Below are 285635 nucleotides of genomic sequence, written 5' to 3' on the forward strand. Positions count from 1 at the left end.
TCGTACGGCCCAAATTGCACCATAGGGACCTAGACGACATGTGGTTTCGGCAGGAGGGAGTAAGCTTATCTCTCGCAGGGGTGATGTGAATTCGCCATCAAGGTCATGCGATTTGACTCCGCGAGACTTTTTTCTGTGGGGTTTTTTCTAACGATGCCTTAAAGGTGAACATACCAAGGGCCATTGCTCAAATTTAGCCGGATCTATGCGAAAGATTCATTGAAAATGATGTCATATTCCACACTAAATGGCATACATGCGCCTTTCAAATAAAAAAAAAAATGTTGGTAATACCTCACACATAGCTTGTTTTATACATACGTTGGGCCTGCTTCGGCGTTGCTTTAAATGACACTTCCAATATGACATTTCTAAAATTACACTTCTGTCAGAAGCAGCTGTTAGTTTTTCTTTTTTGAAATCGAACAAATTAAATTTATCGCGGAAGTAGCTCACACAGCCTATAATAACCAATGAAAATGTATTTTGTTTGTTGACTTTTTTCAGCTGTTGAGCTGTAAGACAAAACAAATTTTTCAGCAAATTTGAACTAGAGCTCCCGTTTGGAGTCACATTACGTAACATTACGTTATTTCCTTACGATTGTCAAATGAAACGTGTGGTCGAAGCTTCAAGCATGCATTGAATTACCAGGCTGAACCGAAGCTGAAGCATGTTTATGTTTCGGCGTCTCTATAGATGGATGACCACGCTTGTTCTATGAACGATTCGTATATTTTTTGTCGAGAACGTTAAGGATGTTATATACATAGTTCAGTTTTCATCTGCTGAGAATTTTCCTTTTCTAGAAGCAGAGGACGTTCATCTCTCTCAGTCAGCTCCTTCAAAACATGATACATTTTTTTCAATAGAGATTAGTGCCACAATCCTAGGTAGACATGTAACGTCCATATTAAGAACTTTTAGGATATGATCGAAGTGTAGCTTCAAAGTCGGAATGAACATTGACGGGGGACCTGTCGTTTTTTGAGATTTACTCCATTTTCGTTTAGCAGTATTTTTTAAAGTTTCGTTATTATCATTTAGAGCTTTATCCGCTTAAAGAACAATGTCATCTGCATACATCAGTACTTTTATTCTGAAATTACGAATTTTAATTCCTTCATCATTCAAGAAAGAGATAGGAGCGTACTCAATATTCATCGCTGATAAAAATCTTATTGAAAAAATCGTGCTTTATTGTTTGTTGTTCCAAATGTTTTACCAACACCGAAGAATCGTACCGAAGGCGATGTGAATGGTCAGCAGGCTTCAACTGTGACGTAATTTAAACTGTATAAGGATGGACATGAAGTGTACGACACGTTCGAAATCGATCAATGCGGATCATTAGCAACACTTGTTCTGGCAACAGCAATATTTTCGAAGGATGCCTTATGACACCAGTAACTCTCAAAGTCCCTCGTGATTTTTCTCAACTTTAAAGATTGCTTGCGAAGTCAGATTACTGCCATTATTATCAAATTAAAATGCATTGCTGGGTCGAAAAACTTGACCATGTATCCAAAGAAAGCAGAAAGCAAAGCAGTTTCAGGAAAGCATCTTAATATCCTAAAAAACTCTTACAAAATCCCTTGGACAGACTAATACTCTGGGCTGATCGGTGTGGACTGGGTGTTAACCCACACAAAACCGATCTGGTCTTATTTTCGAGGAGATACAAAATTCCATTTGTCAACCCTCCTTACATTAAAGGAATCCAATTAAAATTCTCAGACGAGGCCAAATACCTAGGTCTTGTCTTAGATAAAAAAACTAAATTGGAAACGCAACGTACAGGAAAGAGTCAAAAAAGCTACTGTAGCTCTCTTTTCTTGCAAAAAAGCTATTGGTAATAAATGGAGTTTACAACCCAGAATCACGCATTGGCTATACACATCGGTAATCAGACCGATTTTAACGTACGGTGTAGCAGTATGGTGGACTGCTTTAGAGAAAGGTATAAACAGGGATAAGTTAAATAAAGTTCAACGTTCAGCCTGCCTATGTATAAGCGGATCGCTTCGCACGACCCCGTCTGCGGCACTGGATACCTTACACCTCTTGACATATTTAGTAAACAAATGGCTGCAAGCTCTGCTATCCGCCTCAATGCTTCGTCGCAGTGGACTAACAACAACATTGGCCACTCCGTAATTCTAAGGTACTTAGAATCAATTCCAAAGCACACAGACTACCATCCCCCAACTACAATAGGAATTTCCAGATTTCTATACCTACCAGATCTTTTTGGGAGGATAGGACATTCTTAGAGGATGAGTCAATCCACTTTTACACAGATGGCTCAAAGACCAAAGAAGGGGTTGGTGGTGGTGTGTACTCTGAACGACTGAAATTAAGTCTCTCATTCCGCCTTCCCAATCATTGTAGCGTGTTCCAGGCGGAACTTTTGGCGATTAAGGAAGTCTTGTCTTGGCTCAAAGAAAACGTGATATCAACATCTGATATCCGTATTTTCTCCGACAGCCAGGCCGCTATCAAATCTCTGGACTCAGTCTCTACAAACTCTATAACAGTCCATAACTGTCGATCATCTCTAATGGAGATGGCGCAACAGTTTAATATTCACCTTTGCTGGGTGCCGGGCCATAGAGACATTCCAGGTAACTGTAAGGCAGATGAACTCGCCAGGAACGGTACAGTACAACCCATCCTACCACGTTTGGCAAGTACTGGCATACCAATCGCTACTTGTAAACTGCTGCTAATGCAAGACGCTTTGAGGAGGGCAGGCACCAGGTGGAACAACATCACCACGTGTCAAGTCACAAAAAACATCTGGCCAACACTATATTTAAAACGTTCAAGGTACTTGCTCTCTGTAAGCAGATCGCATATAATCTCGATAATAGGTGTCATAACCGGACACTGTCTAATAGGAAACCACGCCACGAGACCAGGCGTATTCTCAAATGACTTTTGCAGAAGCTGTATGGACGAGGAAGAGGAAAAAACGGCTCTTCATCTTCTCTGCACATGCCCTGCTCTAGCTCGAAAACGGAGAATTCTTCTTTAACGATCTAAATGATCTAAATCATATCGGTATAATCAGCCTCTCACGTTTTGTAAGGGACTCAAGCTGGTTTCATTGAGCTTAGGAGGAAGCCTCAAGATTCATGTAGTATTAGAATAGGCCATTAAACTGGAATAAGTGTGTCCGTTTCCATCTTGGACAGCCACTATAACCCAACCATCCAAAGAGTCTGTTTAAAAATATTTTCTGTATTTTAAGATTGTGTACCTTCATAAAAAGTTTGTTTTCAAAAATTTAAACGCCATTTGATTTCTCAAAAGAATCTTAATTTTTCAAAATTTTTATTTGAAAATCATATTAGCCGTTTTTTTTAAAATTAATTTTGTACTTGTAAAATTTTTAAATCTTAGTTTAAAATTTCGATTTCGTAAGAAAATGATGACCTGTTTTCAAGATTTTGAAATTCGAAGGAAAATGTTTAATAATAATAATTGCAAAGCAAAAATAAAAACAGTTTAAGAGCTTGTGCAAAACTCGGTTCAAAACCTTAATTTTGAAATTTGAAGTCAATCAACCCAATGCTTCGGGCTTTTTTCGACTTCTCTACCATCGTACTGTCATGTTTGATTTAAATCTTGAGTTCAAATTTTGTTTACGAATGCAAAACCTGCCATATAATTCCTATATGTGGCAAGTAAGAAAGTCGCTACATTTAATTGAGCACTTGTTTTGGTAAGTTTTAAGAAGTAGTAGTTTCCTATATGGCAAACATTAAACTATTAGTTATAACACCTTAATATTTAGCTGAATTTGACATTTTAGGTGAATGCCAGGGTTACCAACTCAAAATATCAAAATTAAAGACCCATTTATTTAGGCAGTATTATAAATTTGTTTCCTTTTTAGTTTTTAGATGCAAAGCATTCATCAAACAAACTAGGTAACTCGTTTTTTGTTTGACCCCACTGTCACTTTCGTTATGACGTCATAAAGTGCTCTAAATGTTCCCTTTACCTAGATTCCTTTTTTTGTATCCATTTACCAGCTATCCATTTGTGTTGAGCTTTCTCCCAACAAAAGTAAGAACCAAAATCTACTTTAAATTCCATAGAAACTTTTGTCCTCATCCTCATTCACATCAACATCCGAACCCCATTCACTAACCATACCACCATCAGGATGTGCAATGGATTTTGTATAGGTATAGCCCTAACTTAACTATATTTTTGGTTAGCTCTATAGGTCATGCTCATGACTATGATTTTTGTATGACTCCACTTGGCGTTCTTTGGCACAATGGCGAATTTTAATATTTTTTGACAAACTGGAAAACTAAATTCCTATGATAGTCGTGTGATGTTGTAGAGTTACGTTCGGGATGGGCTGGACCGGCCATATATTTTTTCTTAACGGGGTCACTACATCTGTACCATATCTTGAAAACGAATAAAAAAAAGAGGACTTGAGGCTTCCAGTGCGCTTGTGAACTATGAAAAGGGATGGTTGCAATTGCAAGGATGTCAAGGTTATACATGGTGTATGCTATCGCGGTTACCAATAATCATCTGTTTCCGATTAGGTAATGCGACTCTAGAGAGTCTGAAAATTCTATCTGCGCAGGAATTCTATCTTGCTGTTACCTGAATGTCAAACTAAAAACAAAAAAAAATCTTCCTATGTAAATTTGTGTGGTTTTGGTGTTTTAACTCTGGCAGGATGTTGTGATGTTTTGAGAGTGCAGATGAAATTAAATAGGATATTATATAAACAAACACTCGATGTTTATTTGCGGCATTTTTGTAATCACAAGGTGCATTTTATAATATGGATTTAATTTAATGAGAAAAAGAAATTTGAGATGTGATTTGAATATTTATTAACTTTGACACTAACTTTGACACACTAGGTTCTCGTTCTAATAATTTTCCATCCGTAAGAGATGAACAAATTTGAAGTCAATATATTTTTATTGTAATGGGTACGATTTGTCAAATTGAAAATTTTGACATTTCTCGACGTTTGAAGGTTCTTATTTTTATACAGATAATAATGCAGAAAGTTGCAGAAAGAGCTCTTATGAAATTAAAATTTTTGAGAAAAATCGGGTTGACAGTTTTTTTTATAAAAAATAAAAACCTAAAAAAATACTACTCGAAGTTGGTAAAAATTGAACTTCGACTCGAATATCTTTTCAGAAATTTGAGATTATGGCTTCCATCTAATTTGTCTTATAAGAAATATTGTTTTGACATTCGATTTAATTTGAGAAAAATCGAATTGACAGTTTTTGTTACAAAAACATAAAAACATAAACAAAATAAATAGAAGTTAGTAAAGATTGATTTTCGACTCAAATACCCTTTTGACAACTTTGAGACATTGGCTTTAAATTAATTTAATTTTTTTTATAAATATTGTTGTAAAAATTGAGTACTATTTGCAGGGCCGGATTCAAGGGAGGGCAACCGGGCGGAAGCCCAGTTTTTTGTTCTTATATATACATTTGTACATATAAATCAATTACTCTATAGGAAGAATAGGTGTTCTTCAATTCTTGAAATCAATCATCAAATCAAATCAATTATTATTGACTAAATGGTAGTACTAGTACTCGTAGCGTGGTGGTAAGTGCGTTATACTGTCATGCAAGGGGTCTTGGGTTCAAATCCTGCTTAAAAAAAAAACAGAATTTTCCGTGTACTGCCCTCTTGCGAGGGATAGACAAATTCTTCAAGAGTAAATCTTGTCATGAAAAGTGCTTTCTTAAAATTAGCGTTCGGATTCGGCATATAAACTGTAGGTCCCTTCCATCCCTGACAACATTTCTCGCACTCAGGAATGGTTGGGAGTTGTAAGTCAATAGGCTCTGGTTCTTCATGGACTATTGCGCCACCTAATTCAAATGGTATTTTGTTTCGTGCAGAATTTGTACCCGTTTTACCCAGCCAGTACAGAACGGCACCGAATTCTGATTGAGAATTTATCGAAGAATAAAAGCGGTCAGTTTTTAGTCTTGAAAAAGCTCAGCGACACTCGTTGGTCTTGTCGAGCTGAAGCTACGAAAGCCTTAGTCAACGACTATTCGGAAATCAAAGAAGCTCTAACCAGCATATCTTCCAATAAAGAGCAAAAAGACATAGTGAGGAATGAAGTAACACACCTTCTACAGAAGATGAGTGGTCTCGAAAACGCTTTGTTTGCAACATTTTGGAACGATATCTTGGAGCGATTCAGCGCTACAAAAGAGATGTTGCAAGACCCAAAAATGATTCTTGAATCTGCAATGCGTGCACTATAATCACTGAAATCATTCGTGGAATCCAAACGAAATAATTTTAATAAATAAGAGGAAGCAGCCAAAAAAATATCCCATATACTGATGAACATGTACAATTACGCACCCGCACCAGAACTAGAAATGTGAGGTTGAATTCACTCGATTACGGGAAAGTACAAGTCGTAAATCTGTCACCCAAGGAAAAATACAAAGTATTCACCTTCATCCCAGTACCCAGTGATTGGCCAGCTATCCGTTTCTCTTACTGAAAGATTGTATGCGTTTGAGATTTGAATTCCGGAATCACATCGAGAAGATGGATGCTGAAAATTTGCACGCTGCAGCAGTGGCATTGGTGAAACTGTATCTGAATGATTTAGAGACTAGTCTTGATAATGATATGGTTCAATTTGTGGCTTTGATAGGCTCATGGTTAGGTTAGGTTAGGTTAGGTAAGGTTATAGTGGCTGTCCAAGATGGAAACGCACACACTTAGGCTAGTTTAATGGCACATTGTGATACCACATGAATCTTGAGGCTTCCTCCTAAGCTCAATGGAACCAGCTTGAGTCCCTTACGAAACGTGAGTAGCTGATTATACCGATATGATTCAGATCGTTTAGATCGTTAAAGAAGAATTCTCCTAGATAATTCTTGCACAGGGCATGTGCAGACAAGATGAAGGACCGTTTCTTCCTCGTCCATACAGCTTCTGCAAAAGTCATTTGAGAATACGCCTAGTCTCGTGGCGTGCTTTCCTATTAGACAGTGTCCGGTTATGACACCTATTATCGAGCTTATATGCGATCTGCTTAGAGAGAGCAAGCACCTTGAACGTTTTAAATCCAGTGTTGACCAGATGTTTTTTGTGGCTTGACACGTGGTGATGTTGTTCCACCTGGTGCCTGCCCTACTCGCAGCGTCTTGCATTAGCAACAGTTTACAAGTAGCGATTGGTATGCCAATACTTGCCAAACGTGGTAGGATGGGCTGTACTGTACCGTTCCTGGCGAGTTCATCTGCCTTACAGTTACTGGAATGTCTCTATGGCCCGGCACCCAGCAAAGTTGAATATTAAACTGTTGCGCCATCTCCATTAGAGATAATCGAAAGTTATGGACTGTTATAGAGGCTCATACAAAAAGGAAAAGGACTTTGGAACAGATCAATTGCTGGAACTTTTTTGTTATCAAATTTTCGAAAATAAAAATTTTGGAGCTACATTTACAAACCTCGAAATTACATTAAGAATGTATTTGATTTTTATGGTAACATATTGCACTGGAAAGAGCTCGTTTTCAAAAATAAAAGTTATAAAACATTGGCTTCGAACCACAATGGGACAAAACCGTCTATCGAAGCTTTCTCTCCTGTGCATTGAAAGTGATTTACTACAAGAAATGGATTTCAACGAAATCGACAAGGATTTTTCGGCGAAAAAAGCTCGACATTTTCCGTTCGTAAACCCTAACATTAAATTCCAGATAATTCTTTTTTCCGTTTATATTTATATATATGTGTTTGTTCAATACTAAAGGAATCTACTTGGTTTCACAATGAATTATTTATTGAAAACTCGAGTGGAAAAAAATGGTTTTCTTCATTTTGAAAACAATTTGGGGTGAGGGGCCTCCACTCCTTTATTGCCCCGAGGCCTCTGGACCTCTAAATCCGGCTCTGACTATTTGAGAAAAATCGAATTGACAGTTCTTTTATAAAAATTAAAAACCTAAAAAATAGTTAACACAAGTAGGTAAAAATTGATTTTCGACCTTAATATCTTTTCAAAACGTTGAGATTTTTGCTTACATCTAATTTTATCTTATGAGAAATGTTGTTTTGAACATTCGATAATATTTTTTTAATAAAAAATATAAACCTAAAAAAATATTTCGAAAGGTTCGTCAAAATTGATTTTCGACTCAAATGTTTTTTCAAAAATTAAAAATATTGGTTTCAAACTTATTTTATCTCTCGTAAAATATTGTTTTCGACATTCAGTGAATTTTTGATAAAAATCCAAATGTCCGTTTTTTCATAAAAAAATAAAATCTACAAAAAACAGTACGAACATTTGGTAAAAATTATGTTCGGTTCTCGATATCACGTGAACAATATAAATGTTTGGCTAAAACATTGGGTCGATTGAGTTTATGTTGGTATGGTTCAATTATGTATTTGACAAAATATCGGCCAAATGGACCCCACGACCTAGACGACACACATCCATCAGATGGAACAAATATTGAATGACACTGAGGCATAATTTAGTTATATGCCGGTTATTTGTGGAATTATCTCATCCTTTAGCTTGTGAAGTGTTGCTGGCTTATGGAAGCATACCTTTTCTTTCAAATAATCCCAGAGAAAGTAGTCCAGCTGTGTCTATTCACATGATATTGGCGGCCAACTGATATCTCCATGACGTAAGATATCACGTCTATTGAATTTGTCTCCCAAAACAGCCACTGTTTCGTTTGTTGTGTGGCAAGTGACGCCGTGCTGTTGAAACCAAATCGTCCACATCCATATCTTTCAATTCAGGCCATAAATAGTTCGTCACTATCAGTGAACACCATTCACAGTACTTGCTTGACCGGTCTCATTTTGAAAAAAAAAAAAAAGTTCGGCCTGATGATGCCCCCAACCCATAAGCCTCACTAATGTTCATCATCGACAAGCCTGAGAGGGCAATTGTTGGGCACGCCGACGAATTGAGGTGTACTGCTCTTTGGCCAAATTATATCCAACAGCAGCAATATTTTCCGCAGTACGACCTACAGACCCAATTTTTCCGATTGTACGGACATTTTGTGGATTAAATTGACCGAAAAAATCAGGAAGTGCACGATATGCATTTAAATGCCCATTTTCATAATAAGCCTAAATGACCTTAACGCGTTTCTCAACGCTGCCGAACTATTCAAAGCAGCAGGCGATGACTTGGTAGGGAGCATGCACCAACTCATTTGCAAAATATGGTCGGAAGAAAGCATGCCCGATAAGTGGAAAGCATAGTTTGCCCAATACATAAAAAAGGAGTCTCTCTAAATTGCGCCAACTACAGAGGCATTAGTCTCCTTAACATTGCATCTAAGATCCTTTCTGTCGTATTGAGTGAACGTATGAAGCCGTTCGTCAACAACCTGATAGGTTCTTATCAGTGTGGCTTCAGACCAGGAAAGTCCCCTATCGACCAAATATTCACCCTTCAGCAGATCTTGGAAAAAACCCAGGAGCTTCAAATCGATACCCACCATCTCTTTATCGATTTTAAAGCCGCGTATGACAGCATCCATATTAGGGAAGAGCTCTACAGAACAATATCTAGTTTTGGCATCCCTGTCAAACTTATCCGTTTGTAGAGAAGGACGATGGAGAATGCACGCTGCCCTATCAACGTCGGAAAAGATCTTACCGATGCATTTGATGTCAAAAAAGGTTTTACACAAGGCGATGCACTGTCATGTGACTTCTTCAACATCGTTCTGGGAAGAATTGTGCAAAACTCAACCGTCAACAATAGAGACCAAAAGTCCATCCAATTACACGGATACGCAGTTGATATTGACATAATTCGAAGATCAAAGCGTGATGTCAGTGGAGCGTTTTTGAGCATTGTGACGGAAACGAAGAAGATGGGTTTAGTGGACAATGAGGGCAAGACCAAGTATATGCTGTCATCAAAAAAGGACATTGAACAACGAACGTCTTGGACAAATCGTCACCATGGACAGCTATAACTTCGAGGTAGGCTTAGAAGGCAATTGAGAAGTGAAGTCGTCTCTCGAGCATCTACATAAAATAACCATCTATAAGCCACTCAGGCCTGGAACCTGTCAAAGAAAGATGATAGCGTCTTAGGATGCTTCGGGAGAAAACATTCTTCGGGTGATTTTTAGTCCTGTACGCATAGATGGAGAATGGAGGAGAAGATATAACCAACCTGCTGTACAGCGACACTGACCTAGTTAACAGACTTAAATTCCCACGGCTTAGATGGCTAGGTCATGTAGAGCGAATGGACATTAAAGCTCCAGCCCGGAAGGTCTTCGAATCCAATCCCGAGGGACGGCGCAGTAGAGGAAGACCGCGAATCAAGTGGCGCACCCAGGTACGAGAGGACCTCAACCAACTTGACGTGCGAAACTGGAGACATCTAGCTAAGGACCGAGCTGGCTGGAGACACATGTTGGTTGAGGCCCAGGTCCGTCCCGGATTGTAGCGCCACCTAAAGTAAGTAAGAATTTGTATTTCATTGTCATGAGGAAGGTATGCGACTAGCAATAAAAAACGATGTCCGTCAAACAGTCAGTCGGTGGGCAATTATGTGATTACCTCTTTGACATGTAGCACGTAGCACATTTGTTAGGGAATTTCAATGATTTGCTGAAACCTTCGTCGTTCTATTTTTTATAATGTCACGTTTCGAAAAGTGAAAACTTCAGAAGTGACATCTTCAAAAGTGCCCAAAAACCGGGCACGGGCAATTCACAATGAAACCTCTTATTTGAAAACCCTATAACCAATGACATTCTACATCTGGACTGCTTTAAGTGAACTTAACGTTGATGTCATCTATTCCTTAACGCTACTTGTTCTTCTGTAAGTTCATCGGAAATATTGAGAAGCTTCTGGAACTTTAAGTTCGTATTTTGTCTATTAATTCAACCCGTTGCATGACGGTTAGTGCGTTGGCATGTCCTGCCAGAGAGGTTGGGGTCAATCCCTGCCTTAGCCGTCTAAAGTTTTTTTTTCACGGGTACTGCCTCTTACGAGGAATTTACAAATTCTCCAAGAGTAAATCTTGTCATAAAAAGTGCTTTCTGAAATTAGCCGTTCCGATTCGGCTAAAACTGTAGGATTCCTCTATCCCTGACAACAGTACTCGCACACAGGAATGGCTGAGAGTTGTAAGTCACTAGGCCCTAGTTCTCAACGGACTGTTGGGCCACCCAATTTATTTATTTGTCAGGAAAGATTATTAATTAAATTTTGAACAAAGCACATAAGCAAACACACTATATCCAGATAAAAATCCTTAGTAGCCATCTTATTTTGCCCGCAATCTAAAACGAAGAGGTGATTCATTAGTTGATTTAATCCGTGCGTGACTTTTGCACGCAAATCTTATTAGTTAATTCTATGCAAGCGTTACAACAAGACAAATCTTTTTTAAATCTTTTCATTGACAATACAAATATAACAACAAATATGAAAACAAATGTGTTTTGGGGAGTGATACGTACGAAGGATATTTACCTTCACATAGAGTGTTTTTACACATAACCTAAATTAAAGCAATTACTAGCTCAAAAACACTTTGGTTAAAATTTAAGTATCAAATTAAATAGAAAAATCATATAAAATTTCTTTCATTGGGATCTTAATTTAATCTTTTCATTTTGAAATATTTGTCGTGTTTGAATGCCCTTAACGACTTTAATCTAAACACATCTTTATTTTTGTCAACGTTATCCTAGGCTCCATGATATGAAACTCATTTAAACCTTACCAGCTGTGTGTTTCGAACAACGATGACAGTTCTCTTTTCCATCTCCTTTTCGCACTAGAAAGTAATCCCAAGTAAGAGAGAGTCCACAACAACTCAATCCAGCTGATTTGTAAGACTCCTCTCAGCTGTTCTCTTGTTTTTCGACCAGCTGGATAAGAAAAAAGCTTCCCTGTTCGCTCCACAATCTCCAATTCTCCCCCTTTCCATTTCCACATTCAAGAAAAATAAGTCAGCCATAGCCATCATTTGCGTTTCATTTGCCGGTGTCAGTTCAGTGTTTTCTTGTTTAATTTTAAAATCATCCCAACCTAAAGATTCTCATCGTTAATTTAGTCAATTAACATCATTCTACTCTTAATTCAAATCAATTAATATACTACACTAAGTAAGTTCTATCAAATCTAATAAAATTCAAAATAATTGATTAATTAAATTCTCAATACTTTGCATGTTTAAAGAAAAAAAAAAGTTACAATAGCCAAAGCTCGAGCTCCATCAACTACTCCTCACCTCATTCTCTGCGTCTGCCTTCGCCCTCAGCCAGCCTCAGCCTTCGCCCTCAGCCAGCCTCAGCGAAACCATAACCAACTTCTGAACTTCGAAAAAGCTTCTTAATTTTTTGACATTTCGCAACTTGGGTTTTTCAATTCCAAGTCAGAGACGTCAGGCCAGGCCAAAGAGTGGATTTTTTTGTTCGTTTTCACACTAGGGCGACGTTTTTCAACTCCCATCAAAAAAAGAAAAAGATTTCTTCTAATTTTTGTGTTGCAAAAGTTACCAACCAAAACCAATCTGTTCAGTTTTTCTGTTTTTTTAAATAAATAATTGAAAACATTTGTGATTTCCGCGTTGAAAAGAGTGAAGAAAGAAAAGAAAAAGAAATTACCTAAACGCCTGACAACGACGACGACGACCACTTACTTCTCTAGTTCCCCTCAACCTCAGAAAGACCAAGACACTTTTTTTCTTTCTTTTTGTCTAGCAATTATTAATTAATATACCTAAAAGAAGAACAAAAATTGAACATAGTTTTTTTTTAACTTACTTTGTCTTTTATTGCTAAACCTTTTTTCCTTTCCTGAATTTCAACAACTTCAACTTTAAGTGTTTGTGCCCGTGAAAACGAATTTGGAAAAACCATCATTATCATCAGAGGTGTTTGGATTAACCAGAAAAATCCGAAAAGTAAGTGTTTTTCTTTTGAAATGGTGGAATAAGAGAAAATAAAAGGGGGAGGGCTGGGTGGCCAGAATGGGGGTGAGAGAACGGAATTATGGTGGAAAATTTGTTTTGAACAAAAATCAATTTTTCAAATATTGAGTTGAGGAAACAAAGAAAAATGTTCTTGCCTAAAATCATCATCATCATCAAGTTAAACGACGACGGCGGTGGCGGCGGCGACGACGACGACGACAACGAAGACCTACATCTCTTCTCCAATATTACTGCAAAGTTAAGGAAGAGAGATAGAGGAAAACCACAGGCAGAGGCAAAGTCAGAGGCAGCAGGAACGACAAACGAACGAACAAACATTTTGTTCCGATTTTAATTTTAATTTTTTTTTTCTTTCAATATTTTGCACCGAGACTGCGTTGTCACAAGTCAATTGCAGTTTGTACTCTTTTTTTCACATTTTATTTGTGTGTTTTGTTGTTGGTGTTCCTCCTGCCTTCATGATGAGAAATGCACTTGGAAACAGCAGCGCGGAGCTGGCTCTGCTGGCTGATGTACGAAAAATGAAATATTGTTGCCAACCTGCCAGTGATTGCCTTTGCCGAACGTCTTTCGCCGCACCCGTTTTCTCTTCTGTTGTGCCTGTTTGTAGATATTCCCAAGAAGGGAATGTTGTGTAGCTATATTATATTTTTATTATATAGAAAAAAAGAACTAAAGAAAAAAAGAAGCCCCACAAAACTAACAGAAACAAATTGTCGCATGTTAAAAGATTTATGGATATACAGTGAGTCAGTGGACAGATCGAAATTTATTTTAGCAGTCATTGTTTTTTTCTTTTTTAAAGTTTTAAAATGTTTTTATTTTGTTGGATGGTCCTTAAAGATTCTATTTGAAATTTAAAGATGATTTAAAAATTTACAAGATTTTCTTGTTTTTGTTCCCTTTTATTATTATAATGGTGGGAGATACTGGAGGGATCTGGTATCTCCCAAAGGCCCTTTGGAAACCTTCATTGAGTTGAAATGAACTTAAATCGGCACGTTCACTATTTAAAAACAAAAAGAAGAGCAGACATTCTGTAAGAAATAACTCGGAACTGATTTCGTTATGTACTGAAATCCAAACATCATTTAAATCACCTAAAAGAAAACAGTGTTACAATTTCTGTAATCTTTTTTTGGTAAAGCTCTCTCACCAAAAAAAATCGTTGAATTTTTCTTTAAAAGTAATGAAGTGAAGTTGAAATAAGCTGGAAAGTCTTAGAGAAAATAGTTTTCGGTAACGGTAACTTTAAATTCACATTGTCCGGTCAAAGAACGAACCTCTATACTTGACGTAAGTTTAACTGGAGGTTATATTGAAGAGTAGTTCAGGAAACGCGAAAATTATGGTTGAATTGATAAAGGAGAATAGTTCTTTTTGATGAGAGGATAATCCGTTCAAATATCGGTATAAAAGGATAAGTTAAAAAGAAACACTACGACAATTTATAAGCAACATTAATAATTCAACGATTGTACTGTTATCAATCATTTTAGAGTTCTTCTTTGAACAATGTTTTAGAATTTTAACAAATTTCTGGAACAGCAATCCAGAGATAAGAGATAACTCAAGCTTTGGACGTTCATAACTTTTGTAGATAATATCCAGGTAGTATCGATGAGATGATGGTTAGTGCGTCGGACTGTTGTGCCAGGTTTATTTGTTTTAATCTTTGCCTGTGCTATCTAAAGTGTCTTTCACGGGTACTACCACTTCCGAGAAATTGACAAATCTTTCAAGTGTAGTTCTTGTCATAAAAAGTGCTTTCTCAAATTAGCCGTTCGGATTCGACTTAAAATTGTAGGTCCCCTTCATCAATGAAAGTAGTACTCGCACACAGGAATTTGTAGTTGAGAGTTAGGCCTTAGTTCTCAACGGACTGTTGCTCAACCTAATTTTTTTTTTAAATAATTAGATTAAAGAAACTTTTGCAGCACCCTTTACACAAAATTCCTATGAAAAGAGATCCTTCATCCTTATTGCTCAACTGCTTACTTAGGCCAAAGAAACAGCGATTAGCAAGGGTAATTCTGCGCTTGATTTTTGCGCTGATATCATTTGCAGAATTAACAGCATTGCCCAGATAAACAAATTCGTTTACCACCTCGAAGTTGTACCTGTCAATTGTCGACTCTATTTGATGACAGTAAATACTTCGTTTTGTTCTCGTTAATGTCAAGACCCATTTTCTTTGCCTCAGGCTCGACATTAGAGAAAGCACCCGTCACTGCTCGTTTGGTTCTTACCATTATGTCGATGTCATCTGCATATCCAAGATATTGTGTGGATTCTGGTAATGGCTAGTTTGATCTCTCTCTGGTCGGGTGGGTGGAACTCTAGATCGTCAACCAAATGATGGATTTTCATATTTGCATAGCTGACTGAAATGATCTCTCCAGATTTTTAGCATTGACTGCGTCTCGACTACGGTATTCCCTGCCTTATCCTTGCAGGCTCCAGGGCGGCTAGTGAATCCCGTTTTTTTCTTTTTGGCTCTTCTATAAAAGCTCCGCACCTGTTTCTTAAAACATCCCTGGATCTCCTCGACTTCACGCTGCTCATGGCTTTTTTTCTTTCTTCTGAGCAAGCGGTTCTCATCCCTTCTCTTGTCGACGTAGAGCTGGCTGGAAGATAGTGTCCTCTTTTGCTGCCACTATCTGTATGCGTCCGTTTGGGCTTTGTTTGCCTGAGCACATAGTCAAACCAGGGGTTCCGTGCAGGCGGCTGTGAGAAACCTTGCACCTCTTCTGCAGCATTCCTGATGGATTGTTTGCAAAACTGCCAGTGGGGTTCTGGACACATCTCGTTCGGCAAAGGCATTGGCGGTATCCTCCTGCTACAGTCTTCCAACGTTGAATCTTCTTCTCGAGGTTTTTGTTCGCCTAAGAGGTTCCATGGATATTCGTACACGCAGTTTAGCACCAACTAGGTAGTGGTCGGAATCTATGTTGGCTCATCTGTACGTACGAACGCCAAGGATGCTAGAGGAGTGTCTTCCGTCAATAGCAACATAATCGATTTGGTTGCATGTTCGATCATCGGCGAAGCGCCAAGTACCTTTGTGGATATTTGGGCGAGGGAATCTGGTGCTACTCAATACCATGTTTTTCTCGGCTATTCTTCCGATTAACCTACCAAAGATGCCTTCTTTACCAATTTTGGCTTAAAATCTCCCAGGAGAATTTTAACATCTTTTTTGGGACATTGCTCATATGTTTTATTGAATTGTCATCTTTTTCTTCCGTCGGGCATGCGCGCTGAAAAGGCTCAGGTGGTGGAATTTGGCCTTAATGCGGATTGTCGTCACTCTTTCGCTTACTTCCCGAAAGCTTAAAACTCTTTGGCTTAGTTTCCCTCTGACAGCAAAACCACATCCAAATAAGCGATTCCTTCCATCGAGTAGAAATGCCATAGTAGAAATCACCCAAGCTGCTCTGCTTTGCGTGGTCGGTTGAGCGTACGCACATTCCATGTACATACACGTAAATCGTTTTTCGTTTGCGGGGGGGGGGGGTTGTAAACATTACCAGTTCGTTCATCCGAGGCCATAACTTGTGTTTTCATCACACTTTAAAATTTCCTTTCATGTTCGTCGTTGGTAAATTATTCTCGTATCAACTCGCTTTTGGTTGCCCAAACACAACATGAGTCTTTTGGATACAATTCAAAAAAAGAGCACCGGCAGGGTCTCATGCCTATCATTGTTTTATCGTTATTTGTATAAACAATGCTCTAGTCAAATAGCTAGTTGCATTTCTATCTGCAAACAATTCCACCGTAATACATGTACTTCAAGAATGCTTAACAGTTTAAGCTTGACCCCAATTTCGGACGTAATTTAGATACAGGGATTCTTTCCTTAGCCGTACTACACGAATGTTAAATGCTTGACCAGGATTAATCTTTCCTTCACATGTGCAGACATTCAAAACCAATGTGCATCGGTTTCTTCATACTAATCCTATCATCCTTTTCTAATTCCTGGCACTGTATCTAATCATTATAAGAGTATTCATAACCCCTTAATCACGCTAAAAAAGGTAAAACCCTTAAGCTAGTTGAGGATGTGTTCATGGCGATCAAGAGCCTTTAAAACATTAAAGGTTTAAAAAACAAAAAAAAAAAACCCTAAAGGGCGACCCCATTCAGTCTTCGAGCTCTCAATTCTTAACATTGTGATGAAATAATTAGCTTTATCTTGCGCTATTATGAATAAAATAACTTTGAAGATTTAATTCATAATGTTCATATTTTACTTACCATAATGCTTATCGTTAAGTGCCAAAAAAAAAGAAGAAGGACCAGAGGTCAACAATTTTGAAATATTAAAACAAAACAAAAAAATGATCTGCTGAGTCGCAAAATGTGGCTCCAAAGTTTAATTGGGACCAAGTTGCTGATATAAAACTTGAATAAAAGTATTCTTGTGATAATTGTATCTTAAGAAAAAGAATTAAACCAAAACGTTTAAGTTAAACTTGAATACAGTTACTCACAAAATTATTGCAACAAAACCTATATTTCAAAACACTAGTCCATGTCCATACACAATATACACTCAGAAATAAGTGCAATCGGTTTGCATTTGATTTCGTTGCTTGCACATTTTGATTTTAATTGTGATGAAAATAGTTCTTCTCGTTCTTTAATTTACCGTTACCTTACTCAATGAACTTCACTATAAGAAAAACAACATCACACAATTATTGGGTCAAGTATTCATTCGGGTATTTGACAGCATCATGTAAGGATAACAAATTGAGCGCAGAAAAAAAAAACAATTGTGCAGTTGTTCAAATCCGTTATATTAGTCGATTGAACTGATTTGTTTTCCTTTTTGTAACACGCATTTTCTGTATGGGACGAAGACAAGACAAGAGGCAACTTGTTATTTTTCATGATGACAAAGGGATGACGTAAAGAGAAATCGCTGATTTGTTCAAAATTCCAAAGATCACTTTTGGAATTATAAACCGGAGGTCAAAAAATCCTGGACGTCCAAGAATCTTAAATGAACATGATTAAAGGTGGATTCTACAAAATCTCAGAATAAACCTCATATTAGCGCCCCAAAAATGGCTACTGAAGTGGATAATTATTGCTTAAAAACTGTTGATCCAAAAACCATACGCAACGTTTTTAGAGAAAATGGTTATAACGGTAGAGTGGCTAGAAAAAAAAACCATTCATTAATGAAAAAATAGGAAAAAAAAGGTTTCTAAAACCATTAAAAACAAAACATTGGATTTGTGGAAAACAATCATATTTGCTGATGAGATCAAATACAATGTTTTCGGAGCGGACGGCCGAGGTAAAGTATGGCGCAAGGTAAATACCGAACTAAAGAAAGAAAACCTTTTACCGACCGTAAAACATGGTGGTGGTTCGGTGATGGTATGGGGCAGTGTGTCACATGTGGTGGTTGGTCATTTGGTATTTATTGAGGGGATAATGGATCGAATGATGTATTTAGCAAAATTTACGACAAAGCGCTGAAAATGGATATTCCAAGAACTTTTCTGTTCTATCAAGATAATAACCCAAAACATAAACCCCGCGTGCGTCGTACAGGAATGGTTGCTTTATAATTGCCCTTAGGTCATCAAAAAACACCACCTCAGAGCCCCGACTTAAACCCCATAGAAAATGTATGGGAAATTTTGGATCGTGTAGTCAGAAAGCGCACCACATCAAGCAAAACCGGTCTCAACAAAGTGCTTTTGGAACAATGAGAAAAAATCAGTGCTTCAACCACCCCAAAAGTTAGTCGGATCTATGGGAAGGCGTATTAAAGGGGTTATCGAAGGGATACCCAACTAAGTACTAAACCCGAACAAAAAATCCAAAACTGCGCTATAATTACAACCCGAAAGTATTCACTTCATATTTTGGCCCAATAATTTTGTGATTAAAAAACTGCTCTTTAGATGAATTTTATTGTTAATTTTTAGAACCAAAGAAAATTGTTTTAGTTAAGTTTTATGAATAAATTGTTATTTTTTTGTTTTTATTTCTTAAATTAAAATTTAACAAAATAAATACATTTGACCCAATAATTTTGTGAGTAACTGTATAAGATTTTGTTTTAAAGTAAGGTTTAGTTCTGCTTATAAGTCCGATGATATACCAAAAACTATAATACTCCAATTGATATTCCATTTCACTATCAAACCAGTTTTAGAGCTATCGACCATTCGAGTTCAATATTTTCTAAAATAAACAAAAAAGAACACCTTCAAAACAAAATAGAATAAAAATAAATTTAATTTTGATTCTATATTTTTCAATTGCATATACGTCCTCGCCCCCACTGCGTATTGTCAAAGAAGCCTTGGTCATGGAACGATGACAGCATTTCAAATGCACATTAAATAAACTAAAACATTTGTGTTCATAACGTAGGCAGATAGGTTGGTTACGTTATTATAGGTACCTATTGCTATTATAGTGGCTGTGCCGTGCCGGTTGCAATCTGAAAGAAGATACGCTTCTACAATCGAGAGCTTTAATACTTGTTCAATAAAACACTGAAAACTGAGTCCGCGTGATGCAGTTGTTTTATGTATAAAAGTACACTTTATTCAACCCAAGATGAGTCATATCTTGTTTTTTGTTGTTTTTATTTTAACTTAAAACAAAACAACAACAACACAAAATAAAACAAAATATAAACCTCATAAGTATGACTACCTTCATATATGAGCAGCTCGTTTGTCTCCGAAACCTCCACTTTGTTGTTTTATTTTCTATTTTTCTTTTGTTTTATTGTTAATAGTTTTGTTTTGTTCACTAATATACAAAATATATAATCATCATCACTGTTGAAAGAAAGAAAACAAAAATTATCGAAATCATTTACAATAAGCCGTAATCAGAGCAGTTTTGAAATAGAAATAGAAATAGAAATAGAAATAGAAACAAAAACAACAAACACTCCTAAGTTCTAGTTTGATTTTGACTCTTATCGAATTGAGGCTCTGAATCTCTGACTAACACTTTGTTTACGCAAGCCGCCTTCTTCTTGATCACTGTCGTCGCTCTTGCTGTTGCCGTTGTTGAGTTAAAAAATAATTAAATAGTCATGATTTTCATCCAGTTTTAGCTCCTCTTTTTTATGTGACTTGTGATGCAAGAGGTTAAGGTTAGTTTTGATAAGAAACTAAGAAACTAGGTATATAGACCTTCTTGGGGAATTTAATCTTATTTAATGAAATTTTTTAATCTCTTAAGTTCCCGTCATTCAGTGACGTTGTGCTATACTAAGTTATAAGTATTAAGCGTGCTGCGTATTCGAATTTCGATATACATAATCATTAATTGAGAGAAATAAACAATAACAAACAAAAAGTAATAAACAAAAATAGGTTTTATCTGTTTATTTAAATCTTTATTTGTGATTAACTTTTGTCCATTTTCTTTCTTTAATTGTATCTTTCTAAGCTTCTTGAAATATTAAAAAAAAACACTTTTGTTTAACCAATAAACCTGTTTTTTCAGATTATCAGAAATAAATACAAAAATTAGAAGAAGGAGAAGAAATAGAACCACCCGAGTTGCAAAGTAACCCACCACCACGAACTGACATCATCTGTATTACATTCATAAACCGTAACATTAGGAGCAAATAAACAAAACAACAAAAAAAAAAGCAATCATGGCTCGAAATTTAAACAATCCAGCTTTGCATAGGGATTATGGAGCAACATCATCAACATCAAGCACTTCGGCCATCACAAGTATACCCGATGTTAACTTTTCTGGCTTCAGTCCAACAGAGTTTATGTCTCTGAGCGATAATATCGGTTACAATATTAATTCTGTGATCTCAAGTTGGAAACAACTGGATAAAGCTCTTAAAGTAATTGGCACCCCAAGGGACACTCAAGCATCACGTGATAAAGTCCATCATCTACAATCACAGACCAATATACGAATCCAAACGACCAGCAAGGATTTACAACGTCTAACAGCGGTAGTGAGACATGCTGATAAACAACAAAAACTCAAACAAGAAAAGTTGACCAACGAATTTCGTCAAGTGGTGGAAAAATATTCAGAGAGTCAACAAAAAATAGCAGCCGCCATGAAGCAAGTTGTTTTACTATCCGTAAATAATCAACAGCAAGATGATGAATCGTCGAGCCAGAGAGGAGGTGATCAGGATATTCTAATTCAGCAACAAAAGAACACCGAGGCAAGTTTGCAATTCGAGCAAAATATGTTGCTAGATCAAGAGAGAAGAATTAAAGAAATTGAGTCTGATGTATTGGATGTGAATTCAATATTTCGAGTATTAAGTAGCTTAGTGCAAGAACAAGGGGAACAAGTTGGTATGTTTTTTTTTTTTTTTGAAACCAAACTATGTATGTTATATTTTAAAATTCAAACTAATTAAATATATGTTTTTGTTTTCGTTTTCGTTGCTAATTATAGATTTAGTGGAAAACAGTATTGATATGACCAATGCTGCAGTGATAGACGGCGCTGCCGAACTAAGGAAAGCCGCTGAATATCGAGCAAGTTATCGTCGAAAAATTTTAATACTACTAGCGATCGCTGTGATAATAGGTTTAATTGTGACTGGAATTATTGTAGGAAAGTTAAACAGTTAAATTAATATATTATGTATATATATATATGTGTATATAAATATATATGTATGTATGTCTAACAAAAATAACAACAACAACAACAACAAAATTGATCATATGTTTTACTTTCTTAGTTATTATTATTAAACAAAAACAAAATAAAAAAAAAAACAAAAATGAAACAAACAAAACATTATTACACACATTCTTAGTAAGTCTTTATACATATACCATGCATATATATATTATATAACTCTAATTAATTATTCATTATATTATTAGAGAAAACAAAAACAAAAGAAGAAAATCAAACAAACAAACAAACAGAAAGAAAATGTTTTCATCTTCATTTTCATTTCTATTTAATTATTGTTGAAAAAAAATCTCTACATCAATTGTTTAAATTTAAATAATAAAATAAAAATGTGTCGTGAAAACATACATAAATTCGATATAGGCGTTTGTTATTCGTTATTAGTTATAATTATTATCATTATTATTATTATTATTATTATTATTACCAGTCAGTGTAACATTTCTTTCTTTTTATTTAAACAAAATTTTAAATATTGTTAAAAGTGTGCCAATTGCGTGTGCACTTATTTTCTTTTCTTTTTTAATTATTAAATATTAAAATGATTTTCATGTAAAAACAACAAACAAACAAAACAACTCAGATGCAAAGTAACAAAACAAAAAGAACGCCATTCATTCATTTTAAATGATTTTTATTTTGCTTTCACAGAAATATATATAAATAAATATGTACAAGCAAAACAAATCTAATTATAAAAAAAAATACATATATAAAATATTTCTAGTATCGTTTTAATTTGTGTTTTTAAAATTAATAAAAAACAAAATATTTATAATTATAAACAACCAAAATTTCAACAAACAAAACAAAAAGAAAACAAAACATTGAAACGAAATTAATCACAATATATTAGGAAAATAAATTTAAAGAAATTTTATTTTTTTATACATAAAACCACTTTGCATTTTATTTAATTGGATATAACCTCAAACCTACAACACATAGTGCATTGATTTTATTTTATTTATTTCCTTCTTCTTTGTTTTAATTGGGTTCACTTGTGGGACGTGCATTTTTCCATCTTTCTGTACATTGCCACCATTGAAAAAAAATCCCTAAATTTGATAAATGTTAAGTCTTTCTGCAATTTAAAAATTGCCATGAATTTCATTTGTTTTCTTAAATTTATTTAAAGAAATCACTACCTAAGTTATGAATAGCTCGACTCAAAATGATTGTGGCAAAGGTGAACTTCGAAAGTCAATACAGGGGTGGAATCGGCTAAAGTGATAGTTGACTATCAAATTTTTGATCACATTTTTTTGTGATAGCTTTTAAGGTATCAATTTGACTATGAACTTACGTACATAGATCAAATTGGATTATTTTGATTGTCATTTATCAACAATCACCTTAGCCGATTCCGCCCCTGATTTAATTCAATTCGATTAAACAATTTCAGAATATAATTGTCACAATTCATTGTTGCTATGGTGAAATTTTAAAATGATTTCTATAAAATATCTAAATAAAAGTATTAAATTGGCTGTGTTTAAATAACATTCTTACTTTTCTTGTGTTTTTTTCGAATGACGTAAGCTTCGTCGGCCAAAAGAATGTGTTTTTGTACCTAAAAAGAGTAACTGACAAAATTTTCCATTCGTTTTTTGTAAGCGTCTGGTAGCTCTATTCAGAAACGACATATTTGTAGGAAAACGACTATCAAATATTTCTAGTGACAGCTTTTTAGGTATCAATTTGACTATCACCTTTCACAGAACCAATTCGATTATTTTGACTGTCAACAATCAAAAATCACCTTAGCCGATTCCACCCCAGCTCAATTTCCTTTGCAGAAATTCATCCAATTGAAGTAAACACAAATAAAGGATCTCCAAAGTTCGTGAATTCAAAACATCTTCGCTTTGAGTGTTGAAGGACTGATTCGCTATTCACAATTCGAGTTTTAATTACTTATGTACATATTACAAACAATCTAAAACTGGCCCAAAAATCAAAAGTTAATCTTGAAACAGTTTTCAATGGATGCCGTTACTATTTACTCTTCGTTATCACTAAAATTAATTAATCAGCAATATTAATTTGCGGTCAATTAAGATAATGAAACACATTTCTGGTTATTTTCAATTGCAAACCCTGGGTTTCAGTTTTGGTTTTCCTTTTTTTTTAATTAATTTAAAATTTTAAATTTCATGTGAGTCATTTTGTTAATAGACTTTGGTATTGAGGGGAGCTGTGTTAAACTCAAAATTATTATTATATTGATTGGTCATCATTTTAGTAATTAAAACATTATTTGCAACAAACCATAACATCTTAAACCAAATGCAAATGTAGCCTACTTCCTATGCATGTGCTCAAAATCGCAAATGTCTGTTAGTAATCAACAAACTTTGCTCAAGACGGAAAAATTGGCAGGGAAATAATCGCACCTGTCACCGTTTTCGTTTTAATTGTGATAAGTGGAAATATAGTTTTCTTACGGCTTTTTTAGTCGCTGTAATGTTTGCAATGAAACAAGATGGTTACATTTGCTTTAACAACGTTTCGGCAGGGGTTGCTGCGTTCGTCGTTTTATTTAGGCATCAGATGCCCTAGCCCTAGATGCAAAATGTAGCTTCAAATAAAATAGAACCTTGAGAGTGCTCTTCGTTTTCACTCTTTTACCCATTAAAATGAAAATCAGTTTAGTTAGAAGTCAAATATAGCCTCAAGGTGATTTTAATTGCTACATTTTGAAATCTTGATACTTTAAAATTTGAAAATGTTTAGTAAGGCGTTTTAAACCTGATCTATAATAAAGTAAATACCTACTCACTCTTTTTTGGAAATTACTTTCTAACTTATCTTTGAAATATCAAAACATGATGAAATAGAACAAAAAAAAATAGATTGAATTGGTAAAAGAGTTCGTTTCAATGACGCTAATAAAATAATAGGTTCCTGAGAACTGTTGCTTATTACTCATTTTCAAAATGATTTTTTTTTTAAATTCAAGTTTAACTTTTCTCTAATTCATCAACAAATTATTTAATAGAAAGAAAGAAGATTGAATTGATTGAAGTTCGTTTCAAAGACACTGGGATTAGGGACAATGTTCTTTTAAAATGTTTATAAAATGGCATTAAGCTCTAATTATTAATGCGATTTCTGTTTTTACACAATTTTCATTTTGTATTTGTTTTCTAAATACTTTCGTTCATATCTCAAATGAATCCTTTTTAGTTGAATCACGACCAGGTACAAAACTTTAACTTTCAAATAACTCAAAAAACATTTAAGCATAAACTGAAAACTTTAACTCATTCCCAAATTCTTCATTTCATAATATTTACAAAAATTATGTTTTCAACTTCAGAGTTATCAAAACAGAAAATCGTTATTCCCATCAACGAGAAAAACAAATAAATTATTAATTATTATCATCCATCAGCCATAATAAAATATGAAAAACCAAAACTTAACAAAAACAATGAAACGAAACAATTTTAGAAATTAATTCTATCATTATTTTATTTTATTTTTTTATTAATTAAAGTAAACTTTTAAATATAAAAATTATAAGTACATAAAAATGTACTATAATTACATATATTATATAATATCTTACTCAAACAAAACAAACATCTTAACAAAATCAATTCAAACAAAAATGGCATGTGATAAAACATTAAAACAAAAAATAAAATATAAAATGTTTAAGAAAATAATATGTAAAGTAGATATTTGTTTGTTTCAGTTAAAAAATAAAAAGAAGAGATGAAAATTATAATAATTATTATTGATAAACAAAAAAAGAAATGAATACAAAATAAATGGTATAAAGTTATATACATATACGAACCAAATTAACTTTCACTTTAAACAACAAAAAAAAAATCAATTTAGTTTAGATAAATTAATAAATTAAAAACAAAACAAATAAGAACTAATATGAGATAGAAGAAGATTTTTATTTAATTTCTATTGCGGAAATCTTTTAAGTACAACAATTATTAAGAATTTTGGAAAATCATGTAAAATGACAATTATCACAATAAATAAAAAAAAAACAGTTAAGAAATACAACAAACAAATGAAATCTATATTAATACGAATAGAAATACAAAACAAAAATAGTAAATCCCAAATTTAAAAAACTAAATTTTGAATTTGGGTTGTCACCTATATTTGGCGATGTTTTTAAAGAAAATAAATGAAAGAATTTGCATAGAAATTATAACCATATTATTGTATTCTTGTTATTTAAAGGAAAGAATCAATATGCATTGGAAACCTAAAGACGACACGTACAACGACTTCGGAAGTCCTATTCACCCTGCCAACCTCAAAGAATTCTTCATTTCGTTCATAGGCAAGAGACACTATTAGATATTAACTTCTTTCTTTTTAAGATTAATATATATCAAGGCCTTTTATTCAGATTCGTCGTATGGAAACTCAAATTGTCCAATTCAATTCAACAAATTGAATACGCACACAATTTTTAATTTAATACCTATAAAGTCTAAAAACACCGAATGATTGATATATATCGCTATTAAATGAATTTGAAGTTAGAACATTGGTTCAAAAACTGTGGTTAGTAAAATAAATTAATTTTTATGTAGGTACGACTTAAAATCCTTGGGAGCTAAAGAATTAAAAAAAGTGAATAGATATACTCAATTTTAAAACATTTTATTTCATATTTTCCTATAAAATATACATAGGAAGGTACATAATTGTTTAAATCAATTTAAAGGTTGTCTGCTTAAGTAATTATTTATCAACATACTACGCTTCACTTGGAGCAGCGCTACTACTAACTGTGCTGGTGCTGGGAAGAGATTGATGATGCTTGGCTACTGCTTCTTGGGCTTTACTTAAATTGATATTTCCCTCGGTGGCTCGTCCTCTTAGTTCATGTTCAACAGATTTATTTACATTCTTTGTGATGACATGTTTAATTTTTTGATTTTCATTGAATTTGTTCTTCTTTGGTTGAATTGGAGCATCTATATAAAGAAAAATGTTTTATTTTATTTTTGTTTTGTTTAAACTACGCATCATTTTCTTTACTTGATCGTCTTGTAAATGCTGGAGAATTCTTTTTATTTTGTTTCTTTTGGATAGCTGCTGGCAATTTTGCTTTTTTAAATTTGCCCTGAGCCATATTTTAATTATTATTATGTTGTTTTTGGTTTTAAATAATTAAATAAAGAAATCTGTGAACGAAGCACGTTAAAATTTTGATGTTGTTTTGACTTATGGATTTGACAACACAAATTCAAAGGCGTTGCCATTTGAAATAATTATGACATGTTTAGTGTGGAGTTCACATCAGATTTCATTGAGTGTATTCAATGCAACAAAATTAAAAAATATCAATGATATACTCTGCCAATTTTGTATTCACCCTAATGGGCGATGTACATGCTCCACTCTTAAGTGTGCAGACAAAGAATATGAAAAATACTGAAATCACGCTGTTTGCATAGAGAGAGAAGTTCAAAACAGCCGATGTCTTTAAAATACAGATTATTGGAAATCGTAGGAGAATTATAGACGAACATTTTTATTTTTATTATAGTATCTTCGTCTGCATCAATGTTGCAAGTTATTGTTATTATTAATTTTGTTATGTTTACACCTTTTTTAATAATTTCCTTTAAACTGTCAGGTTCATGGAAGTATTATTGTAATATTTATCTTACATTATTGAGATTTTTACATATTCTTAGCTTATGTTTTTTTTTTTTGTTAAGGCTTGTGGCAACACTGTATTGTCAAAATGTTATAATATTTTATGGGAAATAAAAGGAATTACCACTGGTGTATTCTCTACACTTTCAGGTTTTGACATATATATTTGTCTCACTCTACTTTTATGCATTATGCAGATTTATTCTTCATTCTTCCGAAGTACCAATATTTAATGTGTATACGGACTTTTGTGTGCACAAATAAAAAATAAATTAAATTTTAATCCACAAATTAATGTATTATTTATGTAAGAGTCTTATTATTAAAAATTCTTATTGAATTTATTCAACGGGTTTACTAAACTGCAACATTAGAATCAATCAATGGATTAAAATTTTGATACAAATTTAACGTTTGTGAAATCGTATAAAGGACGTTTATCTTAGTTGCTGCTGACTGTAAGGTCGTCAGTAGAAAAGATTTTAATACACTTTTGTGTATTTTTACTTTCAAAAACAATTGCGTCACATTGTAGCTTATTTTTTCGCTTAACCATCTTCTTTTATCCAAAATTCGAAAGGGAAATTTTATAAATTTTTAGTTTCTTGCTTATTTAAAAAAGTTATTTATTTGAACAGTAAGACTAACTTTAATTGGTCATCAGCCATAAATAGTTAAATGACAAACGTAATAAAATTAGGTAAACATCGTGTAAAACTAGAAAAACATTTAAAGATCATTTTTGGAATTTTAAAGCTTTCGTTGACCTTAAAAATCTGTAATTATTTTCGACTGCTTTTAAAAATCAAATTCATAAAAAAACTTAAAATAAGAAGAAACTTATAACATATTTATATACCAAGCTCACAATCAAAAGATTTTAAAAACCTTAGTTACCAGATTACTGTTCGATATTTATGAATAACAACTCAGTTCAATGCAATTTAAGAAAATTTTAATTATAAAATTGGAACTGTATCAAACAAAGCAGGAAAGTTAAATTAAATAAGTATAGAAACACTTCTCTTAAAACTGTAATATATATTTCAATATTGATCCAAAAAAATAGTTTATGTTAAAAATATCAGTTTTTTGAAAATAACTTCCGATTTTCAAGGTTTTAGGAGTTCATAAAGCACTTAAAACAGCTCTACATAGCCATAGGTAAAACCCTTGATAGTTAATTTCTCTAAAGGGTGATGGATTTCAAGGGCTGATGTTAATTTTGAATAAAACACAAATTGTTAGAAAATTATTATTTGGTATGATTCAAATATGTATTGAAAAAAATATCGACCAAATGGACACCGCGATATCAGCGCCACACCTCCAAGTTTTCAATGACGCTGAGGCATAATTGAGGTTCTAAGCTAGTAATGTGCTGAATTATGTTATTCTTTAGATCTTGGATTGTTGGTGGCTTATCGACGTACACCTATTCTTTTAAGTCCAACGTTGTCAAATCACATGATCGTGGTGGCCAATTGATATCACCACCACGTGAGATAATATGGCCATTGAAATTGTTGCTCAAAACAGCCATTGTTTCGTTACCTGTTTGGCAAGCAGGACCGTCCTGTTGAAGCAATATATCGTCCACATCCAAATCTTCAAGGTTGGGCCATGAAAAGTTCGTTATCATCTCACAATAGTAAACAACATTCACAGTAACTGCCTGACCGGCTTCATTTTGGAAAAAATACGGCCCAATGACGCCGCCAGCCCATAAACTGCAGCAAACAGTCATTCTTTGTGGGTGCATCGATTTTTTGACAAACACTTTTTAATTATCATTCCCCAAAAGGAGCAGAGGATGATGTGCCGGTTGCTGCCAGTTTTCGCTACTATTCTTACCATTGAAATTGTCAAGAGGCTTTAGTTCTTGAGTCAATCTTTTAAGCGTGGTGTAAATACAAAGTTTTATGCATAATATTCATCAACGCCGAGCGCGAGACGTGTAATTGTTAGTCATGACGACGAGCTAAGGTGCGCGGCTCATCGCAACACTATCGCGACAGCAATATTACTTGAGAAAATTAATTATTTATAATTACCTACAACAGAACGAAGTTGAATTCTCTTCAATTATTTTTCCACAAACAATAATTTCATTTGACGTTTGCAAAACTGTCAAGTTTTTAGTATGTGTTAAAATGAGTGTGAAAATCTGTGTAGATTCGTCTCAAAAGACGAATTCAAAACGAATCAATTCGTCATCAATACTTTTCCCATTGGAAAACGTTTAAGAAAAAAATATTGCCGGTACCTCAGGTATCTTTTGATAATCGTAAGGAAAAGAACGTAATGTGACTCCAAACGGAAACTCTGTTCAATAATCTGAACATTTGCTTTGTCTAACAGCTCAATAGTTGTAAAAAAATGTCAACAAACAAAATATTTGCTTTTTGGAGGGATAAGATAATAGAAATGTAACCTCGAAGCAGGCCCACCGTAACGCAGACGAAGCTGAAGCTTGATTGTGATTCAGCTATTACTTTTTAATCGAACACATTTGAACATTTGAAAAAGTTGAAAGTATCAGAAATTAAGGGGGCGACTTTCCATTACCGCAGCACGAATTTCCTTCTGATTTTTTTTTACAGTTAGATAGGGGTCTCAATAGAACATGTTTTAAATATTAGGGCGAGGAAACAACTTTAAGTCATAAAAAAAAATATTTTCTTTTTCGGACTTAACACTACTTTTTTGTATTGCATTTTTTGAGCCTAAAACAAGTTTTTTTTAATTGATAGCACGGCGTACTAATAGCTAGGTATGTAGGGGGGGGCATACTGCCCCCCTGCAACCCCCCTGCTTGGGGTCACTATAGGATTTGGGATGGGTGCGAGTTTGGGTATATGCAAAGTACTTTTCCATTTGAGCACTAAAATAAAAGAAATTACAAAGAAAAAAAAACAAGTATGGCAACACTGAACAAAAAACAGGGAAGAAATGTCAAAATCAACCATTTTTGAGTGTTTTGTATGGAAAAAAGTGAACTTTAAAAATTAATTAAAAATAGAAATAAATGTTTCCTCGCTCTAAAATTGCTATAGTTATTATTTATTTGCACATATCTATCGAATAAAAAAAAACCGCGAGTCGAAATTCGTGCTGCGGTTATGGAAAGTTGAGCCAAATTGAGAAAATGAACTAGAATGATGTGCAGCGTCAGTTTACAAATGTGTACATGTGTTGAAAAATTCCAAACCAAAACAGAAATTAGAATCTTCATTCACTTTTATTCGATTTTTTGTATTTCTGAACAACATTTTCCCGATAACTGAAATTTGAGAATATCGATACGAAAATATCTTAACGTTAAGAAATCCCTCACTCACTTATTTACACATCTCTAGATTCACTTTACGTAACGTGCTTCCAACTTTAACCTGTCAATTCACAAACTGTCATAACAAAAACAGAAATAGATTTTCTGAAGCAACAATAATAAAGAGATTTTTGTTGATTTTATTTGTATTTTATATGAATACAAAATTTAAATGGCTATATTATAGTTTGGTGAAACATCAAGTGCAAAATCCACTACAAATATATAGGACGAGATCTTTGAATAATGTATGTCGATGGACACAAATACTGGCTCGCCTACAAAACTGGTTCTGTGAGGTAGGTTTTAAATTTCTTTTGTGTATTTTTATTAAATTTAATTCTTAATTCAATTAATTTTAAGTTTGCTTCACTCTCTCCTGTCCAATTTAGTTTGTTACTCCTCTTTCAGTCATTTGTTTTATAAGTTCAAGTTTCCACCATCCTCTTGACAGGCGTCCAATTTTCAGAATATAAAGATAAATGTATCTCGTTTTGTTTATTTAGCTATTATCGCTGCCATCGACACAAGAGCACCAAGTGTCCAGGTCGTCTCACCAACGAAAATGGCAAAACAAAAATCATTGTCGAGCACGATCATGCCCCTGCCCCCAATCAGCTATCGGTCGATGCATTCCGCAAGGTACTCACTCAAAGAGCAACCGATGAAACGACTGACTTGAATGTGATTTACTGTGATGAAGCAACTAATCGGCATGCCGATGCTGCTCTGCTCTACCCGTTCACATCGGCCGAAAGTGCAATGCGGAAGGCACGGCGAAAACAACTGCCCAAAGAATCGGCGACCAAAATCGCCGACATCGTTAGCATCCTTGATGGGGGAAAAGACTTCCTGCAAGTGAATAGTGGCTCGCAGAAGGAACGTATCTACCAGAAAACAATCAGTCTACCCGACGCAACTTGCATGATATTTATGCATAAGAAAACATTCGAACTGCTTCCCCGGATTGACGAAATCCATATGGACGGGTCCTTCGAGTTCGTTTGCCCCAATCAACCGGATTACTTTCTTATTACGTTCCATGCTGTGAATGGGCATATGGTAAGTGATCAATGATTTGATTAAAGCTATTTCGCTGAACCGTTTTTGCTATTTCCAGACGGCTCCGATAATTTATTGTATGATTACCGCGAAAACGAAGTCAGCTTATGCGGCAATTTTCTCGTACATTCGACAAGAACTTAAAGTCACCCCGAATATCATAGTCTCGGACTTTGATAACGTTGTCCAATCGGAGTTGGCGTTTACTTTCCCCGAAGCGATTATCAAAGGTTCCTGGTACCAGTATACCGATTCGGTTCTCAACAAAATGAAGCATCTAGGCTTGCAACGTGAAACTGCAAAAGGTGTGGGAGCTAGTGCCTTGAGGATGTTACTCGTCTTACCTCTACTCCCTCCAGAATACATGGTCCCCGGATTAGAAGCACTTCGCAAATGGATGAGAGAGAAGAGTATTTTTTCGAGTGGACTTTCAAATCTCTGCGACTATGTAGAGAACACTTGGCTGCGGGCAGTTGGGACGGAGAAGATGTCCATCTTCGGAACAAATCGCATAGCATCAAATCACATAAAGGTGTTCAACAAAGACCTAACCGATCGAATAGGTCAGAATCCAGTTATTTGGACGATTTTAGATTCTATTCGTCAGCTCGCGACCAAGTTGTATGTGAATCTTAAACGAAAACATGGTAAGACTTCAAAGTCGAAGAATTTAACTTCAGCTATAAGACAGAAACGCAATGAAATGGTCGCTGAGAAAATTGTAGAAAGCGCCACACAACTGTGGATAAAAACTCCAGTTCACTTGCGAAACCCCCTACAGTTCTTGCAACTCAGCAGTCATTGCATTACTGATTCTATGTACCTGGAAAACTTGTCGAATATCAAAGACCGTAATTACACAATGGCAACATTTCCAAAAACTGGTAACGTCTCAGTTAACTCGGTTTCTCAATCGCCTAACCTAAAGAGTTGGGCAATGATAGATTCCAGCACTCTGCAGCTTGCAAATTCAGGTTCGGAAAAAAACATCGCAAACTCAGCCCCAGAGTCGAATTCACCTGCATCCGAATTCATTCCGACGTCACACATTCCACAGGATTCGTATAATTGTGGGGATATTGTGATAAGCGATGATGGTGCGGGGAATATTTATCCCAGTTGTTTTGCTCAGTGTTCGAGCATGAAAAGCTGCACCGGAGATGGATCCGGCAGTAATGAACAAGTCCTGCAACCACAAACATCCTCATCTCAACCAGCGATAGAATCTTCGTCGACGAAAAATACAGATGCTGAAATCCCAACCACGCACAGTAGTATTATGACGGCGAGAGATCTTGCCAGTCCTCCGCCTTTAGTTTTTTTGCCGCACGTTAAGAAGCTTCAAAACAAGAGAATCCTGCCTGTGCTTTCAGAACCCCCGCCATTGGTGCTTATAGGTTCAAAAAGGCAAAGGATAAAATAAATTATTTTATAAACCTGGTAGAAGGTTTTTAACTAAACCTAGATAAGACTTAGATTATTAATTTAATCATTGTAAAATATTAATTTAAAAATATAAGCCATAAGACTAAACATGAGAACTGTCGGTTTTTTAAGGTATTTTATAATATTTGGGAGATGGTATAAGTCTGTAAATAGCAATGGCTCGACGAGAGGAATGCTTTGTCAACAATTTTCTTGTTATTGGTTTTTATTCTATGTTGATAAAGTTGTGAAAAGAAGGTGTTGTGGTCAAAAATCACGGGGTTGTAGGAAGTTTTAAACCCTTTTTGTTGAAATACTTGGTTTAATTCGATTATCTCAGTAAAAAGGAACTTTGGAGAAGTCAAATATGCTCTTTCTTGAATTCCCATAACTCGACCTGGAGAGCTTAAATTTTAGTTAAGTGCTCTTGAGAACCCATCTTTTTAATTGACATCTTCGTAAGCAGCTTTGTTTGTTGGCATACAAACATTTTCTAACTTTAAAATTTGAATTTTATGAGATTTAAATGCACAAACTTAAAAGCCAAGTGAAGACCAAAATCAAAGGAAAAACGAAGAGATATTTAAAAAAAAGTTGTTGCAATGTTTTAATCTGTGAAAACGAAGAATATGGCAAGCGAATGGAGAGATACTACGTCAGCTGCGCAGGACTATGGAGACCAAAAGATCGTTAAAGAATCAAAATAGCAGTCTGGGGATATTTGTTAGGGTTTGATCCGGTGCTGTTATTTTTCTGTTGGTGGAGTTTTTGTTGAAAAACAACAAGAATGACCCAAACAAATACTTACTTACTTACTTAAGGTGCCGCTACAGTCCTGTGTGAACTAGAGCCTCACCCAACAAACTTCTCCATATAGCTCGGTCCCTAGCTAGATGTCTCCCGTTTCGCGCTCCAAGTTGGGTGAGGTCACCTTTCACTTGTGAGCGCCACCTGATCCGCGGTCTTCCTCTACTGCGCTGTCCTGTGGGTGTGGATTCGAAGACCTTCCGGGCCGGAGCATTGGTTTCCATGCGCTCTACATGACCCAGCCATATTAGTCGTTGGACTTTTACCCTTCTGGATAAGTCTACGTCGCTGTACAGCCCGTACAGCACGTCGTTCCATCTTCTCCTCCAATCCCCTTCGATGCATACGAGAAGAACTTTTCTCTCGAAGCGACCCAAGGTGCTTTCATCCGCTTTTGCCATAGTCCACCGTATAGCAGGACGGGGATGATAAGGGTCTTATATAGCAACACTTTGACCCCTTGAGAGAGGACTTTACCACTCAATTGCTTTCTTAGTCCAAAGAAACAGCGGTTAGCAAGAGTTATTCTGCGTTTGATCTCAGCGCTGGTGTTGTTTTCTGCGTTTACAGCGGAGCCTAGGTAGACGAAGTCCTTGACTACCTCAAAGTTACGTCCGTCGATGGTGACGTTTTGACCAATACATCCGTGTTGTATGTCCTTTCTTGACGACAGCATGTAATTTGGTTTGCCCTCATTAAACATTAAACCCATTTTTGCCGCCTCTGCCTCAATACTCACAAAATCCCCATTGACATCACGCTGAGTTCTTCCGATTATGTCAATGTCATCAGCATATGCCAGTAATTGGACAGACTTTAGAAAGATAGTGCCTCAAGTGTTGACGTGTGAGCTCTGCACTATTCTTTCAAGCACGATGTTAAAAAAATCACATGACAGCGCATCACCTTGTCTAAAACCTTTTTTGACATCGAAAGGTTCTGTTAAGTTGTTTCCAACCTTTATGGAGCAGCGTGAATTCTCCATGGCCATCCTGCACAAACGGACGAGTTTGGCAGGGGTGCCAAAACTAGACATGGCTCTATACAGCTCGTCCCTGTAGATGCTGTCATATGCGGCCTTAAAATCGATAAAAAGATGGTGGGTGTCTATTTGGTGTTCTTGAGTTTTTTCCAGGATCTGCCGTAATGTGAATATTTGATCAACTGTGGACTTTCCTGGTCTAAAACCACACTGATAAGGACCTATCAGTTTGTTGACGATGGGCTTTAGACGTTCACATATTACGGCAGAGAAGATTTTATAGGCGATGTTAAGTAGACTGATTCCTCTATAGTTGTTGCAGTTTAGAGGGTCTCCTTTTTTCAGGATCGGGAAAACAATACTGAGGTTCCATTCATCGGGCATGCTTTCTTCCGACCATATCTTACAGATAAGTTGGTGCCAGCGGCTTTATTAGACTTCAGCTTAGATATGGCAATCTTTACTTCGTCTAAGTCGGGAGGACGGGATTGTTGGCTTTCGTCGTCTATGTTGAATCTATCATCCTGCCTGACAGCGGAATTCAGTTCGTTGTCGCCATTATACAGTCTGCAGAAGTGGTTCTTTCATATCCTCAGCATTGACTGCGGTATATATTTATATCGAACGTTGAAGTTCAAGCAGAAAACACTCTTGACTTGTTTCTTACCTCTGACACTATAAGTGTTCTATATCCTCTAGGCGCATCTGACCATTTTATTATATCTTCAAATTTCTCATGCCAAAGCTCTCCAGTTAAAAAAAGAGCTCCTAAAAACCGTTTGGCAATACGAGAAAGCCAACTGGGACGGTCATTATTCAGGATCACAAGTTTGATTCTCTTAGGAATAAGAACTTTCATTACGAACAGGGTAAAAAGCTTAAGATCTAGCATGTTTTGATTCGAGAGTAAGGAGGTTATTAGGGTCAAGAGGGTAAGTTTCTGTTATTTTAAACAAGCAAACCAGGAAGGCCAACGCCCATATTCGACGGACAACATTTTTGTATGACCAAAAATTGAGGTAAAAAATACTGCAATGTCCCAAAGGCAGTAAGGTCATCCGTAAAAAAAACATCAAGAATTCTTTCTCTTCCACAGTAATTCCCACGCTCCAATGATACTCCATTTTAGCTCTCTTGAGAATGCTTATCTTTTTGCTTGGCAATTCCCCGCTAACTCCACGCTGCCAGCGAGTGTTATGACTCCACCTGTAATATGGTAAGTTGTCTTAGAGATGTTTGAAATGAGAGGCAATAGGGCAGGCAATAAGATTGAGGAAGGAGAAGGGATTAGGATTGAGGATATGTTAGGAGCGCGGAGGATTCAATAACCATCCCTTAACAGTAGGCCAGAATTGCCTTGCTTTTAAGCCCAATTAGTCAATTGTACTCCGATATAATCCTAAACGATTCTCTTCATACCAGCCTATCTCTGAACCTTTTTCCATTCCTACCTTCCCTTGTCTTTCCCATTTCGCCGAAACTTTAATTTAAATAATGTCTTTTTCTTCATGTTGTCGTCCTTATCAAAATCCGCGAAATATATCAGTCCCGCTGCTTCACCTCGTCATCCTCTTCTACTTTTCTTTTCCTTATTTAAGATTCCTTACTCTTTCTAACTTATTCTCAGTACGTCTTTAGTATATTCCGTCAAAACCTTACAAAAACAAAAAAATTCAAAAAACATTCAACAATAAATAACCAAAATTAACATAACAATCCAAGATTCAACAATTGCCTAAGGTTAGTATTTACTTCTTTCTATTCTGACCAGGACCATTGACTGGAGTTTTACTCCGCCCATATTCCTGGTCAGCCGTTTAGGTATTCTTTATATTATTTCCTTATATTAGGAATGGAGACTCCATGTCGGACAACTCTGGCCACAACATCTTAACACACATAAAACCAGTTTTCCGGATGGTATTTTTCAACACTGGGAAAAACATTGCGTAAGCTTTTTCATCTGTCCTACCCCTCAGTTCTCGTTATGAGCGGATGGAAAACAGCATGTTTTTAGCCCATCCCCAAAAAAGCGAATATTCCTTACCCTCGTATTACCGACCGATTGTACCTACTTCCCTTTTTTCCAAGGTAATTGAAATAGCTGATTAACTATATCAGCGCAAGAAATATGTCGAATATCGAAAGCTTCTTAATGATAGACGCTACGGCTTCCGGAGAAATAGGTCTACTGGTGATCTCATGGTTGGAGAAATTGAGATTATTGCACTTGATATTTCAAAAGCATTTGATAGGGTTTGGCATCAAGCTCTCTTATCGAAATTACGTGCTTTGCTTTTGATGAAACCCTCCTTCTTTGGATTAGTAATTACCTTTAGGATCGTTTAATACAGGCAGTATTAGATGGATTCAAGTCTGAAAGCTACACAATAAATGCTGGTGTTCCCAGGGATCTATTCTATCTCCAACACTCTTTCTCATTTTTATTTATGACCTCCTGTCTGCAACTTTCAGAGTCACATCCCTCTTTTTCGGATGTGGAACTGCAACGACAAAATATAATAAGCTTATTAAATTCCTACCTTGCCATTTTTCATAAATGGCACCTGCATCAAGACTGAAAATCTTGTTAGTGGCCAGGTTCAGACAACATAAGGGACTTCATTTGTAGTCAACTGCATTCTTTAAACGTAAATTTTGACCAAGGCAACCAGTTAGTTTTTCAAGTGTCATAAACTTCAAACTCGAAATTTTACTTCACTGACCTCTACCTTCGGTTCATCGTGCTAAAACTACCGAAAACATAATTGTTTACAAAACAATCCTTATGCAAGCTACAATTGCATTTCGACATGTATTTCGTAATTTAAGGAAATAATACTAATTCCTTTTTCAATTTGACAAGTAACCCTATTGTATAGGTAACACATCACTCACAGATTAATAAAGTTCAGCTTTCAGTTGAATGAAAAACATGATTGATTGGGCGCATTCACAAAGCTAGTGGCTACGTAGTCAAAATTTAACTAGCTTTGTGAATGCAAAATTGCACTACAAAGGTAGTCAATCCGGAACTGTCATATTAATGACAAATACAAATATATAAAATAAGAAACATTTGTGTTTCAGACCTTTAAATAGTTGTTTTTTTTTGTTTTTAAATTCAATGAAACCAAATAGAAGATATAATATAATTGATTTATATTTATTTTTAATACCGAGAGGTTTATTTCATTTTGTATTCTTACGTCCTTACCGAGCAGCTGATTGTGAAACGTCAAAACCAGTGTGCACTAACTTTGTAGCCAAAATTTTTACACTACGTCTGAGGGGAAATTTCAACTACTTTTGTAGTTAGATTTAGCCAATCAGGATCCCTTGACTACGTAGCCACTAGCTTTGTGAATGCGATCATTGTCATTTTGACATAGGTAATTTGACTTCAATTGATAGTTGTAGGGCCCATACACACTGTTTGAGCAAACAAATTTATTTTGTTGTTGTAAAAATGTTTGTGCAAACTGTTTGAGTAGTGTGTAGCGATGATGCGTGTTTGCGCAAGCTTTTTGAACAAAATCAGAAAATTTAGAATTTTCCGTGCCTGCACAAACATGTTTGTGTGGTGTGTATTGAATTTTGGTCAAACCGATGCCGATTTTCATAGAGTTAACATGAATATACAAGAGGAACAAATTTTTTGGACTGAATTTTTTGTACCACTCTACACCAAATTCTTTCAAGTATTTTTTTCAAAAAGAAAGAATGCATTTAAAGTTTTATTAAATTTATAAATCCATTTTAATTTTTTAAATGATGAAATGTCATTTTACTGAACAGCTGACTGCCAAAAACCAAAACAAATTCCATTTCGTTTTACTGTTGGTGTTTCTTCAATATTTACTGATGAAAGCAACAATAAACAAACTGTCTGAGGCGCGAAGCTCGATGTTATGATCGAAAGAAAACAACATTTAATAACGTACATGTACTTATTGCTATAAACGCTCATCAATAAAGCATTTCATATTCCTTCTGTTTTATTCATATTCATATTTTCATATTCATATATTTTATTGAACAGGTTATACTGTAAGATACATTATCTTTTAAAATAGTATAAACTTAATTATTATATTATGTGTTGTGTAAATTTGTTAGTGAATTTTCAAAATGAAAATTAAATTAAATTGCATGTATGTGAAAAGTTTAAAAAAAAAGTTTAATATAAATTAATACAAAATAAAATAAAATAAATTAAAATAAAATAAAAATCAAAAAATAATACTTTATAACTAACAGAAAAAAAATAAGGACTCAAATCATCACTACCTTAAGGTTTGCAAATACTCCTCAATTTTAATTCGAAAGAGCTTAGTACAGTTTATCATTCTTAAAGATCGAGGAAGACAGTTCCACAGACGAATCGCAGCTATGAAAAATTGGAGTTCTGATACTAAGAACGTGTAACGTATGGGTACAATATTTAATGTTCTAGTAGAATGTGAGTAACGTATCCTATCATAAAGGTAAGGTGGTTGGCGCGTTTGTATAACGTTATTTAGCATTACAAGTGATTTAAACTTGAAAAGGTTTTCAAGAGTAAGGCCATAGATAGACCTTGAGAAATTATAAACTCGATCGTATCTTTTTTATCCAAAAATGTATCTGGCAATACTGTTGTAAGCAACATTAAGTTTGCGCTTATGCTCATAATCACAATTATGCAGTAGAGCATTATATGCACGAGCAATGTTTTAGCCAGTATCATACGAGTTTTGAGTGGTGTTATTTTATGATTTGTCCAAAGTAGACGAAGGCCTCCGTAAACACGACCTATTGTCAATCTTATGTGGTAATTCCAAGAAAGCGTTTTTGTAAACATTAAACCTAAGTTTTTGGCTGAATCGACAAACTCAATTTGTTTATTATTTAAAATTATCACGGGAAAATAAGACGTGTCGATGGCTTTTCTTGAAATTACCAAACATTTTGATTTTACTGGATTGGATAAATCATTGATGTACATAGAGAAGCATAGTGGTCCTAATATTGAACCCTGCGGAACCCCTCTTTTAACCATAAGAAGTTCTGAAGCAGAAGAGTTTGCAATAACTGCCTGAGATCGTAAATGCAGATACGAATGAACTAGAGTTGCTGAAGAAGTAGAAAAATTAAATTGATTTGTTAGTTTACTAAACAGTATTTTATGATTGACCGTATCAAATGCCTTTGAAAAATCAAGGAGAACTAAAAAGGTGACATTGTCGCTGTCAACAGCTTGTCTGATGTTTTCTACAACGTTAATGAGAGTTGTGGTGCAGCTGTGCTTAGGACGAAAGCCAGATTGGTTAACACAAAGCAGATTGTTCTCGGTTAGGTAATTCCTTATCTGACCATTCATAATTCTCTCTAAAACCTTGGAAAGAAAAGGTAAAATCGCAATTGGTCGAAACTCACGTTCGTTTTTTGGAATTGGAATAATTTTTGCTTGTTTCCAAGCTGATGGAAAAACATTCGACATTAATATTGTATTGTAAAGATGTGTTAAGTATCTTAAAATGTAGGGTAGTATCGCTTTAACAAAGACTGGATGAATTTCATCTATTCCAATAGAGTTTGATTTTATATTAATGCAACTCTAAGACGTCAGCTTCAGTTACCTGCGAGAAACTAAAACAAGGAAATGAGAAAGACGCATTCTCAAATGAAGCAAAAGATGTTTCTTCATTTAATTCAGAGTTTGAAAGCGACAAAAACTTTTTATTGAGCTCATCACAGTCAACATCATCATAGCTCATCTTTTTTTGTTTGCCAATGCCAATTTCACGTAAGTTTTTCCAAAGGTTTCTACCCGCTTGTGAAGGATCTAATTTTGGTGCGAAATATTTTTGTTTTGCATTTCGTATCTCAGCTGTAACTTTGTTTCTCAATCGTTTAAATTCAATATACAAAATATTTAGTCGAAAACGTTTCCAACGTTTATAGGCCAGGTCGCGTTCATATATAAGATTTTTAATGTGCGTGTTAAATTACGAAGAATTTTTTGTTTTTGTGATCAGTGGAATGTGTGTTTCAAATAAGTTTCTTATATTTTCTTGAATGAAAAAAACTTGATCGTCGACAAAAGGCATTTCATAAACTCGAAACCATTCAATTCGTTTTAAATCATCTTCTAATTGGGTCGTATTCACTCGTTAGAAGTCGCGAAATCTTACAGTTTTGCTCGAAATCAATGGATCACATTGAAATGTCAAATGAATTAGGTCGTGACGCGAAAAGGCAGGAACTGGTATTTGATTAAACTTGAGAACTTTATAAATATGACTGACAAAAAATACATCAAGAAGGGTGCTACTGTGAGAAGTGAAATGGGTGGGTGATGAAGTGTTAACAGGAAAGAGATTTAAGGTACTCATATTGTTGACAAGAAAAGAATCATTTAATATGTTGCAGTTAAAGTCACCTACAACAACAACAAGCGGTGATATAAAAGATAATTCATCAATTACTGTTAAGACAGGTGTAATATCAATGTTGTTGTAAGGCCTGTATACAGAGCCTAGCAAGATTTTGTTTTCATTACATAATACCTCTATAAACACATAATCTATATTACTTCCTAGTTCCGCTTTTCTTAAAATTTTACAATTTATCTCACTGCGCACAAAAATAGCTATCCCTCCACCGCATCTCCCAATCCTATCACAACGAAAAGGCTTATGAAAACCGTTTAAGGAACAAACAGTATCACCAACATTACTTGAAAGCCAAGTCTCTGAAACACATACAACGTCAACCCTCGAACCTTCAAATAAGAATCTAAACTCATCTACTTTTGGTAAAATACTTTGCGCATTTATGTGAACAACGTGTAAACCCTATTGCTGATTGCATAAAACATTAATCATTGCGCGTTCTATATTATTAAGCTGCGATTGGTTTGTGCAACTTCGGTTTATATTATTTATTTCAACCATATTCGAAAAACCAAGATGGAAAAGAGAACCAACCTGCGATCCAAACGAATGACAAACTCCTTTGAGAAGAAAACATTGGACAAATAAACAAAAGGTGTGATGATAAGAGGTAATTAATGCAAATATATATTACTGAAAAATAAATTGATCTTAAAAATTCAAGAAACATGTTTAAATATAAAGGTAATAAAATATATAGAGATTTATAAGAGAAAAAAGAATAATTATACATTGAATACAAAAAATTAAAGTTAAAGGTGATATCTTTCATTAGTTCATCAGTTGTCATCAGGTTGAAGCGTTGTTGTTGTTAACGTTTTGGTTAAAAACGGCAAGGTCATCAGCAGTTTCAATTAATTTCGCATTTTCTTCCTTATTCTTCTTAACGTAAACAAGTCCACGAAAAGTAAATGCAGATTGTATTTTTTTCTCTTGTTTGAATTTGAGTGCGTGTTGAAGGAGAATACGATTACGCATCGTTAAGCATTCATGAATGTAAACGGGAGAAATTTTGTTGCTGACACAATCACCATCATTTAGTCGAAGATCACGTAGACAAAGCTGCACTTTATTTGTTTTTCGGTAGTTGCCGATCGACTTCTGAAGAAGACTCTTGTCACTTGGCGAGGGTAATTTAATCATTATCGGTGGTGCAAGTGAGTTGCTTTTTGCTCTTAGTCGAAAGATGTTATTAACGGTCGGTGGTTTGATTTTTAAGCAATCACACAGCCTGTGAAAAACAATTTCTAAGTCTTCGTTCGGTAATTGTGGAATTCCATGTTAAGTTAAGTTGTTGTTTTTCATCGTTTTACTGATAGCTATAAGCGGGACCTTAGGGAGATTTTTCTTGACTAGATTTTCAGTCAACTTACCATTAAAGTTGCCTTAATTGGAAGGTAGTTTTTTGCAGCTAGCCAATCAGATACTAGAAACTTGCGTTACTTTTAAGTCGCTTATGTCACCTAAACCTGCCCATTCTCGGTATGTTTGCCACCAACCACCTCATGTGGACAAATCACCTAGTTATTTGGGTTTCTTTAGGCGATGCCAGAAATGTGTCTCCAATTCTTTAGTTTAGCTTCTGGGCTGGTGCCCTGCACCAATATTGAACGTAAAGCATTTAAATTGAGACTAGTGAAATTATCATCTTTTGTTCCTTTACATTGCTTGAAAATCGTCGTAAAGTTTCTTGTCTAACTCTTTTTAACCGTTATTTTAAAGGTTTATGCTCTAGAAAAATCTCCCCTTAGACAGTTCAAGCGTTATACTCGCGCTTCTAGGAATGATCGAGCCCAACTTCGGTAGTATTGTGTAAGTGAAGAGATTCGTTTCGGAGCCGTACTACGTGAATGTGGAATACTCAGGAACTTAAGACCAAAGTGCAATGACATCTCCTTCCAAAACCTCTCTCTCCCTTTCCTAGTACTTACATTGTGTCTCTGCATAATAAGGGTAGTAACATCTCCTACAGTTAAAAAAAAGCCTTGAAGTTTCGTAACTGAAACAATGGCTAGACTGGGGAAATATGTTTGTTTTCCAGCAGCAGTCATTGGGCATGCTCAGACAACATAAGGGACTTTATTTGGAGTCAACTGCCTTCTTTGAACGTAAAATAAAGTTAGAACAAGGCAACCATTTAGTTTTGCAAGTTATCGTTATGGGATGGCATTCTATTTTGTTTTCGCTTTTTATAGCTTCCTCAAACAAATTCTTTTTAGGATAATAGCAACTTCTAAAAGTTTGTTTTTAATTTAATAAATATGATTTAAAATCATGAAAAATGAATTTACAAATGAATATAAGTTGCAAGGTTTCAAATAAATTTATACATTTATTGATAATTATTATAGCTTTATTAATCTGTTTTATATGTTATTCGAAATATACATGATGTTGTTTATAATACATTTTAAAATGTATATAAAAATGCCAATAAAATTAAACAATGTTCTTAATTTAATGAAAATGATTCTCTATATTCTATTTTTTATTTTTATTTATGAATTGAATTACATTTTGTTTTATAAAGTTTTTTAATATTAATATTATTTTTATTTTAATATTGTATCTTCTCCTGCAGCTTGTTTACAAAAAAAAAACATTTAAATTTATTTGTTTTTTCTGTAATTCATAAAAATTATTCTTATTTTAAGAAAAATAAATATATTTTGGTTTATTTGGCATATGAATGTTATTTGTTATTATTAAATATTGTGTTTATTTAAAATATTATGTGGTACAATGGATTATTTTGTTTGTTCAGTTTGCTTCGGTTTTGTTTTTTTAAATACAAAGAGGTAAAATTTATGGCCATATAAATTTTCATTATTGTTCTGTTCAGTAGGTTATTACAAAACTATAAAAGTCGGTATAAAAAAGAACAAGAGTACACTGGTCTATATAATATATTGTTTTTTTTTTTTTTTTTTTTTACAAAAAGCCATTCTATACAATTTTAAATTAAAATAATTTAATACAAAAAAAAATACCTCGAAAATCTTAAGTGATACATATTTGAATCATGATTTCTGTTATAAAACATAATTTTTGATGACCAGTGGTTTAAATCCGATCTATTGTTGTTGGATGCCAATCAATATAAGAAATACAAATCACATGCCTGAGTTTGTTTTATAGTTCTTACATTTTGTCTGTTTTGAATCAATGCCCAAATTTGTTTAGTCTGTGAATAAAAATTAAATAAATATTTTTTTTTGTTGTAAATACTGATTCTCCTCGACGTTTGAAGTAAAACAAAATCTTAAATATTCGATTGAAATACAATTTTTCTTGAAAAGCAAAAATGAATGAATATGAAAAAAAGACTACAAAATTTAATTCAAAACTCAACATAAAAACAGTTTTCCAATGATGTTGACACTTAATTTTTTTTTTAAGATTGGGATCTATTTGTATTTCATTCTGAAAGCCAATTCTATTTGAAATTTATTTTGGTCAAGTATTCGTTAAATAATTCAGTTTCGTAACGAAATACAGAGTCCCTCGTAAAAAGCGATTACGTACGAAATGTAGGCACTGAATTTGTATTTTATTATAAAATTATATTTTTTCTGCTGTAAAAAATAGTATTTTTACATAGTGCCCCACAGACTTCGACAAAGAAAAAATAATGGTTTCCGAGGTAATTTAAAAAGTAGTTTTTCAGTTTCCGCTTCCTTTCGAGTTATAACGTTTTTGACTACTCCTCTTAAACTACAAGTTATTCTTGAAAAATGATAACCCACATTTAAACAAATGATTTATAAACCTTCACAACTTGGTCTATACATGTTTGTTATGGCTTAGCAATATTTTATATTGAAGTGTTCGTTGCCAACTTGTTCGTTTAATTTTATGGTAGCCCAATTATTGTCTTAAAAGAACAATATATTTTTAAAATGTTTAATAAAAGATTTAAACAAAAAAAAAACTACTGTGGAACACCCTTCTAAAAATAAAACCTTATTTGTCTTGAATTTCACTGAAGCTTGTTATATGCCTACATTAAGAATAGTAAATCGTGCAAGTGCGTTTCGGGACTTTCATTTTAATGTTCACTTCAAAACAATTTAATTGTTTATGTTACATTTTTACTTAAGTTTTTATAAATGTGAAGAATTGATAGATTCAGAATGTTTTTCGTCTTATGATGAGAATAAGCATGCTCGAAACGATGTTATGTTGGTTCTTCTTCTCATTTGACTAAAATCCCACTAAACGATTTGTTTTTCAAAGGAAGTTCACTTTTTCAAAAATATTACATTTTGGATATTTCAATTGCTTAGGAATTGAATACTTAGTGCTTCAAACATTGATTAATTAAGGCTTACCTTTAAAGTTGGGATAAACAGTGACTTCCACTACTAATCGGACACATGGTAACATTTTATTAGATTGTCGATTATTTAAAGAACGAAAATTCTAACGGTCTTTCGTTTTTATATTAGAGGCTTTAAGCTTGAAGTTATACTCTACTTTTCCCGGTGAACACCCATTATTTCAAACTCTCTGGATATAGAGTGTTCATAAAAATAGCAGTGGTTTCGATTTTATAATTAAAAAGTGTTAAAAATTCATTTTTTTTATTTTTCGGCAAGTAAATATTGTACTATATAAAGTTTTAAGTATTTGTAACATACTAGCATATAAAAAATTAATAAATATCAGCTCAAAAATAAACAATCAGACGGTCAAGACACTGCACCGAAGAAATTTGAAAACTTATTATAAAACTGCGTTTGGAGGAAAAAACCTACCAAAATATTAAAGACATCCTAGGCTGCTCAGCAAATATGGTCAGTAACTCCTTAAAATGGCAAAATAAACCGAAAACGCGAGGCCTAAAAAGAGTGACTACTGAAAGAAAAATTGTCCAGTTAGCAAAAGAGAGCCATTCCATAGGCTCTAGGAAAATAGGAAATGGGCTTCAACTATCTGTTAACGTTGTCACAATACGAAGACGTCTTTTATAAGCGAAGTTACCAGCCCGAAGTCCACGCAAGGTACCATTCTTAACGAAAAGGTATAGAGAATGGAGTTTGCTTAAGCGCATAGAGATTGGGCAAAAGAGAAATGGAGGAATGTTCTGTGGAGCAATGAAAACAAAGTCGTCCTTTTTGGGTCCAAGGGTCGTCGAGAATATGTGAGAAGACCCTAAAATGCAGCAAACTATCAACGGTACACTATAAAAACAGTGAAGCATGGTGGAGGAAAACTTATGATATGGGCTTGCTTTACATATAACGGGGTCGGCCCTATTTATCCCATAGGGGGTATAAGGGATACAACCGAGTATGTGAAAATTCTCGAGGAGGTTATGTTACCTGAAGAGGAAATGTCGTTGGTTTCGGTATACCAACAAGACTATTTTTAATAAATATGATTTAAAATCATGAAAATAAAAATAAACCAGCATTGGTGTTCTTATATGCGTTTCGCCCCGGTGTAATGGTTGGGCTCATCAGAAGATAACCATTATTCCTTGTCTTGACGCATATTTTCTCGAATAAATCGAGATTCCATATAATATGAGCTGCATAGAGCTTTTGTTTGTTAACAGTCCAACATTTCATCGTCAAAAGTCCCATAGCAATTAAATAAAAATTGCTACAATTTATATTCTCTGAAGACTTGTAGCAACCATATAATTCATAGTAGCTCCGGACCTTAACCTCATCGCAAATTTGTTGGGGATGCTAAGAACGCAGTTCATAAAGCAAAACCCTAGAAGCAGTGCGTGATTCGTGGAACGCAATGCCAGTCGAGAGGTGTCAGGTTTTAGTGGACTCGGTGCCATGTAGATGCGAAGCATCACAAAAAACAATAGTTATGCAACAAAGAACTAATTTTAAGCTAACATTATTTGTATACTTTCATATAACTTATTCTAGTTTTTCTTACTTCTTAATAATAATAGATCTAGTACTTTGTCATGCACTGCTATTTTTATGAACAGCTGTGACAAAGGTAACGGTAAAAAATCGATAATACTTATTTTCTGTTATTTTATTTTAAGTATTTTAGTTTGTTATTAGAAGTTTAACGAAATATATTATAACGTTGATATTGAAGGTCTTTTTGTTTTATTTGGAGAGCACTGCTATTTTTATGAACACAACTGTATATTTTCGCAACGCATTTTCTACAAGAAAATGTATGGAGAGTGTAAAACTTTATAACCATTTTGTACGACATTTAAACACGTTTTTAGTTTAAATAAGCCAAAATTACAATTTAAGCTATTAAAAAGCTAATTAATATTACAAACAAAAGCAACTCTATAATTTAACAGCTCACACATAATCGGAAACTTAATATTTAGTACTTAGTTGTGTATGCTTTCGATTAAATGGCTTCCTTCAGGACTTATGTTTTGCTATTCTTATTAAAGGTCCGTCTTAAGGTCATCAATGTTTTATAAAGTTCTTTTGAGCAACTAGTCACAGTTCACTTCATACGTTCTCGATAGCATTTAGGTCAAGTGACTTTATTAATGGTTTAAACATCTTAGGGCAGTTATACAATAACCAAGACCTTTCTATAAAAAATGTGTTCTTCAGAAGATAAAACTGTCTTGTTGTCCGAACCCACTGACTCTGGATCCAAAAACATTGCTCAACAATATTGATGTTATCAATTTGATACATTTTATACCCCTATTATCACTGGCGTGTCAAATGAATCAACGTGTAAGTGCGAAAAATTTATATTACCGTTGGTGAATTGAGAACCGTTGATTCGACTTATGTCATACATTTTTCCAAAGATTTATCTCAGTCTATTGTCGCTATCGAATGTTCAATGATTTGAACGTCATTCGTGTTATTATTGTGTGAGAAAAGGTCGAATCTTTTGTAAAAGAAATGTCGGGAAATAAAACAATGTAAGTTTATATTGTATATTTCATTTCTTTTATAAAATAACATGAATCAATGCATTTTTATTCAGCTGCAAGATAGCTAATGAAAATCAGTACGAAAAGTTAGTCGAACTGATGGAATCGAACCCGAATTTTTTTGGTAGCGAGAGGTGTTGGAAAAGTTTGGTTCTTCAAAGAAAAACCGAAAGGAATATTGAGACCAATTTGATACAAACCTCAACTCACTTTGGCCACCTACTCGCGATGGAAAAAATATAAATACTACCAATGAACTCAATGTTCTTCTCTTTGGTACCATGTTTCAAGAACTGACTTAAGGTTACTGGTGTTAAATACAAAAGAATCATGGGTTCCAGGATATCTTGAGTCAACATAACGAATACCATTTTATGTTAACTTAACACGCCTTAAAAACTTGCACTAAAAACCAGAAGCTACTCTCGGGGAAAAAACTTAATGCTAAGATACTGATGACACAACTCAATCGGAGCAACGATTCTTATCTGGGTTCCTTCAACACATCCTATTACTCCTGGTAACCTGGCCGTTAAAAAAAGTAGTTTCGTGCGTTTTGTTTCCCATCTGATGACAAGTTGAGACTGATCCATGTTGGACATAATTTGTCTTCAATTGCTCACACAACTTCTTTTAATTCTAAGGAAACCGAGGATTGTGACAGGACTAAGTCAAAATCTTTTCCTACGCTGCTCTGATAACTCCCACTAGCAACAAATCTAGGGGCAGAAGCTAATTTTAGTATAGCAGATATTAAGGAGGTTCTTGAATTATCAAATTGGACTTCCAACTTGTTTAATGCGAATACAAACGCTTTCTTATTCAGTCGAAAATACGATCTGAAACTTAAGGAATTAATTCGAATAAAAAGAACTTCCAGTAGGTACAAAATATTTGTTCTTATCTTACAGATAATTAGGGATTCCAAGAAACTATAGTTGTTTTAAATATTCTTGCGCAGGCGAAGCATTCTTACTTTGTTCTGTAGTTTTCGTTATCTCCAAAAAACAAATCTATGTTGCTTATAATTTTGGTTTATTTTGCAATGTTATTTAATATGAAAAATATTAATTAATGAACACAACAGTTTTTTTTGTGAATTTTCAGGAGTTGACGTTTATTCACCTGTTATTTCGAATTGTAAACGAATTGTTAAGTTCGCCAACCGAATGTCGAATGCGTTAGTTCGCTAATGAAAATATCTCACTTCGAACGTTCGATTCACCAACCATAATAGGGGTATTAGCTAGGACAAAATTTTAGTTCGGAACACAAGAACTTGCAACACATACTCATTCCATGACTGACCTACTTCTATGCTTCACAGTAGCTGGAGCATGCTTATGAGAATTTGAATTGTTTTCAGCCATACAAAAATTCCTCCATCTAAGACTTTAATGTTAAATTTGTATTGTTCGTGAAAAAACCTTAATTTATAATATTGCCATATGTCTAAAGCTTAACTAAATAAAATGAATTAACTGACGCGACAGTCCGTTGAGAACTAAAGCCTAGATGACTGACTTTTTTACTCTTTTAAAAAAATGGTTAGAGATTCCGAAGTTAAGAATAGATTATAAATTATTATAAATCCTATTTTCGTTTTTAAATCGTGAAATTATGTAATGGACTTTGAAAGCGCTGCGTTTGATATGTTTTGCTATTTCTCGAGCTCTGATATATTAACTTTCGAATTCCCAAAGACTTTTGTTTTCCTATTGGTATCAGTTTGACTTGGAGCAGAAAACCGCCTTAATTGTATGTAAATGGGCCGGTTCAGACGCCATAAGCGACTTGAAAGTAAAGCAAGTTTCTAACGTCTGATTGGCCTGCTGCAACAAATTACCTTCCAATTGAGTCAACTTTAATAGAAAGTTGACTGGAAAGTTAGTCAAGAAAAATCTCCCTAAATATAAGTCAAGTCTTTTAAATTAAATTATATTGGGTGGCGCAACAGTCCGTTTGAGAACTAGTGCCTAGTGACTGACAACTCTCAACCATTCAGGGATGGAAGTTTTAAGCCGAATCCGGACGGCAAATTTGAGAAAGCACTTTTCATGACAAGAATTACTCTTGGAGAATTTGTCAATTCCTCGCAAGAGGCAGTAACCGTGAAGTCTATTTCTATCAAAATGACAGTTGATCATGCTTTTTCGTTTAACTGAAAGTTGAACTTTATTACTCTATGGTTTATTTATTATTTGAACAACTCCATTTAATTATTTCTCTAAATGGTTTCCTTGTCAATTCGGAAAAGAAATAATTAATATTTCTTTACAATACAAAATACAAATTCTGATGGAGTTGTAGCTTGCCTGAGGAGTGTTTTTAGGCAATAATGTTTTTGATAGTTTTTGTACTTTGAACATAAAGTAGCGGTTTGCGAAGTAAAGTTCTGAATTTTAAATTCACGACACTTAAAAACTAACTAGTTGCCTTAGTCAAAATGTACGTTCAAAGAATGCAGTTTACTGCCAATGAAGGCCCTTATGTTGTCTGAACCTGCCCATTGTCATTTGACGGGAAAAATACTGTTACAGAATTACTCCATTGCAAAAACTGTTAGTGTCCGATCCTGTATTTAAATTAAGGAGTTGGTTTTGCTAATTAATAATAATTTTTTTTTATTTAATCTTAATTTGAGCTTAAAAATGTTATAAATGATGATTAAATTCTACTACTTCTACAAATTTTCTTGAACAAATTGCATTGTGAAAATTTAGTCTTGGGAGCCACTGTATGCAAATACAATTTAAAATAAATAAAAATAAAAACAAAAACTATTTTTTTTTAAAGTTTATTAAACAAAATAAAAATGAATACATAACTGATTCATTGGACCCATTTGGCATTTCCTTCAAATGTTAGAAAACCCAAACTGTCTTTAGAAAACCATCTTATTATAAAAAGAAAAAACAGTTCAGGTCAATTCAAATAATCAGACTGACTGTGTACCCCGTCAAGCATTCGTTTGGGTTTCCATTTTAAATTTCAATCTTTCTTCAAAAAAATCTACATACTTGTTCCTTTTTTTAATTTCAGTTAGGTGCATCATAAAAAATAAAATAAAAACAAAACCAAAAATTCTTTAAATTCAATCTTTAATGTGTATATTTTATGTACGAAAAAGAAAACAAACGATGAAGTGCATATTTTATAAATGAAAAGTGAATATTTGGTCCTATATTAATTCATGTATCGTATGTCGTAGGTAGTAGCTCATAAAGAATAAAAAATAAAACTGAAATAAACTTTTAATAAAAATATAGAAAAATATGGTAAATTATTTTTGTTGTTTTTTATTTTCAAGGGAATATTTTATTTTTGTTCTTCTATACAAATACATACTTATATACTTTTAAACAAACAAAAATATTTTAATTATACATATGCAATAATTAATTTTATATATTTTTTTAATAATAGGAAAACATAAACACACGTATAATAGTTTTGTTAAAAAAAAGCATATTCTACCTTTGTGTACGATGTACGTGCGTTAATTTAAAAATGTTCTGTTTTTTATTGTTTTAATTATTTTGTTTTATTATAAATTGTTAAGTGTATCATTTTTTTTTTAATTTATTTATCTTGACATATAACACGGTGTTTTTTTTTTGTTCTTTACTTTTTCTGAATTGTATCATAATTTATTTTTTTTTTTGATTATTCTAAACATTCAGTAAAACTGGGGAAACTTATTTCTCTTTCTTCGCCTGATAATTAAATATTCTTCATCTTTCTCTAAATCTCTAGATTTCAACATATTAAAATTATTTCTGATCTGTTTGGTAGCTGTGGGGGAAAAAGAGAAAATTTATAAAAAAAAATAATAATCATCAATTTTTCTTTTTAGTTTGGTATGTTGAGTGAAAGTTGAGCTTGAGTAGATTAGAATTGAGTTTTTTAAAAAAATAATGCTTTAGGAATAATTACAAAGAGCTTTTTGGTTGATTTTTGTTTTTTGTCTAAACACAAAATTTTAACGGCCAAAAGAATTTAGTTGCCGAATAGGAAAGGAGTAATTAGAAGAAGAAAATTCATTGGTCTACTTCAAAACTAATATTGATTTGAATCAATTTTAATTTTTGTTTCTATCGCAAAATAAATAAACATACATTTGTTTGCTTGCTGTTTTTTTGTTTAAACTAAAGTTCTACGAATAATAGGTAATAAGAATGATTGCAATAAATTTCTACTCGGTTTTTTTATTCCCTCCGAATGAATATTTCAGTTAAGATAAGAATAAAAACCTTTAGAAATATATATATATAATAATATATAAATAATATACTTTGTATGTTTTTTTTTATACTTCAAATCTAAGACTAATATTTAAATATAACTTAAAAATAATAACTATTAATTTTATAATTAATTAACCTGTACAAACTTCCGAGTGATCATCCCACGCTGTAACCTGTAAGAGAAAAGAAACCGGTTATTATTTGTTAAATTGTTTTATCAGTAAAAATTCCTTTTTTATTTGTTGCAATAATTGTTGTTAAAATAATTAATCATTTTGTAAACAAGCCAAAGCATTCTTATGTTAACATTGGTTAAAACGATTCTAGAGACGAATACTAAGGTTGCATGTACACTGTACAGTACCACTACCTCTTTAGCTAGTTTAGGTTAAGTTGAAGTGGATTTCAGTGATAGGGTAATACAGACTTAGGCTCCGCAATGAGCGACGACCGATTAGTCGCTGATTGACGCCAATAAAATAAACGACTGAGCGATTTTTTAACCGACTTCGCTCTGAAATGTAGTCTGTTTTAATTTTTCAGTCGAGGGCTGAGAATAAAGATCGACAAAGAATAAAGATGAATAAAATATACACTGAAAGTTTACCTCAATACTAAAACCAACCGTTGTTCTAGATTAACTTCTTTATTTTGTCTTGTTAATTTTAGTTGACTTTTTATATACATACGACAATAATGCTAAAATCAGTCTGGAAATCTGCGAAGATTTTGATAATAATGATGAAGTTCACCATAATTTGCCCTTTTATCGGTATTATTATAGATCCATAACTATGAACGCGAATTTCAACTAATAAGCTACCACGAATCGCACTTGACGATGGCATTTTCCTAACTTATCGATAAGTGTAGTCGTTTAGTAAATGGCCACCCATGCATCGGTCAGATTCGTCTCTTAGCGACTCGTTGTTTAGTTAAGGAATTGTTTCTCGCTTTTAAAAAAAATCATTTGAGAAAACGCCACGTGGCGTGCTTTCCTTTTAGGCAGTGTCCAGTTTCGACACCAATTGACCAGGTCATATAAAATCTGCTTGAAGATATCTAGCACATGGAAATGTAATATCTAGAATAGACAAAAACTATTCTATTGACTGTGAGATTTTAATGTAATATTACCTCATAATGGTTCGCATGTTTAAAGTTTACACGTAGCAATAGGTAGAAAAGTATTTCGCGAAATCATTACCTTTAAAATTCACCAAGGCCCGACACCTAACAAAGGTGAACATTAAACTGCTGTGCAATATCCAAAAGGAATTAGCGATATTCCTGGACTTTTTGTGGAAAAATAGTCTAAAAATGTAATAGTAGTTTGACTATTTGTTGGTTGCTTATTTTGTTAGCCTTACTAGGAGTCTTGAATCTGTTCATTCAGACCGAGAGTGGTAGAAGATTGCTAAGGAAACAAGCGGACAGTAGATTAAAACCACGACGTCAATAAAGGTAAATGAATTTAAAATGCATTTTAAAAGCTTACTCTCGCATTCAAATGATTCAGCTAGTATCTCATACGCTCTTCCTCAGCGGCATGTTAGAGTTAGATTACCATTCATCAAAAATTTGAAAACTCCTGGTTTTGATGGAATACCGTATGAATTTTATAAAAATGCATGTCCATCTATTATTGAAGAAATACAAAACTTATTCACTGAGATTCTTAAAACTGCAACGCTACCATCATCTTTCAGAAAATCCATTATATACCCACTGTTCAAGAAAGGAGATACAAATGTTGTTTCAAACTATAAAGGACTTTCATTTCTCGATACGATCTATAAGCTGTTTACTACAGTTCTCTTGCAGACTCTCAGCTTGGTTAGATAAAAAACAACATCATCAATGAATTTCAAGCTACATATAGAACCAACTATTCTACAGTGGACCAATCTTTCATGCATAATTCAACTTCAACTTTGCCAAAAGAAGAAACTCTGCGCTTTTTCATCGATCTTAAGGCGGCTTTTGATAGCATTGACAGGAATGCTCTTATTTATAAGCTATCAACTCTGGGATTATCTTCGAAGACACTGGCTACTATAAAGTCTCTTTATAAGGATACTACTGCAGCTGTTTGGGATGGTTCGTGTTTGTCAGACTTCTTCCTTCCGAAGAAAGGTGTTCGTCAAGGATGTGTGCTAAGCTCTCTTCTTTTCGTTCTGTTTCTAAACGATCTTCATGCGGAACTTCCAACCGGTATTGTTTTAGACGATCTTAAAATTAACACCCTCTTATATGCGGACGATATTGTACTGTTGTAAGATAATCCTTCCAATTTGCAACAGCTTATTAAGGGTTTTCAGACTTACTACATTCAATGGAATCTTGAAATAAATCGGAAATAGTAATATTTCGCAATGGCGGAAGAAGAGCAGCGTGCAAAAAATGGTTTTACAATAATTCAGAAATAAAGGCGTCTAATCAATAAAAATATCTTGGCGTAGTGTTTAATTACAACATGTCTTGGAATGAACATCTAACAAACAGATTGGGAGCGTCTAAAAATTAGATCAATACACGTGGTCGAGACTGTTGCGAGACAATACCTTCCAACACTCAACAAAGTTCAAAATATACAATACCGCCTCAAAAGCTATTTTGTTGTACTGTGCTCAATACGCCTAACTATGCTCTGCACATTGAAACATGTTTACCGAAGGTTTTTTTAACGTCCCTCTTGCTACATTTTTCTTTCATAAGACGAAATCGAAATCTTCCCAAGAATAGATTACCCAACATTTTATCGAAAGCCATTATAAACAAGAAAATCTTCTGGGCTTAGGAACAGTTGGATCTTTTCCATGGATGTACGTTGGATTTTTCTTTTGACATGAATCTACTTGAATGGCCCATCTTACATAACATTCTCTTACTGAAAATGAATGAAAAAGACTGGACTGAATTTACAGTTAGTGCGAAACAGTCTCAATTTCACGATGAATATTGCAACTTTATGTACTCTGTACATAAGTTTTAAAGCTCGTTGGGGGCTATTTAATATCAATGGAAGAGCCTTCCAAGGAGATACAGCTGGATTATGTACATTATGTAATATGGATGAATCGGAAAATACCATGTACTTTATTGGAAACTGTCCAGTATTCAAAACGTTATTGTCAAAACTAATTTTAAACCAGCAATGCTCATTTTTTGTAAAATCTTTTTGAAAATAAAATTATATATCTATCTATCTATTTGTTGGTTGGTTAATTAATTTACTAAACATGGTTAGAAAATTATTTTAATTCAGATAGTTGGACTGCTGTGTTAAATTAAACCCATCACAGTTGAAATCCTTATGTAGCAACCCAGGACAATCATAAAAACAAATATTTACAGTGAAAATATATTATGATGTGCTTTCCCGTGTGCCATGCACCAACTCATCTGAAAAATATGGTCGGAAAAAAGCATGCCTGATGAGTGGAATCTCAGCATAGTTTGCCCGATACATAAAAAAGGAGACTCTCTAAGTTGCGCCAACTACAGAGGCATCAGTCTTCTTAACATTGTATATAAGATTCTTTCTGCCGTATTATGTGAACGTCTGAAGCCGTTCGTCAACAACCTGATAGGCCCTTATCAATGTGGCTTCAGACCAGGAAAGTCCACTATCGACCAAATATGCACACTACGACAGATCTTGGAAAAAACCCAAATCGATACCCACCATATCTTTATCGATTTTAAAGCCGCTTATGACAGCTCCATAGGGAAGAGCTCTACAGAGCAATGCTTAGTTTTGGCATCCCTGTCAAACTTATCCGTTTGTGCAGAATGACGATGGAGGATGCACGCTGCTCTTTCAAGGTCGGAAAAGATCTTACCGATGCATTTGGTTTCAAAAAAGGTTTTAGACAAGGCGATGCACTGTCATGCGACTTCTTCAACATTATTCTGGAAAGAATTGTGCAAAACTCAACCATCAACACTAGAGGCACAATTTTCCAAAGATCCATCCAATTCTCGGATACGCAGATGATATTAAGATCAAAGCGTGATGTCAGTGGAGCGTTTTTGAGCCTTGCAACGAAAGAGAAGAAGATGGGTTTAATGGTCAATGAGGGCAAGACCAAGTATATGCTGTCATCAAAAAAGGACATTGAACAACAACGTCTTGGACAAAACGTCACCATGGACAGCTATAACTTCGAGGTAGTTAAGGACTTTGCCTACCTAGGCACCGCTATAAACACAGACAACGACACCAGCTCTGAAATCAAAATCAAATCGCTGCTTCTTTGGACTTAGAAGGCAATTGAGAAGTAAAGACCTCTCTCGAGCATCTTAAATCACCATCTTCATCGCGGTTCTAATTTATGGCGCTGAGGCCTGGACACTGCCAAAGATGAGAACGTCTTAGGATGCTTCGAGAGAAAAATTCTTCGTGTGATTTTTGGTCCCGTACGCATACATGGAGAATGGAGTAGAATATATAACGACGAACTGTACGGGCTGTACAGCGACACTGACCTAGTTAGCAGAATAAAAGTCCAACGGCTTAGATGGTTGGGTTGCAATTCTGCAATCTTCGTTTTATTTTTTCCCATAAATGATCGATGGGATTGAGATCCGATGCCTGAGGTGAGGTCTTGTGCTGGTTTATGGCATTCTACAGCAACCATTCCTTGGGTATTGGGCTTTCTCCAAAAAAATTTGCTTTCCGTCAGACCCAAATAAGTTAATTTTGGTCTCGTCCGAGAACAAAACAAGAAACTTTAGGATTTGTCAAGGTGCTTTTTAGCGAACTCAAGACGTTTTCGCTTATTAATTTTGACAATAAGAGGTTTTTTTCCAGTCAACTCTGCCGTTAAAATCATTTTTCCGAAGAACGCGACGAACAGTTTGGTTAAAACTGGTCTTTCAATAAGTGTCGCCATTTCGGCCGTCAAGTTTGGTACACTCGATTGGAGGTTTACCTCGAATTTTCTTTAAATTATTCGTTCGTCTTGCTGAGAAAAGATTTTTTTTTCGTCCTCTTCCCGGATTGTTTAGGGTCGTACCTTTACACCGATATTTGTTAAGTATTTTTTTGACCGTTGAATGCGTTCGGCCGACGATTTCGCCAATTTCACGTAAAGATTTATTGTTTAAATGTAGTTTTAAAACTAATTGTCTTGTAGCAATGTCGGTTTCTTTTCTTTTCGCTGCCATTTCCACAAAAATGACGGAGTGAATATTGAAACAAAAATTATTTCTGCGACGAACATTGGTTTCAAATACTTCAAATACAATTAAAAAAAAAAACAAATAAATATAGCAGTGCATTTTTTGAAAACTTGATTTAAGAATCTATAAATACAAAGTTTACGCTTAATTTTGTGCGATGAAATGTTGAGATAATAAAGTTTGAAAAGTAACAAATAACTAACTCTCAATTGAATGTACGCTCAATTTTGGGAGCAACTACATATGTTTCGAGTCAAAAATTCTATTTGAAGAGCTTAAGACGCATACGACATTGTGATAAAGCATAAAGCCAAACCTTAAGAACTATACAAGAATGCCAGTTAAGTCAATCATCGACCTTATATTCAAATTGAATTGAAAGAACATCCAGAAGCTGCAAATGGGTAGCTTATCTTCTTAAATGTTCATCCTTATTTTGATAGGCGTTTTTCTTAACTGTCGTTTTTGGAATCGTGTCCTTTTACTGGCGTTATATTAGCCGTATTTCGTAACTAAAATGCTTGGATTTCTCGCGCTCTAACATTCAACAATATGATCCACAAAAATAACTGACAAATGACATCAAAATTAAACTGAAAACATCAGGGTTTCAAATTTTGTTCTTGTTTTAAGTAAAATTGTTTTAAAATACAATGAACTCAGAAATGTACCTATATAGAGGAGAAGGATTCGATCAACAGCAAGTCTATAAGATTTTCCGGACCCAAAGTACGTTGTAATTTTTTGAAAAATGGTTTAACATTTTATTTTATAATTAGATTTAAAATGTACTTTCGTCTGGACAAAAAAGCCTTCAAGTATATCCTTAGTTTTTTGAAAGTGACTTTTCTCAGCAGGCTAGCCACCCTTAAGGGCCCTGCACATGAAGGCGAACAACGAATGAACGAATGGACGAACGAACATGATTTTACACATTTCCAAAAAGTCTATTTCAAACAAAAACACATTTAAATTATAAGAAACCAATTGACGCTTATGTTAGGATAATAAAATTTGCATTTTGTTCTCTAAAAGAAGAAAATTTTGTAAAAACAATTTGGTAGTAACGAGTTGCAGTGTGGTTGCTACGAACCGTCAAACTTTATTCGTGTTCCACATACCATCCACATTGCAACGAATTAAATGTTTGTTCAACTTATTGTTGTTCAACTTATCCTCAAAATAATACCAGTCTTGTTTTGTTTGTTGAAAAGGGTAATTATAAATTGACAATTGGTTGCTGTCTGCGAATAGAAATAAAGCTCATGTGAAAGAATGTTCAAAATATGCGAACATCCACAGTTCGCAGTTCAGTTCCTCCCTCATGTGCAAGATGCTTTAGAATTTTCGCAGAAGGAAGCTACCAAAAAGAAGTTCGAAATGACTTTAATCTAGTTTTAGTTTCGCAGAAGGAAGCTACCAAAAAAGAAGTTCGAAATGACTTTAATCTAGGGCTAGGACAACCTTCCATAAATAAATTGCTCAAGGAAAATTTAAACATCCTCCTGTACAGGCGCGGGATTAGAATAGAGGTCTCCGAACCAGAAAAAGTGAAGCAAAAAGGGATTTTTTTCAACGAGCTGGTATTCCAGGTATAATTGGGTGCGTTGGTGCAACCCATGTTAAAATATTGGCCCCTAAAAAGACGCCTTAACATATGTACTAAAACAGAGTACGATGATTTGTTTAGTATAAACGTTTTGCTGGTAAGCAAAAACGAGAGTTAAGAAGATTGCACGTGATTTTTAAAATTATAAAATAAAAAAATACCGACATTTTTCTACGACAGAAATTGGGGTATATGTAAAAGTTTTTGTTATGAAAGCTAGTAACGGTATACCAATTAAAATAAGCGAATGCAACCCACTAGAGAGAAACGACAAATTTATGTAGAACGATGCCAAATTCGATTTGTCGTTTTTCGATGTCGCCTTCAACGCCTTACGGAATAAGTGCTTATGTATTTGCGTGTTTAATAATATCATGTTAATTATTTATAAGTTTGTTTAATTGGGCTTCAATGATCTATTTCATTGATGCAATTAATAAAAAACTTATTCGTCTTTTTGTACCCGACGTTTCGCTGGTTATTTTTTAATATCTTCAGGGGATTTTTATTTTATCGGCTGAAGTTAAAACAATGTCACAGCAATGAATTTTTGAGTTGTTATTTTTTGTACGGTAAATTAAAAATTAAAACATTAATTGCAACATAAAAAGTTTCTTGTTTTAAACTCACCTGACACTCTCGACTGCAATACCATTGATTTCCACAACCGGCACACACAAATTGAGCTTCGTGTTTCTTGCATCCTTGACAAACAGGAACTTCATTCTCATTGAACTCTTGGCCAATGGCATGCGGTGCGATTCGTTGATGTTCCTCACCTCCCGTCATTAATTCACCTTCATCAATTACCAGCCGATCAACACTGTCCTCGGCATCGTCATCATTATTAGGAGCAGATGGCGTTATAAAAGATGACTATTCGCCAAAATAGACACAAAAGTAGAAAAAGAAAAGAAACAAAACAAATAAAAGAAAATACAAAAGCGATAAAGGAAAGCTAAAAAAATGCAATTAATATGGGTTTTGGGTAACCCACATTAAAAAAAAATTAAGCAATGGAAAAAGAAAATAATTTTAGGAAAAATTCTTACAAGTTTAAGAAAATGCTCATCTTTGGCACTGTTACTAGCACCAACAGCAGCTGCAGCTCGAGTTAGTGCATCCTTGATTTGTTGTTGTTGTAACTGCTGTTGCAATATCGACTGCTGATGCATGGAATTCAATACCGGTGTAATTGTAATTTCACTATTGTGACCAACCACCTTCGATAGGTTCACTCCGAAGCTCGGCATAGAGTGGTGAGCATTGCTGCTATTGATGTTGTTGCCGCCATCCGCAACCACTCCTATTGATGAATTGTGGTGGCTCTGCATGGGCCCAGATCCAGTTCCACTAGGAGATATGCGTTCTGGGGCTGTCAATAGCCTGGCGAGAGTTGGCGAGAAATTACTTATGTAATTTGCTGATGCTTGATTTGCAGCTGATTTGGTATTGGCAGACTCATTCGGACGAGAGAACTAAAAGAAGTCCATTAAGGAGAATTCGTTTTCCAATTAAAAAAAAAAAAACAAACCTTAGTAAGAATTCCATGAAGAAGAGAACCAGTAGGCTGATCTTGTCCCCCGGACGCATTTAATGGCGTCGAGACTGGATGCAGTGTAACTTCTGGATAAGGAGGATTCTGTTGTTGTCCGCCAGCCGATCGGACAGCTCCTTGAGATTTCGAAAATGGTGCTAGGACATCTTTAAAGGAATTCACACTATTGTGATTTGTTGTCACTTGATTTGTGTTGGTCATACTTTGCGAAGATGAATCATTACTTGATGGGCGGGAATTCTATAAACGAGAAGAGAAAAAAAATCTTTACATGACTCAGCTCGAATGATAATCCCATTCCCACCGTATCAGATTTCAAAGCGTTCCCCAGAATCGTATTGGAATCCGATAAGTTGGAATTATTGTTATTAGTCTTTACTCTTCTGCCTCGGCGTGGCACCACCTCCGGGTGCTGTTGTCTGAAATCTGCAATAATGCTGCGCACATCTTTGAATGGTCCCTGTCTTCCAACCATTGCTGCTGCCGCTGCTGCTTGATTGTTGCTTGCAGCACTACTTCCACCATTCTGTAGTCCACTGTGATTGTGATGGCCATTCATCATATCGACAAGTTGCTGGACACTATCTGTTGCTGTTAAGTAACTATTGAGAATTGGTTGATTGCTGGCATTGGGTTGTGTTGATGTTGGACCATTTGATGTTAAATTTTGTTGTTGTTGCTGTTGTTGTTGCTGCTGCTGTTGACTGCTATTAGGAGCAGAATTTGATGTGTTGGGCGATGATGTGTTGGGCTTCGGGAGGATATTTCTAGAAACAAGAAGGCTGTTTTTTAAGAAAAACAGGAGGAGGTGCAGGTTAATTTTTACAAGACAAAAAAAATAAATGTGGCGATGAGTTAAATTAAAAGTGGTATTAAATTAAATTAAAAAAATAATAATAAGTAAGTTTTAAAAAATGCAGATAATTTGTTAAAATAGTGTGGTTTTGAGTGCAATGGAAGGAAGTAATTTAGTTTTTTTAAGGACTTAAAATTGACGTGAACCAAAACACGTTAGGTAAAATTCGATGCATATGTGTTCTATCAGTCTATCTAAGTTTCGACGGTCTATGAAATCACGTGGAGTATGTCAAAATGTTTTGACATTTATGTTCAGAAAGGTTTGATGAAGTTCACAATGAATCAAAATTGTACCCATTATAATCGACAGTTTTTTTAAGTATACACGATAGTCAGTCCTTATTTCTGTGAAGGCAGAGCGTCATCGACCCATGCTGCCTGAATTTTTGTTTCCAAAAATGAATCAGGCAAACATCGACGAATTTATTTTTTTCAGTAAGAACTTGTAACAAAGGGTTATTTCCATCAAAGCTCTTTAAATTCAGAGACTTGAACATAACTTCTAACCATTAGCTTTGCAGGACCACATATGGATGAGAGACTTGGGTAAAAGTCTTTAGCCAAGTTTGAAAAGGAAGAGGACACGAATAGGCGTTGGTCCCATATTGAGGAAGGACGGTTATGAAAACAGAAGTAATCTGTACGGAATATACCTCAAAGTAGAGATTGTGAAAAATTAAGATCTTTGGACTGCGGTCATTTTGAATGGAATGAATCGAAATGATTGAGAAACATTGAGCGTGGTAAAGCATTCCACTTCCTTGTAGTTTGAAAAAAAACTTTGTATTTTACCGTACGTCCGGGCTCAAGAGTAAACTCATGGGCATTCCTAGAAGCACACGTATTACGGTTGATTTGTTTGCGGGAACAATGCAACTGGCTATTTTACTAGAGCGAAACCTTGCGGTAGTTCTCAAGCTTCAGATAGTCACGTATCATTTTTAAAGCTGGTGTGTTATTGGAGCACCTGCTCAGATATGAGAGTTGTACTCATGTTTAAAACGAATATAGGCTTTATAAACTATAGCCAGATAAGAAGGGGTAGAAAACTTCTTGCATCGTCGCAGAGAACCTTAAAATTTTTCAGCGTTTTTGGCGACTACAAATATGTGTTCGCTAAATAGCAAGTAGCTTGTGATGCACATACCTAGAACTGAAAGCTTTTCAGTCTCAAGCAAGTACTAGTAGTATTAGGATAGGGTTACGCTTTTGCGACAATATTGAGTTTTCGATACATTCAATTCTACACAGTTTTTGTTTCCCCATTGGAAAATGCTGTCAAGATCAGAATTTAATGCGCTTATCATACGCTTTCTTTGTTAGTCCACATCTGAAGAACAAGGATGAAAATCTAAAAACGAATATGAAAAGCTGAGGGTACTGTCATCAGCGAAACAATTTGGTGGGTTAGAAGTTTCAGACAATAGATAATTTATAAAAAAGGAAGAGTGTCGAAGACAAAATGGAATATCAGATATATGAATTGAACGGTTCGAAAGTAATTCCTAACACAATGAAGAAGAGATTCATCAATACCAAATTCACTCATTTTGGATTTTGAAAGAGCCCAATATCAGACTCCGATTGACGAGTCCTTAAATTTATGACAATGATTCCGTATTGAGAAAAATAGAAAATATTGTACTGAAAAATACTCCATTTTTACTTTTATTCAACTTTGTTTATTTTTATCAGACATCAAGATCCAATCCCCTTATCAAAAGGGACTTATTATATTAAAAATCCATGATTAGTTTTAGTAGTTGTTCAAAATAAAAGAAAGGGGTTAAACATTTTAAAATTAAATAAAAAAGGATTAGAAATAAAAATGTGATCGCCACTGGGTTATTTTTGTCCTTTACAACTCAAACCAGTTAAAAAAAAAATAAAGTTTTGAGAAAATTGCTAAATTCTCTCTACAATCAATTCAAATTCTAGCATTCAAAGTAAAAATAAAAATGTATCAAGCATAGGACAGGGTAAAAGCTACTTCAAACATATTAAAAAAAATGAAGACACTTACCGATGCAGTCTCAATGTGTTTGCCTTTTCTTTGACCAAATCTGAACTCTTCATATTTGCTCTATTTTGTATGATTAGCTGGGCAGTTGTTGGTTGCGCTGACGACGAACTGCTTACCGCCGTAAAATTACAAATATTACTGCTCAACGAATTAATAGCTGCTTGGATTGGTGTCGATGACAATTGGATATTTTGTTTGGCTGCTGGTGTACTTTTAGCCAAAATCATTGCAGACTCATTGCCCGCATAATCTTCATCCAGTCCAGCTGAACGTCCAGTTTCCCCTACTTTAGTTGACATTATTTCTAGGCATTGCTTTCGTCTTGTTAGCCGAAAGCATATTTCTTCTTTGACCTTTTTAAGATTCAACATATTATTCCATTCGACTTCTTTGGCTTTGATCATGTCATTGAGTGTATGAATCTCGGAAACCATTTGATCGATGTGCCGCTGAATAGTATCAATAGAGTCATTTGAAGTTTTCTCAATGTATTCATTGAGAATGCGATCATGGGCGGGATAGGCGTTTTGTAGCTCTTCACGAAGTTTCTTTGTCGGATGAATGTATTCTTCGTCATCGTCTTGGTTGGCTTCTGCTGTACCGGCAGCAGATTTTGATATCTTGGCTTTATCTGCAGCAGCAGCAGAGGACGAAGACGATCGACGGCGTTTATTGGCGCCTCCTCCTCCCACTGTCACTGGATGCGGTGAGGCAGCTGCTTCTTTCTCTGGTACATCTTCGATTGTCACTTTTGAAGCTACGGAGATTTCTTCCACTACCACTGGAGTTGTTGGCTCTGTGTCTTTGTCTAGCTTCTCCTCTTTAATGTCAGTTTTGAGAGATGTCATTGATGAAATTGCCAAACTTGCAGCCTTGATTGTGCTTTCGTTTGTCTCTGGTTCACTTGTATCCATGCTTTCTGTTGGTGCTGCGGCATCCTTGACTTCTGTCTCCACTTTCATCGCCACCACTTCATCGCCGCCGCTGTCCTTTTTGAGAGCATCATTACTCTGCAGGTTTTCTTTGTTTTGTTCACATTTTAAACGATCCACTACCGTGGTCTTGACCTCTTCTACTTCTTCGGTGGATTTTTGTATACTATCACGAACTTTATCGGTTTGTTGCATTTTTGTAGGTGGTTCTTCTGCTTGTTCTTCTTCGATGTTTTGTTGTTTTTGTTCTTCCTCTTCAGCTTTTGTTTTAATATTATCAGGTGGCTTCTTCAAATCAAAGTCTAATTTCCTTTGATCGTCACTTTGATGATGACTCTGACGAGGTATTATTTTATCTTGGGTCTTTTCTGGTGATGAATCCAAATCAATAACACATTCTTGCTGAGGTTTTTTCGTCACTCTATGCTGAGTTCTAGATGCTGGACCTGGTCTAGTTGACTCAACTCGAGGTATTATTGGAGTTGAGGTTGATGCTTTAATAGCAGCTCGTTGACCAATTAATGTTACGGCTGGAGATGGAATTTTTAAATGCAATAGTCCACCCAATTGGTCACTTCGCATTGCTGCTTCGCTCGAGTTGAGAGGTTTTCTTTTTGGTAGAATCAATTTATAAGCTTCTCGTATCTTTTTGTTGTATAACCTAAAAAGAAAAAAATTGAAAAAAGAAAAGTTAATTTATGCTTTTTTTTTCGTTTAAAGGGAAGGAAATTATGACCTACACATATGTATGTATGTAAATGAAAATTAGATTGGTGGAATTGTAGGGCTAATTTATGGACGATTATTTAGGTATGAAGTTTTTGAAACGTAGTTTTTTGTACTGTATTTATAAACAACGGATAGTATGGAATAAAATTATCATAAATGTCTTTATTTCTCAGCAAGGATGATGATATTAATCAGTTTTCGGAAAAGGAGGGTTAATAGCAATGGGGATAAACCACCATCTTAACCTCACAGCAGATGTAGAATTAATCCTTTTCGTATCCCTTTCCTTTAAAGTTTGTTTACCAAGAACAACAACATATACAGACATAAATTAGGGAAATTAATTGGCTGGACCATAATTATGTGAATAAAAATGACATTGATGTATGTATTTTGTTGTAGCTTCAATAGAAAATAGCAAGACTCTCCCCCCAAACATGTGTTCCTTTTATTTTCGCAAGAATTTGCATCTGCAGATTCCGAAGGTTTGGGAAATTTTTTAACGGAGGGAGACATTTTATTATTGAAGGGTATATTGGAACGAATCTATGAATAAATCGAATAAACCTAATTTAAAAATAGTGTTGTAGTTTAGGGTGGATCGCAATTTTTGTTTAGATTTGGCTTGTATATAATAGTATTGAGACTGTGGAAAAACTCTTGAAATTTTATTTAAAACTAACATTGCGCCTTCCTTCATGCCCCCCAAACTACATGATAATGTTACAAATAGGCTTATCCCCACTCTTCATAAGAACGTTGAAGCTGCAAGTCGATTACATTCTGAAAGTACAGCTTTACAAGCGATACAAAGCAGAATAGCACGGATTAAAGAGTGGATTGGGCTAGCAGAAGATACAGGTGAAACTTTAAATCTTAGTGAACAGAGTACATGGAAATCGTCACTGAACCAGGTAATTAGGCGTCTGGATGAAAATTTTAGAAATGTGTTCCCAGAACAGGCATCCAGTTCACTTCATCGGATGATCTATAGCAGGCTGAATTATAATCTTAATGAAAGAAACTACTTCCAGGACATAAATACTGTAGAGCAAATCTCCAAAATTTTTCGGCTAAGAGGTGAACTGCTCAACATAAACATCGCGAAGATCTTCCACTGCTATGTGATATTTGCAACATAGCTGAACGAGAGGATATTTTTCATTTTGTCGGAAGGTGCCCAGTTCTTAGAGAAACTAGAAGGAATGTGCTTCGTAGATACTTTTTATCAGAAAACGAAATTTTAGCTCTCTTAAATGAAGTAGATGTGTCTAAATTGCTTGTATATTGCAAAACAGCACTTATTTAACTTAATTACAAAACTTTGTCAATCAGGCAGACGGCAAAACCATGCTTTTAAGATTGTTAATGAAATTGTACAAATAATTGCAAGTAAATACAAATCTATCCAATCACACAGAAGCCACAAAAAGGAGATCGGGTACTTTTGGGTCATGAATGTAAATCTAAGAAGCTGATTCTAAGTTAATTAAATGTATTAGGTGGTAGAAAACCAGGTCGTACTGACTTACAGATCTCAACCATTCTTGTGTCCGAGCAATGTCAGGGATAGAGTGGACCTACCGTTTATATGCCGAATGACGACTTTCAGACTAAGAAAATGCACCATTATGTGGATGTATGAATATGTATATAACGTAAGTAAGTTTTAACGTTTAGCTTCAGAGGTATAAGACTTCACAAGAGAACATAAGAACCAAGGACAATTTGTCAATAAATAGCTTAAATCTTAAACGTGCATTATTTCCATAGGTAACCACGGTAACTTCAATTATATGAATGTTTCAAGGAACGCATAAGGTCCAAAGACCCTTTTTCACTTTCTGTAACCTTAAGGTCCACGAACATTCTAACCGCAGATATTATTTTAATTAATAATGCCTTAGGTCTAGTCACAGAGAGCATTTCGAAAATGTATTAGAACCAAATAAGCAAAATATTTTTAAAGCAAACAATACAAAATAATACTGAAACTTCTAAACGACATTGGTCCACAGAAAAATAAAAATTCAAATTAATTTAAATCGACAATTTGTTTAATAAACTGAAATCAATGACAAAATTTTGTACCGCTAAATCAAAACTGACAATCATTCAATGTCAATTACTCGATAGAATGTCAGAAATGTATGTGAAAAAACCTACCTGGTGCTATGAAGTACTTAATCTTTAGAGCTTTGTTTTATTAAACCGAGATCTAAAGTCCTTAAAACTCTATAATACATTTACACTGAGTTCTAAGGAAATTATAGAAAGTGAAGAAATACTCGAATTCTAAATATTTTTAAAACCAAATTTTAAAGATAAACCGAGAGTTATTAGATCGAGTTTTAAATTGATTTTAGAACCTTTTCAAGAAAAACCGTGTGTGGCGATTTTAACATAATTGAGCTTAAGATTTATACTCAAAACATTAAAGAAATCGCATTACCGCAACAAATTTGTGAAGAAAATAGAATTATAATTCCTGATCAATGTTTACTTTTGTTGATCCACTGTAAGCTTAATTTATTACTTTTACTTTAATATAAAATCTTCTTGATGCGTAAATCTGCTAATCGAAGGACTTATGTGTTTTTCAGTATATTCCTTAAAAGAAATTATATTCAAAATTCTTCTTAAACCAGATTTTCTGTTTTAAATGGATTGAGAAGTAGTTGTAAAGAAGACATGCGCAAGGTTATTAATTATAAATCATTTTCTTTTGCCGAATCTTACGGTATGGATCGGATCGTGTTGACCTTACCTTTTTTACTTTGGAATAAAAAGTAAAACAAGAAAGAGTAATGTTTTCAACAAAATGGGCTAAAGTTTACTAAAGACTCAAAATAAGTCTTTGTCCATGATCCAAAATGTCTTCTACAAACCAAATTAAAAAGCTTGGAATGGGTGAAAAGCATAGAAATTGGACAAAAGAAAATTTCAAAAAGTTTTATGGAGCGACCAATTCATATTCTTGGAGAATATAAAATTCTGAATATGTTTTTCTTCAAATGAGTTGGAATATCTTATTCCTGTAATTGAAAAGTAAGTAAGAAGGATCATTAAAAATTTGGTTTAAAGTGATAAAAAAGTGACTTTGCTGAACGTCGATAAATATCTATTTTTTCACTCTTTTGTGTTTGTTACTTTCATAAGCTTGATCAGGTGGTATCCATTAGAATTAGTTAAAATATTTAGTTTTGTAAGCCAAACTTCTAAAAAATCTTTCTCTTTCTACACTTCGTTCGTCGTAAGTTAGAATGTGGCTCATTGAAATTAATTTTCGATAGACCACTTCAAGAAATATAAATAGACAGCCTGATGAATATTTATTACACTTAAAAAATCAGTGTCATCTGCTAATTTTGTTAAGCCAAGAGTTTTAAAATCCTATAAATTTTAGAAAATCGAAAGAAAATTAAGGCTTTCTAGTGTCGTGGTTGTAAAATGTGAACAGAACATATATGATGTTTATCTAAATGCGTTAAATTGCGCTTAAGGATGACCAAAAACACTTCTAATTTACATTTTCGTCATATCTTTTATGACAATATTAGAAAAAACAATGTTGCCTTTGGACTATGATTCTTTGGAAATGCATAAATATACTCCGCTTCAATTGAATACGCACACAAATGGTTAAAAATACATTTTTTCCAAATATAGGTGGGTATTGCGTCTTTTATTGGTACTGACTACTCCCTTATGATGTTAAGGAAAGAATTTGAATATAACTATCCAAAATCAACCACTAGTACAGGGTGCGCCAGAGAAACTTACTTATTTGAAAAAATTCCCGCGCGGTGAGTTGGGCGGGTAGATGGGCAAGAGGGGGCGCATCTGGAGGGGGAAGTTCCCAAGTTTGTTTCTCCCTCCAGTCAGTTGCCATCATGCTCTGGTCTAGAGAGCAGCGGGCCTTCGCAGTTGAGAGCTTCTTTTCTAACGGTCGCTCACTTGTTGCTACGCAACGTGCCTTCCGCGTTCGCTTTGAAATTCCTCCTCACAGACTCGTTCCTGGCCGTAATTCAATTCTGTCGTGGGTTAACTCATTTCGGGAGTGTGGAAGTGTCTCTAAACCCAGAAATGGACTTCAACGGACCATCAGAACTCCGGAAAATATCGAAAGAGTGAGGCCGTCAGTTGTGCGTTCTCCCCGGCGTTCGGCTCGCAAACACGCAGCTGCTATGGGAATTTCTGACACCACTGTTCGACGAATTCTCCATAAAGACCTTCAATTTCATCCCTATAAATTGGCTGTTGTGCAAGAATTAACTGAACCCGATTTTGTTGCCCGTCAAAATGCATGTGAAATGCTGATTGACAACCTGCCTGAAGACGCGATCGTTTTTTTCAGTGACGAGGCTCACTTCCACATTTCCGGCTGCGTCAACAAGCAAAACATGCGTTATTGGTGTGGTGTAAATCCGCGTGAGCTTCACCAGAAGCCACTTAATTTTGAGCGAGTTACTGTCTGGTGTGCGATGTCGGTAATGGGAATAATTGGTCCTTATTTTTTTGAAGAAAACGAACGCGCAGTTACCGTGAATGGAGCTCGTTACAGGAACATGATTGAGGAATTTTTTCTTCCAAGACTCGAAGAAATGAATGTTAGGAACGTGTGGTTTCAGCAAGATGGAGCCACAGCACACACAGCACGAGACTCAATGAATTTGTTGCGACAACATTTCCCCGACCGCCTCATCTCTCTCAGAGGCGATCTCCAATGGCCGGCACGCTCTTCAGATTTGACTCCATGCGATTTCTTTTTATGGGGTTATTTGAAATCCCTGGTTTATGTCGATCGACCACGGACCATAGCACACCTCAAGAACAACATTCGCGACGCCATTGCCAACATACCGATTGATATGCTGCGAAGAGTGGATACGAATTTCAAAAATCGACTTCATCAGTGTATGCGCAATGGGGGTCGCCATTTATCCGATGTCATTTTTAAGACTGCATAAAAAAAAATTGGGATATTGTATTCTCAAATAAAAAAAAAATTTAAAACAATAACTGAAGTACTTTTTTTTTATTGACCTTTCAAATAAGTAAGTTTCTCTGGCGCACCCTGTATTTACTTGCAAAAATTAAACCTGTTGTTGGATTGGAATATACCTACCAAATTTCTGTTAAATTGGTTTCTTCCACTTTTACTATTATCCATTTCGTAGATTAGTACCGGTATGAATTCTACAGCCCTTTAATATAGTTCAACGATATTTCGCTAAGCACTAGCTTAATTGTAGAAATTAAGGATACTTTGTCTTTAAACGGTAGTACCCGTGGCATGATGGTTTGTGCGTTGGACTGTCATGCAAGGGGTCTTGGGTTCAATCCCTGCCTGTGCCACCTTAATTTTAAAAAATTAATTTTCGCGGGTACTGCCTCTTGCGAGGAATTGACAAATCCTTCAAGAGTAATTCTTGTCATGAAAAAGTGCTTTCTCAAACTAGCCGTTCGGATTCGGCATAAAATTGTAGGTCCCCTCCATTCCTGACAACATTACTCGCACACAGGAATGGTTGAGAGTTGTAAGTCACTAGGCCCTGGTTCACAACGGACTGTTGCGCCACCCCATTTGATTTGATTTGTCTTTAAACGGACGACAACCCTCATAAAGGGATATGTACGATAGTTCTTGAATACAGAGCAAATATTGCTCTTCTGTCCAAGCTTTTGTTATAAGGACCGAGTGCATAGGCGCGTTATCATGTTTGTAGACCACGTTTATGGGTCAAGAAATGTAAGATTTGGTCAACAAAATTTTAACTTTTTTTGCCACACGGACTTTTTTTTTGATATTTTTTGCTTTAGTTGGTGATCATAAGAAAAAATAAACAGTTAAAAAAATTGTTGGCCAAAGATTTTATTTTATTGAGTAATTTAAAATATTGCGAAATAACACAGATCTTGTTAATCAAAACTCTATTTTTGTTGATAAATGACTTAATAAATCTTAGATTTTCTTCCATGTTTCGCTTCTGGTTGGTCCCTTTTAATTGCCTAGCAGTAATTCGCTAACATATTTGGTTTCCATTTGCCCTAGTACCGCTTTTCCATATTAAAAATGTGTTGATGGAATCTCTCACCGTGCGCGTCGCTGACATTCACTAAATTGTCAGGAAAAAAATCCAGGTGGGAGTCTAAAAAGTGGATCTTAAGTGACATGTTTCAACCCAAAGCTTTATATGTCATTAACAGCTCGCTAACCAACTCCCTGTAGCTGTCACTCTTGTGGTTACCCAACAAATTTGCAACAACATTTTTAAAAGCCTTCCATGCAGATTTTTCTAAATTGCTTGGTTTTTAGATAAGATCCTAATAATTCTGATTGTTTTTTGGACAAATTTAGATTCGGAACTGAATCATTTAAGTCTCCTTGAAATGTAGCACGTTTGCGTCCTCGTCAACACATTTACCTGAAGTGGACGGGTGTGAATGGTCGTTCTCAACAGACGTAGTTGCAACTAGTAATAGTTCTGGCAATTTTGTACAATTAGAGAATGGTCTTATATCCGAAGATAAGAAAGGGTAAATAACAGCATTTTTTTTCTTGTATCCGCAAACATAACATAAATAGATAGGATCATTGTTACGCGTCCTCGACATGATCACAGGGTTAATAACAAAAAAATGCTAAAACAAAAAATTGTTAAAATGCAACCACAAATATTTTTAAAACGGTTTACTTGGAAGCGCATCTGTTAATTTGCTGCGTAGTACAAGTTTTGAGTTATACCGTATCACAACAAAACTGAGGCTAATTGACACTTGACAATTGTGATTTAATAATGAGAACAGATTGACAAAACAAAATTAGCTATCAAAGTTCGTGTGACAAAACCAGTGTTGACCAGTTGACATTTCTTTTCCCTATACCCAGTTGCAGTAATTTTTGATGTAAGCAACTGAACCTTAACTCTTCCATAATAATTGACAGCTTTCAATATAACAACACGTGCCTTACAGTGTTGTGATGAAGCTTTTAACATTTTTTTATTTTTTAAGATTATTAGCATAACTTTCCGTTGTTAGTCAAGTAGAAGTTTTTTTCTTAAGTTTAATTCGTTGGCTTCAATTTTAAAAACCCTTGAAACTGTTGAGAGACTTCGGTTTACGCCAATTTTTTGTTGTATTTTCTCCCCCAGAATCACAAGAACCAGATGTACACCTTAAAATTGCTCGTCTTCAAGCTGGTGTTTTTACAGTTCTTTTTTACCTCCATTTATGTTTTATCTTTACTAATATCATTATTTGTATAATGCCCTTAAGACACCGGCTAATTTTATCAAGGCTTCTGCACATCCGACTAAGCCTTGGTGTCTAAACAAATCGATTTTAGGTTTTAAGGTACTGCTAAGGCATGTAGATCACCCATTGGTCTTAAAATTATAGATCAGAAATTGAATTTTACTTAAAACACTAAAACGCTTATAAACAACGATTAAATTGTCTTTGTACTTTTACAATTGGACGAAAACAAGACTCGCAGTTTTATTTGAATATATTTTTTTCTAAATTTTGTTCATAACACACAAAAACCCTCAACATTTGGAAAAAAATGTAAAAAGTATTTTCAAAAATGTCAAAACTATTTTCAAAAATCTAAAAAGCAGTTTCAAAAATATTTGTGCGTATTGAGTTGAACTACTTTAGCACATTTTAAGAAATTAATTTTAATATCAAAATTGAGCGGTGTGCAGTGCTATTTGATTCATATAGGGTTTTCCAGTTAGAGGTTTAATTCTTTTTAAGAAATCAATGGATATTTTATTCATTGTAAAGTGGAAGGTTAACTATTAGCACGATATCAGTACCAGTGCTTTTTATAAAATTTTCCATGATCAACTCAAACATTTGGTCCTCTATGCCTTGGATACCTTCACGAATTTCAACCTTTAGATTCTTGACTCAGTTGTGTACCAAGGACCTTATCTTTCAGGTAGTGTCAAAAAATAGTTTAAAGTTAAAGAAATAACAAATTTTCTTGCAAAACAATGAACTGAGACAGCAAAATTTTAAAGTGCTATTAAAAGCCCTATTACGGTTGTCAATTATTACATTTTACATATCAATTAAACTGTGAACGCTCTTCAGAAATTAAATCTAATGTGAATGATTCAAATTGACAGTCTTGGTATTATGGTTGTCAAAATATTTGTTAATTATCAAATTTTCAGTCAATCACAAATTCCTTGTTGATAAAATATTTTACGGATCGCGAAAGCCAAAAGCATGTCCAGTATTGAACTATTTTTCGGTGAAAATGAAATTGAAGAAGAAAATACTTTGGAGCAAGCAAAGATTCGAAGAAGACTACGCGATGCTTCAAATCCGATGGATTTGATAAAAGATCGAGTATGTAGATAAAAGATCTTTTTTAGTTACATTACAAAATCTAATTTGGCTCACTTTTAGATTCATTCAAAACTTTCGACTTTCGAAAGAAGCCTTCCTTAATGTATTTTTAGATATCAACGACAAGTTAAAACCAACGAAAAGACAACAATCCATCCCAAACATACTAAAATTTGCACCCGTCTTAAGATTCCTTGCGCAAGGAAGCTACCAGTTGAGTGTTGGGAACGATTTTAACATTGGTATGGCACAACCAACGGTTTCAGTTGTTTTGAAAGAAGTTTTAAATGTCTTGGAAACAAATATCTGTCCTAAATGGAAGTAAATAGGCACTATTCACAATAGATTTTTGATCTTTGTTCACAATGGATCAAAAAATTATCAACTCGCGTTCATAATACCAATTTATCAATTAATTGACAAAATGTTTCAATTGTCAATTAATTGATCTTTGACAACCGTAATAAGGCTGTAAGACAAAGAGGGTGGGACAATTTTTGAAAGCACATTTAAAGCCGAAAAATGGAACTTAAAGACAGATACAGATATAATTTTCTCAAAGGATGTTGCTGTTGTTAGTTTTTCCACGTACCTATCCATGTGACTCAAGGAAATTCACAATAAATCTAAAAAGGAAAATTGAGCATCAATTTCTTGGAAAAACATGAGATACATATATGTACATATGGACATACTCACTTATATATGTACAGTAGAATCTCGAAAACATGAACGGTTCTATAACATGAACAGTTCGGAAATATGAACGCTTTTTTCCTCACCATTGCAGTGTTCCAAAAGATGAACGGGTTGAAATCTGGGTACTCGAAAAGATGAACGCTTTATTTTTTCTACTTCTCACCCTTTATTTCGTCGTCTCATTGTTTAGTAACTGTATTAAATTTTGGTAACGGTTCTTTTGGGCGTGGTTTGCTCTCAGTTTGTGTAAATTCTTCAGTTAAAAGTGAATTTTGAAGAGGAAAGATGCCTCCCGTGAAAGGTAGAGTTAAGTTTTTAAACCTTAAACAAAAGTGTGCTGTGTTAGATGACATAAAAAATGGAATATCTTATCGAAGCATTGCAACAAAATATGGAATCGCTATATATTCACGATTGTTGGAATAAAAAAAAAGGTAAGGCAATCACTTCAAGAGTGAGTAAAACATCAATTTCTGGAGCGGAAAAACGCAAAACATTGCATAAATCAGAAATGCCGAAAATGGAAGCGGCTTTATATAGATGGTTCCTGAAGCTACGAGACCGACATGTTCCCGTGTCAGGGATAATGATGAAAACCAAGGCCAAAAAATTGCACGCTATTTTCAAGGAGACAAATTCATTTAACGCGAGTGATGGATGGATTAATAATTTCAAAGCTAGATTTGGAGTTCGGCTTCTAGCAATCAGTGGAGAAAAACTGAGCTCTAATAAAGACGCTGTCCTGCCCTTTAAACAGAAATTAAAGAAGACTATGGCCGACTTCGGTATCAGCCGACAACAATTGTATAGTGCCGATGAAAGTGGCCTATTTTGGAGAATGATCCCAAGCAAAACATTTTTCCACTCTGGTGAAAGATCAGCTCCCGGACAAAAAAATTGCAAAAGATCGCTTTACATTTTTGGTATGCACGAACAGCACTGGTGAGCACAAGTTAAAACTTCTGACCATTGGAAAGGCAAAAACTCTCAGGTGCTTCAAGAATTTTAGGCCTCCAATGACATACACCAACTCAAAGACTGCATGGATGACAAAAGAAATTTTTAAAAACTGGTTTCATTCAGAATTTGTTCCACAGGTACTAGTTATGATTTAAAAACTAAGTTTGCGATCTTAGATCTCTTTTAAAGGTACGGAAGTTTATGAAGAATAATAATCTTTCAGAAAAGACATTGCTTATTCTTGATAATGCCCCAAGTCATCCACCTGAAAATGAACTTCAAAGCGATGATGGCTGCATTCGGACAATGTTCATGCCTCCAAATGCAACACCACTTATTCAACCAATGGATCAAAATGTAATAAGGCTCACAAAGTTGCACTACCGAACAAGCCTTTTGTCAGATGTTATCTCTAAAGGGCGAGATGTTGCCTTCAAGGACCTTGGGACAAACTTACACCGGAAGTTATTGAAAAGTGTTGGCATGAACTGTTTGCATATGAAGCTGTTTCTAGTGACGAGGACGAAGATGTCCCTCTTGCTGTACTACAACAAAGAATGCAACTGGAGGAAATAAACCAGGTTTCAACCACAGCACTGAGTATGCTACAAGAAGTTTTTCCTGACGTAAGTCAATAATTTTTTATTTATTGAAACAACTGTCAACATTTAAATTTATTTAAAGGTTCCATGTTCCTCTAACGATATAAGAGAATGGAATGAAGATGTAGTTCAGCTGCCTTTTGATGACGAAGAACTTTCCTCAGAAGATAGTGTAGTCGAGGTTATAGAAGCAATTAAACCAGCAGAGGCCATTTCAGCTATCAACACCAGCCTGAAGTTTGCAGAGCAATGTGAGGCCGATGTATCGACACTTTTAAGCTAAGGAAATTTACGAGAGATGGCAATAACGAGACTTCTTTCTTCCGGGCGACAGTCTACTATAGAGCAGTTTTTTAAGAAAAAGGTCTAAATAAGTCCGTTTTGTTTAACTCCTATGAACAACTTTTTTATTTTTGTTATGCTTTTATGTTTTTAAAGATAAAATGAATTGTTATTTTGTTAGATGCAATGTTTTTATGTAAAGCTATATATTTTTCTTAAAATAACTCTCAATGCTTGGAAAGATGAACAATTCGAAAAGATGAACGGGGCCTGTTTCATATCTGTTCATCTTTTCGAGATTCTACTGTATATAATATACAAATCTGAAATAGATATTTGTGTAGGAAGATAAAAACCCTCTTCCGAGAAAAACTCACAATCAAAAGAAAAAAAAAACATGGAAAAAGAAGACGTCCCTGATAAAACAATATCTGAATGCCACTGCATTATTGACGCCGCCGTCACTGCCGCTGTAGCTACTACAGCTGCATAACGTGCAATAACACAACAAAAATAATAAATAATTGTACCTTCGAGTACTGAACAATATTTATTTTTTTTATTTACCTACTTTATATATGCAACATACATAAAACAACAACAACAAAAAATATTGTTTAAGGCCATTTCGTCGTATTGAAAAAAAAAAAAAATAAAAATAAAAAAACAACTCACTCTCGACTCTCTTGATGTCTATATCGAGAAATTGGCGAAGGTGTGCTTGCTGATTAATACATAACTTGGATATATTCACTAGCAGAGCACCTCATCTTCTCACTTTTCAATTCTTCGGTAATTCCGTTCCGTCGTCGTCGACGTAGTTACTGGTTGGCCGGTCTTTTTTTTTTTGTAACGATGCAGCAGTGGAGTCTCCGTTCTGCTACCTTATCTAAGCTATTCCCTCATCAAATATATTAGATAGGTATGTATCTAATGTCTTTTTTAGATAGAGCTTTTACGTGATTATGTCTCTATATCACTTTACCGGTCGTCACTTTACTTTACTTCAATTCACTACACTTTGGAGTCTCCCTCATTTGCATATACAACAGAAAATAACAACAACAACAAAACAACAACACAAAAAGTTGGATTGTTAATGCAAATATTTCTCAAAACCTGCTGCTGCTACTGGTGCTGCTGGATGAAGTTGCATAACACCACCGAATACCTTCAAGAGAAGATATAAAGTTGGATTGTATCTGCGTGGTGATGTTTTTTTTTTATATTATTTCTGTCCAAGACGAAGGGTGATGTGGATGAACATCGATGAATGATATTCCTTGGTGCTGATTTTGTAGCTGAAGCCGATGCTAACGCATAGATACAAAGATAGATACTCCTGATTTGCAGCAAAACGCCTTCCACCACCGGCAACAATATACAGACTTCGACGCTTCTGGTTATAGGGTAAAAAAGTTGTATTTCTTTTTGTTTGTATTTCTGTATTTTTTAAGGGGGGATTTGATTCAAGTCCGCACTTTACTCTGAAGTTTCGAACCGAAAAGGGTGCAATGCAAGCAAAATAAAATATTAATCAAAATGGCCTTAATCTGTTTCGGTTTGCACTTTCGCTTTCATTTTTTAAGAATTGATGTATGTATATAATTTTGTTTTGTTTTGCTTTTTGTTTATATTTATTTTTGGCCAATCCCGGATGGCTTGTAAAGAAGAAGAGTAGGTACACAAAAAAAAAGAAGAAAACTCCTCGATTAACAATTTATCCGTGTAACTGTAACGCTTTCAATGCCGCTCCGATGCAGACTGAAGGTGAATTCTCCTTCATTTCATTCGCCGTCCAGCGACAACAGCAAAAGCAAAGCGATCTGTTGCAAATTGGACACATTTTTCTATAGCCAAGCCATAGTGAGAGATGGAGCATGAAAACATAGTTAAGCAGCAAAAGCAAGTAGAGAGAGGCTAGAGCTGCTAGAGCCAAAGCCGATTACGACTTATATGAGACGACGCCAAGTTAAAGCTTTTATAAAATTTTCAGTTTGGTAAGGTTGCTTTGAAAATCGAGAGAGAGAGAGAAAAAATTGATGGAAAATTGAGAGGAAAATGGAAAAACTTTTCGAGACATGCGTTTTTAATCTTCTCGAGAATCTCTCGACTCCCACTCGAGACAACCGACAGCGAGAGACTGCGAAAAGCTTCATTTTCTTCTTTTTTTATTTCTCAATAAAATTGCATTGAGAATACCAATGGAATGGACATCATCAAGAGACTAGAAGCTATAGAATATCATCACCTCGCCAATTCTCCTTGAGTCTTGAGAGTTGAGTTGAGACTCTATGGGTGGTGATTTTCTTTTATGCAAGGCGAACAAAAAACAAAAAAAAATGTGTTTGGTTTTGGATATGGATGTGAATGCGGTATACGGGTGTACGGATGCACTTTTGAGTTGACTAAGTGTCGATGGCATTTTTATTTTGTCATTGACAAGTGCATTTTGTGGAGGCTTTTTTTTTGGGAACAAGGCTATTCGTCGATTTCTTTTGTGATTTTTTCTTTCTTTGAAGAGAAGGTATAATAATTGTTATTTTAATATAAATTAAACAACTTATGAAGCAGGAATGGGAGATTTTAAAAATGTCCTTTTTTTATTGAATGACTCAGTAAGAGCTTTTGGAGGAATGGTTATGAAAGAATGCATTCTTTTGTGAATGTATTCTTTACAAATCTTTCATTGAATTATACACAAAAATCTAACTCATTTATTTCTTTTTGAGACAGGGATTTCAAACCTTAAAATAATCAATTGGCAACTTCGGGCAACATAAGGGACTTCAGTCGTTCGCGGAGAAAGTTAATTAATTAGGTGGTCCAACAGTCAGTACTGAACTAGGGCTCTCAAACATTCCTGTATGGGACGGAGGGGACCTACAGTTTTTATGACGAATGCAAAAGGCAAATTTGAGAAAGTTCTTTTCATGACAAAAATTACTTTTGGAGGATTCAGACCTCTGGAGTGACAGTCCTACGCACTAACCATCACCCTACGGGTACTTGCAGGGAAAATACCAACATTTTATTATCTGACATAAGCTACAAATCAATGAGGGCAAGACCAAGTATATGCTGTCATCAAAAAAGGACACTGAACAACGACGTCTTGGAAAAAACATCACCATGAACAGCTATAACTTTGATATAGTTAAGTGCTTTGTCTACCTAGGTACCGCTATTACCACAGACAATACGAGAGCGCTGAAATCAAACGAAGAATACTTCTTGCAAATCGATGCTTCTTTAGACTTAGAAGGCAATTGAGAAGTAAAGTCCTCTCTCGAGCATCTTAAATCACCATCTATATGACAGTCATCATTTCGGTTCTCATTTATGGCGCTGAGGCCTGGACCCTGTCAAAGAGAGATAAGAGCGTCTTAGGATGCTTCGAGAAAAAATTATTCGGCTGATTTTTGGTCCCGTACGCATAGATGGAGCATGGAGGAAAAGATATAACGACGAACTGTGCGGGCTGTACAGCGACACTGACCTGGTTAACATAATTAAAGTCCAACGGCTTAGATGGCTTGGTCATGTAGAGCGGATGGACATCAACGCTCCAGCCCGGAAGGTATTTGAATCCAATTCCGAGGAACGGCGCAGTAGAGGAAGACTGCGACTCAGGTGGCGCATCCAGGTGGGAGAGGAGCTCAACCAACTTGGCGTGCGAAACTAGAGAAAGCTAGCTAGGGACCGAGCTGGTTGGAGACGCATGTTGGTTGAGGCCATGGTCCGTCCCGGACTATAGCGCAACCTTAAGTAAGTAAGTAAGCTACAAATCCTTAATTTGGTTTGGCAGTGAAATAAAGGGTGTTTTTTAGACAAGTGGTATAATAAAATAAAACGCATATTTTTTGATGTCGAGAACTTAGCTTTATTATAAAGATAAAGGTTTGCAATTATGTTTAAAAATAATTTTGGGCAAGTGACCTCTGCCTCTGGCTCCAATAAATTCCAGTCGAAAGACCACTTTTTGCAAAATTGAGGCCGTATGAATGTTCTCTTCCAAGGCGTCAATCTTCATGGTCTTATCTGCATAGACAAGCAACTTCACATAACCCTACACAAAATTGTCCAGTGGCTTTCAATCGCAAGGTCTTGGAGGCCACGGCATCGCACAATAGGGAAAGATAGGTTATTTTGTGATATTAATTATTTTCACTAGTAATTAGGTTTTTGCTTGCAAGTTTTTTTTTGATGTTATGAAGAAAGAAAAGTGTAATTTTGAATAAAAGAAAGTTTTGTAAAAAATAACTAATTACTTTTAAACGAATCAGACATGAAAAACTTGAATAAATAAAATAAAGGTGATATTATGCAGATTCATTCTTGGATATAGCCTTGTTTATGAAGAGGTTTCCAGGTACAATAATTGACTTTATAAGACTTTAATAACTAATCAAAGGTCAAAAAGTGATTTGCTATAGCTTTTTGCAAAGCCAATATTTGTTTTTTACTTTGAATCTTCGTTCAAGTTTTAAAAGTCTGTAGGTTTTGAAAATAAAATTTTACAAATGGAAGTTTAGAGAAGGATTTTTTAAATTCTTCTTTCACTTTTTCGGCATTTTTCATGAAGTTTTCCATTTCATTTCCATGGGGGACCGTCTCGAAACCTACCGCGTGCTGTTGTCATGTGTTCTTTCTGTCTGTTCTTTTTTCTCTTCTGTCCTCCTGTCTTATATTAATTCATATTCACCATTAATATTCTTCATCTGATAACACTACTCACCTGGTTTAAAAATGCCACCACAGGAGATATTACCCGTGTTTTGTTGGAAATTCTATCAATAGTATAGTAGGATTTTACACAAATAACAAAAACAATATATGAACGTAGTATAAATACTACCGATAGAAGTTAAAGTAGAATCTTACTACGGATGGGTTTTTGATATTTATACGAGTCTCGAATGGATCTTATGTGATTTCGTTCTTAAATATTGGTACAATTGATATTGCATTTGTATCTCGATGGCTGTGTTCGTTGAGTAGTTCTGCATTTGGAGTCATGTGTTTTCCATTGGGCAAAAAAATCAATCTATTACTTGAAATTATTTAGTTTTGTTAGAGAAAATTGACTAATTAGGCTTAATTTGCAATGCAAGGTTTATCTCAGTTTAGAATAAATAAATCTCAACACGATTAAGTTATATACAAAAATTAGGCGAGCATATTAATGCAGTAGTCTACGAACAAACTCCCTTGAAGTTATTATTTTATGTCAAATTTTTTGGTTAAAACTTTGAAATCGATCGTTAATTGTGAAATGTAAAACAAAAAGAAAATAAGAAAAAGGTAAAAAAAAACTGAATTTAGTTAGTTTTTTTATGCTAAGTTAAGTTTAACTTTTGATATTCACAAAACTTTCTTCTATTTGTGTGTTTTTTTAATATTATTCTGACAGATCTTCTTTCAGTTGTACTAATTTTTAAATACAAAATTCTGCCTACTCCGGATGCGTTTTCTTGGAAATTTTCTACTATACTATTTATAGAATGCCAAAAAAAGCACGGGTATTGTTCTAAGTTGAACGGGAAGATCTATATAAAACCTATTTTTTTGTATCCTTTAAATTATATACTAAAACAAGTTATTTAAAACTTTGTATTTTTAAATAAAAACAAAATACTTTCATCTATAGGAATATAGATGATGAATATAGATAGTGATATGCACTTGTCACAGCAGCTGTCAAACAGGACAATATCGAAAAAAGTATTGCCAGATTGAAATATACTCGTCTAAAAAGAAAAAATAACCGCCAGTACAGGGTGGCTCAGGGTGAAAGGGCTTAAAATAGATGGGTTTTTCTCGACTTAGTTTGAGTATGAGTAAGTGGGAAAGGTCTCATTCGGTCCGTTACATATTGCCATTTAGTTTCCACAATAGAGCACAGGCAGGCCCGGATTGAAGAAAATGGGAGTCTGGGGCTATTTCAAATTTGAGGCTCCCTAAAAAGATATATAACCCAAGCAAGCCAACCCCTCATAACCCAGAACGTCCTTAACCCCAAGCGAGCCAACCCAATAACCCAAAGAGTCATAAACCCCAAGCGAGCAAACCCAATAACCCGGGCGCTAAGAGTCCACGCGTTTGGAGACGATGCGCCGAGGAGTTGACGCATCGAAAATCTAAGAAGCTATCTTCCAAGTGCTCCAACCCCCCATAAGATTAAGAATTTTTAATACCCGGGGCTAATTATTCATCAGGGGCTCTTTTCAACGTTTTTGAAAAAATTAAATGTGTTCATTTTGCTATCGCAAATAAAAAATCGTAAACCCAAAAGCGTTAAACCCACATTACTTTGTAATTAATCCAAAAACCATAAATTTAAAACCGTCAGATCGTCCGACGAGGGTTTCGCAAAATTCAACTTTACGTACGTTGGATTCAATACTTCTGCGGCAAAATTTATGTCGACATTTTTCGTTTGTTAAACTCAAAACGGACTCGTGGAAATTAAAAATTCTAAATGTTACCACACTAGTATCGAAATGTACTTTAACGCTCAATTCGCACATCTCTCTTAATCAAGAATAAATAAGGTACTCGAGATAATTACTAATTAGTCCAGCATATTTCTACACTTCTCAAAAAAAAATACGAGGCATAGAGTTCATTTTTTTCTCAATTAGGAAACCTTTTGCTGAGTTAGGCTGCATGGATTTAATATTTTTTGAGTTAAAAGTTTTGGATTAATAGCGACTTAGGCTATGTTGAGCAATGTAGGTTTAAAGTTTATGGGGTTAATTGCGAGTTGGGTTATATGGGTTTAACGCTTTTGGGGTATATAGCTTTCGAGTTTTTGGGATTCGGGATTAAGTTTTGCTGAGTTAAGTTTTTTTTTAATATACAGTTTTGGGTTAATAGCGACTTGAGCTTTGCGGGTTTGACTTTTTTGATATACTAGCGAGTTAAGTTATGTGGGTTAAAGTTTATGGGATTAATTGTGAGTTGGGCTATATGGGCTCAACTTTTTTGGGGTATATAGCTTTCGAGTTTGGATTTTGTGGGGTCAACTAATGTTGGTTTTTATTAGATTGTACAGTTTGAATATCGCGATTTTACGGTTAAAATTTTTTAATGGGATGGGGCACTCGTTTCCGCGGGGCTGCAGTCTCTCCCTAGCCCCCTCTTAATCCGGGCCTGAGCAGAGGAGTGTCCTTTAGCGTGTGTTCACGTACGACTCATTTGTCAAAAACAACGAATCGATAGTGAAAGTACAATGAGTCGAACTGATATTTGGTCACAAGTACACTTGACTCTAAAGTAAGGGAGAGTTTTCCTTGACCACCTAAGCAGTTAACTTTCCATAAAAGTTGCTTTAGTTGGAAGTCAATTCTTTGGCAGCTTAGCTTGTCCAATCGTTTAATTTTTCCTCCAATCACTTGGTACTTCATTTATTGATTTGAGGTATTTGCATTTTTTTCAGTCTTTAACTTCATTTGATACTGACAAAAATTGAAGCCCAAAGTTCTTATCTACAGCTTTGGATCGAAAGGATTGAATTTCTTCCAATTATAGTGACTTAAACCTTTTAAAAATATAGGTACTTCCTTTTATTTATTTTGTTTTAATAACTAAAACAATAGTATTTGACACATTTTTACAATTGATACATTTCAGACAAGAAAGCTCGGTCAAAGACTGGACTGCGTGTGGTATACCCAATTAATAAAAAACTACATAAATTTAAAGAAACTAAGTAAATAATACATACAGTTGTGTTCATAAAAATAGCAGTGCTCTCCAAATAAAACAAAAAGGCCTTCAATATCAACGTTATAATATATTTCATAAAATATCTAATAACAAACTAAAATATTTTATTCATAAAAACAGAAAATAAATATCATCGATTTTTTACCGTTAGCTTTGTCACAGTAAAAACCGTTTTAAAATATATGGCTGTTCATAAAAATAGCAGTGCATAACAAAGTACTGGATCTATTACGTAAGAAGTAAGAAAAACTGTAATAAGTTATATAAAAGTATACAAATAATGTTAGCTTACAATTAGTACTTTGTTGCGTAACCATTGTTTTTTATGATGCTTCGCATCTACGTGGCATCAATTCCACTAAAACCTGACACCTCTCGACTGGTATTGCGATCCACAAAACACGCACTGCTTCTCACAATTCTTTCGAATTCTTTGATTTTGCTTTACGAATTGCGTTCTTAACATCCCCCCCAAATTTTCGATGGGGTTAAGGTCAGGGGATTGAGCAGGCCACTCCATAACGGATAACTTCTTCTGCGCAAGCCATGATTTTGCATTTTTTGACGTATGCTTTGGGTCATAATCGTGTTGGTATACCCAAACCAACGGCATTTCGTCTTCAGCATAGGGTAACATAACCTCCTCGAGAATTTTCACATAGTCGGTTGCATTCCTTATACCCCGATAAGATAAAATAGGCTCCACCCCGTAGTATTAAAAGCAAGCCCATATCATAATTTTTCCTCCACCATGCCTCACTGTTTTTATAGTGTACCGTGGATCGATTTCTACATTTTAGGGTCTTGTCACGTATTCCCGACGATCGTTGGACCCCAAAAAGGACGACTTTGCTTTCATCGCTCCACAGAACATTCCTCCATTTCTCTTTTGTCTAATCTCTATGCGCTTTAAAAAACTCCATTCTCCTGGCTACATGCCGTTTCGTCACGAATGGTACCTTGCGTGGAATTTGGGCTGGTAACTTCGCTTATAAAAGACGTCTTCGTATTGTGACAGCCTTAACAGACAGTTGAAGTGAATTTCTTATTTTCCTAGAGCCTATGAACGGGTTCTGTTTTGCTATCTGAATATTTTCTATCAGTTCTTTCAGTAGTCATCCTTTTTGAGCCTAGTGTTTTCGGTTTATTTTGCCATTTTAAGGCGTTACTGACCATTTTTGGTGAGCAGCCTGGGATGTCCTGAATATTTTGGTACATTTTCCCTCCCAATGCAGTTTTCTAATAAGTTTTCGAATTTCTTCGGTGCAGTGTCTTGACCGTCCCATTGTTTATTTTTGAGCTATTATTTATTAATTTTTTATATGCTAGTATGTTTAAAATACTTAAAACTTTATATAGTAAAATATTCACTTAACGAAAAATAAAAAAAATTGAATTTTTAACACTTTTTAATTATAAAATCAAAAGCACTGCTATTTTAATGAACACTCTATATCCAGAGAGTTTGAAATGATGGGTGTTCACCGGGAAAAGTAGGGTATAACTTCAAGCTAAAAGTCTCCAATATGAAAACGAAAGACCGTTAGATGCGAGTAACATGGTATTTTTTTTTGTAAGAATTTCCGTTATTTAAATAATTAACAATCAAATAAAATGTGACCAGCACTGCTATTTTTATGAACACAACTGTACTTAAGTAGTTAAGTTAATGTCTGCCCTAGTTTAGGCGCAGTTATTAGTTTAAATTTTCCGTTCTATTCAATTTACCTACGCTTAGGTTTAAATAAAATAACATTTTAAATGTTTTTATTTTTGCAACCTTTCATGATGTATTTGTATAGTTGACTATTTTACATTTTTAGTTTTATAAAACTTTATTCAAATACTTTATAGTTGTTATTATAAAGCTTTTTTTCGATTCACTTTACAATAATGGTCGGCTTATTTAAACAAAAGAAAAAAACTAAAAAAAAATTGAAATATAGTAAAAATAAAACAAAGAAGAAACAGAGAGAGGAGGGAGAGAGAGAAAAAAAAAGTGGTCATTGCACTTTTTATTCATGCAAATCTATGTCACTGATTATAAATGCTCATTTTTATATCTATGTCGGGAGGAGGTCTGAGTTTCAAGGATGTTTTTTTTTTCTTTTTTAGATTTATCTAATCTGCATAGATATACCAAACATCATACATTATAAACAAAACAAAAACTATAATAAGTAGGTACAGTAAAGTGTAGACTTGTAGACTCAAATTCATCTAAATGGGGCAGAGACTGAATCATTATTATTGTTTATACAAATAGAGACAAAGATGCTGCTGCTGTGATGGGTATACATACATCAACTATGTGGTGTACCTATTGTTGGATAGAAATATAATATTAGGAAATTAAATATTTTATCTAGTCCAGTCGCCAGGGATTCCAATAATATGAACATATTGTCTGGCATCTCTGCGGCTGAAGCACATAAATGACCAGAAATTTGAACGTTGACACTTTTTTTTGAACAGGCCAAATAAGAACTTGGAAACTTTATTATCGGCTTGAAGAACAATCAAAAAATTTATGAATGGAACTCGACGATTGAAGCGGTCAGTTCGTTGGATCCAATTTTCCATGACTCGGTCACAGTTTTGTTAAATCGAACGGACGAAACGGCCAATCGACTGCCCCATTCCTTGAGATAACACGAGCATCAAACTTAATCATCAATAAATCGATTGTTACGTAATCTGTGTGGCTTTGTGGATGAAGATATAATTCAAGAAATCTTCTCCAAAACGCAATCGGAATACGTACGTCGCGTGGCTTAAAATGGTCCATCGTCTCCAATTCTTGAGTCAGCTTGATCTTTTATACGTGTAAAACCAGGAACCTTAGACAAAATACGCATTCGTATTTTGGGCTAAGGTTTTTTAAAGGAGCGCACAGTGTTTTGTCCCTTAGTAATAAATCGAAAGATGAGCTGTCACGTACATTTTGTTTCGATACATAAACTAGATTATCACTTGTCAAGTTATATTAAAACGGTATTTTTCCAAAGAAATTCTTATCACTGGATGAGATTTAAGCTCTGAAACTTAGACACAAAGGAGAAATGGAAAACACAAAGAAAGTTGATGCCGATGTTTGAGTAGTGTTCTTTTTATAAATATCAATTTTTTTTTGTTATAGAACGTTATATATATTTTAATTGTGTAAAACTATTAAAGTAATAATAAAAAAAACAAGATTTTATAAGAAAATGGGTAAGTTATAAGCTATTTTTCGGACGACTTTAAAACATTAGTGAAACTGATATTCAAGTAAGGTTTAAAAAAAAAACTCCTAAAAACACCTGAATAATATTTTTATATTTTGTTGCCTTAACCTAATGCTTGATGTTGGCAAAATTTTATTTGCGTCTGTTTGCTTTTTCGTCATATATTCGCTTTTTTTGTACAGTATTTCAGGTACTCGAAAACAGAGCTTGTTTCGAGAAATGGCGGTTAGTTAACTCCAAAGTCAAAAGTACACCCGTTTTCGATTTTGTTTTGAGTTTTATTAAACTCCATGATAATCCATATGCAATTTAAATAAGTATAAAAAGATCCGTAAATTTCTTTACTTTAAAAATGTTGAGTTATTGGAGGTCAACATTAAGAAATGTCAAAAAATTTAATACAAAATATTGTGTTTATTTAAATAAGCCTTTTAAGATGAATGAAGATGTTTTAAATTTTTAAGAAAATAGAGCAGCAGAAATTCAAAATCCCAAACGAGGTAGACCACGCAAGATTTTGAAGGCCTTAATCTCTTATCGAAAAAACGAAGAGTGGCGGATTTACTTCATGGCAGAGATCACAATGAAATCAAATTTGCTGCAACTGTATCAAGTAAAAAGGATGATATGAAAAAGTCTTTATCACCCTTAGACGCTTTAGCTTTGTTCATCGATCTTGATCTTTCATATCGATCATATGAAAGGCTTAGAAAGGTTATAAATAACATTCACCCTGATACATTCCTGAGTTACTATTCCATGATGAAAACCAAAAAGGATTTACTACCTCAAAATATCACTACTGATGAAACAAATGCAGAAGTAAATCAAGAGCTTTTACATAAAACTGCTTCATCTATAATTCAATCTAGCGAAGAAATACATTTCAATTCTTCTGCTCCCCTTAAACTTATCTGTAAGTGCATAGCAACTATAAACAAAGATTTTCGGATTCAAATTTAACAGATGAATTTTTGCTCATCATCGCTTTTGTCCCTCTTCAATTAGTTGAATCAAATACAGATTTAGTTAAGAGAAATAACACTGCACCGTCTTCTACCTTTTTCTGTCGACCTATTCGTTTGCATTTTATCAAAGAATCCAAAGATATTGTTAATAATGAGTTGACCAGAATGAACCATGAAATTGATAACTTACTACCAATAACATTACCAATAAAAGAAGGCGGATTTTTTATTGGCATTAGTTTTGAAATAATTTTAACAATGATCGATGGCAGTATATGCAACATTGTTATTGATACTCGTTCCACACAAACTTGCTATATATGTAGTGCAACACCAAAACTTATGAACCAACAAAATGTTGGCGATCTTCAACCAAACGTACAAACTTATAAATATGGGTTATCGACCCTACACAATTGGATTAGAAGTTTTGAGTGTATCCTTCATATTGGGTATAAATTGTCCTTAAAGTGTTGGCAGGTACGTGGATCTGCGAATAGGGAAATTTTTGATCAAAATAAAAAAAGGATTCAAAAGGAATTCAAAGAAAAAATGGGTCTTCCGATTGACCAACCAAAGCCTGGATACGGTTCTACGAACGATGGTAACACCGCACGAACATTTTTTCGACAGGCAAATCTTAGCTCTGAGATAACCGGGGTAAGCGAAGATTTGATTTCCAACTTTTTTAAGATAAATAGTGGCATAAAAATTAATACAGAAAACTTTAAATAATTACTGAATAAAACAAAGCTTTTATATTTAAATTCTTATTCGTGGTACTACATGCCAATGTCAGTTCTTATGCATGGTGCAGATGTTATTGACTTCTTCTCAATACCTATCGGACAATTATCCGAAGATGCTTTAGAAGGAAGGCATAAGGAGTCAAGAAAGTTAAGGGAAAATCATACCAGAAAGTCTTCCCGGAAAAATACAAATATATATTTGATGAATATGATGCTTATAACGTCAGATCCTTTAATTTCAAGTATTCAAAATAAATTAAGGAACTTTCAACCAAAAATTATAGATGAAGATATACTGGAATATTTAGAAAATTGATAAAAACCGATTCAAAATCTTTATTATAAATTATTATGATGTTTTGTAAAAAAAAAAGTATTCTGTTTTCAAAATTCTGCATTGTAAATACGACTAACAAATAAAAATCGTTTTGATGATGTAAAGAAGGGCAGCTAACCGACTCTTTCGAAGTACGTCATGGTGTGAGACAAGGGGATGTTTTATCGCCAATTCTTTCTCTGCTGGCGATAGATGATGTTCTGACGGCCAGCGTCGGTAGAACTGAGAGGCAAGATATTCAATGGAGAACGTTTGAAATGCTTAGCCATTTAGACTATGCCGACGATATATGTCTCATGGCAAATAACATCAGTTGGCTGAACTAGATGTGTCAAACTTTACGGGTGAAAGGAGAATCGTGCGATCTTAAAATAAATAGCAAAAAGACAAAAGTAATGCTAACAGGCCCCCAACACAACATCGTATTATTCTGCATGACACGCCTGTTGAAGAGGTCGAACAATTTAATTGCCTCGGAAGTATTGTATCAGCAAATGGTGGTACAGATCTGGACGTAAAAAGCAGAATAAATACAGCTTTCCTTGCCTTTGGTGCTCTATCCTAAATTTCAGTCACCTTACGCACTAAACTGAGATTTTTCGAATCCCATGCAAAATCCGTGCTATTATATGCTTGTGAAACATGGAAAGTTTTTGTGAACCGCTGTCTGCGTCACATCCTTAAAATTCGCTGGCCACAAACAATATCTAACCAGGAATTGTGGCGTAGGACAGGTCAGAGGTGCTTGAACATCGACATCAGAAAGCGCAAATGGCAATGGATTTTTCACACACTGAGGAAACCAAACGATGATATTGCGAAGCAGTCCTTTGAATGGAATCCTCAGGGGTCACGACGGGTTGGAAGACCAAGAACAACATGGAAATCTACATGCTATCTGCTATCGGAAGCTAACTCCCAGATAAAGACGTGGCCACAGTTAAGGTATCTAGCTGCTCATCAAGAGGGATGGAGACGTTTTGTTGACGCCCTATGCCCCGTACGGTCAGGAAACAATCCAGTTTCAGTGACGTCGCGAAGGGTAAAGTCGTGATTGCGGTCATTGACAGGAGCGGAGGATGATAATGGCACAATATCGGCTGATCGTTGGCAGTTGGTCAAGGTTAAGCTCTCGGGTGGCTTTTTGAGCATTTTGAGGGAGCTTCCAGGACCACTTCCTTCCATAAGCGATGGGGGTTGGCATCAAGGCCATGTCAAACTCATGGTTTGTGGCGACCAGAGGTCTTGTGACCTATACAAGCTTGCTGTCAGCCGGTTAGGTGAAGTTTGGCCAGGTGCGAAGCTCCTGTGGAAGACATTCCTAGCAGACCTAGAGCCCGCATTTGGATACCGATCGAACCTGTATCTCGAGATGGTCAAAATTTGCAACCCGTCCCTTCCGACGCATAACTGGAAGATAGCCAAGCTAGAGGAAGTGAAGGGTCTTTATAGGAGCGCCATTGTGGTACTCAATAAAGAATTATTGGCTCCTCTAGCAGTTAACGAGGGCTCCAAAAACTATAGCTTCGAATCCATTAAAATTCGAATTTATAAAAAAAGATGAGGTTAACGCGGAAAGCGGGCCTTATAAAACAACCGAAGGTGAACTAGCGGTTGGTGGACCTGGGACGTCATCTTCGCTCCTAACAGAGGGTGACGATGCACCCATGTCCTCTCCAATCCCGACTCTACCCTCTACAAAAGTCGTAGACAGCCCATCCTTAATGGAGACTGAGGACGACCTTAACATGATCCTTCTGAGTGAGGACGAACTTTTGGGTTCATCCTCAGACTCATAATAAATTTGAACCTAGATCTTGCATACTAGTGAAACGTAGCATTAATGTATTTTTACTCCATCAGTGACAAAGATACCACCGTAGCTCGGCTGGAAACAACCAAAGGAAGTTTCTGGCTGGTGTCGGCGTATCTTATGCATGACCACCTTGGCCCTCTCCCTGGAAAAACCCTGAAGAAAGTCGTCGCTAAAGCGGAAAGGCAAAAGATCCGCCTAATTATTGGGAGCGATGCTAACGCTCATCATACTGTATGGGGCAGTACGAATATCAACGACAGAGGTGAGTCTCTTTTTGATTATATTCTTGGTACCAACCTCTTAGTAAGTAATGTTGGAAATGATCCAACCTTTATAACTAAAACTCGACAAGAAGTCTTAGACATAACTCTTGTCTCAGATACTATACACCATATGATCTTGGACTGGAAAGTACCCAAAGAACATTAATTCCCTGATCATAGATATATCCAGTTCAATATAAATCTGATAGTCATGCCGCTATCAAATCTTTGGACTCTGTCTCTACAAACTCTATAAAAGTCCATAACTGTCGATTATCTCTAATGGAGATGGCGCAACAGTTTAATATTCACCTTTGCTGGGTGCCGGGCCATAGAGACATTCCAGGTAACTGTAAGGCCGATGAACTCGCCAGGAACGGTACCGGACAGCCTATGCTACCACGTTTGGCAAGTACTGGCATACCAATCGCTACTTGTAAACTGCTACTAATGCAAGACGCTGGGAGGAGAGCAGGCACCAGGTGGAACAACATCACCACGTGTCAAGTCACAAAAAAACATCTGGCCAACACTGGTTTTAAAACGTTCAAGGTACTTGCTCTCTCTTAGCAGATCGCATATAAGCTCGATAATAGGTGTCATAATCGGACACTGTCTAATAGGAAAGCACGCCACGAGACTAGGCGTATTCTCAAATGACTTTTGCAGAAGCTGTATGGACGAGGAAGAAACGGTTCTTCTTCTTCTCTGCACATGCCCTGCTCTAGCTCGAAAACGCAAGAATTACCTAGGAAAATTTTTCTTTAACGATCTAAACGATCTAAATCATATCAGTATAATCAGCCTCTCACGTTTCGTAAGGGACTCTAACTGGTTCCATTGAGCTTAGGAGGAAGCCTCAAGATTCATGTGGTATCACAATGGGCCATTAAACTGGCCTAAGTGTGTCCGTTTCCATCTTGGACAGCCACTATAACCTAACCTAACCATGCCCCGTACGGGGTGAGAGGACCTCATGATGATGACGTACATTCTTCAAAATGTTTTATCATTAGTTTCCTCACTTCTATCGTTGCATATCCATGTTGTTCTTTCATTTTGACCGTACTTATGATAACGCATAAGATTGAAATATAATAAATATCTGAAAAATGTTAAGGAATTTCAAAGACCTAAAAGTTCCGTTAAAATCAGAAAAAATAACTATAATTCATGGTTTCCGATTTCTTTTTTTAAAATAATTTTGCGATTGTTTCCTTTAATATAAATTTCGATGACCATTGATTTATAAAAATTTAGTATTTGTAAATATTCAGGATAAATAATGGAATCATGGTTTTATGCGCGAATTCACCATTTTCAAACCTTCATAAAATTTATTTTGTAATTTTAACAGAAAAAACATATTTGTCCGATTTCTTTTTTGATCAACTGTTGTATGTTGAATTTTAAAGCAACCCTTATTTTTTACTTCAAAAGGAATATTCTAGTAGGTTTTCTTCATTGTCTAAGCACCGTACAAGTGGACGAAAGCTATATCAAGCATCCCAATTAAGTTATTTACTCCCAGTTCAGAGTTCCGGATATAAATATACACATCATATCCAGGAAAAAGCTTATGGCTGATTTTTGGAGAAAAAAAGGACTTATCGTAGGTGGGTAAGGTAAAGATCCGGTAGCTGAGTCCATGTGTACCTGCTTGCAGACTAAGTAAACATGGAAATTAAATTAAATGTTAGAAAACAAAAAAATTGTTTAAATATAAATTATAACAGGTCAAAATGTTCCATTGAAAAAATTAGGTTTTAAATGCATATTTGGCCCTGGAACTTTTCCTTTAACCAATAAATTATAAATTGATCATTGAGGAACTTTGAAAACACATTTTTTCTAATCAGGAATTTCAAATAGGTAAATAAATTAATTTTAAATATGTATTTACGAAAAAAAATCCAAATTTAATTTACCTAAATATTGTAATCAAATTTCCCGATGATAAATCACGTTTTATTTATTTAAACAAACCGTGAGAAAAGAAATCACAATCCGTAGAGATACAAAAAGAAAACAACAACAAATGCTCATAAAAAGCTCCCCACTTTCCCATAACCTATTATCATCTTCATCATCAAATGGAAGAGAACTTGCAACTACAAAAACAACAACAATAAAAATATAGCTAACCAAAACCAAACTCATTCATTTTAAAGATAACAACAAATTAAAACAACAACACAAATAAAACACTGCGGGAGAATCAAATAGACAAAACCGTGGTGAGAACGAGAAGAGAGCAAGTTGTTGTCTTACTTTACTTGCCGCTTAGCTTCTGCTCTTTTTGCAGTTTTTTCTTCTGCTGTTTCTGCTTCTGCTCCTAAAGCTTATGAAGATGAAGAAAAAGAGAGCAAAGCAAAGCGATTTCTACTACGAAAACGAGTATAACAAAAAAAAAATTAAAAAAAGGTAAAGAAAAATAAAATGCAAAAAGTTCATTGGACTTTTCCGACAATAATCATTGCACATTATTTTATTTGTATCTATGTTAAATTTGTATCTATGTAAGATTTGTATCTATGTATCGGTGTGTGTTTGCAATCTGATTGGTTGTTTGCTTTTTTTCTTTTTGCTTCTAAATTCATTTTGATATTTACTTTGAATTTATTATTTTTGCCGAATTGTTATTTTTTTTGTTGTTGTTGGTGATTTTTCTATGAATTTTGTAGTTTTTGTTTATTTTTTGATTGCAAAATAAAAAATTTAGTAGGTGAACTGTGTTGCAAAAGTTGTCTGCAGCAAAGATCTCCAACAAAGATTATCTACAACTCTGCTGCAAGAGAAACAACCTACCTTCTATACCTATACAAATAAAAACATTATAATAAAAAATTAATGTATGCTGGTGAAGGCTGTTTTTGTTTGTTGTTTATTTACAGTACGGTTCAATTGATTAGACATTTTTTTAAATACCTTCTTTTAGTTTCCTCAAGTACATTTTCAAGAATCTTTAAAAGTTATTTTTCGAACTTTGTCATAAATTTGTATGATAATGGAAGGCCCGTAATTCCTTCTTTTTGCAGGGTCTTCCAGTAAGAATTTTCAAAAACATGTGCAATAAGTGAAGGTATTTTTTTTTTATTTATTTATTTATTTGTTTCATAAATGGATTTTACATCTGCTGATTACATTTAATAACTAAGCAAATTATGTTTAATGTTTATAAATATAAACGGTGATTTTTTAAGGGCTTGAGAACTTTAAAAAAAAAAACCCATAAAATTTGCAAAATCTCATCGATTCTTTATTTGAAACGTTAGATTAGCCCATGACATTTACTTTTTGAAGATAATTTCATTTAAATGTTGACCGCGGCTGCGTCTTAGGTGGTCCATTCGGAAAGTCCAATTTTGGAAAACTTTTTCGAGCATTTCGGCCGGAACAGCCCGAATTTCTTCGGAAATGTAGTCTTCCAAAGCTGGAATAGTTGCTGGCTTATTTGTGTAGACTTTATACTTGACGTAGCCCCACAAAAAATAGTCTAAAGGCGTCAAATCGCATGATCTTGGTGGCCAACTTACCGGTCCATTCCTTGAGATGAATTGTTCTCCGAAGTTTTCCCTCAAAATGGCCATAGAATCGCGAGCTGTGTGGCATGTAGCGCCATCTTGTTGAAACCACATGTCAACCAAGTTCAGTTCTTCCATTTTTGGAAACAAAAAGTTTGTTAGCATTGAACGATAACGATCGCCATTCACCGTAACGTTGCGTCCAACAGCATCTTTGAAAAAATACGGTCCAATGATTCCACCAGCGTACAAACCACACCAAACAGTGCATTTTTCGGGATGCATGGGCAGTTCTTGAACGGCTTCCGGTAGCTCTTCACTCCAAATGCGGCAATTTTGCTTATTAGCGGATTTTCTGCCAACTTTTATAGGGCCCATTCACTGAAAATTCGACGTTGTGGCAGATCGTTCGGCTTCAGTTCTTGCACGAGCTGTATTTTATACGGTTTTACACCAAAATCTTCCATGTGGTCGAATAACACAAACCCAATTGCTGCGAACGGCGACGAATCGACATTTCACATTCTTCAGCAACACTCTCAGAAACAGACGCAATATTCTCTTCTGTACGCATTCGTGTGGTTGGTTTAATGTCCAATAAAGTAAATTGAGTGCGAAACTTGGTCACAATCGCATTAATTGTTTGCTCACTTGGTCGATTATGTAGACCATAAATCGGACGTAAAGCGCGAAACACATTTCGAACCGAACACTGATTTTGGTAATAAAATTCAATGATTTGCAAGCGTTGCTCGTTAGTAAGTCTATTCATGATGAAATGTCAAAGCATACTGAGCATCTTTCTCTTTGACACCATGTCTGAAATCCCGCGTGATCTGTCAAATACTAATGCATGAAAATCCTAACCTCAAAAAAATCACCCTTTACATAAATAGGCACAAACTGGACTAATAGCATTAATGTAACATTATAATTGGAACTAACTCAATATCTGTAAAGCAATGTTTTTAAACTGGTTTCGACTCATTGTGATGTCAACTTTATTGCAAACCGAATTAAATAGTGACAACGAACGCGAAATGAGCTTATTAATTTCATAATTAGTTCTGTGAGTAGAAACATGGAAAAGTACACATCTGTTCTTCAGTATTCTTTCTGGAACATAGAAGTATATAAGATTTAGTAATTCAATAGAATTTAATCGATTTGAAACAATATGTTTTATAAAAATTATGCTTTAAACGATCCTTCTCACTTCAAGCGTTTTCGTACCAATCAGGGCACACCTAGAGGGATAATTACGCATGTCACCAGACCAATTTAAGTTTCGTAAAGCAAATCGCGTGAATCTTTTTTGAATTTGTTTAATTCTAAGTATTCCATTCGCATAGAATATTCACCAGATTATAGAGCAATATTCCAAATAAGGAAGCGCTAATGAATTGAACAACGTTTAGAGTGTATAAACATCTTTGAAATCATATGCATTTCGTTTTAGGAATCCAAGCACTGAATTTCCTTTGGAAACTATAAAGTCAGTATGGGCACGAAAATCTAATTTAGCGTCAAGAAGTACACCCAGATCTTTTATCAAATCAACTCTTAAAAGAGGATCATTTCCAAATTTGTACATAAAATTAATGACGTTAAGTGATCGAGTCGCACTGAAAATTTTACATTTGGAGAATTTTAATTGATGGTGATTGTAGCTGCACCAATCAAGGAGCAAATTAATATCAATATGAAGTTTTTCGCAATCTAAAATTGTGTGGATGACATAATAAATTTTGACATCGTCAACAAACATTAGACAAATTGAGTTCTTTAAAACTGAAGGTAAATCATTTATAAATAAAAAGAAAAGCAATGGGCCCAAATAACTACCTTGGGGAAGACCTGAGCCAACATCAATAGGACTTGAGTAGTACCCATTTATTTCCACAATCTGCTTTCTATTTGAAAGATACGATTCCAATCAACTTAGAAATGAGCTATTGCAACCCATCTTCGTTATAGTTTTTGAATAAGTAAACCGTGATGAACTCGGTCGAATGCTTTAACGAAATCTGTGTTGAGTACATCCACTTGATAACCTTTCTCCAATTGGGTTAAGCAATAACTCGTAAAGAGACATAGGTTTGTGGCTGTTGAACGGCCCTTGACAAAACCATGTTGACTAAGCGACAGTAACTCTTTTAAAGAAAAATAGAACTATCAACTTATGATTTTTTCCACTTGATAACCTTTCTCCATTTTGATAGAGAAATCACAGGACCTCGGTGACCCACATCAAAATCTTCCAATTCCGAGTATTTATTAAAGATATACCCCGCAATCTATTCACAAGTAACATTCGATCCAGTTTTAGTTTCATCGAAGAACTTTCTTTGAATATTAGAGATATTTCTGTCACCCAGATTGTAATTAAGTACAAGTATTTTTCTACTTTCAATTCTTTATTACTTGCAAGTAACGGTTCATTTTTATGTTGTTACAATGACTACCTTATATGGTAATACAAATGTTTAAATGATTGAAAAGTAAAATACCGCTTTTCGAAAATTGAAGATTGTGATTTGCGTTGATTTTAGCTGGACATAAATTTAATGATCTATATTTAAAAAATAATAATTAGTCATGGCAAAAGTAAAATGGCGCTCAAAGGAAAAAAGACGTCTGGTTAGAATGCTTCAGGTAGCTGATTTATAATGCCCTTTGTCATTTCAAAAAGTTTGGAGTGATTAAAAACGTTAAACAAAACCCCCGGGCCAGAAAGACAACTACAAATGAAGACAGAATTATCTATAGGTTATGGACCAAGGATCCGTTTAAGACCTCCAGTGCCATTCGAAGCGAACTTTCAACGTACTATGGAGTAAATGTTTCCTCAAGGATCATAAGACGCCGATTAAATGAAAACAATATATGTACGTGGGTGCATTGCTCAGAGAAAACCGCATGTATCAACAAAATCTGAAATCTAGGTTACAGTTTGCCAAAGCTCACCCAGACAAACCAATCAGTTTTTGGAAAAACGTGTTCTGAAGCGATGAATCCAAATTCTGTAGGTTCAGATCGGATGAATCGGAATATCATTCAAGGTACACCATTAAGACGGTGAGACACGGTGGAATTAACGTTATGGTCTGGGCTACTTTTTCATGGCACGGCCTGCGTTGGCTGCATCGTAAAAATTGACACCAAAATGAACCAGAACGTGTACAGAGATATCCTGTTGGATCATATGATACCCTACGCAGAAGACAATTTGCTGTTATTATGGCGCTTCATGCACGACAACGACCCTAAACACACTTCAAAGTTAGTGAAGTGTGCCTTAGAGGTGAATAAAATCGACGTTTCGAAGTGGCCAGCACAATCACGCGATCTCAACCCGATCGAGAATTTATGGAATGATGTTGAACATAACATTAAGCAAAACAAACCAACCAATTTTAACAAAATTGTGGCAGGAGATTCAAAATGTGAGGCTTTGGTTGAAAGTTTGCCAAGAAAAATTGCTACTGTACTGAAAAATAAAGGGTTCAATATCCGAATACTAAGAAAAAATTAGAATTGATAAAGATAAGTAAAATTTTATCAAGAAACTGTGCTAAATTCGTGTCCAGGAGATAAATTGATGTTAAACATATTTGATGAAGTACTATGAAAACATAGTGCTATGTATGTATATGTAATGTAAATAAAATATAACTAATTTCATAATAAGAAAACATATTGAAAATTAAAAGGTTTTTATTTTCTTTAACAAGTGTGCTAATTTCTTGTCCACCACTGTATATAGTACAGCTGGACACAGCTAGAAGTTAGGCCAAAAGCCGTACAAAACAGTCACACGGGAAACGTGCGGGCTTTTAAAAAATCTTTCTTGGATTTTTCGAACGTCAAATACGATAATCTCGACTCCAAGGTGAAAATGAGCCGTATGCATAAAGTTACGAAATAATTTTAATAACTTAACCGCCGAATAAACACTTGTTGGTGATCGAACTGAACGTTAACATGCTTAATACAAAAAACTTCAGGGAAAATATTTTGCAATAACGCCGAAAATCAACAAGAAATCCCCAGTTTTAGATTTTTGTCAACATTACGGTCAACAGCAGCAATATTCTTTGCTGTTCTTGAGCAATGCAAAACGTTTCGACTTATTATATCAATAATTAGTCTAACCATTTTAACTAATGTCGACCCAAAAGTGGTTAAAACTGTTGCTGTTAAATGTTCACCATTTGTGTATTGTTCCATTTATAGTAATGGCGTAGTTTTTTTGTCAAATGTCAAGAGATGACAGCTTTAAAAGTGACAGTTACCCAGATGGAGGGCTATTCAAAATGTAACCCTTTGTTTTATAAATAATTCTTCTTCAACTACTCGAAGTTCATTTTGTTCTTTTAAAGCGCGAAATCAAATTTGAAAGAAAATTTGACAGTTAGACTGAACACCAAATCAATCATAGCTTAACATTCGATAAAACTCTCCATAAATTATGTTTGATATTTCTTCTAGAAAATACCATCAATACAATTGAAGTCAAAATCTCAAATAATAATTTCACAATTATTTATTGCAAACAAAATAAACTTGACATCCTATCCACATAATCCATTGAAGAAATTGTATTTTACAACACATTCCAAAAGCATAAAACATCAATTTTATTCTATGTCAAACGTCAAACCGAAGATTTGGATATCGAACAAATGACTTCGGAGCACATTTCAAAAGTAGTTAAAGCCAATTTTTATTTCAAACCGAAATTTAAGTATTAAGAGTAAATTGGTAAAAACAAATTTTCAAACATATTTCAGAAGAAATTCAAATTGTTTTTTTCTGTCGTTAAATCAAAAGTCACATTTGAGACTATTTAATTTTTGAAAAGATTTCAGGATTTCAAAAGATTACATTTTTGAAATTGAAAAAACTGGTTTTTCAAACAAATTTCATAAGAAAATGAAATTGTTAGTTTTAGATAAGAAAACAGATTTTTGCAATCCTTATAAAAGGAGATTTTTAAGCTATTATCTTTTTGGCAACACTGGTTTGAACAGCTGACGCACGTTTCTTGTTTTGTTTTACTATCGAACATCTTCAATGTGGTCTATAATTTAACCATGAATCGTCCTATAAACGAACAACGCTTGCAAATTATGGAATTTTATTATCAAAATGCGTACTCTGTTAAGAAAGTTCATCGCGAGCTTCTTCCATTTTATGGTCAGTTTAATTGACCCACTTAAGCGGCTAAATTTTGACTAAATTTCGCACCATATTTACATTTTTTGACTTTAACCACCAACACCCTTACGTAGAGTGCGAACTGTAGAAAATATCGCAGCAAGTGTTAATGATGACCACCAATTATCGATTCGTCGCCGTTCGCAGCAATTGGGCCTCTGTTACTCAATAACGTGGATAATTTTGGGGAAGGATTTAGGTGTGTTGCGTTTCAAAATACAGCTGAAGCCGAACGACTTACTGCAATTTAAAATGTTTAGTGAATGGGCTGGCTCTTGGAAAGTTGGCCGAAGATCCATTTTTTTTTACCGAAAAATTGTGTTCAGCGACGAAGCAAATTTTTGGCTCAATGGTAAGCCGGCTTCAATAGACGCATTGAAAGACAAGATTGAAGCATTTATTCGTGAGATAATGGCCGAAATGTTGGAAAGAGTATGTCAAAATTTGAAAAAGGGGATGGACTATTTGAGGTTCAGTCAAGGTACCGTACTATCGATTCAAATTAAGATTTCATGAATTTTTCTGAATTTTTAGTGTTTTTTTCGAAAACTTTCCTTTAGCTTATAAAAAATCACCCCTTATTTTCAACAAAAAAAAGCTTATGATATAATTGGCAACCTTGTTTATAATATTTAGCGATAAAAAAACGAAAGCTTTTTAGAATGCTATGTAACAGAATTTTTAAAGTAGTAGTAGTAGTAAGTGTGATTTTTATTTACATTTATAAGAAGTAATTACATAGTTTGGTAGTTATCACAAAAGAGCATTGGCATGTGCTGTCAGCCGAAAAGAGAGCAATAATATTTCTTAATACAAAGTAAGAGTTAATTTAACGCAAAGTTTACATTAATAACAAATAGATAAACTAATACAATAAATATAAAAATGAATTTTTTGATTATAAAATTAAAAGCAGAATCAAAAAGATTCGTTTATGATTTGATTTCGATATTTATAGGCAGTTTTTATGTAGCAGTAAAGAAGTGTCCAATTTTCGCCATTAAGAATACCCTGAATTTCATCTTCATTAAGAGTATTTTTTTTCCAGATTGATCTTCTGATTGAGTTTAAAATAGGACATATGCCAATAAATTAACATATGTCTTCTCTAGTTCTCATATTGCACAAGGTGCATTCCGTATTTTGCTCGCTTATGTAGGGTACGTAATTTAGTCTGAGGAGTTCGCCTCTCGCTTTAAAGATAGTACTTATAACATCTAGACTATTCTGGTCATTAAAGTAAATATTTTCTCCAAGGAAGTGGTTTAAAAGCTTATACGAGCTTCTTGTTTGACTTTGATGACAATGTTCGATGAAAAGCATTTCTAGCTGAGTCTTCAATTTTACTTAAAAGGGTTTGCAGGTTTATTCTTAAATAATCTTCATTTTCTAGTTGGAGTGGAACATTATGCTCTAGGCTCAGTCTTCTCCATTCCGAAAAAATTTGTTCATTTCTGTTTTTGAGATGCAAAGCGATTTATTTGTGAGGCGATGATTAGGGTGTTTCAAGGTCTTTATTATATATGAAAAGTGTAAATCAAGAGTGTACAAATACAGTGGAGGTAGACCAGTTTCGAGGTGCAACATGTACGTTGGTGAATTTACTGGAAGTCTGAATATTCTTTTTAAGAAAAAACGTAAGAGTTTTTCTACTTCTTCAAACTCGAGAATACCCCAAACTTGTGCCGCATAACACATAATTGATCTGTATTTTGCACTTGAAGCTATATTTCGGTTGCAGAATACTGTTTTTCAATTACAGTTTATCGCGCGTTTGGATTCTTTAAGTTTTTCTTGCAAATGCTTTTTGAATGATAGCGTTTGAGTAATTCAAACACCGAGGTATTTATATTCCTTAACAGTTTCCAGTTTTTCATTTCCCCAAGTCCAACTTTCATTCCTTGCAAGACGACCCGCCCCGTTTCGAAACACCATTACTTTTGATTTAGCTGTATTTATTTTTAGGTTCCACACTTTGCAGTAACAATACAGTTTATTTATCATGATCTGGAGCAAGTTGGGAGATTCAGAGAGAACTACAATGTCATCAGCGTAGAGCAATATTTTTAAGGACATTCCATCAAAAAGAACTCCACCCGGAAGAACCGTAACTAGATCGTCTAAATAAATTGAGAAGAGGAGTGGACTCAAGAGACATCCCTGCTTTACACCAGTTGTTGGTTCGAACCAATTTGAAAGACTATTTCCATCCCAAACAGCCAACTTATTTTCTTCTTGGAGCTTTTGAAAGATTCTTAACATTTTTGTTGAAACTTTAAGGTTGCTTAGTTTGAGAAATAGAGATCTTCTGTCTATGCAATCGAAAGCTGCCTTGAAGTCTACGAAGAACGCATACATTTTTTTTCCTTTTTCCACATACATACGAGCAATACTTATTAGAGAGAAGATATTATCTACTGTTGAGTACCCCTTGCGGAAGTCGCTTAACAGGTCATTTTCGTTTATCCAGTCTGTTAAACGTTGAAGTAAGATGCCTGTGAAGATTTTCATGACTGTGTTTAAAAACGATATACCTCTGTAGTTACTGGGATTTTTTGGATCTCCTTTTTTTAAAATCGGTAGTATTACACTTTTCTTAAAACTGTCAGGTACTTCTCCCGTGGACCAAATAAAACTGAATGTCGATGTTAGTTTTACTAAAAAATCTGTTGAAGCGTTCTTGAAGAACTCATACGATATGCGATCTTCACCAGGGGCTTTTTTCAATCCACATCGGTGTATGACACTTGTAACCTCTTCGAGCAGTATAGATCGGTCTAAGAAAATGTCCTGTTGATATGGGAGTGCATATTCCATGGGGTTTGGATTTGGTGGCGGATTTAGGAGTTTTTTGAAATGTGTAGCTAACTCTCCAGCTTCCACTTTGATATTTTGCGAGAACAGGGTTCCATTTAGCACTTTGGCAGTTTTCCAGAATGAACGACTGTCTTTGATGTTAACCAGGGCTGAAGATAAATTTTGTGAATAACGCTTTTGTTTTTGAGCGCATAAAATTTTGTAGTTTTTGTTAGCCTCGCGATACATAATTTTAGCGTAATTGGAATTGCATCTTCTTAACAGGAGGAGAAAGGCAAAAGATTTTTTCCTTGCAGATTCGCATTCCCAATCATACCATGGCTGCTTGCCTATTTTAACTGTTTTTTTCTGCAAAGGCTTCGCTGATTCCATAATACATGAAGTAAGAATATCTGAGCCCCATATAGACTGAAGGTCAGTTTCGTTTATAAGGCTAACATTGAGGTTTAGATTCGCTGTATACTTCTGTAAATCTCTTTCATACCACCGTAGTTTAGGTAATAAATACTGCTGTTTAGGCTGAGAATCCTGCTGAAGCTTAATATCAACTTGAACAGATATGGGTAAATGGTCTGAGTAGGTAAGCTCATTTACTATGAAGTCAGCAATATATTTTAGCCATATTCCCTTTGCAAGACAATAATCTATCGTTAAGCAAGCAGTACCCCTGATAAATGTGAAATTACCATTTGTATCGCCGTTGGTTCGTCCATTTAGTAAGGTTAAGCCGATGGATTCACACATTTCAACTAGTTTCTTTCCATTGCCATCCAAGACTTCATCTGTTGCACTTCTTACATTTTTTATTGAATCAGTCAAAAATTCCGGCTCTTCATTCAGTATTTGTGAATTTCCAACTCTCCCGTTAAAATCGCCAATGATCATTAGGTCTTCTTTTTTTCGAATTCTAAGAGAAAATTGTATAAGCTGTTAAAGTCTTGCGCCCATTTGTTGCAGTTTATATAGACTGGTATTATATATATTTTCGTCTGTTCGACAGTTATTTCTATCAAATCTCTTTGAAGTATTTGGACATAACTACAATCAATGCCTAAATCCTTTTTTATTCCAAAAAGACTTCCTCCGCTAGCTCTTCCTTGTAAGGACGTCCTAGTTGCTGTTATCCATAATAGTTTGTGATTAATGTAGAGGTTTTCGAATCTATCCATACTCTTATCAATAAAAGTTTCAAAAAGAACAAAAATATCGAACTTAATTATAAATTTAAAAAAATAAATTCGAATTTTCAAATATTTCCCAAAATGCATCTAATCAACTGTATCGTAGTGTATACTAATTGTTTCTTTTGTGTGTGGGGCATTTGAAGGCAAACACATAATACAGTTCGATGAACTCTTTTTGCATAGAGTTTAATGATCACCGAACAAACCAACAACAACGACGACGAAGACGATAAGTTAAATGGTTATAGACACAAGACGCACACAAAATGAAAGGTACCTAACTCTATAATGGTTCAGTTTAAAGTTGGGTAACCTCTCTTCCGAAATGTAACCTTTTAAGACTTAATTTGCATTTTTTAAACTTTAAATGTAAACATTTCGAAATCTAAAATCGATGATATTGAAAGAGAAAGGAATTCCCTTTCAGTTTTTTTACCTTTGTATACGAGAAGGTAGGAGGATTCTAAATTAAAAATTGAGGAAATTCGATACCATTTAAAAAAAGACAACATCTATTGATTCATAGTTATGTAAATTAACAATCTAAGTGACGTAAATAGAAATACAATTTGTTTAAACAAAATACAAAACCATAAAACTCCCAATTGAAGGTTAAACTAGACGTTGTTGTTTTTATTTTTGAGTGTGGAAATAAATTTTTAAAAAATCAGTTAAAGAAAATGATAAACCTTCGCATTTGTATCTTTTTTTTTTTTTTTTTGTTGTTATTGTTGGTTTACGAATGGCATTGAACAGATGAACATAACCTAAAAAAGAGTCAACGCAATGACCTCGGTTATACTATACTATAGCTGAAGCAGAAGCAGTAAAAGCGGCAGCGCCAGCAGCAGCAGTAGTAATGCACTGACGACGACCGACGCGACGTTGATATGAGGTGAGGTTGATTTTTGTTTGTATAAGAAGGCTCTCTCGCATAATAGATTATTATTTTATTATTTAATTTATTTCGAAAATCCATATTATATCTGTTAAGGTCTGAGTCATAGGAGTTGGAACAAAGCTACTGTGGCTGCAGTCAGTATGCCTGTCCATACATATATACAATGCATTTGGTTTTTAAGTACTGTGGGTATGTCCCAGAGCTAATGTATTTATGAATTGTTGCAACAATGCTCATAGCTATAGGTTTGCACTTTTTAAGCCTGTCCTTCAAAAGTTGACAAAAATATTATTAAGGGAAAAGTTGGACAGACAAACGGACATTATTGGATTATAAAAAGTTGAGTTGGATCTTGGATGAACTGAACTCGACTGAACGTGGACATGGACATCATCTGTCTTCAAAGCGAAATGTAATGAATACAAAAAAAAAAATTGGAAGGTTTTACGAGTATTCATTCTATCTACTATATAACATTTTAAGTTATATTATTTTGCTCTAGTGTAGCGCAACTTTATTCAAGGCAAACGACGACAGTGAGAAGTTGACGAACGCAAAGGCAGGCGGCGCGGCTTGGCGTCAAAGGTCGATGCTGGGTTTATTTAAATTTTACAAGGTTATTGAACCAGCAGCTCTATAGAAATATATAGATAGATACTGTGACTTGTGATAGTTTATTTTTTCTATTTTTTGTTACGAAACTAGGTCAACAGATATCACATAAAGGCGTGACTATATGGAGAAAAAAAAAACTTCTTATTTGCTTGGAGATACATAACTACTTTTTGTTAAACTAACACATTTGTTAATGAAATGTTCAAGGTAATTGTTGAGTTTAGATACAAACAAAAGTTAATTACTAAAGGAAGATTGGAAGGTCATAGCAGCCTCACCAAATGTTCTTGTTCTAAAAATTTATAAAGAAAAAGTTATATGTTTTCTTTAAGACTGGAATTAACAACTACAAGTTTTTAGAGAAGTTGATAATGAACAATTGACCGTTAACAAATAAACTGAAGAACTAAACTTAATGGGCCATATTCATAGTTATTTGGTACGTTCTGATGTTGTCTAGATTGGAGTACAAAAGTAAAGACGACAGAACCTATTTTTTAAGCTGTTTTAAACTCTTTAAAACGCCAAAAATTAAAACACAAAAAAACGAATAGAGGAAATTGAAATGTCACCAGACTTATATTTTTCTGGATGTTTGAGTGGTAACAACCAACAGAAAACGAAAGCTCTACTTAAACCAAAAGACCCTTTTAAAAAAGGATGACGAAGATTTCTTTAAAGACATCGATTAGATACGAAAAAACTGCCAAGTTAATAATTACAAATATTGGAGATCTAACTTTAAAATTAGAGGTTTACCAATATCTGCGATTTTCCAAGTCTTAGGTTAGGTTAGGTTAGGTTAGGTTAGGTTATAGTGGCTGTCCAAGATGGAAACGGACACACTTAGGCCCATTGTGATACCACATGAATCTTGAGGCTTCCTCCTAAGCTCAATGGAACCAGTTAGAGTCCCTTACGAAACGTGAGAGGCTGATTATACAGATATAATTCAGATCGTTAAAGAAGAATTCTCCTAGGTTATTCTTGCGTTTTCGAGCCAGAGCAGGGCATGTGCAGAGAAGATAAAGAACCGTTTTTTCCTCTTCCTCGTCCATACAGCTCCTGCAAAAGTTATTTGAGAATACGCCTAGTCTCGTGGCGTGCTTTCCTATTAGACAGTGTCCGGTTATGACACCTATTATCGAGCTTATATGCGATCTGCTTACAGAGAGGAAGCACCTTGAACGTTTTAAATCCAGTGTTGGCCAGATGTTTTTTGTGACTTGACACGTGGTGATGTTGTTCCACCTGGTGCCTGCCCTACTCACAGCGTCTTGCATTAGCAGCAGTTTACAAGTAGCGATTGGTATGCAAGTACTTGCCAAACGTGGTAGGATGGGCTGTACTTAACCGTTCCTGGCGAGTTCATCTGCCTTACAGTTACCTGGAATGTCTCTATGGCCCGGCACCTAGCAAAGGCGAATATTAAACTGTTGCGCCATCTCCATTAGAGATGATCGACAGTTATGGACTGTTATAGAGTTTGTATAGACAGAGTCCAGAGATTTGATAGCGGCCTGGCTGTCGGAGAAAATACGGATATGAGATGTTGATATCACGTTTACTTTGAGCCAAGACAAGACTTCTTGTGTTGCCAAAAGTTCCGTCTGGAACACGCTACAATGATTGAGAAGGCGGAATGAGAGAATTAATTTCAGTCGTTCAGAGTACACACCTCCACCAACCCCTTCATTTGTTCCAAGTCTTAACAGCGTTAAGATATATTTCAAACCAAAGTGACATGGGAATATGATATTTGGTACTGTACGTATCTTTACTACAATAAGTAAATACTTTATTTCAAACGGCGACTTTCATGGAATTTCTCAACCAACTAGAATTGAAGTAGAATATATGTACATACCTGTTTCTAACCTGGATGTAAAATTTAGACTCTACTTTGATTAGAACGAGGTTGTCCGCAGGGATCTTTAGGATGACCATTTATTAGGAACCTAATGAGGGATCCTTTGCTAGTAAATATTAACAGCAATTTTCAGGGCGTTAAGTGTGTTTCTTTTGCTGATGACCTTCTTGTCCTTGTCGAGGGCCAGTCTCGTGCCGAGCTTGAAAGACGGGGTACAGAGGTCATGGGCAGAGTTCGCTCCTGGGGTGAGAATGTGGGTGTAGATCTGGCAGTGAATAAAACTTTCATGATGCTGCTCAAGGGCATACTATCTAGAAATAGGCAGGGCAGGAGGTGTTTCTCTGAGGTACGCAACACAAGGTTCATACAGTTGTGTTCATCAAAATAGCAGTACTCTCCAAATAAAAAAAGGCCTTAAATATCTTACTTACTTTACTTACTTAAGGTGGCGCTACAGTCCTGTGTGAACTAGGGCCTCACCCAACAAACTTCTCCATCTAGGTCGGTCCCTAGCTAGATGTCTCCAGTTTCGCGCTGCAAGTTGGGTGAGGTCACCTTCCACTTGTGCGCGCCACCTTATCCGCGGTCTTCCTCTACTGCGCTGTCCTGTGGGTGCAGATTCGAAGACTTTCCGGGCCGGAGCATTGGTATCCATGCGCTCTACGTGACCCAGCCATCTTAATCGTTGAACTTTTACCCTTCTGGCTAAGTCTACGTCGCTGTACAGACCGTACAGCTCGTCGTTCCATCTTTTCCTCCACTCCCCTTCGATGCATACGGGACCGTAGATCACACGAAGAACTTTTCTCTCGAAGCGACCCAAGGTGCTTTCATCCGCTTTTGTCATGGTCCATGCGTCTGCACCGTATAGCAGGACGGGGATGATAAGGGTCTTATATAGCAACACTTTGGTCCCTCGAGAGAGGACTTTACTACTCATTTGCTTTCTTAGTCCAAAGAAATAGTTATTCTGCTTTTGATCTAAGCGCTGGTGTTGTTTTCTGCGTTTACAGCGGAGCCTAGGTAGACGAAGTCCTTGACTGCCTCAAAGTTACGTCTGTCGATTGTGACGTTTTTACCAAGACGTATGTAGGTGTTGTATGTCCTTTCTTGACGACAGCATGTACTTTGTTTTGCCTTCATTAACCGTTAAACCCATTTTTGCCGCTTCTGCCTCAATACTCACAAAAGCCCCATTGACATAACGCTGAATTCTTCCGATTATGTCAATGTCATCAGCATATGCCAGTAATTGGACAGACTTTTGAAAGATAGTGCCTCTAGTGTTGACGTGTGAGCTCTGCACTATTTTTTCAATCACGATGTTAAAAAAATCACATGACGGCGCATCACCTTGTCTAAAACCTTTTTTTGACATCGAAAGGTTCTGTTAAGTTGTTTCTAACCTTTATGGAGCAGCGTGAATTCTCCATGGTCATCCTTTACAAAAGGACGAGTTTGGCAAGGATGCCAAAACTAGACATGGCTCTATTAAGCTCGTCCCTGTAGATGCTGTCATATGCGGCCTTGAAATCGATGAAAATATGATGGGTGTCGATTTGGTGTTCTTGGGTTTTTTCCAGGATCTGCCGTAATGTGAATATAAACCACACTGATAAGGACCTATCAGGTTGTTTTTGTTGGGCTTTACACGTTCACATATTACGGAAGAGAAGATTTTTTAGGCGATGTTAAGTAGACTGATTCCTCTATAGTTGGTGCAGTTAAGAGGGTCTCCTTTTTTCATTCATCGGGCCTTAAATATCAACGTTACAAAATGTTTCGTTAAACTTTTAATAACAAATTGTTTCGTATTCTTGGGTTTTGCTTTATGAATTGTGTTCTTTACAATCCCCCCACAAATTTTCGATGGGGTTAAGGTCGATGGATTGAACGGGCCACTCCTTAACGGATAACTTCTGCGCAAACCATGATTTTGCATTTTTTGACGTATGCTTCGGGTCAGTCTTTTTGATATAACCAAACCAACGGCATTTCGTCTTCAGCATAGGGTAACATAACCTCCTCGAGAATTTTCAGTTCGGTTGCATCCCTTATACCCCCTATAAGATAAATAGGCCCGACCCCGTAATATTTAAAGCAAGCCCATATCATAATTTTTCCTTCACCATGCTTCACTGTTTTTATAGTGTACCGTAGATCGGTTTCTGCATTTTAGGGTCTTGTCACATATTCTCGAGGACCCTTGTGCCCAAAAAGGACGACTTTGCTTTCATCGCTCCACAGAACATTCCTCCATTTCTCTTTTGCCTAATCGCTTTAACAGACTCTATTCTCCTGGCCACATTCTGTTTCGTCAAGAATGGTACCTAGCGTGGACTTTGGGCTGGTATCTTCGCTTATAAAAGACGTCTTCGTATTGTGACAACGCTAACAGACAGTTGAAGTCCATTTCTTATTTTCCTAGAGCCTATGGAAGGGTTCTGTTTTGCTAACTGACCAATTTTTCTGTCAGTTCTTTCAGTAGTTATCTTTTTTGGGCCTCGCGTTTTCAGTTTATTTTGCCATTTTAAGGCGTTACTGACCATTTTTGGTGAGCAGCCTGGGATGTCTTGAATATTTTGTGTCTCATTGAAACTGGTCGACTGTCTTAGAGGTAGGCCCCTTAGTGGGAGTATCGTAGTGGCTGTGGTTGCGTATGCGGAGCTAAATGGTGTTCTAAGGGTTCTGTTTTACACCAATGGCCCTTGAATACAAGAGGTGCAAGATAGACCTCGCTCTTCAACAAGGGGTGCAGTTCATGCCTCGCACATGACTGTGAAATTGTACTAGGGTAGTACTTGTACTGCCCTGGGATGTTGACCAACACTTTTCTTGGTCCTGATATTGTGGGTAGGCCCACCGTGAAATGAGTCCTACACGGAAGGTGTTAACGTTAAGCACTTAAAATTAGACTCGGGTTTAAAAAATTACTATAATACTATATGCCCCAATATGTTTTTCCTTCTTTTTTGAAAACCAATATTTTGAACATTCAATATTCGAATGTGTGCCAACTTAAATAATCGATACACTTCATCCCATGTGTCTTGAGTGATTTTTTGGATGATTCTTAACAAAAAAAAATATGCCCGACCGGGCCGCACCAACTTATTCATGTATCCAAAGAGTCTGTTTAAAAATATTTCCTGTTTTTAACATTTAAAAATCTATCAGTAGAAAAGTTTGTTTTCAAAAGTGTTGATTGATTTCTTAAAAATAAACTAAATTTTTCAAATTCTTTATTTGAATATCGTTAAAGCTAAAAAAGATTGAGAAAAAAATCTATTGTTTCGTTTTTGAGAAAATTTGATTTTCCATTTTTAAACAACAAATTTTTATTTTAGTCTTTAAAAAAAATGAAAAAATTCCTAACTCGAACCGCCTTAAAACCTTAATTTCCAAACTTGAAGTAAATCGACCCACTGATCTAGTTTCTAGAGTTGAGGACAGGCAGACGGACAGAATCGGGGATACACTTTTTCGACTTCTTTACAATCGTAATGTCAAGTTTGATTAAAATCTCGAGTTTGAAACTTTTACGATACAATGAATTATAGGTAACGACACAACTTGTAGTGATTTTGATGGTCTTATTGAATTACTTTTGTATTCTTTATATACGTCAATATGAAAACGGTATATAGGGCGTATACGTACTATTTTATTTAATATCAATGTCATCAGCAGATGCTAGTAATTGGACAGACTTTTGAAAGATAGTGCCCCTAGTGTTGACGTGGGAGCTCTCCACTATTCTTTTAAGGAAATCACATGACAGCGCATCACCTTAAAGCCTTTTTTTGAAATCGAAATGTTTCGGTTAATGTTGTTCCCAATATTAAGAAGCAGCGCGAATTTTATATATTCATCCTGCACAAACGGAAGAGTTTGGCAGGGATGCCAAAACTGGGCATGGCTCTATACAACTCTTCCCTGTAAATGGTACCATATGCGGCTTTGAAATCGATGAAAAGATGGTGGGTGTTGATTTGATGTTCTTTGTTACTTTGATGTTTCGACTTTCATCTTTTTGTAGCCTTCAGTTCGGGGTTTTTGTACTCGTGAATTCCGTTTTACCTGCTCATAAAACTTTATATCTTTATTTCTGCTTTTGGACCTCTCAATATCAATGACCGTGTGATATTCATGCTCTCTCTTTTTCCTTCTGAGAAGTCAATGGAGTTCTCCTTTTACGCAGCGCCACTTAGAATGTCTGTTGTTTGGCTGCATTCCTCACCAAACCGGGGATTCCTAGTTGGTTTCTGCTTGAAATCTAGCACATCAGAGGCGGCTTCTCTGATTGCATCTTGGCAGTGTTGCCACTGGTTCTCAATACATTGTGATAACTCTGAAAGGGCTTACTATTGACTCGGTGGCAGAAGGATCTGGCGATCTCTTGCGATTGTAGCCGTTCGACGTTGTACCTGCTCCCTGTTTTGACTTGGGTTTGAAAACCCAAAGTGCTGCCTTGGCTGTAACGGGGTAGTGGTCCGAAACAATGTTAGGTCTTCGGAAGGTTCGGACATCCATGATGCTTGAATCTCCTCTAGTATCGATCGCAATATGATCAATCTGGTTGACGGTAGATTGATCTGGATAACTCCAAGATCCTTTTTGGATGTTGAGGTATGGAAAATGCATACTGGCTACCATGACGTTTTGCCTAGCAGGAAAATCGATGAGCCTAAATCCGTTGTCGGAAGTGTTGTCGTGTAGATTGTTTTTTCCTGATACCAAAGATGTCTTACCTTTCTAGCTTATTGTTAAAACCGTCTAGAACGTTGACGTAGTAGCCTTATAAGTTGGTCACGAAGAATTTGAACCTAACTGGAACTGAAGACGCCACCGTTGAATTGTTCTAAATGAAATTTCCAGCAGTAGAATTAGCAAAACCTTTTTTTTACAAGATTAGTCAGGGTACACTAAAATAAAGATACAAATTAGAGATTCACATTAACTGAAATACGTGCGTTTAAACGCTTAATGGAAGACAATTTATCTCACTATATGTCCCGTTTACTTTAATTGGAAACTTCAAATCTTAAAAATCGAAGGCACAAGGCTTTTAAACTTTCAATTCTTCATTCTTCTGCCAATAACAGCAATAATAATTTAACTATTTTGTATTTCAAAAGATTATTTATGCAAGTTGAATTCTTAACAAAAAAAACTGTAAACCTACCTAAAATCTATCTATAAAGTTATATCTCAATGAATCTACCTTTAAAAATCAACTGCAAGTAGATACCTCTCTACGAAAACCCAATGACAAATGCCAAGGAACCAACTTAAGCAATGATAAACGACGATCTTAAGTCGACCAAGTATAAGAATTTTCAAATCTATCTACTCAACAACTATAATCATGCATCAACCACACTCATCGTTTATCTAATGCAAATTCAATATGATGTATATTTAATCTCTATATAAAATAAAACCAAGTTAAATAATCAAAATAAAAACGTTCCAAAGACTTCGTCGTGAATCGCGCGCAAAAAAAAAAATATTACATGGAATGCAACGATAGAAAACAAAAACTATTATTGACCACCTTTAAGCGGTTGAGGGTGCGGGCGGGTTGAACGGACTACAGAGCGGCAACAATCTATTGCAAGTCTACAAGGTACCAACGACGAGACGACGACGACGATGTACGAGGTCTCCGAGGCTGAATACCCAGCCAACCAGCCAGCCAGCGCAGTACAGCGATTGGAGGAAAGAGCTTCTCTATTAGAGAGAAGCTATGACTGCAACAACAAAGCAAAAGCAAAAGCAAACGAACGCAATGCATTCAATGAAGCAACGTCAAGCATTTTTGTTCAACTCAAGATTCGAGGTTAATGGACTTTTACCCTCTGGATGACTCGCCATGCACGATTCGGGTGCAATATGAAGGTCATTTATTTTAATGCAACACTATACGAGTACACTTTACACAGAGACTGCACTGTGCCAGAGCCAGTTAGAGGTGCAGACAATTCAGTATTAAATATATATAAATACATATGAGCCATATTTTATATATATATACATATATATAAATATAGCCAGCAAGTATAGTGACGTTTCTTTTTGTGATTCTAATAAAACAAAATGAACGGATGCAATTGGCATGTGCAATGAAAAGTAATATCAAAAACCATTGCCACCGCACTGACTGTACTACGCTGGGGCTGGTTTGGTATAGATATAGTGTGATGTGATGACGGTAGGGGGCAGAATCATCATCATAGAGAGAAATGGATGTTTATTCTGTCAACTGTCACTGATAAATGTCTGACAGATTGAAATGAAATGATGACAGGACCATTTGACACACTTGTCAGGTAATATGGCGTCGTCACTATTAAAAAGAGAATATTATATGAACATCAAACAGAGACAGAAAGTTCACATCATCTGAAGCCAGCCTTTTAAGATTGTTCGAAGGATGTTTCTGCTGAAAATCAAATTGCTCGAAGAGTATTGACATTATTGTGCCCCACCCATCGAGATTTAACTAAGTTAGTTATTACTTTGCTCAAGTAATTGTGTCATCATGAAAACAGAAACAACTTTTTTTTCTTTCCGTTTGTCTTGTTTTGAGGGGGGTGTTCAAATCACCTCATTTTCAGAATTTCTCCAGGACATTAGAATGGTTTGTTCAAAGCTTTGTTTGTTCCCAAAGTTGACAGTTTGAGTCAATAAAAAAAAACTTAATTTGACAGAACTTTATGCTTAGGAGAACTGTCAGTTTGGAAAGTAAACGAACAGAACTAGTTACAAACTTCATTGAATTTTTATTTTGTGAAGTGAATTCACCGAGAATAAGATAAATAAGTGATGTACAGTGTTAAACAAAGAATTAGCACAAAAAGCCTTTTTTCAGTTTATAATGTTCTATAATAATGAAAAGTAAGAATTTAAAAAAAAAAGTTTTATATTTTAAAATTCTAGGCAGTATCACCCTGTTATTTCTTTCAAATATCCCGTTACTTAGTTGTTCTCTTATCTTTTCGAAACGAAAACAATGTGTATCATTCAAATTACTGTGGTCATACAATTAGCACATGTTCTAAGAAATATTTGTAAATCAAAGTAAAACTTTTTATTTGATGAAAATTGAAATCTTTAAGTAAAAAGTAAGTCGATTTGAGTGTTTTATTTCATAATTTAATAATATTTATAGGTTAGATGGGTCCAAAACAAACCATTATTCAAATGATATGGGACGATCAAGAAAATTGGTTAACAATGCAATAAAGTATAATGAAATCCATCATACAACCAACCCTATTTAGAGAAAGCCCCCTCCTAAAAAGACAACACCTGCTGATGAAAAGATTTCTTGCATCAAAAGAAATTCAAATCAGAGTTATGGAAGACCATGGCATATCAGTGAGTAGCAGAACTATACGCAGAAGGCTAAATGAAAAGGATTTGATTGGATACGTGGCACAGCAAAAGCCTCTGGTCTCAAAGAAAAATATTAAAGCAAGACTTGAGTTTGCTCCAAGCTATGGAACCAAACCTTTTTCATTTTGAAAAACTTTCGGATCAGATGGAAAGCGTCATGTTTGGCGACCACCAAAGCCAGAACTCAATCCGAGGTACCCAGTAAAAACTGTTAAGCACGGTGGTGGTTCCATTAAGGTTGGGCATCATTTTCATGGTTCGGTGTGGGACCCATTGTAAAAATAGACCAGACAATGGATCAACATTTGTATAAAAACATACTTGAGAAACACATGGAACCGTTTGCTGATGATAATATGCCATTGACGTGGAAGTTTATGCATGATAACGATTCCCGACTAGTGAAGCAATGGATTAGTGATCAGCAAATAAATGGTCTTCCCTGGCCAGCGCAGAGTCCTGATCTAAATCCCATAGAGAATATATGGAAAGATGTGGAACAACAGATTGAGCAAAAAAAAAACGAAATATTTGGCAGATCTTTGGGAAACAATCAGAGAAGCCTGGAACAGCATTCCAATTCAGAGATGCCAGTGGTTAGTGGAGAGTATTCCTCGCCGGTTGCAATGTTTAATAAGGCAGAAAGGTTTCCCAACAAAATATTGAGGAACAAATTCTTCTTCCGTTCTTTTTACGTTTTAAAAATTGACAACCTAAATCTTGTGGCACAAATTCTGTGGCCAATCCTAATTAAACATGATCACCGAACAGTGACTTTTTGTGGATGGAATGGCCTCTCTTCAATTAATTGAGGATTCTTAGAACCCCAAATACGACAATTTTGTTTATTAACATACCCGAAATGGGAAATGTGCTTTTTCGCTAAAGAAAATTTTGTTTGTAAAATCGATGTCCAGCGCTTCGCCTGTTGTTCAAGCACCCATTCGATCTACGACGTTGTGAATGGTTAGCTGACTTCAGTTGTTGTGTGAGCTGGACTTTATATGGATTTAAGTGTAGATCCAAATGCAAAATACACCATAAGACAGTCCTTATTCCTGAAAACGGCGATAATGCACAGCCATTACAATATCTTTAACCAATCCAGTCTTTTCGAATTTCTTCCATTTTGGTAAATGTCGGACTTTCAACTGAAAAAAAAATACATCAAAGTTTGATAGATGTGGAATTACAGCCTTATACTTTTGAAACCTTTAAATGGATAACCCTTTATTTGGCGCAGTATTCCATAACTTTTACCAATGACTTGGTGGATGTGTCTGTCCCAATTTAATTTCCTATTGAAAACCAACCCCGAATTTTGTACTGTGTTGAAGTATTCTAAGACCGATTCGTTTAAAATTACGCGAGGAAAGGAGGCAAATCAAAAAGCTTAAGACGGATCACTGTATACTTACATTTATACAAGTTAAGGAACAATCCAATCTTCTTAGACCAAGTAGCGATGGGATCCAAATTTAAGTTTGTTTAACTTCACCGTCTTCGAAGAGACAAAGGGGAGGGTGAGGGTAAGGGTGTGTCAAAAAGTTTGAGGAATGGAAAAGAAGGGGGATCAAATTAAGCACATTTTTATTTTTCCTTTTCAATTTAATCTCCTTTAGACCTAAGCCACTTTTCAAATCCGCTGAAAAGTTTATTAATGCCTTCGAAACAAAAAATGATTTGTCAAGTCCTTTAAAACAGGCAGAAATTGGCGGCTTAGCCTGTTCATCATCGGTAAATCTTTCTCCACGGAGTTGTTTCTTGAGATTTGGAAATAAAAAAATAATCAGAGTGGGCCAAATCTGAGAAGACATTACTAGCTGTCGCTTCTGAACAGCTAAACGCATTCTCGGCACCCACCTTGCACTGACCTTAGACATGCCAAGATGGTCATGCAGAATATTTAAAAAGGTCGTTAGGAGATACTTTAACCATTTCTGCAAGTTGTTTGTTCCTTAGTCGAGAATCTTCCAGAACAAGTATCTCGACTTTTCCGACAATCGCTGAGAAAGTTGACTCAACCGGTGGGCCCAAGTGGGGATCTTGTTCAATGGACTCTCTACCTTGCTTAAAAAGACTATGCCACTTGTAAATAATTGTTTTCCAGGACAAAATTCCACCTAAACAGCTGAAATCTCTTTCAAAATGATTTTAAACGATTTGCTTTGCTTAGTCAAGAAATTTATCACTGATCGAAACTCAATTTTGTCCATTATTTTAATTTTTTTTTCTCGGATTGCGTAACTCACTCATCAAAAGCTCAAATTCAAATCACCTTATTTGAACCAAGCTCGGCATAAATTTCCCTAATAAATTTCTAACCAATACGAGGTAACAAAATTTCCCCCAGGGCTGCTTCAACTACTCCATTCCTTTAGAGGATTTCTAGCAGTACGAGAATAGTTAAATTTCCTTTGTCAAGGGCCTGGGTAATATCATCCACAACATTAATAAGCGCTCTGATGAGCGTAGTACCTGTGGCATGATGGTTAGTGCGTTGGACTGTAAGATGCGTTGGCCTCGTTTCACCAACGCCTTAGCGAGAGAACTTCGTTCGAGTGACATAGGCCCACCAAACAACAGAAACCTGACAAATACAGAAATTGACCAACATTTACAACAGATGGACGAAACAATAAAACGAACGATGGAACGGACAATACCAAAGTACAAAGAACGGGACCAAATGGACGCATACAGAAACGCGACTATTGACGCACTGCGAAGGCACAAGAGTGGCTTACTGACAAGACTAAAAACTTGTACAGACGACTTACAGACCCACACGACTTGAAGGTTAGGACACTGAAGTCGTCAATAAAAAATGTCAATCTGTTGATTGAGGAGAACTACAGGTTATCAATTAACAAGTACTGGGACCGCAAGATCCGGTCTGTTAATTCCAGTGACCTAAGTAAGTTCCCTAAAATCAACAAGATATTCAGAAAAAAGAACGATAATGACCTTCCGTGTCTTAAACTCCATAGAACCGAAGAGAACAGAGACGTACTCAGGACAGCGCAAATAGATCCAGAAGAAGCCATCTTTGACGATAATTTTTATATAATTGAATATCCGAAGGAAAAAGTGGAGGCGGTGGGAGCTGCTTTCCTGCAAGTGTACAAGGTGAATGTTAGAATTCGACCCAACCACGACCTGGAAAACAGAGCCCTACTTAATCACTTTTACCTTCGAAATGATATGACACAATGGCGATCTGAGAACCGCGGATTCATGCGGTTCAATGACGATTCCTTGGCAAATGCCATATCGCCGAGCAAACGGGACCAAGTCCCTTGTTAGTGACGAAGGTTGAGCTTCAGCTCATCTTCAACTCAATAAAAAACAAAAAGTCAGCAGGTGTCGATGGTATATCCAACGTTGTACTAAGACATTTACCGATGGAAGCAATTGACATTTACACCACGCTCTTCAATAATGCACTGAATAATGCATATTATCCAATGCATTGGAAGACTGCTGTGGTTCATCCTCTCCCGAAAAAGGGAAAGGACAACTCCAACCCGTCAAATCTTCGGTCGATAAGTCTTCTTCCGAGCATCAGCAAAGTTTTCGAAAAGATCATTAATAGGGCTCTGACTAAGTGGGCTGCGGACAACAAAATAATTCCGGATAAACAGTTCGGGTTCAAGGCGGGTCATGACACAATTCATGCTGCGTCTAAACTCGTTTCTGATATTCAATGGAATAAATCAAAACTACAATGCACAGGTGCTGTTCTGGTTGATTTGGAAAAGGCCTTTGAAACCGTATGGTTAGAGGGTCTTTACCTAAAACTGAGCAGGCTTGGCATAAGCAAGCCATTGTTGTATATACTTTATGATATGCTTAACGGTAGAAAGTTTGTTGTCAAAAGTGGCAATGTAAATTCTACCACAACATTCTCAATTAGAAATGGTCTTCAACAGGGAGCGGTGAATTCGCCGATTCTCTGCAGCATTTACACCAGCGATCTTATAGGTAGTCTTACAAAGGCAATTGCGTACACCGACGATCTAATTGCGTACAGAACGGCCCGAAAGGTTGAGGTTATTAGAATTCTCTTGCAGCGTTATTTCGACAAGATTCAGCGATATTGCGACGACTGGAAACTGAAAATAAATGTCCAGTAGTCGGAGACAATTCTGTTCCGGACTCCGTTGGCTAGGGCCACGAGGGATACGTGCGAGAATTGGCGCAAGATGGTCATCGTTGATCTTCATGGGCAGCCATTAGCGAGCAACCAGGGCCAGAGGAGCCTTCGCTCTGACGAAACGGCTGTTTTTTAGCAGTCGGCTTGACCCCAGAGTGAAGGTAATTTGCTACATAGCCCTCATACGGCCAATGATCGTTTATGGTTGTCCTGTGTGGTTCAACGTTGCCCCTTCCCAGATGGAGAAGTTTCGGGTGTTCGAGCGGCAGTGTTTACGACGCCGTACCGGCTTATATCGAACAGCCGAGTCTTCTTATGTGCATTACTTTTCCAACGAGGTCCTATCCAACGGGGCTCGAATCAACAGAATTGACAATTTCGTGATAAAACTCATTCGAGGTCACATTGCAAGAGCTATGTCTTCGACCAACAATTTAATTTTCGGGGCGTTCTATCCGAACGACGTGTATTTTGAAAGTGCACGCTTGAGCGGCTTTATTCCACCAGAGGCATTCCTCTTTTTAGACAAATGCGGTCTGATACAGGATAGATTGGCAGTTCCGTTAATCTACCACGTCAGACGAAGAACCGTGGATAGGCGACTCCCGTACAATCGGGACGTCATGGCACAAGGCGGAGCAGAGCTCCTTCGGTTCAGTAGGGCTGTGTCCGAACGGGACCGAACTGATAGGGTGAAGCAGGAGAACCAGTTTTGGTGGCTTCAATCGGCACTTGATATTGGGTAGTCGGGATGGGGTTTTAAGCCTTGGCCGGCTTACATACTAGTTTTATAGTTTAAGGGTTTAGTTTTAAGTAGAATAGGCATGGTGGCACGAAAAAAAAACAAAAAAAAATTAAAAAAATTAAAAAAAAAAAACAATTAAAAAAAAAAAAACAATTAAAAAAAAAAAAACAATTAAAAAAAAAATAAAAAAAAAATTAGAAAATAAAAAAAAGACAACAAAATATTAAAAACAAAAATGTTAAATAGTTAGATTTGCTGCTGTGGTTGTTCTAGTTTTAAGTAGTTTATAGGTAGAATAGGTAGTTTAAGTTAGCTTTAAGTTTTATATTAAGGACCGTATTTTAAGTAGTTTTTAAGTAAAAAAAAAGGATCTTGATATTAGTTTTTTTTTTCAAAATTTTCTAATAAATACAGAAATAAATAAAATATAAATTGAAGTAAAATATATCTTAGGGCCGAAAGGCATTAGTTTTAATTGTTATAGTTTAACTTAGAGTGTCCGTATGGGACCATTAAGATAGTTGTAAGTTATGGATAATTAGGCTAGTTTTATGAATTTTTGTCTAGCTTTAAGATAGGTTTAAGATTGAATAAATAAAAATGAATTTGAAAAAAAAAAAAAAAAAAAAGTGCGTTGGACTGTCATGCCAGAGGTCTTGGGTTCGATGCCTGCCTATGCCATCTTAAGTCTTTTCACGGGTACTGCCTCTTGCGAGGCAAGAGTAACTCTTGTCATGAAAAAGTTCTTTCTCAAATTAGCCGTTCGGATTCGGCATATAAACTGTAGGTCCTCTCCATTCCTGACAACATTACTCACACACACGAATGGTTAAGAGTTGTAAGTCACTAGGCCCTAGTTCTCAACGGACTGTTGCGCCAAACAATTTTATTTAATGAGCGAAGCCCGGAATTAAAAGACGTAAGTATGTTTTTGTTAAAAAGATATAAGATTATTTGTTTTTCTATAATTTTCTTAACTACTTTCTACAAATAATCAAAAACTCAATTTAAGTCGGATTAATAAATTCATATACAGTTCAAAAGATTGCATATAATTTGGTGAAATACTTCTTTCTAAGCTATAAACATTCAACCCACCAAAGTAAAGGTGCAAAGTTCAATAGACAAACACAGGGAATAATAGATAAGCTAAAGTGGGTGAATTCTTGGAAGGAATGTAAATATGTACATAGTATAAACATATGTATAGATACATATATACCTTTCAGGAATCATCATACTTACTCCTTCATTTTCTTTCTTGTGTGTGTCTATTTGTTCGAAAAGGAGGGTTGGGTTGAACATAACGCACGAGTAGATACAAAGATACATTTGTATATATATACTGAAAAGAAGGTGATTTTTTGTTTTTCTTTCGTTATGTGGTATGTAGGAAGTAGAAAAGTTCAAAGATCCTTGTATAACCTAATATGAGGACGACGACAACGACGACCGACGACGTGGAGTATAGGATATCCACTTCATTGTATTTATGTCGTCAGAAAATAAAAATGAGGACGTTGGGTCGGGTGACAAAAACATTTTCTTTCCTTTCTACATATATACCTACATATGTATAATGTAATATATATGTACATCTACCTCCATCTACATATATTTATATACATAGGTTAACGTCAGGCAGGCAGAAGTATCAAGGAACTCATTTGCAGAGCTTATAGTTCTTTTATCCTTTTGACAATATGTTTCTTTTTTTTATTTGATTTTTCCAGAACTCATACCACATAAAGTTCAATCAACAGCTAGAAGCTTACAGGAGCAAGAAAGTTTATGGTTTGGTCATTTTGCTATTTTTGACGTTAAAAAGAGGAAGAAATTCCTCTATGTACTTTAGCTTATTGGTATAAGCCTACAAGATTATTAAATTATTCAATTGAAATAAATCAATTCAATATTTAGAGGAATCAGGGTTTATAAGCTCTTTCACAGTTTGTTAGAAGACAGTTGTATAAGATTCAATCTGAGAAAAAAGTATAAATGGAATGCCATATGTGTGGATAGCAAACCTTATAGGTCGTAAGATTGAGGGTTGTTACACAGTAGTTAACTTATTTTGTGGCTCACTATTTAAATGTTTTAAAAATAATGCTTGAGGTTGAGGTTTGGAAAGGCTTCGAAAGAGAATTCACGCTGAAAAGATTTGAGCAAGAAAAATTGGAAACATGTTTTAATATTTAGAAATAAGCAAGAGGTGAAACAAATAACTCTATGACTAAAATATTAGAACAAAACTAAATGTTTTTTGTGTCCCTCCCACAAAAACGTCTTATTCTCTTATTAAAACAATAAACCAGTTATCAACATTCTTTTCACGATATTCATTTTGTATTAAATTGACACTACACATTTGTAGGTACTTATTTAAAGTGGTCACCCTTAGCCTTGAAACACTTTCTTAAACAATGCGGACTTTCGTGTACCGTTGTACGCACGACTTCCAGTGTTAGCGAAACTGCTGCCTACACCAAATCAGCTTTAAGGAACTTAATATTTTGATGAGGCTTGCAGCAAGCCTTCACCTCCAAGACATTCTATAGAAGGTTGTTCAGGGGATTAAGATCCAGGCTGTCTGAGAGCCAATCTTCAGTGGCGATGTATTCCGGTAAATTGTTTTTAGACCAAAGGTGGGTGGTTTTTGCTTTGTGAGCTTAAGTCAAGAACTTTAGTTATTTCAGTGAAATTCAACAGTTATTTTAAGCTTTTTATAAAGCGAAGAAGATATTCACTGGGATTATCAAGAGTAGTCTCCCAGATGAAGTTTGCGCCTTATTGAAAGAGCAGGGCAAGTGCAGAGGAGGTGAGAGATTGTTTCCTCTTCTTTCTCGTCCATACAGCTCCTGCAAAACTCATTTGAGGCAACACCAAGTCGTATTGCGTGTCTGCCTATAAGACACCTACTAGGGAGCTAATATGAAGTCTGCTTTGAAATAACAAGTCTTTAAATCGCTTTAGGTCCAGTAAAGGCCATATGAGTTTTGTGGCTGCGCATGTTGGCAAATTGTGCCACCTGGAGTTTGCTATCGCAAAAGCTGTTTCTTTTAGCAGAAGTTTACATCAGCTATCAGTATACCTATCTTCTCCCATTTAGGTGAAATAGGTATGACGGTTCCATTTTTAGCGAGTTCATTGGCTCTACAATTTCCTGTGATGTCTCTGTGGCCCGGCACCCAACAGAGGTAAATGTTAAATTGCTGCGCCATCTCCATAAGAGACGATAGACAATCGGGGGCGGTTTGAGATTTGGTTGAGACACCGTCAAGAGATTCAATAGCAGCCTGACTGACGGAGAAGATGTGGATATGGAGAGAACCTCTTTGATCGCTAAAATTTCCGCTTGGAAGTCGCTACAATGATTAGGGACGCGGAATGAGATGCTTATATTAAGCTTTTCTGAGTACACACCACTACCAACTCCCTCATTTGTCTTGGATCCATCTGTATAAAAATTGATGGTTTTTTCATCCAGGAGTTTTTTGTCTTCCCATTCATCTCTGGATGGAATGGATACCTGTAAGTTTTTTCCAAATTAGGGTTTTGGAATAGTGTAGTCTATTTACTTTGGTATAGAACCAAAGAGGTTCAGAATGATGGAGTGCCCCACATTGTTGTTGGTCCATTGAGATGAGGCATCGAGTCTTATCGCTGCACTCGCTGCCACTTATTTACTGAAGATGTCGAGGCGTATCAGATGGAGGAGAGTGTCTAGCGCTGCTGAGGTTGTGGTTCTCAATGCCCCGCTATGCAGAGACATGCAGTGCATTGAACTCTGCCGAGTTTGTCGTAGTATGTGACTTTCTCCAGTGCAGTCCACCATACTGCAACCCCGTACATAAGTATTGGTCAGATGACCGATGTGTATAGCCAATAGGTTATGCGAGGTTGAAAACCCCATTTCCGTCCTATGGCTTTCTTGCAAAGGAAAAGAGCTACTGTAGCTTTTTTAACTCTTTCCTGAATATTAGGTTTCCTCTTTTATTTGTTCTCCAATATCAGACAAGATATTTGGCTTCATTGGTAAAAATTAATTGAAGGAGGTACAATTATGGGGATCTTGTATTTCCGTGAGAATAAGGCGAGGTCTGTTTTTTGAGGATTACTACTAAGTCCGCAGTGATCTGCCCATCTAGTGAGCATATTGAGTACGTATTGGAGGAGGTCTCTCACGGCGATAGCAAGAAGATCGCATACGGAACCACTCTGTAGCCTTCCTTTTCAAGGGATATTAGTAGTTCGTTAACCGCTATGTTCGACAGGAGAGGGCACGGAACACCACCTTGTGGAGTGCCTCTACCGACAGACCTTTCCGTACATAAATCCCCCATTTTAGAGTTGATGATCCTGCTTTTAAGCATTAGATTAATCAACTTACAGAGTGAGTATTCGACGTTAAGAGTCATCATAGCTGAAGTGATCGCGGATGTGTCAACGTTGTTGAAAGCGCCCTCAATATCCAGGAAGGCCACCATAGTATATTCCTTTTGCTGAGACATCGATAGTCTCTTATCAATGCTATTACGTACATGGATATCAATCAATCGTTCCAGGGTTTTGAGAATGAACGATGATAGGCTAATAGGTCTTGATCTTTAGGGTTGACATGCGAGCATTTGCCCGCCTTGGGAATGAAAACTTCCTTTACATCTCTCCATCGCTGAGGCATATAGACCAGATTAATATAACTTTTGAAGATAATCTCAATGATGGGCAAACTTATATAAATGGTAAGTTGTAACTCAGCTGTTACGATTTGATCCGTAGCTGGAGATTTATAAGGTTTGAAACTATTCAGAGCCCAAGTCAATTTTTCTTTTGTAACCAGAATTGATGAAAAGTTAAGTTAATACCAGACCCAGGACGGTTTGTTGTATTAACGAATTTGGAGCTATCCGGGAAGTGTCTAGGTGTTGGTGTCAGGTTTAGCGTTTCTTTGCAAGAGTTAGTCCATGTACCATCTGAGTTTTTAAGACAACTAGGCATGGCTGGTTTGTCGAGAGCATCTTCCTTATCCTTGATGCCTCCGAGGATTCTTCTATTAAGCTACAGAAGAATCTCCATCAGGATCATTTGGCTATTCTCAATTCTAGTTTATACTTTTTGAGGGATTCTTTATAGGAGTCCCAATCTTGGGGATGTCTAGTCTTTTTTGCTCGATTGAAAAGCCTTCTACAACCTTTCCTGAGTATTTCTAGTTCAGCAGCCCACCAATATGGTTTCTTCTTTCCCCACACTGTAGTGAGGGGGCAGGCAGTTTCCATGGCTTTATTAAGGGCTGCTGTAAGCTCATCGACTTTTTGATCGAGTTCAAGAGCGCACAAGGGCGGATCAGATAGTTCTGGTTTAATCAGATTTTGTTTTGTTCTGTTTTCCTATAATTCCGGTTTTGGGGAGTCTTCAACAAGTGTGAATTGGATGTACCTATGATCGGAGAACGAGTGCTTCTTTGATACTGTCCGATTCAATATTTTATTTGAGAGATGTAATGAGACAAGAGTCATATCTTATACTTCTTGTCGAGTTTTAGTAACGAAGGTTGGCTCACTACCTACATTAGGTATGTTATGATATGAGGAGCAATAAAATATTGTGGAGCAGTTGAGTTTGCGATCGTAACATCATAAATTATTTGCTGCTGGGTATAAGAGAATATTGAAAAGAAATGTTCATACATTTTGTTTAACATTTTGGAACCTTTAAACTTTGAAAGAGGAGCAAATTGTACCATTTATTCAATGGCTGTACTGTACTTACCTGATCTTAACATCATTGAAAATATTTAGGGATGGTTAGTATACGCAGAGTTTATGAGGGTGGTGGTTAGTTTGAAAAGAAAGAATCCTTTATTTGTGCAATAAAGTTAGTTGTACAAATGGTTGTGCTTATTCAGTTCATTAGGAGTGTATGCCAGAGGGCTTGGGTTCGATCCCTGTCTGTGCCATCTTAAGATTTTTCACGAGTAATTCTGTTCATGAAAAGTGCTTTCTCAAATTAGCCGTTCGGATTCGGTTCAAAACTGTAGGTCCCCTCCATCCCTGACAACAGTAACCGCACAAAGCAATGGTTGAGAGTTGTAAGTCACTAGCTCCTAGTTCTCAACGGACTGTTGCGCCACCCAATTTTTTTTAGGAGTGTATGTTCTACAACCGATTTTTTCCTCATTATTACATCTACAACGAAAATTTAATAAAGCGCCGAAGGAAGCCCTTAATAATAAGCTGTTACCTCCATGTTTTAACATTGGTTTTATGAGTTAAGGGTTAGCCTTTGAGGTTTAGCATTTAAGCTTTAGTCTTTTGTTATTAAAATAAGTCGTCTCTAAGAGTCAATTGTATATGGAATTAAGTAACATTCTTGACAGCTGTCACTTGATTTGCTCAATTTGGTTTGCCATTTCACAATGAATATAGGTTAACTCCTGAGCAACGTTTGCAACCAACGTTCTAGCTAAATAATAAATCAATTTATTGAAATCTCGCATCATGGGCATAAGAGCATTCTCCAAGACACTGGGATTTGACATCGCTGATCTATTTTTGGTGGGGTTATGGGAAGTCTACCCAAATAAGATGATTGACGCCTTCTTTAAAGATAATATTCGGCGCAACATTCGGCCCAATTACTGCAAAAGTGGTCGTAAATTGGGCCACTCTTCAATTTAATTAAGCCAGCCACCTGATCATGTTTGAAATCATTCTTAAAACATAATGGAAAGCCTTTACTTTTCCCAGCTATGTTCGTTAATGACAAATTTCATATTAGATCCTTTTGTGTTGAACAGTCTTCATACCTAACCCCTTGAAATTTGAAAATGCTCATATGTAGGCGTTACAAGTTGTTTTTTGCATTCCTTGTTTGCAGACAAAAACACTCCAGCCCACATAAAAGCAAAGCTCTTAGCTAACACGTTCAATTTGTAAAAATTTGGTCTTACCAGTTCCTTCTAATTTTGGGTAAGATGTGTTTATTGACTGAACAAGTTTTCTTCAAAATAATGCAAAAATAAAATGTACATTTTTTTTATTAATACAATTAAATATAAGATACTTCCAATAAACAAAAAAAAGGAAACTGAAGGGAAAAGAATAATAAACACACAAGTTGATAGATACTCCCTAGAAAAGTATATTTTTGCGACTGTCCCTTCTTCCAAATAATTTCAACAAATGCAAACACAAAATTGCAACACCATCCCAACCATATACCAGGACAGAAATAGAAACAAAACGAAAAAGAAATAATCTAATGAACACCATCGTCAGAGCATCCATCGATAAATAAGGGCAAAAGAAAGATCCAACGATATAAAGAGAAGCGTTGACCATATGAATTCACTTTAAGTTTGGCGTCCGAGTTCAGTTACAGAGTTTAGAACGCGCAGAACTGCCGGCCACAACCACAGCCAGATCCACACTCCACATCCACTTTACTTGCAATGTTGCGTTAAGCTTTCCAATTGCAACACCCGCAGCTAGATAAACGGGCGAAAATGCTATAAAGCTTTAACGCGACATCAACAGCATCAAAAACTGAAAAAAGAAACGCCACCAAACGCGTTTGGATTTTTTGTTTTTCTATTTTTTGTTGTTGTTTTATGTTGCCAGAGGAGAGTCATTGAACGATAGACACCAAGAGTTAAAGTCTCTAGCGTCAGTTTAGTTTTGTGGCAGGAAAATGCACGTTCTATGTATTTTGCACGATGAACTCCAACTGATGCCCTACTCCTCCAATCTTCAGCACCACCACCACCGCCTCAGCACCATTGCATCGTTTTGTTCCCTTATCGAGTTCCAGTCGTCGGCGTCGTCGTCTTCTTCTATTCTCTCCACTTACAGAAGAGTTGCAAGTTGTGTACTACTGCTGGATGTATTTATTGCTATGCTACAACAACTCTGTATACACTTACTCACTCCTTGGGCACAAGCTGTTTCACAAGTCAATTCGAATCCGAAATCGTCCGTCGTCCGTCGTCGTCGTCGCGTTGTCGGAGTCATCATCGTAGTCGTCGTCGGTCGTCCAATTGCTCATCTCCGGGTCACTGAACTCAAAATAGCAAGCAATGGCAGCAGAAGCAGTTTTCCATATTTTCTTTTTGCTAACTTCAGTATTTTTGTTGTTGTTGTTGGTATTTTGTTGCTGAGTGCACAGCAATTGTGCAATTTATTGTTTGTATATATTTCAATATTTTTCTTTTTAAATTTCTTTTGATAGGTTTTCAGTTTTTCACTCACATCAACTTTTGGGTGGTGCATTAATATAAAATACGTTCTACATATTTGGTTTTTTTTAAACTAAAACAACAACAAAAAACAAAAGGTTCCACTTAATGAAAGCAAAATAAAATGAATAGAAAATTAATTTCATCATAATAGCTATGAACTTAGAGAACTTTTTTACCAATGCATTTCCATTTCCCGAGCTTTTTAATATTCACAATATTATGAGAGCAATGAAAGTTCATCGCATTATTTAAGGTGGGTTATAAGAAGAGAGGAATATAATTAAGGGAGGAAGAAAATTATTATTTCTCAATTGCTTAAATAAATATGCCCATCATTTTTGTCGGTTTTCAAATTATGAAAGGATGTATATTTTTCTTTTCGATTTACATAAATATTTGATCATAGGTTATAGCAGATAGACTAATCTTTAGAAAATTAAGGTTAATTTATGATAAAGTTCTGATTTTTTTTTATTTTTGTATCGATAAATAATTGAAGTGGAGACTTATGCAATCAAATCCATATTCATACAAATATGAAAATTATATATGACACAGATGTTAACAAACCCAAAGTATACAAAATAAGAATAATACAATGAAATGGTTAGTTCATTAGCTTCTATTTATTATAAAATAATAACTATGAGCTTACTTAAGGGGGTATTCTGGTCTAGAAATTAAAAAAAATCGATTTTTTTTCTTTTCATATTTTCATTGTTTAACTATTTAAGAATATGTCTACGCGAGGATTTTTCCAAATTCAAATTATTTTCGGAGAAATAAGTATTTTGCTGAGCAGCCATCCAAATCGTTTGGGCTGCAACTAATAGAACAAAAGAAAAAATGGGGTACTTTAAACGCGTTTTTCTCAGAACTGCCTTTTTGAATCTGATACCCACGATTTCTCAGGTGCTGCCGAACCGATTTACTTGAAATTTTAAGAGAGTCTTCTTTAGGGACTTGTCTACGTCCGGAACTACGGCCATCCCCAAATTTTCATTTTTACTATTTTTAACAAATCGAAGAATGTTCAAAAAAATGGTAAATTTTTTGTATTTTTCTTTAGACAGCCGCCATTTTGTAAAAAAAACTGTTTGTAACTTTTTCGTAGTTCCAGACATTTCGACATTATTGTAGATTAATAATCTTTTTTAGTTTTTGATTTCAGATTCCAAGGAGGGTTAAAATCGTGGGTATTGTCACGCACCAAATTTTTGAGACGCACCACTCCATCAGCTGATAACTAACGTAATTTTGATTTTTTTTTTTACTTTTTTATTTTTTTTTGTATGCTTCTAATGTAAATAAATAATGTATACAAAAATTGATGGCAAAATTGTTGCTTGCTTTTTTCTACAGCACTTCAAAAATTACCTTAAATTCATGTCTCTAGACCAGAATACCCCCTTAAATTCTAAAAAGTTGTCGCACAATTTTGTTTCTTTTACTTGCTTTTGGAATTTCAACAATTTTTTTAAAACTAGAACTAGGCTTACTTAAGGTTACTGTAGAAACTCGACACATGGTGCAGTTAAACTTAAATATTTTATTTCTATATAAACTAGAATTTTTAGACAAATTAGATTTACTAACTTCTAGACAATTATGTGCGGTTTTTGTAAAGACCGCAACATTAAAAGTGTCAAAAAATATTTCGAAATAATACAAAATTTAATCGTTTCCTGTACTGATTAGGATGGTTTACCAAAGCATACTCTTCTTTATTGGTTATAAATCTGACACACACTGATGAAATGAAAGCAATCTTCTTTAGCTCTCAATTTACATAAATTGATCAAAGCTTCCGTTGTTTGGTTTTCCATTTGAATGTAGTAGTTCGCATCTTGATTTAAAAATTGGGGAAATATCTTTATAGGAGAAAGAATCTTGAAAGTAGTTCTTGTCACACATGTTATAATTAAGCTGGCTATAGAGTAATCTTTTTTTTTATAATAAGCGCACACTCAAAGGGATATATTACCCTTATTATGTACACAGTGTGAGCACTAGAAAAGGGAGAGAGGGTTTGAAAGGAGATGTCGGTGCACATTGGTTTTGAATTCCTGAATATTGATATAGCTGGGAAAGACAGAGTGTGGCAAGGCATTGCACATTCGCATAGTACGGCTAAAGAACGAATCTCTGTACTTGACAATACGACCGAAGTTGGGCTCGAGTGTATATTGATGAGAATTCCTAGAAGCGCGAGTATTACGGTTGAACTGTTTAAGGGGAGGAATGCAGCTGGCTATTTCTCATATTTTCAGATATGGGAGTTATACTCAAGCTTTGGACGTATATAAGTCTTGTAAATAACAGCCAGATCAGAGGGGGAGAAAAACTTCTTGCATCGCCTTAGAAAACCCAAACATCTTGCGGCATTTTTGGCGACATCGCGTATGTGATCGTTCCACAAAAGGTGGTTGGTGATACACATACCGAGAATATCGAGATGTTCAGTTTCCTCGATGCAAGTGCCATTTATGGATAATGGCAGGGGGGGTATATTTCGCTTTAACGATACAAGACAGCATTGCGTTTTCGAAGCATTAAATTCCACGCGGTTTTCTATTCCCCATTGTACAATGCTGTTTAGGTCGGAATTTAATGAGCTTATATTATATTTTGTCGTTGCAGTTCCACATCCGAAGAAGAACGGTGTGAATCTGAAAACGAATATAAAAATCTTAGAGTACTATCGTCAGCCAAACAATGTATTGGATTAGAAGTTGCAGACAGGAGATCATTAATAAAAATAAGAAGGAGTGTTGGAGATAGAAAAGAGCCCTGGGGCACACCAGCATTTATTTTGTGGTTTTCAGACTTGAATACATCCAATGAAGAAGGGATTCATGAAAACCGAAAGAACTCATTTTCGATAAGAGAGCCTGATGCCAAACCCTGTCAAATGCTTTTGAAATATCAAGTGCAATAATCTCAATTTCTTTAAAACTGTGTAAAGATTTGTTGCACTTTTCGGTGAGATGAGCCACAAGATCACCAGTGGAGCTATTGCTACGAAAGCGGTACTGCCGGTCATTAAGAAGCTTTCGATCTTCAAGATATTTCTTGAGCTAATAATTAATCAGCATTTCCATGACCTTAGAAAGAAGGGACGTAAGTGCAATCGGTCAGTAATTAGAGGGTGAGGAAGATTCGCCTTTTTTGGTATGGGCTGGACAAATGCAGTTTTCCATCCGCTCGAAACGAGACCTGAGGAGTAGGACAGATGAAAAAGCTTACGCAGTGGTTTTGACGAAGAACACCTCTTCAGAACAATAGTGGGGATACCATCCGAACCAGCAGATTTATGTATGTTTAGATCTTTTAGGACTCTCGCTACAGTACGAATGCGAAAAAAGATTTGCCCCATAGAATCATTAACTCGCTCAAGTACAGGCGGAGTCATAACACTCACTGGCAGCGTTGAATTGGCGGCGAACTGCCTAGCAAAGAGATTTGCTTTCTCTAAAGAGCTAACAAATGGAGTGTCATTCACAACGAGCGTAGGAACCGAGGAAGAGGAAGAATTCCTCATATTTTTTACAAATGACCAAAAATTTTTACTGCCTTTGGGACATTGCAGTATTTTTTGCTGCAATTTTTGGTCATGTAAAAATTTGGTCCGTCGAATATGGGCGTTGCAGGCCTTCCTGGCTTGCTTGAACTTATTCCGGTTTTCCTCAGTTGGATTGGCTTTAAAACAACGGAAACTTATCTTCTTGACCCTAATAACCTCTTTACAGCTCGCATCGAACCATGCGTTTTCCTTAGGTCTGATGCTTTTAACCCTATTCGGGATAAAAGTTCTCATTCCCAAGAGAATCAAACTTGTGATCATATCAGCGCTGGCGTCAGCGTCACTATCGAGGAAGCATAGTGACCAGTTAAAGATCCTAAAATAATTATTGAGACCGTCCCAGTTGGCTTTCTCGTATTGCCAAACGGTTCTCTTAGGAGCTCTTTCTTTAACTGGAGAGTTTTTACACGAGAAATTTGCTGATATGACACAATGGTCAGATGTGCCTGAAGGAGATAGAACACTAATAGTGTACTTACCAGGGTCAGAAGTAAGAAACAAGTCAAGAGTGTTTTCTGCTCGACCTACCAGATATTCGAGTGGGCTCGTTGACCAGCTGAGTTAGATGGTTTAACTCAGCGAAGATCTCAGACTGGTGTTGACTGGCCTGAATGTTGAAGCCATGAAGAATTGTGTACATTGAAATCGCCCGTAAAAACGATTTCAGTGCTAGGATAGGACGAAACAATTCTTTGGATGGAATCAGACAAAGCATCAAATTCACGAGAAGTTGACACTCTGTCTAGATTGGGGCTTCGATAAAGGAAGCAATAGTGAATGATTTGCTTATTCACGGAAAATTTAAACCACATAAAATTGAAAAAAGAATTGGTGCAGAGACCATATTGTGTCAAAAACTGATAAGCAACATCATTCCTAATGTATATGGCGAGACCATGGTGGGAAAAGAATAATGGCACCAAGTTATACCCTTGAATAAAGAATTCAGTGGGATCGGAATCCTCACCCACTTGGGTTTCACTTAGTGCCAATACAGCTGGCCTGTTTAAAGCAGTATGGGAGTACACAGAAAGAAAATTCGATCTAAGCCCGCGATTGACGGGCATTTCCAATCATCTGATTTCGGTTAGATTCTTGAAGTTTTTGGATGATTTCGTAAAACTTCGTTTTCATCTGAACAATATTCTTGAGATTGATCTGCAAAACTTCTCCATAGGAAGCAGCAAAGTTTTCCCATGTCCTCATCCACCAGTCCTTATTCCGAATTTCGTAGAGCATCATTATCTTACATAATCAAGTTTCCCGTAGACCAAGCACTTTAAATTGAATAATCAGCTTGTAACTGGGACTACTCGTACCTATTTCCACAAAATTTGCCTACCGCAAATCTGTTCAAGGCCTTAACTTCCAAGTTTGAACAGAAACGACCCAATGGCTTAGGCTGTGGGGTTGAGGAAGGACAGATAGATAAAATAGCAGGTCAGACTTTTTTCGACTTCGTTATGTCATGTTTGATAAGATCTCGAGTTCGAATTTTTTAAGAATGCAAAACTTGGCATATAGTTTCTATGACTCGATAATCAAAACACTTCTGTCGTAGACACTTCTTCTACATTTAACTTTCATATAAAACAGAATAGAAATTTGAAAATAGTGAACAAAATTTAATCACCGTGATTTAAACTATTGCACGTTTTTTTTAAACAGAGGTTCTTCAGTCTCTAATGATCTTTGTTCTTATAGTTGTGTAATTAAAAACATTGACATTTATATTGATAGCCATCTCGGCTAAAGTCAAAACTAAAACAAATCAACCACAAAGTTTCTTCTTAACTGCCATTGAAACTTGTTGGTTTTCGAGACATCCATCGCTTACTATTTTCAAAACATCAACTAAAACTAAAAAGGCCTTAATTGGCCCTATTGTTTATGATCCTAACATATAAAAACTCAAAGATGAACAGAATTACTGTAAGCGCATCTGATTTATGAAAAAGGTGTGAACAATAAAAAACAAACGAGGTCACTCCTAACTTCATCTGCGAGTGCATTAACCTAGCTATAAAATAACACCGGAAAAGACTTCAAGGTCGGAAAAGATCTCACCGGTGTATTTGATGTCAAAAAAAGGTTTTAAACAAGGCGATGCACTGTCATGCGACTTCTTCAACATCGTTCCGGAAAGAATTGTACAAAACTCAACCGTCAACACTAGAGGCACAATCTTCCAAAGGTCTATCCAATTACTCGGATACGCAGATAATATTGACATAATTGGTAGATCAAAGCGTGATGTCAGTGGAGCATTTTTGAGCATTGCGACGGAAGCGAAGAAGAATGGTTTATTTGTCAATGAAGGCAAGACCAAGTATATGCTGTCATCAAAAAAGGATATTGAACAAGGACGTCTTGGACAAAACGCCACCATGGACAGCTATAACTTCGAGGTACGCATAGATGAAGAATGGAGGAGAAGATATAACGACGACTTGTACGGGCTGTACAGCGACATTGACCTAGTAAGCAGAATTAAAGTCCAACGGCTTAGATGGCTAGGTCATGTAGAGCGGATGGACATCAACGCTCCAGCCCGGAAGGTCTTCGAATCCAATCCCGAGGGACGGCGCAGTAGAGGATAACCGCGACTCAGGTAGCGCACCCAGGTGGGAGAGGACCTTAACCATTTTGTCGTGCGAAACTGGAGGCAGCTAGCTAGGGACCGAGCTGGCTGGAGACGCATGTTGGTTGAGGCCCAGGTCCGCCCCGGACTATAGCGCCACCTCAAGTAAGTAAGTAAGTAAGCTGATATTCAAACAGATTATTTGAAGTCCAACATATATTGTAAACCATTAGCTTAAAAAACAAATTGCACGGCTAAGTCGCACGAACTTGGTCATGCATCAAAAAAGAGTGAAATTTAAAATTTTGTTCTGTATTTTAAAATATACCTGCCAAAAGTTTGTTTATACAAATTTAAATGCCATTGGATTTTTCAAAAAAAAAAAAAAAAACTTAATTTTTTAAACATTTTATTTAAAGCGGTTTTTTTAAAATATAAAGTTTTGTACCATTTCAACATTTTTAGTATGCAATTATTAAAAGCATATTAAAATACGCTTAACATTTCAATTTCGTAAAAACATAACTACTTATTTTCGAGATATCGCATTTCAAAAAAAAAAGTTCAATATTTTTTTAAATACTAAAACTAAAAGTGATGATATTTATAATCAAATTAAAAAAAAATAGGGACAATTTAAAAAAGAATGTAGATACCGGTTCGTTTTTCAGAAAATTCGAATTTTCGATTTGTGACTTACAAATTTGTAAGGACTACTGTTATTTTTAGTCTAAAATACAAAATCTTAATTTACAAATTTGAAGTAAACCTACCCAATGGTTTGGTGAGGACGGATTAGACAGTATTGGGGGACCCACATTTTGATGATAGAGACCATAGTAATGTCATGTTGGACTAAAATATCGAGTTCGAAATGTTTACGAATGCATATGCAATACTTGCCATATGGTTCCTATAAGTCGCAAGTAAATATGTCTGATTAGAACGTTCAATAAAACTTCTAACATAATTCAGGTTCTTTCAAACAGAGGTACTTGCAGTTTCTAAAGATCTTTGTTCTTATAGTTAAATAAGTAACAACATTGAATTGAAACAACCGAAACAAATTTACAAGTAAGTTTCTTCTGAACTGCAAAACCAAGAAATATATAGTAGATTATCTGTCCAGTCTTTGAAACTTGTTGGTTTTCCAGATATGTATCGCTTTATTTGTCCTATTGGCTATGATCCTCAATGGCCTCACAGATAAACAAGAGAAAACAAACGAGAACACTGTTAAATTCACCTGCGAGTGCATTAGCCTAGCTACAAATCGAAACCGGGTAAAACATTCCTAAATTTTGCAATTGATCACATTCTAAGGGATACTTGCATTCTAAATCTAAACCCTACCCCTAGCCTTCACCAACCGAATTCCTGTAGGATTACAGGACGCAATGGATCCACAAAGATCCAAGTGCGATGTTGACGCTTTACCCACTTAAACGTAACCTCCATACATACATACAGTGACCCCCACGACTAATCGGACACAGAAAAGAAAAATTTTAACACATTATGATATTCAGTTTTTTTTTTTTTTCAAAAGTTTTCCGCTGAACCTTAAAATGATCCCGAAAGGGATCGAAACCGGGTAAAACATTCCTACGTCTGTTGAAATGCGAAAATTGATTATAACGCATAGTCAGGATGAAAAATTAGTTCGAAAAACAGCCAAATTTTCCAAAGGAGCCATTCAACAGTTCAGAACATAATTTCACGTTTTAAAAATTAAGGTAGGATCACAAGGACAAGGGAAATAGTTGAATAAGTACGATGAAAAGCTACTTGTTCGGCAAGGGAAGGAAAATCCTTTCTTATCCTCGGAATTTTTAAAGGTGTTTTTTGAAGGAGAATAAGTAAGTGAGGATCCGAAGAGTACTCCGAAAACAAGATTTGAATGGCCGCGTATTCATAAGTGAAAAAAATATAGAAAAGAAAGGCTTAAATTTGCTAGGAAACATTTAACTAAGGATACGTCATTCTGGAATAAGGTTAAGTTTCTTGAATTTGTATTGTTTGTGTACGATGCACATTAAAACATCATAAAATATGTTTTGTTCACGGATGAAAATGAAATTTAAGGATCAGACGGACGAATAGTTGTATGGAGAAAAGCAAATGAAGAATTCTCTCATAAACATACACGGGCAACTGTGAAACATGGCGATGGGTCGTTTATAATGTGGGGATGTATGTCGAGCTCTGGTGTTGGAAGCTTACACTTTGTGGAAGGTAAAATGGATCAAAAGGGCTACGTCAACATTTTACAGCAACATTTGGTTCCAAGTGTCAGTAAGCTTGGAATAAAAGACAATTTCATTTTCTACCAGGGCAACGACCACAAGCATACATCTTATACAGCAAAATCGTGGTTGTTGCATAATTGTCCCAAAGTGCTTAAAACACAGGCACAGTCCTCTGACCTTGATGCGATTGAGCATATTTGGAATGAATTGAGACGAAAGTTTGTTCAAAACTGGTTTTTTCAATGCCTCGATGACTTGAAGCAGTAATTACATCAAAAGGATACGCCACAAAATACTAAATTCAATGTGTCCGATTATTTGTGAGACATGAAATTATGAAGTTGTTATAGTTTTTAGTTTCCTTGTATTAAATAGTAATTTAAAATGTTGTTTTTGTTTATTTAAAATATATATAAGTTCCCTTATGATAAAATATGATGTTTTATTTTAACACGCCAATCCATTTTCTTAGAGAAATTGTACTGCGAACATTTTTCTTTTCTATGTCCGATTGATCGTGGGGTTCACTGTACATATATCAGGAAAAGATATCAAAATTTTGGCAAACAAGTCAGAAAGAGGCAGACCTTAACATCTGATCTCCAAGGAAGCTTCTGCAGCTCAAAAATTCAATTTTCAGAAATGAATTCAATTTCAAAACGGTATTTCTTTTTGGAAAACATAAATAAAAATACTTAACAAAATCTTCAATATTAAAATTAAATGATTAATTTTGATTCTTTGTCTAACAGAAACTACAAAGACTATAAATGAAACTTCTTCTTATTATTTTCGCTATAGCTGTAACGTTATAATTTGAAAAATGTTAATTTTTCTAAACATAAATACATTTCACTTTCATAAAAAGCGACTTTAAAAAATCCTATTATAAACGTTTTCTAAGTTTCTACTAACATAAAATTGTAACCTAGGCATAACTTAGTAAATTATAATTTTTAGTCTATAACTATGATTAAAATTATATCATTTATATACTCCCTCTGGTATGCAAACAACTTAAGTCTTCCAATATTTTGCGTGTTTCTAATTCAAAGAATATCGTATACACGAGCATATTATAGTTTCATTTTTAATGTTTGTGTGTTGTTCGAAGCCGTTGTTGCTAATAAATTTCCAAGGTTAGTGCATCAATATATTAATTCCAATGACCTCGTCATGCCAGTATAGAAGCAGTAGGTACTAAAACTAAAACTAGATATAAGCATACGTGCATAATGCATCTAGTATACAATACCAAGTATATAAATATAAATATTGATATTATATATTACTACTAAAAGCGTCGTTGATTTACTATGTATTTTTTTTCTAATGCAGCGCAATTGATCCGCAGCAGCAGCAAGAGCAGCTTCCCAAAGTTAGCTACGTCGCGGTCGTTTTTGCTTATTGCTGACGATCACGCCGCCGACCGCCGCCGCCACTGCGCTGCCAAACAATGATACAGCCTTGACTAGAGATGAAAAATCTCAATAAATGGCAAATATCACGAATATCATAAAGTAAAAAAAAAACTATTTGGGATGCCCATGTTCCTCATCTTTCTCTTCACCTGCACCCCCCCCCCCGCATTCACCCCCTTCTTCTTCCATCGAAAAACTATCCAATAATAATTTAAAACAAAAAAAAATCAAATAATAATTATAATTGGTGTGGTGGTCGTTTGCTTGAACTGAACTGAAATGAATTTTATTATTATTTATCAAGTGCTTGGTTTCAAAATCTAATTAAACACAACGTTATTGCACTTTGTGTGGCGTGGCCCCTTTTTTCATTTTCATTTTTGTTGTTGTTGGTTTTTGAACCGAACAATGCAAGTAGGGTATGCTGAATTGCTTGATGGTGTACGAGTATATATATAATGAGAGTATCTATGAAGTGAATTCGAGTAGACCATCAACTTTGTGAGGGATTTTAGTGTTTTAATGTCTGTTGGTTGAACTTTGAATTGCACGTCGTCATATGAAGGGTTGTTGAACGCATGTTCGATAATAATGAAGGAAAAATCAACCAAAAATAAAATCTGTACCTTCATAACAAAATAAATTGTACAATGAACTTTTACCCATGATGGCTTACAATTTACCCACATTGAAGGGACATTAGTGAAATTTACATAAGTGATGTGAAAATTTAAAGTTGAACGAGTACATAAATAATTTTAATAAATATTCAAATAAACACTTAAATCTGCTTAAATTACAAGCGAGTCAGTACAAAGCCAATGTAATAGAAAATAAACCCAAAATGAATCTGGTATGGAATAAAACTATAATAGTTTATCACAGAAGCAAGAACAGTACAGATCCTAATGAAATTATAGTAAGCAAATTGTACATTTTCAAGTACCAGTAACAGAAAAAATGAAGTACCCGGTAATCAGTGCTAAGACATTCAATGCAAATATATTAGCGGAATTAAAGGTTTAGAAGATTATTTCCGTTTGTTTGGAAGACTAGAGATAATGGACTATAATTAATTGCAAAGATATACAGTCCTATCTAAAGTTCGGCCCGAGAAACCGTTCACTGGAAATATTTTTGTCCCCCCGGATTTCAAAAAGCTATCGCCCTAATAAAATTGCACTTTGAATTTCACGGTCCCATTTGTCGAATTGAGAACTTTGATATTTCTGGACACAAGCGTTCACAGGTTCTCCTCTTAAACCACAGCTGTATACCAACTTCTACTCTCAAGTCCCTGCCTTGAACATCGGGTACCTGGTACCTCAACTGGAGATTCAGTTTTAACACTAGTGGAGGGTTGTTGGGGAGAGCAAATGAGAGACGGGCAGATGTGCCTCTGCTACGGCACTGATACTTTATCCAGACGGCATTGGAGAACTTCCCAAGATGGAATCAATGGTGGCGTATACAGCTTGAATTAGGGTGAACTACTAAGTTAACTAAGTGAAGTTCTATAAGGTCTTCCAGAACCTTTAAGAACGGTTCATCAGAATTCCCGTCCTTGGAGTTATGCTAAATATCTATTCCACCAGGGGGTTGTTCCGTCACGGTGATTTACCACTGTGTTCAAGTATTAAGTTGCCAAACACCAACAAGCGTCGGATACGGACAGTTTTCTTCATGACTAATCAAGCAAACGAAACAAAGACAAAAACTTTCAATCTTTATGTAAGGTTCCTTAATAGACCACGATCAGCCAAACAATTGGTGGAAGCCTTAAGCTCCTGCAAAGCTGATATTACCGCCATTCAAGGAGTGCGATTGGATTGACCGTGAGGAATTAAAACACCGAGGATATGTTTTAGAGCTCTTGGACAAAACAAATAAGCAGTGATGCCCTAGCTACGATATTAAAATTGTCGTTGGGAACTTGGAGTTCTCGGATCAATCTAACGTCAACCAAATTGACAACATTGCGATCGACGCACAACACTTTTCCAGTATACAGGATATCCCAGCATTCCGAGAGGCCAAGATTGACTCGGACCGCAACCACTCTGTAACCAAGGTACGGAACTCTGAAGTACTTGGTTTCACAGGGTCATTACAGCTAATCAACAGGTGTATAAAACGGCACTGTAAAGAAGGACCAGAGCTGCTATCGAGTTCTACGAACAGAAGAGGATAGAGAAAAACAGGTTTCTGAAAACATAAACGACAATTCATATAATATAATGCCTAAGGAGATAACAATATTAAGACCTGTCCTTAACAAAAAAATATTTAGCGAAGCCTTGCAGTAACAAGCTATGTCCGGGACTTCCTTAGAAGCTATTGGAACTACGTTTCCTGTCTCTAGCAGTAAACTAGAGGGCTGAAATAATTTAGAATTGACAGTTCCAAAAATGTAATGCTCTCAACAAATGTTCTTTTGGATACAGAAAGTGAAATCTCTACCAACAGTTTTTCTTGAACATTACAGAAGTTCAACATGAACTTTAAGAATTTTATTTCATATACAATCGATTTATTGAGGAACAGGAAGACATCGAACTCAAATCCTTGTACTGTTGGAGTAACATAGAATACTGTATGAATAAAATTACATTTTCAACTTCATTCAATCTCTAATTTTAAATCATTTTCAGATTTCAAAAGCTGTATCTTTAAGGTATTTACTAGTAACCAGCAAAGCATATCACTTTGCTTAGAGTTAATTGTTCTGATAAGACAAAAATTACAAATTTTATGTTAATAATAAACACTTTCTATAAACAACTTAAATTTGAAGGTTTTTTTCGTTCCTTCACCTTCAAAAATTAAGTGAAATGAAGACCATGAACTTTCTGAATAAAAAAACTTTAGTTAAGCAAAAAACTACCCGTAATTAAAAGTACTGTAGTCCCAATGTTCTAAACCGTCCTTTAAATCATAAAAATCGGTACAATCGTGTCATGTGGTCCATTTGTATTTCAAAATGTTTTCAATAATACTTTTTAATATCTATGCTATTATAAATGATTATTAAACATTTATCAGAGTAAAGCTGAAATGTAAATAGACAATTAATGGTTCAGGCTATTCGAAAGTATATTTTTAGATTCATTTTACTTAAAAACTGGCATGATATGCCATAAGCATAACATTTCTCACAGATCTTCGATGTTGGTTTCCAGATTGCCTTTATTAATAACCTGCAACCAATGTTCAACCCTTTCTGGTTAAAACTGGGTTCTCAAGATCTTGAGTAGGTACTTTTATGCGTATACAAAGGTCCACAATTTATAATTTTGTAATTGACAATTTTGGTTTATATTTATTCATGCACACGTCAAACACAACGATGGTCGATGGTTGTATTTTATAACTAATTAGCATAGGACTAGCGGCTATCATAATTTTTCGAAATTTCAACCCATCAAGAAAAAACTTAAATTTATTCAGAAAGGTTAAGTTCATCACATTCGTGGAGAAGCTGATAAGGGATGACATTAATGAACGTTCACATCCTCCTGCCACGCAACACAAAATAGGGAAAACTACTTTGCATTTCCTTCGCCTTGCGAGAAGAATTCAATCGGTCTTGCCATCAGTCTCCAACAGTCTTCCTTCGAAAAATGGTAGATGGCTTTGTTCAAGAGCAAAAGATATAAAAGCCTGAACCGCCTCTAACTGTTGCGGAAGATATTGTTGCCATCGCTTAACAAATAACTAAATTGTAAGTTTTAACATAACTGAGGTTGAGAATGTTTTATAGGGCAAGAATGCTGGTCCAGACGAAATTCCTCCCATTATTTAAAAGAAATGATTTATTTTTAACAGGCCACTTGAGAAAGGTATATTTCTTTCCGAATGGAAAACATATTTAATAACTCCTATTCATAAAGTGGATTAAAACAGGACATATCCAACTATCGCCCGATTTGCAAGTTATCCGTAATACCAAAGCTTTTTGAAAAAATTGTTTGCGATAATCTTTCGTTTTTATTAAGAGAGACTATATCCCCATTTCAACACGGATTTGTATCCAGAAAATCAACTTCTACAAATCTTACAATTTCCTTTAACTTTGTTCTTAATAATCAAAAAGAAGGATATCAAGTCGATGTCATATACACGGATTTTGCCAAAGAATTTGAAAGAGTTCAACATACAATCAAGTCCAATAGATGTTTCCTCGGGTGTTCCTCAAGGTAGCCATCTTGGACCACTTTTGTTTCTTATATTCATAAATTATCTACCTGATTTTCTCTTAAATTAATTTTTCTTGGTGTTTGCCGATGATCTCAAATTTCTGAGATGCAATAAGGATCCAGTTGACTGTGTTCTTCTTCAAGAAGATCTTCAAAGCGTATCAACATGGTAACACAATCAACAAATTAAACCTCAACATCTCTAAATGTCAATGTTTTTCATTTTCCCGCCGCTCTTCTCCTTTTGTATAAGATTATCATATTGAGAACAAAGTTTTCGATAGAGTCTCAATTTCAGTTTTGACTCTAAATTCAATTTCGCTAATCATTTAAAATTCATAGTTAATAAGGATGTTCAAATGGTAGACATGTGCATTCAAGAGGACACAAGCGTCCACAGGTTTTTCTCAAAACCCACCTCTGTCTATCAACTCCTACTCTCACCTCCCCGCGGTGAACATCGGGTGCCTAGTACCTCAACTGGAGATTGGGTTCCAACCCCAGTGGAAAGTTGTTGGGGGCAGCAAACGATAGAGGGGGGAGAGGTGTTTCCACTAAGGCATCTCTCCTTATCCAGGTGGCAGCGGACGAATTCTCAAGATGGAATCAACGATGGCGTCTACAGTTCCAGTTAGGTTGAACTGCACCTTATAGGGCTTCTTCGACATATTCGGAGCCCAGGCCTGTAAGGAGCGGTTTATCCGGCTCCCCTTCCTTGGAGTTATACTAAGGATCTGGCCCTCCAGGTTGAGGGTTGTGCCGTCGGGGTGACTTCCTGGCCACGTAAAAATACCTTAAGTTTCGAAGCACCAACAAGCCTTAAATACGGACGGATTCACTGTTGACAACCTACGCAAACGAAATAAGGACAACGAGCTTCGGATATGTACGTGAAATGTTAGGTCCCTTAACAGACCACGTGCAGCCGAACAATTAGCGGAAGCCCTAAACTGCTGCAAAGCAGATATTACAGCCATCCAAGAAGTGCGATGGGATGGACCGGGCAAATGCAAACTAAAAGACTGCGATATCTACTACGGCGACTGCTACCGAGAACAAAGACTTTTTACTTTTGAAACTTTACTAGTAGTCTGGAGCACATTAGCTCTTAGAAACTTGACAATTAGGAGTGAAATTGATATGTGAAGGAAAAGAACTTTGCAACTTTCCCAAAGAAAAAAAAAACTTTTTTGAATACTCTACTCTGGTGATTAAAAGTAAATGCAACAAAAATGTTCCCTCCGAAAAGTTACGTCTATTTTCAGTATGATCCACTGCTGTGCTTAATCTACGATTTTTATAATTAGCTTAAAAAATTGATTTGATTATTTATTCTGACTTAAAAATGTAACTACTTTGGCTTTTATCAATATTTTTACAGAGTTCTATGAGAATAATGAACTTACGATACATATAAATCATGTCTAAATAGCTCCCCACAAAAACCTTGACCGAATAATACATCGATCATTTTTTTTGTCATGTCCAGCTGTGCTGGGACCTCGTTGACCAAAAGACCACAATATCCACAAATTGCAAATCAACTTCATCACTTAATTATAATTATATATTCTTGTGGTTATAAGGATCTTCGAATCGATTAAAAACTTACAAAAACAATAACAACTGTTACATAAGACTTTAATTTTCGAATTCAACCTGCTACTTAATTTATTTTATCGATGTCTGCCGTATTACGTTTACTTAAACCCCAATCCAATCATATTCTCATAAACAAACAATAAAATCCGCCTCCTCCAAGATCGCTTAACTAAAATGCATTCCACACACAAAGTCATTTCATTAAAATATTAACACGGTGCCTTTCGTCGACTACAACTGCAACTGCAACTACATAATGTCGTCATAATCAGAAGATTAAATGTTGTGCACACCTTTTTACGCACGCACATAACCTGACCAAAGTATTCATCAGCATCTTTTCATCCTGAACAACAACAACTACTACTACTGCTACTGCTATCATCGGCTAGAGCATCGTCGTCGCCGCCGGCCGGAGGAAGATCACTTGAAGGTAAGTGTGAAGCTGAAGCATCATCGAATAGCGACGAAGCACTCAGTTCCAATGTGATCCCCTGTGTGCACATAAACCCTGCCCCAGCCCAACTGGCGATATATCGAACGACCGATGCGACGCATCGTTTTCGTCGTCGTTGTTTTCAAAGTAAATACATACTCTACTCGTATAAGTATATGAAGATATGTGGACATACATATATACAAATGTGCGAAAGCGACCTCGTTTTTAGTTGAAAATGATTAGTGTGTAGTGTGTAAAGAAGGTACCAACGACCTATCCTTGACCCATATCTCATGACAAGGCTGATGTTACTTCAAAACAAAAGCCCACACTTATTTGTTTTGTGGATACATCAGAGTTGAGAAACTGCAGCATACAAAACACACCCTATGACGTGCATTGATGGCCAACATCTCACGATCTCTCCAAGTGGTTATAGCTTCTATATACTTATACAAACTATATATATGTATTATGCAGTTATATGCAGCGCGATGGTCAGTTGAGTTTGAGTTTCAAAGCAAAAGCAAAAGCAAACGCAAAGTGCACTATGCAAGTGTCTCGAGAACAAATGTAGAGAAATTATTTGATTTATTTTAAATGGAAATATAAAGCTTCAAGGTTACTACGTACTACTATGAGACTACGACACGACGAAACGAATTAATTTACGTTTTCGTTGCTATTGTACTAACTAGCTGGCTGCGAAAGGCTAACAGTGTGGTGAGGAAATCGAGGAGTTAACTTGAGCTTTTGCAATTGTTCTCTGCTTTATTTTATTTTACTTTACTTTTCTTTGTTTTTTTTTCGATTTTTTATTTTATTTTAAAATTAAAAAGACCCTGAATGTTTGTTTCTTCTTTTTGTCTTCATTTTTGGATTGAATTTCTTATAATTTTGTTTTTTAATATTTTCTTCTTTTTTTTGTGAAAAGGGCATGGCAGCAGAGAAGTGGTTGACACAAATTTGGAAGCTTGCACTTTAATTTCCTTTATCCAGAAAGAAGGAGAAGAATGTAAGGCGAAGCCATCTAGCCATATTCTATGGATTTTTAAAATGAGTAAATTTAAAGGGCAAAGAAATTTAATATTTAAACCAAGGATTTGGTAAGGGAACTTAATTGTTTTAAGGAAACAATGAAGAAGTAAAAAAAATGTTAAGAATGTAATGTTGAAGTGCAGGAGAAGGTACTTTGAATTTAATAGTTTAAGAATTTTTTCCTCTAAAATCATTTACTCAATGAATCTAAAATAAGGAAAATGCGAGCTTTTTGAAACTCCTTCAATTTGTACATCAAGTTTTTAAAGAAACTATAATAGACAAATGAAGACTACAAATATCCTACTCCATACAAAATAGTTCAGTTTCGTTTTATTTGTAGCACAATTTTTACATTATTTTAAATTGGACAAACAATTTAAGAGATCTAGAAAAACAAAATTTCTTTACAACTATAGGTTAGGTTGGAGTGGCTGTCCAGATGTCATTGACGCACGTAGACCTCAAGGGTCCATTGTGATACCACTAATGAGGTTACTAATGGGAGAGTAATGAACTTAAACAAACCATTTCGTACTTTTAATAAAGTTAGAGAGACGGTTTGTGTCAATCGTGGCCAGTTCACTGGTGTTATCGAAGAAGGGATTACCGAGAGTTATTCCTTCTAATGGAGAGTGGTGGACATGTGCTGTGCATAGAAGGTGTGGGACTGTTTCCTCTTCCTCCTCGTCCATGCAGCTTCTACAGAAGTCATTTGTGTATACCCCTAGCCTCAGAGCATGTGTTCCTATGAGGCAGTGTCCTGTTATTACTGTAATTGTAGAGCTTATTCTTTGTCTGCTCAGTGATATCAAGCCTTTTGACCGTTTTAAGTCTATACTTGGCCATATTTGCTTGGTTGCTAGGCTAGAAGATATTTACATGTAGCAAGTGGTGTTCCTATGTTTTGTTTTTCCTATGTTATGTTTTGAGCTCATCGGCTTTGCAATTTCCCGGAATGTCTGTGTGGCCCGGCACCCAAATGAGATTCAGAGATGATCGACAATCGTGGACTGTTTGAGAGTTTGTGGAGACAGACGCGAGAGATTTAAGAGCGGCTTGGCTGTATGAGAAGATTCGTATATCCTTACGTTTTCTTTGAGCCATTACTTCTGCCTGGAATACACTGCATTGATTGGGAAGTCTATAGGATAGACTGAGATTCAGTTGTTCCGAAAAGATACCACTTCCAACTCCGTGATCGGTCTTTGAACCGTCTGTATAGAAGTGTACCGCATCGTCTTCCAGGATCTCTCTTCTTCCCAGGAGGATCTTGAAGGGATGGACACATGGAAGCTCTTACCGAATATCATTTTTGGGGTGGTATAGTCTAAGCGATCTGGGATAGATCTGAAACTGTCTAGAATAGTAGTATGTCTAGTACTGTTACTGGTCCATTGAGAGGTGGCTCTAAGCCTTACACCTGAGTTGGCTGCCAACATTTTGGGGAAGATGTCAAGAGGTGTTAGGTTTAAAAGCACTTCCAGTGCTGCGGTTGGTGTGGAGCGAAGTGCTCCTGTGATGCACATACCTGCTGACCGCTGGACTTTGATGAGCTTACGACAGCTCCATAAATGAGTACCGGTCTGATTACCGAAGTGTATAGCCAGTGGGTTATTTTTGGGGAGAAGCCCCATTTTGATCCTATGGCCTTTTTACAAGTAAAAAGCGCTACAGTAGCCTTTTTTACTTTTTCATCAATATTTGCCTTCCAATTTAGTTTTTTGTCTAAAATGAGGCCCAAATATTTAGCTTGGTCGGAAAAGCTTAATGGTATTCCTCTAATCTTGGGTGGGCTAATCTGAGGAATTTTATATCTTCTCGAAAAGAGTATTAATTCTGTTTTAAGGCATTTTGTAGGAGTTCCGAGAGAACTTGAGGGTGTTTCCCAGATACGGATATTGCAACGTCGTCAGCAATGATGTAAGTAGGTCGCTTACAACCATGTTCCATAAAAGAGGCGAAAGGACCCCACCTTGGGGAGTGCCTCGATTCACCGATCTGGTGGTAGTAAAACTTCTCATGTTAGAAATTATTGTCCTGCTTTACAACTATAACATAAATAACAAATTTATAACGAGATTTTAAGAAAATAAAAAATGATAAATAAATTATTTTAAGGCAAAACACTACAAGAAAAAAAAACCTCATATTAAATTTAAAAACTAGTATTCCATATAAAACCAAAATATTAGGAAATGACTTTTTATTGTAAGTTTTGAATGAGATCATTATCTTAAAAAGAACATCTCTCGAAAAAGTTGTCTGTAATTTGTAAAGAGTGGATTTAATAATAAATTCATTTTATGGATTGAGTTTGATATGTAACCAAGATATTTCGGACTATGCGATATTGGTTGCATTAATATTGAGTGTGGTTTGTAGGAGAAAACATTGTTTCTGCGTCGTGTGAACCAAATGGCCTAACATTTTTCGATATTAACTTTAATTTTCTACCTATTTAAGTAACTAAGAAGTTTATCAAGGGAACAGTGTAAGTAGTTAAGTGCGTCTTGACGCGAACATGGCAATTTCAGTATTTTTAAGCCCAGGATGATCGGATAAGAAAATGTTAAAGAGAATGGGACCCAAAACAGATTCTTGAGGAACGCCAAACGAAAATATCAAATAAAGAACATTTCGCAAGTCCAGTACTAACAAAAAACATTCGGGTTTTCAAAAACTTCCTAATAATTTAGATAAGATATCGTGGAAAATTGAATAAAATTAGCTTAAAGATGAGTTCATCGTGCCAAATAGTGTCAAAGGCTTTTTCTGTCTAACAAAACTAGACCCGTAGAATTTTTTAAAACAAGACAGATATTTTTTTAACGCTAAGGACTTGTGAGGAGGTGGAGTGACCTTCTCTAAATCCGAATTGTTTAATTGGATATATGCTTCTTTCATCAATATGTTGCAGGAGTCAATCCTTTAACACCTTTTCAAAAAGTTTATTAATACTGTTTAGAAGACTTATAGGCCTATAATTTGATGGGCTATCTTTAGGTTTTCCAGCCTTGTCAATAGCTATAACCTTTGCTCCTTTCCAATGTTCAGGAAAATAAAAGTGTTTTTTACATTTTTAGACGACGTCTCTTTTAAGGCTTTACATGTAGAACCATTTCCAGCGTTCCCTAGTTAACGTACATTCTTGTCCGAAATCAATTACTACTCTTATATTTGCCTTTTGGGGCTTTAGTTCAAAGTAAACTTTAATTTAACTCTACCACACCAGATTTTAGAGGATATAACAATGTTTGAAATTGTTAACCATTATATTATGACTTATTGAGCGAAGTTGACTTCTTTTCCTTTTTTAAATTTTTGATGATTTTGGTATTTTAAAGTTTTTATCTCCAAAATGTATTTAATTTCAGCAAAATTCTCATTTATTCTTAGAATTAATCCATCGTACATGAAGTTTAAAGAAAAACTGAGCCATAAGCTTAGATTGTTTTAAACCGAAACGCGCAAAACATTTTAAAATTAAATTTGTATTCTCATAACGAACCTCCTTTTTTAATAAAACACATCAAGTTTTTGAAATATTGTTGATTCCATTAGCACTCAGAACTTTCTCAAGAATGCATGCTGAGCTTTATGGTTCTTTAAAGCTACTTTCTCAAGTCAAGATTTACAGCTAATGAAAATTTTCGAAAAATATGTTTTATGGCATATGTCATTGTTTAACTCAGTTTCAAAAACTGTATTTTGGCCATCTCTTTAATTAACGACTCCAAACCTTACGTGGTGCAAAAAGGTAGAGGTTAGGTTATGTGAAGGTGGCTGCTGGGTGGAAAGAAAGAATCTAAAGATCCATTTTATGAAAACTATGAACCGTTTGAGACAGCAAATTTGGAATTTCTCAGATCACTAGTAACATTGTAGTAAAATTCTTTTGGTTGTAGTCTTCGTCTTTGTACAAAGTTAGGATATTAACATAGAAGGTGAGACACCTCTTCTTTCTTTTTTTCCATGCAGCTTCTTGAAAAAACATTTGCAAGTTTGAAGTATAAATACTGCACTCCGCCTTAAACCTAAGTAAAGATTTAAAAGTCATCTTTCCCGCCAGAAAGAATTGAGAGGGTGGCATGGTTACGAAAGACTTCGATGCTTCTATCTTTACTGACGGGTAAAATATGAAGTGTGGATTTGGGTGTCGAAACTTCTCTGAGTCCTTAAATGTCTCTAAGTCTTTTGAGCTACTTAATTGTGCCAGTGTACTCCAAGCGGAATTACTAGTAATCAGAGAAGCATGCAATACTAAAATAATCAAACTTAAAATATCTGTTCTAACATCCAAGCGGCTTTTAGGTATATCAATTCGGCCACAACATCATCTATGTATACTGCTCTCGCAATGTTGGGATGAACTATCCAGCCTCAACACCAACCTCCGTGACATTCCTATTTTAGTCATAGGGGCATTGAGAGAAATAAACGTGCTGATGAGTTGGCCTCGCAAGGCCCTTTATAGCTCACTTGCGGAAAGGGTAAATATTCCTCTTGGATCTATAAAGGGTTAAATGTTCTTAATTTGTCTGACAGAATCCAACCGCAGCTCAGGTGAGATAGTCTAACATACTGAACTATATCCATGAAAATATACCTATAACAAAAGCCGTTATATGGACGTTCTTTTATGCAGACGGAGACATCATATGCTCAGAGTCACTGCAATATGTACCGGACATTGGCCGATAGGAGAGCATGCAGCAAAGCTGGGTATCCCTCACAATACTCCCTGTTTTAACTGCGGAGACAAACATGAAAGGGAAACTATGATTCACTATCTTTATAATGTTACACAGTTCTAGAATGTTAAGCTTCGGAAGGGTATTCCTTAAAGATCTTAATGAACTCTCCGAGATGAAAATCAAAAACCTATTTTCCTTTCTGAAGGTGACGGTTTATTATTGAATATTTCGTTTGTGGGTTAGGAAACCTATAATTTTCGAAAAATCATTTTTGTTTTTGTAGTTTTTAATTTAGGGCCTCAAAAAATTTGTACGATCGGGAAAAACATTTATCTAATTGCTTTTCGAATTTTACTTATTATTCGCTACTACTCAAAACTTTAAGCGGTTTATCTAGACACTTTATTTGTTGACCCCATAATTCAGGGACTTAAAATCAGAACAAAAAATTATCTATAGATATAATTTTAGTAAACCATGAAAGTGGGTTATTTAAAACTATTTTTTAGTTCAATTCAAGACTTGAAGCTAATGACAATTTCCTGCGAATCATATCGGATTTACACATCAAGACGTATGCATATACCAGTGTATCCTTTGAAATATCTCAATGAATGCAACAATTTGTTGTAGTGGCATAATTTTATATCGCGTGCAGGTAAAAAGAATAAAAGTATAGGTTGAAACTTTAAATTTAATGGAAACATATTGATAAGCTTTTAATGATAAGATCAAGTTTTTTAAAAAATGAAATGAAAGCAAGGTACATAAAGAACGTACACTGTTGCCAAATTCTCTTTTAATCCTTTTACTTTATGCATGTCTATTATTTTACTACAAACTTAGGAATAGCGCACATTGATTTAAGTAGCTTTTATAACACTATCACTTAATTTACCTTCTAACTGTTGTAATCCTTTTTTAAGTTTTTTTTGAAACAAAAGAATGGTTCGACGTCGTTAATTGTTTTTTTTTTTTTTTAGTATTTTACCAAACTTTTGACAAACAAATCTTGGTACTATAGAATTAAACATTGACCGTTTTACATTTTTTAAGTGCTACGGTTGTCACAAGTCCCAGTTATGGTAAAGAAAAAATCAAACATTTGTTTAAAAGTGTGGCATCCTCCACGAATTTCATTGCTCAGGAAAGGGTGTCCATTGATGAATTCGTTATACCAGTATTCAAAAGTGCTATAGGATGTATCTTTTTTTGTTATATTGTGTATTTTTATTATAATGATTAAACATAATGCCATGAACAAGGAAGAGAAGATAGGAATAGAAAGGAGATACCGACTCACAATGGTTTTGAATGTCTACACATTGTATTGAGTTTGGTAAAGTTTTCCACATTCGTGTAGTGCGACTGAAAAAAGAATCTCTGTACTTAATAGTATATTCCAAATTGGGCTCAAGGATAAAGTGATGAGCATACCCAGAAGAATGGGTATTACGGTTGAATTGTTTGAGGAGATAAATGAAACTCTGTTTGACTAAAGCATTGTTTATAAAAATAGCGATAAAATATGTAATGACCGACATGCAATCTTACGACGGTGCTCAAGAGATACAAAAGTTTCAGAAACAACGGTCACCTATCATTTTAAAAGAGCTTTGTTGTGAATTGTGTCATTGGTGTGTTATTGGAGCTTCGGAATAAAGGCTTCATAAATTATAGCCAAACAAGAAAGGGTAAGAAAATAATTCTTGAATCGATTGAATAAACATAAACACTTAGCAGAGTTTTTGTCGACTTCATATATGTGATCACTCAAAATAGCGTTGGTTTGTGATGCACATTCCAAGATTTTTAAGCATTAAATTCTACCCGTTTTTTGATACCCCATTGGACAATGTTGTCAAGATCAAAATTAAATGAGCAATGAGCTTAACATACTCTGCCGTTGGTAGTGAACATATAAAGCTGAACTTATTGGCTTAGCAGTTTCATACAAAGATTATTTATAAAAATATAGAAGGGTATCAGAGACAAAACGGAGCCCTGGAGCAGATCAGCGTTTATTTATTGGATATCGAGAAGAGAGCCTGTTGCCAAACTGTATCAAATGTCTGTGGTTTGAGCTTTGTGTAAGTATCTTACATGCCTCCCTTAATGCTAGCAGTTCAACCTGAAAAACACTAGCAAAGTCAGGAAGCCTTAAGGATTTAGCTTCATTTAGGGACTCATAAAAGATCCCAGAACCAACGCCGCACTCCATCTTTGAGCCATCAGTAAAGATGGTTGTGTCGAAACCTATCGACACGATGTCATCTTCCCAATCTTCTCTCGATGGCAAAATAACCTTAAAACCCTTACTATGGCTCAAAGTAGGAGCGCAGTAGTCAGTGTCTACGAAGATAATATCTGAGGGAATCAATTTCGTTGTGTTGCTGTGACCATAAGGTTTTGACAACCAGCTGTTTGATTCCTTCAGCCTAATAGCGCTGCAGAAAACTATATATTTAATAAAAAGGTCGATTGGAAGAAGATCCAAAATAACGTTTAAGGCGTCCGTTGGGCAAGTACGCATGGCCCCTGTCGTGCCCACGCAAGCTGTTCTCTGAACCTTCTTTAGCTTATCAATATTATAGGCTTTGCTAATAGCAGGCCAGTAAACACAATCGAACTTTATGTAAATATTGGACGTACTACAGCTGTGTACGTCCATAAAATCATCTTCGACTGAAGTCCCCACATTTTGCCGAAAGTTTTGCTGCAGACGTAGAAGGCAACACAGGCCTTCTTAACCCGTACTTCAATATTTAGTTTAGGGTCGAGTATAACTCCCAAATATTCTGCACTGAAAGACAATGATAGGATTTGGCCGGTGAGTAGAGGTAGCGTGAAGGGCGGTACTTTAGTTTTGGTGGTAAAGAGCAACAGTTCAGTTTTACTTTGCTTAACTCCTAGTCCACAACTCGTGGCCCCGCTGCTAACTCTCTTCAAAGTTGACTCCGTGATTTCACTAATCACAAATCATCCGCATAGGCAACCGCCTTCACTCCACATCTCTCTAATTTAACGAGAATTGTATCCATGAACTATATCGAAAAACTTAAAAGTCGAGAAAATTGGGATTGGGAAGATCTTTGGGACTGCGTCGAATATAATTATGGTACAACACCGGATTCCAAGAAAGTAACGACAGGCAGAGCGCAAATAATTCTGCTGATCGAGCCAATAAACTTTGTCCATGTTCAGTCTGCGAAGACTGCGAAAGAAGCGTGGAACAATCTGGAACGAGCTTTTGAAGATTCAGGACTGACGCGCAGAGTTGGACTTTTGTGGACTTTAATCGCTACACGATTGGATCATAGTGATTCTGTCGAGTCATAAGTAACCAAAATCGTAAGTACTGCCCACATATTGCGATCAGTGGCCATGGAGGTAAGTGGCGAATAGGTTAGTAATTTGCTGCTTGCTGGATTATCTGATGACTATCGCCCGATGGTAATGGGCCTTGAGAGTTCAGGTACTCCCATAACCGCAGATGCTATCAAAACGAAACTACTTTAAGACGTTAAAACCAGTGAGTCCGAATCTGCAGTGTTCTTTGGCAAACGAAAGCCAAAGAAAGTCATGTGGATAAAGGTGCTACGAATGTCGAGATTTTGGCCATATTTCTCGGAACTGCCCAACAAAAATAAAATTAAGAGTGATTCTAAACCAAAATCTAATTCGAAGACACATTAGTTTGTATTCTGCTTTTACTGCTAACGCAGGCAACAACGATTGGTTTATTGACTCAGGGGTATCGGCTCACATGTCTATGAAGCGTGACCGTCTCACAGATTTCGCTGAACCAGATAAGGGAGAGATATGTGCCAACAACTCTCGCCTGTCTGTTAAAGGGATAGGAAATTTGAGATTTTTCTGTGAAGGACATTTTGTACATTCCCAACTCTCCGTAAGCCAGATGGTTAAAAATGAAAACTCCGTTGTCTTCGATTCAAAAGGCTGCACAATTTTCAGTAGCGATAAACAGGTAGTTGCGACCGCTTCGCATGTGGGTGATAGGTTTAAGTTGAATGGATCCAATATTAACGAGAGTATGAGGGCAAATGGTAACGTCAAAGAAGCGAAAATAGATGATAGTGAGTTGTGGCACCGTCGCATGTGCCACCTTAATTTCGATAGTTTCCTATACTTGAAAAATTGTGACTTTAACAAAGTCAACAAAAAAACTGTGAAGTACGTATTATGTGTGAAGGGCAAGCAAATTCCAATGCCAAAGCAAAAAGGAGCCTCGCGCGACAGCAACCGCTCATTTAGCACCAGAAGACAACACCGTATACGCCAGAGCAGAACGGTTTAACAGAGAGAACCAATCGATCCATTATCGAGAAGGCACGCTACATGTTATTTGAGGCTGGACTTGACGTTAAGTTTTGGGCTGAAGCAGTCTCTACTGCTGTTTTCATTATCAACAGATCTCCTAGCAAATCAACAACTGGTGTTACACCTGAGGAGACTTTTTCTGGACGATTTCCAAATCTCAGTCATGTTCGAGGGTAAGGCAATGGTTCTCGTACATGTGCCGGAAGAAGTTTGACCCAAAGTCAGAATGCTGCATTTTTCTCGGTTAAAATACGAAAGGTTATCGATTTTACCAGACCGAAAAAGATAAAATCATAACTCGTCGAGATGTTGTGTTTTTCGAGAATTGTCAACTAGATAAAAGTAAGCTATTAGACCCAAAAAATGCTAAGTATTTGCATGTATTCTCACCTGAGTCGAATTCAGTAGGGGATTTTGGTGTCAGTGAAGATGATAGCACCATTAAAGAATCAAACGACAACACTGAAACGTTTTACTCAGAAGTGGAAGGAGTTGACGAAAACCGAGAGAGTTATATGATTTTGATAACGTTGGTACCAAAACATAAAAATGCTGTCAAGATCACTTCGTCTTCTGACGATTATGGCGTGATTCGACATTTATTTCAAAGGTTGTACTTATTCTTTTGAAGACTTCCAATATTCATAGTCGCGTTAAGTGAAACCGCTTTAAATTATTAATAAGAAATTTGAAATTCTAATTTCATTTAAAGTTACAAAAAAATGTTGTTTTGCTTTATTTTGCACTAAGCTTAAAGCTTACAAATAGCAAACTAAATTGTATTTATTTGTTTTTGCATAATAAGATTTACATTTAAGTTCAGCTTAGTAGACATTTTTAGTGACATTTAAAAGCATTTTATGACGCACTTGATACCCTAAAACTCTGAATCATTTTTAATATTTAAACACAGCAACCTTGAAATGTCCATGGCTTAATTTTGTTTTGTTTCTTTTTATACCTGTGGATTTTCCATAACTATCTTACGTCATAAAAAAAAATAAAATAAAAACAAAACAAACATAACCTCGCTTCATAATGAATTGGTTGCGCCATATTTTAACTGTTTTTGAAGGTTACTTACAATAGCTTCGAGTTTAGATTGATTTAAGATAGATATTTCTGTTTGATATCTCAAGAGGTGAAAAATTCTACACAAACTTTAAATAAGCTCCTTCAAAAATTCTAAATAAAAGCAATAAAACACTTACCAATGCAATGACTTCCTTTTGGCGATCCTGCCATAGTTGATCCTCCTTCTCAGAACACTAATTTGATGGGCTTCCCTTTTTCGTGCCTCCGCAACTGGTGACTCGGAACGTTGACGTTTCTTAACTGGTGATAAGCTTTTGGTTGCCGATGTGACAACAGCATTCATAAGGTCATCATCATCGTACTCATCTTCGTCCTCGTCGTCGTCATCCTCATCTTCATCATAATCCAATTCGATGTCAGACTGTTTTTGCTGCTGTGATGCTCCTTTGGGTGCCACTTTAGGAACTGGAGGTTCGTCTTCGTCCGATGATCCGATTACAACTGCTCCCAAACTGTCGTCCTCCTTCAAGTCAACCATATCTTCATCCTCGTCATCGTCTTCATCGTAGTCATCGTCCACATCGACGTCTTCCGTCTCAAGCACTTCCCGCGATGATTTAGTGTCCTTCTTTTCGCTGTCCAAATCACCGTATGAGTACTCATCATCCTCCTCCTCCTCGTCGTCGTCGTTCAGGGCTTCATTGCTGACTCCCTCGACGTCATCATCTTCATCCTCCTCATCGTCTCGGTCATCGGAATCATCAACTTCGTCTTCGGCTGCAAAACCATCATCATCTTCATCGTCATCATCGTCGTCGAGAGCTACAACTTCTGAGCTAAGCTTACTGCCGCTGCTCACGACTTGCTGATCCGGCTCCGGCATAAATGAAGTTAGCTCCGCCAGGAGCACAGGTTCATCCCCTGATTTTTCACTTGCAGGGACTGCTTCTGCATCCTCCCCCAAAGGAATCAGAGCAGCCGGAATATCTGGAACCTCATCACCTCCTGTGTCGCACTCTTCAATCGCTATGGGAGGCTCTAGGACTTCTTCCTTTGGCTTTTCATCTGGCACCACTGCAGCAACCACCACTTCTTCTTTCACTTTTACATCGACTTCCGTCGATTCTTCTTGTGACGACTTAGCTGGACTCTCCGCTACTTCCGGAATGACTGGGTCAGACTTTACTTCTGGTTCTGGGATAGGTTCCTCTGTCGCAGCCTTTTCCACACTCACCACCACCTCCGCTTCTTTAGGTTTTTCTTGCGGTTCTTCAACCTCCTCGGGTTTTGTGTCTTTTTCTTCATCACTTTTAGCGACAATTTCAACTTTTTCACTATCCTCCATTATTGTAAATTTTCTTTTTTAATTGAATTTGAAGATAAGATGTACAAACAACCGCGCGGTTGCAAGGAGGAGGAGAATTTCCACCCCACTACTGTATCACTAAAACACTCTCTGCTGCTGCTGCTCTATGATGCTAATGCAGCTGTCAAATTTTAATTTCAAGTGTCAAACGCAATTCCAATAGAAAAAAAAGGGATTTTTTTCTTCTTCTCTCTTTTTATTTCCAGCAAAACCCAATCACTAATTGATTGTGCAACAGAGCCCACTATATTAACATATTCTATTAATTTTTCCAATAAACAACAATCAAACGGGGGTCGGGGTCTGCAAAAATAAAAATCAAAAGAAATAGAAAAAGAACTTTAATTAACAAATGCAATTAATTAGAAAAAGACAAAAACTTACAAATTTACCGCGAATTGCACTCAGATGAAAAGGACAACAACATAAGACAAACCACACAAAATCTTGTAAATTTTTCTTGTCTTCTATTTTCTATTTTATTTTATAATTTTACATGGAAATTGGAAAATAATTTTCTTCTGCTTCTCAAGTCAACTTCTCATCGAGATCGACGATTGGCGATGAGATGCAGATGAGTACGAGAAGAACGACGACGTGTGGAAGAAACAAAACACAAAACGAGACGCCGGCGACTCATGCAGATTCTTATAATTTTTGTGATTTAAAAGAAATATTTAATTAAGGAATTCACTTAATCTTTTGTTTTAGTCACGAATATGTAAAGCACTTTGTAATGAGCAATCACATTTGATTTTGTGCGAAAAATTTTGAGGGTAAATGAAATTTAGCACAAATTGATTAAGGAACTCACTGGTGGCGAACTTTTGACAGCCATATTTGATTCGAATGGAAGTAGAGGGAATTTAATTGGCAAATGGAATAGATTTTTTGTTGGGAAAATGGCGCGTAGGGATATTTCCAGTGGGATCAATTGGACGAGTTCGTAAAGTAGAGTAGAATGGTTTAGACTTTTGAGAGTTGCAACGTCTGGAAAGCTGTCAGAGACAAATCAATTGCAATGAGCCTCCACGGGAATAAAATCCAATCCAACTTCTCTTCGCAATCCAGTGTTTTTTTCTTAACTGGGCATATTATGTCTTGCCAATTTAACCTAAAATGTCACATTTGACACAACGGTTAATCTGTTGTTTACTTTTTTGGTGATTTACCTTTTTGTCGGTAGTTGTTGTTTTTCAAAAATATAAATTTTAAATAAATTATATGAACAAAAATGCCTTTGAGTAAACAAAAAGTAGCCCTTTTTAAAAAATTAATGCTGGTTACGAAGCTGGAAGAACTACAACAGCTAACTATTCAAGAGGATAAAAGAAAACACAGGTTTTGGGTAAATCCATTTCTCGAAGTAAGGGAACTTCATGATTTGGAGGCGCACCTACTCAAGGACTTACTATGGGAGGACGGTGCAGGCTTTAAGAATTTTTGTAGGATGTGGGTCGACATGTTTGAGGCTCTTCTGTGCCTACTTATAACTTTGAATTAATGAATTTAGGAACATAAATATTTTAAATCATTTTTAACAGGTTGAACCGGATATAAACAAAATTGACACAAAAATGCAGTACGCCATTATGGCAAGGAATCGTCTAGCCATATCGTTAAGAAACATTGGAACAGGTGATTCGTACAGATTCCTAGAATTTCTTACCCGAGTTTCAAGGAAGACGATAAGCCGATGCCATTTACGATGCCCTTCATGTATCGTATTTGAAAGTTAGTTTTTAAATATAGTTGTTATAATTTCATACGGCGAAAGTGAATTTGAGCCTTCTGATAACATTATATTGTTATAGAATCCTGTCCTACAACACGAATGTCTTGAGGTGGCTCAAGAATTCAAAAACATATGGGACTTTCATCATACCCTTGCTATCGATTGCAAGCACGTCCGAAATAAAGCACCCGCAGACTCCGGATCGGACTTCTTTAGTTACAAGGGTTTCTTCAGCATTGTTCTTCTGGCTGTTGTGAACGCTCGAGGAAAATATATATATGTTGACGTCGTTGGAAATGGAAGATCAACGCGCTTGAATCCGAAAAGCTGATTATTCCCGATCCTTCTCAATTCAAGGGCCAGGATGCACTTACCCCTAATTTCTTTATTGGTGACGATATATTTGGCCTCGAAGCAAACCTAATGAAGGGATTTGGAAATAAGGCCAATCTTTGTTGGGCTCTTTAAGTACATCACTAAAAGGTCTAGTGAGAGGTACTCTAGCCGTGTTGGGAGTGCTGGTGTTCTGCACTTTGGGCTTTTTAGGGATGGGAGTGGACTCCTACAAAGATTTGTCGCTTTGACGTGTTGTCGTTTGTTTTGTCAAGGATGGATTTAACCCACTCCTTCCTCTTGCTAAGGATGGGATTACTTCCATCCCCAATGATGAACCAGGGGATTTTAGAATTAGCCGTGTTGGGAGTGCTGGTGTTCTGCACTTTGGGCTTTTTAGGGATGGGAGTGGACTCCTACAAAGATTTGTCGCTTTGACGTGTTGTCGTTTGTTTTGTCAAGGATGGATTTAACCCACTCCTTCCTCTTGCTAAGGATGGGATTACTTCCATCCCCAATGATGAACCAGGGGATTTTAGAATCCTTATCGCATAACGCAATTTTTTATATGAGCTCCTAAGAGCATTCTGGAGAGGTTTACTCTCTTTGTTCCACTGCCGACCAGAGGAAGCGTTTTCGCCAATGATACATCCTGTACCGCACTAGAAGATGGGCAGTGACTTGACAAGGAAGGGGAAGGGAAGGAGAAGGAGAAGGAGAAGGAGAAGGAGAAGGAGAAGGAGAAGGAGAAGGGGAAGGGGAAGGGAGGTGACCTGTCGGTCACTTGAATTTACTTTCGTGTCCCATTTTGATGCATTTGCTCTCATTATTGCATAACGCTATATAATTTTTAGGAGTTTCCCATGAAAGGTCTGATTTTAAATGTCCGTTAGTTGGTCAGCTGTCGCTTTGGGAGCTATCATCTTTTGGAATTTGACAATACACTATTTCTAGTAATGGAACGGAAAACGTTTCAAAAACGCATCTCTTGAGCTTAAAATTCACTACAAAAATTGAACAATTGCAATTTAGTAAGCAAAGTCTCCTGACCCTATTATTTTTTGGAGAGGTTGGAATCATGTGATTTAACACCTTTAAACTATTTTCTTGTGAGCGACATCAAAGGTAAGGTAATTGCTAATGCTCAAGATTCAAGACCTTTAACATGATATTTATAAAGTTATTAATAAAATACAACTAAAAATATGTTAATTGGTAATGTCAAATAAAAAATCCGATGATTGGGTTGTAGATTGATTTGGATTTTTTGATATTTTGGTATTGTATTGCTTCTCTATGGTTGATTCCTGCAGAAAAAAGGGTTATTTCATATAAAATTAATAGAGAGAATTTATCAAAATACAGGAGATACTCATTTTTCCTTCCCATAGAGAAATATACTTACTTGTAGACATATTTCTCTATGCATCATCCTCAGCATCCAGTAAGGAACTTGAAGTTCTATAGATCAATGTGACCATATTGCGATCTACTCTAGCTCGCTATCAGCATCATGAATACCCGAACTTTCTGAGGAGCTAACATCGACTTGGACTACTAAATCGTTTTAGCCAAGGTAGCACTTCGGGTTCCCAGACCAAGGGCAAAGCAGGGAGATGTAATATACAAAGTCGAAAACAAGATATCACCAAATCCTTCTAAAATGGAGCTTCAAGTAACCTCTTTCGAACTTCTCTGCCGTCAATACAGTGTATCGAAAACCAGTGGCAGCATTAACAAAGTACAAATTGGGAAGCCGCCTCTAATGTGCTGGGTTTGAAATAGGCACTAACAAATAACCCCTGGTCTGAGAAGAAATGTTGCCTTTGACGAAGTAAAGATTGCCATATCAAAGCTAAAGTCTAACAAAGCCGCTGAATCACATGGCTTGAATGCTTAGCTCTTCAAAAAAGCTGGAGATGATAAGCATATAAGAGCATATACAGATATAAGATCTGTAAAAAGCCATGTCAAGTTTTGGCATCTCTGCCAAACTTGTTCGTTTGTGAAGGATGACCATGTTGTATTCGCGCTGCTCCATAAAGGTTGGACATAATTTAAATGAACCTTTCGATGGCTAAAAAACGCTTTAGAACAGGTAATGGGTTGTCATACTATTTCTTAAACATCGTCCTTGTAATATACAGGCACTATCTTTTAAAAGTCTGCCCAATTACTAGCTTCATGATGATGACTTTAACATGTGTATGTGTGAGTATTGAGGCAGATGTGGCAAAAATATGTAAAACTTTTAATGAGGGTAAAACAAAGTACATGCTGTCATCAAGACCATGCAGTACAATGCTGTCACGACCTACAATACCTCTGTCTTTGTCAAAACGTCACCATCGATAGGTGTAACTTTAAGGTAGTTAAAGACTTTGTCTAACTAGGCTCCGCTAAATAAAATAAATAAATTAGGTGGCCCAACAGTCCTTAGAGAATCAGTGACTTCCAACTCTTCAACCATTCCTGTGTGCGTAGGTCACCTCCATCCTTGCAATTAGGATGGAGGTGACCTACAATTTATATGCCGAATCCGCACGGCTAATTCGAGAAATCACTTTTTCATGACAAGAATTACTCTTGGAGAATTTATCAATTCCTCGCAAGATGCAGTACCCACGAGAAAACTTGTAGGTGGCACTGGGAGAGATCGAGCCCAGAACCTCTCGCATGACAGTCCAACGCACTAACTATCATGCCACGGATACTACTAGGCTCCGCTATGACACAAAAAACAACACCAGCGCTGATATCAAACAAAGAATTACTTCTGTTAACCGCTTTGTTTTAACAAAGTGGGCAAAGCCCACTCTCGAGCTACTAAAGTGTCCCTATATAAGGTTCTCGTCATCCCCGTCCTGCTATACGGTGCAGAAGCATGGACTATGATGAAATGGATGAAAGTATCTTGAGTCGTGAAAACAGTTCTTCGTGATTTACGGTCCCGTATGCATAGAAGGTGAGTGGAGCAGAATATGGAATGACGAGCTGTACGGACTTTACAACGACGTAGACTAATGCGAAAGGATAAAAGTCCAACTACTTAGATGGCTGAATCATGTTGAACGTATTCTCCGGCCTTATATTTTACCTTTTATTAGGCTTATTATTTGATCACGCTTTCTGGGATAACTTGTGGAAACTTTTAAAATTAAATTATTAGTTATTAAATTTGTATTTTTTCAACTGAAGTAGAATGGTGAAGTCATTCTGATTGACTACTTCCAACTACAAAATGAGTTAAAATTTCCCCTCCGACGTTGTGTAAAAATTTCGGCTACAAAATTAGTGGAGAATAATTTTGACGTTTCACAATCAGCTGCTTGGTACAGACACAACAATTTAAAATGAAATAAATTGTTCAGTATTTAATTACAAATATAAATCACTCAAATTGTGTCAAAAGATTATTTAAAGTTATCAAATCAAAAATGTTTCACAAAGCTTTTAGTGGCTAAATTTGTAAATGCGCCCAATCTCTTTTATGGGAAATTTTCTATGGGGATGTGATGCAACTAGCAGTCCATAATATTAAAGTATGTCAACGCATTAAGTTCCATCATCTGGATCCCTCAAAGAAATCGCATCGTCTAGAACACTCTTAAAATGTCAATTTTTAATGAATGACATTTGATCTACTACTTTTTGCATCCGTACAATAAAAATAAAAACACGTTTCATCATATTTGTCGTACTTAAAGATGAATGTAAAAATACAAAAGAAAAGAAAGTAAACGTCAACAAAGAAAAAAAGCCTAAAAATAATAACATTTTTATAGTATTATTAATAAAATATACAAATGAACAACGATTCTCAAATGAACATGACTGGCAAAGGAGATCGGGCCTTCACAAATACAGAACGATTTATTAATGAGGTGTCAACAAGATCTTGCATTTGGAATAAACATTGTCCCGAATACAAAGTAAAAAGCAAACGGAAAAAGGCTTGGGAGGAAATCTGTGAAGTTTTCTTTGATAATTACAATACCAAAAGCACTGACAGAAAGGAACATTTATGTGAGTAATTTGTTTACTTGTTCTCATTTATTAATGTGTGTTTTTTTATTTTAAGGAATTGTGATTTGGTTGTTTATAAAAAAGAGCAACAAGACTCGGTTTTGTCGAATTCCTTGACTCTTTTAGAAGCACGTGTAACTAGGAATCAATTAACAGGAACTGTGGCACTGTTCTTGGTTTCAATATCAAGATATTAGAAATATCTCGGCTTTTCATTTCCTAATGAACATCAGTTTATGCTTCTTTTGCTTTGGAAAGTTTGTTATTTGGTTGCTTCCTCTTACCCTTTAAACGATTATAATTAACTTCATTATTCGAAGCCTTCCTTTTTGGTAGGTTTCTTGTGTGAATATCCCCTAAAGCTTGAAACAGAAGAAGGCACCACTTAGGTCATTTAGTAAAGAAATAACCACATCACCTTTATAAATCAAAGATGGAAGTGAGTATTGCCAGCATTTTAGTGAGATTTTCTTATCGTTTCTATCTTTGTTGTTTTTGAGATTATATCGACCATTAACCCCGGAAATATTCTGTCTTTACCAAGTATCCAAGACCAACTTTGTGTATTGGATTATGGTATATACCCAAAAGATTTGCACTTCAGGTGGAAGCTGCACCTTAATCTGATATTTATACTTATTCTTCCGAAAATTTGGTTGTTCGAGTATAGGTTCCATATCGGAGGTGCGTTAATTTGTGATTAGACCTAGTTTATAAAAGGCACTGTTAAAATAAAACCCAATACCCCTTGCAATCAACCATCAAATGGTCACGGCCCACTTTACTTTCTAGATTAGGGACATTGATTAATTGCTAACCTCTCAAATCTCCTGAAAATTGTATTCTAATCGGCAATAGAAGCCAATAACATTGTTGTTTGGCGCATAAGTCCCTAATCAGTGAACAATCTACTGTTTTATTCGATTTCATAGAGAAATCATTGTGCGATTTGTATTTTTGAAAAGCTTACTCCAGAGCATCACTTTTGATAACGGACATAGAACTTTGAACTGTTGAAATAAAATTAAACATTTCAGAAGTTTTTTTGTTTTATTTGGGGAACGTCTGGCGATGAAAAGAAGCTCAAAGCTTAATGGGTCAGATGCTAAAAGATAAGAAAGTTCTCAGAGTCAGAGCTGATGAGCTTGAAATCGCATGTGAGATCGATTGAGCAGACTCGGACTCAGTTTCATATGCAAAAAAAAACGAGTTCACTATCTACACTTCTGACTCAGTGATATCAGAACGATCTCACAGCTCTTTGTATGCACTTGCACTGGTTTAAACAGTAGTCTCAGTGCGGTCAGTCTTGCATCCAGGAAACTAATCAACTTTCAGTAATCACAGATCACCTCTTATGGAATGTTCACATATTCGATATCGCCAAAAATGCTGCCAGGTTCTTAGGATTTCTCCGACGGTGCAAGAATTTTTTCACCCCTTCTGATCGGGCTGTAATTTACAAAGCCTTCATCCGTCCAAAGCTTGAATATAATTCGCATGTCTGGGCAGGTGCCCCTAAAACAAGTTTAAATCTCTTGGATAGAATACAAAAAAGGCTTTAAAAATGATAGGCGATAGAACTATAATCGAAACATTTACATCGCTAGAACACCGCCGCAATGTTTCATGCCTTTCGTTGTTTTATCGATATTTTTACAAACAATGTTCTGTTGAACTAGTCAGTTGCATTCCACCCCTTAAACGATTCAGCCATAATGCTCGCACCTCCAGGAATGCTCATCAGTTTAATCTTGAGCTCAATTTCGGGCCTACTGTCAAGTATAGAGATTCTTTCTTAAATCGCACACCGAGAATGTGGAATGCTTTAGCCAACTCTGTTTTTCCCTCCCATTTTTATGTTCAGAACTTTAAGACCAAAGTGCACCGGTATCTTCTTTTAAATCCTTCCCTATTTTCCTAACGCTCGCACTGTGTTTAAATATAAACATATAAAGGATACTAATAACCCCTTGGGTGCCTGCAAATTATAAAAAAAAGTCGAGTCCAGAAGAAAAAATGTCTTCTAAAAGCGAAAATGAAAGTGTAATTATAAACAATAAAGCTGACCATATTAGTTAATTTCTAGTAAAAGAACTGAAACTGAATAAAGTTTTACTGGAGAAGTCGTAGTTACCAGTTTAAAAGGCATAGAAGCATTCAAAAACAAAAATTAAGAAGGATTTAAAAAACAAATTTGGCGAGGACATAAGTGAAAAAAAATCCTTAAAAAGTCTTCACCAACACCGCTTTCTAGAATCCAAGATCTCCTACATAACGCAGAAAAATCCTCATTTTTTCTGGATGAGTCGAAGCACCACCGCTTGTTTCCAGGGTTGGGCCCAAAAACTCTGTCAATAATTGTACGCCTGTTTCACTTAATCTATACATTTTCGAAAATCTTTACCAATTGGACATCTTCTATTTTATAAACACGGTTTGTAACAAAATTATTAAGAAACTCGGCTATTTTGATAGTTGTTTATCAACTGAGTAGAAGAAAACCCATCCTCAACAATTTCTGAGATCAATCACATGCAATCGAGCATTTGCTCATCTTGCATTCATAATGCTTATCAAAACTAGAACTTTCTTATGAGTTCGAACTCACAGCTTGAGATTGATCTCTCTCTGTATTTTTTTGCATACCACTATAAGAAAGTTCTCAGAAAAGTGAGTAAAGAGCTTGAACTCATCTTTATGACCCAATGTCTGGATCTTATATATTTTCAGATATTTTGTTTGTTTTCCCCCACCAATTTTGAAGGCGTTTGATGAAAAAAGGCTAAAAGTGAGACGTCTGGCACTAATATTTTTGTAATCTTGTTTTGGTATCTTGGCGTATCTAATCTCTCTTACCAATCCCCCACAGTTGCCAAATATACCCATTTTTAACACCTCTCCTGCATAAAACGCTAAGAAAAAACCTGACAGACTTTGATCAGCCATATCAAGGCGGTAATCCATACAACCCATCGCTCATTAATTTTTGTTGTATAAAAATTCCCAAATGGTTATGTCGGCTTTTGTACCAGTCTAATTTGATTTTAAATTGTTTAAATTTAAATTTTATAGATTTTTAACTAATTTTGGATTTGACCTTTTTTCCGGATGCCAAAATACTAAAGTTCGTGTTTTTTACAATTGCTTGGCTTTGAGCAAACTTTCAAATTACTTACTTAAGGTGGTGCTGAAGCCCGTGGCGGACCTGGACCTCAACCAACAAGTGTCCCAAGGTAGCTCGGTCTATATCTAGTACGCCAAGTTAGTTAAGGTCCTGTTACAAAAAACTGATGCACTATGTCTAATCTTTCCAACTATATATCGAGCCCTTCCCGCCATTTTATCGTAAGCGACATTTTCAATAAAAAAGAAAACTTAATTATTAAAATTTGGTAGTAACACATAGAACCTTGGAGGCTATTGCTATTTCTTAACTTAAGGATAATTACTAATTTTCAATACTGACTATGGGTACAAGTTGTTTCAAGGACCAGCAGTAAGCTTTTGATTTGTCGTTTACGATAAAATTAATTTTGGCGCTTACAATAAATTTGCGGGAAGGGCTCGATATATTCTCCCGCCCATTCTCCTTTTAAATTATTTTTTGTATAAATTTTAAAATAATAACATATGGAACACAACTTCGTTTAATTCAAAAGTCTAAGTGCTGGCTTCGCAGTAGTTCATTCGCTGTAGTTTTTAAGACCTTATTGATGGTTTTGGGCTTGCATCGTTTTCGGTATATCAAAAAATCAAATGAGGTGGCGCAACAGTCCGTTGTGAACCAGGGCCTAGTAACTTACAACTCTCAACCATTCCTGTGTGCGAGTACTGTTGTCAGGAATGAAAGGGACCTACAATTTAAGGCCGAATCCGAACGGCTAATTTGAGAAAGCACTTTTTCATGACAAGAATTACTCTTGAAGGAATCGTCAATTCCTCGCAAGAGGCAGTACCCGCGAAAACAGGCACAGGCAGGGATTGAACCCAAGACCCCTTGCATGACAGTCCAACGCACTAACCATCATGCCACGGGTATATACATATATAATAAAGATATGGACATTAAAATAGAAACACCAAACAGAGTTTTAAAAAGATTTTTTCTTTTCAAGTTTGACCTTCATTTTCTTACTTTCTTACTTAGTGTAACGCTATTCTGGATTTCAAAATTATTTTAATATCTGGTAGCCTGGCCCATTGCTTTAATAGCTGCCTTCAATCTCGTGTTGGATAGGGTGTCTTGGATAGTAGGATTTTTAGATAACTTGTTGAAAGAGTTGGATACCTGTATTGAAATAGCTGGCAAAAAATAAAAACTGTTCACAAAAACCTGAGAAACATTTGAGCATCGAAGTCAAAATTGTTGTAAGATAAAAAATTTATTGGATAATTCAACTGATTTGTCGGACAATGATGAATTGATAGATGCGTAACAATTTAACAAATAATAGATAACCTTAATCTGTCTGCTTTTATAGGTATGTAGGTAGAAATGGCGATCTCAAGGCAACTTAGCCTGAGATCCAATTAGCGCTGTAGTGCGCCGCTTTGATACCAAAAACTCGTTTGACCTTTGATTGAAAGGGATAGATTTATAGAGAAGCTTCATAGCGATTATGTTAGAGCCATTTTGTCGCATTGAGAAAAAAGATTAGGTCTCTAATCTTTGTCTCAGATGGCTCATCAAGTTCGTGAAAGAATGCTTTTCCAAAGTAATTCATTCTAGTGTTTGCCAAAGCAGGACATTTGCAGAGGATATGGATTATCGTTTCAATTTCTCTTTGGTCACTACAACTATGGCAAAAGGTGTTGTAAGAGATACCCAACTTCTCCGCATGAACTCCTATAGGCCAATGTCCGGTACAAACCGCAACAATCCTGGCTATGTCTTGCCTTGGCCTGCATAGAAGATCGTTTGTACGGGTTTTGTTATAGGTGGGCCATATCTTCCTAGATATAATGCAGTTGGGTAAATTGCTCCACCTTCGGTTTGATTCAGTTTGGTAGATAGAAAAGATTTTACCCTTCATAGCACCAAGAGGAATGTTAACCATATCCGCAAGTGAGCTATGAAGGGCCGATCCTTGCCTGGCTAGCTCGTCAGCCCGTTCATTTCCCACGATACCCTATGGCCTGGAATTCAGATCAGGGTGACACCGAGGTTAATATTCAGGCTCGCAAGCTCATCGCGACATTGCTGCACCAATTTAGATGAGGATGTGGTCGAGTTAATGGCTTTGACAGCTACCTGACTGTCTGTAAAGATAGCCGCATTTAGGTTTTGGTTTGGGCTTTGTTTAAGTATCTTACATGCCTCCCTTATTGCCAGCAATTCAGCCTGAAAAACGCTAGCAAAGTCAGAAAGCCTAAAGGATTTGGCTACATTTAGAGACTCAGAAAAGATCCCAGAAGCAACTCCGCACTCCATCTTTGAGCCGTCAGTAAAGATGGTTGTGTCGAAACCTATCGACACAATGTCATCCTCCCAATCTTCTCTGGATGGGAAAATAACCTTAAAACCCTTACTAAGGCTCAAAGTAGGAGTGCAGTAGTCAGTGTCTACCGAGATAATATCTGAGGGAATCAAACAATAAAGTTAGATTTATTTATTTCCACAAGATTAATATATGTATATTTACCTTATTTTGTTCTACCTCTGGAACAGGATGAGGTTCTTCAACTTTAGAATGCTGGACACTAGACTGGAGGTTAGACCTAGAAAATTGGCCATCTACAAAACGAGAACAAAATAAATCAATTTTGAAGTTTAAAAAATAGGTCATAACTACCTTCTAAAACTCGGAGGCAAATAGCTTCTTCATCGCCTATTATGTACAGAACATCCTCAAATACAACTTCAAGTTTCATTTTGCATCTTTTTTTTTATCAACAAATACAAAAAGCTGAAATAAATTTTCAAGTTTCTTGAAATTCAACCATGTGTTCAATCCGTTGTTCTGTCAGATACCTACATACCCCAGAAATTCTATCCTACCTTTGGATTCCTTTTTTTACATCTCAGCTGTTGTTTTACACGTAAAACACTAACAAAAAGTTATCCGGATACTCTATCTATCTGATATTGAACGCAGCAGGTTCAGGCAACACAAGGGACTTCATTTGCAGTCAGCTTCATTCTTTGAACGAAAATTTCGACCAAACATCTAGTTAATTTTTCAAGTGTCATGAATTTCAAATTCTAAACTTTACTTTGCAAACTTCTACTTTAAGTTCATAGTACAAAAAGTACCAACAAAATTATTGTCTACATAACACTCCTCAGGCAAGCTAAAGCTCACGATTTATATATTGTATTGTAAAGAAATATTAGTTATTTATTTTCAAAATTAACAAGGAACCATTTTACAGAAAGCATTAAATGAAGTTGTGCAGAAAATAAATAAATCATAGAGTTCATCATAGTTGAATGGAAAAACGTGATCAGCTGTCATTTTGATAGAAGTAGACTTGACTTGATAGTTAGGTAGATTTTTCTTGGCTAACTTTCCAGTCAACTTTCCAACAAAGTTGCCTTAATTTGAAATCAATTTTTTGGCAGCTGGCCAATCAGATGCTAGAAACTTGCCTTACTTTTAAGTCCCTTGAGTCGCCTGAGCCTGCCCAATAACAGTTTGACATCTGTTGGACATTGAGTCAAATAATGGCGGCATCTGTCAATTGAAATATTGAACCAATGCCATTGAACCATCCTCCACAGTTCGGCTTTATTTTTTGTTAAATGTTTCCCAATCGCGCATTACATTCAAAAATGTTCTATGGTCAGGTGATTGGTATGGTTACTCCAAAACGCTGATTTTCTGGTCTTTAAAACACTTTTGAGCACATTTGGATGTGTGCTTAGGGTCGTTGTCCTGCTGTAGACAACATTTGAGAGGCATTTTCTTGTCCGCATAAGACAGCATTGTATCCTTCATGATATTCACCTTCATATTTTGATCCATTTTACTCTCAATCAAATGTATTGGTCCAGTGTCATACCAAGAAAATTAACCCCAAAGAATGATTATGCCGCAACCATTCTTGACCGTTTTCTGGATGTATTTGGGATTTAGTTCTTGGAAAGGCAGCCTTCTAACGGTTTGTATACGTTCATTTCCGAATAAATGTATCTTCGTTTGGTTCATCCACAAGACATTCATCCACTTTGCCTCCTTTTGGCCCACTCCAATTAAAATGTTCTTTCAGACTTTAAACCGCGTTGTTATATATTTTTTCCTTAGAATTCTTTTGATCCTTCTGAACAAGTTCCTTTCAACAAGTATTCTTCGATCAGTTCTGTAAGTTATTGGAAACTGTAGTTTGTTTTTTATTTCTCTTGAAGACTTGTAAGGATTTTGTCTTCTCTTAGGGGTCGTTTCGCTTGGTTTTTTTTAGTATAAATTGTAATGTGATTAAAATAAATTGAATTTAATTTCTAAGTGAACTTATTGTTTTATTAAAGTAAAAAAAAAAATAATAAAAACTAATATTTTTGCTACTAGTTAAATATTAAGGTCTGTGTTGCAATGTGTTTCTATTTTAATGTCCACCAAAAACACAGTCTTACTTAAGGAACGGTTCATCTCCAAACAATCAACGAGCAAACACAAATAAGACCCATGTTGTTCCGCATAAGAGAGTCTAATTTTTTTTTGATAGTGGTTAAAACTACTTCCAGTGCATGTTGTTGTTTTAATTTGGTTTTACTCCCAACTGTCTCTGTGTCTATTTTAATGTCCATATCTGTATATAGCTGGCTAAACATATCGGAACTTTACGGTTGCCGACAACACAAAAGTCTAAAGGGGTCAAATAGTAGGTCTGTGTTAGCCAATTGACATCGCTGATACACGATTTTGGAATTTCGTGCTCGAAAAACGGATTGTGGCGTGGTCTATGTAAAGCATTGCCCTTCATACACCAAGATCCTGAAGTCGTTCAAATTCATGTTTTCAATTTATGTAGATTAGATGAGGTAAATGGGATCCATTGTGATATCCCGAAGTATTAAACTTCCCTGAAAATAAAATATAGAAACCTATGATGTCTATGGATTCTCTTCTTCTAGTCATTTATAGGAAATCCAAAAAGACGGTTTTATGAAATGTCTGGCAGTTCTTTAAGATTTTTGAAGAATTGTCTGCCTCATAGTTTGTTTCGAGTGTGGCATAGTGTTGGGCAGTGATATAAAAAGTGGGCTATATTTTCCCGTTCTTCCTTGTCATTGCAGCGTTTGCATACGACATCGGTGGTAAGCCGCATTTTCTTTGCATGGTCACCCAAAAGGTTGACATGTTTTGTCTGGATGCATAATCGAACGGGATCTAGTTTGTCGAATTAGGGACTTTGAGGCTTTTCCACCTTTCATTGGTTTTTTGAAGCCTCTTGTTGTCAATGATTTGATTTAGTACACAGAAGTGCCTATAAGTGAGTCTATATGTGATTAGTCTAATATTGTACCTGTCCTTGCCACCTCATCAGCTCTCTCGTTTCCATGCTCATCACTGTGACCTGGCAGAGTCTAATGGTATGCTGTGAGCTAAAAACCGTAAGTTCTTGGCGTCTAGCCATTGGTCTGGCCTAGCCGTAAGGCGCTTTTTGCAGCAATTTCTTTTACATAAAGGTTCGGGTTAGAAGATTGAGTATTGCTTCAATTTTTGCAGTGGGAGTTGTCCTTAAACGATTCTGTTATGACTGTGCATGCCCTTGTAACATTACATAGATTTTCAGCTTTCTCTAACGGAATCTACCATTACATGTTACCATAAGTGAGTATTGGTCTGCAAATATGCCGTCCGGACCTGGCGATTTCAATCAAAAGAAAGAGCTTATGACCCATTTAATTTTATCTACTGTAATCAAACTCAAATCGGGACTATTTTCAATGTAAGTTAATAGCTCTGATTCGTTATTAACATGACTTCAGCCAAAGAAATGGTTATCTACAATGAGGTCTAAGCTTTCAAGACAAGATTCTATTCATTGACCAGTGGGTTTTCTTAGTGACCACATTGGCGTAGCTTCTTTTGCTAGAATTTTCAGAAGTCTAGCTGACGTGTTGGTATATTCTATTTCGTCACAGAATTTCCTCCAAGATCTTTTCACTCTTCAAAGTCTTCTTTTTTTTCTTAAGTTGCCAAGCTCATTAGTCCACCATGGCGAATTTGCGGGCCTATCTAACTATCTAACTATCTTAGAAAAATTTCCTTAAGACTTCTATTTTCTCAATTTTAGTAAAAAAAAAAAGGTCGGTTAACACCCTCTAACCCTCTGGCATGATGGTAAGTGCGTTGGAAGTTATGTCTTGCAAGGAACTGACAAATTCTCCAAAAGTAATTCTTGTCATTAAAAGTGTTTTCTCAAATTATCCTTTCAGTTTCGGCTTAAAACTATAGGTCCCCACCATCCCTGACAACAGTACGCGCACACAAGAATGGTTGAGAGTTGTAAGTCACTAGGCCCTAGTTCTCAACGGACTGTTGCGTTAAACCGATGAAAATAAAGATCGTTTTTCGCCTAAAATCGTTATTCAATGAAAACCCCAAGTTGCGAAAAACTTATGCACTTTTAATTGCTGAGTCCTTGTAGCCAATAATCCGAAATATTTATGCAGAATTCTTCTCAGGCAAGTGGATGATATGTTGAGGGTTGAGCTATTGATCTCGATGTCGAATTGATGTTCTTGAATTCGGTCTTACACTCTCAGCTACATTCAGCCAACAATAAGACGACAGCGATGACCAGCAGTTGTCCACTGATAGATCACTCTTATAAACTTTCACAAACCTGTTATGGTGGCTCCTGTCATGAAAGGCGCTTTTTACATAAGCTTCTTGACTTCAATTGGCACACAAGTACAACCTCCTATATGTTTCGCGGCTTAAATTTGTACCAAATCCTCTGAACTTCAACATTTTCATTGTATGCACGTTTAAATCTTATTGACCGATTCAAAATATGTATTTTCCTTTTAATTCATTATCTTCAACAACCAATTGCCAGTTAATAATCTTATTCATTTTTTTACACAGGTCTATTGCTTCAGAAAAAATGGAAAAGCTTACGTGACAACTATGTGCGTGAGTTGCGGAAAAATACCCCAATGAAATATGGCCACTCAATGTCGCTTAGTTTCTTAAAAGATACCATCGCAGGTGTGGCAGAAAAAGCAAATCATGATTTAAATTCTGAGTATAATTTTGATCTTCAAATTGAAAAACAACAAGATGTAAAATATAACTACGAAGAAAACGACGATCAAGAGACCGTCGAAGATGAACTGATGATGCTTCAAGATAAAAAATCATGCTCATATTCAGTCGATGATAACTATCTAAGTTCGAATAGTAATCATTCTACGTATTTAGATATTCAATCAATTGATGGAATTAAATCATCTCCAACTTTTTCTGAACAACATGAGCAAAGGTTAAGCAATGCATTAGCAGCGAATAAAGATAATGTTAGGGGGAGAGGCGTCGTCGGCGTGGATGACGAAGACGAGGATCGAATGTTTTTATTATCTCTTTTAAAGGATTTAAGAAAGGTTCCCCAACAAAATAAGCTGGAAGCCAAAAGTGAATTACTTTTGGTACTCAATAAGTGGCAGAAAACATTTACGAATGGTGGTTATTGACAGGATGTGAAAATATTAGCATCTTGTTGCAATTAGTTTCCATAAAAATTTATCTTTTGTACATAGAAAAAACTTTTACGTTTAAATTAAAAATAAAAATATATTTTATTTAAAAAAGTTTTTTTTTGTTTTATTATTTGTCAAAGTTGGGCCATTCAAATATTCTTTCAGAATCTATTGTATATTTAGTGGTTTATGGTTTGTGCAAATATTAAATCGGAAGCGCCAAAAGTCGGATTTAAGTTTTGCAAAGAGTCTACCTGTGATTCAATTGAGGTTATCGGGAAACTCCTATGGAAAAATACCTATCGGCAACTTTTTTTCATGGGAAAATCTTGTGTTTTTCTCTGAATATTTCCCCGTTATTTAGTTATCGGAATTGAAAGCGGAGCAAACAATGTAAGCGATTCTCAACAAAATAATAATGGAAATATTAATAAAAATGTATCTTTTTAAGGTCGAATTCAACAAATACTCACCAAGTTCACGTTCTAATTAGTTTTATGGAAAAAACGAGATATTGCTAATTGTTTCACAACAAATCGGTCTAAGGAAGATGTATCAACATTTTGGAAAGAAGTAGAAAAAGAACTTAACAGTTTGGGCCCACCAACAAAAAATATTTCTGAATGGAAAAAAGTAGATGATAAGTTGATAACCATGATTTTTGTTCTTAAAAAAAAAATAATTTAAGGTATGGCTTGATAAAAAAAAGTACGTAAGGAAGAAAAGGCTGAAAACAAAAGACAAAAACAGCAACCGGTGGAGGCCCAAACAAGGGGTATAAATTTAGTGCGTTGGAGCAAACGATAATACGAATTTGTGCCTTAGAAAAATTGGTGGAAGAATGCCGAGATGCTTTAACTTTTGGTCTTCCAGCTGAACATTGAAAACAGAACTTCAACCCATCGTCCTACAAAAATGCCACAAAAAGGCATAACTTGTAACGTCGCTTTGGAACGTGAAATTGAAACCAAAAAGAATTCTGCAATAAGGTTGAAGAGGCAGTTGAGGCTATGAAGCGACACCAAAAAAAAGTGGAAAACCATTGTAAGAAAACATACAGCTCCAATGACAAAATTAGTGATTTCAGAAGAAGCTGTTGGATTTCACTAAGAATTGACTGTCAAATCATTCCCAAACTATGTTCGAAAATATTATTATTTTCATGTTGGCAAAATTTGTTCCCAAGGAAAAAGAATTCCGTGAGAAATTCCTAATAGTAGGAACATGCTCCCGGGAAGGGAAAAATATTTCCCAAAGAATTCCCGATAAGGTTGAATATCAACATGAATAATGAGATTTACTGCGTTTAAGTAGTATTGTGTCCGAGTCATTATGGTTACTACTAACGGCTGTCAGGGCAGAGTTGAGTGTTCAAACGTTGCTTGTGTCACCTAATTTTTTTTTCACGGCCTGCAAGGAATTAACAAATCCCCCAAGATTGTTTTTTGATTCGAAGTACAAAATACGCGAATTTTATTTATACTCAAGTATTGAAACCGCATACATACTAGTGACCAATTGGAGGACAACATTCGCCACGTTATTGGCGATAACGACCAACAAAATTGGAAAATATAAACTCCAGATTACCCTACGTCCGAGCCAGACGATATCTTTCGACAAAAAGTAAATATAAATTTCATTCAAAGTTTTATGCGTAAAAAAAAAACACCCTTCGTACAAAACCGGGATGATGAGTGTCTTATAGATGGTGAATTTAGATGCTCGAGAGAGGACTTTACTACTCAGTTGTCTCCTAAGTCCAAAGAAGCATCGATTTGCAAGAGTTATTCTTTGTTTGATTTTAGCGCTAGTGTCGTTGTCAGAGTTTATAGCGGTGCCTAGGTAGACAAAGTCCTCAACTACCTCAAAGTTATAGCTGTCAATGGTCGTCGTCGTTCAATGTTCTTTTTTGATGATAATGTTCTTGCCCTCATTGACCACTAAACCCATCTTCTCTGCTTCCGTCGCAATGCTCAAAAACGCTCCACTAACATCTTTGATTGTGTGAACTGCGACAGCTTTGATCTTTCAATTATGTCAATATCATTTGCGTTTCCGAGTAATTGGAAGGACCTTTGGAAAATAGTGCCTCTAGTGTTTACGGTTGAGGGATGCCACCTTTTACCTTTTTGGTAAAATTTACAAACCTCATTACTGTTGAGACATCCTTATATCTCCTCGATCGCGCGCTTCTCATGCACCCTTTTTTTCAATTTCAGAAGCCGGTGTTCCTCTCTCCTCTTCTGCTCGTATAGCTCACGAGCAGCTCTGGTCCTTCTGTGCAGCGCCCTTTTGTATGCCTGTTGCTTAGCTACGTGTGCTTGCCGGCATTCGTCTTCAAACCATTGGTTTCGCTGTTGTGGCCGTGTGAAACCTAGCACATTAGAGGCGGCATCTGTAATGGCTGCTAGGCAATGGTAACTGGTTTTCAATGCTTAATGCAGGCAGCATAGGACTTCTCAAGAGGTTATTAGAGACTCGATCAGAAGAGGACATGGCAGTCTCTTGCGATTGTAGCCGTCTAACGTCGAAACTTCTCACATTACTTCCTTATTTTGGCTTGGTACGGGATGTCCGAAGCCGCACCTTGGCTACAACGAGGTAGTGGTCCCAGTCAATGTTGGACCCTCGGAAAGTTCGGATATCCTGTATACTGGAAGTGTTGTGCGTCGAACGCAATGTGGTCAATCTTGTTGACAGTTGATTAAACGGGAGATTTCCATGTCCCTTTGTGAATATGAAGATGTGTGAACTTCGCACTAGCTTACATAACGTCTCGCCCCGCAGCGGAATCGAACAGCCTGAGTCTGTCATCGGAGGTGGTGTCATGCAGGCTGTATCTCCCGATTGTCTTCTCTTCCTAGCTTGGCGTTAAAATCTCCTAAGATAATTTTAATGTCATAGCCAGGGCACTGCTAATAAGTCTTGACCAAGAGCTCGAAGGATATGTCTTTGGTGTCTTCATCTTTCTCCTCATGCGCATGCGCTCATAATAAGCTTATGTTGGCGAATTTAGCCATGATGCGGACTGTCGTGATACGCTCGATCACACTGTTGAAACTCAAGACTTTTTGCCTGAGCCTAGTTCCAACAACAAATCCACACTTAAATAGACACTGTCTTTGTTCTCGCAGTCTTTTAGTTTGCGTTTGCCCGGTCGATCCCATCGCACTTCTTGGATGGCTGTAATATTTGCCTTGCGTGGGATGGTATAACTCCCAAGGGCGGGGAGCCTGATAAACCATCTCTTATAGGACTGGGCTCTTAATATGTCGTAGAAGCTTTAAAAAGGTGTTCACAAAGTAGTTCAACCTTACTGGAACTGTAGACGCCACCGTTGATTCCATCTCGGGAATTCGTCCGCTGCAGGCTGGATAAGGAGAGGTGCCTTAGTGGGAACACCTCTCCCCCCCTTTCGTTTGCTACCCCCAACAACTTTCCACTGTTGAAATCAGTAAAATGCGTGAACAATCAACTTAATTTATAATACACAAATAAAATATATTTCACCCGAACTACAACAAACGGTTCTTACCACATCTTATGTAACAAAGGTTTTACAGCACCAACAGAGTTAAAAAAAATACTTTAACGAGAAAAGTTTAGTTTCTGTTGGACCCACTACGGTGTATAGCATCTAAAAGCACACACTGATAACTTCCATCCCTACCCGTTTGTCGACTTAGAACAAAACATTAATAACAATATTTTGTGTAAGATAAAGACATTAATGTCAAGATCATTCTTTGTTCTTCTAAATAATACTTGAGTCGAAAACAATTTCTTATCAACTTTTTGTTTTTTTTTTTCTTAAAGTTGTAATTTGAATTTAAAAAATAACTAAAAGTTATTAATTATATAAAGCAAATAATAAAATAAGTTTGACTTCAATATCTGTTTTTGTTCCCGAGACTTTTAGTCGAAAACCAATGTTTACCAATTTTATTAATATTTTTTGAAAGTTTTTACTTTTTATAAACAAAAAATACAGATTGGATTTTTCTAAGAAAATTTAGCACAGAATGAAATCATTTGGTTGGTTTTATATAAAAATTTGACCCAAAGTCGAAAGCTGTATTTTCTATTAGAATGTAATAAGTCTGAAGCCAATACCTTTAATTTTAAAAAGATAATAAAGTTGAAAAACAATTTTTACTAACTTATAGTAATGTTTTTCAAGGCGTTTATTTTATTTTAAGAAAACTGTCAATATAGATTTTTCTCAAAATTATATCTGATGTCAAAAACTTTTTCCTTCAATAAATAAAATATTTTGGAGGTAAAATAATTTAAAAGAAAACGAAATAAACTTCTGTCTGTTTTGGATTTAAACACGTTCAAGATTTTTCAAACAAATGGTGACAGCCTCAATGTTTTGAAAATGACTTGAATTCTGTCATTTTTTCACATCTTAGAATCCTTTTGTGACCACTTTGGTACAGTCCAAATAGTCCAATCGGCTCTGGCTATAAGCTTACCAGAATCTATCTATGACGTTTTAGCAAATGACTGCACTAGCGTTGAATTTTTCACAGCCTTGAGTGCAAAATTTATAATTATCACTTGTACACCTAGAAAGACTTGGTGGTCTTTGTTGTACACCTTGAGACCATTCTTGTTTTACAAATCACAGGCATTTAAGGGGTTTATAGTACTCTTTATGTTTATATTTAAATAAAGTGCGAGCGTAAGGAAAATAGGGACGGATTTAAAAGGACAACCCGGTGCACATTGATCTTAGACTTCGGAATATTACATTAGGAGGTAAAAACACAGGTGGCCAAAGTATTTCACATTCTCGATGTGCGGTTTAAGAAAGAATCCCTATAATTGATAGTACGCCCGCCTCTTCTATGGCTTTTGGTCATGGATACAATTCTCGTTAAATTAGAGAGATGTAGAGTGAAGGCGGTAGCTTATGCGGATGATTTAGTGCTATTGGTGTCAGGAAGGTGTACTTTCCTTATTTCTTACACCTCTGTGATTAGTGAAATCCACCAAAACTAAAGTATCGCCCTTCACGCTACCTCGACTCAACGGTCAAATCCTATCATTGTCTTCCAGTGCAAAATATTTGGGAATCTTAACATATGGTTGATTGTGTGGTGGCCTGCTCTTAGTAAAGCCTATAATATTGATAAGCTAAAGAAGGTTCAGAGAACAGCTTGCGTGGGCACCACAGGGGCCATTCGTACTTGCCCAACGTACGCATTAAATGTTATTTTGGAGCTTCTACCAATCGACCTTTTTATTAAATACATAGTTTCTTGCAAGGCTGAAGGAATCAAACAGCTGGTTGTCAAAACCTTATGGTCACAGCAATACAACGAAATTGATTCCCTCAGATATTATCTCGGTAGACACTGACTACTGCACTCCTACTTTGAGCCTTAGTAAGGGTTTTAAGGTTATTTACCCATCCAGAGAAGATTGGGAGGATGACATCTTGTCGATAGGTTTCGACACAACCATCTTTACTGACGGCTCAAAGATGGAGTGCGGAGTTGGTTCTGGGATCTTTTCTGAGTCCCTAAATGTAGCCAAATCCTTTAGGCTTCCTGACTTTGCTAGCGTTTTTCAGACTGGCAATAAGGGAGGCATGTAAAATACTTAAACAAAACCCAAACCAAAACCGAAATGCGGCTATCTTTACATACAGTAAGGCAGCTGGCAAAGTCATTAACTCGGCCATATCTTCATCCAAATTGGTCTAGCAATGTCGCGATGAGCTTGAGAACCTGAATATTAACCTTGGTGTCACCCTGATCTGGGTTCCGGGCCATAGTGGTATCGTGGGAAATGAACGGGCTGACGAGCTTACCAGGCAAGGATCGGCCCTTCATAGCTCACTTGCGGAAATGGTTAACATTCCTCTTGGTGCTATGAAGGTTAAAATCTTTTCTATCTACCAAACTGAATCAAACCGAAGGTGGAGCAATTTACCCAACTGCATTATATCTAGGAAGATATGGCCCACCTATAATAAAACCCGTACTAACGATCTTCTATGCAGGCCAAGGCAAGACACAGCCAGGATTGTTGCGGTTTGTACCGGACATTGGCCTACAGGAGTTCATGTGGAGAAGTTGGGTATCTCCTACCAAAACTATTGCTGTAGTTGTAGTGAACAAAGAGAAAGGGAAACGATAATCCATTTCCTCTGCAAATGCCCTGCTTTGGCAAACACTAGAATGAAATACTTTGGAAAGCATTCTTTCACGAACTTCATGAGCTATCTGAGACAAAGATTAGAGACCTAATCTTTTTTCTCAATGCGACAAAATTGCTCTAACATAATCGCTATAAAGCTTCTCTATAAATCTATCCCTTTCAATCAAAGGTCAAACAAGTTTTTGGTATCAAGAGAACAGCGCTAATTGGATCTCCGGCTAGGTTGCCTTGAGATCGCCATTTCTACCTATCTACCTACGCCCGAAATTGAGCCCAAGGGTAAACTTTTTTGGATCTTATTCAACTAATATAACTCGCCCATATATTCGAGTTAATTTCAACCTTTGGACGAAAGAAGGTTTTGTAAATTACAGGCAGTAAAAATAGTAAAAGGAACCTAGTAGCATTTCAGGCAATGTCAATTATGTGATCATTCCATAAGAGGTAATCTGGATACACAATAAGCAATGCGAGTACCGAAAGCTGATTAGTTTCCTCGGGACCACCATCCAATGACATGCCTAATGACTGCACTTTTTTGTCGTAAGCTTTAAGACTGTTACGTTGACCGTGTTATTGTAGATTAACATATATAAACCATCCAAATAAATTACATAATTTTCCAAATAAATTAAATAAATTTCCCATAAATTTAGCGCCAACATGAAAAACAAATTTTTCCTTTCAAACTTTGTATTCATATGAAAATAATTTACATGACTACTTTAAAAATATACACTACCGGTCAAAAGTTTGAGACCACCTCTGAAATTTGAGAAATATCGAGTTTTAACCCCTAAAGTGGAGTTTTAGGAAAAAAGTTAATACGTGAAAAAAATGAAGAGCATGTCTAGTTGTAAATGATAGAAAAATATAAACTAGTTTTTTACTAAAAATACATTATTTCTTTAAAAAAACCAATAAAATCTCTAAATTGAGTTTTCATCAAAAAACCCTCCTCTAAATTCAATAATTTTTTTTACAATTCTGGGCAATCTTCTTACAAAGTTTTGTATTTTTTCTTGTGGAATATGATTCCAGCTATTTTGTAGAGTTTCCCAAAGAGCATATTCCGATGTTATGTGGTGATTCCGGACATTTCTGTCAAGCTCTTCCCATAAGAGCTCAATGGGTTAATATCTGGCAACTGTGGTGGCCATACCATTACTTTTAGAATTTCCTCATCTTCTTTTTGTTTCAGGTATCCCCGTCAAAGTTTTGAAGTGTGTTTCGGGTCATTGTCTTGCTGGAATACAAAACCTGCACCGACTAATCGGAGTCCAGATACCAAAACGTGGTCTTCCAATATCGTTTTATAGACTTATTTATCCATTCTTCCGATCACTCGTGTTAGATCTCCTACTCAATCGAAGGAAAAACGTCCCCACTACATTACTGAACCGCCTCCATGCTTTACAGTTGAGACCAAACAGTCTGGCAGCATCTTCTGTTCAGCACTGCGCCTGACATACACTCTGCGATTTGAGCCAAATATCTCAAACTTGGACTCATCGCCTTTTAAGACTCTTTTGAAGTCTTCATCTGTTAAATCCTTATAGGTGTTGGCCCATTCCAACCCTTTGATCTTGTTTTGGGGTCGTAGAAGTGGTTTCCGCACTGCACCGCGCCCAGATAGAGTCCAGCATGCCTTAGCCTTCGTTGTATCGTTAATACAAATAATATTTCTACCTGGATTTCATTGATCTCGGCACGTATTTCTTTTGCTGTTTTCTTCCTAGAACGCTTGCTTATGGTGATGATATGCAGATCTTCGGTTTTCGTCGTAACTCTAGCATGTCCTGACCTCGGTTTATCCCTAAAACCACCGGTACTAGAGTAACGCTGTATGGTCCTGTGAACTGCTCCTTTGGATATCTTCAGTTTTGTGGCGATTTCTCTTTGCGAATAGCCTTTTCAATAAGGGTCATAATCGCAGATCGAGTTTCAATAATTAATTCCTTAACTTTTCCCATAATGGGCACTTTGTTTACTGGAGAAGATCACAGTCTCAAATAAATTTAAATTTGATCAAACCGAGCATTATATACAAAATTCTGAATGTGTAGGTATTAAAATTTTACATTATTTTACCCTCTAATATTACCGCAGTTGTTGAGAGGGATGTGTACACATCCTAAAAAAGAATTGTAGTTACTCCAACCGAGTGTAAGATGGAGCTATAATCTGTTCATACCAACATTCAATCATCAAACAAACTATAATTCAACATTTAACAATTACATCCTTTTTTTTTGGTTTGATTGAATGTTGGTACGAGGGGAATATAGCTTCGCCATTTTTGTAAGCCACGAGGCAAGTTTCTTATAAATTTACAAATTTAACTCCAGCCGGCCACTTGGTGGCTATTTATCATAAATTAGACTAAGTAAGTAAGACCATTATTGAACTCCTATACATATGTATTAATACTTATTTCTTTAAAATAAAGGATTTGTAACGTAACGAAAAAATACCAAGTTTGTATTTATACTGCGTTCACAAATAAGTCTTCGCTGTGACTAAATTGTCACAACATTTTACAAATCTTATTGGATTGACCAGAATGCCACCCAAAAGGAAGCCACCTGCTAGTGAGCAAGACGAGGAATTCAATTGCTCTTGCTGTGACAAACCCGACTCCGCTGAAGACATGGTGCAGTGCGATCGATGTGAAATGTGGAATCACTTTAGTTGCGCTAACGTCAACAGCAGTATCCGAGACAAGGCCTTCCTGTGCCGAATTTGCCAAGGTAGGTCCGTAGCTAGTTTTTCTGTAGCTAGTTTTTCAGGAACGGATTCTGCATCTGTTGTGGGGTGGGTTACTACTAAATCCAATTTAAATGCAAGCGTCCAATTATTGTCATCAGTGTTAGCAACAACTACTGCTATAGCTAATGCGACGGAACCAAACAACGTTAATGTGAATGATACAACCACGACCTCAATACATTTTCCTATGCATAGTACGACTGAAGTCGCAGTAATGTGTGGAAATGCATCTGATACATCGAGTTCATACGTTTATGGATCTCCTGCGTATAGTACGACCGACGTCGCCGTCGTGCGTGGGAGTGTATCTGATCCTTCAACTAATTGTGTTTATGAACTTCCTGCGCATAGAGCGACCGAAGCTGCCGCCATGTGTGGAAATTTTCATAGAGCGGCGGCGGATGACGCTATGTGTGAACATATTTTAGCCTCCCCCGCCTCAACGACACGTTTCTATCAGCCAAACGCTGCTGGCACATCAATTAGTTCCGTCAATCCGTCAGTAATGCCTCCACAGACAAAGACGTCTCAGCCAAATGCGCAAACATTAATGACAAATTCCCATAACATTCCATTATCGTCCCTGAGGAACAAAACGAACAAAGATAACTACGTCATCGAACAGTTGCAACAAAAAACTAGATTTCGTTCAAACGAATCAATGTCGCCCAATGGTTCAGCGAACAAGCGGCTTCAAATTGAGCTGCAGAGAATCGAAGAAGAAAGGCAGTTGATAGAAATTCGAGATAAGGAAGAGTTGATGCTACGACGTCAAAGGGATGCCGAATATATATCAAAAAAATACAAGGCGATGAGTCTGGCAGATGATCTCTTTAGCGATGAAGGTGAAATCGTCGATGAAGTGAAATGCTTAGATAGAAATAGAGTTGTTAAGACGAATTCGCGAAGATGGATTGAAGGAACCATGGAAAAGGTTTATTCGCACACAAAGACAAACGCGGATGCAAACCCGAACCATTTCCCTCCGAGTATTCCTCAACAACAAAATATTAATGAATCATGGGGCTGTTCTGGGATTCAATCATCGATCAATTTTGACCGACAGCCAACAGGACCAACCGCTGCAACTAGTCATCTTCCATTTGCCAAGTCCCGTGAGTCAGCATATTGCCAAAAGCAGGAACATCAACAACTACCACTACTAATGCCCACCTCGCTACCTCATCAAATCTTTCACCGCTCTAACGGATGGGCTCCGGAATCTCTGTCGTCCACTCGTCATCATCTGTCTGATAACAATCAAGAAATTCGAAACTTGACAGATTCTACTCAGCCACTTCACTCGTTCGACAACATACGAGAATTCATGCCCCATAGTTTAGCAGCTCCGCCATTGACACGAAATTTACCGGCTTCAACTCACCATCCATCATCGTTTGAAAACGCCGCAGAATGTACGTTTTCGAATAGCTTCTTAACGAAGAACAATTTAGCTGCGAGACAGTTAATCCGAGATCTTCCTGCTTTCGATGGTGACCCCTCAGAATGGCCACTTTTTATTGCGAGTTTTAACCGGAGCACGGAACTGGGCCGATTCAGCGATGAAGAAAATCTCATCAGACTTCACAAAGCTTTAAAAGGCTCTGCATTGGAAGCGGTAAGGAGTCTAATAATTCAACCAAATTGCGTCGGACGGGTAATCGACACTCTGAAGATGCTTTACGGCAGACCAGAACTAATTATCAATACCTTGATCCGCAAAATCAGTTCGACACCACCCCCAAAGGCAGAAAAACTCGATAGTATCGTCACCTTTGCCATCGCCGTTCAGAATCTTTGCGCTACAGTTGAAGCCTGCGGTATTACTGACCATCTTAATTATCCAATGCTCACCCAAGAATTAGTAGAGAAACTCCCGCCAAGCCTTCGTCTTAATTGGGCAATACATAAACAATCACTGTCATCATGTACACTCATGCACTTCAGTAGGTGGATGTTTTCGCTGGCGGAAGCTGCAAATGGAGTTCTGGCAACGGCTCCGTCTACTAACGTGGTCGAAAGGAAGGCACAAAAAGGGTGGAAAGATAAAGCGGTTGTGAACGCGCACTACACCGGCAACACCAGACAAGAAAATCAATGCTACATATGTGAAGGTATTTGTGCTTCAGTTGCGGAGTGTAAGAAATTTAAAGAGGCTAACCGAACAATCCGATGGGAAGAAGTGAGGAAGCACAACTTATGCCGTAGATGTTTGAAGCGCCATCTGGGCAGCAGGTGTCAGTCCGAGTCGATCTGTGGAGAAAATAATTGCACCCGCAAACACCATCGTTTACTCCACAACGTCAACGCTGGGCAAGGTTCACCTACAAATGGAACCGTAGGAGTGCATTCCAAAGAACTATCTGTCAGTAAAAGCTACGTCACCGATCCGGTCCTGTTCCGAGTAGTCCCAGTCTTTCTCTATGGGAGAGGAACAAGGATAAAAACGTTTGCATTTCTGGACGACGGGTCGTCAGTAACCTTGATTGATAAAGAAATAGCAAAGAAACTGAATGTTCAAGGCACTCCTCGGCCCCTATGTCTAAAGTGGACGGGAAATACGTCAAGGTATGAGAACGACTCTGAACTAATCAGCCTGCAAATATCTAGCACCTCTACAAATCCCGAAAGATTCCAAGTAGCAGACATTCACACTGTCAGCAAACTGTGCTTGCCAACACAAACAATGAATCCTGATGAGTTGAAGCAGAAGTTCGAACACCTGAAGGGACTCGATCTTCCTGCGTACTGCAAAGCTACACCAAGAATACTCATAGGCGTTAACAATGCACAGCTTGGATTCCCGTTAAAATCCAAAGAAGGATACCGACATGAACCCGTTGCGACAAAAACCCGACTTGGATGGGTTCTTCATGGGAAAAACTCCGAACGAGAAGTAAACTTAGACAAATCCTTCAGTCTTCACGCTTGTGAATGTAATGGCGTAGATCTGCACAGTTTAGTAAACAAATTTATCTGCGACGACAACTTTGGAACCCTACAGTCAGCAAAGGTACCAATTTCCGACGATGATTCCAGAGCTCTAGACCTGCTTCAAAAACACACAGTACTTAAGAATGGTAGATACGAAACCGCACTTCTTTGGAAATTCGATACAGTACAGCTACCAGACAGCTATCCCATGGCCAGGAGAAGACTACTCTGCCTGCAGAAACGCATGCAACGCGATCCAGTTCTAGCTAAGAAGTTGGAAAGCAAAATTAACGAATATGTCAACAAAGGTTATGCTTGTAAAATAACACCCCAAGAGCAGATGAAACATCAAGAGCGGTCATGGTACTTACCAGTTTTCCCGGTGGAAAATGCCAACAAACCCGGGAAGATCCGTATTGTGTGGGATGCTGCAGCTGCGGTGCGCGGTACTTCACTCAACTCACTTCTTCTGAAAGGTCCTGATCAACTTACCTCGTTGACTTCCGTACTCTACAAGTTTAGGCAAGATAAGATTGCAATTTGTGGAGACATTATGGAAATGTTCCACCAGATTGGTATTCGAGAGGACGATCAGCACTTCCAACGATTCCTATGGGGCGGTGACGAGAGCAGGCAACCTGACGTTTACATAATGACCGTAATGACGTTTGGAGCAACGTGCTCTCCATGTGCTGCACATTTCGTCAAGAATACAAATGCCGATAAGTTTGTGGCAGAGTTTCCGAGAGCCGTCCGAGCAATCAAAGAAAATCATTATGTAGATGACCTCATGGACAGTGTACCAACGGAACAAGAGGCGATCAAGTTAGCAAAGGAAATACGACACATCCATAGCCAAGGCGGATTTCACATTAGAAATTGGGTCTCAAACTCAACCGCAGTTCTAAAAGCACTACAATCAACACCAACAGAAGAATTAAGCATGAACTTGAATGTTGAGCTGAGCACAGAAAAAGTGCTTGGAATGTGGTGGTGCACTCCTCTGGATAGCCTTACTTTTAAGATCACCTCAGATCGAAATCAAAGACAAATTCTCTTTGATTCTAAGCGCCCAACAAAGCGTGAAGTGCTAAGAGTGATGATGACAATATTCGATCCCCTTGGCCTCATAGCATGCCTTCTCATGTATGTCAAGATCCTGCTGCAAGAAATCTGGCGCTCTAAAATCGATTGGGACGACGAAATTAAGGATGAGGAGTACCACAAATGGCTTAAATGGACATATCATCTTTCCAAGATTGAAGAGCTACGTATTCCCAGATGTTATGTCTCATCCGATTGGGGGTCTGAAATTCAACTGCACATCTTTGTTGACGCAAGCGAAAACGGTTTTGCGGCTGTGGCTTACATTAGAAATTTGAAGAACGAACTGACGGAGACAGCACTCATAGGAGCAAAAACTCGAGTTGCCCCTCTTAAAGCACTTACAATTCCGCGACTGGAGTTACAGGCGGCACTTCTCGGAGCACGCTTTGCTAAAAGTATTATAGACTCGCACGGAATCACTTTCAAGAGTCGATATTTCTGGTCAGACTCCAAGACTGTTCTCTGTTGGCTCCGTTCGGACCACCGAAGATACCGACAGTACGTTGCATTCAGGGTGAGTGAAATTTTGGAGCTCACTGATGTAACAGAATGGAGATGGATTCCCACACACATGAATGTCGCCGATGAAGCCACGAAATGGCAAAGGCCGCCGGAATTCAAATCAACCAGTAGATGGTTCAACGGACCAACTTTCTTGAAATCAACCATAGACGAGTGGCCACAAGAGGTGATTGTGGGCTCTACAATCGAAGAGTTGAAAACACATTTCGTATCAGTTCACAATATTGGCCAAGAAAACATCTTTCGGTCACACGAAATATCCACCTGGCGAAAATTGCTGAGGAGTACCGCGTATGCCTTGCGTTTTGTTAACAATACATCAACCAGAAGGAATAAAACACTCAAAGTGAGCGGCCCCCTATTAAGAAGCGAACTACAGTCAGCCGAAAATGCATTGGTGAGAGAGGCTCAAAAATGTGTATACGCCGAAGAAATTGCAGATCTAACAATGAACCGTGGCGTTGAACGAAGTAGCCCACTTTTTAACCTTAACCCATTTTTGGATGAAAACCATCTTATACGAGCTAATGGACGCATTTCTCTAAAACAAGAACTCAATCAAGATCTCAGACTGCCTGTAATTCTTCCAAGATACCATCGAATTACGGTGCTAATTATTGAAGATGTTCACTGCCATTTTAACCATCAAAGTGATGAAACAGTCGTCAACACTCTTCGTCAGAAATTCTATATATCTCAACTGCGATCCGCTCTCAAAGCTATCAAGAAATTATGCCCACGCTGCAAAATAAACAAAGCACGGCCGCACCCACCGATTATGGCGCCACTTCCTCAAGCGAGACTAGCTTCGTTCTGCCGACCTTTCTCATATGTTGGCGTGGACTACTTCGGCCCCTTATGTGTCACCGTAGGGCGAAGAACGGAAAAGCGATGGGGAGTTCTTCTAACCTGCCTCACCGTTAGAGCGGTTCACATAGAAGTTGCTCATACGCTGACAACGGACTCTTGCATCCTTTGCCTTCGTAATTTCATAGCCAGAAGAGGTACACCGATTGAGTTCCACAGCGATAATGGTACCAATTTTTGCGGGGCTGAACGAGAGCTGAGAGAAGCCGCAGCCAGTATTCGGAAAGATAAACTGATGGAAACCTTCACCACCACAATAACTCAGTGGAAGTTCATACCCCCTGGCTCGCCACATATGGGCGATAGCTGGGAGCGGCTAGTACGATCTATTAAAAATGTTCTCTACTCTATTATGCCATCAAGAAACCCAAACGATGAACTACTTCGCTCTATGTTAATAGAATCTGAGAACATAGTGAACTCACGACCGTTGACATATATTCCAATAGATCCAACCAATCCAGAAGCTCTAACTCCTAACCATTTTCTGTTAGGATCACAATGTGGGTCAAAACCATTAGCACAATTCGACGATGACGCAACAGTACTGCGAAAAAATTGGCTCATCTCACAACAGTTTGCGGACCGTTTCTGGAAGCGCTGGATAGCAGAATACCTACCTACGCTTACCAGACGAACAAAATGGCTCACTCCGGCAAAACCCTTAGAAGTGGGAGACTTAGTCCTTATTGTGGACCCAACTAATCCCAGGAATATACCAACATTCAATCATCAAACAAACTATAATTCAACATTTAACAATTACATCCTTTTTTTTTTGGTTTGATTGAATGTTGGTACGAGGGGAATATAGCTTCGCCATTTTTGTAAGCCACAAGGCAAGTTTCTTATAAATTTACAGCCGGCCACTTGGTGGCTATTTATCATAAATTAGAATAAGTAAGTAAGACCATTATTGAACTCCTATACATATGTATTAATACTTATTTCTTTAAAATAAAGGATTTGTAACGTAACGAAAAAATACCAAGTTTGTATTTATACTGCGTTCACAAATAAGTCTTCGCTGTGACTAAATTGTCACAACAGCAGTCATAAAAAAATTCCAAATTGAATGTAAAAAGTCATACAAAATAAAAACTATGGGAAATCCAAAAAGATGCCAAAAACCCTATACTGTTTTTTTTTTTTAACTTTTTTTCACAAAATTCCTTATAATTTACAGAAAAGGATTAATATCTGGGGTTTTTTCACTTGCACCTTTTATGAATGGTCTAAGTTAACAATGCAGGTTAAAAAATCCTATATTCATTCATAAACCCAAGCGCCAGGTACAAACAAACCAACCCTTTGAAGGTGGTCTCAAACTTTTGACCGGTAGTGTAATTTCAAAGGGAGCATAAATAATCCTTGGTTCATTTATTGTTTTTCGATACCCTCTTTTCCTCTCTAAACATTATTGGTGCCCACGTCCATTAAATTAATTGAGAATGATTTTTACATAAAATATAAATATAATTTATTTTATAGTTTCCATTAGCTAAATGATTAATAATTCATTTATCTAATGCATTTGCGTGGGTATATTTTACATGTACTATTTACATATTTTGCACCTATCTACATTTGTACATACACAATGATTTTTATGTTTTATCAATTTACTAGATATAGAAATAAATTAAAACATATACATCTTAACTTCTATAAAAGAAAAATGTAGGTATGTAGGTAGGTACATATGTACATGCATAGTTATAGTATCTATTCGTTTGCGCACCGCTTAAGGCCAAACTATAACAGCATTGGAATAGAAAAGTTACAAAAAAAAAAATAAAGAAAAACAAAAACAATTTTTAACTCATATAGAGTCTAGAGTTTATATAAATTGAGGTCAGTGACCGTGCCGGTGCCATAGATAATTACCGCGTAACGCTTACCATTTTTATCTTCTAAAGAATTAAGCACACACATTATTTTTGTTGTTGGTGTGTTCTGAAAATAGTTGAAGATACCACAAAATACATATATATACAATAATATCTATGCACAATGTATCTAAAAGTAGAGGATTGTTGTCAGGTATATATAGATAGATAGATTATGTAGGTATACTTATAGAAAGGTTGGTAAAGCATCTGCGTGTCGTTTTTAGAATTGTACAGTAAAACACTCTGTGCTACTTGAATGAGTATACATTACAAAACTGGACTATGTACATTGTACACTCGTACCTATATACATTAGACTTATGAGTTTAAGCTTTCTACAGGGTGGGGTCAAAATTGGCTTCTTAATTTGAAGTGATTATACAAATCAAATCAATAATTAATTTTAGAATCGCAAAGATTTTTTTGGGCTGTGTATAGAATATAATGTCCCTTGGATGAGCACTCTTTCTAGCCCGTTTCCCAAAAAGTCTCGTGCAGTCAAATCCAGAGAACGTCCTAAATGTTTGAAATTACCCGTTTTTCGAAAATTTGGGTTAGGTACCCTAGCCCCAAATCAAAAATCCCCTAATTATAATCCCTTGACTTGTTTCTCACTTCTGATCCTGATAAGTACACAATCAGTGTATTGACGCCTCTAAGCACATCGTACCATAGTGTTATATCTGCTAATTTCTCGTGTCAAACAAATCCAGTTAAAGAAAGAGCTCCAAAGAGAACTGTTTGGCAGTACGAGAAAGCCAACTGGGACGGTCTCAATAATTTCTTCAGGATCTTTAACTGGTCGCTATGCTTCCTCGGTAGCGACGTAGACTCCAGTGCAGATATGATTTCTAGTATGATTCATTTGGGAATTGAAACGTTTATCCCGAATAGGTTATCAAGGAGAAAGGGGTGAGCTTCCGGTGTTTTAAAGCCAACCCAACTGAGGAAAACCGGAAAAAGTTTAAGCAAGCCAGGAAGGCCTGCAACGCCTATATTCGAAGGACTAAATTTTTACATGACCAAAAATTAAGGCTAAAAATACTGCAATGTCCCAAATGCAGTAGGAATTTTTGGTCATTTGTAAAAAACATGAGGAATTCTTCCTCTTTCTCGGTTCCTACCCTTGTTGTCAATAACACTCCTTTAGTTAGCTCTATTGATAAAGCCTACTTATTTGCAAGGCAGTTCACCGAAAATTCCACCTTACCAGATAGTGGCATGACTCCCCCAGTTCTTGAACGCGTAAATGATTCTATGGGACCAATCTTTTTTCGTACTAGAACTGTGGTGAGAGTTCTTAAAGATCTCAACATTCATAAATCCGCTGGCCCAGATGGTATCCCCGCTATTATTCTGAAGAGGTGTTCTTCCACGCTAGCAAAACCACTGCGTAAGCTTTTCCATCTATCCTATTCTTCTGGGCTCGTTCCGAGTAGTTGGAAAACTGCATTTGTTCAGCCAATTCCAAAAAAGGCGAATCTTCTTCTCCCACAAATTACCGACCGATAGCATTAACGTTCCTTCTTTCTAAGGTCATGGAAACGCTGATTAATTATTAGTTTAAGAAATATCTTGAGGAACGGAAGCTTCTTAATGACCGGCAATACGGATTTAGGTCCACTGGTTATCTCATGGTTCATCTCACCGAACAGTGGAACAGATCTTTTTGGAGAAAGTAAGATTATTGTACTAGATATTTCAAAGGCATTTGATAAAGTCTGGCATCTTGCTCTCTTATCGAAAATGCGTGCTTTCGGTATCGACGAATCTCTTCTTCGTTGGATTAGAAATTTTCTTTCGAACCGTTCAATACAAGTTGTTTTGGACGGATTGAAGTCTGAAACTCGTAAAATAAACGCTGGTGTGCCCCAGGGCTCCGTTTTGTCTCCGACCCTCTTCCTCATTTTTATAATTGATCTCCTGTCTGCTACTTCTAATCCAATACATTGTTTCGCTGACGATAGCACTCTTAGCTTTTCATATTCGTTTCCAGACTCACAACCCTCCTCTTCGGATGTGGAACTGCAACGGCAAAATATGATTAGCTCATTAAATTCCGACCTACACAGCATTGTACAATGGGGAATAAAAAATCGTGTGCAATTTAATGCTTCAAAAACGCAATGCTGTCTTGCATCTTTAAAGCGAGATAAACCGTCTTTGCCACTATCTATGAGTGGCACCCATCAGTTTACGCTTGAGATCAACTTCGGCCGTACTATGAAGTACAGAGATTCTGTTTTTAGCCGTACTACGCGAATTTGGAACGCCTTGCCACGCTCTATCTTTCCCTGTCATTGCAATGTTCAGAAATTGAAAACCAATTTACATCGATACCTTCTATCCAACTCTTCCCTCTTTTCCTAATGCTCACACTATGTCTTTGGCATATTAAAGGTATAAAATACCCTTTTAGTGTTTGCTAATTATAAAAAAAAAAAAATCCCAACATAAAAAATCAAAATCCCTAAGCACTGAGAAATTTCTCTGATATGCTCGAAATATGGTGAACCTGTGATTAAGGATTTTGATTTTGGGAATAATTCAGAACAAATTAAAGTTGTGTTTATCTTTTTATTAAACAAAAGCCCAAGAATATTAATACCTACCATCTATGTTTTTTAAAAATAAGAAATACATTTTGAATTCATGGTGTTAAATAAACAAATGAAACAAACAATTTAGCATAGTAATATGATATACATTTTTAAAACTCAAGTTTTTGAACTTTTCACGCATGATTTTGCCATCTCACGTTTTTCACCGCTGCATGATTTTAAAATCATGAAAAATGAATATAAAAACAAACCAGCATGGTGTTCATATATGCGTTTCGCCCCGATGTAATGGTTGGGCTCATCAGAAGATGACCATTAAACCTTGTCTTGACGCATATTTTCTTGAATAAATCGAGAATCCATATAATATGAGCTACATAGAGCTACTGTGAATTATATGGTTACTGCAAGTCTTCAGAGAGGATAAATTGTCATCTTCTGATGAGCCCAACCATTACATCGGGGCGAAACGCATATATGAACACCATGCTGGTTTGTTTTTATATTCATTTTTCATGATTTTAAAATCATGTTTTAAACTTAAATGAACACATTTCAAGGGCTTAAGTGACAAATTTAGTTATTAAATTATTTTAGAACGCTATTGTCTAGCAAGATATAGTCTAACTATTTAATTTAGTAGACTTTCTTCATATGAAAGTATTCCAAGATTCTAACAGTTTTCCAAATATGCCATATTTAAAAGCAAAACACAAAAGTTTAGAGGGTTTTTATTGCTTTTATGGAGAAATGTACGAAATTGTTTTGAAACTTTGCTTTCTTCCAAAAAAATATATTCTTTTTTGTTTCCATTTATATTAATGCGAAAAACGCTACAAAAATTCAAAACCCAGAAAATGAGAAAAAATTTAACAACAAGAATTTTATGTTTTTTTTACGTACATAGTTACTATCGCTAACAGTCTGCTTACTCATAGATTGGAGTTTCATCTTAAAGGAGTCAACAAAACTTTGAAATTGTAAAGAGAAAATTTTGTGGATCTTGAATTTTAGGAAATAAGTGCATTCAAGTACATAATTTCTCTGAATTTAAAGTAAAAACAAACTAAGGTAAACAAATAAGATGGGAAGAAACTTTTGTGTGGCAGTCACAAATTACACGTTTCAGAATCTCTTTTCATTTCAGTTCTCAAGATTTTTAAAGCTTTTATTTTAATAGATATGAAATGTGCATTGTGTTTTTTAATTAGCCATTAGTTTAACAAGAGTCACTTTTGCTGTTTTTGGGACATTTATATTCTTGAAATTCGTGTTGAAATCTCAGTTCTAGAACATCTAAAGCAAATTCCCTTCAAAATGTAGATTTCTTTAATCTGTTACGACCTTAAAAGTCAAAGTCAAAGACAGAAAATTAATTTTGAAAAAATATTAAAATAAAATATTTTGCAATACCAGCAAAAAAAAATGTTCTCAAAAATTTAAATGCCATTAAAAACAAAAAGATTACATTTTTGACCATCAAAAATCATCGTCAATTTGAAAATGTGACCATCTACAAGAACTTGCATGGAAAGACAAGATTATTGAAATCTGATTTAGTTCTTGAGAAAATTTAAAAATAAAATAACAGCTTTATTAGGGGTACCAGCAAAATATGTTTTTCTTGTAAAAAGAAGCCGAATTAACAAAAAATTAGAGAAAGTTCGAATTTTCGAATTTACACCAAAAAATTTGTATGGGGACTGCTGTTGTTTTTAATATTAAAGCATGAAAAAAGCGCCTTAAGCTAATCGGCTTAGTTTCAATCGGCACAGTGGTTAATGCTATAGGGGCCAGGGGACCCGCTTTTTTGACTTTTTTAACATCGTAATTTTATGTTTGATTAGAATTTTTTTACGAATGCAATACTTGCCATACATATAGCCCCCTGTACTTAGCAAAATGATTCAAGTAAATGAATTAAAACTTTGAAATAGAATAAAACAAACATATTTTTTTAAATTGACATGGTATTTCCTTTTTTCGATTTTCGGCCAATTAACAGGCCCGTAACGTGAAGCTTAGCGGTTACTTAAAGTTTTTTTAACACCCCAGCTCCTGCATATCATGGTTATTTAATTGATGAACGAAAAAATTAGTAATCATGGCAATGGTCAATATTGATTGTAACATTCTATCCAGCATCAGTTTTAAAGAATTACGAACCAATTACTTCACCAACCCTTAAAGAACACCAAACAGCCAGTTTTTGTTGATTGATAAATTTTGTTTATTGACGTATTCATTTAACCTAAAGTGAGATTAATAGCAAAACTAAGTCGCGGTACGTATTTCGAACAGAGCCATGATTCTAAAAATAAATTTGTAGCGTTTTTAAGCCGTCTGTTTATTTGGGTTCATATGCTTAACTATTTTAATCACTTAAAAAGTGACAAAATGGCCGCTATTTAAAATAGTCTTGTCAACTTTTAGTTTTATACCTCTAAATAATATAATATCATAGTTTTAATATTTTTGGTGAAAAGAGCAAGCCTTGAAGTTCATTATTGTAGGCACAACATACAATACAGTAAAGATACAAAATGGAGATTTAAAAACCTATATACGAGTAGTAACAGTTTTTTTTCGAAATATTTTAACTGGTTAACTATGATAATTTTTGTTAAAGGATTCATATCTTCGTGCTTTAAAGTTAAACAACTTGGTTCATGTCTTTGAAGACATGTCTTTGTGTTTTTAGGAATTGGAGTCTCTAACCTTTCTTTCGAGTTCAATCCATAGATATTCCATTATTGTATAACCAAATAAACATAATTAGTTCTATTTTCTTCATATATTAATCTTTGACAAAAAACACATCAACGCGGATCTTCAATATCGGACAAGGACCACATCACTAACTGTTTCCTTACTTATTTGGTTAGCTCCACCTCATGAAAAGCTTATCCTCATATCTTGGTGCTTAGAATTTGATCGTCTGACATACAATTTTGTATCTTATCTTAGTGTTTCTGGACATAAGACATAAGAAGACAAATAAATCATTAAGTCTCAAAAAGTGCCGCAAACAGTGAAAGGAGTAAATTAGAAGATATATGAATAAAGCTTAACAACAAACTAGTTAGTGTACTCTAAAAACTAATTCGAGACACACAAGAGTAATCATTAGTATCAAAATCAAATGGGGTGGCGCAACAGTCCTTTGTGAACCAGGGCCTAGTGACTTACAACTCTCAACCATTCCTGTGTGCGAGTTCTGTTGTCAGGAATGGAAGGGACCTACAATTTTAGGCCGAATCCGAACGGCTAGTTTTGAGAAAGCACTTTTTCATGACAAGAATTACTCTTGAAGGATTTGTCAATTCCTCGCAAGAGGCAGCACCCGCGAAAATTATTTTTTTTTCATCATTCAGTATACCAAGATTTACGAGTATATTCGTATAATTGGAAGTAAGGAGTTTGTATATATTAGGGGCCAGTTATTGCTATCATCGGTTTTTATCATTGAAATCAATAATGGGAACTATTTTGAAAGATCGTTTTAAGCTTTCTTTGAAAAATTCTGTCATTGAGAAAAAATTCCTAATTAAAACATTAAAACGCACCGACATTTTTTTCTCACAAAAATCCGGAATTGTGTGAAACGCCGAAAAGTCAATTTTTATCATTGAAACCAATCATTGAATTTTTGTGTGATAGGTTGATTATAGCTTTCATTGAAAATTTCTGTCATTGGACACAGATTTCCAGATTGGATTCAAGCATTGCCTGGTGCATCAAACAATACTTTTTTTTTTTAACAACATAACGGAAAGAAATAAAAAATCGATTCAACAAAAATCATTTACATGTTTTAAACTGAAAATTTGTGTATTTAGATTCAAATGAAGAATTGCTTCTATAAGTTCACTATTTACTTCCAAGTCAACAAAGAATTTCTATTTATGTTAAATTACTATTCACTTTGAAAGTTCAACACTTTTAACTCATCTCTCGGAGTAAATAAGCGGATTGATACAAAATTTAACTATTTGACACTTTAAAATTTAATTTTGGACTGACGTAATTACTTTATATTGCTATGAGTTACATAGCAATCTCAACTCAAGATATTATATCTCGAAGACAATTGAAGAACCATTTTTAATATTTGTCATTTAAAATTAAGTTATTAAAATCGTTTTTGATTTAAACTAACTCGTAACTGTTAAATTGGATAAGATAAATTGATTTATTTTGAAGTTCCAGTTATTGTAAACTGCGGATTTGTCACTGAAAATGTTGACATTTCTTGACTTTTCAAGCTCCCTAGAATCTAAATGAAATGCTTTTTTCATCCTCCATATCTAAGAATCAAAAGAGATAAAAACTTCAAAGACATTTTGTTGTGGGTGGTTTGTGGGTGGTTGACCCTAAATATCTCAGGAAACAATAAACCTCTCGAATATTTTTTCAACAAGAAATAATAATGATCCAAAAGTAATTTATTTATTTATTTATTTATTTACGTCTATAAGTATTATGACTCTCTTAGACTAAGTACAATATTTCTTAAAAATAATAAAATATAATATATATACAAGATACAAATTTATACAAACAAGAAAAATGATTGACATAACTTTAGACAATGCTTTCCATAATAATAGCTTTAAAACTATTTCTATTTTGATTAAGATCGAAAACATTTGCATACTTGTTGAAATTTATGCAAGCATTAGTAACTGGTTCATTTTGACCATAATTTGTAACATGCCGAGGAATATGCAAAAAATCATTACTTCTTGGTCTTAAGGATCTAGAAGGAGCATATATACCGAACAAGGCCAAAAGAGGGGGGCAGTCAATATGTCCCGTGATTACATCTCTTGCGAATATTACTGAATAATAAATTCTTCTACAAGATAAAGGTTTTAAACCAATTAGTAAGCACCTACTATTATAAGATGGCATGGAATTAGACCAGTTCAGTTTTCGAATCGCATATTTAGAGAATCGTTTTTGAATTTTTTCGATACGTATAAAATCTTTTTTAAAAAGAGGAGACCATACAATACTACAATATTCCAAAATGGGACGAACTAAAGCTACGTATAAGGATTTCAGTGTGTAAGGATCTCAAAATTCTTGAGAGTTCCTGAACACAAATCCAGACATAGCGTTAGCTCTCGATATAACATAATCAATATGAACATTGAAAGATAAGTGTGGATCAAAAATGACCCCTAAATCCTTTTGGCTTACAACCCTTTGCAATGAAACGTTAGCAATATTATGTTCAAACATTATAGGCACGACGGACCTTGAAAAAGACATAAGTGAACATTTATTTGTATTCAAGCACAAGGAGTTAATAGTACACCATTCGTTCAATTTATCAATATCTCTTTGTAAATCCAAACAATCAGCAACTGACTTGATTGACTTGAAAATTTTTACATCATCTGCAAACATCAGAGATTGTGAACAATTAATCACTACAGGAAGATCATTAATAAAGAGTAGGAATAACAAGGGTCCAAGGTGACTGCCCTGAGGCACACCAGAGTAATTATGAATTTTAAAAGATAATTTAGATCCAATTTTTACAATATGTGAGCGATTGCATAAGTAATTACTGAACCATTTAAGGAGTGTTTAGTGAAATCCCAAGAAGGAAAGTTTTTTTTAATAAAATTTGATGGCTTACCCTATCAAATGCTTTTGAAAAATCTGTGAAAACTACATCGGTTTGACGTTTGTTTTCCATATTATTCAAGCAAAAGTTTACAAAAATAGTCAAATTAGTTGCAGTAGATCGCCCGTGAACAAAACCATGTTGGTAAACCGATATATGATTTTTCACTACTTCATAGATTTTCTTCTTCACAATCGATTCAAAAATCTTTGGAATCAGTTGCAACTTTGCAATGGGTCTATAATTTTCCACAGATTGCTTAGTTCCAGATTTATATATGGGAGTAATATAGGAAAATTTCCATGTATCCAAAAACTCAACACCTTGAAGAGATAGGTTGAATATGTAACACAAGGGCTTCGACAAATTACATGCGCACTCTTTCAAAAACTTTGCGGGTATATTGTCGGGTCCCATGCTTAAACTACAATCTAAGCTAGAAAGTTCAGCATATACCTCTTTCTCAGATATGAACATAGAACCCATATCAATTATTTGCGAATAAGTTGGCAAAACATCATGATTAGAGGCATCGGCCACAAAATTCGATTGAATTTATATAACGAAAAATAATGTTTTAAGCATGTGGTACAATTTTTAGAAAAAAAAAGGAAAAAGCGGTTTTTTTCAGAAAAATAAAAACCTAAGAAAATGATTACTAAAAATTTGTAAAGATTTATTTTCTATTCAAATATTTGAGGAAATAAGAATTTTGCTGTTTTCAAAACTACTGCCTTTTAAACAAAATATTGCTACCAATATTAAAAATTGGTAAAGAAGGATCTTCATATACATATCTCGAAAAAAAAAATGCATTTACTTTAAAATTATTTTATTTTGCACAAAATATTGTGGTTGACATTTATTTAATTGTTGGTAAAAATGCAATTGACAACAAATTGATAGGAAAATAAAAACCAGAAACAAAAAATATTAAACAAAAAAACAAAAAAATATGTTTTAATAATAAAAGAAGATACTGCTTTTAAGTAGTTTCATGCCATAAAAATATTGAAGTTGTGTTATTTTTCTATAAAAATTCTCGAATACATCTTAACATTAAACAGTTTAATTTAAAGTTTTAAATTACGTATCTATTTATTTTTCAATAATAATGAAATTAATTTGGTAAAAGAAATATTTTCTGAAATTTTTAGCTGCTATACTAATGGAAAGTTATCAAGGTGGGTGGCACCCAGCCTCTTTTTAACTTTACAGTTATTGTAATTGTCCGCACGTTCGCGACGTTTGTTTCGTCGTCCACAGCTCAAGATCCAGAAGAGATGTCGACTTCAAATGAATTTTGTTATACAGATAATAATGCAGAAAGATTCTGAAAGTGCTCTTAAGAAAATTGCGTCTATGTTTTTTTTATTATTGCAGTTAAGAAAAAAAGTGAACATTTTGCCTAACCTTAAATATCTCACGAACTAAGAACCCTAGAGACTTGATTAAAATTTTATATTATAAATTGTAACGCGATACTACACAAATATATTTTTGGAAAAAATCCAATAAACGGTTTTGTTTTCAACATTCGGTAAAATTTTGAGAAAAACCAATTAACAGTTTTTTTTACAAAAAATAAAAACCTAAACAAATTAATAAAGGTTAGTAAAAATTGATTTACGACTCAATATTATTCCAATTTATTTTATCTCATATTATTGTCAATATTCAGTAACTTTTTTATAAAAATGCAACAGACCGTTTATTCATTAAAAAAAAATTAAAATCTATAAAAAAAAGTACACACGTTTGGTACAAATTAATGTTCGATTCTCGATTTCTCGGGAACAACAAGACATTGACTTCAAATTAATTTCATTCATCCAATTTATGTTTGGTTACATAAAAAAACGTTTAAGAAATGCTACTGAAATTAGTAAAAATTCGTTTTCGACTAAAAATCTCGTTAAATAGGTTTTGAAGGCAAACTATTTCACTATATGCAAAATATTGTTGGTAATTTTAAAGTTTTTAAGAATAATTCAACTGACAACTTTTTTGACAAAACACGAATAACTGAAAGCTTTTGAGCAAGACAAATCGTGAAACGGGATGGGAAGTTATCAGTGTGGGTGGCATCCCAGCCTCTTTTTTTTTATTTAAAAATAGGAAAACATCCATTTAGTATTGAAAAACAATTTAACTTTTAGAAACTCTAATGGATTCTGTTTAAAATAAAATCAATTTCAATGACAAATATTGGAAAAAATAAAATAAAATAATATTTCGATACTGATAAGGATTAGAATTTTCGTTATCACAACCCTAACGAAATTTTTGCCACTCTATTCTATTCCTAAAATATATCTGCTTGATGGGGTTTTTATGCCAAAAATATAAGCGATAAATCAGCAAAGATTGATTGTTTAGATATCAAAATGTGACACACTATTGACGTAATAAGACCAATTATGCTTAAGAAAGCATTGAGGATGACGTTCATAAAGCATCGATTAATCTCTTCAATTAAAAACCCAACACATTTTTCCATCGAGTTGCAAAAGAATGGGAATGGTGAAACAATTTTTTTTATTCACAACTCTTTATTTGAAATATTATTGGCTTTAAATTTTAATTTAAATACGTCAAATACTAAACAGAGGCATCAGATTACCCGGAGTGTTAGAAGAATCTTAATTGTGTTAAATAGAATATTTTTTAACAAAAATGCCCCTGCACTATGTGTTGCTATAAAGTTGTTTGTTGTTTTGATATAATACTGCAAACTTGCAACAACACCATAAAGCTAGATACTTTATAATAAAAAGATAATTTAATTTTACCATCGTATATATGTAGATACATACATATGTATGTAGATATAAAAATATATGCATGTTATTCAATTCATGTGCAAATTTGTTTAAATTATAATTTATATCTATATTTATGTATATCATTAGCACAAACTTGCACAGCTGCACTACAAACAAAATAAATTAAAATAATAAAATACCTACAAAATACAAAAATAAACAAAAACAAACGTATGTAGGTATAGTATGATAGGCACACACAATTTTTTAATGGCTAATGCAAAATAATTGTTAAGTTAAAATTAACAAAACAAAACAAAGCGAAATTTAAAAAAAAATGCTTTTGAACAATAAAAAAAGCTATAGATGGATGGAGTGATGGAGAATAGAGATGTGTACTTGTATATAATGCACACAGCTATGGCCATAAAAATAAGAACAGCCCATAATTTGTTTTACTTATTTCTTTCGCACTTATACGTGATGTAATCTTTAAATTAAACCTTATAACTTAATTGCTAAATATTTTGCTAATGTTTCTAAATATGTTAATTTTATGGTATACTGGTTTTCAAAATTTTGAACTGGCCAAAAAAAGAAACACTTGATTGTTGCACAAACAAAACAATACTTTTGTAAAGGAATAAAATGAATTCAAATCTCGCGTTAAACACATTAGGTTTTTAGAATATGTCCGTTTAAAAATGAAACAGACCAAAACCGCTTTTTTAAGGGTAAGTTAAAACATACTCGTAATATATCCCTTAGTAATAAATTGTATTATGAGTCTGCAAATTAAAAATCCATGCCCGATGAATGGAACCTCAATATTGTTTGCCCGATCCTGAAAAAAAGGACACCCTCTAAACTGCACCAACTATAGAGGAATCAGTCTACTTAACATCGCCTATAAAATCTTCTCTGCCGTAATATGTGATCGTCTAAAACCCATCGTCAACAACCTGATAGGTCCTTATCAGTGTGGTTTTAGACCAGGAAAATCCACAGTTGATCAAATATTCACATTACGGCAGAACCTGGAAAAACCCAAGAACACCAAATCGACACCCACCATCTTTTCATCGATTTCAAGGCCGCAGCATATACAGGGACGAGCTGTGTAGAGCCATGTCTAGTTTTGGCATCCCTCCCAAACTAGTCCGTTTGTGCAGGATGACCATGGAGAATTCACGCTGCTCCATAAAGATTGGAAACAACTTAACAGAACCTTTCGATGTCAAAAAAGGTTTTAGACAAGGTGATGCGCTGTCATGCGATTTTTTTAACATCGTGCTTGAAAGAATAGTGCAGAGCTCACACGTCAACACTAGGACACTATCTTTCAAAAGTCTATCCAATTACTGGCATATGCTGATGACATTGGCATAATCTGAAGAACTCAGCGTGATGTCAATGGGGCTTTTGTGAGTATTGCGGCAGAGGCGGCAAAAATGGGTTCAACGGTTAATGAGGGAAAAACAAAGTACATGCTGTGTCAAGAAATTACATACAACACCGACGTCTTGGTCAAAACGTCACCATCGACAAATGTAACTTTGAGGTAGTCAAGGACTTCGTCTACCTAGGCTCCGCTGTAAACGCAGAAAGCAACAATAGCGCTGAGATCAATCGCAGAATAACTCTTGCTCACCGCTGTTTCTTTGGACTAAGAAAGCAATTGAGTGGTAAAGTCCTCTCTCAAGGAACAAAATTGTTGCTATATAAGACCCTTATCATCCCCGTCCTGCTATACGGTGCAGAAGCATGGACTATGACAAAAGCGGATAAAAGCACCTTGGGTCGGTACGATAGAAAAGTTCTTCGTGTGATCAACGGTCCCGTATGCATAGAAGGGGAGTGGAGCTGTACGGGCTGTACACCGAACGTAGACTTAGCCAGAAGGGTAAAAGTCCAACGACTAAGATGGCTGGGTCACATAGAACGCAATTAAACCAATGCTCTGGCCCGGAAAGTCTTCGAATCCATACCCACAGACAGCGCAGTAGAGGAAGACCGCGGATCAGGGGCGCGCACAAGTGGAAGGTGACCTCACCCAACTTGAATCGCGTAACTGGAAACATCTAGCTAGGGACTGAGCTAGATGGAGAAGTTTGTTGGGTGAGGCCCTAGTTCACACAGGACTGTAGCGCCACCTTTAGTAAGTAAGTAAGTAAGTAAATTAAAAATCCTTTTATTTTAGATACAATTTAAATCATTTAGTACTTTACTTAGTTTTTGTTAATTCTTATTAAATTATGAAATGATTTATGGGTCCTTATTTGACTCTATCTGAAGTTATAAAAAACCTTAAATGAATTTTCTTTATGTTTTTGAACATTTTGTTTAGGAGTTCATTTGTAATGTTGGTTCCGAATACAAACTTCCATCTTAGCTATATGTAATCAAACTCAGAAATACCTGTTTTCAACATTATTTTTATATTTCTTTGAATATATTCCAAAAACATTATGTTATAACCTTGAGACTATGAATAGGGATAGGAAAAAAAAATACTTCATTAATTTACATAGCCTCAAAAAACCTTACATAAAGTTTTTTGTTCGAATAAGAAAAGGTTGTACCTCAAAAACCTGACGTGATTTTTTTATAATAAACGGGCATTCAAGGGGTTATTAATACCCTTAACATGTTTAAAGTTTACTGTGCGAGCTTTAGGAAAATAGGGAAGGATTAAAGAGGAAATACCGATGCAAATTGGTCTTAAAGTTTTAAATATCAAAATGATAGGGAAAAACAGAGCTGGGTAAAGAATTTCACATTCTCGATGAGCGGTAAAAAAAGATATCGCTATACTTGACAGTACGTCCGAAATTGAGCTCAAGGTTAAACTTATGTGTATTCCTAGAAGTACATGTATTACGGCTGAATTGTTTGAGAAAGGGATGCAACTGGCAATTCGAAAGAACACTTTTCATAAAAATATCGGTAGAACAACAAAAGGCTTAAAACATTGCGGCGGCGTTCAAGTGACGTAACTGTTTCGGTTATAGTTCTATCGCCTATCATTTTCAAAGCTGTTTTTTGGATCCTGTCGAAAATACTTAAACTTGTTTTAGGGGCTACTGCCCAAATACAAAATTTCTTGCACCGTCGGAGAAATCCTAAGCACCTAGCTGCATTTTTGGCAATATCGAGTATGTGATCATTCCATAAAAGGTGATCAGTCATATACATACCAAGTACTGAAAGTTGATTAGTTTCCTGGATGCAAGTGGTGCTCATGGATAGTGGTATCGGGGGTGGGTTACGCTTTAACGACAGCATTAAATTTTCGAAGCATTAAATTCTACACGGTTTTTGATTCCTCATTGTACAATGCTGCCCAGATCAGAATTTAATAAGCTTATCATACGCTGCCGTTGAAGTTCCACATCCGAAGGACAAGGATGAGAATCTAAAAACGAATATGAAAACCTGAGGGTGCTGTCATCCGCGAAACAATTTAGTCGGTTAGAAGTTTCCAATAAAAGATCATTTATAAAAGTAAGCGGACAAAACGGAGCCCTGGGGCACACCAGCGTTTATGTTGTGAATATCAGATTTGATAGATTTATTTTGAAGTCATATTCGAACTTAAGCCATCAAAAAACTTTAGAAAAAGAATAATTTGTTTGCATTACCATCCGGACCAGTGTTATTTATATTTAGTTAAGAAATCCTTATTATAAAAATAAATAAAATAGGTGAAACAACAGTTCATAGAGAACTAGAGCCAAGTGACTTACAACTCTCTCCCATTTCTTTGTGCGAGTAATTCCAGAGATGGAGGGCACTTAAAGTTCTTATGCCGAATTCGAACGGCTTACTTTAGAAAACACTTTTCATGACACGAATTACTCTTGAAGAATTTGTTAATTTCAAGAAGCAGTAACCGCGAAAAAAAACCTTTAGCATGTAGAGACCTTCCCATTACGCCACGTCTACTATAAATAAATATTTTAATAAATTACAATTTTCATAAATCCAACTTGGTACTGACGTTTTCCTGAGGATTTGAGTACCACATTAAAGGTAATCCTGTTGACCACGTACACCCCTCCTTTTCGCTTTGTCCTCTGCGCAATATTTATACAATCACCAAGAGCCCTAAATTTGCTGAAACATCACGTAACCTCTATTGGTCTATTTTCACGCTCACGCCAGACTTTTTTTTTACAGCTCTGAACCCTCAGTAATTCTGACTTGGAAATAAAGACTCAAAATTGAAACTTTTCCTCCCACTGTTGACACTTTAAGCGTTCATTGAAACAGCCACTAGGTTCGTAAACGAAGTTTGTCCAACGTTTTGGCTGTTTTTACGATTAAAAAATCTGAATTCGAAATACCTTAACTAAAAATGCTAATCTTTTGCTAAATTTAACACTGAAGATGTGAACGTAGATGAATAACATGCTAAATTCCTGAATTTAAAAGAATACTTGAAAATTATACGACAGGAACATGAAAAAAACTGACAATATGCTAGAACTTTTTAAGTTTTTAAAAATAAGTACATTTTAATATGAACTTCATAATGTTGAAATTGCACTGTATTTTTTTAAGTATGGTGATAACCAATTGCAGTGGGGAATGTTCCTTTTTCTAAATTCAAAAGAATACAAAACGAACGAATATAACTACAAAGATTCAAGGAAGATTGACAAGTTTGTCGCTGATGTCAATCGAAAGCAACATTTTCAGACGCAACGATTTTGAAGATATGATCAATTATTTTGCTAATCTCAAATTAAGAAAATAAGTATTCCTCTCTTTTGAAAAATTAAAGTCTGTGTCACTTTTTACACATCAATATATTTTTCTTTAAATTACTTTCAGAATAACTTTTCTTTATGGTTTTATTTTTACGTTGTTTATGTTAATTTTTTAAATGCTCCATAACAAAAATTGTAAGCTCGGTTACCAAAGTAAAGTGAGGTTAGCTTCCTGCAGGATACGAAAAACCATCTTGACTTGCATTGTCAAAACCTCGGTACAGATTTTTGTATGACATAATTATGTAAATAGATAAGCTTTATATTTTTTTTTAATTGAAACGTCTCGGCTTCTAAAAGTCATCTTAAATATTTATTCGGATTTTCTGCATTCGTATGACATTAAGTATGTCGGCAGTGTTTTGCTGCTATGTGGCATGTTTAATGAAAACTTGGACATAATATTGAACTCAATACCAAATTCAAAATGGCTACTATAAAAATATTACTTTAAAAAAAATAGGCCTATAATATGATATTTTTCTTCAAGTGTTCTTATTTTTTGACTACTTAAATTGGAAATCTCTGCTTGTCAACTCCTAATATTATTTATTTCCAATAGTTTGACAACATAATAACGATGACGTATTAGCTTCAATCAAATGAAAAAAAGACAATCAAACCTAAAAGTGAGAAATATTCCTTTTATTTTGACTATAACTGTATATGAATTGAATATATAGTGTTATATAAAAAAGACTTTATAATAATGCATACTGAAGCTCTTTTGTGCAAAGCCATTTAAAATGTATATTTTATGCATGCATTCGTGGCATATCAGAGGTCAAATGTGTTGACCTGGTTTAGATTCTGTCTATAAATATTTATATAAGTATGTACTATGTACTTGTAATTGTACATATTTATATTATTACATTCATGCATACATTATATTAAATTTATATGATTTTAAATTCGAGAGTCTGAAGCTGATTAATAAATAAATTTCATCATCGTCATCATCAACATCAAGCAACTTTTAAAAGCTAATTGACTGAAATTGATTTCTTAAAAGGTGTGAGAAATGATACGAAACAAAAATAAATTGCAATGGGTGGGGTTTTATTTTAAAGTGGAACAAGGGAGAGAAAGGTTAACATAGCTTAAGTTATGCGTAATTTGAAGTAGTTAAATTTATATTCATTTTTGATGAAACTTAAAATAACAGTTAGGTTAGGTTAGGTTAGGTTATAGTGGCTGTCCAAGATGGAACGGACACACTTAGGCCAGTTTAATGGCCCATTGTGATACCACATGAATCTTGAGGCTTCCTCCTAAGCTCAATGGAACCAGTTGGAGTCCCTTACGAAACGTGAGAGGCTGATTATCCCGATATGATTTAGATCGTTTAGATCGTTAAAGAAGAATTCTCCTAGGTAATTCTTGCGTTTTCGAGCTAGAGCAGGGCATGTGCAGAGAAGATGAAGAACCGTTTCTTCCTCTTCCTCGTCCATACAGCTTCTGCAAAAGTCATTTGAGAATACGCCTAGTCTCGTGGCGTGCTTTCCTATTAGACAGTGCCAGGTTATGGCACCTATTATCGAGCTTATATGCGATCTGCTTAGAGAGAGCAAGCACCTTGAACGTTTTAAATCCAGTGTTGGCCAGATGTTTTTTGTGGCTTGACACGTGGTGATGTTGGCCACCTGGTGCCTGCCCTCCTCACAGCGTCTTGCATTAGTAGCTGTTTACAAGTAGCGATTGGTATGCCAGTACTTGCCAAACGTGGTAGGATGGGTTGTACTGTACCGTTCCTGGCGAGTTCATCTGCCTTACAGTTACCTGGAATGTCTCTATGGCCCGGCACCCAGCAAAGGTGAATATTAAACTGTTGCGCCATCTCCATTAGAGATGATCGACAGTTATAGACTGTTAAAGAGTTTGTAGAGACTGAGTCCAGAGATTTGATAGCGGCCTGGCTGTCGGAGAAAATACGGATATCAGATGTTGATATCACGTTTTCTTTGAGCCAAGACAAGACTTCCTTAATCGCCAAAAGTTCCGCCTGGAACACGCTACAATGATTGGGAAGGCGGAATGAGAGACTTAATTTCATTCGTTCAGAGTACACACCACCACCAACCCCATCTTTGGTTTTTGAGCCATCTGTGTAAAAGTGGATTGACTCATCCTCTAAGAATGTCCTATCATCCCAAAAAGATCTGGTAGGTATAGAAATCTGGAAATTCCTATCGAATTGTAGTTGGGGGATGGTGTAGTCTGTGTGCTTTGGAATTGATTCTAAGTACCTTAGAATTACGGAGTGGCCAATGTTGTTGTTAGTCCACTGCGACGAAGCAGTGAGGCGAATAGCAGAGCTTGCAGCTATTTGTTTACTAAATATATCAAGAGGTGTAAGGTAGAGCAAGGTGTCCAGTGCCGCAGACGGGGTCGTGCGAAGCGATCCGCTTATACATAGGCAGGCTGAACGTTGAACTTTATTTAACTTATCCCTGTTTATACCTTTCTCTAAAGCAGTCCACCATACTGCCACACCGTACGTTAAAATTGGTCTGATTAGCGATGTGTATAGCCAATGCGTGATTCTGGGTTGTAAACCCCATTTATTACCAATAGCTTTTTTGCAAGAAAAGAGAGCTACAGTAGCTTTTCTGACTCTTTCCTGTACGTTGCGTTTCCAATTTAGTTTTTTGTCTAAGACAAGTCCTAGGTATTTGGCCTCGTCTGAGAATTTTAATTGGATTCCTTTAATGTAAGGAGGGTTGACAAATGGAATTTTGTATCTCCTCGAACATAAGACCAGATCGGTTTTGTGTGGGTTAACACCCAGTCCACACCGATCAGCCCAGAGTATTAGTCTGTCCAAGGGATTTTGTAAGAGTTCTTTTACTCCCGAAGCGAACTCTCTACATTTAGAGATGTCAGTGCAGAAGTGATTGCAGATGTGTCCACGTTGTTAAAGGCACCTTCGATGTCAAGGAAAGCAACCAAAGTGAACTCTTTATGATGGAGGGAATATTCAACGGTGCATACTAAAGTGTGTAACGCTGTTTCCACCGATTTACCCTTACAGTAGGCATGTTGAGACGAAGACAGAAGTCTTGTATCGATACGTTCCCTTAAATGGATATCAATCAATCTTTCCAGGGTCTTAAGAAGGAATGATGATAGACTTATAGGTCGTAGATCTTTAGGATTAACTTGGGAGCATTTACCTGCTTTAGGTATAAAAACAACTTTAACTTCTCTCCATGCCGAGGGAACATGGACCAGATAAAGACAGCTGGTAAAAATTGCCTCAAGGATTGGTGCAATTATATCAGAAGCTTTTTGTAATTCTGCTGGTATTATTCCATCTGGTCCTGCAGCTTTAAATGGTTTGAAGCTGTTGAGAGCCCATTGTAGCTTATCCTTTGTGATCAGACCTTGTGGATATGTTGTATTTGAACTTGAACGTGTAAAGCTGTTGCAAGTTTCGGTAAGAGAACTACCAGGAAAGTGAGTGTCCAATAGTAGATTTAGCGATTCATTACTTGAATTAGTCCAGGAGCCGTCTGCATTTTTCAAGCAGCTTGGCATAGCTGGATTAGTTGAAAGAATTTTCCGTAACCTAGAGGCTTCAGAAGTTTTTTCTATCGTGCCACAGAAGTATCGCCAAGAAGATTGCTTAGATTTCCTTACTGCCTTCTTGTAGATTTTTAGGGATTCTAGAGTCCCAGTGAGAGGCTAGTCTTGCAGGTTTGGCCCGGTTGAAAAGTTTAATGCATTCTTTCCTGAGCAAGTCAAGCTCTGAGGCCCACCATTGTGGTTTCCTCTTTCCTCTTATGTGTATAAGTGGACAAGCAATTTCTAGCGATCTGTTCATAGCTGAGGTAAGGTCATTGACTTTGTTGTCAAGTTCGTTAGCGTTAGAGGAAGGACTAGATAGTTTAGGTTCTAGTAAACTCTGTAATGAGTTCCTGTATAAAGCCCAGTCAGTTTTCCGATAGTTTCGAAAAGTCAATGGACTCGGGTTATCATCCACATTTATATTGAACTGGATATATCTATGATCAGAGAACGAGTGTTCTTTGGATACTTTCCAGTCCAAGATCATATGGTGTATACTATCTGAGACAAGAGTTATGTCTAAGACTTCTTGTCGAGTTTTAGGTATGAAGGTTTGTTCATTTCCAACATTACTTACTAAGAGGTTAGTACCAAGAATATAATCATAAAGAGTTTCACCTCTGTCGTTTATATTTGTGCTACCCCATACAGTATGATGAGCGTTAGCATCGCTCCCAATAATTAGGCGGATCCTTTGCCTTTCCGCTTCAGCGACGACTTTCTCCAGGGTTTTTCCAGGGAGAGGGCCAAAGTGGTCATGCCCAAGATACGCCGATACGAAAATAACAATTAAGATACACGTATCTTCATATAATCACGAAATTTGTATATTTGACAAAAATTTAAAGTTTCTCCGAAACTTAGTGAAGAATTCAAAAAACTAATACACTTTTAAGACTTTAAGGCAAAATAAAAGTTAAAGCTGGTCTAAAGATGACGATTACTTAACAAAAAAAGACCTAAAAAGGTTGAGAATTATCTTTTAAGTGCTTTGTTAAGTTTATTCAGACTTAAAATTGTCTTCATATTATTATACAAATAGTGTTTTCTTAAAAGAAATCATATATGAGGGTATATCATTAACAATGAATAGCAACAAAATGGGCAACACAGCTATGGTTGCATGCCCATATTTTCCCTGAAATTTTCTTTCTATCTGTAATCTTGAATCGATTTGTGGTGCCTGCTTTGTCATAGACCTTATCTTTCAAGTGTCCTCACATAGAAAAGTCCATGATGACCAACTGTGTTAAACTCTTCGAAAAATATTACGGCACTTAGAGAATTTGGTCGTGTTGAAAATAAACATCATCAACATCATTATCTTTGAATTTCAGGCATAAGAAATCTTTAATCACAGCTCGTTATCGCAATCATTTCACCGAAATAGTTACACCAGCCTTATTTTCAAATAAGTTAGGTCCAACCACACCGTCTTTTCCAGTCTAAAAAACTGAACGAAATAGTGACACGTTGAGGATGGAAAAATTGTACAAACTAAAATACTCAAGCATCACGATTTGAATAATTTCAAATCGTGATAACCAGATATTATTCCTCCACTTTTTTTTTTTAATTTTGCAAATATAATCAGAAACCTTAACTGATTACTCCCTGCGCAAATCTGGAACTGTGGGATCTGTGTGAAAATTATAGACCTATTTCTAAACTTCAGTTTATCCCTAAAGTATTTGAAGCAATTATTGAAAATAAACTGTATAGTTTAGTTCGAAATCATATTTATCAGCATCAGCATTAGCATCTACCACTCGGTAGATCATAAGCAAAAAATTTAACAATGTTAACGAATTAATTTCTTGGTTGTTTAGAAAATCACTTGCATGCCGACGTTATTTACACAATTTTTCAAGGGCATTTGATCGTGTGCAACACAATATTCTTTTGAAAAAACTTAAGCTGCTTGGGCTTCACTCGACTCTCCTTGAATGGATTAAAAGTTATTTGGTTTGATGTAGTCAATATGTTAATTGGTGATGTTTTATCAAATGAAATACACATTTTTTCAGGTGTACCACATGGGAGCTACCATGGACCACTCCTTTTTATTATTTTTATTAATAATTTGCCAAATTGTATTTCTTATTGAAAGTGTCTCTTATATTCCGAAGATGTCTAGATTTTCAGCTGTGTAAGATCCCCATTAGAAGCCAGTAAAAAGATTTACCAAATATTCGTTTAACATATGTTTTTTGTAAGCTCAGATATTCCATCTTATGAGACCAGATTTATCTTAAAACCTTTAGTGCAGCGAAGAAAGCCATATTCGATACGATTTGCTATCGATGTTTGAATTCTTACATAAACATTTATATACCTTATCGTAGTTTGCGACCTAGCTTTAATTTACATTAATAATAAATAGTATTTTATAAATTAAGAGAGATGTTATAAATTTTATTATTTTAAGTTAATTAAATTGAACTTATGTACTATAAATCTTATTATTAAAGGATTTCAATAAAGTAAAAGAGAGTAAAGAAAATACGTCATGATTCCAAAGATCAACGAGAAATCAAAATTAGATTTTTAGTCAATACTACAGGCGTCATTAGCAACAATCTTACTTACCTTAAGATTTTTGAAGAATTTTTTCAACAATCTCTATTTATACAAAGGTCAATTTCATTATAAACCATATTAAATTGATACAGAAAATAAATAATAAATAAATAAATTGTGTGGCGCAACAGTCCGTTGAGAACTATAGTGACTTACAACTCTCAACCATTTTTCATGACAAGCATTACTCTTGGAGAATTTGTCAATTTCTCGCAAGAGGCAGTACACTTGAGAAAAATGTAGATGGCTTAGGAAGAGATCGAACCCAAGACCTCTGGCATGACAGTCCAACGCATTTTTTTAATTTTTTTTTAAATTCATTTTTATTAGTTCATTCTTAAACCTATTTTAATACTAGACAAAAATTCATAAAACTACCCTTATTATCCATAACTTACAACTAACTTAATGGTCCTATACGGACACTCTAAGTTAAACAATAACACTTAATACTAATGCCTTTCGGCCCTAAGATCTATTTTACTTCAATTTAAATTTCATTTATTTTTGTATTTATTAGAAAGTTTTGAAAAAAACTAATATCAAGATCCTTTTTTATTTTTATTTAAAAACTACTTAAAATAAAGTCCTTAATATAAAACTTAAAGCTAACTTAAACTACCTATTCTACCTATAAACTACTTAAACCTAGAACAACCACAGCACCAAAAATAACTATCTCACATTTTTGTTTTCCATATTTTTTGTATATATTTTTTTTTTATTACATGTTTTTTTTTATTTTTTTGTATTTTTTTTGTTTTATATTTTTAACTTCCCATAGGAAGTTATTGTAATGGGTCCGATTTGTCAAATTGAAAATTTTGACATTTCTCGACATATCAAGGTCCCTAGAGTCGAAATAAAAGATTTTTAGAAAGATGTCTGTGCGTGCGTGTGTACGTACGTTCGTACGTCCGTACGTCCGTACGTTCGCGACGTTTTTTTCGTCGTCCATAGCTCAAGAACCAGAAAAGATATCGACTTCAAATAAATTTTGTTATACAGATAATAAGGCAGAAAGATGCAGAAAGGGCTCTCAACAAAATTGCGTGGGTGGTTTTTTTACCATAGCAATTTAAAAAAAAGGTGAAAATTTTGGTTAACCCTAAATATCTTACGAACCAAAAACGCTAGAGACTTGAATTAAATTTTATATAATAAACTGTAACGTGATCTCAAAGAAGTATATTTTTTGAAAAAAATCTATCTAACGGTTTTTTTTCTAAATCAAAAAAACTGAAAAAAAAAATTGTTCACCTAATAAATTTAACGACTAACATATGATTTCATCTCCAAAACAATTTTGAGCAACGGAGAATAATGTTTTTGACATCTGATTAAATTTTGAGAAAAATCTAATTGACAGTTTTTTTATAAAAAATAAAAATCTAAAAAAAACATTACTCAAAGTTCGTAAAAATTAAATATCGATTCAAATATCTTTTCAAAAACTTAAAATTTAGGCTTCAACCTTATTTTATCTTATAAGAAATATTGTTTTCAACATTCAGTAAAATTTTGAGGAAAATCGAATTGACAGTTTTTCTTACAAAAAATAAAAACCCAAAAAAAATGAATAAAAGTTGGTAAAAATTGATTTTCGACTCAAATATATTTTCAAAATTTTGAGATATTGGCTTTAATTTACTTTTATCTGTTAAAAAATATTGTTGTCAACATTCAGTAAAATTTTGAACAAAATCGAATTGACAGTTTTTTATAAAAAATTAACAAAAGTTGGTAAAAATTGAATATGGATCCAAATATCTTTTCAAAAACTTGAAAGTTAGACTTCAAACTTATTTTATCTTATAAGAAATATTGTTTTAAGCATTCTGAAAGATGTTTAGAAAAATCGAATTGACAGTTTTTTTACAAAAAATAAAAACCTTAAAAAAAAAATTTATAAAAGTTGGTAAAAATTGATTTTCGACTCAAATATCTTTTCAAAAATTGTAGATATTGGCTTTTAAATACTTTTATCTTTCAAAAAATATTGTTGTTAACATTCAGTAAAATTTTGAAAAAAATCGAATTGATAGTTTTTGTACAAAAAATTAAATACCTAAAAAAAAATTTAACAAAAGTTGGTAAAAATTGATTTTCGATTCAAATATCTTTTCAAAACTTTAAAATATTGGCTTCAAACTAATTTTGTCTTATAGAAAATATTGTTTTCAACATTCGATAGAATTTTGAAGAAAATCGATTTGACGGTTTTTTTACAAAAAATAAAACTCTAAAAAAAACAATACTAAAACTTGGTAAAAATTTACTTTCGACTCAAATAGCTTTTCAAAAATTAAAAATATTGGCTTCAAACTTATTTTATTTCACAGAAAATATTGTTTTCGATATTTAGTGATTTCTATATATAAAAATCCAACAGTCCGTTTTTCATAAAAAATAAAATCTATAAGTACGCAAATTTGGTAAAAATACATATAGACAAACTTTTAAGCAAGACAAATCGACAGACGGGATGGGAAGTTATCAGTGTGGGTCGCATCCCAGCCTCTTTTTTTCTATTTCTTTTTGTGCCACCACGCCTATTCTTCTTAAAACTAAACCCTTAAACTATAAAACTGCTCCGCCTTGTGCCATGACGTCCCGATTGTACAGAAGTCGCCTATCCACGGTTCTTCGTCTGATGTGGTAGATTAGCGGAACTGCCAATCTATCCTGTATCCGCATCTGTCTAAAAAGAGGAATTGCTCTGGTGGAATGAAGCCGCTCAAGCGTGCACTTTCAAAATACTCGTCGTTCGGATAGAATGCCCCGAAAATTAAATTGTTGGTCGAAGACATAGCTCTTGCAATGTGACCTCGAACGAGTTTTATCACGAAATTGTCAATTCTGTTGATTCGAGCCCCGTTGTATAGGACCTCGTTGGAATAGTAATGCACATAAGAAGATTCGGCTGTTCGATATAAGCCGGTACAGAGTCGTAAACACTGCCGCTCGAACACCCGAAACTTCTCCATCTGGAAGAGGCAACGTTGAACAACACAGGACAACCATAAACGATCATTGGCTGTATGAGGGCTATGTAGCAAATTACCTTCACTCTGGGGTCAAGCTGACTGCTAAAAAACAGCCGTTCCGTCAGAGCGAAGGCTCCTCTGATGAATACTGATCTAACCAGATACCGAGGTACTTTACTACACTTTTGCTCGCTAATGGCTGCCCGGGAAGATCAACGATGACCATCTTCGGCCTATTCTTGCACGTATCCCCCTTGACCCTAGCCAACGGAGTCCGGAACAGAATTGTCTCCGACTTCTGGACACAGTCCAACGCATTAACCATCATGCCACGGGTACTACCGAGGAGGATAAAATAATTGCGAAAAACTCGTGATGGAAAATGGAATGGAATTAATTAAAGCAGTTCATAGAGGTTATGCTGTTATCAATAATATTTTTCGTGAAAAAAAAAAAACACTTTGGACTTGCTTCCGACATTTAAGCGTTTTTAAGGTAATAAAAGAGCACCTTGATTTATAATCCGGTAAAGAACCAATTCAGTTAAGTTTTCGAAGTACATAAAAAGTGAATCTTTTCTAAACTACTTCAATTCTCAAAATATTATTTTCATAAAATGGAGACTAGGCGATACAAAAACATTCTAAAACCGATAAAACTATAGAAATAAGTTCTTCAAATTATAGGCATCCTTTAAATCTTTGGAGTTTTGCTTCAAGAAACCAAAAAGTGAATTATCTTTGGATACAATGTAATCAACATGAGATCTTAAGTCAAACTTTAAATCAAAGATCATCAAAAGATCATTTACTTCAATTACACTCAGAAGAAGATGATTATAGTCACACTATTTAAGAAAATTGTTTCTATCCAACTGAATTAAGAAACAATCTTCAAGTGAAGATGTTTGCTGTGAATATTTTCACATCATCAGCATACATCAGGCAGTTGCAAAATTAAAAATAGAATGTAAATCATTTATAAAGATTATAAAAGAAGTGGACCGAGATGACTGCCTTGTGGAAGACCCTTAACCTATAAGGCTATAAAAGTTTAAACACATCCATATATTTTAACAGTTTGTTTTCTATCAGACAGGTAAGAATCTAACCACTGTAAAAATGAAGCATTCAATCCTAATATCTTAAGCTTTTATAGGAAAAGATAACGATGCACGCGTTGAGAGGCGTTAACAAATCAGTATACATGACATAAACTTGTCTGCCCTTTTTAAAAGGTGTAATAATAACTGAATGTTTTGATATTGGTATATAGATCTTCACCAAATGCTCAAGACTCTTATAAATATGATCTATATAAGATATTTTACATATTCTTTAAGAAAAACACCAGTTTGTAAAGATTTATTAAAAACAAGGGTCAAAACACTACAAAGTGAATACGAACATTTTTTTGACACATCAATTACATTTAGGAAAAGATGAACAATTTCTTTTAGAATTCAAAAATATCCAAAAAGGTTTCGAATTATGTTTTTATATTTGATTCGGTATTGATAATATTTTGCCTTTACAAAAACTTGTTGAGATCTGCCGATCTTCCAAAAATTGTGTTACTTTAAAACGCTTAAATGCCTTATTGTTAGCATTCTCTAATTAAAGCATGGAAGCTTAAAAGACTTTTTCTTAGTTAAGGTAGAAACAAATTGTTCAATGCCTTCATTAACAATACTTTTATCATTAACTTTAGGCAACCAGAAAGGCAAATTATGACGACATAAAAGTGTTTTAGTTTTGTGAACTGTGACTGCAAACTATTCATCAATGCCTTGTTGAAGCATGTATGACAACTTCCAAATTTACACCTGCGTATTCAAAATAAAATCTCTTATTTGAAAACAATTTTAAAAACCAAAGTACTTAGTACCCCGCCCCCCCAAATTATTTTCTTAAAATAAAAAGCGTCTTTAAAAATCTTCAAGCTCATTAAAAATCCATAGAAAATAAAATAACGTATTCGCCACAGTGAACAAACTAAATTATATCGCAACTAATTTCTATATCACTTTGAAGACTATTTTGAAATTATTCACCATTATGGATCTTATTTTCATAAAAATTAAAAATATGAATTAAAATAGAGTAACTTTTTAATGTTGATCACACAGCTGCAATTAAATTGCAAATTAAATTTCTCTTTCATCTATTTAAAAATAAATTGTATACCTCTTGAATATATAAGGTCTAACAACAACAACACAAAAATATAACTTGATTTATTTATTTCAATATTTACATAAGATTTTCTAAATGTTAGTTGAGGTTATGAGGTAGGCAAAAAAGTCCACACAATTTGCAAAGTCAAAAAGATTAAAATAAAAATGTTCAAAGTACAACAAAAACAAAAATTGTCATGAAAAAGGTCATTTAGAAGGTGAGGTTGTTTACCATTTGCAAATAAATAAAAACGATAACAAACTGTGTGTGTGGTGAGCGTGGGTTTTCAAACCATTAAAATAAATATTAATGAGATTTATTTTGTTCATATTTTTTTTTGGTTTAGGACTTTGTAACTTTCTAACCTTATTTAAGCCAGATTTGTCAAATTGGAATAAATTAAAATAAAACAAACATATGCACGAGTATTTTTTGTTGCAAAAAGAAAAATAATAAAAAAATATGAGCCTATATATTTCGGTGTGTGGTAGAAATTCAATTACAAAAATTATAATAAATCATAAATAAAATATTAGCATTTCTTTTTTAATCTTCCGAAACTTGACATAACTTTACTGAAGTTAAGAGCTTTATTATGCAAAATTGAAGGGTTACTGATGGAATGCAATGGAAAGAGTGAAAACCATAATGAAGAATTAACATAAAATGACAATTGTAAGTTTGGTCTTACCTTAACATCGCCATTTTATCTAGAAAATTAGGAACAAAAATAAGGTAGAAAGAGGAATACTATTAAAAGAATAGGTGATTAGGGTGGTTCTTAAAAAAGAAATTTTAGCAATAAAGAATTAAAAAAGGGGGTTTTAAATCACGAACCTCTTCTCCTTGATCAATTCTGAGAAGAAATTACTAATTAATTATGTGACTGACTTCATTTGAATTGTTTAACAAAGTTTTTGGGAAGGGCCTGATACACATTTTTAAAGATTGAGTGTTTATTTTTGATCCATTGCAATTGGGACATTGTGAAAGATCAAACTTTTAGGTATTCAGGCGATATTTTTTGATGAATGCTATTTTCCTACTAAAAAAAGAAAATGTACAGTCATTAATATGTCACCTAATAAATAACTGTACTGTCTCAAGGTTTTTCTTCGATCGATTTGTGAAAATAATGGCTGAAACACAAACACGCTTTAGCTTCAACTTCGCCTGACGTTTACGATTTCTGCCATAGGAATATTTTTTTTTGCAACCGTTTTTCTCCAAATTGTATAAAAATTGTTGTGTAGAATTATATGGCCCATTTTTCAAGTAATACCAATTCACTCTCCAAAACCTTGAAAGTTGTTTTTAGACTTATGAATTAAGGATACTTTTAAGAAAGTATTTAAGACTTTTAAAAAAAAGTACTACTCGTGGCACGATGTTTAGTGTGTTGGACTATCGACAGGCTCCAACACAAAAATTTGTGGATCCCAAATTCTCTTACGTATATATGGTGTCAGGGAATGGGAGCGCGAGACAAGCTCTACCGACGGTTGTCCCAAAGGCCCTCGTGCCTAAGCCACCAGAGATGATGCCTGACATTTTAACCTTGTCAGAGAAAGGAGCTAGGCAAAAGGGTAGATCATCTCTATTCTTTGTTGCCTGGCCTGGCGAAATTTGGACCATAATGGGAGCGCTAGTGGAGACGCACCCAAAAGTCCTACCTGTGAATGTAAATTCACTGATTAGGATTGAACGAAGAGCAAACATGTTCCAATTGTTGAAAGACTACAGTCTCGATGTGTTTATGGCCAGCGAAACTAAGCTAAACCTCAAACACAAATAGACTCATAAAAATTACAATATCGCAATTACAATGTCGCTCTCTTTATACGAAACGGCATTAATTATAAAGCCATATACAACAATAAACTGTGAAAGCTCAAGAAGCTAGAAGTTTGAGTTATATGAATCTCTCTCACTCAAGGGAAGCGGGTGTATATGATTTGCGGCTTATGCGGCTGGAGATCCACAGGTTACTTACGAGTACTTTGCTTCAGAACTCAAGATTGTTTTAAGCGAACTTAAACTGAGCTTGGAAGAAAACTATTTCATATTGGCCTGTGATTTGAACGCAAAACATGAAGATTGGGGAGATCAACATAGTACAGGGGCAACCATCTTTTGAATACGTTGCAACGCATTCTTACTATTACAGTAAGATGAGCTGGTCTCGTTTCACCAACGCCCTAGCGAGAGAACTTCGTTCGAGAAACAATAGAAACCTGACAAATACAGAAGTTGACCAACATTTACAACAGATGGGCGGAACAATAAAACGAACGATGGAACGGAAAATTTCAGAGTACAAAGAACAGGACCAAATGGACGCTTACAGAAACGCGACTATTGAGGCACTATACGTTAGCACAAGAGTGGCTTACTGACAAGACTCAAAAACTTATACAGGCGACTTACAGATCCACACGACTTGGAGGTAAGAACTCTGAAGGCGTCAATAAAAATGTCAATCTGTTGATTAAGGAGAACTACAGGTTATCAATTAACAAGTACTGAATTTAAGTTTTTATTTTAATGTTATTGAAATAAAATTGTTTTTTTTTTTTTTAAGTTTTTGAATACGTTTTTGTTTTACTCCTGATATGGTTTTGTTTTATTTATATTTTTTTCTATGGTGTCCAATTTTCGTATGTTGGCCCCTTTTTTGTACCCTTTTTGATTTTTCTCAGCGGCAACACTGGGCCCTAGTTTTCAAGGGACTGTTGCGCTACCTAAATTATTTATTTATTTAATAAAAATCTCTGTGATAATTCAGATTTATGGACAAAATTGTCTCGACCAATTTTTGTTTGTATATTTCAAAATCGAGAAAAGATATTGAGAATGTTCCAAAAATTGTCGGTTTTAACAAAAAGTAAAAGATGAACCACCCTAACGCAGATACTCATTAGAAATATGCTTGCATGTAAATATGTCCATAATGAATGTCTTACAATTTTTGTCATCTTTATATATTTTGATGGGAAAGCATAATTATTTTTGAACAAGATAATTTTTGCGAAAGAAAAAAAAAATATCTTACAATCAAAAATAGATTTTATGTTATGTTATGTTATTTTTTAACGATATACAATCTATCTTAAAATGAAGACATTTGTACATTTCCAATTTTCGCTTGCATCATACAAATGTTGAAATTGTTTTGTAAGTTACTAGAGAAAATTAAAATAACACAATTTACAAATGATGATTCAATTTAATGAAGCTTAATAATTAAAAAGTTCTATAAAATTCAAATTAAGGGAAGCTATATTTAGAATTACATCCTTAAAAAGCGTCTAAAAAGACTGATGAATTTTGTATGTATTAAGAATGTACAAAAATATGGCTTAGTTTGAAACAACTTTTAGGTACATTCCGAAGAATTAATAATTCAAAATTGTGAAAGAGAAATAAAAGCAATGGGCATATGATTGACTTTCAGCTTTCCGGTAAAACTAGTAAGGAGTAAAGTGCACCAAAGGAGTTAGACAAGGCTGTAGGCTAAGCCCATGGTTATTTGCACTTTTTCTAAATGACTTAGTTGAGTATCTCAATTATGGAGTGAAGTTTGCTAACAAACGAATCAAAGTGATCTAGAATTTGGAAAGTTAATCCGGAAAAATCAAAAAACCTGATTTTAAGAATGGATCTGGCAGAGCGGCGAGGGATGAGCACAAAAAAATTGCGAACAAACTTTGGACGTAGTTAGGTCTTATACATTCTTCGTCAACTGAATACGCACAAACATTTTTGAATATATTTTATCCATTTTTTCCAAACAGTGATGGTTATATTATACCATCTGTTGATGGGAAAAATTTTCGTAACATATATATAACAGAATTTCAAAGTTTTATCCAATAACAACAGTGAGTTTTTCTTCAACCACTTACTTACTTACTTACTTAAGGTGGCGCTACAGTCCGGGGCGGACCTGGGCCTCAACCAACATGCGTCTCCACCCAGCTCGGTCCCTAGCTAGCTGTCTCCAGTTTCGCACGCCAAGTTGGTTGAGGTCGTCTCCCACCTGGGTGCGTCACCTGAGTCGCGGTCTTCCTCTACTGCGCCGTCCCTCGGGATTGGATTCGAAGACCTTCTGGGCTGGAGCGTTGATGTCCATCCGCTCTACATGACCTAGCCATCTAAGCCGCTGGACTTTAATTCTGCTAACTAGGTCAGTGTCGCTATACAGCACGTACAGTTCGTCGTTATATCTTCTCCTCCATTCAAGATCTATGCGTAGGGGACCAAAAATCAATCGAAGAATTTTTCTCTCGAAGCATCCTAAGACACTCTCATCTTTCTTTGACAGGGTTCAGGCCTCAGCGCCATAAATGAGAACCGGGATGATGAGTGTCTTATACGAGATGGTGATTTTACATGTTCGAGAGAGGACTTTACTTCTCAATTGCCTTCTAAGTCCAAAGAAGCAGCGATTTGCAAGAGTTATTCTTCGTTTGATTTCAGCGCTGGTATCGTTGTCTGTATTAAAAGCGGTGCCTAGGTAGACAAAGTCCTTAACTACCTCAAAGTTAAAGCTGTCCATGGTGACGTTTTGTCCAAGACGTCGTTGTTCAGTGTCCTTTTTTGATGACAGCATATACTTGGTCTTGCCCTCATTGACCACTAAACCCATCTTCTTCCTACCGTCGCAATACTCAAAAACGCTCCATATCACGCTTTGATCTTCCAATTATGTCAATAACATCTGCGTATCCGAGTAGTTGGATGGACCTTTGGAAGATTGTGCTTCTAGTGTTGACGGTTGAGTTTTGCAAAATTCTTTCCAGAACGATGTTGAAGAAGTCGCATGACAGTGCATTGCCTTGTCTAAAACTTTTTTGACATTAAACGATCTTTTCCGACCTTGATAGAGCAACGTGCGTTCTCCATCGTCATTCTGCACAAACGGATAAGTTTGACAGGGATGCCAAAACTAGACATTGCTCTGTAAAGCTCTTCCCTATAGATGCTGTCATACGCGGCTTTAAAATCGATAAAGAGATGGTGGGTATCGATTTGAAGCTCCTGGGTTTTTTCCAAGATCTGCCGTAGTGTGAATATTTGGTCGATAGTGGACTTTCCTGGTCTGAGGCCACACTGATAAGGACCAATCAGGTTGTTGATGAATGGCTTCAGACGTTCACATAATACGGCAGAGAGGATCTTATACGCAATGTTAAGGAGACTGATGCCTTTGTAGTTGGCGCAGTTTAGAGGGTCTCCTTTCTTATGTATCGGGCACACTATGTTGAGATTCCACTAATCGGGAATGCTTTCTTCCGACCATATTTTGCAGATGAGTTGGTGCATGCACCGTACCAAGTCATCGCCTGCTGCTTTAAATAGTTCAGCATCGATGCCGTCAGCTAAAGCAGCTTTGTTTGACTTAAGTTTAGATATAGCTATCTTCACTTAGTCAAGGTCGGGTAGGTGGAATTGTTGATCTGCGTCGCCGAGGTTGAGTGGTTCTATCTCCCTTACAGCGGAATTCGGTTCGTCATCGCCGTTATATAATTTAGAGAAGTGATCTTTCCATATTCTCAGCATTGACTGACGTTCTACTACGATGTTCCCCTGATCGTTTTTACAGGCTTCGGTTCGTGGCTGGAACCCTTGGGAGGTTTTTTTTACCTTTTGGTAAAATTTACGCACCTCATTCCTGTTGTGACATCCCTCTATCTCCTCGATCGCGCGCTTCTCATGCTCTCTTCGTTGTCAAACCAGGGGTTTCGCTTTGGTGGCCGTGTGAAACCTAGCACTTCAGAAGCGGCATCTCTGATGGCTGCAAGGCAATGTTGCCACAGGTTTTCAATGCTTAATGCAGGCAGCATAGGACTCCTTAAGAGGTTATTAGAGATTCGATCGGAAAAGGACATGGCAGTCTCGTCGTCGAATCTTCACACAGTACTTCCTTGTTTTGGCTTGGATCGGGATATCCGTAGCCGTACCTTGGCTACAACGAGGTAGTGGTCCGAGTCAATGTTGGCCTCTCGGAATGTTCGGATATCCTGGATACTGGAGAAGTTTCGTGCGTCGATCGCAATGTGGTCAATCTTATTGACGGTTGATTGATCAGGAGATTTTCATGTCCCCTTGTGGATATTGAGATGCATGAACTGCGTACTTGCTACCAGAACGTCTCGCCCCGCAGCGAAATAGACCAGCCTGAATCCGTTGTCGGAGGTAGTGTCGTGCAGGCTGTATCTCCCGATTATGCCACCAAAGATGTCTTCTCTTCCTAGCTTGGCATTAAAATCTCCTAAGACAATTTTAATATCATAGACAGGGCACTGCTCATATGTCTTGTTCAAGAGCTCGAAAAATATGTCTTTGGTGTCTTCATCTTTCTCCTCTGTTGGGGCATGCGCGCATATTAGGCTTATGTTGGCGAATTTAGCCTTGATGCGGATTGTCGTGATGCGCTCGCTCACACTGTTGAAACTCAAAACTTTTTGCCTGAGTCTAGTTCCAACAACAAATCCACACCCAAATAGACGCTGTCTTTGTTCTCGGTAGCAGTTGCCTTAGTAGATATCGCAGGCTTTTAGTTTGCGTTTGCCCCGTCCATCCCATCGCACTTCTTGGATGGCGGTAATATCTGCCTTGCAGCAGTTTAGGGCTTCCGCTAATTGTTCGGCTGCACGTGGTCTGTTAAGGGACCTTACATTCCACGTACATATCCGAAGTTCGTTGTCCTTATTTCGTTTGCGTGGGTTGTCAACAGTGAATCCGTCCGTATCCGAGGCTTGTTGGTGCTTCGAAGCTTATGGTATTTTTACGTGGCCAGGAAGTCACCCCGACGGGTTGGAACCCAATCTCCAGTTGAGGTACTAGGCACCCGATGTTCACCGCGGGGAGGTGAGAGTAGGAGTTGATAGACAGAGGTGGGTTTTGAGAAAAACCTGTGGACGCTTGTGTCCTCTTGAATGCACATGTCTACCATTTGAAACATAATAACAAACAAAAAATATGTAAGCACTATTTTTCTTAAGACTAAAGCCAAAAAATTGAGTGGTATCTATGTATTTTGTTTTGAGTTGCTTACTAACACATTATTCCTTTAAAATCCTCCCTATCAGCTATTCCCTCCCATAAGCTACATACATAAATGTAAGCTCTTTAAATAAGGGATGATGTCAAAATCAGTTATAGACAACCAAACCTCCCCCACTACAAACAAGTTGCCTTTTATTTTAACCCCTAAAAACAAAAGTTTTCCAAAAACTCTCACATATCAATGCAAAAACACAAAAATTTAATTCAATTCAATTAACTTTAATTACATAATACTGTTGAATGAAATTTTCTGTCAGCATGACATTGTAACAACAATGACATACCGCATTTATACAAACAACAGTTATCAGTCCTTCCTTTGTTAGTTGATATATACAATACATATACATATCAATTTCCTGCCTGCCTTCTCCGCATCAGAATTTAGAACGACATCAGCCCATAGCCGCCATAATGTCGCTTTGTCGTCAGTTAGATTGTCAATTTAGGAATTTTATAGGGAAGTGATGATGAGAACTATAATACCCTCTACGAGTATACGAGAACACAAGACTCGTACTTCAAAACTCGTCGTAACTTAAAGTACCTACCAACATACATAGTTTATTTTGTATTTTTAAAAAAATGTTCATTCGAGGATGTTTTTTGTTGTATTTTTTGACACTTATAGGCGGACGAACAGCGACAGTAGGTACATACGTACATAAAATGGCCGAACATGGTTTGCAATTTTCCGTCCGTCATCCGTCCATGGTCATCGTCATTTCTGTACTCGTAGAGCGCTAATTGATTTCAATTAAGTTGATGTGGAATTTTTAACGTTTTTAATTTTTTTTTTATTTATTTTGCGACATTGCATTGGCTTGTTGTAATGCTAAGAGTGATTGACATGAAAGTGGTAAGCAGGAGGAATTTTTGTTTTATTTTTTCGTGAGAATTTATATTATTGTATTATTGAATTATGAACAATCCGCGCATCAGGGCTTCAACTTTGATATTCAAGAGGATTCACATATATGCGGTTGGGAATAGTACCTAGAAATGGTATTTCTTTTTTTGTTCAAATGGTCATTTACGAAACAGAAATAAAAACAAATTACCAGTGTTTATTTATAAAAGAGAAATAAAAATTGATATTCCGGGAAATATGTGAATATCAGTAGGTATGGTTTAATAAATGTTTATATATATTTTTTTACAAGTTTATGTTTGGGTTACCGCACATTTAACCAAGCTGATAAAAAAAAAGAAACAAAACCAAAAGTTTTTAAAATCAGAATTATTAATAAAATACATATTTATATAAATAAATACATATAATATGTTTATGCGGTTAGTGGATATAATGTATTAATTAATTGGGTTTGGAATATATTATTGCTCATATCTGAAATATCTTTAAATTTAAGAAAATCATATTTTTGTAATTTTTGTATTCTTTTGGTTTCAAGAATAAATCTACCATAAGGGTATTTAAATATGTAACTACAGTATTTTGTGGTACCCGTGGCATGATGGTTAGTGCGTTGGACTGTCATGCCAGAGGTCTTGGGTTCGATCCCTGCCTATGCCATCTAAAGTCTTTTCACGGGTACTGCCTCTTGCGAGGAATTGACAAATTCTCCAAGAGTAACTATTGTCATGAAAAAGTGCTTTCTCAAAATTATCCGTTCGGAGTCGGCATATAAACTGTAGGTCCCCTCCATTCCTGACAACATTACTCGCACACAGGAATGGTTGAGAGTTGTAAGTCACTAGGCCTTGGTTCTCAACGGACTGTCGCGCCACCCAATTTATTTTATTTTTTAACTACAGTATTTTAGTATTGCTTACACTACAAACAAACCAAGTAACAATAGTTTTTATTATTTTAAAAATTACTTATCATTGTTATAAATATTATTTCTTTAGTAGCTTGCCCTTTTCCGGGTCTCATACTGAATTAATTTTAATAAATAAGTTGTCAAAAGAAAGGGAATTTTCTGCAGACTATGTTAGTTGAATTTTTTGAATATAAATTTACATTTATATTTGCGATGGCCCGAAAACTAAATGGATCGAAGTATATTATCAGTCGTGGATCTGCTCTACGAAATCATTTCAACCAACTTCTGAATCCAGCAATGTTTGACCCTGTCATGATCTACTAAGACAAACCCTATATTCATGACGAGATTTTACACAGTGCAACTTCCCAGCATGAGGTTCGCGTATCGTTCAACGCATAATAGTAGATGGAAAAGCGAAAGGTGCAGATAGGATACCAGCGGAATTCTACAGATAAGGTACTGACGAACTAATTATGAACCTGGCAAAGATATATAATCAAATTGTTGAAACTGGAATCATACCTCAGCAGTTTAAAGATGCTTAATTTTGCCGATACACAAAAAAGCAACATCGAAGATCCAGCCAACTATAGAGGAATCTCGTTTTTCATCGCTTACTATAAAATCTTTACTGTGATTCTACTAAAGCGGCTGAACCCGTGGATAGACTCGAATAATCTTTTATGTGAGTCTCAAGCAGGATTCAGGTCGGGTTACTCAAACATCGATCATATATTCGTTCTAAGGAGAATTGCTGAGTCTATTTTGGAAAACAAATAAAAAGCTATACACTTTTCTTGTGGATCTTAAAGCTGCATTTGACTCAGTTGATCGAAACGCATTGATGTTCAAGTTGTTTATATTAGGGATGTCGTTTAAGTTTGGAAGAGTTATTCAGAACTTGTACGCAGACAGAAGAGAAGCGGTATCGAATAGAAAGCAGGTATCTAAATGGTTTCAGACGCAGTCCGGAGTTAGACAGGGCTGTGCTCTCATTCCTAGCTTGTTCGCGCTATTTATAAATGAGATCACTGACGAATTACCAGGAGGTGTTAGATATGCTGGAGAGGTCATTAAAGCCTCACTCTTCGCAGATGATATAGTCTTGCTGGCAAACTCACAGCAATCCTTACAGTTACAGCTTATGATAAATCGACTTTCGGAATACTGTAGACGAAAAGTGATGGTTATCAAGAAAGGTGGAGGAAGGTTAAGCTCAAGTGAAAAATGGTTCTTCAACAATGAAAACATAGAAAGAGTGAAAGAATACAAATACTTAGGAATATATTTTACCCAAAACTTAAGTATGGAAAAACACTTCAACGAAAAACATTGCGCATAGCAGTAAATATAAAGTTCTCGAAACAGTATCCCAATCAATCATGTTCTTCGCAGTCAAGTGTGGGGCCCAAAGAAATTGGAGACTGTGGAAAAACTCCTGAGATTTTAATTAAAACGAACATTCCGCCTTCCTTCATGCACTTCAAACTACTATGAGGCTTATTACCACTTTTCATAAAAACTTTGAACCTGCAAGTCGAATATATCCTAAAAAAGAGGCTGGGATGCGACCCACACTGATAACTTCTCATACCGTCTGTCGATTTGCCTTGCTTAAAAGTTTGTCTATATGTACTCGTATCAATTTTTACCAAATTTGCGTACTATTTTTTGTAGATTTTATTTTTTATGAAAAAACGGACTGTTGGATTTTTATATAAAAATTACTGAATATTGAAAACAATATTTTCTGCGAAATAAAATAAGTTTAGAGCCAGTATTTTTAATTTTTGAAAAGCTATTTGAGCCGAAAGTAAATTTTAACCAAGTTTTATTATTGTTTTTTTTTTTTTAGAGTTTTATTTTTTGTACAAAAACTGTTGATTATAATTTTTTAAAAATTTTACCAAATGTTGAAAACAATATTTCTTATAAGATAAAATTAGTTTAAAGCCAACAAATAAAATTTTTGAAGAGATATTTGAGTCGAAAATCAATTTTTACCAACTTTTATACATTTTTTTTTAAATTTTTATTTTTTTTGTAAAAAAACTGTCAATTAGAGTTTTCTCAAAATTTGTCCTAATGTTGAAAAAAATATTTCTTATAAGAAAAAATTAGTTAGAAGCTATTAACTCAAAGTTTTCAAAAGATATTTGAGTCGAAAATCATTTTTTACCAACTTTTGTTAATTTTTTTTCGGTTTTTAATTTTTGTAAAAAAACTATCAATTCGATTTTTTTCAAACTTTAACTGAATGGTGACAACAAGATTTTTTGAAAGATAAAAGTAAATAAAAGCCAATATCTGAAAGTTTTGAAAAAATACGAGTATTTGAGTCGAAAATCAATTTTTACCAACTTTTATACATTTGTTTTAGGTTTTTATTTTTTGTAAAAAAAACTGTCAATTCGATTTTTTCTCAACATTTTTCAAAATGTTGAAAACAATAATTCTTATAAGATAAAATAAGTTTGAAGCCTAAATTTCAAGTTTTTGAAAAGATATTTAAATCGATATTCAATTTTTACAAACTTTGAGTAATGTTTTTTTCGATTTTTATTTTTTATAAAAAAAAACTGTCAATTAGATTTTTCTCAAAATTTTATCAGATGTCAAAAACATTATTCTTCGTTGCACAAAATTGTTTTAGAGATGAAATCATATTTCAGTCGTAAGATTTTGGAGGTGAAATTTTTTTTTTCAGTTTTATTGATTTATAAAAAAACCGTTGTATTTATTTTTTTCAAAAAATATAACTGATTGGTATCACGTTACAATATATTATATAAAATTTAATTCAAGTCTCTAGCGTTTTTGGTTCGTAAGATATTTAGGGATAACCAAAATTTTTACCTTTTTTTCAAACTGCTATGGTAAAAAAACCACCCACTCAATTTTCTTAAGAGCCCTTTCTGCATCTTTCTGCCTTATTATCTGTATAACAAAATTTATTTGAAGTTGATATCTCTTCTGGTTCTAGAGCTATGGAGGGCGAAAAAAACGTCGCAACGTACGTACACACGCAAGCACAGTCATCTTTCTAAAAATCTTTTATTTCGACTCTAGGGACCTTGAAACGTCGAGATGTGTCAAAATTTTCAATTTGACAAATCGGACCCATTACAATAACTTCCTATGGGAAGTTAAAAATCGCTTAAAAAACAAGCGATACAAAGCAAAACAGGATGGGTTAAAGAGTGGATTGGGCTAGCAGAAGATACAGGTGTAACTTTAAATCTCAGTGAACAGAGTATATGGAAATCGTCACTGATCCAGCTCACTTTATCGGATGATCTGTAGCATTATAATCTTAATTAAAGAAACTACTTTCAGGACATAAATACTATAAAGCAAATCTTCAACATGTTTCGGCTAAGAGGTGAACTGCTAAACATAAATTACGTTCCACATCGCAAAGATCTTCCACTGCTATGTGATATTTGCAACATGGCTGAACGAAAGGATATTTTTCATTTTGTCGGAAGGTGTCCAGTCCTGAGAGAAACTAGAAGAAATGTACTGGTAGAGACTTTTTATCAGAAAACGAAACTATAGCTCTCTTAAATGAATTAGATGTGTATATATTGCAAAACAGCACTTATTTATAGAAGCAGAATTAGAAATAAAAATGTTTAGGTAACACAACTGCAACTTAATTAATTACAAAACTTTAATACAGTTATAAAACTTTGTCAATCAGGCAGACGGCAAAACCATATACTTTAAAGATTGTTAATGAAACTGTACAAATAATTGCAAGTAAATAAAAATCTACCTATTCTTATCTAATCTAATCTATCTATTTGCGATGGGCTCCTAAGCTAATTAAGTGTGGAGTATTACACCATTCAAATATCCGCCTCGGCTACTAACGGTGGCACGGATCCCAGTGGTCCAATTTTCAATGACTCTTCCGGCTGTGAGATGGCCTCTGTTATGTTCACATTTAGGGCATCAGACGATTGTGGTTTATTTGCATAGACCTGCGACTTCAAGAAACCCTTATAGGAAAAAGTCAAGCGGGGTCAAATCGCATGACCTTTGTGGCCAATTCACATCCCCTGCGAGAGATAACATTACCCTCAAATCTTTCATGCAAAAGGTCTATCGTGGAGTTTGCTGTGTGGCACGTACCACCAAGCCGCGCCTCGCCCGCGCTTTTTAACACAGTTATTCATCCAAAAATGCAACTCGCCACTAAAGAGTATTTTTCGGCCAAAATTGCGGTCCTCTTTCATACGATTCGCCCAGTGAGCGAACAAACGGCATTTTCTATGGTCATGAACTTTGAGTTTCTGGGTCAGTTGGATCTTATATGGGTGTAGACCCAAGTCCCGATACAAAATTCACGATAGGCCGAGTTCTTCTGTACGGGGAGGAATAGACTGCCTCGGGTTCTGCTGTAAACTTCACGGACTGTGGTTATGTTCTCGGCAAATGTTGCATTCCTTGAACGTACCGGTGTTCGCTGATTGTTTACTGAATCGGTCATCTTAAATTTGGCCACCAAACGTTAAAGATTCGACTGTGAAGGGCCACCACGCCCGCAGTAAAATTTGCGGATTGCGAGCAGCGTTTGCGTAAACGAACACTTATTTTGATAATAAAGTTTTATCAATTAAACGTGCTGCTCAATCGTGTAAGTTGCCATGATGATTTGGCATAAGATACTGAACAATAAACAAAAGGTTTGACAGATTTTGACACCAAAACAAAATGGCCGCCACGCTTCGCAAGCATCTACCCGCACAAATTTAAAAATCCTATATAATATTATTTTGTTCTGTTTCTATAAATTTGTGGGCTACTACTGAGAACGTAGCATCCGCTAAAGATGGATTTAAAAGCTTTATCTTGAATTCCAGATATTAATTTGATAAAATGGAACCCTACACACTTTAAAAACGCATTGAAATAGTGAAATTCCCTACAAAAATGGTGAACATTTGTCAGTCCTCAGCTTGAAAAAATAAAGTACTTCAAAGCACTTTCACCCTTTGCAATAGAAGAACTTTTGGAAAATTTTGAACAGTGAGTGGTGTGAAGAATCGAAACCGTGTGCATCGCTCAACTACAACTTAAAAATATTGGATCTGTAGCTTGTGGCGTTGGTGAAAAGCCAAGTTACTGGATTCCTGTTAGAAAAAAATTAGCTGGGATTGGAAGATAGGTATGGATGTGGAAGACGTTTATTTTCAACAAGACAGTATACAATTGACGAAGCAATTGCAGTTTTTTAGAAGAAAAGTTTCCTGAACGTGTTATTTCTTGAAAAGCTGTTAACAATTGGCCACGTAGTTGTTTTGATTGAAACCTTTAAGGTTTTTTCGGGGGTTGAAGGAAAGCATCAAAATCTTTAACACAAGCAAAAGCGTGCTAAATGGTCCTAGACAATTTCATGGAATCCATTTGGCTGATATTGTTTTTTATTGATACATTGGTCAACAAAGTTTTGTTGCTCGTAATCAAATTATACTTTTTCTTGGCTTTTGCAGCTTCAGTTGGAATCCTTTTAAAAATAAAAAAAAAAAACATTACATTATACGCTTTTCTAAGTACTGTGCATTTATGTAGTAGTTTTTAAATAAAAAATCGTTTCGCCCAAACACTTAAAAAAAAGAATTGTACCTCTCTTTCCAAATATCAATCCTTTAAGGTTCTAAGAAAAAATTTTTAAATAATTTCCCAAAATCAACTGCTTGTTTTTCTCTAGCCCACTTGCAAAGCTTTCTACTAGGAAAAGTTAAATGTTGTTTCAGTCAACTGAATAGGTACACATATTTAATTTTTAGTGGATTGGAACAAAATAAATTTCTGTTAATTTTGGTACTTGGTACTTCCAACTTTACTTTTAATCATATCGTAAATTTGTTATGGAATGAATCATAAAGCAATAATAATACAAGTTGGACCATAAGAGCCATCGAAAAAGTAGAGCGTATTTTCTTAAGCTTGAGTAATTTAAGTTGGCCCGAATTTGTAAAAACTTTTAAAACTGTTTAGTAACTTGCGTTTGATACCGTCAATCGATAAGCTCTCATTTACAAAAAATTTCTAAATATCTACAAAAATTTTCTATGTAAAACGTATTTGGGATTGGGCCGAGGTTTCGAATTAGTTTCAAACGACTGCAGGTGGTCCCCAAGGATGTATCCTCAGTCCAATCATATTTGCCCTCTACATTGATGACATTTCAGATAAATTATCCTATGGAGTTTGTTTTTCTGATATTCTTATAAAAGTACTTCTTTACGTGAATGACTTGGTTATGCTAGCGGATAACCATCTTTACTCCAGCTCCAAATCAATAGGGCCAAATATCTGGCAACTTTAAATAAACTCAGAGAAAAAAAAGATAATAGTATTTGAGGCACGGAGTTGTAGAAGGTTAAGAGAAGAAAGGTGATTCCTTAACAACCAACCTATTGGACAGGATTTAAAATATCTAGGAGTGTTGATGTCTGCTAACGGTAGCTTCAATAAACATGTTCAGCGTAAGAGTAAAGAAGCTAAAATAGCTCTCAACAAAACATAGACTTAGGATCTAAATACCGAGTTTTCCAATACCATTAACACTTGCTTGTCTTACGGTATTCAAGTTTTTGGTCACACCTATATTTTGAAGAATTTGAGTTAATACAACGCAGATTATTTCGGTTACCTAATTCGATTCCAACCTATGCAATTCATGTTGAGTCTAGAATTGCCCGATTTATATTAAAAAATTGAAATTACTTGCAGATTTTCTAACAACAGTAATGAGTAAACCAAGTTCGGATCTTCACACATCTATCATGAAGGTTCTTTTGCAAACAGAAGCATTTCCATTAAAGGATAGGACTCAACTTCCCCGATTGCATAATGTTTCTCTTAAACTGAATGAGTTTAACATAGAAAACTGGCAAGAAATCTTTTCGAATGTTATCGCAAGAGCTGATGAAAATATATATGTATCTTCAAAATCTAAATAGAGCATCATCATCGTCAACAAGAGGAATATATAGAAATCTAAGCCACTCCTGTGCCCGGCAAAATCCTCATTCAAACCCTCCAAGTGGGTGCCAGGCGGGCAATGATCACCACAGTAGTCCTGTGCGTTTTTGGCAGGATGGTGATTAGCTAAGGTTGAGTTGGATCGCTGAATTGTTGTAACTCCTCAATAGTGCAACGTTTCGGAAACCCAATTTAATCATAGTTTAGAGGTTCCTAATTTCAGTGGTGGTGTGAGCGTACTAGTACGAAAACCGTGCCGAAGAATGAAAGGCTGGGGGATAAACCAGCCGTTAACGAGCTCTTTCGGATGCTGTGGCAAGGTCCGTCATATTTCTGCCTTACCCCGGCAAGCGGCTCTGCCGGGGCTGACCGTCTTTCCGCTTTACTCGTGGGAATAAAATGAAAAAATCTAAAAATAAACAAACAAACAAAACAATTATTAAACAAAAAAATCGCACCAAGGCTGCCAATGCGGTCACATCACCTGAAAAGGCTGTCGAGCCAAATCAGGTGTGTGAACGTGTTGTCAACCCTGTGGTTGCAACTAGTGGCGAGAGTCCTTCTCCCTCTACTAGCCGCAACATATACTTAAAGGAATTACCCGTCAGTGGAACAGCTGTGACGCTCGGCAGTCCCAATGGCGGAAATTCCACACCCCACCTCTTCCCCGCTCCTGCTAGGACGTCGCAAGCGACCCCAAAAAGGGACACCCCATCCGGAGAGACAAAATCTGCGACATGTGGAATTGACTCAAAGGGTGAGGGCACACCCGGATTGGCATCGGTAGCGATTAAATCTGGAGGTGGACCCACATCTGTGATACACGGACATAGTTCTGGGCCGGCCAAAAAGAAGTCCAAGAAGTCACAGGCCAATCGAGACCAACGCAACGCCGAAAGGATTCTAGCCGCAGTCGGTGTCATACCGGCGGCGGAAAGAACCCCAGAGCAAACGCGTAAACTCGAGTGGGCTAGTGGCTTTCTTAGCAAAAAAGCTAAACCGACCTGCGGCGACTCAACGTCAAAGCGAGATAGGTCTTTCGAGGGTGACAAGCCCGAACCAAAAAGGCAGAAGGTGCTTTCCAACAGCACATCAGCCGTCAACAAAGATCTCTCCTTCAGCGACGCGCTCAAAGGTAAGATCATTGCCGCGGTCATTGACAGGAGTCATGTGGATGGTAACATCTCTCATGATCATTGGGCAGAGGTCAAGGCTCACCTCGGTTTCAGATTTTTATCTGTTATCGAGGAAAATCCGGGGCCTCTCCCAGACACAGCCGATGCAGGATGGTACCAAAATCGCATCAAACTCATCGCCTGTGGTGATCAGAGATCTTTCGATCTATACAGGGCTGCTGTCAATGGCTTGCCAGAAGTCTGGCCGGGTGCCAAGCTCGAGGTTGTTGCAAGGGAGAATATTCCTTGCCGGCCAAGAGCACGTATAATGGTCCCGGCTCTTCACAACTGTCCAGACATGATCATGAAACTGATCAAAACAAGTAATCCGGACCTGCCTACTCACGACTGGAAAGTACCAAAGGTTGAGAAGGAGACAGTGGGTCACTATAGATCGGCTCTCGTGCTGATCAATAGGGAATCACTGGCTCCACTGGCCGCGACCAAAGGTGTGATTAGGTATGGTTTCGATGAAATCATGATGCGTATTTATAAAAAAGATGAAGATACGCTAAACACGCCCCCCACAGAAGCCTCTTCAGCGGAGGGAATCGATTCATTGGCAACGAAAATGGAGGTCGATGCAACACCAAAAGTGGAACCATCGACATCCACTGCCCCAAATAAGCCATCCGACGTGGAGGCTAAAACTAAAGTCGACAGTAACTCCGACATGGAGACTGAAGACGCCACCTTAGGCATCACCCAGAGTGAGGAAGACCTGCTTAGGTCCTCCTCAGACGAGGAAAACGCCGACAAAACAGTGGTGGAGGTTGATCTGACTAATAGTAGCAATGCTGCGATTAGTACAGATTAATCTCCATCACGCCATCATGGCCACAAACAACCTGATACTCCGACTGCATAAGAACAAGGAAGACATCGTCTTAATACAGGAGCCGTGGGTCTCAAACTCCATCATCAGAGGTCTCAGGACTCCTGGCTATAAAATATTATATGCATCGGAGAAAGGTGAACCAAGGTCATGCATGTTAGTAAAAAATGACTTAAACATATTTTTACTCCCCAATTACAGCGACAAGGACACCACCACCGCTGTCCTAACAACAGATAAAGCCACCTACTGGCTCATATCCTCCTACCTTGGCCACGACAGCCCAATTCCAGGAAACACCTTGAGGAAGGCAATTGCGGACGCGCAATCGAAAAAAGTTGGTCTCCTAATTGGTTCAGACGCTAACGCCCATCACACGGTATGGGGTAGCTCTGATATAAATGAGAGAGGTGAGTACTTATTTGATTATTTACTAAGCACTAACCTACTCATAAGTAATATTGGTAATGAACCCACATTTGTAACCAAGAATAGGAAAGAGGTACTTGATATTACACTTACCTCTGACTCGATCCACAATATGATTTCAAACTGGCATGTCTCAAAAGAGAATTCCTTCTCTGACCACAAATACATTCAGTTTGAGCTCAAAGATGTAGCAAATACATCTACGGGATTTCGAAATCACCGGAATACCAACTGGGAGCGTTATAGGGAGGTACTAGCACAACTGCTTAATCATAACCTTCTTAAAAGCTCCTCCAGTAAAGATGAACTAGACCTTTCTGTAAATCATCTCACCGAAGCCTTAAATGAATCAATGAGATCTTCATGCCCTGTAACCATTTTAAAGGGTAAAAAGAAACCTCATTGGTGGCATAAAGAATTAGAACCATTCAGAAAGAGCTGTCGTAAACTCTTCAATAGATCTAAGTACACTAGATCTCCTTCTGACTGGGACTTATACAAACAAGCTCTAAAGCAATATAAAAAAGAATTTAGAAAGAGTAAGAGGTCTTCTTGGAGAAATTTTTGTGGTAAAATAGAAAATACTTCAGAAGCCTCAAGACTCAGGAAAATTCTCTCAAAAAGTCCAACAATACCTAGTGCTTTAAAGACAGAAACAGGCACATGGACTATCACAGATGAAGAATCTCTTAACCTGTTATTAGACACCCACTTTCCAGGTAGTTCTAACATACTCAACGACTTAACATCAGAGTCTCAAGCTTCTACAAGCGATTTAGTTGATCTAATAACGCGGGAAAAACTGCAATGGGCCATAGACAGCTTTGATCCATATAAATCTCCAGGACCAGATGGAATCATTCCGGCCGAACTACAAAAATGCTCAGACATGATTATTCCACCATTGGAAATCATTCTGACAAGCTGTGTAAGGTTGAGATATATTCCCAAAGCCTGGAGAATGGCAAAAGTAGTCTTCATTCCCAAAGCAGGGAAACCCTCACACGTTAACCCTAAAGATCTACGACCAATCAGCCTATCATCCTTCCTTCTTAAAACCTTGGAAAGATTGATTGAAATTTATATCAGACATAATTTAAAACCATGTCTCATTTCCACAGCTCAACATGCTTACTCTAAGGGAAAATCAGTAGAATCAGCACTTCACTCACTGGTACGTACTATTGAACATTCCCTCGAATACAAAGAATATAACCTGGTAGCGTTCCTAGATATTGAAGGAGCTTTCAACAACGTCAGTTACCAGGCGATCACAACAGCAATGGATAAGCTGAAATTAGAGAAGTCACTCATAGATCTTATAAGTCTCATGCTCAAAAGCAGGACAATAATTTCTAACATGAGAAGTTTTACTACCACCAGATCGGTGAATCGGGGCACTCCCCAAGGTGGAGTCCTTTCGCCTCTTTTATGGAACATGGTAGTAAACGACTTACTTACAACATTGGAAACAGAAGGTTTCAAGGTGATTGCCTACGCTGATGACGTTGCGATATCCGTATCTGGGAAGCACCCCCAAGTTCTCTCGGAACTCCTACAAAATGCCCTAAACAGGCTAACTAAATGGGCTAATCAATGTGGATTGGACGTCAACCCACACAAAACAGAATTAATACTCTTCTCGAGAAGATATAAAATTCCTCAGATTAGCCCACCAAAGATTAAAGGAATACCATTAAGCTTTTCCGACCAAGCTAAATATTTGGGCCTCATTTTAGACAAAAAACTAAATTGGAAGGCAAATATTGATGAAAGAGTCAAAAAGGCTACTGTAGCGCTTTTTACTTGTAAAAAGGCCATAGGATCAAAATGGGGCTTCTCCCCAAAAATAACCCACTGGCTATACACTTCGGTAATCAGGCCGATACTCATTTATGGAGCCGTCGTATGGTGGACCGCACTGGATAAGATGGTAAATCTAAATAAACTCATTAAAGTCCAGCGGTCAGCAGGTATGTGCATCACAGGAGCACTTCGCACAACACCAACTGCAGCACTGGAAGTGCTTTTAAACCTAACACCACTTGACATCTTCTCAAAAAAGGTGGCTGCCAACTCATGTGTAAGGCTTAGAGCCACCTCTCAATGGACCAGTAACAATACTGGACATACAACCATTCTAGATAATTTCAGATCTATCCCAGATCGCTTAGACTATACCACCCCAAAAATGGTATTTGGTAAAAGATTCCATGTGTCCATCCCTTCAAGATCCTCCTGGGAAGAAGAGGGACCCCTGGAAGACGATGCGGTACACTTCTACACTGACGGTTCAAAGACCGATCACGGAGTTGGAAGTGGTATCTTTTCAGAACAACTGAATCTCAGTCTATCCTATAGACTTCCCAATCAATGTAGTGTGTTCCAGGCAGAAGTAATGGCGATAAAAGAAGCACTATCCTGGCTCAAAGAAAACGTTATATCTTGTAAGGATATACGTATCTTCTCGGACAGCCAAGCCGCTCTTAAATCTCTCGCGTCTGTCTCCACAAACTCTCGAACAGTCCACGATTGTCAATCATCTCTGAAGGAGATGACGGAACAGTTTAACATTCACCTCATTTGGGTGCCGGGCCACAGAGACATTCCGGGAAATTGCAAAGCCGATGAGCTCGCCAAAAACGGAACACTTCTGCCTTATGTTAGACAAAAACATAACATAGGAACACCACTTGCTACATGCAAATATCTTCTCAAGCAATATGCTTTAGAAACAACAAATACTAGATGGTCACGAAGTACCACCTGCCTGGCAACCAAGCAAATATGGCCAAGTATTGACTTAAAACGGTCAAAAGGCTTGATATCACTAAGCAGACAAAGTATAAGCTCTACAATTGGAGTAATAACGGGACACTGCCTCATAGGTAGACATGCTCTGAGGCTAGGGGTCTACACAAATGACTTCTGTAGAAGCTGCATGGACGAGGAGGAAGAGGAAACAGTCCAACACCTTCTATGTACATGTCCAGCACTCTCCATTAGAAGGAATTACTTTCTCGGTAATCCCTTCTTCGATAATACCAGTGAACTGGCAAATATTGACACAAAACGTCTCTCTAACTTTATTAAAAGCACAAAATGGTTTGTTTAAATTCATTACTCCCATGAGTAACCTCATTAGTGGTATCACAATGGACCCTTGAGGTCTACGTGTGTCAATGATATCTAGACAGCCACTCTAACCTAACCTAACCTAAGCCACTCCTGTAATACTACTTCGACAAATTATTTCAATAATAGACTTTCTGCGAGAGCTGTAGTAGGTACAATTTTCAGAGCAAGGGTAAAAATATATTGAACTTGAATTATATTCCGCATCGGTCAGATCTACCTCTCCTTTGCAATTATTGTAACAGAAATGAGCGTGACGATCCTTACCATTTCATAGCTGTATGCATTTGTCCGATACTCCAAGAAATTCGAAGGCTCTATTTTCAAACTGTAAACAATTTTTTTTTTATATGAAATAAGGGAACACGTTAGTTAGTGACTGTGAAACTTTGATTATATATACTTAAGTCTAAATGGTTTGGCCATGGCCGTCTACCAGATTGACATTTTGAATATAAATATATCAATAAAGCTACAAAAAAAAGATCTTATTATATACATATATGTATGTATGTATATTATGGAATTTCTGTAACGCAGCGAAGCAACAACATAATTATTCAATACATCCCATCCTCTCTTCCCGTTTAATATAGCAATCAATTCGTCATCATTCAGGCAACTCTTCTCAAAATACCTTATCCGAAACTCCTTCGAAACAGGGGATATTGCAATGAAATAACAGGTATCTTATCGCGTCTTCATATTGCAGAGGCTGCAAAGTATTGGAAAATCAGATCTGTGCGGTACATAATTAAAATTCAATAATTCCCCTCTCGTTTTGAAAACAATACTTATCTTATTTATTGAATTGCCGTTAAGTAGGTACGTATTGCTTCCAAGGTTGTATTCAAGGTGGCTTTAAAAGCATCTACACACCGAGAACCTGCAGTTCGAAAATTCGGTTAAATTCAATGGTTAACAATGAAATGAAGCCATCTGTTCCGTTTTTGAAGAATTAAAAAGAAATACGGTCATTACCAGGGGCTTTATTCACTTTGGAGTTCGATATGACTTCTTGTAATTCCTGAAACTCAAAAGGAGTGTCTAGAAATTCATCCAGGATTAGTGGTTCAGCATATTGGACCAGTGGTGAAATTATCTCTGAATTGAGGAGGTTTTTAAAGCGATGATATTTCTTCCACCATTAACGTTTTGTACAGCTCTCCAGAAATCGGTTGAACAACGTGCACTATTGATAACCTCTATATTTCTTCTCTCAAAAGCTTCCCTTTTCATGTAACACATTTGTTTGAACTCCCTTTTTGCCTGCGATTAAATTTTTGCGAGTTGGGTTTTCGAAAAAGCTTTAAAAATCTAAAGGATTTCTTCCTAGATTGAAGGCAATCAAAATCAAACCACTCTTCCTTAAAACTCGTTTTATTTCTTGGCGAAGGACTTTGAGGGTTAGAGCTCTTAATAATGCTTGTCAGAGAGTTTATATCCACCAGAATATTTGAATTTCTGAGTTTTTCGAATTCTTCAGTTAAATTCCTTTGGTAGGTGAGTCTTTCCAGCATAGTTTCGGGACAAGGTTTAACTCTCTTGCACTATCAGGAATATCCGCTACATGCGTCGTAAGAGTGACTTGGAGTGGCATATGGTCGGGGAAAGTCTTGATTCCTTTCTTAAAATTCCTTTGAATATTATTCCACTCACCAGACGTAAAGCGATAGTCAATAACAGAAGAAGCTGTACCTCTAATAAAGTAAACTCTCTTTCGGAGTCTCCTGAGCTGCTTCCATTTTATACAATAAAGGAATAATAATAGTAATAACAACTTGCGTTTACGCCAATTTTTGTTTTATTTTTGTAGCAGAACCAGAATAGTCTGATGCCTTAAAACTGCACGTTTTCAAGCTGCTATTGTTGATTTTTTTTACCTTACATATTTTTTCCGTTCGAATCTTTATTTTTTTAAGTAATAATAAAAGCCATTAAAACTTCGGTCAATTGTATCAGCTGCGGCACTTCCGGCTAGGCCTGGTGTCTAAAAAAAATTTCTGAAAACACTAAATGTGTTGGTTTAAACTTTCCAGCACTTGAAAACGCCATCCTTTTCAGTTGACTCAAAAAACTTCTACTTTGCATATGAAAAACATTAGAAGTGGGCAAAAACATAACTCACAGCTTTATTTGGATATTTCCTTTTAACATCATCAACAGATTACACGAAAACCCGCATTATTGGAAAAAGTACAGAAAGTATTTTCAAATATGTTTATTCGTTTTCAATTGAAGCGGAGTACGGTTTGTTTTAAATAAGCCTTAAAACAAACGTTTTATGTGTTTTTTTTTTTACATTTTTAAAGAAGTATATTTTAAAAATTGTAGTGATAGAGAAATTATAAGTTGAGATTTATTTTCAAGACAGTAAAATCCCAATGTTATAATTTACTTTCCCCCTATGCAATGAAATTAACATTCTTTTTGGAAAACCCTTTATTAGGTAACAGGCCTTGGCGTTCAAAAAGAACAAAACTGAACAATCATCTTCTAGGAATGAAAACAATAAAAAAACTTATAACCATGAACTTTGGTGCTTACTGTGAAACATGCAAATTCACAAGCTATTTTCAAGTAAAATAAATCAATATACTTGTATTTCAAGGGAAAAATGTCTAAATTCACTTTGCAGTTATTTTTATTTTTCCACATAAAATGTTTTGTAAGCCAACTGCAGATCTCTTCTTAGTATATTTCCCGGAAATAGATATAAAATCCTGTTTGAAAGAGACATTTTATCTTATAGAAATATTCCTCAATTTCATACTATTTTCCAGCCCCTTTAAGACATAATTTCTTTCCATTTCTTATTTTTTTGAAAAATCTATTAAAAGAAAAACCTTATTCCGCCATGTTAACCTTATCAAGTTATTAAAATACCATTTTAGATTCTTAAAAAATTCATATCATCAACTTTTATCGGAAGTAGGTACATAACAAAAAAAAAAATTGTATGTGAATAAAAAAGGTCCTGGCCCCAGGCCCTGGTAACCTTCTTATGAATGAGTCATTATGACATTCTATATAAAAACTGTTGCCAAACATTTCATCTAAAATTTCATTATTTTCACTTGAATTGAGTTAGGTTCACCAATGACCCAACCCAGCACCAATCCCAACCCCAGCCCTTATCCAACTTTCAAAATTTACTCCTACATATAATCATAATAATTGCGTTATATCCTCGTCAACATCAATATAGATTTATGTACTTCAAGGGAGGTGGATATTTGTATGTGTGTAAATTTATGTATTACGTAATTATATTTTGGAGAAAGCTTTTTGCCCCCAAAACCAAGCCTCTTGTTCCAGGAAGTATTGTTTTAGCACCTGCTTCAATAGGTTTCTATAGGTTATTTTATTTTCTCGAATTAGAAACCATTATTTTATAAATTCTATGTCTTAATAGGAGTTATGATGAGGGGTATAAGGAGAAAAAAAAGTCCTTAAACCAGGACCTATTTTGAGTAGGGATGAGATTGAAAAACAAAAGCAAATTCTATGGATACACAGATACTCATATAAATCATACAAGGATTGAATAGAAAAGCTTTTTGGTTTTGTTCACGAGGCAGGATGTTGTTGCTTTAGCGCTTCGCTATAGCACATCAATGACATTTGACTCTTTTTGTACCTACTTTTGGGGGTCAAAAGCTTATTCAGTACCATTATATTTTTATTTTTATTTTCATTTTATTTTATTTCTTTTTTTCCAGAATATTGCGTAATATTTTTGTGTTTCTGCTTTCGACAGGAAGTACACAGATTTATGTGTACATTCTGGAAGGATTTTTTAGTAACGCTGGATGCTGGCGGGTTTTGATTTTTGCGTGGGAGCATGAGGGCGTATATATGCCTTGTAAATCTGGCAGGATTATAGTAAAATTGCCGGTAAAAAGGAACAGTAAAAAAACATACAAAAATCTGATGTAAATATTTCAAGGATGACTATACAAAAGATTCGTTCATTTTTGGGAGGTGAGAAAGGTTACGTACCTTACCTACCTACCTATTTTACGTTTACGTTTATTTACATTTGATTTTGTGGAGTTTTTCGTTTTTTTTTTGTGTTTATTTTAGAAAAATCGTAGTCGTAGGAAAGTAGAGAGAGTTTAATTTTTTATATATTTTGTTGGTGTAAAAGGAATTATGAATTTTTATGAGTTAAATATCCTTAGGGGTTGACAGCCAGCACCATCAGCACTAGCAACAGAATAAGCGCCATCGGCGGTTGATTACTTTGACCTTTGTGTGAAGGTTATTTAAAAGGTGGTGGAAAAGCAGGGAGGTATTGTTGTGGAAGTTAATTAAGGTATTGTTGTTTTTTGTTTTATTTGATCGAATTTATGGAAAGGACATAGGTTAAGTTTAGTGGGGTAATTGTGTTTTAATTTTTGTAGAAAATAAAGGGTTGTAGAGTAAATATGAAGAAATTTGATTATAAAGTTTTTTTTTCAATAAGAAATTTCATTTTGATACTTAAACAAAAATAAGATTTTAAAAAATAGTTCTATGCAAATATATTGCGTTTTGGAGGTAAGGCATTGGCATTTAAAAATTATATCAGCTATGGTTGTAGCACATATCCTTTTCATCTAATTTTCCATTATCTATTTGCGCACATTTGTAGTTGTATGTTCTCGATAACTTTACGAGGTTCATTTTTAAGATCCAGAGTCGATTGGGGTCTTTTAGGATTGACTTTATCTTTCACGTGGCCTAAAGAAAAAAAGTCTAAAGGTTTTAAATCACCAGATCTCAGTGGCCAATTGTAATTAGCTATTAGGCAATTAAAATGGCCAGGAAACTTCTCTTGCTAAAATGCGACTTTTGTTGCTTGTCTGCGTTAATATCTTCTTATGATTATAATTAAACTTATCTCGGTACAGAAATCTACTCACCGTAACAGTTGCGCTAGTCTCATTTTCAAATAAGTAATGTTCAATCAGACCATCCCCTGGCCTATAAATTACATGAACCAGTGACTTTTTAATGATCGAGATGCTTTATTAGCAATAATTCTTGGATTTTTCTATCCCCAAATGTGATAATTTTTCCGAGGTGGAAATAAGCCTCATCACATTTCAAGATCCAACAAGCAACGAATACAACAGCTTGTGTTATTGTGTTAATAGAACTTTGAAATCTTCAAGTAGTAAGTTTCTATTTTAAATACGGAATAATCTATGAAAAGCCTTATTCTAAAGATCGACAAAGAAATCACAGAAACAGTAATATTCTTCAAATTTTTTAATTCTACAGTAGTTTTTGCTTGTCAAATGACAAAATAATACAGCTTGAAAAATGTCTTTAATTCTGAGATTTTTAAAGGTTAAATGTCGTGCAGAAAACACTCGTTCCTCTTTTCTGACAGCGATAAGTACATTATTAGTGTTCTATCTCCTGTAGGCTTATGCGACTATTGTGTGGTATTAGCTTTTTTGTTGTGTCAAAACTCTTCAGTTAAGCAATGATCTTCTAAAGAACTATTTAGCAATACATAAAAGCCAACTAAGACATTCCCAAGAACTATTTTAGGATCCAGAACTGGTCACTTTTCTTCCTCTATAGTAACGTTGACTCCAGTGCTTATTTGCTCACAAGGTTAATACCATTAGGAATAAGACATTATATCGCGAACGATGTCAAAACTATCAAACCTAAGGTTTATTATTATTATTGTTAAGGAGGTAAGTTTCCGTTGTTTCAAGGCCAAGACAATTGGGGAAAACCGTAAGAAAGCCAGAAAGGATTTCAACGCCCACTTGACGGATCCAAAATCTCAAAAGCAGTACAAATTTTTGATCAATTGTAAGAAACATGACTATTCTTATGCACGTTGTTAATAACACGCTTACAACTAGGTTTTTAGAGAAAGCTTATATCTTCGATAGGTTGTTGTCTGGTAATTCTGCCAGAGTGCGTAATGACTTTACATGAACTTTAGGATTGGAATGATTTCATAGACCAATTTTTTTTTTCACACCAGTGCAGAAGCCAGAGTCTTTAGAGATTTCAGCACAATACACATATAATTCTGATGGCCCGGATGACATCACCACTATTGTTTTGAAGGGGTGTTCTTCAATGTTAACAAAACTTTTAAGCTTTTTTCATGAAGTTTTAAGAACCCGTTCCGAGTAAATGTAAACTATCGACTGATTGTACTAACTTACTTACTCTTAAAGGTAATGGAAACGCTGATTAATTATCATCTCAAGAAATATATCGAAGCTTAAAGGTTTCTTAATTATCGTCAGTACAGCTTTCGTAAGAATAGTTCCATTGGTAATCTCATGATGGTTCATCTCACCTAACAGAGGAACAAATCCTCACATCGTTTTGAAGAAACTAAGATAATGCGCTTGATATTTAAAATTTTGATTCGATAGGGTTTGGTTTCCCTAATCGAAAATGCGTCTCTTCAGTCCCTTCTCCGTAGGATTATAAATTAACTATCGGACTTATCAATGTAGGAAGTATTAGACGGATCAAAGTCTGAAGGCTCCATAATTCTCTTGTCTGCAACATTTAATCCTAAATGGATTGCATCGCTGACGATAGTACTCTGAGCTTTTTAGAGCTTTCTTCACATCCCGCTTTTTTTCTATGTAAAAATGGAACGACAAAATATGCTAACCTCATTAAACCCCGACCTACACAGCATTTAACAATAGGGGTGTTGCGAAAAATGCAGCAAAATTTTTTAATTTTCTGAGGCAATGCAAAACATTTTTCTCTACTTCTGATCTGGCTAAAATTTATAAAAACCTTATAAATACGTTAAAAAATTAGGTATAGCACCCATCTCTTGTCTGGTGCTCCAAGAATTTACATAAACTTTTTGGACAGTACTCAACAAATGATTGGTGATGGTCATTAACTCAATTAGGTCGAGAATCGTTGGAATGTCTCTTACCTCACCGTCTTTAACCCTTGTTTTAATGAAATGTAAAATAAATATCTTTCTCTTTCTCTTAAACAGTTCGACCGTAATACTGGCTCATCTGGGAATTCCCATAAATTTACCCTTCGGTCCAATCTAGCCGTACTCTGAAGTATTGAAGAATTCGTTCTTCAACAGCCGTACTTCGTAAATGTGGGATTCCATATCACACTCTATCTATCAATGTCATCAATCAAAATCAATGTTCACCAACATCTCTTTTTTAACCCCTTCTTATTTTCTTCATGCTCACACTGTGTATTTGGCATATTAAACGTATTCAAAACCCTAATTTTAAGAATTGAAACAATATTAAAAATATAACCTATTTTTACTACAAATGGTCATAGGTATTTTTAAAATATAAATCATCATTTAATTTAGGTTAAGACAGCTAAGTTATTCTAGGTTTCTAAACTCTCCAGCATAGCACATAAATGTGTTATTTGAGACAAATTCGATAGATTTCTCAAGTGTCACTTAAGATTGATAAATTGAACAAACGAAATGAGTTTTATCTTTGTCATCTACTTCCTCCCAATAAAAAAATGTTATATGTGAAAATCAATAAATAATAATTATGAAAAATTTTGCGATTTCTTTATGCTTATGTAAAAATAAAATATGTAAGTTTCTCAATCTTCCCATGCTCCTCAGAACATACATTTTAGGTTTTTTGATATTTGTTAATATGACAACTTTAAATACTGTGATGCGCGAAATATAATTTATGATGACATCGATAAAACCTTGAAAGTTAAAAAATGTTTATGCATGTTTTCTTAAACTTTCTCCTTAGTACCTATGCCTACTTTTAAAATTTCCATATTTGAATATTAATTTATCATAATTTTGCACCTCACTCCATGTATAGGCCTAAGCACAACGGTCCATGTGTTAATAAAGTTTTTGTATAAATATTCCATCTGTTTTCATTAAAATTGTTTTTTTATTTAAATAATGAAATAAAATGATTTAATTAATGATATAATATACATTTTTCAGTAAAGAAATAATAATTAAATAGACTTCACGTGTGCTGAATGAATCATTGAACTCAAATAATATAATAATTTATACGAATTATTTGATGAAAACGTACAATGTTGCAGTTTTTTATCTATACAATGTATCTGAGCTAGTATTCATATAAATGACTATGATAACTATATATTAAACTGAGTTAGTTAAATGCTACACATACTCGTAAAGAAGATAGTAAATTACAATAATTAAGCACGAAATCGTTGCGCTACTGAGATATCCCTGCGTAGGTAAGTGTACTAATTGGAAAATTTGTATACAATATGAATTCATACATTTAATAAAAAACATTAAATATGAAACCTTAAAAGCAAAATTTGCGTCCTATTATGAAGTTAAATAAATTCTATTTAACCTTAGACAAGATGTTTTTCAAAGAAAATAAATCCTATTTTTATTTGCCTCAAATTTTGTTTAGTAAATTTAGTAAGTATTCTCCTAATAGAAGAAGCTAACTCTAACATAATTCAAACAATTTTTTAAAGAAAATGTACGATTCACAGGAGTAAATTAATGTAAATTAATTTTTTTTTTCGTTAAAAAAGTCAAAAATTCAACATCAATTTCCTTTTTTTTACTGTATTTCAAAAACACTTTGCTTCATTTTTTCAATCATTTTCCCTTACTTAAATTTCATTGTTTTTTCTAAATTTTTCGATACAATATTTTCATTTGTTCATCAACTGTTTTCAACAATCAAAAAATAATTCAATTCCTGTTTGTTTCGCCCTTTATAAAATACCAATTTGTAAGTTTTTATTTATGTACGTATTTTACTTTTAGTAATTTAAGTATTTATTGTGTTCAGAAAATAAAATTGGACAATTCCAAAAATATTTCTTGTTTTCCGTTTTGAATTTGAAAGATTTAATCTTGACCGGATATTTATTATTTGGAAATCAAATCGGCGAATAAAACATCATTTTATTTTAAATTGAAAACAAATTGCAACAATGCCAAAATCGAAGAAATGTTGCAGTTTTCCAACTTGTCAAAAATTAGATGATGATTTTATGGTAAGTTGTTTTTTTATTTTCTCCTCCTAATCCGGTCAGAGAGAATTTCTCTCTTCCTTCAACTTCCATTCAAGGTCAGAAAATGGCTACGCTGCTCACTATCCTGAATCGAAATAATGTTCAAGAGCTCCCGACAGTTTCTGGTGAAAATAGCCGTGAACGGCCTTATTTCGAAGAGGTGTTCAAGTCTACGACTATTGAAGGAAAATTCAGCGACAAATGAAACGTTTCTCTACTGCGAAAGGCCTTAAAAGGAGAAGCGCACCAATTGGTATGTGATCGTTTAAAGTATTCATCGGACGCCAACGCAATTATGAACTCCCTTCGTGCCATTTTTGGACGATGTGATGTCCTGGTTCACGATCTAACGACGGATTTATTGAATAGTTCCAAAATAGCTTCGAAGAGTGATCCGAAAATTCGTCTGTCGGCAGTGAAGGTGAATGGTTACATCCCGGATGTCAGGTCAATGAATAGAGAAGAAGACCTCACCAATAGGTACGTGATGACCAATTTACCAATTTTCTTCAATGCAAATTTCGTTCAATTTGCCGAATTTTTAAATGAAAAGGTTATCGATTTGCCACCTGATTTAATGAAGCCAATAACTTGTGCAAATTTTAAAACTTGAAAAACCAAGGTTCAGCGAAATCTTCAATACAAGTTTTAACTCATCAAGCACAATCTTCAGTTGCTGCCGTTCAAATCTTGTGTAAGAAATGTACAAAGAAACAACATCCACTCAACGAATGTGTCAGTTTTAAGGACTTATCAGAATCGGAGAGCCTTGCTTTTGTTAAAGAGAATTTTATTTGTTTTACTTGTTTGGATTCTACAAAACAATTGGAGGGTTTGCGCTAAGAAGAGAACTTGTGGTTTCTCTGGTCGTCATCACCCTTTATTGCATCAATCCAAAGAAATCAATTCAGATCTCAATGTCCACAATCACACAATTATTCATCTCATGCTCGCTTGAATACTTCAGTACTGTTCAAGATTGCACCAATTCGACTTAATGGTAGAGACAACAGTTTTGTGGACACCTTCGCTTTTCTCGATGATGGTTCATCCTTAACGATGCTTAAAAAGGATCTCTTTGATGATTTGCATCTTGACGGTGTTTCAGAAGACCTAACTCTCCAATGGACGAAAGGTGTAATACGTAAGGAAAAATCTTTGAGAACAAGCTTAGAAGTATCTGATGTCAAAAATCCGAAACGCCATATTTTGAAAAATGTGTTCACTGTCAAAGATTTGGACTTGCCATGCCAATCGATAGATGTTACTAATCTTAAAAGCAAGTATCCTCATCTAAGTGGTCTTCCTTTGGTGGATTTAGTTGATGCCAAGCCTAAGATTTTGATTTGCCTCGATCAAGCGAAGTTCCTTCTGGGTCAACGTCAACGTCACGGAAACGACCAAGAGCCCTGTGCGCTGAAAACGCGGCTCGGATGGATCGTTTTTGGCAGTGGTTATGTTTCGCATCCACACGTTTGTGTTCACAATGTTCCTCGACCAAAAATGAAATTCTATTTTCACGTTGCAATCAAACCTGAAGAGAGCTTACACGATCTAGTGAAACAGCATTTTTCAACGGAAGAGTTCGGAGTGAAGCCACCAAATTGAGATTTTGTGAGTCCTGAAGAAAAAAGAGCTGTAGACATTATGGAATCTTTCATCAAACTAGTGGATGGTGAGTGTGAAATCGGTCTCTTATCCAACTCAGACAATGTAAGATTACCAGATAGTTATTCGATGGCTTTCAGAGACTTGTCTGTTTCGAAAAGTCCTTGAAAAAGAAACCACACTTACTAGAATGGCAAAATAATCACATGCGAACATTGTTAGAAAAGGGTTACGCCAGAATCGCTTCGGAGCAAGAGTTATCAATAAAGTGGACTCGAGTTTGGTACACACCCACTTTTATTGTTGAAAGTCCCAATAAACTCCCAATAAAACCAAGATGTGCGTGTGACTTTCTCTCAACACTTTTCTCCTAAAAGGACCTGACAACCTTGTGCCTCTCCATGCTGGTCTATTTAAATTCCGTGAGCGTAAGATTGCTGTTAATGCTGACGTCAAAGAAATGTTTCACCAAATTAAGATTAAAAAGGAAGACCAGCAATGTCAAAGAATACTTTGGAGAGATGGTGACATTTCAAGAAAGCCATTGGTTTACACAATGCAAGTTATGATGTTCGGCCCTCGATGTTCACCTGCATGTGCACAGTTCGTCAAAAACCATCATGATAACCTTTTTAAAGAAGAATGTCCAGAAGCTGTGGATATTTTGACAAAAAGAACATATGTTGATGATTATTTTGACAGTCACAACACAGTTGAAGAAGCAGTCTCAGTCACCAGAGATGCTAAATTAGTCAGCATCGATCCAAACGAATGCTAGGGTTATATCGCAAAGGTCTTAGGAATGTTTTGGCAACCTTTTTCCGATTGTTTTCTTTACGGACTTGCCGAAGATGACGATTTAAAGGAGATGGTCTTAGCATCCAATGCCATAATAAAAAGACGTATTCTTCGTGCGATTATGCGTGTGTTCGATCGGTTGGGCTTTATTTCAATCTACATCATTAGAGGTAGAATCATTCTTCAAGAGGTGTGGCGAGAGGGTTTTGACTGGTACCAGCCAAACCTGGGCCTACACTCGTACAAGATTCAACTGACAACTCTTGCTTAGGCTACTGTTTTTTTTCGTTGGTTTATTTCAACAATCTCAAAGTGCATAAAATTCAAAACTTTGGCTATCAATCATGTTCTTTTAGTACTTGCATGTTTTAAAAGATGATTTAAGGGAAAAGTTGCAAAAAATGTACTATTACCAGATACAACATCAAAACATGTGCATACCAATTGCTGACAATAGTAAAAATTCATATAAAATTATAAAATACAAAAAAAATTGTGTATTCGAATTTTTAACAAACAACTCCCATTGTTTAAGTTCATTTTAACAGGTCTCTAGCTATACCAGGGATCTGTTTCATCACACTCTTTTCACTTTGCAACTTTGCATTTTTACTTTATAGATTATACGAGCTTTGACCAAACATAAATTAAAGTGCAAGGCTTTTTCCAAAAGGTGAAAAGTTTTGTTATTTTGCAAAGTATTTGTTCTTTTTTCACCAAACAATAAACTTGGAAATTATATTTGGAATTTCGACAAGCTTTTCATGTAATATGCAAAGAGAAATTTGTAGTTGAAAATTAGAGTTAGTTTTGAAAAGTTATCGAAAACGAAAAAATATATGAACCGTTTTGAAAATGGAAAAGTATATAATAGTAAAGGAAGAAAATGTACGCATACTTTTTTTGTTTTTAAGTTTGGACGAATTTACTAAAGAACATGAATTTTTAATTTTAGGGTTAACGCGTTGATTCATTTCAATCTCAAAATGTCTGATTTTGTGGAGGTTTTTTACATTACATTACATACACACAGCACCTTGAGTAACTAGGCTATGTTTGGTGATAACAACACAAGACATTAATACAAGACAGAAGGACAGAAGAGAACACGGAAAGAATTCTTAGATCAGATCAAGAAAAATAAGCTACAAATCACGAAAAATGAATCCAGTTTTGGACCTTGGCTTCGAAATAAGTAAATTGCTACTTTTTGTTTGCAATTTCATAAAATGAGCAAAATGAAGATATTGACACTCAAAAATCATATTTCACTACATTTGAGTAGCAATAATTCGACCGAGGAAAACAAATATTTCAAACAGCGAATTGCAATTTGATTCGTTTTTTTTAATACCTACACACACAAGTGGCAAATTTCAACCCTTGTTTTCTTAGACTGCGACAATATACATTAGTTTGCAAATGACAACTAATGTTTTGCTACTTCTTTTTTTTAAATTGCAACTTTTGAGTTGTAATTTGAAACAGGTTATTCTGCAGTTTGAAAATGACAGTCACAGTTTTGATACTTAGTTATCTTTAAATTGCAACTTTTGAGTCGTAATTTTAAACAGTTTCTGCAGCAATTTGTAGCTTTTAAAGATTAATTTACTTTCTATTTTCAAGGAATCATGTAGAGATTCAAGAACAATTTTTTGCAAAATCAACAATCTTCATTATGATTTACAACATAAACTTATTGGTTTTCGTATTCTCAGGGATATTTTTTTAGTTGATCGCGCGCCGAATTATAAGTTTTTGTTACAAATTGCAATAAATATATTCGTAATTGCAACTTTTGAATATCAATTTGCTTATTTTTTTCAGCATTTTCGTCGCAATTTAAGAATATTTCTTATTAATTTAAAAACTATCGTTCTTAATTCACAAATATATCATATTTATTTTTGAATTCAAGAGTGTAGTCTTATCTTTTGAAGTTTAATGGTAGTTAAAAAATTGAGTGGTTTTACTCTTCTTAGTTGTGAACGAAAACTCTTATCTTTATCTTTATGAAGGAAACTGAAAATAATTTCTGTCAGTAGTAATGCAATAAGAAAATCCACACCTTTACTTATTTTTCATTTCCGTACCATTGTATTTTGTTTGTACTAGAGAATAATAATTTAAAAAATCAATAATATATAAAAGAACGACACATTTGAAAGAATTCTTTATTTTTTATTGTTTTTAACTTATTTCTAAAAATACAAATTTAGAAACTTAAAATTAAAATATATTATACTATTTTTATTATTTTTTTTACTCCAAGTTTTATTATTTACATGATAGTTTTATTATTTACATTACAGTTTTATTATATTACATATTTACACTGTTTCGCCAATCTTCTATTTTAGAACGCAATTTGGCCCGGTTGCCCACATCTGTTGGAAATAGTGTTATCAAATCACTTTCATTCAGTAACCTTAAGGATTCCAAATCTGTGATATTAAAAGCTGAAAAAAAAAATCCAAAAATTGTTCGATTTTACTAATAAGATTGGATTATACCTAGGTCAGTAATATTGATTTGGGTGACCGTTGGACCATGAACAGTTATAAAAGAAAATATTTACTTATGCCACTTTTGATATGCATGACTATTCAAAGCAACATTAGCTTTATGTTTATTTTTGTAGGTTTCTATGTCTGTTTTCTCGGGGATATTAATATTAAATTATTCTAAAACGTAAGGAGAAATTTTAAATTAATTCTTCAGTTTGTCCTTTGTGGTGAATAACCAAATAAAATTGTTTTCCAACCAAGATATTGAAGTCGACATCAAATTCGAAATGATGAAAAAACCCAAGAAAAACGACATAGCCTGATTTTCTTTTATAAAAACAAATATATGTACCTATATATATGTATATACATACATATGTAGGTGGAACGTTGTTTTCAATTATTTACTTACAAAGAAAGTGATTATATAAGGTATCAAGTCCCCAGAGACTGAGTAAATCATACACATTTTTTGTGTTTTGGTTAAAATTGTCAGTTGCCAGTTCATTTATATCTGGCTGGTCACTTGACCCAGCATTTGACGTCATTTTAAAATTTTTTTAAAAATTTCCTAAAAAAGAAATAAAATTTAAGTTCAAAACTTTATAATGTTTTGATAAATTCGAAAGACGCACAATGGTTTTCAATTACTAGGTATTTGTAACAAAAGGGAAAATTATTAAATACTTTTGCTAATTTTGTGAAAGGCTTTGTGGTTGAATAAAGTTATTATATTTTTTTTTAAGCGCTGTTTTGAATGAAACATCAACAAAATACTAATAAACATTAATTACTTGTCACTTTATTTTACTTACCTATGCAAGGCCGGATATCAAAAATAGTTAAATGAACAATTAATTTCCTTTTTGTTGAAATTTTTATTTTTACACCACTTGACAAAAACAATATATTAACGCACGCGCGACTGTTTACGAATGAATCGAATGATATGGAATTTCAGGAATTTCAACTCAGAAGCCCAGTGCAAAGCCAGCCACATACATAGCTGAAAATGCTAAGATTATATGTGTGTATATACACTACAATGCAATTCGGGAGCGGGACACCCAAAAACATCATCACTAAGTGAAAATTCTATTGCACATCAACCATATGTGCAGAGCAACGGCGGCGCTAACAAGAAATTATTCTTCGTCCAGCAGATTTTTGGGCACGAGCGCAACAACAACCACATTAACGTTGCGCATCCTCATCATCGACGACGTTGACGATCGAATCGAAATCAGACCATCAACATACACGTGCGCAGGCCACACCCTTTTTCATAGTGTCGTGATAAGCGGTACTTGCGACCGAGAACGACGTCATCCAAGGAAAATAAATATCAACGGGTAACTGCCAGCTGCAGCAGCAAAATAAAAAAATAGTCAAAAGAAATACTAATAAAAAATGTTTTAATGAATGGCGAAAGTCACGTTACCATAGACCCCCGTCCCCCCTTGTCCCACCTTGTCAAACTCAGCAAGAGCCCATGATATTTATATAATATAAAATATCATCAAATAGACAAAGCAAATATTGGTATTGAGAAATATTCTGCAATTCTTCCATCGAGAGAATCAAAAATCTATGTAGCTATGTAATGTAAATGCATAAATACGCATAGCACTTTGGCATGCACAAACAAAAAATGTGGCTCCAGGTCTCCACGACGCGACGGTTGGCGCGAAGAGCGTATTGTATTTGTATTGTAGATAGTAAGCGAAGTAGCATAAAAAAAACATAATAAAAAATTGGATTGAGTGCATGCAAATCACCATATAAATATTTTTAAATTATTACCCTGAAAAGACTAGATTAAGACTAAAAGAATTGTAATTTACTGTTTAGCTTTTTTCTTAAATCAGCAAATATGTTTTTCTTAAATTACAATATTGCAGATTGAATATTTATACCTATTGTGATTATATTTTATTGATTTGAGAATTGAGAATGCTTAAATCACCGCATACATTTCGCAAAACAAGATTAATGAGCAGTCAAATTAAATTATTCCCCTAAAGTAGTAGATTGCGACTCAAAAGTTGCAATTTACTTTGATTTCAACAAGCTCGAATTATAACTTTTGATAATAATTACCAAATTATAAAATTTTGTATTTTACGAAGATTTGAATGCTGAATTACAACTTTCTCATTCATTTTATAATAAAATCGTCTTGATTTACTAAAAAAAGGGTTTTCGTAAATTGCAACCTAAAATTTAGCAATTAGTGATTTTTCAATTCTCTCCGTGAAAGAACAACAGAAAGAAAGATTAATTTCAAGGTTGCATTTTAACTTGGTTTGAGAGTTTTACTTTTCACTTTTTCAACAAAGTCTAAAAAATTGTAAAGTGAAAAGTGCTTTTACTTTGCAAATTTTGTGAAACATTTTGCACTTCACTTTGAAGGATATATTTTGTTTGCAAAGTTGCAAATAAAAAGTGATAAGTGTTTGTTGAATAAGGCTTCTGGTCCCATCTATTTCTGTCCAATGCTATTAAAAACAACATTTTCTCAAAATTGTATGCAATCCATTGTTAAGGACTTTTTACATTTTACATTTTAGTAAACGATTTCAAAATTTTAAACCTTTCCTATCATCTTGCTAATTAATAAATTGCTTATTCACTTTTATTAAAAAAAGGAAAATAAACTTAAACTGACCTTTTAATGGAAATTCCCAACAGTAGACTGGAAAATTTCATTCACTGTTCTATGAATCTAGAAAATTGCTTAATATTAAAGCAGTCAATTCGTGGTTTTAACTTTTTCGAAATTTTAAAAAATATTAAGATGTTAAAATTGTTTAAAATAAGTGAAATCATCTTTTAAGCTTAGTTGATTAAAAAAATGACTTAAACATTTAATTTAATAGTTAAACATTTCTCGCCATTCAAACAATTTTGACACATTTTTATAGCGTTTTGTGTAGTTTTTATTTTTCAATTTATGTTTGGTGTAAAAAAAGTCCTTCTTCGCGGAATACAATTCTTCTAAAGATAATTGCATTAAAACACCAAGAAAAACATTTTTAATTCAATTAATTGGACTTTTCACAATAACTTTCAATGGTAAATTAAAAATCTTTGACGTTAGAAAAAAAGAATTTAAGTCAGAAACTGGTCAAACTGATTTAATGAACTCAAGACGAAAAATATGAATTGTTCTTCTCATTGTCTAAAGACTAAATTAATTAGATATTTAGCATTTGTTCTAGATTGAAATTGTTGGTATAAAACTAAAGAGACAATGAAAGGCCGTTACACCAAATTTAAAACCTAAAATACAATCTTTTGACTTAAGACCTCAAGAAATATCCTTACTCACTTTTTAAATGCTTGAAAAATATGACTTATAGGCCAATTTTAAGGACACTATGAATAAGCTGCAGAAAGTTAAACTCTGCTTGCATTTTAATCTTACAACTTAATTTCTGGTTATAAACATTTTTACTATTTTATTTAAAATCTAATTAAAATTCATTAACATTGGTACTTATTTTTTTAATGTTGCATGCTTTTATTTATTCTTTTATTTGAAATTTCATATAAATTCCTTTCGGGGTTGAAAATTGATCTTTCCCTTCAACATATAGATAACAATTGTATTACCATGGGTCCATTGACAAATTTGAAAAAAGTGAATGTGACACCTTTCCCTCTCCTTTGAAAAAAAAGAATTGCCTGCGATACAAGTGTATACCTTACATCCCTTGGGTATATTTTAAAATAAAATACCAACCCTTTTTCTTTTTGAAAAATTATCATAACATTAAATTGAAGTTGACTAAACGATATACATATATTTAGACTTAGACAACTGTTAAAAATTGTTAGTGTACCTATGTCTAATAAAAATTTCGGGTGGAATAATGCAGTACGAGTAAGTTAAATTTTGTTATACAGACCACAAAAATATATAAAACCCAGAGCCACCATTATAACTCTCTAGAAAATAGTATAGTTTCGTAATGGTATTTACTTAGAGTGCATTCATTTTAGGGCTTAAAAACTTAATATATTCTGCAGTTCGTAATGAAAAGTAATTTAAAAACATTAAATTAAAAGTCCATTAACCCTTGCATTAGATATACAGTACATTTAAGCATTTATAACTTACTCGGTAGTTTACGGTACCGGTACCTATAAACGACGAGCTACGACGTACATTGCCCTATATGATGATGAGCTATGAACCTTAACACTAAGTGCTAAATAGATTATTCCAAATCCAATTTTGAATAACATATACGATAGTAGTATACAGCTGAAATGCCAAGAGAATAATTAATGACCCGTATGGTAATTAAAATGCAAAATAAACATTAAATGCGCATGTAAGTTAAATTTAAATGCAAAATCCAAAATATAAACAACAAAAATAAAACTAAATATTGTATATAAAATAGACACAACAAGAAAAAATCCAATCTAATTCCGGCGTACTTCCTCTTGGTGTTTCCCGTTTTATCGAATTTTTTTATAAGACACAACCGAAGATAAACTCGACCCGTATATTTACAGTTGTGGTCATATAATCAAGGCACTGAAATTGAAGTTGTGGTTTTTTAGTTAAAAATACAGTTGTCAATACTCGATTAATTCTCGAAACGAGTCCTGAAGAGCAGGGTAGAAAAAAAAGCTTAACAAAGTTGTTTTGCCAGCGTTGAAGATCCTCTTCAGCGGGGATACCATCTGGACCAATGGTGAGCGGATTTATGTGTGTTGAGATCGTTTAGGGATCTATCTATTTGACAGATACGAACAAAAATTGGTCTCATTTATACATTTATGCTCTCAAGTAAAGATAGAGCTATAACACACTCTGGCAGAATTGCTAGCAAACTGCCTAGCAAAATATTAAAATAAATAAATAAGGTGTCACAACAGTCCATAGCGAAGGAGGGCCTAGTGGCTTATAACAACAATTCATGTGTGCGCGTCATGTAAGGAATGGAGGGGACTTACAGTTTGTTTTGCCGAAACTCAACGGCTAACACTTTTTATTATAAAAATTACTCTTGAAGGATTTGTCAATTCCTCGCAAGAGGAGTACTCGTGAAACTTAGAACAGGCAGGGATTGAACCCGTCCGTCTTGTGCTATGACGTTCCGATTGTTAAGGAGTCGCCTATCCACGGTTGTCGTCTGACGTGGTACTGCAAATCTATCCTGTATCAGACCGCATGTATCTAAAAAGAGAAATGCCACTGGTAGAATTAAGCCGCTCAAGTGTGCACTTTCAAAATACTCGTCGGCGTCGTTCGGATAGAGCGCCCGAAAATTAAATTGTTGGTGAAAGACATAGCTCCAGCAATGTGAACTCGTGTTTTATCACGAAAATTCTGTTGATTCGAGACCCATTGTAAAAGATTAGGATGTTCGGTGTTAAGCCGGTACAGCGTCGTTAACATCCAAAACTTCTCCACATGGTAAAGAACAAAGTTGAACCACACAGGACAACCATAAAAGATCATCGGCCGTATGAGGGCCATGTAGCAAATTACCTTTACTCTGGGGTCAAGACGACTGCTGTAAAACAGCTTATTCTTGCACGTATCGCTAGTGGCCCTAGCTAACGGAGTCCGGCACAGATTTGTCTCCGACTTATGGACGCGTATTTTCAGTTTCCACTTTTCCAGTCGTCGCAATATCACTGAATCTTTTGTAAATCACGCTGCAAGATATTTCTATTATTGTCAACCTTCCGGGCCGTTCTGTACGCAGTTTGATTGTGGTCGTATACAATTGTCTGATTGGACTATTTCAGCAAAGTTATAAGGTTTTTTTTCACTTCAAATGAAGTGTTATTAACGACTTGGGTCATTCCAGAATTTCTTACAGCTATTTTAAGTAATGTAGAAATTAGTTTATATACTAAAATTTAAATGAATTGATTCAAATAAATTCAGTCATTAAAAGATTTCTGTGCTTATAAATTGAATTTAAAAAAAAAATACACTAATTTTCAATTTACTGCATTTAATAATTCTGTTGTTTATTGCATTGTAAAACTGTTTTTCTGGAAAAATCTTAGTCTTTGGTGTCTTAACACTGGGCAAATGCTTATAAAATGGAAGCAGTCTTCTTTTGCTTTCATGTTGTATAGAGTACAGAATTCCTAGAAATTTTTGTTGTATGGATTGCCATTTAAGGTTAAGAGCTCACATCTGGATTTGAATATTAACGATATTTATTTATAGCTAAATGAGTTTTCAAAATAATTATTGCTTAAAAGGTTACGATTTAGTTGTAAGTAAATTATTTGCTCTCAGATTGCTCATCCTCTGCTACGAATTTTCCTCGAACAAAGTCTTCGTGTTTTTGAATTTTCTTCTAAAGCTGCTCCTTTAGTTGAGCCAAGTTATTCAAATCAAATTGGATAACTTTTCCACAGCTATCGCCAATAGTTTGCCATTTTGCAACCCAACAGTAATTATTCCGCATTTCATAAAGGAGCATTTTCTTTGTCAAACGAGCATCTGAATGTGAAGCATTTTAATAGATGTAGTCGGCCTGCATCTTAAGAGTGTTGGTAAACAGTTTTGCAATCCCCGTTTCTAAATAAATGGCGTAGTTAGGTGTTCCATTTGGCAGATTAAAAAGTTTTTTTTTTATAAAATTTCTTAGAAGCTTTTCTATTGCTTCAAATGCATCTGCTCCTCAAACTTGTGCCGCGTAACAAAGAGATGTTTTAACAACACATTCAAATATTTTGTATGTAGCTGACAGCAATACATTTTGGTTTGAGAAAATATTCCTTCATGTCATATTTAGCAAGCTTTGCGAAGACTTCGCCATTTCAATTAAATGATTTTTGAATTCCGGACTATTGCAACCACAAGGAAAGATAGAGTGTGGTAAGGCATTAAACATTCGCGTAGTAAATGAACTTATGATGATATTATCACCTATAAATTTAAATGCTCTACGTTCAATACTATCCAAGATACTTAATTAAGTTGCAGGAGCACCAGCTCAAAGATGGGAGTTATACTCAAGCTTTCGACGTATGTAATTCTTGTAGATAACATACAGATCAGAAGGGTGAAATATTTCTTGCATCGCCTAAGGATACCCAAACACCTTGCGGCATTTTTGGCGACATCGCGTATGTGATCATTCCACAAGAGATGGTTGGTGATACACATACCGAGAATATCGAAGTGTTCAGTGTCATTGATGCAAGTGCCATCCATGGATATTGACAAGGGCATTTTACAATGCTGTTTAAGTCGGAATTTAATGAGCTTATCATATTTTGTGGTTGCAGTTCCACATCCGAAGAAGAGGGATGTGAGTCTGAAAACGAATGTGAAAAGCTAAGAGTACTATCGTCAGCGGAAGAATGTATTGGATTAGAAGTTGCAGACAGGAGATCATTAATAAAAATAAGAAAAATGTTGGAGGTAGAACAGAGCCCTGGGGCACACCAGCATTTATTTTATGGACTTCAAACTTGAATCCATCCAATACTACTTGTATTGAACAGTCCGAAAGGTAATTACTAATCCAATGAGGGAGGGGTTCATAAAAACAGAAAATACGCATTTTCGATAAGAGAGCCTGATGCCAAACCCTATCAAATGCCTTTGAAATATCAAATGCTTGAATTTTTTTCGGTTTTCCGCAGTTGGGTTAGACTTATAGAAACCTAAATTTACCTCTTTAATCCCAATAACCTGATAACCATGAGTTTCCCCGAGGTTTGGTACAATTACCACTGGATTTAATGTAACTATCGAAAAAGCATAGTAACCAGTTTAAGATCCTAACTGCCTTTCTCGTATTGCTAAAGGGTTCTCTTAGAAGATCTTTCTTTTACTGATGAATTTTGACACGAGAAATTAGCTGATGCACATACAATAATAGTTGGATGAGACTTTTCGGGGTCAAAAATAAGGAACAGTTCAAAGGTGTTTGCTGTTCGACCATTAACGTCTGATATTCGTGATGGCTCGTTGCATAGTGCGTTGATTGCAAGGATAGAGTCAACATAAATAAAGTAATGTAGCTATGGACAAAAATTGTTTAATAAGAGAAAAACATTGCAAATTTTACTCATTTAAACCAATTTAACATCCCCACTCTTGACAAAAAGTTATTTGTATGAAAAATTCTCTCACGATTGTTCATTTTTATTTCATGATTTTTATGTTGCATATACAAAATTTTTAATAAATTTAAGAATCATAGAAATAACAACAGAAACAAGAGAAACTATAAATAAAAGATAACTTTTGGAAAGAAAGATCACTATTAGAGTCTTCATCAAGAGTTACTAATTGAGATAGTAAATTTGTACAATTTCCTTCCACATTGATATATAGACTGATATCACTTTGGTTCGCTTTTGAAAGCCTTTAATCCGTTTTTCTCTGATTAGAAATTAAAGGATCAGGATTTTGTTGTTTGAGAAAGGCTATTTCTTAAACTTTTTGTGATTTGTTTCTGGTGCTTCGCTGTGTGGGCTCGTCGTTGACCAGCTTAATAAGGTGAAGTTGTCAGTACCGAATACAATACACGAGAAGTTGCTACTAGATTTGGATTTCTGTTGAAAAGAAAATGTATATACAGTGTTATGTTTATACAGCATTTTGGCATTTTAAGTATAAAGTGTTTTGAAATACAGATACAGCATAGTTTGCTGTTAATTTGATGCTGCCAATGAGCGACGAATTTTCTTTCGCACTCGTACAGTAACTAGAGTACTAAAAGATCTTGACATCCGAAAATCCACTGGTCCGGATAGTATCCCCGCTATTGTTCTGAAGTGATGTTCTTCAACGCTGACAAACCCACTGCGTAAGCTTTTCCAACTGTCTTTTTCTACTGGTCACTTTCCGAGTGGATGGAAAACTGTATTTGTCCAACCTGTCCCTAAAAAAGAAGAATCCTTGTCCCCCACTAACTATTGATCAATTGCACTTACATACCTTCTTTCCAAGGTAATGAAAACGCTGATCAATTTTCAGCTTAAGAAATATCTTGAAGAACGGATGCTTGCTTATGTCCGGTGGTATGGTTTTCGTTGCAATAGGCCCACTGGTGATCTCATGATTTATCTCACCGAACAGTGGAATAAGTTATTACATCGTTTTGGAGAAAGTTAGATTATTGAACTTGATATTTCAAAGGTATTTTATAGAAATTGGGATCAAGCTCTCTTATCGAAAATGCCTGCGTTTGGTATAGATGAATCTCTTCTTTGTTGGATTAGAAATTACCTTTCGGACCGTTCAATTCAAGTAGTATTGGACGGGCTCAAATCTGATATCCACAAAATAAACGCTGGTGTGCCACAGGGCTCCGTTTTATCTACGACACTCTTCCTTATTTTTATAAAACTTCTTCTTTTGTCTGAAACTTCTAGCCCACTAAATTGTTTCGCTGATGAAATTTCCCTCAGCTTTTCATATTCGTTCTTTGAATCTCATCCTTGTTTTCGGATGTAGACCACCAATAGCAACGTATGATAAGCTCATAAAATTCTGATCTGCTTCGAAAACTCAATGCTGTCTACTCTCGCAAAAGCGTAACCTTCCACAATGCCAATTTCCATGAGTGGTACTTGCATCGAGGAGACTGAATAACTATCAGTCCTGGGTATGTGCATCACAACCCACTTGTTGTTAAGTGATCACAGATTTGACATCGTTAAAAATGGTACTAAGTATTTAGGTTTTCTCCGTCGACGCAAGAAATTTCTTACCCCTTCTGATCTGGCTTTAATTTACTAAGCTTTTATTCGTCCAAAACCAATAACTTACTTGAGTCTTGTGAACAGAATTGAAAAAAAAGAAAATCAGTTTACCCGTGAGCCCAATTTCGGATGTATTGTTAAGAACAGAGATTCTTTCCTTAGCCGCACTTCCCGAATGTTGAATGCTTTACTAGGCTTATTATTTTCCACTCATTACGATGTGCAGACATTCAAAACCAACGTGCATCGCACTGTGTTAAATCATTATAAGGGAATTCATAACCCCTTTAGCGATCGCACAATATACACAAAAAAAAAACAGTAACACATGTAATTTTGATAATACAACATTCTGAAAAACAATGTTTAGACCCGTTTTCAGATAACATTTTGTCATTTGAGAAAATAAATCTATAAGTTGATGCAGAAGCACAATATTGAGATTAAATGTTTTTGTTAATTTTGTAGCTTAAATAATATGGCCACAACTGTATTTAGACTATAGATATAGAGCGTTTAATGTGTGAGTTGAACATTTTTATGTCAGTATTGGGTTCCAATATCAATCGTATCCATCAGCTTGTCAGTTCGATATCCATTCAGTCATCAATTTCTCCTTTGGTATCTATTCATCATCATGTCTTGAGTTTCAAACATATATAAGATATAACGTACGTATCTGAGTATCTATACAGTATACATTTTATATGAGAATATACATAAATTCAGTGAAATGTATCTAAACATAGGTACGAATATCTATGTATCTATAATATGATTCGATTTTATAGTACTCGTTCTTATATATCTTTTTGTACAGATATATCGTCATCGTCATATACTCTCGTACTCGTCGTAATAAGATACATTGATGGTGAACCCTTTTTTCTGGATTTGTTCCTAGAGATGGAGGTTTGTGAGTTGTTGGCATGGATGGAGTAGTTACAAAACACACACAAAAAAGGAGGACACACTTTCCTAAAAGGAGAAACAAAACAACAGCAAAGAAAAAAAAAACGAAAAAAGGAAAAAAGGAAATTAACGACAAAGAAACAAAAACAATAAAAAGCACCACCGAAAGATAATAAAATATATTCAACAAGTCGTACATCTTTGCTCTTAAAGCTGAAAAGGGGCAAATCATTTTCTATGGTAGGATTTAATATGGAAGCATTAAATTGGAACTATTTTGATAAAAAATTTTAAGTCAGCCTTATATTAATATAATAAAATAATAATAGAATATATTGGCAGCTTTTTAATAAAATGCAGGTGCAAACAACGTCTGCTGGGTCAGCTTGTAACTAACTACAGTCAAAACATTTACTTTTTTTATGGAAAGAAATCTTAAGCAAAAATATAACTTATATAGGTTTGCATATTTAGCGACACTAACTTGTTTTGAGATCCGCTACTATTCATAACACTATTCAACTCAAAACATTGTTTTAGAGTTGCCGTCTCTAAGTTTTTGATGTTTGGTTAAATGTCTTAAAATTCTTATAAAACTTCTTTTTAAGCCGTAATTTTGCATGCAAACAATAAGTTATAAGCAATTATTTATTTCATTAAATCTAATTGTTTTATTGGTTTGGTTAAAAAAGGCGTTTGTAGAATGTGCCTCTTAAGTTTTGTTTGGGCTCTTCTTGAGGTTAATTTTCAGATTCATCTTAGTTTTAGAACAATACCGAAAATCCAATGTGACCTTCCATCAGAAATGTATAGAAAAATTTACTAAAATTCAAGATACAAAAGAAAAGGGATCACATTTAAAAAAACTAAGATATTTTAAACTAGCTGACCCAGCAGACGTTGTTCTATCATTTTCTTCTGACCTAAATATTCTTAAAATTAGTATCCTAATTTTCATTGAGACCATAAGACACCTTAAGGTTCCATTTATCTCAAGTTAATGTTCAACAAAAAATGACAAATAAAAATGTTTGAAAATTCGCTTGACATGCGCCTCAAGCAGTCGTATAATAGAGTTTTTCGTATTATTTTGTACGTTTTTTTTATATATTTTTATTTTATGTTTTTGAAAAATAAATTTATGAAGGCAAAAGATAAAATTTATAAAACAAAATAAAAAAAGATGAGAGATAAATAACACACAGGTAACAAAAACAAAAACTGAAGAAGTTGTAAGTTATTACTTAGATGATTATGTTGGAATTTCTTGTTTGTTGTTTTAAACTTCTCTTTTGCACGCTGCTGCTGACGATATCTCGGCCACAAGGGATTAAGTTTAGGGCAAGTACGTAAGTGGGTGTTAGGTATAGCTTTGGAGGTATAAAGGTTAAAATTAAAAGAATTGACATACCTAGCTAACTTACCAAGTGGTATAGAGTAATAAGATGGTAGTTAGTTCGTGAGAATTATCTTTGCTCTGTCACGTGGCTAGGATAGGATAAGGTACAGAATCTTTTTTTCTAATTGACATAGAGAGATGAAGAAAGAAAATGTTAATTAATCAAAATATTGCAATTTCTGGGTAATTTTTAATTCAACTTTATGAGGGGAAGTCATTTTTCAAAGGAATACCCAGAAAGAAGGATTAAAAAGAGAATGATGATGTATACATACTTATAGGACCGATACAATCTTGAGCGGTTAGACCACTTATTTAAAGTTACGCTGCAATGGATATAAGACCTCCTTCAGTAATATTTTGCAGTCATCACTCATCATCTATGTACAAAGGTTTTTTAGAATGTTGTACATACTCGGTTATTAACGTTTTCTGATTTCAAGAAATTTAAAAATTGACAGCTGGCGATTGCACTTCAGCCAAAAAGTTTGTGCAGTACGGACGTTAGAAAATATAAAACTATGCACTAAACGTTAACGCAAAATTGCTTGAGGGCTTTATTAGAATATCATGGAGTAGTTTAATATTTTTTGTAGAGTCCTCTCAATTTCCTAAAATTTTACTCAGTCACTTTAGATAACCAAATAATTTTTAAAGTTGTACCTACATTTTTTTCAAAAAAAGCTATAGGTAATAAATGGGGCTTACAACCCAGAATCACCCATCGGCTATATACATCCGTAATTAGACCGATTTTAATGTAGGGTGTGGCAGTATGGTGGACTGTTTTAGAGAAAGCTATAAACCGAGATAAATTAAATAAAGTCCTATGTTCAGCTTGTCTATGTAAAAGCAGATCGCTTCGCACGACCCCATCTGCGGCACTGGACACCTTACTCTACCTTACACCTCTTGATATCTTTAGCAAAACAAATAGCTGCAAGCTCTGCTATTCGCCTCAAAGCTTCGTTGCAGTGGACTCCGTAATTCTTAGGTATCTAGAACCAATTCCAAAGCGCACAGACTACACCATCCCCCAACTGTAATTCTACAGAAATTTCAAGATTTCTATACCTCCCAGATCTCCTCCCTGGAAGATGTGTCAAAAACCTGATATACAGATGGTTCAAAAACCAAAGAAGGAGTTGGTGAAGGTGTTTACCTACTCTGAACGACCGAAATTAAGTCTATCATTCCGCCTTCCCAATTATTGTAGCGAGTTCCATACGGAACTTTTGGCGATAAATGAAGTCTTGTCCTTAAAAAAAACGTGATATCAACATCTGATATTCGTATTTTCTCAGATAGTCAACCCGCTATCAAATCCCTGGACTCTGTCTCTACAAACTCTATAACAGTCCATAACTGTCGATCATCTCTAATGGAGATGGCGCAACAGTTTAATATTCACCTTTGCTGGGTGCCGGGCCATAAAGACATTCCAGGTAACTGTAAGGCAGAAGAACTCGCCAGTAACGGTACAGTGCAGCATATCCTACCACGTTTAGCACACACTTTCATACCAATCGCTTCTTGTAAATCGTTGCTAATGTAAGACGCTATGAAGAAGGCAAACACCAGGTGGAACAACATCAAGACGTGTCAGATCACAGAAAACATTTGGTCAACACTAGTCCCTCTCCCTTTCCATCTTGGACAGCCACTTTAACGTAACCTAACCTAACCTACATTTTTGTTCCACAAGGTCAGTTAAAAACTAATAAAATTTGAATTAAGAAACGCATAAGTATTGTTCAAGGGTAAAAATTCTCGTTTAATTTTGTATGAATTGAGATTCATATACATTCAGGTTTAATGGTTTTTCTTTTATATAAACTTTCATTCTTTTTGTTAAACATCTTGGCAAAATTTTTGTAGGGTAAAGTCAAACTAATGACGAAATACATTTTTTGAAATTCAGTGCTACGCATATTTCAACGAAATATATCAATCCTAATACTTTGGAGCTTTGGAGAAAGAAATACAGTTTTAGTGGCCCGTTTTAAACCCTTTTGCTGAGAGATGGTACTATTGGGAGTTTTTTCTAAACGTTTGGTTAACAATCTAGATATACTTTTTTCGAAGTGTTGTGACTGCGTCTAATACTCGGTTTACATAATCGCCCGGTTTCGCATCGCATTTACTTGAGTTGATAATGATAATATCCTTAGAGACAGTGCTTACCTAAAACACTATTGTCGCTGTGGAGCAGAGTATTGAAAGAATGATAAAATCCAATTCGTGCAAGAATTAAAGGCTAACGCCGAAAACGAAATGGATACCGATTGCGATTTTCACAAGAACATTTTATTCACCGATCAAGCAAATGGTTACGGTAATAATAACAAAAGTCATTGTTGAGACGCCCACGCCGTTACATCCTCAAAAAGTCACTCTTTGGTGCGCTTTATGGACAGAGGGAGTGATTGGTCTATATTTTTTCAAAAACTAAGCCACCTAAATATTGGTACAGTTAATAGGGCACGCTATAGAGGCATTATTAATGACTTTTTCGTGCCTATATTATAGGATATTGCTGTGGACGACCTTTAGTTTTAAAAGACGACAAGCTTTGCTAAGTGACATATATCCAACGATACAATGAACTTATTGAAGGAAACTAAATGTATTAACTCGAGTCATGGGCCTGTGGCATGGTCTCCAGGATTGTGCGTTTTGATACTACTGGACTGTTTTTTGTGGGGTTATGTGAATTCGTTTGTCTATGCAGAAAAGCACGAGACGATTAACGTCTTTAAAAAGAATAATCGGAGCATTTATTATGAAAAAGGGCCCCAATTGCTTAAAATTCTTGGCCATAATATAAAATTATATTGGTTTTATTTTTTCTTAAAAACCATAGGTCTAAAAACAACCTTTTAAAAATTTTACCAAAATATAGAATTTTAAAGAAAACAGATCTAAAATGTCGATGGTTAATATTTATGGCTTTAATGTTCAGGAAATTGGTTTTCTTTAAGCTTTCAACAAATTTCCAGGTACTGCATATAGATTTTTTCTAAAAATATTTATTTGTGTTAACAAATCTTTTTCTAGGTTTTTTAAGAGGTTTTATTTTATGTAGCCCAATGTTTGAGCCACCTGATCCGTGGTTTTCCTTTACTGCACTGTCGGGGAGTACTGGGCCGGACTTATTTGTTTCCAAGCCTTCTGCCTAAGTCACTTCGTCGCTGTACAGCCCGTACAGTTCGTCGTTCCATCTTTTCCTACACTCATTTTTTTTTGCATACGGGACAGTAGATCACGCCAATAACTTTCAAAACGACCCAAGGTGCCTTCATCCGTTTTTTTCGTAGTTCATGCTTCTGCACCGTATAGCAGGACGAGGATGATGAGGGTCTTATATAGCAACACTTTGGTCGCTTAAGAGAAGGTTTTATTACTCAATTGCTATTATAGTCCAAAGAAACAGTTGCAAAACGGTTAGCAAGCGGAATTCTTCGTTTGTTATCAGCGCTGGTGTTCTTCTTTGTGTTCATAGCGGAGCCTAGGGCGGCAAAGCCCATAACTACCTCAAAATTACGTCCTTTGATGGTGACTTTTAAACTGAGACATCGGTGTTGTAGGCCTTCTCTTGATGACAGCATGTTATTTTTTTGCCCTTATTAACCGCTAAACCCATTTTTTTCGCTTCTGCCTCAATACTCACAAAAACCTCATTGACATCACGCGGAGAAGTAAATTTTGTTGGCAGCAGAGAAGTTCAAAAGAAGTTACTTCTGGATCGGTCCGAGAATTATTTGGCGATCTCTTGCGATTGTAGCTTTTTAAAGTTGTATCTTCTCCCAGCATCTCACTATTTTGCCTTAGGTCTGAAAACTGCAAGTGCTACCTTGTCTTTTTTTTAATATAGTACAGGCACTCAAGGGGATATTATTACCCTTAACACGTTAAAGGTTAATCACAGTGCGAGTGTTAATAAAATATGAAAGGATTAAAGAGGAGTTACCAGTGCACATTGGTCTTAAAATTTTGAATATTGAAATGGGAGGGGAAAAGAGAGTTGGGTAAAGCATTCCACATTCTCGATGAGTGGTTAAAAAGAGAATCTCTATACTAAACAGTACGTCCGAAGTTGAGCTCGAGGGTTAACTGATGAGCATTCCTAGAAATGCGAGTATTACGGCTGAATTGTTTGAAGGGGGGAAAGCAAATGGCTAATTCGACAGAACATTGTTTATAAAAGTATCTGTAAAACAACAAAAGGCATCATTTTCAAGACTATTTTTTGTATTCTATATAAAAGGCTAAAATTTTAGGGGCTTCTTCCCAAATATGCGAGTTATTTTCAAGTCTTGGACGAATGAAGGCTTTGTAAATTACGGCCAGATCAGAAAGGGTGACAAATTTCTTGCACCCTCGGAGAAATCCTCAATATCTGGCAGCATTTTTGGCAATATCAAATATGTGATCATTCCATAAAAATTGATCAGTTTCATGGATGCAAGTGCCACTAACGACAGGAAACAGCATTGAGTTTTTGAAGCATTCAATTCTACACGGTTTTTGATTCCCCATTGGACAATGCTGCCAAAATCACAATTTTATGAGCTTATCATACGCTGAAGTTGAAGTTGAAATTCCGAAGGACAAGGATGAGAATCAAGAAAAGAATATGGAAAGCTTACGGTACTGTCGTCGGCGAAACAGTTTAATGGATTAGAAGAGCCAGACTATAGTCATTTATTCCATTGGTAACATCTTATAATCGCTGATTGGGTCCGTAAAATGTTTCAAAATTATCCGATTTTTTACCTTTGAGACAACGTTAATAAGCAGAATTATCGCATTTGAAAAGCATCCCCAATGTATCACTGTTTCGTGTGGGTTTTTGGCTGGCGATATGGCAGTGTGATTAGACCTTAGTTTTTCTAAAATGAGTCTGATGGTCCAATGATTTTTTGGTTCTCCACGTCCATATTTTCAACAAGAAACAGCTAAGCAATCACCAAGAGATTCGGAATATTCGAAGAAAAATTTTCTATTGTCGTGTTATTTCTTGAAGGAGATTTAACACCTTTCTTGGAATCTTTTGAAAGAAAAGGCTTCACTATTGATTAGATTTGAGATCTTAAAGATTGAGTTCGTGAAGTCATCGAGAAAATGCAGACACAATTAGTTGAAAATTTAGCGAAAAGGACTTTGGAATATAGTCCTTTATTGTTAATGTCATAATTTCATCTTCACAATTACGTAAGCATCTATTGATATGCCTAAAATACTCTTATTGAAAACTCTGTATCAAACTAAATTAATATTGAAGTCAATATCTGCACTCATTCCTGAGGTATTGTCTCTACGTAAAAAGGTCTAAAGAGGACATATTTGACATATTTTTCAAAGCCACTTAAATTGACGTTTTTTAAAAGAACGGATATCCCCTTATTTGTATAAAAATGTGTTATTTAGTCTAACATCGAACTTCGATTTATATATTCACTGTTTTATTTTTCAGTTAAGCTCAGATGTTCACTTGTCTCACTAAATCAAATATTCATTAAGAAGGCACTTGAAAGAGTTTCCTTAAAAGACTCTAGGTAATTGATTTTATTTTTTCAATTCTTTTTCTTTTTTCAATTTATTTTTCCTTAACTTATGCAAATTTGTTTTGTTTTTTTTTTTTTTTTGTATTGAAGATTCACGATACCCAAAGCCAAAAGGAATATCTCAAGCCCTGTATTGCAATTTCAAAAACAAAAAAAAATCACTTTTACCCTTTCGTCGTTATGTCAAAATAAAATCTCACCCCAATTTTCGGTCTCCTTTCTTTCTTTCTATTTCTTAAGGTATTCTAAAGAAAACAAGTTCATTGTCCCTTAAATTCGCAAAAACATAAAATATCTCCCTGTAACCAGAAACAGAATAAATCCCAAATAAAGTTTGCATTTCTATTTTCCAACCTAGGTACAACTTCCATCACACCCTTTGCCTTCTCCCCTTCGGAAAGAAAAAAGAAAATAGAAAAATCTCAGTAAATTCTCGATCCAATTTGGAATTCTCCATAATCGTTGGGCTACCATTTATATTTAGTATATTTTCACATAGAACGGAGTTAATATAGTAAACAACAAGATTACGAAAATAAAATAATAATAAAACAAAGAAAAAAGGAATAGCTAAAAAATCAAGTGAAATTTTATATAAGAAGGCTTTTCTTTTCGTCTACGGACAAGGCATTAAAAATAAAACGACATAAAACAAACTCCTAGAAAAAGAAAAAAGCAAAAGGACGAGTAAAAAACCCGAAAAATCCTCCACCGCACAAAACCGCAAATAGTACAACATAATTTGAGTAAAGCACATAACATTTATGCGAACAATAAGCGTCTAACTGTGAACGGATTTTCTCACCCTTTTTCTGATACACCAATATCCCGCAATAGAAAACAACCCCAAACTCTAATCTCCCACCCACCCCACTATAACGCAGCAGCTGCCAAATGTCCTTAAAAACGTCTTAAAAGAAGAAACCAAAACCAAAGAATGCTACAAAGACAGAGAGAGAATTAAGGAGAGTGAGACTTGGAGAAAATGTGTGAAAACGCAAAAGACGCTTACTACAACAGAAAGAGCAGACAACTTTTTTATTTTTATTCTTTTCTGAGAAACTTTACGACTAAGAAACTCCATCATCCCGAAATTTATCGATTTTCCACTTTTCTTTCCTTAAAATATGGCAAACGGAAATGGAAAAACTTTTTCCATGAGAAATGGAATTGTGTGTGAGAAGCATACGAGTAGCAGAAAAGGATACAGCAAAGCACAGCGCGACCGAGGACCGAACGCGGAGATGAGGAAAAAGCGAGAAAAATAAAGAACTCAAGAGAATAATGTGTGGTAATTCTTCATCGTCCTCGAGCCGTTCGTAGTTGTAGTCGTCGTCGTCGTCGTAGTCGTAGCCGTTTCCATCGCCCTCGTCCTTCGTTTAATATAGATATATGCCTCGACTGCTAAATTTTCACCCTTAAAACGTCCTTGTCGAGGCGAGATATTTTGTTTTGAGCGTCTTCCTTCCTGACTGGTGACGTGGATATAACAAAGCCACTGTTCTTATTGTATGCTCCTTTACCATCAACTATGCTGTGGAACTGGTACTGGGAATGAGGTAAGCAGGCAAAATCCAAATCCCAGATGGATTTTACGAAAAGCAGAAAAAGGAGTGAGTTCTGCAAATTGAATGAAATCAACTTTAACACCCAAAGCTTTTGCACGCATCAAATTTAAGTACCACGAAAAAAGAAAAACGAATACTACCAAAAAGGACGAAGAGAACGAACAAAAAAATGGATTTTCATGGAAATAAACACTTTTTTTAGGCCTGGTTCTTTTATATCTTCATACAATCACACCTCCCTCCCCCTCTAAAAAAAGAATGTGAGATATTTTCATACCTGAATTTACGTTTTCATTCATCGTGTATACATATTTGTAGGTACATTTAACTTTCATTATTTGACAGGTGCCTTTTGGGTGCGTTGAAGCTTTGTAAGTTATGTATTCAGGAAATATTTGGATTGAGCTTAAGGGATAATCGTTTCCAATATTTGCTATCGATTAGTTATAAAAGAGAACTTATGTATCTATAACAATTAAGAAAAAAGGAACCGACAGTCAAAAATGGTGGCCAACATTTTTGTTTTTACTTTTATATTATTGGAGAATTTGTCAGTATGTTAGAGGAACACTTTTTGAAAGACTTAATTATGGTGCAGTAGTAAGTGAGCAGTTATTTATGATTGCTTATCTACCCTTGGTTTTCATCATTGAAAATTTTGTTTCGATTTTTAAAAGCGAAGAGTTTTTTAATTTTTAAATTGAAATGAGGATCTTTGAAATACTCACCAAGAACTTACCCCCTCTCAAAAAAATGAAATAATTTTCGTACACCCAACATTGAATCTACTCCTAATCTAATAGTGTGTCCTAGCATGGAAGTTGCATGGAGTAACGATGGTCCCCATAGGTACCTTTCTGCTTATTCGCCGTAATGCTGTATATAAACAAATTGTTGGAAGTAAAACAAAGTCCATGTGGCCTTATTTCACTTTGTTATAGGGAAATAAGAACAACTCCTAAAAATTGGCCATATTGCAATATATTTTATTGTTGAATAAGTCCCAAAAAAGCAAAAATTAAATTTCCAAAAATGGGATGTTGTTTAATATGAAAAAACTTCCCATTCTTACAAAAATATTGGGAATTATTTCTTATTTTTGTTGGAGAGTTATTTCACGGAACCTCAATTAAGCTTATGAGTTTTAGATTTGTTTTTGACAAAGTAAAATAAATAGTTCATTTTTAATTTTTCAATGATGAAACCCTTTTTATATTTTGAAACAATTATTACACAGAAGGCGTTTCACATGACAGACATTTTCAATGGTAGTTGTGACCGATTTATCAATAAGATTTCAATAATTGGTTTCAATGATACAAAACCAATAATAAATATTTCCTAATTTTACAATTATATTTATTTTTGTCAAGAATCAGCCATTTTATATAGACGTCTGCAGAATTTAGAGTGTTTATTTAAGGCAGTTTTTTGCGATAAAAAAAAATACTATTACGGAAATCATTCAAAAGCTTAAAAAGTATTATGGGAAATCTTCATTCGTTAACTAATGCTTTTTACCTTATTTAAGAGTGGTTGTGCAAGTTCACGCATCGCCGAATGTTTTGATCGATAAACTCCATTTTTTGATTATGGGCGATATCGGCTCATGTCATTCCTAGAGTTTGAAGAGGCCACATGATTTTCGCATTGCTCATGTTCGATTTATATTTAAACATGTTCATTGTTCAACTAGTTGCTGTATTGGCTTAAAATTGATATTGAACGTAGGAATTCGCGTAACAACTCTCAATGTTTAGTGAAGTTTCAGACATCTTTGACAAAGTTTTTGCAAATTTCATAACCGTAGAAGAAATATAATTTCACAATAGCACACCAGACAAGTAGGACTTCTCCTGGTTAATATAGAAGTCGAAGAAGGCCAATTTGAGTTTGTTAGCAAACAATAGATGCGTGTGGTGTTATTAAAGTCAATTTTCTTTAAAATGGTAAAAGTAGTGTATTTTACATTGAACTGCTAGATCGATTTAAAGCGGATTTAAAGAAAAAACAACTTCATTTGGCGAAGAAGAAAAATGTTAATTTTCACCAGAAAAAAGTCACAGTTCATAATTTCATGAGTTAGGCTTCGATTTCTGTGTGTGACAGATAAAGGTTAACCTAGATCTTGCATACTAGTGAAACGAAGCATCAATGTATTTTCACTCCATCATTTCAGTGAAAAAGATAGCACCGTAGCTAGGCTGGAAACAACCAAAGGAAGTTTCTGACTAGTGTCGGCGTATCTTGGCCATGAATACGTTGGCCCTCTCCCTAGAAAAACTCTGGAGAAAGTCGTCGCTGAAGCGGAAAGGCGAAAGATCCGCCTAATTATTGGGAGCGATGCTAACGCTCATCATACTGTATGGGATAGCACGAATATCAACGACAAAGGTGAGTCTCTTTTTTGATTATATTCTTGATACTAACCTCTTAGTAAGTAATGTTGGAAATGAACCAACCTTCATACCTAAAACTCGACAAAAAGTCTAAGACATAACTCTTGTCTCAGATAGTATACACCATATGATCTTGGACTGGAAATTATCCAAAGAACATTATTTCTCTGATCATAGATATATCCAGTTCAATATAAATGTGGATGATAACCCGAGTCCATTAACTTTTCGAAACTATAGGAAAACTGACTGGGCTTCATACAGGAACTCATTACAGAGTTTACTAGAACCTGGACTATCTAGTCCTTTCTCTAACGCTAATGAGCTTGACAACAGATCTATAGAAATTGCTTGTTCACTTATACACATAAAGAGAAAAGAAAAAAAGAGGAAAGAGGAAACCACAATGGTGGGCCTCAGAGCTTGACTTGCTCAGGAAAGAATGCATTAAACTTTTCAACAGGGCCAAACCTGCAAGACTAGCCTCTCACTGGGACTCTTACAAAGAATTCCTAAAAATCATCAAGAAGACACTAAGGAAATCTAAGCAATCTTCTTGGCGATACTTCTGTGGCACGATAGAAAAAACTTCTAAAGCCTCTAGGTTACGGAAAATTCTTTCAACTAGTCCAGCTATGCCAAGCTGCTTGACAAATGCAGACAGCTACTGGACAAATTCAAGTAATGAATCGCTGAACTTGATTTTGGACACTCACTTTTCTGGTAGTTCTCTTACCGAAACTTGCAACAATTATATACGGTCAAGCTCCAATACAACATATCCACAAGGTCTGATCACAAGGGACAAGCTTCAATGGGCACTCAACAGCTTCAAACCATTTAAATCTGCAGGACCAGATGGAATAATAGCAGCCGAGTTACAAAAGACTTCTCACATAATTGCACCAATTCTTGAGGCAATTTTAACCAGCTGGCCTTACCTGGTCCATGTTCCCTAGGCATGGAGAGAAGTTAAAGTAGTGTTTATACCCAAAGCAGGTAAATGCTCCCAAGTCAATCCTAAAGATCTACGACCTATAAGTCTATCATCATTCCTTCTTAAGACCTTGGAAAGATTGATTGATATCCATTTAAGGGCAAGTATCGATACAAGACTTTTGTCTTCGTCTCAACATGCTTACTGTAAAGGTAAATCGGTGGAAACAACGTTACACACTTTAGTACGCACCGTTGAATATTCCCTCCATCGTAAAGAATTCACTATGGTTGCTTTCCTTGACATCGAAGGTGCCTTTAACAACGTGGACACATCTACAATCACATCTGCACTAACATCTCTAAATGTAGAGAGTTCGCTTCGGGAGTTAATTCATTTAATGCTTACTAGCAGAATAATTAACTAAAAACTGGGCAACTCTTCTAGTAGGCAATTCGTTAGTAGAGGGACACCGCAAGGTGGTGTTCTATCCCCTCTCCTCTGGAACCTAGTGGGGAATGAAATCCTAACTAGTCGGGATGCGGAGGGTTTCAGAGTGATAGCCTATGCGGTCGATGTTCCTATTGCAGTTTCAGGAAAGCATCTTAACACCCTAAAAGAACTCTTACAAAATGCCTTGGATAGGCTATTACTTTGGCTGATCGATGTGGACTTGGTGTTAACCCACATAAAACCGATTTGGTCTTATTTTGCAGGAGATACAAAATTCCATTTGTCAACACATACATCAAGGAACGAGTGACCGAGTTACACATACATAAAAACTTGCTTTATGGTGTTTAATATTTTTCTTCTTTAATGTCGCTTTCTATTTTTGAGATTTAAGGTATTTTTGACATAAAAAAATAAGGTTTTTGATCATTACTTTTAATATTGGGGTGGAAAAACTGTCAAAAAATGAGATTGAAAATTTTCACTTCTTGAATTTTTGCAATAAGAGCTCTTTGTAGTCATACAAACAAATCGAGTCAGATTTGTGAATCTGATAGCTTAAAGAGGTGGTGAAGTTAGGAATGAGTGGACAACTCTCAGATTTCATGATCTATTTCAGACTTCAGATTCAAACAAAATGGATTTGAGATTCAAAAATCTGAATCTCAATTTTTATCAAAATTCACACATTTTCAAACACAATTAATTCTCTGTTTGATATCTGTCTGAACATTCGTTATTATTTTATTTAAAAAAAGTTAGGTTTATATGAAGATATTTCGTAAACAATTACAAAATTAAAATTTATCTACTATTGGCCAAAAAAAATCTGAAATTTTTACACAAAAATTTCAAATCAATTAGAAAACGACATAAGTTAAATATTTTTTAAGTTTTTCTGACCACAAAATTAAAAAAAAGATGCAGAAAGCTCGGTTTTTAGTTTAAAAAAAATGAGACCAACACTGTTTGAAGCCAATATTTTTAATTTTTAAAAAGATATTTGAGTCGAAAATCTTTTTTACCAACTTTTGGTAATTTTTTTTCGGTTTTTAATTTTTTGTAAAAAATCTGTCGGTTCAATTTTTTTCAAAATTTTAGTGAATGTTGGCCACAATAGTTTTTGAAAGATAAAAGTAAACTAAAGCCAATATCTCAAAGCATTGAAAAGATATTTGAGTCCAAAATCAATTTTTACCATTTTTCATTAATTTTTTTTAGGTTTTTATTTTTTGTAAAAAAAAACTGTCAATTCGATTTTTCTCAACAATTTGCAGAATGTTGAAAACAATATTTTTTATAATATAAAATAAAATAAGTTTAAAGCCTAAATTTCAATTTTTTGAAAAGATATTTGAATCGATATTCAATTTTCACCAACTTTGAGCAATGGTTTTTTTAGATTTTTATTTATTATAAAAAACTGTCAATTGTTTCGAGATGAAATCATATTTTAGTCGTAAAATTTTGGAGGTTACAAATTTTGTTTTACAGTTTTTCTGATTTATAAAAAAAATCGTTAAATGGATTTTTTTCAAAAAATATTCTTCTTCGATATCACGTTACAATATATTATATAAAATTTAATTCAAGTCTCTAGCGTTTTTGGTTCATGAGATATTCAGGGTTAACCAAAATGTTCACCTTTTTTTAAACTGCTATGGTAAAAAAACCACCCACGCAATTTTCTTGAGAGCCCTTTCTGCATCTTTCTGTCTTATTATCTTTATGACAAAATTTATTTGAAATCGATATCTCTTCCGGTTCTTGAGCTATGGAAGACGAAAAAACGTCGCGAACGTACGGAAGTACGAACGTACGTATACACGCACGCACAGACATCTTTCTAAAAATCTTTTATTTCGACTCTCGTGTCAAAATTTTCAATTTGGCAAATCGGACCCATTACAATAACTTCCTATGGGAAGTCAAAAAACAATTTTTGAAGTTTTTTTTTGAACAAATGGAGCTAGAAAGTTCAAAAATGTTTTGTAATTTTGTAAATGAACCACTTTTTGCCAAAAGTAGCCGTGTTAGTTAAGTTAAGGTTATTTATAAAAATGTTGACAGTTAACGCGGCTCCATGAGTAGAGTACCCGTATTCTCAAAATTTAACTTCAAATGTTTTCCCCCATGCATGGGCCCTTATAAGAACTTAATTTAAACTAACGACGACTGACCAAATCTACGAACATACCCCAATATGTCAAAAATTTATCCGAAAGCAAAACCAAAATAACAAATAAAACTTTGAATAAATCAATATCATGAAACTTTCATTTTTAGTAATTTACTTAAATTAATTATATGTAAACACAACTCAAAAATAATCTTGAATAGAATTTGGTTTTTCATTGTTTTTGTTTTATTATCTGACAGCTAGACAAGTCTACCAACTTAAAATTAAAATAAAGCAGCTGCGGATACGTTTTTTTGGGAAATCGAATTTGGCTGCATATAGTGATGCCAAAAAAACTCGCTTATTGTGTTTGATTATTCGATTAATGAGATTGTTTTTAAAGAGTTACCTAAAAACAGATTTCGGAGTTATATTTGATCATAGACTTTCTTTTAATTTTCAAATTGATTTTATAGTAGATCTTTGGATTGTACGAAGTAACACAAAGATTTGCTTTTATCCTTACGCCCTCAAACGCCTTTATTCAGGCTTTGCCTTTGTAAGATCTTAAGAATAGAAAGAGTACAGACATCTTTTAAAAAGTTAATTTGGAGTATTGAAAGGCCTCTATATTCTATTATTTGCTATCTCCTTGGTATGCAAACACTTGAGTTCAGAAGAGCCAACAATGACATTATGAGTTAAATACAACATCTTTTAAAGGGCTGGATAGTTCAAAAGTTCCAGTTTTCGATGACGAATAAAATAAGGATGAATTTGATCGATTACATCCATCATGTTTTCTTGATGTTTTGGATTTCTAATTTAAAAAGGAAACAAATTATGGTTATTTTGGTATTGAAATTGTGTATGCTGTACATTTTTGTTCCTCTCACTAAGTTTGAGACGATCCTCGTTGTTTAAAAAACCTACATAAATCCAAAAACCTGTGCTAGTGTTATCCAATCGTATTCACTATTTCCATTGAATATTTAAAATAGAGAGTTTAAAACATTTCTACTGACATCATGTTGCTCACATATCGGTATACAAGATCCGTTCGTCCAATTTACTATCACATATATGTACATTGAAAACAATTGGTTAAATTGTTATTTATTCAAATAATTTTATTTTATTAATTCGGTCAAATGAAACAAAGTCCAAAACAAAACAAAGCAAAGCTAAAATGAAGGGGGATCGATTCAAGTAAAAAAGTGAAAAAGAAAATATAAAAAACTATATCATTTTTATAGATTAGGATACGTTTAGTCGCCTAAAAACTTTTTTGAATAAAAGTTTACCTTTGCTAACCTGCTTTTATGGTTCTCAGTATTTAAACTCCCTTCTTTGGGGTTCAAAATCACTCAAACAAGTTCAATTAGCTAATTTAAGATTTTGATTTGTAATTTTGTTTACTTTTATAAAAATGAATAAATACAATGTTTGTGTTAGTTTTCTTAAAAAACAGAAAAACGTAATAAAATTATTAAGTTAAAATTTTTGACGCTATGAATTTTAGCTAAGAAATCTTCAACTTATGTTCATTACTATGATGTTTTCTCCGGAACCGATAATGGGGATGTCGATTTTTATGTTCCTAATCTTGATCAAATCAATTTGTTTTGCAAAATAAGAATACATAAACTTTTAGATCCCTGTAGTCAATTTGAAACATACTTTCAATTTCACTCGAAATGATTTTGAAATGTATTTGAAATATAAATTAGATTTCTGAAATTAACTTTTAACGAAATTGATTTCAGCTTTTTTTCGAACTCAAAACGGAGTTAATTTCTGTGTTGATTTTTATGATATTTAAGTGATTTACATTCGACAACAGGTAATTGGTTCAAAAGTATTATATTCACTTAAAGGAAATTAACCATAACTTATTTTTTATTCGCGGGAAGTTGCAGCTTAAAATAATTTCTCAGCACACTAGATTTCTTCTCCATAGCATTTCGATTAAAACAATGTTTTTTAATCATAAAGGCTAAGTTTGTTTGAGTTTTATTGTAAATAAGAATTGTCTGACGTAATTTTGTCCTATGTACTATATTATTGAATCGAATTCTCTTGTTATTAAGTTGCTTATTCTTTGTTAGCTATGAATTTCTTTTATAAAACCTATTCACAAAATTTTTCTATTTTTAGCTTTGTAGTATTTGTAAGCTAAATATGTCTTATATTCTGTAATCCATTTTCAAATCCAATTTTTTAAATCTAAAAGCTAACTATTGGGTATGAAAGATGGCGTTGCAATTATTGGATTAGTGAAGAATATTTAAGTATTGCACCTTTCGTACTGTCAATTAATGGGCAAGTCTTGAATAATTCGTGTAAACTGTTAAAAACTGTCAGTAGTATGACCTCATAGCTGGAAACCTAATATTCAAGAGAGAATAACCACAGGGCCACAGTAGCCCTGTTATCCTGTAAAAAGGCCATTTATAATAAATGGGGCCTACAATCCCGCATTACACACTGGCTATATATCTTGGTCATAAGGCCGATCCTTACTTATGGAGTGGTGGTATGGTGGACGGCAAATCGCGATAAACTCATCAAGTCCAACGAACAGCCGGCCTGTGTATGGGAGGAGCACTTCGCTCTACCCCCTCCGCCTCACTTGATGTTCTGTTCCATTTAATACCGCAGGACATTTTCAGCAAGCAAACGGCCGCTAATACAGCCATATGGCTTCAAGCCTCCTCTCTGTGGATCAATAATGGAATTGGCCACACCAATATTTTGAACTCGTTCAGAACTATAAACAGTAATATTGACTACACCATACCCAATTCTCGGTTTAATAATTATAGCTTCAAAGTGCCGATATCTCCCAGGTCTTCTTGGGAGAATACATCATTTTTGAACGATGATCCGATCATTGTAGCGTGTTCCAAACTGAAATCCTGGCTATAAAAGAAGTCCTATTATGGCTTAGAGAAGACGTTATATCAACTAATGATATACGCATCTTCTCTGATAGCCAAGCTGCGTTACCTAGACTCTGTCTATACTAACTCACTAACAGCCGTAAATTATCTATCATCTCTTACGGAGATGGATACACAGTTCAACATTCACCTTTTCTAGGTGTCGGGCCATAGAGACATTCCAGGAAATTGCAAAGCTGACGAACTTGACGAACAACTTTACCTCTGCTGGCTCACAATGCTAGGTGTCCCCTTAGCTACATGTAAATTCATGCTAAAGCAAGATACCATAGAAAAAACAAACTTCAGGTGGAACAACACCACCACCTGTTTACCGACAAAACTAATTTGGCCTAATCTTAGCGCCAGGCGCTCAAAACAATTAATCTCTCTGAGTAGATTGCACATTAGCTACGTTATAGGTGTCCTGACTGGGCACTGCTTAATAGGAAGGCATGCTATTCGACTTGGAGCCCCTGCAAATGATTTTTGTAGGAGTTGCATGAACGAGGAGGGGGAGGAGACAATCTCTCATCTTCTGTGCACATGCCCTGCCTTATCACAAAGACGTAGAATCCACCTTGGAGACTACTACTTCAACGATACCAGCGATCTAAAAAATTCTGACATTATTTGTCTCCTACTCTTTATTCGGAGCTCCTATTGGTTCGACTAGTTAAGCTGATCAACTGATTCATGTGGTACCACAACGGACCATGCTTTGGTCTAAGTGTGTTGGACTTCCCAACCAACAGCCACTTTAACCTAACCTAACCTATGACCTCATAGCTGTACTGATATGATCTTTCATCTCGACCAAAACCAACCAACCAAATGCAACATTGAACAAAAATATACATAAATCATATACCTGATGTTTGTCAACAATTAAATCGAAAGCAGGAAATGACATCTTCAACATGTATTTTATATTCAAGACAGTGAATTTTATAATTCATAACACAATTATAAAAATACCGATTTATCAAATTACTGCAGATAACGAAATTAGTCTTTAGTTTTGATCGTGCTTTTTTGCAATAGAGATTATTTGTATCTACAACAGGCTTATGAACTTGATTAGATCTTTGTCACTTAAATGCCTTATGATGGATGTTAAAAAATAAGAGTCTAGTAACTTACAACTGATGATGGCTGTTACTGTTTTTTTGGAAAATTTATTTGAAATCGACTTCGAACTCAAAACATAACATACCAATAACTGAGATACTGTTGCATACTAAGGAGTTCGGATCGGGTCGTAGTTACAGGCAGAGGGGTTGGATTAACATATTATGCTTTCAGTTTTCTTCTATCAGCGAAATCATATTTTAAAATGGTATCACATTTAAATTAGAGATCGGTTTCATACTCGTCTTTGGGTTCCTCTTGAATGCAGAAGACCCCATCAAAGTCGTTTTGGGCCTCCATTTTCATGTCCAAAGCTCTTATAGCTTTTATAGTTGTTATACTTTTCATCTGGGCTCAAAACAAAAATGCGTTTTTATTTCACAAACCCCCAATCACGAAATGCAGTACTTTTTTATTTGCAAACATTTTATCAAAAGTATTAAAGGCAAAAAGGCACAATATTGTGGTTTGAGGTTGGAAGTAGAAACACGATGATCCAAGTTAGAATGCCAGGAAACATTTTTCACTGAACTTTTTGCATCGGCCCTGCAAATGCAAAGTATTTCACCAGTTTTTTTCAGCTCTTCAACCAAAAATATTACATGGTATGGTTTCAATGCTTACCTCGAAATTTATAGAACTAACGTATAACAAAATCTTATTGAAAAAATCGGACAAACGGTATCACATGGTAAGTTCAAAAGTAAAATTTAAAAAATGCCAAAATTTTAATTTTTAAGCTTTATTCTTAGACTTGGACTTTTACCGAGTCTGTGGTTGTGATGGAAATCTATTTAACAATTGCGTCTCAATGACAATGCGTGAACGGAGTTTTTTAAAATTAAAATTATTAAAGGCTGAAATAGATTTATTAATTTAGCTATATAAAGGGTGATTTTTTAAGTTTTTCCAAAAAAAAAAACACATACAATTCATAACATGCATGAAATCTTTATTGGAATCGATAGTACGATCCAAATAATTTAATATCAAAAGATTATTTCATGCAAATGCCCTTCAAATGGTCCATTCGCTTTGTCCAATTTTGGCATACTCTCTCCAACATTTTGGCAAATTGACCCGTCCCGAACGTCCATTGTATGGCATGTGGCATCATCTTGTTGTAACCACATGTCATGCAAGTCAAGCTTTTGTATTGCCAGCCATTCACCATTCACAGTTACGTTACGTTTCGAATCATCTTCAAAGAAGTACGGTCCAATGATGCCACCAGCCCATAAACCGCACCATGCTTTGACTTTTTGTGGATGCATTCGTTGCTCTTGCAATGCTTCTGGCTCATATTGATTCCAAAATCGACAATTCTGGGGTCTGATTATGAGATTCGTCTCTTGCTTGCGAGCTTACCATTTTTCAATTATTGCTTTCACTTTCGCCTTTGCCTTTTTCGTTTTGAATTGGACCAGTTAACGAATTTGAAATGTCAATGGTGGATCTAGAGGAGGGTCGTAGGGGTAATGACCCCCCTGGGAGATAATTTGTTTGTGTTTTTGTAGGCATTCCCTTCATTTAAAAACTAATCGTATTGACTTAATGTGTATGACCCCTTTAATATTTTAAGTTATTTATTTTTTGTATTTGAAAACAAAATTCGTATTTGACTTTCTAAACTTTGTTGCAAAAAGAAGCACTTTTAACTGAGGGCTGGACCAAGAATATAAAATGAATCTGACAGCCAGCACTATTTCAAAAACTAAGCAAAAAATTCATCAAATTTTGGCCAATGGTCTATCCAGGGGGGGTCATATGAGGCAAAAAGCTTATACAATTAAGTTGTATAAGCAAAGATTTGTTAGTAATTTAACGATATTCACCAAAAAGTGGTTTGCTGTCAAAAATATTTAAAATTTTTGCAACTGCTTCAAATTATTTTCGTAAAATTTTTTTCCAAGAAAAAGATCAAATATTCACGTTTTTATAAAGAAACCTTGAATAAAAGATCTTCAATTTTATATTTTTAATTCCCTTTAAATTCCTGAAACTATCCTTGAATTTCATTTTATTTTTTGTATGCACATAAATAGTGAACATTGAATTGATTTTTACTTCCGACACATAGGAACTATGTATATGGCAACTATTGTATTCGTAAAAATGTTCGAATCAAACATGACATTACAATGGTATAGAAGTAAAAAGTGGGTCCCCCATTCCAACCGTCTGTCTGTCTGTCTTGACTCCTAAAGCCTAAACCACTGTGCCGATTACCATACGGCGTTTTCTTTTCATATTTTAATACTAAAAACAACAGCAGTCCCCATACAAATTCGTTAGTGTAAATTTGAAAATGTGAGTTTTTTCAGAAATGAACCAATAGATTTTTTTAGAACTTTCTCTAATTTTGTTCATAATTCAGCCTCTTTCTACAAGAAAAAACATATTTTGGTATTGTTCCAGAAGGGTACCCGTCATAAAGCCGTTATTTTGTTTTCAAATTTTCTCAAGAACTTAATCAACATATTTCAATAATCTTGTCTTTCAAATTTTCAAATTGATGATGATTTTTGATGATAGAAAATGTCATTATTTTGTATGATATTTTTGAGAAAAATTTATTTTGGAGGTATTGAAGACAGGCAACATATTTCTTTCAAAATTGATTTTCAGTTGTATAAAATTAAAGAAATCTACATTTTAAAGTGAATTTGCTTTAGATGTTCTAGAACTGAGATTTAAACACGAATTTCAAGAATATAAATGTCCCAACAAAAGTGACACTTTTGTTAATCTAATGGCTAATTGAAAAACACAATGCACTTTTCATATCTTTTAATGTAAAAGCTTTGAATCTCTTGAGAATTGAAGTGAAAAGATTCTGAAACGTGTAATTTGTGACTGCCGCACAAAAGTTTCTTCCCAGCTTATTTGTTTACCTCAGTTTGTTTTTATTTCATGTTCAGAGAAATTATGTACTAAAATGCACTTATTTCCTTAAATTCTAGAACCAAACGTTTTTATCTCTACAATTTTAAAGTTTTGTTGACTCCCTTAAGATCAAAATATTTTCAAGCATCAGCTCCAATCTACGAGTAAGCAGACTGATAGAGATAGTAATAATAGACTACCTAAAATTGAATCCAAAAAAACTACGTCAAAAATAAAACAGAAAGTTCTTGATATCATATTCTTTCTCATTTTCTAGGTTTTTGAATTTTTGTAACGTTTTGCGAATTAATACAAATTTCAACAAAAAAGAATATATTGTTTTTGGAAAAAAAGCTAAGTTTAAAATCAATTTCGTATATTTCTCCATGAAACCAATAAAAACCCTTTAAAATATTGTGTTTTGCTCTGAAATATGGCATATTTAGAAAACTGTTAGAATCTTGGAATGCTTTCTTAATAAGAAAGTTTACCAAATTAAATGACTAGACTATATCTTGCTGGACAATAGCGTTCTAAAATAGTATAATCACTTTAGCACCCAACTATATATTAAGCGCGTCACCCCCCTGATTAAAAGTCTGGATCCACCCTTAAGTTGAAATCTGACATCTTTTTTTAGCGGATTCACAGGTGAAAAAGGGGTTTACTATTATTTGCTGTTCGATTTTGTAGATTTTTTTATTGATTGCATTTATATAAAAATGTTATGATTTATCCAAAATACACAATAAAATATAAAACTTTGATTAAATCACCGCAAATTTCGCAAATTCAATCAAAACAAAACAAAATTTGTGGAAAGTTGTCAAATCACTGGAATATCAGAAGAAAAGTAAAACCAAAAGTGTCAAAACACTGGAATATAGGAAGAAATATTTTCGCTTCCCCCGCGAATTCGTTAATAAGGAAATACGACTCGAGTCGAATATAAAAAGTCGAATTAGAGACGATCCGCCACGAACCTCATAATCAGGCCCCTGCTTATTTACGTACTCATTGAGCCAATAATAAGAATATAAAATGGAAGAAGCGCGCGATGAACTTTCTTAAGAGAGTACGCATTTTGATAATAAAATTCAATAATTTACAAGCGTTGTTCGTTTGTAAGACTATTTATGGTTAAATTATAGGCCAAACTGAAATTTTTTGACAGTGGAACAAAACACGAAACGTCAGCTATTTAAACCAGTGTTGCCAAAACGATAACAGCTAAAAAATCACCCTTTACAAAAAATATAGATTGTTATTATAGAAATAAAATCTTTTTTAGTGCTTTTTTCGCCACAGTCGTCTCTGCCTTTTAGTCCGCGCCTACTGGGATATGGGATGCAACATTGCTCTCGATTGATACCTTAAACAAAAAAAAGCTTCTTCACTATTCTTTAGTGGAAACAAGTAGACATCAAACAATCAATGCGGAATATAAAAATACACTCTGGCGTATACGTAACATTTTAAAGAAATTATCAAATTTCAGTTTCGTAGTTAGCTTGCTCTGCTAACCTTTAAGCTTGCCTATTAAAAGA

At 35.4% G+C, this 285635-nt stretch overlaps 6 protein-coding genes and 1 long non-coding RNA gene across 12 annotated transcripts; 4 read left to right on the forward strand and 3 right to left on the reverse strand.

Moving 5' to 3' along the window:
- Positions 1 to 12012: 12012 nt before the first annotated feature.
- Positions 12013 to 21703, forward strand: LOC129954215 (syntaxin-12). 3 transcript variants are annotated; one of them, XM_056067970.1, is made up of 3 exons: positions 12013 to 12172; positions 20503 to 21335; positions 21439 to 21703. In XM_056067970.1, exons 2-3 carry the CDS (start codon positions 20660 to 20662, stop codon positions 21615 to 21617), a joined length of 855 nt encoding a protein of 284 aa, XP_055923945.1. In that variant the 5' UTR covers positions 12013 to 12172; positions 20503 to 20659; the 3' UTR covers positions 21618 to 21703. The 3 variants fall into 3 exon arrangements, with proteins under 3 accessions (XP_055923945.1, XP_055923944.1, XP_055923946.1); XM_056067969.1 differs by lacking the exon at positions 12013 to 12172 and adding an exon at positions 12424 to 12972; XM_056067971.1 differs by lacking the exon at positions 12013 to 12172 and adding an exon at positions 20005 to 20146.
- Positions 21704 to 26309: 4606 nt separating this feature from the next.
- LOC129954216 (uncharacterized) lies at positions 26310 to 26924 on the reverse strand. The gene is made up of 2 exons (XM_056067972.1): positions 26716 to 26924; positions 26310 to 26651 (listed from the first exon to the last, which is right to left on the reverse strand). Exons 1-2 carry the CDS (start codon positions 26807 to 26809, stop codon positions 26431 to 26433), a joined length of 315 nt encoding a protein of 104 aa, XP_055923947.1. The 5' UTR covers positions 26810 to 26924; the 3' UTR covers positions 26310 to 26430.
- A 3833-nt stretch (positions 26925 to 30757) lies between these two features.
- LOC129942249 (uncharacterized) lies at positions 30758 to 33258 on the forward strand. Its single transcript, XM_056051104.1, has 3 exons — positions 30758 to 30969; positions 31177 to 31732; positions 31791 to 33258. The coding sequence occupies exons 1-3, from the start codon at positions 30917 to 30919 to the stop codon at positions 33153 to 33155; spliced, it is 1974 nt and encodes a 657-aa protein (XP_055907079.1). The 5' UTR covers positions 30758 to 30916; the 3' UTR covers positions 33156 to 33258.
- Positions 33259 to 44384: 11126 nt separating this feature from the next.
- LOC129943501 (formin-J-like) lies at positions 44385 to 157472 on the reverse strand. Of its 4 annotated transcripts, none has more exons than XM_056053001.1 (9): positions 157024 to 157472; positions 155450 to 156942; positions 63761 to 65353; positions 61184 to 61661; positions 60856 to 61119; positions 60374 to 60799; positions 59952 to 60197; positions 52662 to 52698; positions 44385 to 44567 (listed from the first exon to the last, which is right to left on the reverse strand). In XM_056053001.1, exons 2-9 carry the CDS (start codon positions 156616 to 156618, stop codon positions 44563 to 44565), a joined length of 4218 nt encoding a protein of 1405 aa, XP_055908976.1. In that variant the 5' UTR covers positions 156619 to 156942; positions 157024 to 157472; the 3' UTR covers positions 44385 to 44562. The 4 variants fall into 4 exon arrangements, with proteins under 4 accessions (XP_055908976.1, XP_055908974.1, XP_055908975.1 ...); XM_056052999.1 differs by lacking the exon at positions 44385 to 44567 and adding an exon at positions 51561 to 52073 and having other exon boundaries at positions 61184 to 61646; XM_056053000.1 differs by lacking the exon at positions 44385 to 44567 and adding an exon at positions 51561 to 52073 and having other exon boundaries at positions 61259 to 61661.
- Positions 157473 to 162360: 4888 nt separating this feature from the next.
- LOC129942365 (uncharacterized) lies at positions 162361 to 173495 on the forward strand. Its single transcript, XM_056051262.1, has 2 exons — positions 162361 to 162733; positions 172771 to 173495. Exons 1-2 carry the CDS (start codon positions 162514 to 162516, stop codon positions 173373 to 173375), a joined length of 825 nt encoding a protein of 274 aa, XP_055907237.1. The 5' UTR covers positions 162361 to 162513; the 3' UTR covers positions 173376 to 173495.
- An 8623-nt stretch (positions 173496 to 182118) lies between these two features.
- LOC129950533 (uncharacterized) lies at positions 182119 to 188541 on the forward strand. The gene has a single exon (XM_056062465.1). The coding sequence runs from the start codon at positions 182119 to 182121 to the stop codon at positions 188539 to 188541; it is 6423 nt and encodes a 2140-aa protein (XP_055918440.1).
- A 62845-nt stretch (positions 188542 to 251386) lies between these two features.
- Positions 251387 to 253750, reverse strand: LOC129942029 (uncharacterized). The gene is made up of 3 exons (XR_008780963.1): positions 252886 to 253750; positions 252483 to 252641; positions 251387 to 252022 (listed from the first exon to the last, which is right to left on the reverse strand). It is a non-coding gene; the product is annotated as an uncharacterized LOC129942029 (long non-coding RNA).
- Between the last annotated feature and the right edge of the window lie 31885 nt (positions 253751 to 285635).

This window comes from Eupeodes corollae, chromosome 1, assembly GCF_945859685.1.
Source record: "Eupeodes corollae chromosome 1, idEupCoro1.1, whole genome shotgun sequence".
NCBI lineage: Eukaryota > Metazoa > Arthropoda > Insecta > Diptera > Syrphidae > Eupeodes > Eupeodes corollae.

Coding starts and splice junctions, on each gene's coding strand:
- LOC129954215 (XM_056067970.1), top strand. CDS start 20,660: ATGGCTCGAAATTTAAACAATCCAGCTTTGCATAGGGATTATGGAGCA. Junction 21,336..21,438: donor AGAACAAGGGGAACAAGTTG/GTATGTTTTTTT, acceptor TGCTAATTATAG/ATTTAGTGGAAAACAGTATT.
- LOC129954216 (XM_056067972.1), bottom strand. CDS start 26,809: ATGGCTCAGGGCAAATTTAAAAAAGCAAAATTGCCAGCAGCTATCCAA. Junction 26,652..26,715: donor AGCATTTACAAGACGATCAA/GTAAAGAAAATG, acceptor TTCTTTATATAG/ATGCTCCAATTCAACCAAAG.
- LOC129942249 (XM_056051104.1), top strand. CDS start 30,917: ATGTATGTCGATGGACACAAATACTGGCTCGCCTACAAAACTGGTTCT. Junction 30,970..31,176: donor TACAAAACTGGTTCTGTGAG/GTAGGTTTTAAA, acceptor TTGTTTATTTAG/CTATTATCGCTGCCATCGAC. Junction 31,733..31,790: donor ATGCTGTGAATGGGCATATG/GTAAGTGATCAA, acceptor TGCTATTTCCAG/ACGGCTCCGATAATTTATTG.
- LOC129943501 (XM_056052998.1), bottom strand. CDS start 156,618: ATGGAGGATAGTGAAAAAGTTGAAATTGTCGCTAAAAGTGATGAAGAA. Junction 65,354..155,449: donor AAAAGGAAGTCATTGCATTG/GTAAGTGTTTTA, acceptor TTTTCTTTTTAG/GTTATACAACAAAAAGATAC. Junction 61,662..63,760: donor AACACATTGAGACTGCATCG/GTAAGTGTCTTC, acceptor CTTAAAAAACAG/CCTTCTTGTTTCTAGAAATA.
- LOC129942365 (XM_056051262.1), top strand. CDS start 162,514: ATGAACAACGATTCTCAAATGAACATGACTGGCAAAGGAGATCGGGCC. Junction 162,734..172,770: donor TGACAGAAAGGAACATTTAT/GTGAGTAATTTG, acceptor TTTTTTACACAG/GTCTATTGCTTCAGAAAAAA.
- LOC129950533 (XM_056062465.1), top strand. CDS start 182,119: ATGCCACCCAAAAGGAAGCCACCTGCTAGTGAGCAAGACGAGGAATTC.